The sequence below is a fragment of the Emys orbicularis genome, chromosome 7 (assembly GCF_028017835.1).
Source record: "Emys orbicularis isolate rEmyOrb1 chromosome 7, rEmyOrb1.hap1, whole genome shotgun sequence".
Classification (NCBI taxonomy): domain Eukaryota; kingdom Metazoa; phylum Chordata; order Testudines; family Emydidae; genus Emys; species Emys orbicularis.
The window spans coordinates 313,526-595,024 of NC_088689.1; the positions used below are offsets into that span (position 1 = coordinate 313,526).

Sequence of the window (281,499 nt, forward strand, 5' to 3'; positions counted from 1 at the left end):
TGGTCACTAAAGCGGTAGCACGGGCAGTGGCTGGAGCTTTGGAAATGCAGGCTCTGTGCTCAGCTCCAGCCCTCAGTTGCTGGGTGGTGTTTCCCTCCTATGAAATAGAGCATAATGATGCCAACTTGTCCTTTGTAAAGCACGTTGGGACCCAGAGCTGGAAGAGCTGGGTATTATTGCTGGCAAGTGCTGTGAAGGCCAAGTCGCTGATCCCCCAGATGTCCCGTTCCTCTGGTCTCTGAACAGGGCTCCTCTTGCATTTGGTGTCCCTCTTCTGTTCTCTTTCTTGCTTCACAAGCCAACAGACATGGCAGCTGTGGAGCCTTTGTGTCTCCTGAACCCCACAGCAGCCAGCTGTCCAGCCCTGCGCTTCTCCTGCAGTGACAGTCAGTGGCTTCAGGGCCCTGTTTACCATCCAGTTAATAAATGAACAGGAATCAGTGAAACTTTCCAAACATACAGCTGGCTCTGTAGTGATCCTGGCTCTGGGGTGGGTGGGAGCCCTGATGCTAAAGCTCAGAGCTGGAAAGCATTCCAAGCTGTGCGGGGGCATTCGCAGCTCAGTTCCAGAGACTCTTTCCCCGACCCCAGCCCCCACCGCCCTGCATGTGCAGTGGGCTGGCACTTGGCTGTGAAACTGGAGAGAGCTGGTTTGAGTTTGCACTTTAGTTCCTGTCAGGAAGGGAGCTCTGAGATCTGAGTTAATCCCAGTGCTAAGGATGTCTCAATTGCTCTGGCCTCTTGTGAGATTCCTGCTTCTGATCGAAGTGGCAGCCTCTGTGAACTTTTTCCACCACCGCTATGAGCAGCTGGTGCAGGCCCTGTTCAATGTGCACAACGAGTGTCCTGATATCACCAGGATTTACACTATTGGCCGCAGTGTCCAGGGGAGACATCTCTACGTCCTGGAATTCAGTGACAACCCTGGAATCCATGAACCCTGTAAGTACCGAATGAGAGGAGGTTCCTGGGGGGCCCTGTACCTGTGCAGGCTGCTGTCTGTGCCACGCCAAACCCCACCCCCCAGATCGTTCTACATGGTACAGGTTATGGGGCCAGACTTCTTCCTTCAGGGAAGTCACTGTCAGATGGGGATCTGGTGCTTTCCTATCAGCCCTAGACTCTGCTATGCTCAGTAGCCTCCATGTTCAGCGCGGTCCAGACGGCCCATACCGTAATTGTAGACACACAACGCCCACTTCAGCAAGTGAGTTAGTAGGCCCCATAACCAGGGAGACAGGGTGCAGCAGATATGGGGGTTGACAGGGACCCAAAAGCCTACGGCCATGGAGACAGCTAGAGGTTACCTCTGCACATGGCCCAGTGCACATGGGGAGGAGCCTTAGCGCAGTCAGGCACATTAAATGGGACTCTGAGTTTTAAATCCAAGTGAATTTAATGATGAAGGCACCAGCTGGAATTCCCATTGGGCCCCTCCATTTCACTGCCCCGGTTAGTAATTGGCAGTTTTTCACACCACACCCTGACCCACCCAGAGCACTGTGCTAGGCCGAGGTGATCTGTGATGGGAGGGAGGAAAGACAAGGTCCCCCGCCACCACCACGCTGGCTGGCAGAGTCTGTGATGGGTTGGATTGGCTGAGCCCCTCCACGGCACTGGGCTGGGCATGCGTTGCCTGTGATGGGAGGGCAGGGATAGGCCATGGTGGGGGGCTGAAATCCTGCACTGAGTCTGACCTGCCATGACATACAGAGGGCTGTGAATTGGTGCAGAGCTCTCTCCCATCTCCCTCACTGTGGCCCACCAGTGCTGAGGAGAGGGCGTGTTGGGGGGAGCAGCCAGGGAAGCCAAACCAGCTACAACGTTTCATGCTCAGGTCCTTGTAACATCACAGCACTGAGATATATGTATAGTGAAAACAATCATCAGATTACCATCAAAGAGTTAAGAAATGGTGAGTACGGCTAACAAGAAGAATAGGTTACATAAAAAACAAGTATTATATGCTTCTTAGAGTTTAAACTTAGCTTTAATAGACTAAAATCTTTGTCTAAAGCAGTTTTTCACCCAAAGCAATCTCCCGCCATTACTAATCAACATGGCTAGGGTCCAACTTTTGTGAATGCAGAAGCATTGTCCTTTTTTGCTTCCTCAGTGAAGGATGAAAAATATGTCTCCTTGCCTTTCTCTTAGACCCCAAAGTCCATTGTTTTTGCCCTCCCGAATCAGGATGACCCCCAATAACTCTTTCCTGGGCTGCTGGTTCCAAGTTGTCTTTGTGTTCTCCTGTTGACTCCATATGCAAAAATGGGCTTCCATTGTATTGGCTTACAATGCTTAATTTACATAGCTGACAGTGAGACAGGTGAATCATCTTCCTTTGTCTCAAAACCTGTTTGTCATCCCTGCCTTGATTTGGCGTTTAAAACATGTGTGCAGTAAATATACACAACTTTTTAAATAGCATCCATCCGCACATCCTGGCATGGTTCTGAGGATCAGCATGACATAAGCTTTTATTAGATACCTCACAGGACCCATTTTGGATCAATACTGTGAAAGCAGCGTGTCGGGTATAATGGCTTTGTCAGGCCTGATAGGAATTGCTGTAACAGAACAGTGAGCCCTTTGCCAGTTGGCACTGAGGCATTCTTAGGGTTACAAGTGCTTTCTCTGCTTTGCAGACAAAACCCGTCAAATTTAGATTGGATTGGCTGCCCCATGTGAGCAGAACCCAGGGCCGCCCAGAGGGGGGGGAAAGTGGGGCAATTTGCCCCGGGCGCCGGAGGGGCCCCCACGAGAATATAGTATTCTATAGTATTGCAACTTTTTTTTAAGGAAGGGGGCCCCCGAAATTGCTTTGCCCCAGGCCCCCTGAATTCTCTGGGCGGCCCTGGCAGAACCTGCTGGAGTGGGGGGAAGGCAACTGCTCCTCTGGGTGAGAGGCTGTCTGTCTTCTGATGCAAGGAAGTCCAAGGTGTTGGGGAGAGTGCAATCACAGCCTGTACTTCATGCCTACTTCTTCCCAGCTGGTGAAATCAAGCAGGGGACGCTGCATCCACTCTCAGGAGCCCAGCAGCACCTCCTCTGGGGCCTGGGCAGTGACGGTGAGGTACTAGCACTCTCCAGCAAACAACAGCTTGGCCCTTACCAGGAAACAGTCTCCTAACACTACTAACTACTTACTACCCTGCTCTAGCCTTTTAGACTGCTAGGGGTGAACTCTGCACATGCCCTAGTGCACATGCGAAGGAGCCAGGCCTGAGCCTGAATGTCTACGCCACAATTAAACAGCCCCTTAGCCCGAGCCCTGCAAGCCCAAGTCAGCTGGCACGGGCCAGCTGTGGGTTTTTAATTGCAGCGCAGAGATACCCGGGGAAGGGAGGGGGAACTATTGAGAATTTATGGTGACTCAGCTCTGCATCACTAGAGCTCAGATTGCCCTGACGATCCAGCCTCGGCCTGGGAGTGGCAGGGAGATGACCCTGGTCCGGAGAGTCAGTGAATGAAGCCTCCATGTCCTCACTGAGTCTTGTATTTCTAATGGTTGCATGTTGGAAGATAGGATTAGAATTCAAAATGACTTTGACAAATTAGAGAATTGGTCTGAAATCAGCAGGCTGAAATTCAGTAAAGGTGAGTGCAAAGTACTTCACTTAGGAAGGAAAAATCAAATGCACAACTACAAAATGTGGAATAACTGGCTAGGTGGCAGCACTGCTGAAAAGGATCTGGGGTCATAGTGGCTCACAAATTGAATATGAGCCAACAGTGTGAAGAAGTTATGAAAAAGGCTAATAGGAGTGTCACATGTAAGACATGGGAGGTAATTGTCCCTCTCTACTTGGCACTGGTGAGGCTTCAGCTGGAGTTCTATGCCCAGTACTGGGCAGCACACTACAGGAAAGATGTGGACAAACTGGTGAGAGTCTAGAGGGGAGCAACAAAAATGATCAGAGATTTAGAAAACCTGATCTGTGGGGAAAGGTTAAAAAAACTGGGCATGTTGAGTCTTGCAAAAAGCAGACTGAGGGGGATGTGATAACAGTCTTCATATATGTTAGGGGCTGTTATAAAGGAGACTGTGATCAATTGTTCTCCATGTCCACTGAAGGTAGGACAAGGAGTAATGGGTTTAATCTGCAGCAAGGGAGATTTAGGTTAGATACATTAGAACCTCAGAGTTATGAACACCAGAGTTACGAACTGACCAGTCAACCTCGCTCCACATTTGGAACCAGAAGCACCCAATCAAACAGCAGCAGAGACACGCCCTCCTCACCCCCCCCCCCCCCCAAAAAAAAACATATACAGTACAGTACTATGTTAAAGGTAAACCACTAAAAAAATAAAGGGAAAGTTTAAAAAAAAGATTTGACAAGGAAAGAAACTGTTTCTGTGCTTGTTTCATTTAAATTAAGATGGTTAATAGCAGCATTTTTCTTCTGCACAGTAAAGTTTCAAAGCTGTATTAAGTCAATGTTCAGTTGTAAACTTTTAAAAGAACAACCATTACATTTTGTTCAGAATTATGAACATTTCAGAGTTACGAACAACCTCCATTCCTGAGGCATTCGTAACACTGAGGTTCTACTGTATTAGGAAAATCCTTATAACTAGAAAGAGAGTTAAGCTGTGGAATAGGCTTCCCCATGGCTGGAGGGTTTTAAGAACAGGTTGGACAAACGCCTCTCTGGGATGGTCTCGCTATACTTGGTCCTTCCTTAGTGCAGGGGGCTGGGCTTGTGCTCCCAAGGTCCTGTCCAGCCCTACATTTCTATGCACAGGTGCCGGCTTTCAGGTTTCTCTGGGGTACTTAACCCCCGCTCACTCCAGGGCCCCCCCCCTCACTCCACCCCAAACCCCAACCCCGCCCCGCCTCTTCCTGCCCCCACTATGCCCCCGCCTCGTCTCTTCCTGCCCAGTTCTGCCCCCTCCCCCAAGCGTGCCCTGTCCCTCGCTCCTCCCCCTCCCTCCTGCACGCCGGAACAGCGCAGCGGGTGGAAGGCGCTGGGCAGGAGGGGGAGGAGTTGTTTGGCAGAGCGCTGGGGGGAGGGGGGGGAAGAGAGCTGGCTGCCAGTGGGTACTAAGCACCCACCAACTTTTTTCTGTGGGTGCTCCAGCCCTGGAGCACCCACGGAGTCAGCGCCTGTGTTTCTATGATTCTAGGATATATTTAGCCATTAGCTCCTACGGGGTGACTGTGGAGCCAGGCACAACTCGCTAGCGATTTGCTTGACAGCCACTGGAGAAGGGCTCGAGGTGGGTACGGGGCACTTTGCTCTCTGGTGAGGGATGCCCTGCCCCCTCCCTTGTATGCTGGGTTCTCTGCCTCTGGAGGAGATGAAGAAGGGGCTCTGGCCTAGACGCTTGGCCAGGTTCTCATCAGACCCTTTGCCTTCCCTGTCTGGCTGAGTTTAGGGTCTGGGTAAGAGCTGGCCCTGATGACTACTAGGAAATTCCAAAGAGTGTAGAGTTCAGTGTCCCATTTACTCATGTGGATGTATGGCACCGATGCTCTGGGATCCCTCCAGCTACCTGGTGCAATTCAGGCCCTGTCCTTGGCTAATAAATCCACGTTCCCCCGTGTGCTGTCCCCCTCCCTCCCCCCGTGGAGCTCAGCTCCGAAACTGTCACTCCCTAGAGTTGAACACTGGAGAGCAGAGGGCAGGCTGCTCTCAACAGGGGACTCAGGCAATAAGCTTACTGTCATTACGCTGACAGAACAGGCTGTGCGGAGCTCCAGGGAGGGAGCCCCAGCCTCCTCAGGCCCACATCCAGCGCTGGCCAGAGGGAGCTTAGGAGGGTTTAACGGGGCAGCTCTTGCTTTCAATGCATCTTTATAGGAAAGAATCTGGGGCTAGGCCAAGGCTGAGAGAGTGAGTTTATCCTGCAGTTTAATTTAAAGCATCTTGAGGCTTGTGAAGTCAGGAATGTGACATGCCAACGAGCAGCACTGAGAACAAACAGTGAAGGGGAGTTCTGGGCCAAGGGAGAGACCGGCGTAAATAGCTTGCTCCTCATGGAGTTTGAGCCAGTGACTTCCCTGCTCCCTCTGTATCAAAGTCGTGATACCCCTGCACCCCATCCAGCTTCAGAGCACCCCATGGTTGTGCCCCCCAGTATTGGAGCAGTAACTCTCCTGCACCTGCCCTCCCCGCCCCAGTGTCTGAACAGTGACACACACCCCCACCTCCCCTCCCCTCCCGTACTAGAGCAGTGACCCTCTGTTCAATGTGTTCTGCTGCATTTCTTGTCCTAGTCTGATGCTGAGCAGCTGTTAAACAACCACTGTGTTCTACTGTGGTAGTGGCAGTGTCTCGGTGGTGGGCCATGCTTTCGGGGTAGGTCCTAGAGAGGCCACTCCTGCTGCACTTTGTCAGTGGAGGGGTTGGGCAGTGTAAGAGACTGCAGATACTATTACTGATTAGTGAGTTTACTTATTAAATGAAAAAGAACATTATTACTTATCTGAGTACCTAGGAGCCCCCGTCCTGGCCCAGGACCCCATTTGCTAGGCACGGTACAAACAAATCATTTGGGTCATTTGTTGGTTCTGCTCAGAGGTGTCACTGGGTTGCCCCACTGAATGTTGGCTCCCTGTTCATGGGGAGTATCTGGTTCCGTACCATATCTCAGCCCCCACCCTCCCTGTTTATGGTGTCACTGGGTCTCTTGTTTTTCCCCAGTGGAGCCAGAGTTCAAGTATGTTGGAAACATGCATGGGAACGAGGTTCTGGGCAGGGAGCTGCTGATCCAGCTCTCTGAGTTCCTGTGTGAGGAGTATCGCCGGCGGACCGAACGGATCACACGGCTCATCTGGGACACACGCATCCACATCCTGCCCTCCATGAACCCAGATGGATATGAAGTGGCTGCCAACCAGGTACCAGGCAAGCATTCTCCTCATCTTACCTGGCAGGGGCATGTCATGCCCTTGTGCTGTAGGACCCTAGTGCCTCTTCCAACAGTAATTGCTAAGGATGAATAGAAAGGAATAGCACAGGCATGTAGGGGCAAAATCAGAAAGGTACAACATGAGTTACACCTAGCAAGGGACACAAAAGGCAATAAGAGGTTTTGTAAATCCATTCAGAGCAAGAGAAAGATTAAGGAACGTGTAGATCCACTACTTAGTGGGGATGGAGAGCTAACAACAGACATCAAAAAGGCTGAGATGTTTAATGCCTATTTTGCTTCCATCTTCACCAAGCTGGAGGGGTTGCAAGCACTTTGGAGGACAGGATTAGAATTCAAAATGACCTTGACAAGTTGGAGAATTGGTCTGAATTCAGCAAGCTGAAATTCAATGAAGACAAGTGCAAAGTACTTCACTTAGGAAGGAAAAATCAAATGCACAGCTACAAAATGGGAAATAACTAGCTAGGTGGTAGCATTGCTGAAAAGGATTTGTGGGGGGAACAAGGGGTCACAAATTGAATGAGTCAACAATGTGATGCAGTTGCAAAAAAGGCTAATATTTTCAGGGGTATAGGAACAGGAAGATTGTATGTAAGACATGGGAGGTTGTCCCACTATACTCAGCACTGGAGAGGCCTCAGCTGGTTACTGTGTCCAATTCTGGGCCCCACACTTTAGGAAAGTTGTGGACAAATTTGGAAAGAGTCCAAAGGACAGCAACAAAAATGTTAAAAGGTTTAGAAAACCTGACCTATGAGGAAGGATTTTTTAAAAAGTGAATTTTTAGTCTTGAGAAAAGAAGACTGAGGGGAGAGGACCTGATAAGTCTTCAAAATTGTTACAGGCTGTTATAAAGAGGACTGTGATCAATTGTTCTCCATGTCCACTAAAGGTAGGACAAGAAGTAAGGAGCTTAATCCACAGCAGGGGAGATTCAAGTTAGATAACAGGAAAATCTTTATAATGCTCAGGGGAGTTAAGCTCTGGAACAGGCTCCCAATGGAAGTTGTGGAATCCCTGTCATTGGAAATTTTTAAGAACGGGCTGGACAAACACCTGTTGTGCTCGGGCAGAGCAAAATAACCCTGGACAATCCCCAAGAGACTGAACTAGATGACCCTTCCTGCTCTACGTGTCTATGACTGCAGAGAGAGACCATCATTCTGCTGTCTCTTCCACCTGCACCCTCCAAATCCCTGGTTTCTCAGCTTGTGTTTCATCCCATCCCCCTGCCCTTGCTGCCTCAATGTGTGTTTCACCCAACTTGGACCCCATCCTGGGGACCATGGGTCCTTCAGCACATCTCACCCCAGCCTGGACCTCCAAAACGCCCAGGTCCTCAGCCTGTAATTTACCTCACTTGGGCCCCTCACCATTGTCTCTGTGGCTCTATTGTTTCCATTATTGCTACAGATTGTGGACTTTACAAGTCCTCTGGGAGCTGACTTTGTTTTGTTTGTGTTTCAGTCTCCCAGAGCTCAGCTAGCTCTGACCTGCATCTGCCCTCTCTGAGTGACAGACTGGGAGCTGACCAGGAAACCTGCTGTCCTCCTTTATGCTTGCTCTGCATTGAGTGGGGTGGGTGTCAGATATTAAAGATCCCAAGAGCCATGGCACTGTCAATGGATTGTAGAGAAACCCTGGACCTGGCCATCTGACTCTAACCCTGCAGAAGTTACAGGCACTGGGCCAATCTGCCCTAGCTAAATCCCACAGCAGTTGCAGGGTGGGAGGGTAGAAGATGGCCCCCAGGCTAAGTAGGTAAGTGATTCATTTAAGGGGACACCTCTCTGCTGCCCAAGAAGGCAAGTTGCTGAATCCACACAGTGTTGGGGGCATGTTCCCTACACAGCAGGGAAAACAGGCAGCTGAGAAATGTTGCCAAGAGCAGGATAGGAGGAAGACTGGTCCTGTGACTAAGGAGGCCTGTGGCCATCAGATTCTCTGGTCCCACCAAGCAGTGCTCAATGCTGAATCAAGAGTGTTGTGTGCGAGGGTAAAGTAGCTTTCCACCCCCTTATGGCCCCCCAAATGAAGCTGGTTCAGCCCCCAACGTGAATTGGAATAGCCCTAATCTGATAGAAAATTGAATGCATAGGAACATAGGAATTGCCAGACCGGATCATTGGCCAGGTCCATTGTCACAGAGTAATGGGTCCCTTTAAGGCAGGATGGGACTAGCCCCTCGTGACGTAGCTGCTTCCCACCCTGAGGGAGGTGGGGCAAAGGGGGTCAGCTGATAGCTTATTGGTCACCTGATCCTTATAAAAGGGCTCTGAGAGCTCAGTCTGGGAGTGGAACCACAGGGACGGGTGGCGGGCTCTTGTGGAAGGCCCTGAGACAGCGTCTGTAGGAGGCTGAGTACTCCAAGCAGTACCGGATTTACCATGGTGCCAATGGCTCCATAGCCGGGCCCAAGCTCAGAACGGCCCATAACACTCGCTCCCTCCCCTAGTGCAGCGCTGCAGAAGCGGAGCCTCGGAGCAGCAGGTATCCAGCCTGGGACCTGAGAACCCACAGGGCCCTGGGAGCTGTAGTTCCTTGGCCAGCTCCCTGCCTATAGAGCCAGCCCTGGAGCAGGGAAGGAACTACATTTCCCAGAATTCCCTTGGCAGCTATCAACAGGAAAGGGAGGGTGAGGGAGTGGGGAAGCTGAGACCTCATGTGCTGCAGCTTGCTGTGGGTGGGGAGCTGGCTGCTGGAAGGGGGTGGCAGTGTGAGTGGGGAACAAGTGTGCCCAAGGAGTAGGCGGCTTTGGCCCAGATATCACCCTCCGAAGACTTCCCCAGACTGGCTTAGGGATGCTGGTGTGACCTCGCCTGGCAAGCCCCAAAGAAGGAACTGGGTGCACTAAATGGACAGTGCCCCTCTCTATCTGAAGCCTAGCAAGGGAGATACGTGGATCCCACCAGAAGTTAAAATAAGTAAGGCAGGGAAGGCTTTACTAGAGGACCTGGGCAGCTTTAGATACAGTACCAGGCATGTAGGAGGATTTCCACATCTGAGCCATGGAAGCAGAAGCAGAACAGGCTGCTGTTACTTCATTTCTCCCAAATCAAATATGCGGATCCACTGTAACTTGCTGTAGGAAAAGTAGGATAAAATTGAGCAACAAATGCTGGCAGCTCCCCAGTGCTAACTAGGACTGGAATTGCTATTTTCAACAGCCATTACCATTTTTTTTTTTAGTTTTGTTTGTTTAAAAGGAAGACAGTAATATTGCATTGGCAAATTCCCCATAGAAATGAAGAGTGGAACAAAGGAATATCAAAGGCACCTCAACTTTTCCTCATTTATGTAGGACAGTCTTATAATATGGATCAGCCTTGGAATTGCCACCCCTCCCTTGACTAGCAGCTGCAGCTATCTAAGGCTGGCCTCTGGCAATTGGCCTTATGGCTGTAGCCAGAGAAGCTGCAGGTGGCTCTGTGACTACTGGGGGCCATTAAGCTAGAGCAGATAAAGAAACTGGAATTAACCTCAGGGAACCGAGGTCACCCATAGGAAAGGAATGTCAAGGGGAGCAGGGAAAGAGGCAGCAGGTCAAGCTTGCAGCGGGAGAAAAGCTCCAGCTGGTTGGGGAGCATGTCCAAGGTAGAAAGGAAACAAGCCTGGGGAGAGGTGGTGGTTACCAGGTAGTAGACTACCATGTAGATGGGAGCAGAGGGAGAAAGGCTGGTGTCTTCAGATTCCCAAGGGCTAAGTCCTCACATTGGGGAAATGGTGTTTGCAGGTGGCTTGCTCACATGGCAGGATGGGGGCTGAGCGAGGGATTTGTCAGAATTGATCAGGTATCTGCTGGCTGTGGAACTCTGAGCTGAGACCAGGACCACATCCAGTGACTGGTGACATAGGGGGGTACTGGAGACATGGCTAGAGAAGGTCTGAATGAGGAAGGAGATAAATCTGTGGGGAGTTTCCCTGATCACTATGAAAGTTCGGCTCACTGGACACTGGTAAACCCACATGGGTACAGCTCAGTGAGAAGAATGGGGGCTGAGGAAGCTGTGTATGGCAATGCAGATAGTCATGTAGAGGTGTGTCATCAAAATGAAAAATGTCTCTGAGATTCAGTACCGGGTATACTATGGCACCAATGGCACTGCCACACCAGGCCCACACTCGGAGCCCACAATGACTACATGGGGGCCCACAAAAGGTTAATCCGGCCCTGACTCCAAGGGACTGAGCCTGGGGGTTAGTGCTCTGTATTGGAGCAGGGAAAGACTCAAAGGTAGCCCAGAAAAGGGCTGTGAACAGGGCCCAAAGGGTGGGCTGACGAAACGCCCACAAAGAGCAAAAGAACTTGTGTTGCTTGGGACTTTTTTGTTGCCCTGTTGGAAGCCTGGAAGGGGTTAAGTTTGTGGCTTGGCTGGAGGGCCAAGTCACATCTCCAGCCTGACACATGTGCGTGGAGTTTATTAAAAGAGCCCTGAGGAAGAGGGAAACTGAGGTAGGGTGCTGCAGCGCCACCCCACGCCATAAGTGAGGGGATTGGGAGGCGGGTGCGCTGTTAGCATCCATCTAATCTAGTCTCTTGTCTCTGACACTGGCAGCACCACATCCACCAGAAGGGGAACAAACTGCCCTGCAGTTGGCAGACGTGGGATACGCTGGGCCCTGGAAGGGCTCATCTGGATCAAACAGATTTAATCTCTGGTCCATGATTTTCATTGGCATTAACCACACTAATGCTGGATGCAGAATGCAAACAACGGTCCCATAAAATAAATGTAAATAGCGTTCGTAAAGGTGCAATGCCCAGTACTCAGGTGCATTGTGTATGATTTCCCTGTCCCTACTGGAATTCATCCCACTCTCCTGGTGCTGTTAAACATGGTCCATGGGCATGGAAATCAGGCTGGTCTAGTTATGGCTCTGTCATTGACTGCTGCGTGACCTTGGGCAAGTTGCTTACTCAGGTCGTGCCTCAGTTTCCCCTTCTGGGAAATGGAGATAACGATACTGACCCTTCACTGTACCATGCTTGGAGAGTGCTGTTTATTCCCCTGGACGGCAGTGACTCATATCTGGTGGTCTCAGACACTACCGAAGCCCAGTTACCTTTTGTAGCTTTTGGGACTATCTAGGCTCTTCCCACATGGTGTTTGGATTGAGCCTGCCCTCTCCCGGGTCTGACAGGAGTTATGTGCCTTCTCCCTCCAGGACCCGGACGCCATTGGGTACCTGACGGGCAGGAACAATGCCAACGGAGTTGACTTGAACCGTAACTTCCCCGATCTCAACACTTTCATGTACTACAATGAAAAAAACGGTGGCTCCAATCACCACATCCCTCTGCCAGCCAACTGGAAAAGCCAGGTATGGACCAGGGATTTCCAGCAGCAATACAGGATTGCACCAGCACCACCCGCATGGAGAAACACCTATCCCTGCTCTGTACTTCCCAGTCCCCCTTTTCAGAGAAACAGCATCTCCTCTATGGGCCCCAGGTATTGTTTTTTGTCTGAAGAACATTATGACTGGCTGGGATGATTTAGTTGGGGATTGGTCCTGCTTTGAGCAGGGGTTTGGACTAGATACCTCCTGAGGTCCCTTCCAACCCTGATCTTCTATGATTCTATGACACAGTTTGCCTCACAGGGCTTTCAAGAGGAACCTGACCCAGCAGTTGCCCATTTTAGTGAACACCTTGAGTTCCATCCCGTATAAGTCTGCATTGGAAAAGTGTTTTTGTCTGAAAAATCCTGTGAATACTTTTATTTTTGGGGGGGGATATGAAAGCAATTAGTCAAATGGGGTGTCTAAAATGAGATTTACCAAAAATCTCGACTTTCTAATAGTTTGAGTTGCTCTGCCTAAAAACACTCTGTGTAGCGTTTACACACTACCTGACATATGAAAATGACTTCTTACCGCTCCCCAGCCTCCCTTAACTCTGGCCCTGTGTGCCAGTGTTGCAGGGAGGCATGTCTGGCATAACAGCCCCAGCTTTAGAAATGTCTGAAATCTTTGAGTACAAGTGAAAATGTGACACACCCCCAGCATGCTCTCCTCAGTGGTGAGTAAGGTGCTAGTCCAGCTTGGTGAGTGATTGCTGCCCTCCGGGTAGCAATGGATGCATGGATTCTGTAGATGACATGGCAGAAGTGAATTTTGACAAGAAGATTTGAATGAAGAGAGAAGTGAGGCAGATGGGCCAGGCACACAGGGCAGCATGGAAGGATGCCCGAAAAGGAGAGGCACAGAAGGAAATTAACAGGTTGTCAAAGTTGGTGTAGTTTGCCTAGTGGAAGGTTCATGGGAATAAGGTCAGACACGCAGGTGGGAGTGGGCTGGGCAGGGCCTTGAGTCTGAGCAATGGGGAGGCATCATGGCCTTCGGCGATGGGCCGGAGAGCAGTTCTGGCAGTAGTGTTTGGACAGACTGTAGGGGCAAGGCAGGTACCTTGGCAGCCTTGGAGGAGGCGGGTGCCATGGTCAGGGCAGCAAATGTTCAGGCCTGCATGAGCAGTTCAGCCATCTGAAGAGAAGTGGAAGGCTTCCAGATGTACGCTGGAGGAAGAGAGAGCAGGATGGGGTCACATCAGGATGTGCGAGGCTGGGAGAGAGGGGCTGGTAACAGGGCAGATGGTGGTGGACAGCAGAGAAGGGGAGGGGAGGCATATGAAGCCCAGGCTAGGAGGTAGCACCCTATCACCCCCATCCCCCAAGCACTATCCACGAGCCAGGCTGTGCTGAGACTTCGCACTGAGCCCAGTGCTGCAATGGTTCTGACTCTCATGCCGGTGTCTCCTTCGCTTGCAGGTGGAGCCAGAAACGCTGGCTGTCATTCAGTGGATGAGCCGCCACAACTTTGTCCTCTCAGCCAATCTCCACGGTGGAGCTCTAGTGGCGAATTACCCCTACGACAAAGCCCAGGAGCAGCGGAGCCGGGGCTATCAGCGCAAAAGCAACACCCCGTCCCCCACTCCTGATGACAAGCTGTTCCGGAAGGTGCACAGAGGGCATCATGAGAGCTCCTAATGAGGCTTGGGCCCCACATGTCAGATCTCACAAGATCAGCTCTTCTTCATTCAGTATCTGAACCAGACTGTTGGGGTCGAGGGTTTAGGTCTGGGATTTGAATCCAGAGTACCCCCCCTTGGTCCCCCAGCCCCCAAACAAAAGTGATGGGGTTTGGATCGGAAGTTCCAGTTTTAGCCCAGCCTTTGTTTTTAATCATCTGCAATAATCTCTTTGAAACAGGCAATAAGATGACATGTGACAAACACGTGATGTTGGGCTAAATACATCCCTGGTATAAACACCACTGATGTCCATGGTGTTTGCACCAGGAATGAATCTGGCCCATTTCCCATGCACAGGAAAGTCTAGGTACAAGCCTCTCCTTATCAGTGCAATAAGCCTTTCTATGGGTCTGAGCCTGCAAAGTGCTGAGAGCTGCCAAAGTTGGCCTGAGCGCCCTCAATTCCCAGGGGCTTCAATAGGAGCAGGATTGGGCTCTGTGACACTAACAAGCTTTACTCTTCCTCCTCCTTGCCCCACCCACCTCTCTGGAGAGGGTCTGAGGGGCCTGCACTGCGGTAACCTGCAGTTTGGTGTGTGCTCTGAAGTCATGTCTGACTTTCCACCGTGTTTCCCAAGGCAGCCTGTGCAGACGGAGGGTTCGCTTTACTGCTGGGCAGTGATCACTGAGCAGAGAGAATCCAGGCTCAACAGCTGGGATAAAAACGTATCAGGATGATAAATCTCCTGCTTCCGGGGTCGGACCCAACCTCTGCCTCCTGGGGCCTTGGAAGAAACTGCCCGAGGGGTTGGCTATTCCATAAATGTCCATTATGGGCTTCCTTGCACCTTCCTCCGGGTCTGTCCATTGCCAGAGACAGGAGACTGGGCTCCTCTCTGCTCCTACGGGCTCTTGTGTCTGGGTGGGGAGCAGCAGGGACTGTAAGGGGTAAACTGAGAGTTCAGGCTGACCTGCCTCCTTCAAAAAGACGTGGGTGACCTCGGCCTCTAAGGTTTACTTTCTGAAGAGGCGGGATCTTGTTGCTATGGCAATGAGAGCCAAAGCCCGGGCTCCAATCAGAAAGTGCTGTCCTGGATTTCCCATTACAAGTTGGACTGAATTTATATTGCAACAGAGCCCATCCCCCGACCCCACCTGTCAGGGCTCCCATTGGGCGGCAAACCCCAGGAGGGGATGGGCCAACCCCACCTGACTGTGCAATGGCATCCCCCAGCTTTAATTCTCCGTGGGCTTTGTTGGCAGGTTCCTGAGCCCATGGGGTTAGGGCGGGGGTCAGGTTCCCCTGCTGGGGGAGGGGCTGGGGGCAGGCTCCCAAGCTCATGTGGGCAGGGCTGGGGTAGAGGTTCCTATGATGGTGTGTGGGGGGGTGTCTGTGTGAAGAACAGTGGTGGGGTTGTGCTGGGCCTGCTCTCTCTCATGTGGGTTTAGCTCAATTGGAGGGGCTCCTGCTTGTCCCTAGTGTACATGGGAGCAGACTCAGACTGAGGGACATGGGCCAGAGGAGCGAAGCCAGCGCTGTGACCAGCCTCATGCTCTCTCTGCAGCTGGCCAAAGCCTATTCCTACGCCCACCACTCGATGCACCAGAGCCCAACCTGCGGAGAACAGTTTGCAGATGGCATCACCAATGGGGCCTCCTGGTATTCTCTCAGCAAGGGTAAGGGCTGGGGGAGCAGGAACCGGGAGTTGGAGAAAGATCCAGAGGGAACAGGAGAGGTGAGGATATGGGAGGTCTGGGCTGCAGAGGGGGTAGTGGGACAGACAAGGGCTGGGGAAGGGATGAGCAGGGTCGGGGGGAGAGGGTAATACCTGGGGAAGAGGTATGCAGGTTATGGTTTGAGGGAGGGAATGCGGAGGTGTAATGGCCGAGGGGAGGGTACAGGGATAAGGGCTGGTGAGACAGTATGTGGAGATAATGGCTAAGGAAGGGGTACTAGGATATGGGGGTGCACCCTCAGTGAGTGATGAGTACCCAGATTCTGGGGGATTGGTCAGGAGTACTCGTTTCTGTCAAACCTTGAGTATGAAGCTGGCAGGGGCCACAACGTGGAAGTGACAAGACATAAAAGCAGCAATAAAATTAAAACAACAACAACAAATAATAATGGAAAAAGTTGATATCACTGGCTGTACACTGCCAGTCATGAGTGTTGACAGTTGATAAGGGAAGTTAGATTTCCATGGATACCATGTCCAGTAGGGTTAAGGACATCAAGAAGGATTTAAAAAGACTATATTAGGCGCAGAAGAAATCCTAGCAATGGTATAGGTCCATTACTAACTAGGGATGATAAAATTTCTATTCTGTATTTGGGAAGAAGCTGGATGGCACAGTCACAGCTTGCGCTGATAATCAAATAGTTTATTCTGAGTAACGTGGGAGTAACGTGTTAAACAGCAACAGCTAAAATTAAACATTTTCTGATCTGTAGGACACAAAAACTTGCGCAAAAGAATTGTCTGAGGAGCTCTCTGAGCCAGCGATGAATATTCCTTAGCACAAAAGGATGCATAAAGTAAAATATGGCATCTAGCAACTATGTGTGATAAATGTTTCACTTTTTTGTCAGCTATAATGCTCTTTTATAATGCAATTTGCTGAAACATTTAGCAAATGAAAGTGTGTTGGGAATTGCACAAGTAACTTTCCAAGCTTCAAACTGACAATATATTACTGACCTTAACCATAGTACCTGAATATTCATTTTCTGAATGACGATGATGTCTGTCTTTTTACAGAAAGTTTTGGGTTTGTGGGTTTTTAGGTTATAAATACCAAGTTCTTCCTGTAGTCTGCCCCAGTATTTGGAGGACTGGGAATGAGATATTATACGAGGCTGTGTCAGTTTACTGTGATCTCCATGTTCCAAGTCTTTGAAAGACTGCTGAAGTCAGGACTTGATGTTTGTGACAAATGCTTGGTTGTTGTTTTTTTTTAACTTCATTATGCTACCTTATTACATCAAAGCACTAAAGTAAAAGTAAAGGATTTATGGGCACAAACGGTTTTAATTTTGGTTTTGAAGCTGACATCTCTAACTCATAAAAACATCCTAAATGTTATCTTCATTTTAAAATGGGTTTACAAAATCTGACCCTACATTTTATCCCTGTCCATAACAACTTATTTTCTTAATTTATTATTTTCCCGCATAATAGGCAAAGCAAGGTAGAACTTGCATAACACCATGTTTTAGAAGAAATGCAAACTGTTGAGAATTGGGTACCTGTTTGCCATATCACATTTATTCAACTTAATAGAATAACATTTTGAAGATCTAATTAGAATGTAAACAATTTGGTGTAATTATCTGGCCTGTGCCCTGCAGGAGGTCAGATGAGACTATCATAATGTTTCCATCTGGTCTGTGACTTGTGCACTTGGAGAGGCACATGCAGCTCCTAAGCACAGAGCTCTGGAGAGCCCTGCCTGGCGGGTGTTGTGGTAGAGGAGGGGAAAATTTGGTTGCAAAGAGGATAGAGAGAGGCAGCACTGAGAGGGGCTGTGAGAAAGATTTGAGGCGAATGCCAGGGAGATGAGGGGGTGTTTGGGGGACTGGATATGAGAAGGGCTGCTGGGGAGGACAGAAGAGGCGGGCCGTATATTTGTGGGGAAGATGGGGAGTGTCCTTGGGAAGGAGGCAGAGGGGAGGGCTGTACTGGAGGAAGGGGCATGGCATGTCTCTGGGCCTGGCCACAACCTCTCCTTGTCTCCTCTCAGGCATGCAGGACTTTAATTATCTTTACACCAACTGCTTTGAGATCACTCTGGAGCTGAGCTGCGATAAATTTCCGCCTCAAAAGGACCTGGAGAAGGAGTGGCTGGCGAATCGTGAGGCGCTCTTCACCTACTTAGAGGAGGTAAAGGGGCCACACGCAGACCCTGATACCAACCTCATGTGGGGCTGAGATCCCTGGCCCCTCCCCCCTCCTCCCTGCTTTGCATTGCAGGGGGAAGAGATGCAATGGTGGGGGGGTCGCCAGCAGAGGCTGGGAACATGGAGGGTGGCCCTGGGGCTCCCTCTCTTGGTGCTTTGGAGGCTGCACTGAGAGACTCCAGCAATACTGCTGCCCCCAGCCCTGGCTCAGCCAGAGAAAGGCCAGCCCAGCTACAGGTCTTTGGCAGGCAGACAGAATGGAGTATCACCAGGGCTCTGTTCTCCTGCTCCAGTAGGGTCTGGCAGGACCCTGACAGGGAGAGAGGCTCCAGCTCTCAGGAGTGAGTGACTCTGTCTGTCTATCTGCAGGTTCATCAGGGTATCAAAGGGCTGGTGTCCGATGAGAACAACAATGGGATTGCAGGTGCTGTGATTTCTGTCCATGGGATCGGCCACGATGTCACTTCCGGTGGGTTGCCCATCCCTCAACTTGCTGACCCTTTTGGTAACAGCCCGTTTAGCCTGATTTGGGAGGAACACAGTGTGACGGCCCCCCCGGGATGCAACCTGGAGCTGGGGTATCACTGAGCCCTCTGTCTCACCAGCCTGAGCTCCCTCTCACACTGTGCTGCTGTGACAAGCTGCAGATCGCTCCCAGTCCTGCACTTGCACAAACCTTTACACAGGCAGGGACACACCCAGCTGCAGTTACATGAAGGCTTCTCCCCAGCACCACAGCCTAGGACCCCAGAGCTGTACCGTCTTGTCCTGGTCAAAAGCCTGCCCAGTATAAATTTATGACCTAGTCCGTACCTCCCTCAATGTGGAGAGGACAGTGCACCAGCTCCTGTTCCCAAGCAGATTCCCCAAGCGCTTCTGGCAAAACGCACTGTTTCAGGTAAATAAAAATGTACAACAAATGTATTAACTACAGAAAGATAGATTTTATAGATTCATAGAATACCAGGGTTGGAAGGGACCTCAGGAGGTCATCTAGTCCAACCCCCTGCTCAAAGCAGGACCAATCCCCAGACAGATTTTTGCCCCAGATCCCTGAATGGCCCCCTTCAAGGACTGAACTCACAACCCTGGGTTTAGCAGGCCAATGCTCAAACCACTGAGCTATCCCTCCCCCATCCCTTATAATCATTTTAAGTGATTATAAGTAGTGACCGCACAGATCGAAGCAGATTACCTAGGAAACAAAAATGCAATCTAAATCCTATACATTAGACCAGATTTGAATCAAGCAGTGTCTCATCCTTTAGATAGTACAAACAGTCCACCAAGCTTCCATTCACAGGCAGGCTTCCTTCTTTCCCCGCTTGGGACCTCCTTCCCCAGTTCAGTCTTTGTTCCTTAGGTGTTTTCAGGTGCTGTGTTGTAGGGGGAGTAAGGCCCCTTGGTGATGCCACTTCCTCCTTTTATAGCTTCTTCCATCTTGCTGGAAAGATCTTTCCCTGTGACCCGAGTTAAACAGTCCCCTTGTGTAGTGCTATCTCTGAGAGGTTTCTGTTGTACCCAATTCCTGGGGTAATCCTTGTGAGTATGTGTATTTTCCTCAATGGGCCATTAACGCTCTTTGGCCTTTGCATTGTTGTACCTGAAAGGCTGGTTAGGGCTGTTTTTAACTTCACAACATACTTCAGTAACAGACACATGGCAAAACTTCATAATTCTAGATACAAAGATAGCACATACAATTTAACAGGATATTAATACTCAGCAGATTAAGACTTTTAAACTGATACCTCACAAAGCATACTTTGTGAAAATCACATCATAATCCTGTCACACATGGTGAGCCAGGCAATGATGTATGTCGCCTGTCTCCTGCAAGCACTGCCCACTGTGGGAAATTAGTGAACCTCACAGTGGTGGAAGGTGAGACCCCTTTGGGAGGCAGGAAGGGCAAAACGAGCAAAGCCCTCCAGCCACTCCCCCCCCATCTGGCACACAGCGACCTCGAGCACTGCAGATTATTAAAATGTTCCGCGTGTGTTGGATTGAGGGGGGGGGACAAAGGTTAACTCGTGTAATGAGTGAAATGGCATATGGGCTCTGTGGATGCAGCTTCACATTTGGGATGGATCAAAAAGTGAAATAGATTTGTTGGTTCTGATTCTTCTCTGGAAAATTTTTGTTCAAATTACAAACAGACCTTCCAAACGTCACACGTGTTGCATGACTTAGGATCAAGTGGATAATCCGCTAAGCATGAGCTCCCAGTGGGATGCTGTAGCTAAGAGGATGAACACAGTCCTTGGATGTATAAGCAGGAGAGTATCAAGTAGGAGTATGTAGGTGGCATTCCCTCTGTATATAACATTTGTGAGGCCATTGCTGGATCCTGTGTCCCGTTCTGGTGTCCAGAATATGATCTGAGGGCTGGAAACAGGCCATATAGGAAGAGACTTACGAAGATCAGTCTATTTAGTTTACGCAAGAGAAGGTTACGAGGTTTCTTGACTCTGGTCTACAAGCACCTACAGGGGGAAGAGATTTATATGTTATTTCATATTTTTATCAGTAACTTGGAAGAAACCATAAAATCATCACTTGTAAAATTTGCAGATGGCACAGAGAGTGGGAGAGTGATAAATTACGCAGAGGACAGGTCACTGATACACAGAGATCTGGATCGCTTGGTAAGCTGGGCACAAGCAAACAATGTCTGTTTCAATACAGCTAAATGTAAGGTGATACCCTGAGGAACAAAGGCTGTCAGCCATACTTACAGGCTCGGGGGCTCTATCCTGGGAAGTAGTGACTCTGACAAAGACTTGGGGGACATGCTGGATATTATCAACTGCGAAGCTGTGGCCAAAAGGGCTAATGCAGTAGTTCTCAACCAGGGGTCTGGGGCTCCCTAGGGAGCCTCAAGCAGGTTTCAAGGGGGCCTCCAATCAGGGCCAGCATTAGACTCACTGGCACCCAGGGCTGAAAGCTGAAGCCTCACCACATGGGACTGAACCCCAGGTCCCTGAGCCCCACAACCTGGGGCTGAAGCTGAAGTCTGAGCAATATAGTTCGTGGGGCCCCTGTGGCATGGGGCCCCAAGCAATTGCCCTGCTTGCCACCCCCTAACGCCGGCTCTGGCTTTTATATGCAGAAAACCAGTTATTGTGGCACAGGTGGGCTGTGGAGTTTTTATAGCATGTTGTGGGGGAGCCTCGGAAAGAAAAAGGTTGAGAACCCCTGGGTTAATGCAATCTGTGGCTGTATAAACAGAGGAATATCAAGTAGGTACAGGCGAGTCCCATCTTACGCGCATTTAACATGCGCGAATTCAGCTTTGCGTGGTCGGCAAAAACAAAAACAAAAAAAAAGAGAGAAAAATAACAATTTAAATACTGTACCTGTAGTGCAGGCGATTCCGCCCGCCATTACACTCAATGTAATTTTGACTATATGCGATTTTCGCTTTACGCGCTGACAGCGGAACATAACCCCAGCATAAGATGAGACTTGCCTGTATAGGTGTAGGGAAGTTCTATTACCCCTCTATTTGGAACTGGTGTGACTGCTACTGTAATGTTGTGTCCAGCTCTGGTCTCCACACTTAAGGAAAGATGGTGGGAAACTGGTGAGGTTTCAGAAAAGAACAACTGACTTAGGGCTGGGGTGGATTCTCCATCACCAGAAACTTTTTAAAATCGAGATGTTCTTTAAACTATCTGTTCTGGTTCATCCAGGCTCGTAGACTTGAAACAGGAATTAATTCAGGGACATGCATGTCCTGTGTTGTACAGGAAGTCAGACTACATAGCCACAGTAGTCCCTTCCGGCAGAGGCACCATAGTGGTGAATCGTACCCTGTCACACATGGTGGAGAATGCGGGCACACGGTCACCCCTGACATATGGGGAGGATAGAGGGCTGTGGGGTTGTTTGCCTGTCTCAGAGATTTGAGAGACTGAGGGTCACAGAAGGTGGAGAAAATGGAGCCAGGGTATGCAGAGGCCTTCTTTGCAGAGGGTTCTTGTGCCTTCCAGGACTGGACTCCAGAGTCAGTGCCCCTGCAGAAAGGGGCTGACCAGCAGCATGGGTGGCTTCAGGCCCTGCTGCTAAAGGTACTTGAAACCCAACAGAGACAGTGGGAGGCACAAGAGTACCTGAGGGCCTATATGACCCGGCTAGCAGAGCAGCAGTTGTACCTGTTCAAGTCGCTGTGGGGGGCAGTCCATAGAAACCACAGACAGCAAGAGGGGAAGCAAGGCATCAGGACCAGGAGGATGTTACACCTGTGGGCGACAAGGACACTGGAAGGCAGTGTCCCTACCAGGATGGGTGACAGAAACCTCACCCAGAGAAGGGGAAGATAATAGAGCCCAAGAAAGCCCCACCTGTGAGAAGAACAGGGAGGGGATGGGTGTACTGGGCCTGTGGGCAACAGGGCCACCTGCAGAGGGAGTGCCCGGACCTGAGTGGTGGGGTTGAGACTGGTCCTGGGGAAGGGGCTAAGCAAGGGAAGGACCATGGGAGGCCCTTAGCCAAAGGGAGGCAGAGAGTTTGCTGTCGGTGCCATGAGGAGGGCCATATAAGAAGGTACTACCCCCCTAGGAGAAGGCAGGGTAGCAAAGGGGTACCCGGGAACGAGGCTAGGTCAGAGACTGTCAAGAGGGATGCGGCAGTGATGACCGAGGACCTGGCAGAGAGCCATCTCCCACATCCAGCAGGGGGAGGTAGGGAGGTGGTGGATAAGATGACTGGAATGGAGAGAACATAAGAACATAAGAAAGGCCGTACCGGGTCAGACCAAAGGTCCATCTAGCCCAGTATCCTGTCTACCGACAGTGGCCAATGCCAGGTGCCCCAGAGGGAGTGAACCTAACAGGCAATGATCAAGTGATTTCTCTCCTGCCATCCATCTCCACCCTCTGACAGACAGAGGCTAGGGACACCATTCCTTACCCGTCCTGGTTAATAGCCATTAATGGACTTAACCACCATGAATTTATCCAGTTCTCTTTTAAACTCTGTTATAGTCCTAGCCTTCACAACCTCCTCAGGTAAGGAGTTCCACAAGTTGACTGTGCGCTGCGTGAAGAAGAACTTCCTTTTATTTGTTTTAAACCTGCTGCCTATTAATTTCATTTGATGACCCCCTAGTTCTTGTATTATGGGAATAAGTAAATAACTTTTCCTTATCCACTTTCTCCACATCACTCCTGATTTTATATACCTCTATCATATCCCCCCTTAGTCTCCTCTTTGCCAAGCTGAAGAGTCCTAGCCTCTTTAATCTCTCCTCATATGGGACCCGTTCCAAATCCTTAATCATTTTAGTTGCCCTTTTCTGAACCTTTTCTAGTGCCAGTATATCTTTTTTGAGATGAGGAGACCACATCTGTACGCAGTATTCGAGATGAGGGCGTACCATCGATTTATATAAGGGCAATAATATATTCTCAGTCTTATTCTCTATCCCCTTTTTAATGATTCCTAACATCCTGTTTGCTTTTTTGACCGCCTCTGCACACTGCGTGGACATTTTCAGAGAACTATCCACGATGACTCCAAGATCTTTTTCCTGACTTGTTGTATCTAAATTAGCCCCCATCATATTGTATGTATAGTTGGGGTTATTTTTTCCAATGTGCATTACTTTACATTTATCCACATTAAATTTCATTTGCCATTTTGTTGCCCAATCACTTAGTTTTGTGAGATCTTTTTGAAGTTCTTCACAGTCTGCTTTGGACTTAACTATCTTTAGCAGTTTAGTATCATCTGCAAACTTTGCCACCTCACTGTTTACCCCTTTCTCCAGATCATTTATGAATAAGTTGAATAGGATCGGTCCGAGGACTGACCCTTGGGGAACACCACTAGTTACCCCTCTCCATTCTGAGAATTTACCATTAATTCCTACCCTTTGTTCCCTGTCTTTTAACCAGTTCTCAATCCATGAAAGGACCTTCCCTTTTATCCCATGGCAGCTTAATTTACATAAGAGCCTTTGGTGAGGGACCTTGTCAAAGGCTTTCTGGAAATCTAAGTACACTATGTCCACTGGATCCCCCTTGTCCACATGTTTGTTGACCCCTTCAAAGAATTCTAATAGATTAGTAAGACACGATTTCCCTTTACAGAAACCATGTTGACTATTGCTCAACAGTTTATGTTTTTCTATGTGTCGGACAATTTTATTCTTAACTATTGTTTTGAGTAATTTGCCCGGTACAGACGTTAGACTTACCGGTCTGTAATTGCCGGGATCACCTCTAGAGCCCTTTTTAAATATTGGCGTTACATTAGCTAACTTCCAGTCATTGGAGAGGACCCAGGTGGACAAGGGAACCCACACTGGAGCAGGACAGGCTGTGGTTGGGACCCAGACCCTGGAGGAGGGAGGCAGATTATTACTCCTGGTAGAGAACCTGAGGCAGGAGAGGGACGTCCTGCGGGCACAGCTGCCTGGGAAGCAGGGACGGTTATACACCCCCTGGGGCGGTCAGTCTTAAGGGAGTGGGTGTGTGATGGGGCATCTGCCCCACATTGGCCCATAAGGGGATAAAAGCTGCCCTAGGGAGGTTGCGCTGGAGGCAGCCAATTAGAAAGGGGCTGAGAGGAGCAGCCAATCATGGTGGCGGGCTCATATAAGAAGGGCCACAGGGCAGAGCAGAGTTCAGTAGCTGACTGGAGCTTGAGGGGGGAAAACCAGGCTCCTAGCAGGAGGAAGGAGCGCCAGCACCTTGGACAAAGCAGAGCTGCAAGCAGGGACCGGGGGAGCTAGAGAGAGCTCCTGGCTGGCTGCTAGGGCCTGCAGGCTGAGGCCCTGAGGTAAGGGCAGAAGAGGGTGCTGGAGCTGCATGGGGAGCAGCCCAGGGACAATGGACTGCAGTTGCGACTGAGGGAAGTAACTGGATGGAGATTGCAGGTCCCTCGGAAGGGGGGAACACAGAGTGTGGCACAGCCGGAGGGCAGTGTCACTGAAGAGGACCTTGCAGTCCTGGGAGTGGCGCAGGTCTTGGAATGAAAGTGGTGGCGGTGAGGTACCACCAGAGGAGGGTGCACTGATGAACAGAGCTAATCCCCAAGACAGCCAGCAGGAGGTGCTGCAGTGTTGAGTGATCCCCGTCACAGTGAGGTTTTCTAAACTTTTTATAATTTTTGTCACTCTCCTTTGGACTCTCTTCAGTTTGTCCAAAACTTTCTTCAAGCACGGTGCCCAGAATTGGACGCAGTCCTACAACTGAGGGCCTTACCAGTGCCAAGTAGAGTGGGACAGTTACCTCCCATGACACTCCTGTTAATACACCCCAGAATGGTATTAGCCTTTTTTTGCAACTGCATCACATTGTTGACTCGTATTCAATCATAGTGATCCATTATAACCCCCAGATCCTTGTTAGCAGTACTGCCACCTAGCCAGTTATTCCCCATTTTTTGTAGTTGTACATTTGATTTTTCCTTCTTAAGTGAAGTACTTTGCACTTGTCTTCATTGAATTTCAATCTGCTGAATTCAGACCAATTCTTCAACTTGTCAAGATCATTTTGAATTTTAATCCTGTCCTCCAAAGTGCTTGCAACCCCTCTCAGCTTGGTGTCATCTGAAAATTTTAAAAGTATACTCTCCAAGTCATGAATGAAAATATTGAATAGTACCAGACCCAGGACTGACCCCTATAAGTACCCACTAGATACATCCTCCCAGCATGACAGTGAACGATTGATAACTACTCCTTGAGTATGGTCTTTAAATCAGTTGTACACCCACTTTATAGTAATTTCATATAGACCACATTTCCTTAGTTTTCTTGTAAGAATGTCATGTGGGGCTGTGTCAAGAGCCTGACTAAAATCAGGTCTATCACATCTACTGCTTCTCCCCTATCCACTAGCCCAGTAACTCTGCCAAAGAAGGATATTAGATTGGTGTGGCATGATTTGATCTTGACAACACCATGCTGGTTATTCCTTACAACGCTAATATCCTCCAGGTGCTTGCATATTGATTATTTAATAATTTGTTCCAGTATCTTTCCATCAAAGTTAGGCTGACTGTCAATAATATCCTGGGTCCTCTTTGTTCCCCTTTTTAAAGATAGGTACTATGTTTGCCCTTCTCCAGTCTTCTGGGACCTCGCCCATCCTCCAGGAATTCTCAAAGATAATTGCTAATGGTTCCAAGATTTCATCTGCTAGTTCCTTAAGTATCCTAGGATGAATTTCATCAAGATCTGCTGACTTGAAGATGTCTAAATTATCTAAATATTCTTTAACCTGATCGTTCCTCACTTTGGCTTGCTTTCCTTTCCCCTTGTTGTTAATATTAAGTGTGTTGAGTATCTGGTCACCATTAACCCTTTTACTAAAGACTGAAGCAAAATAGGCATTAAACACCTCAGCCTCCTTGATGACATCAATTATTAGCTCTTCTTCCCCATTAAGTAGTGGACTTACACTTTCCTTCGTCTTTCTCTTGCTCCTAATGTATTTAAGGAACATCTTCATATTGCCTTTTATGTCCCTTCTAGGTGTATTTCATTGTGTGCCTTAACCTTTCTGATTTTGTCTCAAGTGCTTGTGCAATTCTTTTCTACTCGTCCTTAGCAATTTGTCCATGTTTCCACTTTTTGTAGGATTCCTTTTTGATTTTCAGGTCTTTAAAGAGCTCCTGGTGGAGCCATATTGGCTTCTTACTATTCTTCCTCTCTTTCCTTTGCATCAGGATAGTTTTCAAATGTGCCTGTAATATTGTCTCCTTGAGAAACCGCCAGCTCTCCTGAACTCCTTTTTTCTATTAGATTTTCTTCCCATGAGACCTTAGCTACCAGTTCTCTGAGTTTGTTAAAGGCTGTTTTTTTGAAGTCCACTGTCCTAATTCTGCTGCTCTCATTCCTTCCTTTCTTTAGAATAATAAAATCTGTCATTTCATGATCACTTTCACCCAAATTGTCTTCTACCTTCAGATTTGCTACCAATTCCTCTGTGTTGGCCTGAATCAGGCCTAAAATAGGTGTCCCCCTGGTTACTTCCGTCACTTTGCCCTGGTCTACACTACGAGTTTAGGTCAAATTTAGCAGCGTTAGATTGATTTAACCCTGCACCCGTCCACACGACAAAGCCATTTTTGTCGACTTAAAGGGCTCTTGAAATCGATTTCTGTACTCCTTCCCGACAAGGGGATTAGCGCTGAAATCGACATCGCCGGGTCGAATTTGGGGTAGTGTGGACACAATTCGACGGTATTGGCCTCCAGGAGCTATCCCAGAGTGCTCCATTGTGACCGCTCTGGACAGCACTTTGAACTCAGATGCACTAGCCAGGTACACAGGAAAAGCCCCGGGAACTTTTGAATTTCATTTCCTGTTTGGCCAGCGTGGTGAACTCAGCAGCACTCAGCAGCACCGGTGACCATGCAGTCCTCCCAGAATGTTTCTATGCTCCCCCATCATCTCTGTCCCTGAGGTTATCACAGATTAGAAGGCGAAAAAAACGCACTCGCGATGATATGTTTTCCGAGCTCATGCAGTCCTCCCGCACTGATAGGGCACAGCGTAATGCATGGAGGCATTCAGTGGCAGAGACCAGGAAAGAATTGCTGTTTGCTTAACGGCAAAAGTATCATGTCTCACTAGCGATCCTGCCCGAGCCAGGTCGCTGTGTCACATGCACTCCACGCTGTGTCAGCCTTGGGCGGGGGCATGACCACTTTGTGAGCAGGAAGGCCATAGATATAGACATTCCATTAGGTAGCTTCTGTAACATTCTGAGAAAACATTCCTGTGTATTCGGCAAAGTCTGTGGCAAAAAAAGAGAAGCCCCATAGTGTAGTGGTTATCATGTTCACCTAACATGCGAAAGCCCTGTAGTGTAGTGGTGATCACGTTCACCTAACACGTGAAACGTCCCCAGTTCGAAACCGGGCGGAAACAGGTCACTGTTCCTTTTTCTGACTCCCCTCCTGCATTTTTAGTCTTAGAACAGACCATGCTGTGAAATTTTACTTTGAATTATATCAATTATGAGTTAAATAATATGGAAACTCTCTCTAAGTCATAGTACCGGGTTCCTTACCCTTTCAGCTGCTCTGATAAATCAACATTTTTGTTAGGGGCGGGGGAAAATTTTCATGAAGCCTTTTATAGGGACTAAATGCTATCTAGGACTCTGAGATAATCTTAACGTGGCCCATAGAGTGCAATCCTTCGTTCTGGATTTGTCATTCCACAAGTTGAACTGCTCCTTACTACTGTCCAGGCTTCATGAGCCATGGGAGCAAGGGGGAGGCTGGGGTAGGTGCAATCACGCGGTAATGCCGGCTGGGAGAGCAGCCTGAGGCAGAAGCCTCCAGCTCACATGATATTCCAGGCAGGACTGAATCTCCATGAGACAGAACTTAAAGAAGAGAATGACCTGGAGTCACTCCCATTCAGTGCTCTAAGAGGAGGATAGCCATGTCTGTCCAGGTACCCCTGATCGACCTCACCGAGGTCTGCCAGCGGAGTGGGGCTGAGTGGGACCCCGGCTGACAGGAGCCGGCGGATGGAACCCCAGACCGGCAGCGGGCTGAGCCGCTCAGCCCGCTGCCGGTCTGGGGCTCCGTCTGCCGACCCGCTCAGCCCACTGCCAGCCTGGGGTTCTGATCATCCAGGCAGGCAGTGGGCTGAGCGGGTCCGGCGGACGGGACCCCAGAAAAAAGGCGCGAAACGATTGTCTGCCGTTGCTTTCACGGAAGGAGGGAGGGAGGGGGGCCTGACGACATGTACCCAAAACCACCCGCGACAAAGTTTTTGCCCCATCAGGCATTGGGAGCTTAACCCAGAATTCCAATGGGCAGCGGAGACTGCGGGAACTGTGGGATAGCTACCCACAATGCACCGCTCTGTAAGTCGATGCTAGCCGCGGTAGTGAGGACGCACTCCACCGACTTAATGCGCTTAGTGTGGACATACGCAATAGACTGTATAAAATCGGATTCTAAAAAATCGACTTCTATAAAATCGACCTAATTTTGTAGTGTAGCTGGGGACAACATTTTGTTCCAGATAGGCGCTGACTCCATGGGTGCTCCAGCCCTGAAGCATGCATGGAAAATAATTAGTGGGTGCTCAGCACCCACCAGTAGCCAGCTCTCCCCTTCCCCCCAGCGCTTCCTGTCCGCCGGTGGCCCCGATGATTAATTCTTCCCCCTCCCGCCCAGAACCTCCCGCCCGCCGCAGATCAACTGTTCTGTGGCGTGCAGGAGGTGCTGGGGGGCGGGCGAGGAGCGGCAATGGGGCACGCTCGGGGGAGAGGGCGAAACAGGGTGGGAGTGGGGTCTGGGATGGAGCGAGGGCAGGAAGAGGCGGGGTGGGCTGGGGGTTTGGGGGAAGGGGTTCAGTGGGGCTTGGGGCAGAGTCAGGGGTTGAGCACCCCCAGGGCCTGGAGGAAGCCGGCACCTGTGGTCTCCAGTATGTTCCAAGAATGTATTGGAAATTTTGTGTTGCACCATATTACTCTTCCAACATGCCAAATGCTGTGCCGCATGTATCCCCTGCCTGAACCACAAGAGCACTCTCTTCTCACAGTCAGAACACAACCCAAGCATCCTGACACCCTGTGTCTGGCAAATAGCTGTATAAAGCCAGTGGCAAAGTGTGTGTCCTGTCACCTCTAGGGCCTGTCATGGTTGATTTTTCAGCTTGGGCGCCAGATGTATTATTTCAAAAAGAACAAGGGGCCACAGACAATACTCTGCCTGATCTACTCCCTTGGCGCTGGCCAGCTGCAGCAAAGAGAGTAGAATCCACCCACAAGTGCTCTGCTGAGGATTCCTTCAATTGAGGGAGTCTCCAGTGAACACAGACCCAGCATAGCTGGCCTCACGTCAAATTCCCTGCAACCCCTGGTGCAGAAAGTGAAGAAGGGGAATGGTTGGAATGTGCTGTGACCATTGCCAGCTGGTGCAAGTTAGAGCAACCCCCAGGTTGTTCGAGTGTGTGCCAGGACTGGAGCAGAGAATCAGAGAGCCATAACAGGATGTCTGTTCTCAGCATCTCCCCTTTCCTCCTCTCCTGGGCTGCCCCGGTGGCTGTGCAGGTGGAGGGCTAGGAGCTCCCTGAGATTCAGGCAGAGTCAGTAAAGCTCCTATCCTGTTCTCCCGGGGGTTCCCACAGGCCATCAGGGAAGCAGGCAATGGAGCAGATAGAGCTACTGCCTTCCATATACTCTGATAGCTCAGGTGGAAGAGGTCAGTGCTGAATGTCCTGGGTTTGTTTGACCAGAACAATTTGGCAAATTCAACATACATTTCTGAAATGTTTTGGTGAACCTCAATTGGCATTTTTGGCGAACAAAAGTTCATCCAAAAATTGTACCCAGCTCTAATCAGGACTGAGCAGCACCGGCAGAGGGATTTGTGTGGGGGTGTGGAGGGGAAAGGGAGTGAGTCTTTCTCAAGCCATGCCCGTATTATTCAGCTCTTACAAAGGTAAACCAAAGCCCCCTATATTTGGGCTAGGTGAGTGCACTTACCCCAGCGCTTTTTTCAAATCCACTCTCACTGGTAAGTCCCTGCACACTGTGGGGTCGTTCTGGGGTGATGAGAAGTCTGTCTGGCTGCACGGGAGCAGAGTGTGTGGGAGGGGTGGGAGTGCTGTCATGTGACACATTTAAACTAGCCAGGACAGAGCCCTAGGTGAGGTACAACAGGGGCAAGTCTGGTCAGTGAGATTGGCCCAAGTGGAACGTTTCTGGCTCGATTCTGTGCCTCTGACTGAGCGCACTCTGGCTGCTGCTCTTTCTCATTCCAGGTGACCAGGGGGATTATTTCCGGTTGCTGCTGCCTGGCACTTACACCATCACTGCCTCAGCAAATGGGCATCGACCACAGACGGTGACAGTAACAGTCGGCCCAGCCGGGCCTTCGCTGGTGAGTTGTGCTGAATAATCAGCAAGGGCTGTGTCAGGACATCTCCGACTGAGTGAGAGATGTGTCCCTGATGGGGCGGTGGGGGGACGACACACTCTGCTGGCTGGGTCACATGGTGCAGTGATGGGCAGAGGTGGGAGAGAGATGTGTAGTGCAGATAGTGTCTCTGGCCATCCAGCCTGGGCTGTGGTTCCCTGCTGCCAGCAGATGGAAACAGGGAGCAAAGAAACCGCAAGTGACCAAGGGCATTGGGGGGGAGGGGGCTGTTCTACCCACACGTATTTTTCTGGCTCGCAGCAGTGGAGAGATCTGGCTGGGCCAGACTCCTGCCAGGTACCTTTCCCCACAGCCTTCCCCTTCTTGTCAGGGTGAGTTAAGTTTAGAGGGGGGTGTCTGCTCCCTGATGCATGACCAGAGCCTTGGCTTGGGACGGACAGAGGCAGTCCTGCCCCGTGGGGTAGGCGAGACCCATGGTTTCACTGGCCTGGCATAGTTCGTTTTCTGCTTTGTGACCAAAGATATTTTCAGCCCCACAGCTGGGGCCTCACTCCTCTCTGAGAGGAACTCTGTCAGGGTGAGGCAGGGACATGTGCTCACAGCCACTTGCCACACTGCTCTGGGCAGTGGTGTGGCCAGGGAGTGTGGAGATCTGCTGCTGGAATAGTGTGCCCACAATTCAAGCAGGATGTTCATAAATTGGAGAGGGTTCAGAGAGGAGCCATGAGAATGATTAAAGGATTAGAAAACCTGCCTGATAGTGACAGACTCAAAGAGCTCGATCTGTTTAGCTTCACAAAGAGAAGGCTAAGGGGTGACCTGATTACAGTCTCTCTCTCTCTCTCTCTCTCTCTCTCTCTCTCTCTCTCTCTCTCTCTCTCTCTCTCTCTATATATATATATATGGAGCAAGAGAAAGGTATAACATGATCCAATGGCTGGAAGTTGAAGTGAGACAAATTTAGATGGGAAATAAGGCGTACATTTTTAGCAGTGAGAATAAATTAGCCATTGGAGCAGTTTACCAAGAGTCGTGATGGATTCTCCATCACTGACAATTTTGAAATCAAGATTGAATTTTTTACAAAGCTCTGCTCTAGGGATTATTCAGGGGCCATTCTCTGGCTTGTGCTGTTCAGGAGGTCAGGTTGGACGATCACCATGGTCCCTTCTGGCCTGGGAACCTGTGACTATAAAAGCAGAAATGCTCTGAAATCACCAGTGGCTTTGGGGGTAGGTGATTTTTGTGGAATTTCCACAGTCTCAGCAGGTGTTTTATCTCCTGGTGTAATAGGAGCTGTCATGAGGCTGTTCTGCTGCACCGCAGGTTATAAGTGTTAGTCCCCATAGCACTCAGTGAAATCACTACTTTCCCCCCACCATTAATACTATTCACTATTATATATTCTTCCTATCTCCCTGTCGATCGGCCAGCACTCTACTCAGCTCGTCCGCCTCCTGGGGGAAGGAGTTATAGCTACTGTCTTCTAAAAAATTGGGCTTGTGCCTTTTTTGTGCCTTTGTGATGAAGAAGCCTGGAAGTTATTAAAAAATCCTGCTTATTTTGTGTGCTAGGAATAGTAGGTCTGGTCACATCTGGTTTCCCTGGAAGAGTTCTTGGGTCTCATCAATGCGTATTTCAAAATCTCTTTCGCCTGGACTGAAAGGGTGATGTGCTAAGTCTTTAACAAAAAGGCTTTCTTGCTCCAAAATCTTCATTACTCTTGGAAGATAAATGTGTGTTTAAACCCTGCACACACACACCCAAAACCCCAGACTTTTAAAGAGCTCAGCTGAAATCCTGTCCTCTCTCAGCTGTTCACATTTCACTTTCTCCACTCTAGTGGTGTCATTATTTCACTAGGTCACCTGTTGCCATAGAGTCTACTAGGCTAGAGGAGACCTAAATTTCTAATGTGAAAAACAAGCAGGGGGAAAGAAAGACCCTTCAAAATATATCTGTCTGGCCTTGTGCGTCCATCACAGAGAGGCAGAAAAAGGCACACATGAGTCGTTTCCCCTTTGCAGGTCTCCTTTCAAAGAAGCATGGGCCTTTGGTGCCCTGGGAGCGTTCTACATTAGCAATGTCGCTGTTTGCCAGCATAGGTTTGTCAGTGGAAAATCAGGTTCTAGCTGGTTTGAGCACTTTGTTCCCGTCATGTCACAACATGCCCCTTATCAGCTTTGCTTGTCTCAGCCTTGAAAGCTAGAACTCTGTCCTGGCAACCAGAACCGACCTCTCTCCAGGCCTTAGCTAGCGAGGGATGAGCAGACAGAGACATGTTTTTCTTCCTTTTCATGCCAGGTCCATTTCCAGCTCAAACAAGACACAATAAAGGGGCCCATGGAGAAAAAGGCCCCAGCCACCAGCCTGAGCAGCAAAGCCCTTCAGAAGAAGGTAGTGCCGAGAGCAGCCCATAAGAAGACACAGAGATGAAGATGGCCCAATCAGCCAAGAACTGGAGGAGTCCTATGAAGCAGCTGAGATCGAGAACTCCAGCAAGTGAACGTCCTAACGCAGCATAACAAGCCCAAATTGCCTAGTTTATTAAATGCAGAGATATTTAACTCCTGCGCAAATAGTGAACTCATTCAGAAAGAGCTGCAGCAGTCTGAGTCTGAGAGCCCTTGCGCCACTCAGTCTCTCTGTCTCCTACATCTCTAGGTCTGTGTGTTGTCCGGGCACATACCTGGGCCCTTTACCATTGGACTGGTCTCAACAGGCCATACTAGAGGTTCGAACAGCAATGATTAGATCCTATTCTATTTGGAAGCAGGGGTGCTGAAACCATGTATTATTACTACTTCCAGCCAGGAGGTGCAGCAGCGCCCCCAGCACCCCTAGTTCCAGCACCTAGGTTCAGACGCTGGGTTTGTGACCCCAGTGGATGAAGGCTATTGCACTTGCAGGCTATGGGAATGAATCCTGGCTCTAGCGCTGTGGGTGTGACTATTAGTCTGAACCCCAAGGAGGCAGGTGTTAGGTGGGGACCCTGAAGCTGAGGGAAGGTCAGGCTGGTGGTTCTGTTTGAAAGCCGTTAGTGATATGACCGACTCCGAACATGGTTTGTGCCCATGAACCATCTGGCTAACACTGGTTAGTGACCCCAGCAGCTAAGAACCAGATCTTGTGTCATTGTTCTTTTGTTGTATGGATGGGACACTCAAACTGTGTCTGTGTTCCTGGCTTGGCTGGTTCTCTCCTTCCCAGCGCTCTATGCAGTAGGACATCCCAGAGTGCACTGCCCCATGAGGATGACTGATCCACCAATGTGATGTGGCCGTCAAAAAGGCTAGTGTGATCCTAGGATGTATCGGGCGAGGTGTTTCCAGTAGAAATAGGGAAGTATTCATGTCATTGTACAAAGCACTGGGGAGATCTCATCTGGAATATTGGGCAATTCTGGTCACCCTTGTTAAGAGAGATTAATTCAGACTGGAACAGATGCAGAGAAGGGCTGCTAGGATGACCCAGGGAATGGAGAGTCTATCTTGTGAGAGGAGATTAAAAGGGTTGGGCCTGTTTAGTCTAGTTCCGTAAAATGAAGGCTGAGAGGGGAAAGGATAGCTTTTGATAAATACACCGGGGGGCAAACACCAGGTAGGGTGAGGAACTATTTCAGTTAAAGGCCAACATTGGCACAAGAACCCAATGGGTATAAATTGGCCATGAGTAAATTTATTCTGGAATGTAAAAGAAGTTTTTTAACCAATAGATGAGCGAGGTTCAAGGAACAGCCTTCCAATAAGAGGAGTGGTGGCAAACAACTTAATGAATTTTAGGGCAGAGCTTGGTCCAGTCATGAATAGCATTATATGATGTGGTTGTCCTTGATAGCAAGGCTTGGACTCAATGACCCAGATGCCCCTTCCAGTCTGATGTTCCATGAGCTGCCGATGCCACCCTGTGTGTATGACCTCCCAGCAAAGCCACTGTGGGATTTCCCCAGAATATATATAAAGCAAAGGAAGTGGTGTCTTCAAATCAAGCCTGGATGCCTTTCTGGAAGATATATGTTAGCCAAACACAAGCTATTGGGGTCAATACAGGGGTGAAATTTAGTGACCTGTGAGCTACAGAAGAGCAGACTAATCCCAGAAGCAACCACTAGATCATCTAAACTCTGAGTCTATGAGTACATCTACACTGCAAAAAAAGACCCATGGCAGCAAGTCTGAGCCTGGCTCAACTCGGGCTTGTGGGGCCCAAAATAGCCATATAGACACTGGGGCGGGCTCTGGAACTCAGCGAAAGTGATGGGTGTCAGAGGCCAGGCTGCAGCCCAAGCAGGAATGTTTACACAGCTATTTTTAGCCCTATAGCATCAGCCTGAGTCAGTTGACCCAGGCTCTGAGAGTTGGTGTTGCAGATTTGTTGTTGTTTTGTTTTTTGCAGTGTAGATGTACACTCAGACGCTATGGACAGGCAGCCTGGGAGGCCTGGATTTACAATGTGCTCAACACATAGCTGTGGTGTGAAAAATCATTCTTGTCGAATGCCCAATCACAAAAACATGGTGCTGCTTGGTACTGCAGGCAGGGCTGTTACACCCTAGGGCACTGAGACACTGCTCTAGAATCCAAGGGGGTTCAGTTGGGACGCAAAAGCAGCAAAGATAAGACTTGATGTTTTTAGAGTAAAACACAAACAGGTAAAACATTTTTGGCCTTCTTTAAATTAGCAAAAAAAGGCACAGACACAACTTTCTCTTCCTTTTGTAGCTCAGCTTTATGGTCCTACTACAGGAGATCATACCTAAATCCAGTTCTGGTATCCCCTAGGAACTTGCCTTCTGTAGCATGCTGCTGAGGATACACAAAGCTGTGAATCACTGTGTTACCTCTCTGCCTCAGCAACAGTGAGTTTTGCTGACAATTAGACTGTGTGTCAGCTCCCTGTCACATCAGCCTGTCTTCCTCACCAGCAAACTCCTGGAGGTTCTCCCGGCCCAGACCTCACCCAGCAGGTAACAGTCAGTGCACTCCAGCCCTCAAGCTCCTCAGAGATGTTTCCCTGCAATGCACAGCCCCTACCACGGTGCATTCACAGAAGATACTAAGTTCACTGCTCTGTTGGAGTCAGTACATCACAGCTTATTAATTTAACTGGGTAAATACCCTTCAAACCCAGCACTGAATTGGGTTATAGGAAAATTAGAGAGTTTATTAATAAAAGAGCACGGCTTACGTGATACAGTTAAAAAGATAAAAGTAGAGACGGTTACAAGCAAATAAAGTGAAAAAATACATCTAAAACTTAATCTAGCAAGATACAGTCTGTTCAAGTTTCAGAGTAGCAGCCGTGTTAGTCTGTATCCTGTTCAAGATGGCTTCTCTCAGCCCAGTCTCCTTTTCCTGCTTTTTGCTGGCCAGCCTGGCCAGGACTCATCACAGAGATAAAATCGCTTGTTTTCTTTGTCTCCTAAAGTGAAGGGTAAAGATGGATTCTCGCTCTGCTCCTTATATTCCCACAGGGATGTCTTTGTCTCACAAGTCAGGAAGGCCTCCTGAGCACACAGTCTCCTGTGTCTCTCTGGAGTGCAGGAGGCATGTTTCTCTGTCTTTGAGTATGGGCTCAGGATAACCCCTGCCGGTTTAGCTTGGTGGCTTTGTGTACTGCTAATGTAACTGGAAGTAAACCCTTTGTCTAGGACAGACCTCCTTACCACCTTTACCTAGGCTAGGCTGTCTGGTCTTAAACCATGTTCTAATAACCTCATACAGAGGGAATTGATAACTTCCCATATAACATTAACACAGGCACTTTACAATATTAATAACCAGCATCTTACTAGCTTTCATACCATACCTCACAGCAGGGGTCGGCAACCTTTTAGCAGTGGTGTGCCGAGTCTTCATTTATTCACTCTAATTTAAGGTTTCGCGTGCCAGTAATACATTTTAACATTTTTAGAAGGTCTCTTTCTGTAAGTCTATAATATACACCTCTACCCCGATATAACGCGACCCGATATAACACGAATTCGGATAGAATGCGGTAAAGCAGCACTCCGGGGGGGCGGGTCTGCACGCTCTGGCGGATCAAAGCAAGTTCGATATAACGTGGTTTCACCAATAACACAGTAAGATTTTTTGGCTCCCGAGGACAGCGTTATATCGGGGTAGAGGTGTATAACTAAACTATTGTTGTATGTAAAGTAAATAAGGGTTTTAAAATGATTAAGAAGCTTCATTTAAAATTAAATTAAAATGCGGAGCCCCCCAGATCGGTGGCCAGGACCCGGGCAACTGAGTGCAACTGAAAATCAGCTCGCGTGTTGCCTTCGGCACGCGTGCCATAGGTTGCCTACCCCTGCCTCACAGGGTGTATTTTGTACAAAAATGTTTCCAGTAAGGTGTAGGGTGTGAATACAGGGGTGCCTAGGGTCACACATCCCATCTTCATCCTTTCCATTTCTCTCCTTACCTCAGGCCTATCCAGAGACATCCCCAAACTGTCTTTCAAACTCCTCCTCTTTCCCAGGTGTCTCTTGGTCTCATCTCCATCACTCCTGAGGCACTCAACAGCCCATCACATGGGCCCTATTCAGCATCAGTTCCCTCCTTGGCTCTGGTCTTCTCACACACAAACCACTGACTCTCTGCCTTACTGGGTTGCAGCGAGCGACTCCGTCTCATACCTCTATTAGCTTCCAGATGCTGCTTCCCTACAATGTCTCCTCCTGAGAAAGGACCGTGGCTCAGGCCTAGAAAGAGGTGGGCACTTTTATATTGTCTCTGTTGCCGGGGGGGCACTGGTTAGGAGCACATAACTACGTCCATTTGTGAAAGTGATTTCACGCTGACTGCCCACACTGGGGTGGGGAAGGCATACAGGTTAGTTTCCCACTTGTAGCCAAGGCTGGATTCAGATTCTCTAAGCTCTCCTCCTTGAGACTGAGAGACAGCAAATGGGAGGCTGAGCCATTCAACCGCTCTGTGATTTAACACCACCTTCCCCAGCCAAGTCTGGCTGCCAGAGCCATGTTCTTGTCCCTTCTTATTTTCAGCCATATTTTTCATAAGAACCTGTCAGCCATTGATTGTAAACAAACATTCATGTATGAAAAATGTTTAAGCTGAGTGCACAGCTCTTGGCCTATCAGACTTCCTGTGGCCCCTGTGGCATGTAGCATGGCTGGGGTACATTTAGTCTGTCTGTCTGGTGTAATTCAGAATGCAGGCTAATTGGGATAGGGCCTATGGCTTGCTCTGGTTGTCCAGAGCTGACACCACTCAGTGAATAATAACCAGGCCTCAAACTGTTAGCTGGACATGCTACTAATCCCCATTAGCTGCAGAATGAGAGCACACACTCTCCAGTGGCACAAGAGGGCGATGAGTAACAGAAAAAAGTATGTGTCTGTCTTGCTTTCCAATTTCAGCAAGACCCAGTGCCTAGGGATTCCTTCACAGCTCTGCGTTTGGAACAGGGCTGCAGGACCTAGAGGACTTGCTGGTTTCACCTGCCTATGGCCTGTCTCCACTCTAGGTAGAGATGCATGCAGTACTATAGTCCTGGGTACAGAGGCCCTTTCATTGTAAAACTGTTCCCATGAGTGTGTAACTTTCTGATGGAATCTGCCTCACAACTGGAATTCCTTCTGTTTATTCTCAGCCCAGTGAGGAATATTTTATGTGTGGACAGTTTGGCAGAGGTCCATTTGGCTCTTTTTGAGTTATCCATGTGTGGTAAAAAATGGTTACAACATGTTTCCATTGAGTTTAGCCATTGCTTACTTAAACCTGCTCTCACATAGCCTAAATGTGTTGGAAGATGTGTGTGCTAGAAATGACATTGCTAAATGTATACAGCTAAGGTGACCAGCTGTCCCAATTTTATAGGGACCATCCTGATATTCAGGGCTTTGTCTTATATAGGCCTCTATTGCCCCTCCACCCCCGTCCCGATTTTTCACACTTGCTATCTGGTCACCCCATATACAGCATAAGGTTTTCCACTAATTTTGGGAGGCAGTTCCAGTTAAAAGAGTTGATAGTGTTGGATCTATTTGGGTCAGGGTCTTTTAATAATTAGTAATTAATTAATAAATAAATAATAGTAATAGCCCTGGTAGCACTTCACATCTTCCAAGTGCTGTAGCTAATTCACCCCACAACCCTTCTGAAAGGAGGATCAATATTTTAGGTTGGAAGCTCTCCCTGCATGAGAAATTGGGAGCTGTATGAGAGAGAGGGAGAATTATTTCAGCTGAGACTGTGGATTTGCTGCTCTGTACATGTGACACATGCTGTTTTCTGTGGACTTGGTGGGCCATAGTGGAGGGAGTTTCAAGTAGGTGAGGTAAAAGGAAATGAAGGCTGCCTGGCTGGGGATTACAGCAGAGATGGCCTCAGGGCAGTGGCTGAATCACTGAGATGGCCCTGGAGGATGTGAAAGACATCAGGACAGTGGCATTCATGGGCAACATGGGGTTTAGGAAATGTCAAACATAGAGACGTGAGTGAAAAAAGGGGAGAGTGAAATCTGCCTGGTGAGGGAGAAAGGGAAGCAGCTGAGAATTTCTTAGGGCTAAAAATATAAAAGTATTCTTTAAACCTGCAACGCTTCTTCGAAGACTGGAGAGGTTGGGACCAAAGTTAGGTAAGGAGTGAATTGGGAATGGACAGGGCAAAGAGAAGAGCAGAGAAGCCAGAGCTATTGAGGTGAATAATAACGAATGGAAGTAGAAGCAGGATGTCTGCCTGTGTGACTGCACCCTTTCCTCACTCAGGGGCGAGGAGGGCGATTACAGTATGAGCAAGGAGCAGAGAAGCTGGAAGACGCTTCTGAAGTGTGAGTTGCTCGTTGGTATAATTAGCTATAGGTAAGGCTAAGATTTTGTTATGGATATCTTTAGTAAGTCACGGACAGGTCACGGGCAATAAAGAAAAATTCACAGAAACCCGTGACTTTTACTGAAAATATCCCTGACAAAATGGGACGCTCAGCTGAGAGGTCCCCACACTGCATGCAGAGGTTGGGCAGTTGCAGGGGCCGCTCTGGGGGCCCCCACCACCCATGGGGGCTTGGAGCTCCAGGGTCCCCTGCCGCCCCTGAGCTCTGGGGGGCCCCCACAGCAGAGGGAAGCTGGGTGGGGGTGGGTGGCTGCTGCCCACGGCAGCCAGGAGCTGTGGCGGTGGTGTGACCTTGCAGCTCCTGGCCGACAGGGCTGAATTCACGGAGGTTGCTGGAGGTCACGGATTCCGTGACTTCCGCAATTTCTATGAAAAAATCATAGCCTTAGCTCTAGGCTGCAATCCAATAGGAGCCAAGGCAGGATGGAAGGAAGCACTTGGAGCTGAGGAAATGTTTTGAAGGTTAGTTCCCAGAAAGGACCCGTCTTTCCATGAGTGGTTACAGAGTTTGGTCTTTGTGTATATGTTTATCCATTGGTACTGTTTGCTACGATGTGCTGTCTGCACATACAGCCCATCTTTATCTCCCTTATTCTTTGTATTTTCCGTATTGTTATATACTGTAACAAACCGGTGGCCACCTGCCACATAGCTGAACATTCCTTCAGATAATGTCTTTATTGGCCCAACTTCTGTGGGTGAGAACCCAGGCTCTGGCATCCTCCCTCCTCATAGCCTGTCAGAGCTGGGGCTCCAGCCCAAGCCTGAACGTCTACCTGGAATTTTACAGCCCTGCAAGCCTGTGTCAAATGACACAGGCCAGCCCTGGGTGTTTAATTGTAGCAACTCCCAGGGGAAGGGAATCATAGAATATCAGGGTTGGAAGAGACCTCAGGAGGTCATCTAGTCCAACCCCTTGCTCAAAGCAGGACCAATTCCCAACTAAATCATCCCAGCCAGGGCTTTGTCAAGCCGGGCCTTAAAAACCTCCAAGGAAGGAGACTCCACCACCTCCCTAGGTAACGCATTCCAGTGCTTCACCACCCTCCTAGTGAAATAGTGTTTCCTAATATCCAACCTAGACCTCCCCCACTGCAACTTGAGACCATTGCTCCTTGTTCTGTCATCTGCCACCACTGAGAACAGCCGAGCTCCATCCTCTTTGGAACCCCACCCCCCCAGGTAGTTGAAAGTAGCTATCAAATCCCCCCTCATTCTTCTCTTCTGGAGACTAAACAATCCCAGTTCCCTCAGCCTCTCCTCATAAGTCATGTGCTCCAGACCCCTAATCATTTTTGTTGCCCTCCGCTGGACTCTTTCCAATTTTTCCACATCCTTCTTGTAGTGTGGGGCCCAAAACTGGACACAGTACTCCAGATGAGGCCTCACCAATGTCGAATAAAGGGGAACGATCACGTTCCTCGATCTGCTGGCAATGCCCCTACTTATACAGCCCAAAATGCCGTTAGCCTTCTTGGCAACAAGAGCACACTGTTGACTCATATTCAGCATCCCTCTTGGGGAGGGGGTGTCCTGTGTCCCTGTCTCTGGGTGTGTGCGGGGGTGTCCGTGTCTCTGTGGGGTGTCCCCCGTCTCTTGGGGAGGGGGTGTCCCGTGTCCCTGTCTCTGGGTCTGTGCGGGGGTGTCCGTGTCTCTGTGGGGGTGTCCCCTGTCTCTTGGGGAGGGGGTGTCCGGTGTCCCATGTTCTTGTCCCCATGTTGGGTGTTCTATGCCATGTGTCCCCATGTCCATGTGGGGTGTCCCATGCTGGATTTGCAGAGTCCCGTGTCTGTGTCTCCATGCCCATGGGTGGTACCCATGTCCATGTCCCCATGACTATGCAGGGTGTGCCTATGTCCAAGGGGTGTCCCCATGTCTATGTCCCCAGGTCTGTGTAGGGTGTCCCTGTATCTGTTCAGGGCAGCCTATGTCCACGCACGGGGGGTTAGTCAGTGTCTGTGTCCCTGCATGGTGTCCTGTGTCTCCGTGTCCCCATATCCATGTGGGGTGTCCCATGTCTCTGTGTCTGTGCAGGGTGTCCTGTATCCATGCCTGTGGGATTTGTCAGTGTCCCTGCAGTGTGTCCGCATGTCCATGAGGGATGTCACCATGTCTGTGCGGGGTGTGCTGTCTCCACAGAGGGGTCTGCATCAGGGTCCCTTTGTCCGTGAGAGATGTCCCTGTGCTGTGTGCGGTATCTGTGTCCCTGTATCTGTGTGGGATGTCCCTTGTCTGTGTCAGTGTCCCTGTGTCCTGGTGGGGGGGGCGGGGTTCTACGCAGGGTCTATGTCTGTCCCCCTCCGGTGGGGTGTCCCCGTGTCTGTGTGGGGTGCCCTGTGTCAGTGTCCCTGTGGGGTGTCCCCCGTCTCTTGGGGAGGGCATGTCCTGTGTCCCTGTCTCTGGGTCTGTGCGGGGGTGTCCGTGTCCCTGTGGGGTGTCCCCCGTCTCTTGGGGAGGGGGTGTCCCGTGTCCCTGTCTCTGGGTCTGTGCGGGGGTGTCCGTGTCCCGGCGGGGTGTCCCCCGTCTCTTGGGGAGGGGGTGTCCCGTGTCCCTGTCTCTGGTCTGTGCGGGGTGTCCGTGTCCCGGCGGGGTGTCCCCCATCTCTTGGGGAGGGGGGTGTCCCGTGTCCCTGGGTCTGTGCGGGGGTGTCTGTGTCCCAGCGGGGTGTCCCCCGTCTCTTGGGGAGGGGGTGTCTCGTGTCCCTGTCTCTATGCGGGGGTGTCCGTGTCCCAGCGGGGTGTCCCCCGTCTCTTGGGGAGGGGGTGTCCCGTGTCCCTGTCTCTGGGTCTGTGCGGGGGTGTCTGTGTCCTGGCGGGGTATCCCCCGTCTCTTGGGGAGGGGGTGTCCCGTGTCCCTGGGTCTGTGCGGGGGTGTCTGTGTCCCGGCGGGGTGTCCCCCGTCTCTTGGGGAGGGGGTGTCCCGTGTCCCTGTCTCTGGGTCTGTGCGGGGGTGTCCGTGTCCTGGCGGGGTGTCCCCCGTCTCTTGGGGAGGGGGTGTCCCCTGTCCCTCTCTCTGGGTCTGTGCGGGGGTGTCCCGTGTCCCGGCGGGGTGTCATGTCCCCATGTCTCTGTGCGTTGCCCGGTGTCCCCGTGTCCATGCAGCGTGTCCTTCCCGTCGGTGCCCGGAGTCCCTGGGTGCCGCGCAGGGCCGTGTGGGGGCGGCCAGAAGGGCCCGTTCCGGTCTAGCCCGGCGCCCCCCCAGAGCCCGCGGGCCCCGGCTCCGAGCGGGGCCGCCCCGAGTCCCGGCTCTCTCGGGCGGGGCGGGCTGCGGGCGGGGCCGGGCCGGTGACTCGGCCGGGCGGGGCTCCGGGCCGGGGGCGGAGGCGGCCGTGGCAGCGGGACGTGGAGGGGTTGGAGCGGCCGCGCGGGGCCGGCCCGGCCCGGGGAGCAGGTAGGAACGGGGGCCGGGCCGGGAGCAGCTACCCGGAGGAGAGACTGGCCTCCGGGGCCTCCGGCCTGGGGCCGCCGGGTCTCAGCCGCTCCCGCAGAGCGAGCGCCCCGCGGCGCCCAGAGACCCCCTCATGGCCCCCCATTCCCGCCGCCCCCCTCATCCCTCCCGCCGCCCCCTGAACCCCCCTCATGGTCCCCCATTGCTCCCCATTCCTGCCGACACCCTCATCCCTCCCGAAACCCCCTCATGGCCCCCCATTGCCTCCCATCCCCGCCGACACTCTCATCCCTCCCGGCGGCCCCCGCGCCGACCCCCCTCACGCCCTGAACCCCCCTCATGGTCCCCCATTGCCTCCCATCCCCGCCGACACCCTCATCCCTCCCGGCAGCCCCCGCGCCGACCCCCCTCACGCCCTGAACCCCCCTCATGGTCCCCCATTGCTCCCCATCCCCCACACCCTTTGCGCCCTGAGCCCCCTTATGGCCCCAAACACTCCCTACCTTGTCACCCCTCGTGCCCTGAGCCCCCCATTCCTCCTGGCACCCCCCTCGCCCCCAAAACCCCTTTATGGCCCCCCATTGCTCCCCATCCCCCACCAACACCCTCATCCCTCCTGGCATCCCCTGAAGCCCCCTCATGGCCCACCGAGATCCCCCATGGCTATAGCACTCCCTACCCCCGACACCCTTCGCGCCCTGAGCCCCCCTCTTGCCCCCCCTAGAAACCCCCATCCCTCCTGGCACCCTGAGCCCCCTTCCTGCCCCCCCAGAGCCCCGCATTCCTCCCGTCACCCCCTACTCTGACACTCCTAGCACCCTGAGCCCCCCTATAACCCATGGTCTCTGGCACCCCTTGCCTCGACACCCTCGTGCCCTGAGCCCTCCCATGGCCCCCGGAATTCCCTGCCCTGACCCCCTTGCGCCCTGAGCCCCCCGCCTGGCCCCCCACACAGCCCCCCATCCCTCCTGCCACCCCCTGACCAGACACCCCTCGCACTCTGAGCCCCCACCCATGGCCCCCTTCCCTCCCGGCACTCCTGGCCCCCAACTACCCCAACACCCCTCGTGCCTTGAGCCCCCCGAGACCCCCTGGTGCCCAGAGATCCCCACCTCCTGCTGACACCCCATCCATCCCTCCTGGAACCCCTTGTCCCCCTGCTGCCCCCCAAGACTCCCCTGACACCCTCATCGCCCCCCCAGGACCCAGCGACCACTCCTGAATCCCCCCCCCCATAGCTCCCTGGTGCTCAGACCCCTCCGTCTCCCCCGCTCACTCCTCCGCCCTGAGACCCCCCTGACACCTGCCATCGCCCCCCCTCAAATCTCCAGCACCCTGACACCTTCTATTTCTCCTCTGCTCTACTATCCTCCATTGCCCCAACCCCCATCCCCCCTGTGATTTAGCACCCACCCCTGCCCCTGCCCCCCTACATCCCTCATCGCCCTTCCTGCCCCGACTCTCCCATCCCTCCTCTACTCTAGTACCCCCCATTGCCCCCTGCCCAACACCCCCATTGCCTCTCTGCCGTGACACCCCACAACCCCCATTGGTCCCCCCCTGACACCCTACATCCCTCTTCTGCTCTAGTACCCCCCATTGCCCTCTGCCCCGATGCCCCAACACCCCACTCCCCATACAGAGCACCCAACTCCCTTCTGCCCTGATGCCCCCATTCCCTGCTCCCCACACAGAGCACCCACCCCCTCACACTCAGTCTTCTTCCCCCCCACCCTGACATGCCCATGCAGAATACCCTGTATTCCCCTGACATCCTGTCTTCCCACCCAGCCCCTGGCATAATCAGTGCCCCGCTCCCACGCAGAACACCCACCCAGACTCCCCCTCAGGCACCTGACTCCCTCTGCTCTGCATGCAGGACACCCAGCCCCACATCCACCCTCTACCCCACTGCTCCTGACAGCCCCATTCCTCTCTACCCATGCAGAGCACCGACCCTGATTTCTGCTGACACCCTGACTTCACCCCTCTGCCCCCCGCAACTCCACACCTCTGTCCCCACATCCTCATCCTCCCACTCCCCATGCAGAGCACCCACCCCATCCCCTCTGCTCTGCCCCTGACATCCTGTCCCCCTGCCTCCAGCTTCCCCTATTCCCCATGCTCCGTGCCTCTGCTCCCCATGACATCTCCCTCTCCTGCCCATAGCATCCCTTGTTTCTCTCTGTGTGCCTCTGACATCCCTCTCCCACTGCCCAAGAAATCCCCTCCTCCTCACAACACTCCATCTTCCCTGCTCCCTGCCCCTCATGCACCTGCTCCCCCATCTCTCCGCTCTCTCTGCCCCGACCCTCCTGTCCCACTCCACCCACTGTTTGCCCGTTACCCCCACCATGGTGTAACCCTCCTTCCAGTTCTCAAGAAAACTTGATTGGCCTGAAAACTGTGTTTTGCCAAAGTGTGAAAGGTCTGGCCCCCGGGAAAGTTGTTGGGGAACTGCGCTCAGCTGTTGCCCAGGACAGGGGCTCTCACTGTGTTTGGGGTTAGCCATGGTAGCATAGTGCGTTGGGTTGTGTGAAAAGCTGCAGCAAGAGTGCACTGTGTCAGATGTGATCGACCCTGGGGATAGCACTGTAGTGCAGTGCTGTGCGTTACATGTAGGACTGCAGAGGATGCTGCTGCTTCCATCATGTTCATAAAAATAACAGTGATTGGAGCATCCTGTTGACTCACTGCTACGTAAGAGCGTAAGAGCAGCCACACTGGGTCAGACCAATAGTCCATCTAGCCCAGTGTCCTGTCTTCTGACAGTGGCCAATGCCAGGGCTTCAGGGGGAGTGTAAAGAACAGGGCAATTGGAGTGATCCACCCCCTCTTAGCTTCTGGCAGTCAGGTTTCACCTCAAGCATGGGGTTGCGTCCCTGACTGTCTTGGCTAACAGCCACTGAAGGACCTATCCTCCAGGAACTAATCTAATTCCTTTTTGAACCCAGTTATACTTTTGACCATCACATCATCCCATGGCAATGAGTTTCACATGTTAACTATGCATTGTGTGAAAAAGTATTTTCTCTTGTTTGTATTAAATTTGCTGCCTATTAATTTCATTGGGTGACCTCTGGTTTTTGTATTTTGGGAAAGGGTCAAGACTACAACAGGTTCAAAAAAGAACTAGATACATTCATGGAGGATAGGTCCATCAATGGCTATTAGCCAGGATGGGCAGGGATGGTGTCCCAAGCCTCTGTTTGCCAGAAGCTGGGAATGGGTGACAGAGGATGGATCACTTGATGATTACCTGTTCTGTTCATTCCCTCTGGGGCACCTGGCATTGGCCACTGTCAGAAGACAGGACGCTGGGCTAGATGGACCTTTGGTCTGACCCAGTCTGGCCGTTCTTATGTTCCTATGGGTAAATAACACATCTCTAGTCACTTTTTCCACACCATTCATGATTTTAGAGACCTGGTCCCCCTTCAGTCGTCTCTTTTCTAAGGTGAATAGGCCTAATCTTTTTAGTCTCTCCTCCTTTAAAAGCCATTCCATGCTCTTGATCATCTTTGTTGTCCTTCTCTGAACCTTTTCCAATTCTAATATATCTTTTTTTGAGATGGGGGTGACCAGATCTGCATGCAGTATTCAAGGTGTGGGCATACCATGGATTTATATAGAGGCAACATGATGTTTTCTGTCTTACTATCTATCCCTTTCATAGATTCATAGATTCATAGATTCTAGGACTGGAAGGGACCTCGAGAGGTCATCGAGTCCAGTCCCCTGCCCGCATGGCAGGACCAAATACTGTCTAGACCATCCCTGATAGACATTTATCTAACCTACTCTTAAATATCTCCAGAGATGGAGATTCCACAACCTCCCTAGGCAATTTATTCCAGTGTTTAACCACCCTGACAGTTAGGAACTTTTTCCTAATGTCCAACCTAGACCTCCCTTGCTGCAGTTTAAACCCATTGCTTCTTGTTCTATCCTTAGAGGCTAAGGTGAACAAGTTTTCTCCCTCCTCCTTATGACACCCTTTTAAATACCTGAAAACTGCTATCATGTCCCCTCTCAGTCTTCTCTTTTCCAAACTAAACAAACCCAATTCTTTCAGCCTTCCTTCATAGGTCATGTTCTCAAGACCTTTAATCATTCTTGTTGCTCTTCTCTGGACCCTTTCCAATTTCTCCACATCTTTCTTGAAATGCGGTGCCCAGAACTGGACACAATACTCCAGCTGAGGCCTAACCAGCGCAGAGTAGAGTGGAAGAATGACTTCTCGTGTCTTGCTCACAACACACCTGTTAATACATCCCAGAATCATGTTTGCTTTTTTTGCAAGAGCATCACACTGTTGACTCATATTTAGCTTGTGGTCCACTATAACCCCTAGATCCCTTTCTGCCGTACTCCTTCCTAGACAGTCTCTTCCCATTCTGTATGTGTGAAACTGACTTTTTCTTCCTAAGTGGAGCACTTTGCATTTGTCTTTGTTAAACTTCATCCTGTTTAACTCAGACCATTTCTCCAATTTGTCCAGATCATTTTGAATTATGACCCTGTCCTCCAAAGCAGTTGCAATCCCTCCCAGTTTGGTATCATCCGCAAACTTAATAAGCGTACTTTCTATGCCAATATCTAAGTCGTTGATGAAGATATTGAACAGAGCCGGTCCCAAAACAGACCCCTGCGGTACCCCACTCGTTATGCCTTTCCAGCAGGATTGGGAACCATTAATAACAACTCTCTGAGTACGGTTATCCAGCCAGTTATGCACCCACCTTATAGTAGCCCCATCTAAATTGTATTTGCCTAGTTTATCGATAAGAATATCATGCGAGACCGTATCAAATGCCTTACTAAAGTCTAGGTATACCACATCCACAGTTTCACCCTTATCCACAAGGCTTGTTATCCTATCAAAGAAAGCTATCAGATTGGTTTGACATGATTTGTTCTTTACAAATCCATGCTGGCTGTTCCCTATCACCTTACCACCTTCCAAGTGTTTGCAGATGATTTCCTTAATTACTTGCTCCATTATCTTCCCTGGCACAGAAGTTAAACTAAGTGGTCTGTAGTTTCCTGGGTTGTTTTTATTTCCCTTTTTATAGATGGGCACTATATTTGCCCTTTTCCAGTCTTCTGGAATCTCTCCCATCTTCCATGATTTTCCAAAGATAATAGCTAGAGGCTCAGATACCTCCTCTATTAGCTCCTTGAGTATTCTAGGATGCATTTCATCAGGCCCTGGTGACTTGCAGGCATCTAACTTTTCTAAGTGATTTAGATTCATGAATCATGCTTTCTGAATGGTTCCCAATATTCTGTTCGCATTTTTGACTGCCGCTGCAAGTTGAGTGGATGTTTTCAGAGAATTATCCACAATGACTCCAAGATCTCTTTCTTGAGTGGTAACAGCTAATTTAGACCCCATCATTTTATTTGTATAGTTGGGATTATGTTTTCCAGTGTGCATTACTTTGCACTTATCAACACTGAATTTCATTTGCCATTTTGTTGCTCAGTCACCCAGTTTTGTGAGATCCCTTTGTAACTCTTCACAGTCTGCTTTGGACTTAACTATCTTGAGTAGTTTTGTATCATCTGCAAATTATGCCACCTCACTGTTTACCCCTTTTTCCAGGTCATTTATGAATATGTTGAATGGTACTAGTCCCAGTACAGGCTCCTGGGGGTCATCACTATTTACCTCTCTCCATTCTGAAAACTCATGTTTATTCCTACCCTTTGTTTCCTATCTTTTAACCAGTTACTGATCCCTGAGAGGACCTTCCCTCTTATCCAATGACAGCTTACTTTGCTTAAAAGCCTTTGGTGAGGGACCCTGTCAAAGGCTTCCTGAAAATCTAAGTCCATTATATCCACTGGATTCCCCTTGTCCACATGCTTGTTGACCCCCTCAAAGAATTCTAATAGATTGGTGAGGCATGATTTCACTTTACAAAAACCATGTTGACTCTTCCCCAACATATGGTGTTCATCTATGTGTCTGATAATTCTGTTCTTTACTACAGTTTCAGCCAGTTTGCCCAGTACTGAAGTTAGATTTACTGGCCTGTAATTGCCAGGATTATCACTGGAGCCTTTTTTAAATATTGGCATCACATTAGCTATCCTCCGTCATCTGGTACAGAAGCGGATTTAAACGATAGGTTACATACCACAGTTAGTAGTTCTGCAATATCACATCTGAGTTCCTTCAGAACCCTTTGGTGAATGCCATCTGGTCCTGGTGACTTATTACTGTTTATCAATTTGTTCCAAAACCTCCTCTAAAGACACCTCAATCTGGGACAGTTCCTCAGATTTGTCACCTAAAAAGAATGGCTCAGGTTTGGGAATCCCCCTCACATTCTCAGCCGTGAAGACCGATGCAAAGAATTAATTTAGTTTCTCCACAATGGCCTTATTGTCCTTGAGTGCTCCTTTAGCATCTTGATCGTCCAGTGGCCCTCCTGGTTGTTTAGCAGGCTTCCTGCTTCTGATGTACTTAAATGTTTTTTTGCTATTACTTTTTGAGTCTTTGGTTAACTGTTCTTCAAAATTCTTTTTTGGCCTTCCTAATTATATTTTTGCACTTCACTTGCCAGAGTTTCTATTTTCCTCACTAGGATTTAACTTCCACTTTTTAAAGGATGCCTTTTTGCCTCTCATTGCTTCTTTTACTCTGTTGTTTAGCCATGGTGGCACTTCTTTGGTTCTCTTACTGTTTTTTAATTTGGGGTATACATTTAAGTTGAGCCTCTATTATGGTGTCTTTAAAAAGTTCCCATGCAGCTTACAGGGATTTCACTTTTGGCACTGTACCCTTCAATTTCTGTTTTACTAACATCCTCATTTTTGTGTAGTTCTCCTTTCTGAAATTAAATGCTACTGTGGTGGGCTGCTGTGGTGTTTTCCCCGCCACTGGGGTGTTAACTTTAATTATATTATGGTTACTGTTACCAAGCGGTTCAGCTATATTCACCTCTTGGACCAGATCCTGTGCTCCATTTAGGACTAAATCAAGAATTGCCTCTTCTCTTGGGGGTTCCAGGACTAGCTGCCTGCCTCCAAGAAGCAATCTCTGCATCCTGACCTGAGGTGACATGTACCCAGTCAATATTGGGATAGTTGAAATCCCCCATTATTATTGAGTTTTTTATTTTTATAGCCTCTCTAATCTCCCTGAGCATTTCACAGTCACTAACACCATCCTGGCCAGGTGGTCGGTAGTATATCCCTACTTGTTTGTTCTTATTATTGAAGCCTGGAATTACTATCCATAGAGATTCTATGGTACAGTTTGGTTCATTTAAGATTTTTACTTCATTTGACTTTACGTTTTCTTTCACATATACCTTTCTTAATAGTTCCTAACCGTCTGTTAGCCTTATGACCACTGCTGCTCATTGAGCTGAAGTTGTCAGAGAACTGTTCACAGTGACTCTAAGACTCTTACTTGAGTGGTAACAGCTAATTTAGACCCCATCATTATATATGTGTAGTTGGTATTAGTTTTTTCTAGGGTTACCATATTTCCACAATCAAAAAAGAGGACACTGGGGGGGGGGGAGCCCCGCTCTAGCCCCGCTCCCGCCCTGCCCCGCCCCCATCCACTCCCTCCCACTTCCCACTCCCTGACTGCCCCCCTCAGAACCCCCAACCCCCCCCCGCTCCTTGTCCCCTGACTGCCCCCTCCTGGGACCCCTGCCACTAACTGCCCCCTAGGACCCCACCCCTTATCTAAGCCTCCCTGTTCCTTGTCCCCTGACTGCCCCCTCCTGAGGCCCCCCCACCGTAACTGCCCCCCTAGGACCCTACCTGTACCCTGACTGCCCAAAACCTTATCCACACCCCCAGACAGACCCCACCCCCGAACTCCTGACCCATCCAACCCTGCTCCCTGTCTCTTGACTGCCCCCTCCAGAACCTCCCTGCCCCTTCTCCGACCCCCTGGCCCTCTTACCGTGCTGCTCAGAGTGCTGTGGAGCGGGGCGCTGGGCAGCAGGGGCGGGTGAGCAGGGGGAGGAGCTCCAGACTGCCGGAGGCCCGATGCGAACGGCCGGCCGGCGATCTGCGAATGCAGGGAGGGGGAGGGAGGGAGAGAGAGGAGGGGAGTGATTTCAAGCTGCAGGGGAGAGGAGGGGGAAGCGGAGGAGGGGCTCTGGCTGCCAGAGCCCCGTGCGAGTGGCAGGATCCGGCCGGCTGCCCTGTCAGCCGCGCGCACTCTGCATGGGGGGGGGAAGTCTGGACATTTACAAATTCCCCCCGGACGCTATTTTTAACTCAAAAAAGCTGGACATGTCCGGGAGAATCCAGACGAATGGTAACCCTATTTTTTCCAATGTGCATTACTTTGCACTTATCAATGCGGTATTTCATCTGCCATTTTGTTGCTCAGTCACCCAGTTTTGTGAGATCCCTTTGTAATTCTTAGTTCAATCCAAAGGTCACTCCAATCCTGAATAATACTGTATCATCTGCAAACTTGTCTCTTCACTGTTTACCCTCCTTTTTCAGATCATTAATGAGTATCTTGAACAGCACAGGTCCCAGTACAGATCCTTGGGGGACCCTGTTGTTTTCCTCTTGCCATTGTGAAAACTGACCATTGTTTTCTGTCTTTTAACCAGTTACTGATCCATGAGAGAACCTTCCCCGTTGTCTCATGACTACTTAGTTTTCTTAAGAGCCTTCAGTGAGGGACCTTGTTAGAAGCTTTCCGAAAATCCCTGTACACTATATCATCTGGATTATCCTTACCCACATGCTTGTTGATACCTCAAATAATTTTGATAGATTGGTGAGGCATGATTTCCCTTTACAAAAGCCATGTTGACTTTTCCCCCAACAAATTGTATTTATCTATATCAGGGGTGGGCAAACTTTTTGGCCCGAGGGCCACATCTGGGTGGGGAAATTGTATGCAGGGCCATGAATGTAGGGTTGGGGTGTGTGAGGGGGTGAGGTGTGCAGGAAGGGGCTCAGGGAAAGGGGTTGGGCTGCAGGAGGGGTGAGGCAGGGGGCTCAAGGCAAGGGGTTAGGGGGCTCAGAGCAGGGGGTTGGATGCGGGGTGCAGGAGGTGTTCAGGGTGTGGGCTCCAGCCTGGCGCTGCTTACCTTGAGCGGCTCCAGGGTGGCAGCAGCATGCAGCGGGGCTAAGACAGGCTCCCTTCCTGCCCTGGCCCCATGCCGCTCCCAGAAGTGGCCTACATGTCCAGCAGTGGCTCCTGGGGGTGGGGTGGGGCAGGTGTCTTGGCTGTGCGCTGCACTCGCCTGTGGGTACCACCCCGAAGCTCCCATTGGCTGTGGTTCCCTGTTCCTGGGGAGCTGCAGGGGGAGGTGTCTGCAGGCAAGGGTAGGGCATGGAGCCCTCTCCCCCTTCCCCCGCCAGGGGCCGCAGGGGCGTGGTGCCGGCCGCTTCTGGGAGCAGCGCGGGGCCAGGGCAGGCAGGGAGCCTGCCTTAGCCCTGCTGCGCCACAGGGCTGGCAATCCTGCGGGCCGGATTGAAAGCCCTGACGGGCCGGATCCAGGCCGTAGTTTGCCCTCCCCTGATCTATATGTTGATAATTCTGTACTTTACTATAGTTTCTACCAATTTGCCTGGTACTAAAGTTAGGCTTGCGTCCTGTAATTGCCAGGATCACCTCTGGAGCCCTTTTAAAAAATTGGTGTTACATTAGTTACCTTCCAGTCATCTGGTACAACGACTTGTTCCAGTGATCGGTTACATACTAGAGTTAATAGATCTGCGATTTCATATTTGAGTTCCTTCAGAACTCTTGGGTGACTACCATCTGGTCCTGGTGATCTATTAGTGCTTAATTTATCAATTTGTTCTAAAACATCTTCTATTGACATACCAGTTTGGAACAGTACTTCAGATCTGCCACCCAAAAAGAATAGCTCTGATGTATGTATCTTCCCCACATCCTCTGCCGTGAAGACCAATGCAAAGAATTTGTTTAGCTTCTCTGCAATGGCCTTGTCTTCCTTGAGTGATCCTTTAGCATCTTGGTCATTTAGTCGCCCTACTATCCGTTTGACAGACTTTCTGCTTCTCATATACTTAAAAAATTCTTACGGTTAATTTTTGCATCTTTACCATGTTGCTTCTTAAATTCTTTCTTTGCCTGCCTGCCTTATACTTTTACACTCAACCCACCAGAGTTTGTGCACCTTCCTGTTATCCGCACTAGGATTTGACTTTCAAATGTTAAAGGATGCTTTTTTGCTGTTGATGGCCTCCATCGCTCTGCTTTCTAGCCATGGTGGCGTTCTTTTGGTCCTCTCATTGTTTTTCTGATTTGGGGTATACATTTAGTCTGAGCCTCTGTTATGGTGTTTTTAAATAGTCCCCATGCTTGCTGGCATGTCACCGCTCTTTTTAATTTCCATCTAACAAGCATCCTCAGTTTTGTGTAGTTCCCAGGGCTGGCTCCAGGGTTTTGGCCGCCCCAAGCAGCCAAAAAAAAAAAAAAAAGAAAGCCGCAATCGCGATCTGCGGCGGCAATTCGGCGGGAGGTCCTTCGCTCCGAGCCAGCGTGAGGGACCGTCGGCCGAATTGCCGCCGAATACCTGGACGTGCCGCCCCTCTCCGGAGCGGCCTCCCCAAGCACCTGCTTGACAAGCTGGTGCCTGGAGCCGGGCCTGGTAGTTCCCCTTTTTAAAGTGAAATGTTTCCGTGGTGTGGGTTTTGGTGGTATCCCCCATACAAGGATGTTACATTTAATTGCACTGTGAGCACTATTACTGAGCTATTATGTAATCACTATTACATCTGTGATACGGTTCCAGAAGCAAGGGTGGGTGAAGCTGAGGCATGCAGAGATTATGCTTGGGGGTTTAGTATGACGGTGTGAGTCACACAGCTGCAGTTTCTGGGTGAAATCCTGGCTCTGTTGAAATCAGTGGCAAAATTTCAATTGACTTCAGTGGGGCCAGGATGTCACCCTCCAAGTGTCTCATGGCTACTGCTCCCAGAGGGCCTGGCATGCTAACAGCACAGTTAATACCCATCTTCATTTGTTAGGAAGACTGGCATTGGGATTACAGGTACATGGAAGCTCTGATTTAATGATGCGCCGTGCCAGATCTGCCTGTGCTACTGGTAGGTCTGGCAGAGTAAATTCTGGGGGTCTGGGGAACATCGTTGATGTGGTGACAGTGTCAGAGGTAGCAAAGCTGTCGAACAGGTAGGACACTGAGAGGAACACTCTGTTTGTAGGGCTAACGATATAGGCCTGATTTTAAAATCTGGCCTCTCTGCACCCACAACTTGCTGCCCAGAGACATACACGTATAAATGACCTCAGTTGTGCCCACAATTAAGGGAGACTGGGTTGAGCAATGTCCAAGTCTGTGACTGCTGCTTTAGGCAGTATTGTCACTGTTACTCCATCTGCAGCATACACCCTGCCTTGTAATCAGTATGGGCATATGGCCCAGCTGTCAGGTAAAGCCATTAATGCTGCAGAGCACTGCCTTTGTCATTCCTGTACAGAGCACTCTTGGCAGAGGGCCACCTGGCCTAGGGATTTCGATCCTCTGGGGAAATGTCCACACAGCGAGTGGCAGCAAGTGTGGAGCCAGGCTCAGGCTAGCTATGTAGATGTCGCCTAGGAAACGGGGTGGGCTCAGTCTGCACAGCTGTTTTTAGTGCCCTAGTGTGAGCCTGGCAGCTGGCGCTCAGGGATTTGCTGCCATGGGCTATGTGGACATACCCATGTGATCTGAGTTCCAATGGCCAGAGGGCTGTTCTGGGGTAAACCAGCAGGAGGGACCTGTAATTTGTGGCACTTGGTATTGACCTAATAGCTCATGAGAGAAAATAACTCCAGGGAGAGACAGGAGGGCAGCACAGCGGCTCCTAACTGTATAAACCCAGGGGCAATGCTGGGGCCTCTGGGTGCTGCTGTGATACAAACATTGAACAATGTTGTTTTGCTTGTCAGTAATTTGGGCCTGCCCTCCCTACCGAGCAGAAACGCTAAGCCTGAGGCCTCAGAGTTCAAAGGTGGGGTTGGTGCTGTGTGCATCCTCCTGGGGGGCTGAGGCCTTGTTGGTGTTGGGGAGGGGGGTACAAATGGGCAGACCCCCTCCAGGTGAGAGGCCTGGTGCAGGCTTCACCCCGTGGGTGTATCTCAGCTAATGTTCTCATTCTACTAAATCTCCTCTGTTTCGTAGGGAAGCCTGGGTTCAGGCATAGTGAGGGACAGAGGCATCTTACTTTGTAGATGAGCTGAGCTGAGCGGCAAAAGGTGCCGCCTTGATCAGCTCCTGAGGGGTTGCCTTATGACATCTGCAATCCGAGCAATGGCAGCAGGCACCTCCTGCACCACCTCTCCCTGCTACAGTGTGTCTGACAGAGTGATGCCAAAGCTGATGCATTATCCTTCACATGCTCTAGCCTCTCCTTGTGCAAGCACCTTCTCCTCTGCAGCTCCTGACATCTAGAGCTGCCTCACTCTCCTCTTTTCTAGTTCTAGTTCCTATCCTGTCCTCCTCTCCATAGTATCTAAGTGCCTTCCAGTCATTCATTGAGTGATGTGACTGACACCTGTCATGTGAGATTTGCCATGTTTCCATGGATTTCAAATTTCTGCTGAAAAGGACCTCTCTCCTGCCCCCCACTTGCCACTGCCTCTCTCTCCTTGACTTTTGTTACAGTCTCTGTCTTTACCTCTGACAGAGACAGGAGAGATAGTGTCTGCCCTACACAACTCTCCCAAATACAGTCATTTTGTACCATACAGCACAATCTCACCCCATCTACTCCTCCTTACTCATTTCCCTGCCTCCCATTGTGCTGTGCATCACATTTCAACTTCCTGTCTGTTCCTGTCTGCACTTTCAGTGCAGAAACTGCCTACATCTCTGAGCTGGCTTCTGTCAGTGTCCCCTTCCCACACCGCTCTGTTCTGCCAATGTCACCAACCGCAGTTGTCTCATTTTTTGTCTCCAGTGCGCCTTGTAACCTTCCAAGAACTTTTTGTCTCCAAATTCAAATCTCTCCTATAAACCCGCTTCTGAAATAGTTTACAAAAGGGAGCCTGTTTGCAGTTTAATTACAGGTGGCCTACAACGGGATTTGAAAGGATTGGGCTTGGGCTCTTGTGTGATGGAGGGAGCAACCCAAAGGGGTTTTGTTCTCATTTATTTGTTTCCAGCTTTTTTTAACCTTAGAAATATTATGACTATAAAGAAATATGGCTTTTTTGGAGGACCAGTGGGAGGCCTCAGAGGTATTTTGTTGAGCTCTTTGTGCCTTAATAGATCAGGTAAAATAAAACTAACAAAAACAACAAAAAACACCTATACTAGAAATCTTCTCTTTCAGCAGTTTTTCTCTGTTGTTTTGTGATGTCATCATGTACGCAAGCTACTCTGTCACCACAGAATTCTCTAGCCTTGACAGGACCTTAAGTACTGGAAAAACAAGCAGAATTTGATTGTATTTATTTTTACAGAACCTTTTCGGGCCCCTATCTCTATCATAAAGGGGAAAAAATGGCACAAGCTCAGTTTTTTTCCTTTGCAGGTTACTGTTGAAACAAGTAGCATTAACCATCATGCTGAAGGGCAGCTAGGGATAGTTTATTTTGTGGAAGTGTCGGTCACAGCTCTGTAGCAAAGGTTGGGTGGAGATTTCTCTCTGAAGTTTGGCTCAGATCCCTCTGTATCTCTCACATGTTAATGATTGAATTGGGTCTCCAGATCTAGCACATGGCTCTTCAGGGGTAGTTGGATTTTCTGTAATATTGTTATGGTAAAATATTTGCTCACTCTCGCAGAGGAAACACTTAGAAATACTTTTCTCTAAGATTTTCCCCCAACAGCCTCAATTTCTCCCTCCCCCCCAAACTAAAATACCAGGGTCCCCACAAATTGCAAACTTTTATGTATGTGTCTTTCTCCCTCACATGTCTCTGCGAGATGCCACTGTTTAAAATGTGCAATTATGTTTAACCTACAAGGTGTCATTCCCTGTTATGTATTTATTCATTTGTTCATCAGAGCACCCCGATGTGCCACGTGCTTTCCAGATATTCAAGAAGGAATGAGAGTCCCTGCCTTGAGAAGCTCAAAGTTTAGAGACAGACCAAAGCCAGGGAAGGGCAGTAACAGAAAGTGATTGTTTTTATACAGACCATCAAGATTTGCTGTGGGCAGCACAGTTCTGTTTGTTATAACTGAAGGAATATCACCAAAGAAAAGCCAGAGGAACTACCCAGGCCTGTTAGCTACTTCTGTGCTTTGACATGGCTTCCCTGGTTCCTGACTACAGCTGCTCTCCCCACATGCCTCTGTGATCCTCCATTCACTGGAATTAATGTTTATTTTTAATAGTTAAATATTAATAAAAATGGACATTGATAAAACTAAGTTGTTTAAAACTTTGGCAGGGGTTAAGGGAGTGGGGAGATGTGGGAGGCATGAAACTAGTGAGTCTGGCTGAGCACGGGGCCTGGAGAGCTGGTGTGGGCAGCCTGGCTGTGTGACCTCATTGTGCTGAGCTCAGAGTTCAGTGTGTGACTGGGATGTGTACACTGTGGGTGGCTCTGTGAAAGGACTTTGTAGTGAAGATGATGTGTGAGAGTACACTTGCTGCCTTATGCTTGGCTTGGAAGTTAATGTTGCCTTAACTAGTTATTTCCTACATTTCTAGTGATTGTGTCACTTAAAAATGTATTTGAGCAAAATTATAAAAGCTTTTTGCTCACGGGTATAATATAAATTTTATTAAAGTGAATGTTTAAAATGAAATAGACACGAGTTAAGAGGGAAGGTACTGTACATCTGGGGTCAGGCTTGGGTTATGGGGGGTTACAGGTATCGTTTGCAAGGATGAGAAGATACATACATATCACGTAACCGGCATAGACCCAGATTGGGGTGCAAGAGTTTTTAAAGTGTCAGTGGATAAGTGGGCTTGGGTACGCCACCCATGGAATGAATAAGGAGTCCAAGTCAGTATCAGTGTCGCGAATAAGTACATGGGTGGGGCGCGTCCCTTGATCCGTCAGGGAAGGAAGTGGGTTATTTCCCTGGTCGGCGGTCTCAGTTACTCAATGCGGTATTGACGATGTCCTGTGATGTGTTCCGTATAAATGTCTCTGGACCACCTGATGGTGTAGGACACCATGAGCTGTCTCATGAGCCGGGCGTAGTGTCGCCCGACTCCGCACGCTCTCAGAACCGGCTCATTGTGGGGGTCCCACGAGCCCAGGGCTCCCACGATCAGGGCGTGCATCTGCACCTCGTAGCCCTGGGCTTTCAAGGTCTCGGCCAGCGGGGTGTACTTCGACACCTTCCATGCTCGGGCCTCGTGGAGGGCCGGTGACCGGTTTTCAAAAGGCACCGTGACGTCTACGATGAGGACCTTCTTCTTTTCTGCGTCCGTCACGACGATGTCGGGTCGCAGTCTGCTGTCTGTCCTGGGGATGGCGGAGTCGAGGGTGATCTTCCCCAGGGACGGCGGGATGGCTTTCACCAACCTGTTCTGGATGGCATTGTGGCGGTGCCGCCAGGCTCCGGAGTGCTGTTTGCATCCACACAGGATGTGGGGCAGGGTCTCGTTTGCATAGCCGCACTTCCTGCAGCGCTTGTCTCGGTTGCTGTGGTGGATGGCTCCGTTGAGGGGAACGCAGTTGAGTCGGGCCCTGTGGACGAACCGCCAGTCGGCGAACCTGGTGAAGCTGCCCCCGGGGAGGAAGTGGTTGCTGGCGTCCCACTTGCTGGACACCTCGAACACCTTGCCCTGGTCCGGCTTCCGCTTGAAGTTCTTGGCATAGTGGCAGCGGATGGTGTCTTTCAGGGTCTTTTCCAGCATAGCTCTGGCGGTCGGGGTGACGATGGTGTGGTCCGGGTCTTTAAGCGTGGTACCAGTATTCCCAGCTCCCAGCGCTCCTCGCACCACTTCCAGCAGCAGCTGATCCTCTTACCCAGGCGTCTCGAGGCGTTGCGGGCGCGGGACCAGAGAGAGGATAGGTCTCCCGCCTCTCTCCCAAACTCAGCCTCCAGGGAGCATATTATAACTACTTGTATTCCAGTACCACCTAGCAGCCCAGCCAAGAGCAGGCCCCCAGTGAGCTAGGTGCTTACAAACTGAGTAAGAGACAATCCTTGCCCCAAAGAGATGACAGTCTCAATAGACAATGCTGGCAAAGAGTTGGAAGGATTGGAAATGCCCCAGATTACACAGCACAGCTAGAAATAGAAGCCAGTTCTCCTGACTCTCAGTCCAGTGCCCCATCCACTGGACCATGCTGCTTCCCAATGGACTCCATCTAAAATCTAAATGAAAAAAACATTATTAAGGTTGCAAAGTCAAGCATTTGAGAATTAGAAATGCTCTTGCCACCGTAATTCATATTGCAAGGGCTCTAATACCCTTATCAACTTCCAGTGATCCCTTTACGTAGCTGTCTTGTCTCTTAAGTGCTGGAGCCCCATGTGTCTGTGAGTGTGTTAGTCTTCCAGCAAAAACAGCATCGACAAGATCCATATTTCCAATGTACAAAAATCTCCATTAATTTTATCTACATGCATCCTAAAGAGGCTAAAAAGGGCACAAAGTCATTTCACCATCCTCCTTCAGGTGACCCTCCCTCTGAGTGGTGGCTTCTTTGAGTAAGGGTCTAACACTCATCTTCTCCCTTGCCTTTCCCCAAAAATGGTGAATCCATTAATGAAATTTTCTTGTCCGACCTCATTTCAGATGCAAGGAGAGAGGCGGAGGGATGTGGGAAATGGATCTGAAATCTATGAGTCACTGTGCAGCAGAAACGTGACAAAGTCTCCACTACCCCTTTTGGCTGTATAACCTGGTTTGGTCCAGTCTGGACAGATGGCACCAAACAACATTATAACCAGGTTAAAAGCTGTTGTGCTTTGCTTCAAGTCTCTACTTTCTTAGCCTGCACTGGCTGGTCTGGCTGAAAGGACAGACGGATTTGTTGTAGGACTGGTCTGGCTCTGACGGGCTGCAGATTCCTCAGCGTGCTGCAGCATGGAGCTGAGATTTCTTCAGTAGGGCTCTGGGGAAGTTGCCAATCTAGGAACTGAGATACAGTTAGGTATTGAAATGTGTCACCTGCTCCAGTCCCAGGAATGGGGGTGGGGAGCGGAGGAAGCGGGGAAGCGTGCCATGACAGGGTGAGTTAATTGCCTAGCTTTCTCCTCCTATTCATACAGGGGGCCCCAAGCCTGCCTGGGAGGGGTATCTTGCTGCTGCTGTGCTGAGTCAGGAATTCTGTGCTCTGTTTCAGCCCTGACCTCTGCTAGGGTGAAGTCTCCATGTTTGTTCAGTCCTGGGCCTTCCCTTCCTCTCCTGCCCTGCCTTGAAGGGATTACCCAGCTCTGAGGTGAGAGGGGAATGGTGCTTGGCCAGAAGTCAGGGATGGTGACTCATTGCAGATATCAGGCGGAGTGCAGCTCTCCCTAGAATCTGCTCTTCCTGCTGGTGTGTCAGGCACAAAGAGCAACAGAGGGTCCTGTGGCACCTTTAAGCCTAACAGATGTATTGGACCCTCTGTTGCTTTTTACAGATCCAGACTAACACGGCTACCCCTCTGATACTAGGCACAAAGAGGACTCTCTTGGGAGGAAGCTTGGGAGAGTTTTGTTTTCATCTTTACGTCCAGAGGTTTAGATTCTGTAACGTCTTCATTAATGATCTGGATGATGGGATGGATTGCACCCTCAGCAAGTTCGCGGATGACACTAAGGTGGGGGGAGAGGTAGATATGCTGGAGGGTAGGGATAGGGTCCAGAGTGACCTAGACAAATAGGAGGGTTGGGCCAAAAGATGAGGTTCAACAAGGACAAGTGCAGAGCCCTGCACTTAAGAAGGAAGAATCCCATGCACTGCTACAGACTGGGGACCGACTGGCTAAGCGGCAGTTCTGCAGAATAGGACTTGGGGATTACAGTGGACGAAAAGCTGGATATGAGTCAGCAGTGTGCCCTTGTTGCCAAGAAGGCTAACAGCATATTGGGCTGCATTAGTAGGAGCATTGCCTGCAGATTGAGGGAAGTGATTATTCCCCCTCTATTCGGCACAGGTGAGGCCACATCTGGAGTATTGCATCCAGTTTTGGGCCCCCCACTACAGAAAGGATGTGGACAAATTGGAGAGAGTCCAGCGGAGGGCAACAAAAATAATTAGGGGCGTGGGGCACGTGACTTATGAGGAGAGGCTGAGGGGACTGGCCTTATTTAGTCTGCAGAAGAGAAGAGTGAGGGGGGATTTGATAGCAGCCTTCATCTACCTGAAGGGGGGTTCCAAAGAGGATGGAGCTCAGCTGTTCTCAGTGGTGGCAGATGACAGAACAAGAAGCAATGGTATCAAGTTGCAGTGCAGGAGGTCTAGGTTGGATATTAGGAAAAACTTTTTCACTAGGAGGGTGGTGAAGCACTGGAATGGGTTACCTAGGGAGGTGGTGGAATCTCCATCCTTAGAGGTTTTTAAGGCCCGGCTTGACGAAGCCCCGGGGAATGATTTAGTTGGTGTTGGTCCTGCTTTGAGCAGGGGGTTGGACTAGATGACCTCCTGAGGTCTCTTCCAACCCTAATTTTCTATGATTCTACCAACATCCCAGCCTGAAAGAAGCTGTAAGTCATCTTCTGGTCGAGAATTTGAAAGTGGAAGGTAACTTGGGAGAAAGTGATCATGAAATGGTAGAGTTCATGATTCTAAGGAATGGTAGGAGGGAGAACAGCACAATAAAGACAATGGATTTCAAGGCGGTAGACTTTAGCAAACTCAGGGAGTTGGTAGGTAAAATCCCATGGGAAGCAAGTCTAAGGGGAAAAACAATAGAAGACAGTTGGCAGTTTTTCAAAGAGACATTATTAAGGGCACAAGAGCAAACTATCCCACTGCGTAGGAAAGATAGGAAGTATGGCAAGAGACCACCCTGGCTTAACCAGGAGATCTTCAATGATCTAAAACTCAAAAAAGAGTCCTACAAAAAGTGGAAACTCGGTCAAATTACAAAGGATAAATATAAACAAATAACACAAGTATGTAGGGACAAAATTAGAAAGGCCAAGGCACAAAATGAAATCAAACTAGCTAGGGACATAAAAGGAAACAAGAAAACATTCTGCAAATACATTAGAAGCAAGAGGAAGACCAAGGACAAGGTAGGCCCGTTACTCAATGAGGGGGGAAAGACAATAACAGAAAATGCGGAAATGGTCATGACTTCTTTGTTTCGGTTTTCACCAAGAAGGTTGGTGGCGATTGGATGTCTAAAATAGTGAATGCCAGTGAAAATGAGGTAGGATCAGAGTCTAAAATAGGGAAAGAACAAGTCAAAAATTACTTAGACAAGTTAGATGTCTTCAAATCACCAGGGCCTGATGAAATGCATCCTAGAATACTCAAGGAGCTTACTGAGGAGATATCTGAGCCATTAGCAATTATCTTTGAAAAGTCATGGAAGACGGGAGACATTCCAGAAGACTGGAAAAGGGCAAATTTAGTGCCCGTCTATAAAAAGGGAAATAAGGACAACCCGGGGGATTACAGACCAGTCAGCTTAACTTCTGTACCCGGAAAGATAATGGAGCAAAGAATTAAGCAATCAATTTGGAAACACCTAGAAGATAATAAGGTGATAAATAACAGTCAGCATGGATTTGTCAAGAACAAATCATGTCAAACCAGCCTGATAGCTTTCTTTGACAGGGTAACAAGCCTTGTGGATGGGGGGAAGTGGTAGATGTGGTATATCTTGACTTTAGTAAGGCTTTTGATACTGTCTCGCATGACCTTCTCATAAACAAACTAGGAAAAAGCAACTGACTACTATAAGGTGGGGGTGCATAACTGGTTGGAAAATCATTCCCAGAGAGTAGTTATCAGTGGTTCACAGTCATGCTGGAAGGGCATAATGAGTGGGGTCCCGCAGGGATCGGTTCTGGGTCCGGTTCTGTTCAATATCTTCATCAATTATTTAGATCAGGGATAGGCAACCTATGGCACGCGTGCCAAAGGCGGAACGCGAGCTGATTTTCGGTGGCACTCACACTGCCCGGGTCCTGGCCACCGGTCCGGGGGGCTCTGCATTTTAATTTAATTTTAAATGAAGCTTCTTAAACATTTTAAAAACCTTATTTACTTTGTATACAACAATAGTTTAGTTATATATTATAGACTTATAGAAAGAGACCTAAAAATGTTAAAATATATTACTGGCACGTGAAACCTTAAATTAATAATATATGGAGATATACCTATCTCATAGAACTGGAAGGGACCCGGAAAGGTCATTGAGTCCAGCCCCCTGCCTTCACTAGCAGGACCAAGTAATGATTTTGCCCCAGATCCCTAAGTGGCCCCCTCAAAGATTGAACTCACAACCCTGGGTTTAGCAGGCCAATGCTCAAAACCACTGAGCTATCCCTCCCCCCACTTCTGTGAATAAATGAAGACTCGGCACACCACTTCTGAAAAGTTGCCGACCCCTGATTTAGATAATGGCGTAGAGAGTACACTTACAAAGTTTGCGGACGATACCAAGCTGAGAGGGGTTGCAAGTGCTTTGGAGGATAGGCTTATAATTCAAAATGATCTGGACAAACTGGAGAAATGGTCTGAAGTAAGTAGGATGAAATTCAATAAGGACAAATGCAAAGTACTCCACTTGGGAAGGAACAATCAGTTGCACACATACAAAATGGAAAATGACTGCCTAGGAAGGAGTCCTGCGGAAAGAGATCTGGGGTCATAGTGGATCACAAGCTAAATATGAGTCAACAGTGTAACGCTGTTGCAAAAAAAGCAAACATCATTCTGGGATGTATTAGGAGGAGTATTGTAAGCAAGACACGAGAAGTCATTCTTCCGCTCTACTCTGCGCTGGTTAGGCCTCAACTGGAGTATTGTGTCCAGTTCTGGGCACCGCATTTCAGGAAAGATGTGGACAAATTGGAGAAAGTCCAGAGAAGACCAACAAAAATGATGAAAGGTCTAGAAAACATGACCTATGAGGGAAGATTGAAAAAACTGGGTTTGTTTAGTCTGGAGAAGAGAAGACTGAGGGGGGACATGATAACAGTTTTCAAGTACATAAAAGGTTTTACAAGGAGGAGGGAGAACAATTGTTCTTCTTAACCTCTGAGGATAGGACAAGAAGCAGTGGGCTTAAATTGCAGCAAGGGAGGTTTAGGTTGTACATTAGGAAAAACTTCCTAACTGTCAGAGTGGTTAAGCACTGGAATAAATTGCTTAGGGAGGTGGTGGAATCTCCATCATTGGGGATATTTAAGAGCAGGTTAGACAAACACCTGTCAGGGATGGTCTAGATAATGCTTAGTCCTATCTTGAGTGCAGGGGACTGGACTAGATGACCTCTCGAGGTCCATTCCAGTTCTATGATTCTATGATTTCTTCTAGATGTGAGTTTGCAGCAGGTGTTCAGCAAGCAGCCACTCCTGGGCGAGACAAGGCCAAGGTCCTGGAAAAATTAATAATACATCTGAGTCTTGTTATGGAACAAGTAAACTTCACAGGTTGGTTCGCTGCCTTCAAACAGATGAGCACACTGACTGGGCCCAGAGAGAGAGAAACATACAGCAAACACTCCTGTGTTCAGGGAAGAGTCCCAGTGCATTCCAGAAAAGGGACAGCTTTTCCCAGACGCTGAGACCTGAAGTTTCATGGTGCTTGCAAGGGTGTAGTTTGCAATGCTGCAAAACTCTGTGTGCAAAGAAATAGCATTACTTCTGGAAGCCCCAGTGAGATACCTGATGTAAATGGGAATAAGAGCAGGAAGGGCTCGGTGCTGCCTAGTGATGTACACAATATTTGCTCAGATTCTCCAGAAATCCTGGAAGCAGTTTTTGGGCTCACAACTCCCACATCCCTCCACATCAGAACTCCCTTTGCTCTGTAATATCCGCATCCTCTAATTTCAACTCTCATTTGCTCTATATAAACTGCTCCTAACAGCTCCTTTTCCCTCTTCATTTTAACATTCAATGGCTTCTGTAACCCAGAAGAAAATTGTTAGCAGATGAGAGTTTGAACTGTGATGAGACCAACTTGTTACTTAATTGAAAATATGAACTTCCCCCCAGCTCCCTTAGACTCCTCACATTATTAGTCTGTCACACTTTACCATTCCCCTGAAATCCTGGCCTTGCTCTTCCCAAGGAGCTGTTACTTTAACCCTTTTTATGGGTTCCTCAGCAGCTGGGTGAGAACACCCCTCTTTCCTCGCACAGCTGAGAGAAACATGAGATGGCTGGGATTTTATTGGCAGCTTTGGCAGTTGTTTCATGCTTCCTTCAATTGTGGGCTGTCTCTTCAAAGATCTTGTTCGAATAAATATGTGTTAGTGGATCAGGCATGATGTGCAGAGCAACACTCACCCCCAGTGCCACTTGGAGGTTGAGCAGAGGACTGCAAGTTGACTTCCTCCCAGGCATTCCCCTTTCATAGCACAGCTCCGCACTGTGGTGGTCTGTCCTTTCAGTGACTCAGACCTCCAGACAGGTCACATTTTCAAGTCCCCTCCTTTTGGGATACATATAACGAGTTCAGAAACGGGAAGGTCTTTAGAATTAAGCAAGGTATTCAGGGCTTCCCCCTTGGGTTGGGGTCTTACAGTCCTGGACCCTTGTATCTTCAGTCTTCCCCCATCTAGGTTCCCCCAAGGGATAGACTTCCATAGTTATCCCTCTTGAGGGGTTGGTAGGGGAGCCCGGACCATCCTCTCCACTAGGCTCCAATCCAGAGCCCAGCTGAGTCCTGCACCCTAGGTGGCTATGTGGCTGCCTCCTTGGATCACTTCCTACCACTCCCCTCTCTTCCCACAGGGTAAAATAAATATCTAAACACATAGATCAAGTCTCTGACCTTCAAAGAGTCACAGGTCCCTTCTTTGTTAGGGTGACCAGATGTCCTGTTTTTAAAGGGACAGTCCCATTTTTGGGGACTTTTTCTTATATAGGTGCCTATTACCCCCCACCACCTGTCCCGTTTTTTCACAGTTGCTATCTGGTCACCCTATTCTTTGTAGGCTTGGTCAGGTCACTATCATAGAAATGTGGGACTGCAAGGAACCTTGATGGATCATCTGATCCAGTCCCCTGCACTGAGGCAGGACTCAGTATTGTCTAGAGACCATTAGTGACAGGTGCTTGTCTAACCTGTTTTTAAAAACTTCCAATGACAGAGATTCCACAACCTCCCTAGGTAATTTGTTTCAGTGCGTAATTACCCTGACAATTAGGAAGTTTTTTCAAATGTTCAACCTAAATCTCCTTTACTGCAAATTAAGCCCCATTACTTTTTGAGCTATCATCAGTGGTTAAGGAGAACAATTTATCACACTCCTCATTATATTGACATTTTATGTACTTGGAGACTGTTATCATGTTCCCCCTTCAGTCTTCTCTTCTCCAAACTAAACAAAGACATTTTTTTCAATTTTTCCTTGTAGGACATGATTCCTAGACCTTTAATCATTTTTATTCTCTCCTCTGGACTTTTTTCAATTTGTTCACATCTTTCCTGAAGTGTGGTGCTCAGAACTGGACACAGTACTCCAGTTGAAGCCTTATCAGTGCTGAGCAGAGCAAAAAAATTACTTTTGGTGTCTAGCGTACTACACTCCTGCTAGTACATCCCAGAATGGTGGTCTCTTTTTTGCAGCAGCATTACATTGTTGAATCATATTTAGTTTGCAATCTGCTATAACTCCCAGATCCTTTTCTGCAGTACTCCTTCCTAGGCAGTCATTTCCCATTTTGTATTTGTGCAATTGATTATTCCTTCCCAAGTGGAGTACTTTGCATTTGTCCTTATTGAATTTCATCCTGTTTACTTCAGACCATTTCTCCAGTTTGTCAAAATCATTTAGAATTCTAATTCTGTCCTCCAAAGTGCTTGTAACCCCTCCCAGCTTGGTATCGTCCACAAACTATATAAGTGTACCCTCTATGCCATTATATAAAATATTTATGAAGATATTGAATAGAACCAGCCCTAGGACAGATCCTTGTGGGACCCCACTTGATATTCTCTTCCAGCTTGACTGTGAACTGTTGATAACTACTCTCTGAATATGTTTTTCCAACCAGTTGTGCACCCACCTTATAGGAGGTTCGTCTACACTATATTTATCCAGTTTGCTTATGAGAAGGTCATGTGAGACAGTATCAAAAGCTCTACTAAAGTCGAGATATATCACATCTGTTGCGTCCCCCCATGCACAAGGCTTCTAGATCCTTACAAATTGATTGATTATTTGCTCCATTATCTTTCCGTGTACTGAAGTTTAAGCTAACTGGTTTGTAATTCCCTGGGTTGTCCTTACTAGCCTTTTTACAGATAGGCACTATGTTTTCCCTTTTCCAGTCCTCCGAGATCTCTCCCGTCCTCCATGAATTCTCAGAGATAATCACTAATGGCTCAGAGATCTCTTCAGCCGGTTCCTTAAATATTGTAGGATGTATTTTATCAGGCCCTGCTGACTTGACATCTAATCTGTCTAAGCAATTCTTAACTTGTTCTTTCCCTATTTTAGACTTAGATCCTACCCCATTGACACTGATGTTCACTATGTTAGTCATCCAATCTCTGCTGACCTTTTTGGTGAAAACTGAAACAAAAAAGACATTTAACACTTCAGCCATTGCTGCATTTTCTGTTGTTCTGCTATTGCCAGGCCTCAGTCAGCAAGAGCTCCTGTGGAATTTCTTCCCAGGACTTCAGAGTGCAGGTCAGTTCACCTGCACTGTCTGCCTGCCACTGAGCTCCTCAGCCGGTGCAAGCTTTGCAGATCCAGTGAAGCGCAGTTCCTAAACCCTTCCTCTCCAGAGTACACCCCATCACACATGGGCACTGTGTTCTATTGCAACTGACATTGTTCGATACATAGCAACAGGATTTGCCATACTGCATCAGAGGAGTGGTCCATCTATCTGGGCATTTATATGGCTCACGTCTGTGTGCCTTCCCCCCTCCGCCCCCTCCCCCCGACCCCCCGGTGAGGTAGGGAGAGTTGTTCTTATCTGCATTTTACAGATGGGGGGACCTGAGGCACAGAGAGTGGAAGGGACATACCCAAAGCCTGACAGAGAGTTGGTGGCAGAGCCAGGAACTAGAGTCAGAGAATTTAAGGCCGGAAGGGAACACTAGATCATCAGTGTTTCTCAATGACCGGTCTGTGGACTGGCGCCGATCCCGGAGATCTCCCTGACACAGGTTAGGAAGGCAACAAGCCGGTCCCTGGTATCACAAAGGTTGAAAGACACTGGACTAGTCTGACCTCTTGTATATTGCAGGAATGGAACCTATAACCTCCAGTCTCCAGTCCAGTGCACTCTAGATACTTCTTGTCATAGCTTCTGACCACAGCCAGCACCAGCTGCTTCAGAGGAAAGTGCAAGAAACCCCATACGGGCCCATTATGGAATCATATGCCCATGGAGGAAGTTTCTCTCTAGTGCCCATCTTTTAACTGGATGGCTTATGCTCTGAAGCAGGAAGGTTTAGTATACCCTCTTATAATTTTAGCCTTTCTAATGTACCTGTGTACATTCATATTCTCATTATAAATGTCTCGTCTTTTTCTGACTCTCACTAAGATCCTGACCTCAGTGGTTGGTATCTTGTGGCAAGGAGTTTCACAGGCTAATTATGAGTTGTATAAAAATATTTCCTTCTACCAGTTTTAAATGCATTGTCTTTCAGTATTCAGAATGTCCAGTGTTCTGCATTGGTTTGTATTTTTATGGTGCTGTTCTGTTCTCTTTGTGGCTTATAGTGCTATACATTGTATCACATTTGCTGTGAGTTTCTCTCACTGATTTTTTACTTTGCTACGTTAGTACAGAAATGTTTGATAAATGTGTTACAGAGCGGTGGGAGCAGTGTGGTCATGTGAGGTACAAAAGCACTATATTGTTGGGACATCTCTGGTCCCTTCCCCTCCCTGTAGGCTATAGAGGGACTGTTCTCTTCAGTATTTTTCCCATTGCTTTCTAGCTCAGTTTTAAAGGCAACCTGCAAAGGAAAGGACAATTTGGTTAGTGCCCCTTTTTAGCTGCTTTATAGTGAATGAAGGGGCCTGGAAAGTTGTGGGGGTTACATTTTTTCCTCTGATATAGAAATATTAGTAAATGAGGGTTGGGCATTTGACTAGTCCAAAAATTATTGGTCAGTCGACCAGTCAAATATCGGTCAAATAATGTCAAAAATGGTCAAATATTTTAAAGACTAATTTATTGGAACAGTAACAACAGTAACAAAAAAGAGAAAGGCCAAAGAGAAAAAGCAAAAACAGCTCCCTGAGCGACATAAGTTACACCGATATAAGCGTGGTATGCACGTTGGCAGGAGAGCTTCTCCTACTGACATAGCTACTGCTGCTCGTTGGGAGTGATTTAATTGTGTCGACAGGAGAGCTCTCTCCTGTCAGCATAGAGCATCTCCTGCTGACATAGTGCTGTCCACACTGGCACTTCTGACGGCGTAACTTATGTCGCTCGGAGGGGTGTTTTTTCACACCCCTGAGCAACATAAGTTTTACCGACAAAAGTGCTAGTGCATACACAACCTGAGTTATTTTAACTCAGAAAAATGCAAAACACAGTGAAGTGAAGCTCTAAAAAGGGAATGGCACCATGGCATTGACATTATTTATAATTGACATTATTTGATTGGTCAATTATTTGACTTGCAACGCCTAGTAATGACAAATCCAGACTTCCACAACCTATGTTGCAGGATGCTTTGGATGACCCAGAGATGTGCCTTGGGAACCTTCTTAGCCCTTAGTTGAAGGGATGAGGTTGTTGAATCCTTAACAAAGACCTCTTGTCTCCTAAGTAATTGAGTTTGGAAGGTGCTTCTGAGTAGGGCTCCCTAGCACTGTTAAAAATACTCATGTCCTGTCTGCACAACACTTTAAGTCAGGGATGGGCAAACTTTTTGGCTGAGGGCCACATCTGGGTGGGGAAATTGTATGTAGGGCCATGAATGTAGGGCTGGGGCAGGGGCTTGGGGTGCAGGAGGGAGTGTGGAGTGTGGGAGGGGGTGCGGTGTGCAGGAAGGGGCCCAGGGCAACGGGTTGGGCTGCAAGAGGGGTGCAGTGTGTGGCAGGGGGCTCCGGGCAGGGGGTTGGGGTGCAAGGAGGGATGCGGCAGGGGGCTCAGGGCAGGGATTTGGGGGCTTAAGGCAGGAGGTTGGGGTGTAGGAGGGGGTGCAGAGTGCAGGAGGGGTGCGGCAGGGGGCTCAGGGGGCTAAGGACAGGGGGTTAGGGTGCGGAGTGCAGGAGGGGTTTGGGGTGCAGGCTCCGGCCCAGTGCTGCTTACCTCGAGCGGCTCCGGGATGGCAGTGGCGTGCAGCGGGGCTAAGGCATGATCCCTGCCTGCCCTGGCCCCGCGCCACTCCTGGAAGTAGCCAGCATGTCCGGCAGTGGCTCCTGGGGATGGGGTGGGGCAGGCAGGTACCACCCCTGAAGCTCCCATTGGCTGTGGTTCCCATTGGCCCTCTGTCTCCCCCCCCCCCCCATCCCAGGGGCCACAGGGACGTGGTGCCGGCCACTTCCAGGAGAGGCGTGGGGCCAGGGCAGGCAAGGATCCTGCCTTAGCCCCACTGCGCCACAGGGCTGGCAATCCCGCAGGCCGGATTGAAAGCCCTGACAGGTCAGATTTGGCCCACGGGCTATAGTTTGGCCCCCCCTGCTTTAAGTGTTGGTAATACCTAAGGTAAAGATTCTCTCACGGGTATTTTTACTAAAAGTCAGGGACAGGTCACAGGCAATAAATACAAATTCATGACCTCCCGCAGCTGCTCCAGCCTCGCTGCTGCTCCAGCCCCAGGGGGGCTGACCCAACCACTTCAGCCCTCTGGCCGCTGCTCCAGCCCTGCCCCAGAAGATGTCACGGAATCTGTTACCTCCATGACAGAATCATGTCCTTAGTAATAAATACCCTTTAGCTGCATCCATGTGACACATCTGTTGAACACATTTACACATTCTTCTAGTTAAATGGGCTCCAGTTATCCCATCTTGAACTACCCTAAATAACTCTTCATCCTCCTTCGGGCTTACAGGCTAACAGATAGTTAGCATGTCTCTCGTCACTCCCCCAATCAGGATTTAGATGAGTAGCACATAGCTCTGTTGTTCGTTCTGCATCAGTCCGTCCCTGCAGCCCCGAACTCGTGTCTGGTACATGTCCCTGCATTCCCTCAGGTCCCCTGATTTCTTGCTGGTACAAAATTGCCTTCCATTTTATGTGTTATGTATTATTTGTATTGCGGCATGCCTACTAGACCCTGTTCCACTGTGCTGTGTGCGCTGTATAAACATATAATGAAGAGATGGCCTCTGCCCCAAAGAGTGTATATGGGAAGGATAAGATGAGACGGCAGGTCGGTACAACAGCCAGACAAGCCATCCAAGGTGACTGATTCTGGTTAGCCTGATAAGGAGCCATCACAGCACACTTGCTCATTGTCGAGTGCTGTGCAGGCACTGTGGCAGAGCTGAATGTTAAGGGGGAATTTGGAGGACATGATGTGGGTTTGTGGATGTCGGCAGGGAGTTTGTCCTCTGTACGAGGGGCAGCATGGGAGAAAACATGATGGTGTATGCTGGAAACTGTAGGATTCAGCGTGTAGTCTCCCTGCGTGCTCTTACTGCCCTCGAGACAGAGGCTTGCGTTACTCTCTCTTGTTGTTGATGCTGCTGTAAGACGTTACTGGAAGCATCTGTTTAATTTCCTGCCCACTCTCGCTCTTGGGCTTCCCCTGCAGCACACCCACGTAGTTTGATTTTCGTTTGGATGCACATTAGGGTTTGTGCTCCTCAGGGCCACGTGTTGGACGTCTTCCCCTCTCCCGGGCACACGTGGCCTTTTTGGCGCACTAAACAGGCTCCTCTTTTGAAAATTCTCCTTGAAGGAGGAGACCGAGAACTCTCCAGTGCTCAGGTTTCCTACATTCTGGCTCGGAGTGTCTGTGAACCCATCCCCGTTCTGTGCGGCCCCTGCCAGCTGTGAGAGCTGCCGAGGCCCTTTGTGGGGTGGTGCGTGTCTTGTCCTGTACGCTGGCTGTATGAGAGAGCCTGGGATGAGGAGAGACATGCCAAGGCAGCATTCTGGCAGAACACAAACTCTGCATTGTTTCTGTGAGGTGATTTGCACTTGATAAATAAAGCAGCCCCATCAGCAGAAAGTGTTGCCATGGCTGGGTTCTCCTCCGCACCCAAAGGCACTGCTGCAGACCCCGGGGCGGTGTGGGGAGCCTCTGGCTGGTCCGGAGCCCACTGCTCTCTGAGGTGCAGCCCTGGAGTGGGGGTGGGGGGAGCTGCTGGCTGATCCGGGCCCTCCTGCTCTCTGAGGTGCAGACCTGGGGCTGGGGGGAGCCTCTGGCTGGTCCAGGCCCAGCTGCTCTCTGAGGTGTAGCCCTGTGGTAGGGGTGGGGGGAGCTGCTGGCTGATCCGGGACCAGCCGCTCTCTGAGGTGCAGCCCTGGAGTGGGGGTGGGGGGAGCTGCTGGCTGATCCGGGCCCTCCTGCTCTCTGAGGTGCAGACCTGGGGCTGGGGGGAGCCTCTGGCTGGTCCAGGCCCAGCTGCTCTCTGAGGTGTAGCCCTGTGGTAGGGGTGGGGGGAGCTGCTGGCTGATCCGGGACCAGCCGCTCTCTGAGGTGCAGCCCTGGAGTGGGGGTGGGGGGAGCTGCTGGCTGGTCTGGGCCCTGCTGCTCTCTGAGGTGCAGACCCGGGGCGGTGGGGGGAGCCGCGGCTGATCTCGGCCCCGCTGCTCTCTGAGGCACAGTCACTGAGAGCTCCTTTCTGGTCCCAAAGTCAGAGGAGCCCTTCCAGTTCCTCTCCTGAGGGCTCCACGACCGGATGAGAGGAAAGCTCTGCTCAAGCTGCGGGTTCATCGCTTGGGCTGGGTGCGTTACAGATGCCTTGAGAGAAGACCTGTTGGATACAAAATAGAGCTGTGTCAGACAGGGGGTCTCAGCTTGCAGAGTCATTTCCAGCAGCACTTCTAAGTTGTACGGCCCGTTGCACGCATGGGGAACTGGTGCAGTGTGTGCATGTGCCCGCCTCGCTGGGTGTGTTCCCAGGCGTGTTTCTGCAAGGAGGGCTCGGGGCGAGTGATTGGGTGAACTGGAATGGGGAGAGCAATCCATGCCCATAGCTCTTACTGGGGAAATGAGTGGCAGTGCCCTCTGTCCCCCTCCGTAACTCTGATAGGTGCTTGGTGGTGCCCTGTGCCCCCCGTAGCTCTGACAGTGCATGGGTGGGTATTGCAATGCCCCCCCGTGCTTCTGGCAGTGTGCGGGTGAGTGTTGAGGTTTGCCCTGTGACTCTGGCAGTGTGCGGGTGGGTGTTGCAGTGCCCCCCGTGGCTCTGGCAGTACATGGGTGGGTGTTGTGGTGCCCCCCGTGCTTCTGGCAGTGTGCGGGTGAGTGTTGAGGTTTGCCCTGTAGCTCTGGCAGTGTGCAGGTGGGTGGTGGCGCGCCCCCCACGGCTCTGGCAGTGTGTGTGTGGGTGTTGTGGTGCCCCCTGTGGCTCTGGCAGTGCACGGGTGGGTGTTGCGGTGCCCCCCGTGGCTCTAGCAGTGTGTGGGTGGGTGCTCCAGTGCCCCATTCCCCCCATGACTCTGGTAGTGCACGGGTGGGTGCTCCGGTGCCCCATTCCCCCCATGACTCTGGTAGTGCACGGGTGGGTGCTCCGGTGCCCCATTCCCCCCATGACTCTGGCAGTGCATGGGTGGGTGTTGTGCCCCCCGTGGCTCTGGCAGTGAGTGGGTGAGTGTTGAGGTTTGCCCTGTGGCTCTGGCAGTGTGCAGGTGGGTGGTGGCGCGCCCCCCACGGCTCTGGCAGTGTGTGTGTGGGTGTTGTGGTGCCCCCTGTGGCTCTGGCAGTGCACGGGTGGGTGTTGCGGTGCCCCCCGTGGCTCTAGCAGTGTGTGGGTGGGTGCTCCAGTGCCCCATTCCCCCCATGACTCTGGTAGTGCACGGGTGGGTGCTCCGGTGCCCCATTCCCCCCATGACTCTGGTAGTGCACGGGTGGGTGCTCCGGTGCCCCATTCCCCCCATGACTCTGGCAGTGCATGGGTGGGTGTTGTGCCCCCCGTGGCTCTGGCAGTGAGTGGGTGAGTGTTGAGGTTTGCCCTGTGACTCTGGCAGTGTGCGGGTGGGTGTTGCAGTGCCCCCCGTGGCTCTGGCAGTACATGGGTGGGTGTTGTGGTGCCCCCCGTGCTTCTGGCAGTGTGCGGGTGAGTGTTGAGGTTTGCCCTGTGGCTCTGGCAGTGTGCGGGTGGGTGGTGGCGCGCCCCCCACGGCTCTGGCTGTGTGTGTGTGGGTGTTGTGGTGCCCCCTGTGGCTCTGGCAGTGCACGGGTGGGTGTTGCGGTGCCCCCCGTGGCTCTAGCAGTGTGTGGGTGGGTGCTCCAGTGCCCCATTCCCCCCATGACTCTGGCAGTGCACGGGTGGGTGCTCCGGTGCCCCATTCCCCCCATGACTCTGGTAGTGCACGGGTGGGTGCTCCGGTGCCCCATTCCCCCCATGACTCTGGCAGTGCATGGGTGGGTGTTGTGCCCCCCGTGGCTCTGGCAGTGTGTGGGTGGGTGTTGTGGTGCCCCCCGTGGCTCTGGCAGTGCACAGGTGGGTGTTGCGGTGCCCCCCGTGGCTCTGGCAGTGTGTGGGTGGATGCTCCAGTGCCCCATTCCCCCCATGGCTTTGGCAGTGTACAGGTGGGTGGTGGCGCGCCCCCCGTGGCTCTGGCAGTGTGTGAATAGGTGTTGCAGTGCCCGGTGCCCCCATGGCTCTGGCATTGTGTGAGTGGGTGTTGCAGTGCCCTGTGCCCCCTGTAGCTCTGGCAGTGCACAGGTGGGTGGTGGCACGCCCCCCGTGGCTCTGGCAGTGTGTGAATAGGTGTTGCAGTGCCCGGTGCCCCCCGTGGCTCTGGCAGTGTGTGAATAGGTGTTGCAGTGCCCGGTGCCCCCATGGCTCTGGCAGTATGTGGGTGGGTGTTGCGGCACCCTGTACCTCTTCTATATGACTGTCAGAGGCAAGGTAAAGTTGCTGCTGCTGTTTATCTGCCTGCAGGTCCCTCGTGCAGCTCATGGCAGGCGTTGTGCCCAGTCTGGTGTGTCAGGGAAGCAGTGAGCTTCCTCTCCCGCCTCTTATTTCCTTTCTGACAGGAATTAATTTCCAGCATCTCTCTCTGCTTCTTCCCGATTATCTCCCCTGAGTTCAGCACAAGTGCACACTCTGGCACCAGGGTCCAGAGAGCACTGCGAGCCATCCTTGCTGTAGGGCTTCAGCTCCCCCTGCAATGAGCTCTGATCCCTGTGGGATGAGGGAGTGCAGGCACAGGGCCCCCGTGTGGTCATTGCCCCGTTTTCCTCAGAGAGTGTTTGGTCTGTCTCAGCATTTACACCATGCTCATTGCTCTCTCTCTCTCTGGCGACTCTGTGTCATTGCCGTGTGTCTAGCCTGAGGGACTGAGTCTGTCTGTGTCCTGTCCTGCAGATCCTGAGCAATGGAGGCTGGATCCGTGGTGCGAGCTGTCTTTGATTTCTGCCCCAGCGTCTCCGAAGAGCTGCCCCTGTTTGTGGGGGACGTCATAGAGGTGCTGCGGGTGGTGGACGAGTTCTGGCTCCTTGGGAAGAAGGAGGGGGTCACAGGTAAGAGCTGAAAGGTGCTGAGCGGGACCCACAGAGATGGAGGTTTCCTAGGGTCAGTGGTTCTCACCCTGTGGTCTGCGGACTATTTCTAAGGCCATGGTCCCCAAACTATGGGGAACGCCTCCTAGGGGGCATGGAGGAACATTTTGGGGGGGCGCGGCAGGGCCCAGGCCAGCCCCAAGGGGAGCAGGGAGGAAGCACCACCCAGCCCTGCTCTCCCCACCAGCCACAGCTGCAGGTCCGGCTGTGGTCCCTGGCTCCTGGCCCCAACCATGGGCTCGCTTCTGGCCGTAGTTCCCGACCCCGGGCCCGCTCCCAGCCACGGCCCCTGGCTCCCGGCCCCAGCCACAGCCATAGCCCCGGCTCCTGGTCCCGGCTCCTGACCGTGGTTCCGGGGAGGGCGCAGAACAGGTAAGGGGGGACATGGACAAAAAGGTTTGGGGACTGCTGGTCTGCAGGGGTCCCCGAAAGACAGACTGAAAACCGAACCGAATTCAACTGTAGATACAGACAATAGGTTTTCAAAGGGGTCCACACCATTCAAAATTTTTTAGGAGTCTGCAAGTGGAAAAAGGTTGAGAACCACTGTCCTAGGTAACCTCAGGCAGGTCAGTTACCCCATCTGGGTACATTCCCCCTCGGCCAAGGGCCAGTCTGATGGCAAATACAGGGGCCAGAGCTGTTTGACCAGATCGTGGAGTCTTCCCTCACTTGGGCTGTATCTGATGCTCAGAATTTTTTCCTGTCAGCTTCATGTCGAGTCTTCAGACAGTCCTTGTTCTTGTTTTTGTTTTTTTCAGTAGCGCTGAGTGCAGACAAATCCTCAGTAGGTGGGAGCCCAATTGTGCCAGGTGCTGTACAACATGTAGTGAGAGAGACAGTCCCTGCCCTGACGAGCTCACAGGCTACTGGACAAGGCCATGAAAGGGTGGGAGGGAAACAAAGGCACAGAGAGGGGAAGTAACCTGCGGGTCAGTGGCGGAACTAGAAACAGACCCCGAGTCTCCGGAGCTCTGGTCCCGTGCCCTGCCTGCTGGGCTCTTCTGCCTCTCCATGACAGTCTCTTCAACATCCGCCTATTTCTGCTTCTGAAAACTCCCTCTCCCACGGGCCGGTATCTAGACCTATCCAGCTCAGGATGGAATGTGATTTCATTGGGCTCCTGAAAGGACATAAAGAAAGATTGGAAGCTCCAAAATTCCCATAAAGGGCCATTTTAAAATCTCGTAATCTCAACAGCTCTTTCTCGGTGTAATAATAATATTGAGAGAACATTCGAGCTCTCAGTCAGATGGGAACCAGATCACCTCAAAACGTGACGATTGTTCTCGTCTAGTTACAAAGTGGAATCAAATCAACCTTAGAATAGGACTGTGATTGCAGCCTTAACTTTGGAGAGGCTACTTCCCCTCCTTTGTAACAGAGCAAAGACCCAGGGTCCTGGTCCTGTAGCTCCAAACACGCAGACCTCTGCAGAACAACCCTTATCTTCTCGCTATGCCTCAGGTGGCCAACAGAGGGCAATATGTGTGCACATAAGTATGCACACACAGTCAGCCTGCTCCTGCTTCTACTGACATCATTGGCCCCAAACTGTCTACAAGGAAAATCACCAACAGCTGCTTAATCACAGTACTTTCCCCCTGGACCTGCATTCTTAAGGAGATATGGCTGTGGAGAGGGTGAAGGGGCAGTAACCAGGTGTGTCCTGCTAGCTCAAAGATGAAGAAACAGACAAAAGTCAATCAGGCTAATTCTTAATGACTTGTAACTGAAAAACCATTTGAATTTCCTGCTTTCTCTCTGAGCAAATCTGACTATTTTCAAACTAATTTTCCAAACCAAAAGTTATAGGGGGCCTAAAATAGACCTTTAGAATGGAGAGGCTGCAACTTACCCATAATAATACTTAACATGACATGGAAATTAATTAATGAAGCCTCACAACTTGGTGTGAGATGTAGCAGGATTCTTATTTCCATTCATAGGGAGGGAAACCCAGGCAGAGAGCAGGGAACAAACTTGGTCTAGATCACACAGGAAGTCAGCAGTAGAACCTGGTTAGAATTCAGGTGCATATTAGGCCACTGGTGCTGCAGATTAAGGATAGTGACACATTGAATTACACTGAATTGGGAAGAACCATGTCAGGATGTCAAGAGAGCATCCAGCTCATTATCCCTGTGATTTTTCCAGAAAAAAATATGTAAACCCAACTTTACTGGCTACCAGAGCATCTGCACAGGGCAGTTTCCCTCATCATGGTAATCAGCCTGTTGGTATCTGAGCCATATCTCACCATAGTATCTGAGCACCTGCCTAAACACTGGAGATGTTGCTAACCTGTCCCATGGAATTAGGGCCCTACCAAATTCACGGTCCATTTTGGTCAATTTCATGGTCATAGGATTTTTAAAATTGTAAATGTCATGATTTCAGCTGTTTGAATCTGAAATTTCACGGTGTTGTAATTGTAGGGGTTCTGACCCAAAAAGGAGATGTGAGGGGGTTGCAAGGTTATTGTAGGGTGGGTTGGGGTATTGCCACCCTTACTTCTGTGCTGCCTTCAGAGCTGAACAGCTGGAGAGCGGCAGCTGCTGGCCGGGAACCCAGCTCTGAAGGCAGAGCCGCGGCCAGCAGCAGTGCAGAAGTAAGGGTAGCATGGTATAGTATTCTGCTTTGCTGCCTTCAGAGCTGGGCCTCAGTCAGCAGCCACCGCTTTCTGGCTGCCCAGCTCTGAAGGCAGCAGCACAGAAGTGAGGGTGACATGGTCTGGTATTGCCATGCTTCTGTGCTGCTGCTGGCGGGGCGCTGCCTTCAGAGCTGGGTGCCTGGCCAACAGCCACCACTCTTCGGCTGCCCAGCTCGGAAGGCAGCACAGAAGTAAAGGTGGCAATACTGTGATCCCCTAAAATAACATTGCGACCCCCTGCAACTCACTTTTGGGTCAGGACCCCCAATTTGAGAAACGCTGGCCTCCCCCATTAAATCCGTATAGTATAGGGTGAAAGCACACAAAAGACCAGATTTCACTGTCTGTGGCACGTTTTTCATGACCATAGCACTTTGTAGCTTACAACCCAAGTCTTGCAGCACCCCAGGGGGCAGGTCCGATTGCAGGATTGGGGCCTCTTTTTATAACCAGTACATCCTGATCCTGACATGGGGCTTTCCTGTCATAAGACAGAAGATGGAGGCTAAAGATTATATTTTTGCTTTCCCTGTCTGGGTGTTGGTGACAGTGAGGTCACAGTAATTCAAGTGGGCTGCTCCTTGCCCTGGGGCGTTGGTTGGTCTGTTGGGCATGCAGGGGGGAGGGTACTATATTTTTCTTAAAATATAATAAAGAAAAACATTTTCAGAAATCCTCGAGCTCCTGACTTCCAAACCCATGGTCATTTCTGTGGGCCATGGGGCCCACCAGAGGGGATCCTGGAGAGGGGCGGGACGAGTCCGAGTGATGGTGGGGCTGGAGTCAAGGTAGATCCCGGGGGAGGCTGGGTGGTGATGGGGGGTGGGGTGGATCTTAGAGGAGTTGGGAATGGGGGAGCCAGTCTGGGCCCCTGGGGAAGGGGTGACCATGTGCTGACAACTGCTTCTCATTCTAGGGCAGTTTCCGAGCAGTTTTGTGGAGGCAGTGGATATTCCCAGTTTGAAGCAGGGAGAGAAGCTGTTTGTCTGCACTAATGACTTCACGTCCCAGGAGCCAGGGAGCCTGTCGCTGCAGAGAGGTAACCTCCTCTCCCTCCAGTTGGCTCCTGCCCTCCCCCTCCCCTGTCCTGTCCCTTTCTGTCACTCATGTGCCTGGGGAAATAGAGGGAACCTAGAGCTCAGCGCTGAGGAGGGGTTTCCTAACAGAGCTGTGGATTCTAGGTCCACAGGCTGCCTTGTGCTCCTACCCCTCTGCACCTGCGGGACTCGGGCCCGCTTCGTACCCTGCGTCCTGAGTTCTGCATGTCCTGCCCCCATCTCTCATACACATACGCTGCACTGGGGTGGTCTACAGGTGGCCCCACAGCCCTGGTGTCATCTGTGGGGCTGGGCCACTACCATGTAGGTGTGCTCAGGTGCCCCACCACTGCACTCTGCGTGGCTGGGCTGGCAAAGGAGGTGACCAGGCCTGGAAGGGGAATGGGGAAAGACTCAGAAATTGCCATGGAGGTGAGTCCCTGACCCTGTGTTTCTCATTCTCCCCCAGGAGACTTGGTGATCCTGAGTGGCTCCCTAGCCCCCAGTTGGCTCCAGGGTAGAAGCTGCCGGGGCTCCAGGGGCTTCTTCCCATCGTCATGCGTGCGGGAGCTTTGCCTCTCGCCCTGGGGCCGCCGGCTCTCTCAGAGCACTGTCCTGGACATACCTGCTGACTCACTGGGCCAAGCCCGAGCCTTGATGAGCCTCTCTGCCCAGCTGGAGGAGGAGCTGGACTTTAGGGAAGGGGATGTTATCACCATTGTCGATATCCCTGAGCCTGGCTGGTTCACAGGGGAGCTGGGAGATCGAAGCGGGATTTTCCCAGAGGGCTTCGTGGAGCTGCTGGGTCCCTTGAGAGTGACAGGTGGCCCAGAGGGGCCGGGGCCCTCCGAGAGTTACAGTGTTAATGGCCTGGCAGATGTGCCCCCCGAGGAGGAGGGCGGGCAGGAAGGGAGTGAGGAGCCGCTGGGCACGTATGGCATTGCCCTCTATCAGTTCCAAGCGCTGGAGCCCCAGGAGCTGGATTTTGATGTGGGAGACAGAATCCAGATTGTGGGGGCACTGGAAGATGGCTGGTTGGAGGGCATGCTGAGGGGGAGACGTGGCATTTTTCCTCATCGGTTTGTCAGGCTGGAGGGCTCTGCTCCCTGCAGGGAAAAGAGGGGCACTGGGAAGTCGCAGGAAGAAGGCAGCTGTGGAATGGCCATCCATCAGGACCCAGCGAGTGCCTGTGCTGGGGCCCTTCCCCTGCAAGGGGAGGAAGGGGAAGACCTGAGTGCCAGGGGCTCACACCATGTTGAAGGGAAGTCCAATACAACTTCGTCCCAAACAGCAATGAGGTCAGAGGGTCCTTCTGATGTTGGGGTTGGACAGTGCAAGCCTGCATCCTTGGAAGGGCACCCTCCCAGCACAGAGCTCCAGGGGCCCCTTCCCAAGGACACAGTGGGCTCCCTTCCCATTGACTCTGCAAAGGCTATCAATGGCATTTTCCCCGCCCCTCAGCTCCCTCCCCAGCCCAAGAGCAGACTCCGTTGCCAGGCGGTTGAATTGGAGCCCAGCCAGAGCCCTTGGGCCTTGCAAAGGCCCTTGGACATCCCTGCCTCACCTGAGAGGGATGGACAGAGTCCCAGTGTTCCCCCATGGGCACTACGCTCTCCCCTGCGCAGTAGCAGGAGACAAGTCTTCCCTTCTTCCAGCAGCTGGGCTGCGGCAGAGCCTGGAGAAGGTCGGCGGAGCACCCTTTTCCAGGATCTGGCCAGCTGGGTGGAAGATCAAAGGCAGAAATCTAAATCCCGCTCTTCCAGCTTCAGTGGTGCCCACGAGGGCCTGGATACATGGCCTGGTGCCCTAGCAGACCGGCCCTCGCCCATGCTGCATGGAGACAGCTGCACTGACCTCGACTCCAAGCTGACAGAGCAGCTGGCGCAATTTGAGAAGAGCCTGACTAGCTCTGGAGCTGAGTCGGACAAGAAGGTCTCCCGACACTTCTCCATTCTGGACTACAGTTCAGAGAAGGACATTGTGCGTGGCTCCCCAGAGTGTGCCCCCCACTGGAGGCTGCCGGAGAGGAGGAAGGGCCTAAGGCCTCCACCTCCTCGCCCCAACGCCCCAGCCGTTTCTCCCTCCTTCTCAGTGCGGCCCTCCCGGCCAGCCCCTCTCCCTCCTCCAAGCAGTCAGAGAAGGAACACGGCCTCTCCACAGCTTCAGCCCAGGAGCCAGCCCAGGCAGGAGCCACGGGCAGAGGAGGGCCAGGGGGATGCAGATGGGGCAGCTGCACGTCAGTGCCCCTTTCTGCTGACAAGGATCCGGGAGGTGGAACAAGACCTGGAGGCTTATGGCAAGACTCGAGCTGAGCTGACCTCGATGCTAGAGGAGCAGCAGGATGAGCTGGTGAGATCAGAGACCCTGGAGAACCTGGATTTCTGTGACTCCAACATCAAAAGCCTCAGTGCAGAGTTGCAGGAGCTGAGAGGTGAGACTGCAGCAGCCCTGGAAATCAGGGTGTGGGAGGTACTGGCCCTTTCTCTGTGTCAGGGGTTCTGGCCCCACCCTTGACCAGGCCGCTGTGGCAACTGGCTCCTCCTCTTTCCTTCTGAGTTCTGAAGTTTGTCTATTTTTGTCAGAGTTGTTCTTGTACTAATTTTCATTAATGAAGCTCCCCCAATGCCCCCTCCCTGTTCCCTCATCTCCTCCCCCTCTTTTGACACCCCCTTTGGTCATCCTTCCGTATGTCCCTCAGGCTCACCTTCCCCACTCCTCCCCTTGTACTGCTCCCCCTTCACACTCCTCATCCCTGTTTCCTTCCTGTCCTTCTCTCCCTCCATTGCCTGTCCCCATCACCAGTCAGGCCTGTTGCTGGTGCTTCCCTGCCCTGCCCTCTCTCTCAGGAATAATATGGTCCCTGCATCCCACCCTCTCTCCCCTTGTTTGTGGGGGAAGCAGCAGGCCCAGAGCTGCCTTAGAGGAAGGCAACTCCCTGGAAACAGCAGATCTGACAGTGCCTGTGGAGAGACAGGTGGCAGCTTTTGGCCAGCTCTGACACTATGCTTGCTGAAGGGCTCCTGCCTGAAATGGAGCTCCAGAGCCATGGGAAGTTGTGTTCCACTCTGGACCTCTCTGTGCCAGACAAATCAGAGTATGTAGAGAAGAGCAGTGAACCTGAGCTGAGTTAGTGGGAAAGACTAAAGCAGGGTCCCATGCACCTGCCATTCTGTGGAGTCCAGAATTTCAGCTTCCATTAGAAAAAATAATTCTCCCATGCTTATGATGGTCAAGAAAAGCTTAAACATGTGACTTGGGAGTAACTGGTGCAGTGATATCTGCCTGAGTCTGCAAAGAGCCTGTAACAGTTGCTCTAAGAGGGGAGACCTGCCCCATTTCTCTCAGTGCGGTGTTGTCTCTGAAACGTAAAGACGGTGAGTTAAATATCCACATTAACTGTTTCACTACTGACCATTTTAACAGAAACATCTGACCTGTGTGCTTCTCCTACACTCCTACGGCACCTCTCTCCCCTTCCAGGTGCCACTTCACCCCCTTTAGTGCTTCTGCCATCCAGCTCTCTTCGCAGTACACAAACACTAGTGGCCACTGAAACCATGGGCACAGCATATGCTCGTTTGGATTCACCATCAGAACAAATAGCACTAGAGCTGCTGCTGGGGGTCTGCATTCTTTACTGAATTAATTACAGATCTCCATTCCGTCTTTTAAACGAAGCTGCCACAGACCTCCTGTTGCAGAGCGGCAGAATGCAGGGTTCGAGTTGCAGAATTTAGGTCTGTCTGGTTCAGAGCACATGGGGCCTTGATTAAAGCGAATAAATCCATGTAACTGTGGGTTGGGGGAGAGAGGATAACAGCCTGCAAAGCACCGGGGAGGGAGAGATGATTTGGTGTGATGCTGAACCTGAAGGAATAGTCCCTGGTGGGGGATGCATCTGGCTAGGGCGCTGTTCCCCCAAGGACGAGGTGGGAGCCCCACTTCCCTGGACAGGGGAGGGATCTGGCTGAACCTGTGCCATGGCAGTGACTGAGACTGGAAGATCCTTCTCCAGAAGAACAGTGTTGGCCCCATGACCAGCACCTGCCGTGTCAGAACTAGGTCTGTCCTGCAGAGGGGAGCATAGAAGGGAGTCCCTGCAGCCTGGACCCAAGCCTCTCCCAGGTGCTCAAGGTCAGCAAGGGAACACCTGGGCCTTCTGATGAGAGAAATTACCAAAACCCTCTGGCAGATGCCCTGGCCTGTGGTCCTTGGATCCTAGCCCTTCTTGCCGAGGTCCTTACAAACACCTGCCCCAGCACTGACCACCCCATCCTGGCACAACTGTCAAGGGGGTGGCAGGGAACCGATTCCAGCAGCACCTGCCTCTGCTGAGGCCCTAGATCCCTCCCAGGTGGGTCTAGGCCAGGCCATGGAACCAGAGCCATGCTGGCCACTCTGAGGACCGATGACCTGACAGTGGACACAGATGAGATGCCGAAGCAGCTACTACTCGACCTATTGTCTGCCTTGGCAGTATTGTTCCTGAAGTACAGCTGACCGGCCTACCTGTCCTGCTGGGGCAACAGAACTGCGCTGTGTGGGCCTTGTTCATTCCTTCCCAACCAGTCCCACATGGTTCTGATGTGCAGCTGTCTCTGGGTATTTGGCTGTGTTGTGTCCCTCAGAGCTTCTGGAAACTACTCCCAAAGGTGATGGTGTCAGCAGTATGCCAGTAGAACACTGCTGTATGGATCCTTGTGTCCAGAGCAGACCCCAATATCTCCCAGGTAATGCAGGGCCAGAGGAAGATTGTAGTGTGCCTGAGGAGCAGCTGGGCTAAACTAAGTCTAGGAAAGACCTAAGTTATACCAGTCAGAATAAGCAATTGCTCTGAGGAGCTGTTAACCACCTCCACCTCTCCTCAGTTGGGGGCATCACCCTCCAGTAGTTAATGTAGTATCCAGCCTGACCCTGTCTCAGTATTCATTAAAAACATCTCCACCTGACAGGCTGACTCTGTCCATTCTTCTTGGATGAAGACCAGGCCCTGGCAGCTGACAAGTTCATCAGCTCCAGGCTGGTGGCTGCAGCTCCCTCTACCTTGACAAGAGCAGCCCAACCCCTAAGTAGAACGGGCTGGAGAAAGTATATCACACTGCAGCTTTCATTAACGTGGACACCCCTCTTATCCCAAACAACCTGCCATCCTTGAACAAACAAAAACCTTGACACAAATCAACTTTAAAAAATAAAGGTAAATTAATACATTTTAAAACAACCCAAAGCCTCTCTGAGGCAGAGTTTTCACCCTGTAAAGGGAGAAGAGCCAGAGACTCCATGGAATTCACTGGGGACTGCTTTTGCTGTCAATTCGATGTGGAAGGCACTCAGATACTACAGTGCTGGGCAGCAGATACCACTCTCAGGTGGAAAATAGATAGCTCTGTAGCCCACTCTGCCAGTTCCAATGCAGGACTGAAGATTGCAGATGAATCTGAAGCAGCCTGTCTGGCCGCATGACCAGCACCTGCCATGTTAGAACGGTCTATCCTGCAGTGGGAGGCACAGAAGGAAGTTCCTGCAGCCTGGACCCAGGCCTCTCCCAGCTACTCAAGGCCAGTAACCCTATGGCTATGTCTACAGCAGCACTTTTGTTGGTCAGGGTGTGAAAAAACCACTCCCCGAGTGACATAAGTTTTACCGACAGAAGCGCCAGTGCAGACAGTGCTATGTCGGTGGGAGAGCACCACCGCTGCTCCTTGGGGGTGGTTTAATTACGCCAGCAGGAGATCTCTCTCCCATCAGCATAGCTACACGGGAGACCTTACAGCGGTGCAGCCGGTACAGGTCTCTAGTGTAGGCATAGCCTTAGTGGGTCCTGATGAGAAGGAATGAACACGGCCCACCCAGCACAGCTCTGTTGGCCCCTGGCAGGCCAGTAGTCCTTCAGGAGCAACAATGCCAAGATGGATGACATGTCAAGCAGTAGCTACCTCTGTTCAGTTGGAGAGGCTCACATTGCCTCACAGACCAGCCTGCAGGTGTAGGACCACCCACCAGGGCAGGAATGTCCCCCTGGGACGCTGCATTAATTGGAGCTAGACGCAGACTAGAGTGAGCAGGGCAGAGCTTACTCCAAGCCACCCAAGGCTTTGGCCACCTCCCAGGGTAGGCCAGGAGAAATCCCGGAGAAGGGCCCAGCCATGTTCAAAACGTTCCCTTTGGGAAGCCAGAGCAGGAGAGAATATGTCAGTCATTAATTTGGAGCAGGGCAGAGACCGTGCCTAAATAGGGGCAGCTCTCGCTGTCTGTGTGACTGACGGGCTGTGTCTGAACTAGTACTTTTGTCAGTATAGCTTATGTCACTCAACAGTGTGAAAAAACACCCTCTCGAGTGACATAAGCGACACTGACAGGAGCGCCGGTGTGGACCGTGGTATTTTGGTGGGAGACGCTCTCCTGCGAGCGTAGCTACCGCTACTCTTTGGGGATGGTTTAATTACATTGACAGGAGAGCTCTCTCCCGTCGGCATAGGGCAGCTGCACGGGAGACCTTACGCAGGTGCAGCTGTAGTGGTACACCCGTGCCGTTGCACAGTCTCTAGTGTAGACATGTTAGACACTGCCCAGTTCATGTTACAGCAGGACCCCAGGACAGCCCTGCAGGAAGAGCTTTGTGTGGCCTGATTGCGCCTCATCTCTGTCCTGGCAGCTGATGACTCTGCTCTGTGGGTGAGTAATCAAGGCAACCCCCTGGAGTTTGGCCGGGGAGAGCTAGGGAGAGCCCTGGGAATATGTGGGAGAGGGCTCCACAGGAGCTAACGGGTCTGTGATTTCCTGTGGCCCTGCTTGTTTCTCTTTTTCTGCCGGGGGGGGGCGGGACGTTGGTGTGTGCTGTTCTCAGTGTGAGGCTACCTCATGCCCCAGTGCCAGCTCTTCCCTGCCTCTAAGCAGCCTGCAGGGCCCTTCGGAGAGGTCGCTGGCTGCCGCCTTCAACATAACAAAGCAGAGAAGCCGGTTTGGGCAGGGCAGGCCCATCCAATCCGCAGCCCCAGCTCACAGAAGGCTGGTTACTAATTACCTCGGGCAGCAGGTGGGAGAGGCTGGAGCTGGCTGCTGATTGGGTACGAAGGTTAAATAAAGTCTTACAAGTGAATTTCAGGCAGAGAGTTTCAGAAGGGAGCGTCCAGAGTTACTCAGGAAGAGTCCTGGAGCGCTGGAGAGAGGTGGCTGCAGGCCAGGCCCGGGCTCTTGGAGCTGACCAGGGCTGGGCACTCTGCACGCCAAGAGAAACATGTGCACTTACCCCAGGGCAAGAAATGGGGCCAAAGTTCCAAAGCAGGAGCCCCGGCTCCTCAGCTGGGAATATGAGGACTGCAGCACTCTGAAGAGACGGGACATCACTGAGCTGGACAAGCTGTACAGAGACCATGGCTGGAATGACAAATACAGAGGAGAACGGCAGTATGTGGACTCCCGGTCACTGGACAGAGAGTGTGAGCCTTATAGGAAGGGAGAAAGCCAGTGTATGGAGCATGGGAGAGTAGATGAGGACTACAGGGATTATAGGAAGGGAGAAAGTCAGTATATGGACCTTAGGAGAGTGGAGCGTGACTGTGGGGATTCCAGAAAGGTAATAAACCAGTATAGGGATGATGAAGACTATGGGGATTATAAAAAGGGAGTTATTCGGTATATGGATCACAGGAGAGCAGATGGGGACTATGAGGATTACAGGAAAGATGATACTAAGTATATGGACCGTAGGAGAGCAGATGAGGCTTATAGGAAGACAGACAGCCGATATAAAGAGGATGAATACTATGGGAGTAATAGAAAGGGAGATATTCCGTATATGGACCACAGGCGAGCAGATGGAGACTATGAGGATTACAGGAAAGATGATACTAAGTATATGGACCGCAGGAGAGCAGATGAGGCTTATAGGAAGACAGACAGCCGATATAAAGAGGATGAATACTATGGGAGTAATAGAAAGGGAGATATTCCGTATATGGACTACAGGAGAGCAGATGGAGACAGAGATTCTAGGAAGGCAGAAAGACAGTATAGAGAGGATGTAAACTATGGAGATCATAAGAAGGGAGTTATTCAGTATATGGATCACAGGAGAGCAGATGGGGACTATGAGGATTACAGGAAAGATGATACTAAGTATATCGACCGTAGGAGAGCAGATGAGGAGTATAGGAAGACAGATAGTCGCTATAAAGAGGATGAAGACTGTGGGGGTTATAGAAAGGGAGGTGTTCAGTATACGGACCACAGAAGAGCAGATGGGGACAGAGATTCTAGGAAGACAGAAAGACAGTATATCAGGGATGTAGACTCTGGGGGCTACAGGAAGTGGGAAGGCCCGAATATGGGCCTCAGGAATTTAAACCAGGACTTTGAGCCCTGTAGGAAACCCAAGAGCTGTGTTACAGATTGTAGGAATCTGGCTGGAATCAGTGAAAATTGTGAGGTGTCTAATCTGGGACCAGACATCTGGAGCAGAGAGCCCAGGACTTGGGATGCGGAATACAGTGGCTTTGGGGAGCCAGAGAAAGTGGCCACAAAGCACAGGCAGCTGGATTTGGAGAGTTTGGGAGATGGATACTCAAGGAAACATATGGGGCATTCAGACTGGAGCCGGACCTGGGAGCACGAGGCCGAGAGAGCAAGTGGTGCAGACTCCTGGCAGCGGAATAGCTGTTACAGGCGGACAGCCCCCAGTGCCCTGAGGCACTGCGAGTTTGTACAGACCAGGAAGGAAAAGCAAGGTACAAAACAAAATTGGTTGGGAATTAGCTTGGGACACAGTGCGTGTAAGGGATTTTTGCACTTCTCATGCCAACACCAGAGCTACCAGCGAGACCAGCCCCCTGCCATGAGCTGTAGTAATACATTGCACAGCAGATAGTACAGTGAGAACAGCCTATGAGTGAATGACATTTTCAAAGTTAGCTCATTACAAATGTTAAATAACCATCACTGCATGTCAGAATCATTGCCGGAGGCAGAGAGAGGAAGGGACTTTGCCCAGAGTTACTGGGTCAGATTCAGAACTAGGATTAGAACTCGGGAGGCCTGGCTCCCAGCCCCCTGCACAGATTGCTAGACCACATTTCTGCTTTTCATTTTTTTGGTAGGTAGCAAGCTATGACCCTGCTTTGTCCATCCCTATTAGCCTTTGACTGACTCCTGGCTGGGTTCAGCTGGTGGTGACTTGTGACTCACTGGGTATTTAATCTGATAATCTTCCATTTCTATAGTGCTTCACCCTACTAGTTTCCAGGGTGCTTCAGTAACTGTATCTAGGAACCACTCCCCCAACTCTGCCATGCAGCCCTCCCTGGGTGGAACCTGACAGCTATTTAACAGCAGCTCACAGCAATCATGCTATGCAGGAGTTTGAGATAGGAAGGGAAGAAATAACAGGAGTACTTGTGGCACCTTAGAGACTAACAAATTTATTAGAGCATAAGCTTTCGTGGGCTACAACCCACGTTATATAGGAAGGGAAGAAAGATACTGTATCCATTTGGAAATGTAGGGAGGCCAATTACCACCTTGCAGAATTCCACTGGGCAAAGACACCAGGGCTGATCCTCTGACATTTCCCTAAGAGGAGGGATTTTTAAGACCATGAGAGATCAGGGATGTGGTTTTGAATTTCAAAAGATGACACCTAGCAGCCTAGCTGTCCCTGGTAGTGAGCTGGTCACTGATATCAGAGGGAGGAATGCCCCTTGCTTCTGGCAGCGCCAACTCCATATTTTGCAGTGCCTACGTTTTCCCTAGACCAGGGGTAGGCAACCTATGGTACGCGTGCCGAAGGCGGCATGCAAGCTGATTTTCAGTGGCACTCACACTGCCCAGGTCCTGGCCACCAGTCGAGGGGGCTCTGCATTTTAATTTAATTTTAAATGAAACTTCTTAAACATTTCAAAAACCTTATTTACTTTACATACAACAATAGTTTAGTTATATATTATAGACTTATAGAAAGAGACATTCTAAAAACGTTAAAATATATTACTGGCATGCGAAACCTTAAATTAGAGTGAATAAATGAAGACTCGGCACAGCACTTCTGAAAGGTTGCCGACCCCTGCCCTAGACGAATCCCATCCAAGTACTGACTGCATAGCTTGTGAGGTTTAAATTCACAGCTGGAGGGTGCAGACTGCATAGCTGTTGAATGGATTGTTCTACTGTTCTTTGATATCTGTTGTTGATTTGGGCACAACAGCCCTTCTGGGGTTTAGTTTCCTGCTTGAGAGCAGGTTAGTGAGTGTGGGTGGGTGGATGTGCGGAGTGGGGGAGGGGAGGACATAAGAGGGGCACATCTGCTGGGGCGAGAACTGCCCTCTGGGCTCAGCAGGGCCGCCCAGAGGGGGGGGCAAGTGGGGCAATTTGCCCTGGGCCCCACAGGGGCCCCGCGAGCCCTGGCCCGGCAGCGGTCCAGGTCTTCAGCGGCATTTCGGTGGCGGGTCCTTCGGTGCTGCCGAAGACGCGGAGCGACTGAAGGGCCCCCCCCGCTGCCGAAATGCCACCTAAGACCCGGACCGCCGCCGGGTGAGTACAAGCGCCACAGCTCCCCCGCTTTGCCCCAGGCCCCCTGAATCCTCTGGGCGGCCCTGGGGCTCAGGGATGCAGGGAACTGCGCTTGGTTAGTGAAGCACCCTGTTGGGACTGCAGGGGAGTTTGAGAATCTGTGTTCATAGTGACAGGTTTCAGAGGGGTAGCCATGTTAGTCTGTATCAGCAAAAACAACGAGGAATCCTTGTGTCATTTTAGAGACTAACAAATGTATTTGGGCATAAGCTTTTGTGGGCTAAAACCCACTTCATCAGATACATATTGTTACATCTTCTGTCGGGCTCCTTTCCAGCCATCAGAAAGAGTAGGAACTTGGTCGGAGCTGTCAGGGCTGGAGGCTGCAGCTAGCTACTGGCTTGTGTCCTTTGGAATCTGTTCTCCGGAGGCAGCTGGGAGAGCAGGCTCTGTTTGCATTCCTGAGCTCACAGTTGCCTGGAGCTCTGTCGTTTGCATGGAATCTTCTTGTGCCTGCAGCTTCCCCAGGGCGGAAGGCAGGGAGATTACAATGGAGGAGTGTTCAAAGGGCAGCAGCACAACTGATGCTAAATGGGGAGGAGCAGAGGAAAGAACTAACCCAGAGCCTTGGGAGAGCAGGAGCATGGCTAAGCTCTGGAGAATGTGGCTACTGCACTTGGGGAAACTATTGGAGCCCTGCTTCTCCCTTGGAGGTAGCAGCCCCACTGCGGCTATGCTGGGAAAGTGCTGACCTGTGGGAGTGACGGCAGAGGCTGTAGTGCAGAGAGGGCCTGTGTGCGTTTTCTCCCAACAGGGTTAGAAAGAGAGTGGGCAGGTGAAGCTTGGCAGCACTCACCTAGGAGAAGGAAAACTCTGATTTCAAACAGAGGCTTCAGGTTTGGACAGCCAGCCTGTAAGGCTCAAGTGAGCTGAGTGTTAGACAAGAGAGTGGAAAAATGCCCAAGCCCGATCTACACTAATACCTGCACTGGGGGTGAATTAAGCCTTTGATTTTTTCCCTAGAGTAAACAAAGTCCAGGGAAGCAGGAACAGCTGAGAGGGACCAAGGCGTGAGATGTATTTTAGAGTACTGGTAGCAAACTGGGACTGAGTTTGCAAGGTAGTGCGCACGTGCTGATGCTGTTCGTCCCAGGGGAGGAGGAACGTGGCTGGAGCCTGGCTTAGATCTTTGTAGCAGTGTTCACTCTGTGACCCTCTTCTGGCTGAAATTCCATTACCTTGTCGCCCCATCCTGCCTGTCTGGGGACAGCGTTATGTACTGCTGGACTTCTCCCTACTACAGGACATGCAGCTTTGCTAGTGCCTCTGCTGCCCCATCAGATTCCAACACCCCCCCCCCCCAAGCTCCTCAGACCCTACCCACTTTCCCCAAATCCTCCCAAAGTACCTTGCTTCTCATCCGCAGCTGCCTGGCTTGCTTGGTTGGAGGTGGAGCCCATCCCCTTGAACTCCTCTCTGTTCTTTTCTCTTAGTTTACACCATGCCCCTCACTGTGTTGTCTGGGCTTCTTACAATGGGCTACAGTTCCCTACAAACTTCCTCTCTCTTCCCCCTTTTCAGGAGCAGCAGGTGAGGGCCCCACTCTCTTCCTTCTGGAGTGGTTTTTCTGCCCCCCGTTCTCAAAAGGGTGGGTCATGAATTATTCTAGTAGATGATCCATAGCTCATGACAGCCTCTCAGTTTTTCCACTCCCTGCTGCCTGGGCCCCTGACAACAGAACCCTGTACACTACAGCCTGTCTGTCCTGCCCAGCTGTGGGTCCTGTCCCAGGGCTCTCTCGCTCTGTTGGAAGGGGAGTCGCTTCTAAGGGAATTTGTTCTTCATTCTCTGATTCTGTCTCTCTTGAATTGCACCTGCTCCCAATAACAGTCAACACTGGTCCTTTTTTCTGAGGCTGCCATCTTATGTTCCAGAATCTTGGCTTTCATTAAAAAGTCTGTAGCCCTTATGGTTGTGAAGCAAACATTCAGATCATGGCCTGAATATAGCTGATTCAGTTCTGCCTCCCTGAGTTTACAGACAGCTTGAAGAAGTAGCAACTGCCCCGTTCAGGGAGATGTCACCAGTCTGGTTGGGCTCCCTCTGCCTGCCACCCACCAGACTGCTAGGAGGGGAATCCAAGCCTCTGGATCCTCCAGTGTATTTAAGCTTCCCTGGGTCTCAGCAGGCTGCAGCACTGTTTCCTCCCTTGACCTCTCTGGCATATGTCCTAGTCACTGACTCTATCTGCTACCCCGTCATGGAAATAGAGCCCCTCAGCTCAACTGCCTTAAGCTCCCAATATCAGTGCTGACTCCCAAGATACCCCAAATAGTTTACCACATCCTCTTCCAGAATCCCATTGAAGGAGTGAACCTTTTGAGTTACATTTTAACTCCCTCTGCGGCCCATTGTAGTTGAGTAGCATAGCACACAGACACTACTCAGAACTCTTAACAAGTTATTGCTCTTTAATAGTGTGATAAATACACAGAGCCATACAAAATAATAAATGCCACACACATTTCCCTGCCTCGGTTTCCTTACCATTCAAGAGCATTCTTTGGGCTTCGGTCATCCAGGTTCTTCTGCTGCAGTGCATGGCTTGGGTTCTGTTTGGTAACTTTCCACTCCCCCCCCTTTCCTTCTTCCCTTTGAGAGGTCAGATAAAACAGGATTTCTCCTAGAATGCAGTTACTCTTTAGTATAACTATTGATTGGATGTTATAAGTAAAGGACTGGGGAAGATTGACACCACCTTGCTAGGCCATGGTGGAGAGACATACAGGGGCATTCATGATATGGTAATTTTCATAGCAACAGCTTCACAATATCATCCAAAATTGATTTTTTGTTATTGTTGCAGAAAAAGCAATCATCATCCTGGGATGTATTAGCAGGAGTGTTGTAAGCAAGACACAAGAAGTAATTCTTCCACTCTACATGTGGTGCTGATTAGGCCCCAACTGGAGTATTGTGTCCAGTTCTGGGTGCCACATTTCAGGAAAGATGTGGACAAATTGGAGAAAGTCCAGAGGAGAGCAACAAAAATGATTAACGGTCTAGAAAACATGACCTATGAGGGAAGTTTGAAAAAATTGGGTTTGTTTAGTCTGGAGAAGAGAAAAGTGAGAGGGGACATGAGAACAATTTTCAAGTACATAAAAGGTTGTTACAAGGAGGAGGGAGGTAAATTGTTCTTGTTAACCTCTGAGGATAGGAGAAGTAGTAATGGGCTTAAATTGAAGCAAGTGTGGTTTAGGTTGGAGATGAGGAAAAACTTCGTAACTGTCAGGGTGGTTAAGCACTGGAATAAATTGCCTAGGGAAGTTGTGGAATCTCCATCATTGGAGATTTTTAAGAGCAGGTTAGACAAACACCTGTCAGGGATGGTCTAGATAATACTGAGTCCTGCCATGAGTGCAGGGGACTGGACCAGATGACCTCTTGAGGTCCCTTCCAGTCCTACACTTCTGTGATTGAAAATTCATAAGATGTACAGACAGATACTCCAAATCATTAGAGAGGATAACTCAGCTGCTTAATGACAATAATTTAAATGTCAACATCATAAACTATTTCACTGCTGATCAAAGCACTAAAGGGAGGGAGGTTATGTTAATCTGCTGTGAGTGATGGCTCAGTGTAATGTCATGAGAAGGTGGTGTGGGAGAGATACTGGTCTGACCCATAGAGCCAGGGGGCAGCTGAGCTCCACAAAGGGGGAATCCAGTCTGCCAAAGAAGAACCCATCCTGCGGAGCTCAGTGGAGGAGCCAAGCCCCAGGAGTTGAGGAGAGTGTCTAAACTTACCAAAGAGATGGTTCAGAGGGGATTTGATCACTGCTCTGGGCCCTGACCCTTGGACGAGAGATCTCAGAGTTGGGCGGCTTTTCAACCTTCCTGACAAAGGCATAAGAAGATGCAATATTTGGAAGTTGAAGTTAAACAAATTCAACCTTGAAATAAGATGTGATTTACTAGCTGTGAGGGTGAGTGAACACTGGAACAGCTTACCAGGGAGAAGGTGCACTCACCATCAGTGGGGTCTTTAAAGCATGATTAGATATCTTTTTAAAAGATATGCTTTAATCGAGTTTCTGAGAGAAATTCTATGGCCTGTGTGTTGTGGTGGGGTAGGGGGTCTGGCTGGCCTTGGAGTCTGTGAATCCTCCTGACCATTCCTTGAGGGTCTACTGAGAGAACAGGAGCTCTGCATTCTCCTCAACGTGATCATAACACTTGCAGCTCTGCACTGTGATAATGATTATTGTAGAAATATGGGGCTGGAAGGGACCTCAACAAGTTATCAAGTCCAGCCCCCTGAGCTGAAGCAGGCCCAAGTAAACCTACACCATCCCTGGAAGGTGTTTGTCCAGCCTGTTCTTAGACCCCTCCAGTGATGGGAATTCCACAACCTCCCTTAGGAGCCTGTTCCAGAGCTTAACTGCCCTGGTAGTTAGAAAGTTTTTCCCAATATCTAACCTAAATCTCCCTTACTGCAGATTGAACCCATTACTTCTTGTCCTACCTTCAGTGGGCCTGGAGAATAATTTATCACAGTCCTTTTTATAATTGCCCTTAACATATTTGACGACTGTTATCACACTCTCCCTCAGCCTTCTTTCATCAAAACTAAACACGCCCAGGTTTTTTTTATTCTTTCCTCATAGGTCAGGTTTTCTAAATCTTTGATCATTTTTGTTGCTCCCCTCTGGACTTTCTCCAGTTTGTCCACATCAATTTGTGTCCCACTCTAACCCCCAGATCCTTTTCAGCAGTACTGCCACCTACCCAGTTATTCCCCATTTTGTGGTTGTGCATTTGATTTTTCCTTCTTCAGTGAAGTGCTTTACGCTTGTCCTTATTGAATTTTATTTTGTTGATTTCAGACCAGTTCTCCAATTTGTCAAACCCTCCAATTTTAATCCTGTCCTCCAGAGTGCTTGCAACCCTGCCCAGTTTGGTGTCACCTTCAGATTTTATAAGCAAACTCTCCACTCCGTTATCTATGTCATTAATGAAAATATTGAATAGTACCTGATCAAGACTGACCCCTGTGGCACCTCACTAGATACACCCTCCCAGTTTAACAGTGAACCATTGATAACTACTCTTTGGGTTTGGTCTTTTAACCAATTGTTCACCCACTTTATAGTAATTTAATGTAGACCACATTTCCCTAGTTTGCTTATGAGCATGTCATGTGGGACTGTCAAAAGCCTTACTGAAATCAAGAAATATCACATCTACTGCTTCCCCCTAGCCACTAGCCCAGTAACTCTGTCAAAGAAGGAAATTAGGTTGGTTTGGCATGATTTGTTCTTGACAAATCCATGCTGGCTATTCCTTATCACCTTATTATCTTTTAGGGCTTACAAAGTGATTGTTTAATAACAATCATTATAAGCTATAATAATTATCATAATGATAATTATTATAAACTATAATAAAATCCCATGCTTCATGTCATTAACTGGTTAACCGCAGGGATCAGGAAGAAGTTTTTTTCCCTGATACACTCAGTTCTCCCCACCTCTGAAGCTCCAGAGATTGGCCACAGCCGGAGGCAGGACCCGAATGGGGTGGATCAGTGGTGTGACTTGGTACAGAGAATCCTTTGTCTTAGGAGGTTGGCTGGTGTATCTTGCTCACCTGCTCAGCGTCAATCTGTTCACCGGATTTGGGGCTGGGAAAGAATTTTTACCCTTCTCAGACTGCCAGGGTTCTTGGGGGGTTTCCTCCATTGCATGTGCATTGATTGCCTGCTAGGATCATCTGGGCATACTTCATCTAATCAGTTCCCTGCCGTCGCAAGTGTCTTGGGCATTGGTATTACCTTGGTCTTTCCTGGTCTCCGACCGTGGCCACATAACAGTTTAGTCTCTTGAGGACTGAAATGCTTTAATCTAATTAAAGTATTTGGGCTTAATATAAGGGTATCTGTGTGAAAATGAATTGCCAGTGATATATAGGAAATCAGACTAGATGATCTAATGGTTCCTTCTGCCCTTAGACTCCATAAATCTACGAAACCCCCCTGCAGGGCAGCCAAGCCCACAGATTCTAGTAAAGTGTCCCTGCCCTTGGAGCACATCTTCACTGTCCACTGGGTGGTGTCTTGAGTGGATGGAGCCTGGAAGAATCATAGAATCGTAGGACTGGAAGGGATCTCGAGAGGTCGTCTAGTCCAGTCCCTGCACTCAAGACAGACTACCCTGCTGTTTTATTCCAGTTTGACCCCTGCCTCCTTCCATCAGGACGCTGGTTTTCTTGAATGGGGAATTGAGACACCCAACGTGGCAATGTCCCAGTACACTATATCTCTAACCTGGCTGGCTCTGGCTCTCCCCCTCATCCACACACACCCACACGAGGAGTGCTCTTTGGTTGGCAGACCCTAGAGTTGCTGGCACCATTACATGAAATAGATTAGCCCATTGGCCACATGGTAAGTCATCACACATTCTACAATAAGTTGTGTACCACTCCCTTAGCAAACAGCTTGATGCCTTCTCCCCATACCTGGCTGCTGACTCAAGGGTTGCACCTCTCCAAGAACTGAGCTCACCCTTCTGGTTTATGTCCCATCCCTTAGTCACTGGACTCTGGTATGTGTGGTTGAATTTACTGCCTCAGACCAAAGCTCCCTTTAACAGAGCCCTTCTCTGCCATGTGCCTCACCAGCTAGTCCTTGGGACATCAATTTTTTTAAATTCCAGAGCTGGAAGGCAACTCTTGGGTCCCATCCAGCCCCTCTCTCAAGAGCCACTGGAGTACAATTCTGTACTGTGCTGTTTACTAATGTTTCATCCCTAGCGGTGGGGTTTCCACCCCATCCTGTGGGAGCCTGTGCCCCAATCAGCTCCATCCCCTGGCAAAAAGCAACAGAGGGTCCTGTGGCACCTTTAAGACTAACAGAAGTATTGGGAGCATAAGCTTTCGTGGGTAAGAACCTCACTTCTTCAGATGCAAGGCAGACTTGCATCTGAAGAAGTGAGGTTCTTACCCACGAAAGCTTATGCTCCCAATACTTCTGTTAGTCTTAAAGGTGCCACAGGACCCTCTGTTGCTTTTTACAGATTCAGACTAACACGGCTACCCCTCTGATACTTGATCCCCTGGCAGAGAGTTTAGCCTGACACTCGGCCTAAGTTTTCTTTCTTTTCTTTCACCACCTCCTTCTTAGTCTATACCCCTGGTATCTATCACCTGAAATAACTCCTCCCTTCGTGGTGTTTATACAACAGATATTTGCAGACTGTTATTTCCCTCCATGCTCATCACTTGCCTGGGCCGTATTGCAATATGGGGCTGAATTCACCCCACAAATTATGGGTGTAGCTCCCATTGCCTTCAGAGGGAGTTGGGGGTTTGTACCTGCTGAGCCAGGACTGAACGTGGCTTACAGTACTGAGCTGTTCTCATCTTTCTCTCTGCCCCCGATCATCGTTGCTGCTCTTCTTGGGTCTCCCTCCTGTTTGTCTCTCTGTCCATCTACCCCTCTAACCTATCTTAGCATCGTGGTGGTATCCAACTGCCTCTCTTTGTCTGGGGAACTGAGTTTGTCAGCATCTTTCTGGTAACGAGGTGCCCAGAAATGAAAGCAGGTTCCCATGTGCAGTTACGCTGGAGCTGAAGCAAGAGGAACTGTCCCCACCCTATTGCCTAATATAATGCCCTTATGCTGAGGGGAGCCTAGATTAAAAGATTCATAGATTTATGGCCATAAGGGACAACTAGAACATCTAGTCTAACTTCCTATATAACAAATACCAAAAAATTTCACCCAGTGACCCAGTGTGGAGCCCAATAATTTGTGTTTGACTACAATATCTTCCGGAAAGGCATCCGCATCAAGAGATGGAGAATCCACCACTTCCCTTGGTGGTTGGTTCCAATGGTTAATCACCCTAAATTGCTAAAAATGTGTGCCTGAGTTCAGACTCATTCCTGGGGCCCCGAAGCCGCTGGCTGAAACTCAGTCTGGGAGAATGGAGAGATTGCTTCTAGGAGACAGAAAACTTTTGGAGTATCCTGCTTGTTTGCTTCCAGCCCTCTGCAATGAGGTCTGCCACAATCAGGTTGATAAGGTTCACTACTTGAGGGCTCATCTGGGAGCTAGGCCCAGACAGATATCAGTTTTGGTCAGAAGTGGCTTCTTGACTCCTAGCCTGCGTGAGTAATGCACTTTATTTGGGGCACCCTGAAACCACTCATGAGGTGCAGCTATTGCAGAATGTGGCCACATGACCGCTGAAGGGCCTTTGCCCATCAGAGTTAGTGACACCGGCTCTTCCTCAATTGCATTGACTGTGCTCCAAGGCACTGAACAGCATATGTTTGGTCTTGCCATGCGGGCAGGGGACTGGACTCGATGACCTCTCGAGGTCCCTTCCAGTCCTAGAATCTATGAATCTATGAATCGCTCTGTCCTTCTGCAACCTCTGAACTCAGCAGAGCTGGGTCTGCTCACCCTCTCTAGGTGGAGTGGCTGAGAGGCGGGAATCCTCATTCTCTGGCCCAGGACGCTCTCCTCCTTCCTATAGCTGGGCATTGTGGACGGGAGAATCCAGACTCTTCTCTTCCCTTTTCCTGTTTGTTGAGGGGCAGCTTTTGGTTCTGTAAAGTTATTCGGCTCCTGCTTTTTCTTCAATTCAGGAGGTGCCCTTCTCTGCTGAGGTGTTTAGTTACCATTTGGTGAGCTGTCCCTTGGCTGAGCTGTCTAAGGCCATGTCTAAGCTACAGCTTATGTTGGCAGAACTTATATCGTTCAGGGGTGTGAATACCCCATATTGGGACTGGTAAGGGCTGGTCTGTGCAAATGCTGTCAGTCAGTCTCAGTTAAGCTAGTTCAGTTATGTAACTGACGTCAACATAACCTAGGTCGATTTACAGCGGTGTCTACACCATGCTATGTCGATGGGAGACGCTCTCCATTGACATAGCTGTACAGACATCTATGGAAGATGCTCTTCCATCAACTTAGCGCGTCTTCACCAGACCCTCTAAATCAACACCGCTGCATTGATTGCAGCAGTGCCAATTTAGCCGGTAGTGTAGACATGGCCTAAGTTACACTGACCTAAGCGCCGGCGTGGACAGCGCTGTGTTGGCAGAGTTCTCACCAACATAGCTACCGCCACTCACGGCGGCTGGAGTAGTTAAGCTGGCGGGAGAGCTGTCACCCGTCGGCTTAGAGTGGCTACACTCGAGAGCTTACAGTGTCACAGCTGCATTGTAGCCGTGCCCCAAAAATAGGGTGACCAGATGCCAAAGATGAAATATCGGGACGCCGGGGTCGGAGCAAAAAAAAAAAAAAAGCCTCCCTCCCCGCCGCAACCCTCTGCTGCCGCTGGCTGGTCCCCCCCGGCTCTGCAATCAGAGATGCAGCTCTCGGCTGCTCCTCTGCCCTAAAAGCCAGCCTCCCTGCCGGCATGGGCTTGTCCCTCCTCCGCACACGAAGGCTGGTGCAGGAGGCAAAGTCCCGGGGGGTGGGGCCGGGAAGGCCGCAGGAGCAGGGGGCAGCGAGAACCCACCCGGGGACGGGAGAGCCCTGCAAAGGAGGCACAGACCCCCCCTTCCCCACCCTGTAGCTGCCATAAGCTCCAGTGAACAAACCGGAGCGCTCCCCCCTTGGTGTGTGTGGGACTGCCGAGCCGAGCCGCTTCCTTCTTCCCCCGCCGCCTTCGCTCCACTCACAGGCGGGAGGTTTCGGGTTACAGCGCCCGCACCCCGGACCCCCCACAGCCGCCGCGCCAAGAGAGAGGCACGGACTCGGAGCAACTGCCCGACCCTCCTCCCTCCATCCCTCCTCCACACATCCCTCGTCCGCTGGCCTCCAGGCGCAGCTGCTGCACCGCACCACCCTCTTAATCTTCATGGCGGCTGCGCCACACACGCTGGTGGCCGCCTCCCTCCAGTGCTTGCGCCGCCGCCATACAGCTGATCAGCGCACAAGCGGCGTGCATGGGGAAGAGGCGGGGCCAGGGCGGGGATTTGGGGAGCTATCCGATGGGGGAAGGAGGGGGCGGAGTCGGGGGGGGCACGAGCCGGAGCGGAGGGCAAAAATTGCTTCTTTGTCCAGTGTCCCGACCAAACATTGGTCGGGACACGGGACAAACAAGTAAATATCGGGACAGTCCCGATAAAATCGGGATGTCTGGTCACCCTACCCAAAAAGCAGTACCATGGCTTAAAGCAGTAATACAGGCAAATTCTGTGTCTCATCCCAACAGAATTTCTTCCCTTATCTGGGAATCAGTTCCATGGGAGAACACAGCTCATTAGAGGGCTGGGCAGGGACCTGGAGAATTCTTTTAGGCTATGACAGCAATTACCCTGAATGACTGTCACATTGTTGCTGGTTATTCATGTGTGACCTCTCTGCACATTCCTGAGGGACACACCTGCTCCTCCTGGATCCCAGAACAACACCTGTTGTTGGATCCTGGGAAGAGGGGCGGGTTGGGGGGAACAACTGTGGAGCAGCTTCAATGGGATCTATATATATGTATGTTAGTGAAAAGGGGGGAGCACGGAGCAGCGGTTACTGAGTCCCTGTGGAGCTTCTGTTCAGCCCCAAGGGAGCTTTGCAGTAGGGGAAAATGTTCCCTAAACAGCCTAATGCCAGCTCTCCTTTGTACTTGGTTGCACAGGTTAGTTAGGAGTTGTAGATTCTGCCCCAGGAAAGCTGAACTCCGGGTTTGAAATCTCATGCTGTCTTCTGGACCAGCCCAATCCAGAGTCAGATTCTGTGTTCAGGGGATCCCAGAGGCAGTGGAGAAACTGAAGCCAGGACAGATTCCAGACAAGGAGTCAGGTTCTAAGGGCTGTGAGCAGGGAGCTGCATTCTGGGTGCCTTAGGACTAGGATTTCCCCTCTGTACAGTGGCGGCGTTTGCCACTACGTGCAGAGTCCTGGTGATGAAGGGAGTCTCTGGGCATTGTGCTCTCAGCGTTGCCCTGGCTCAGAGGCATGGACATGAGCTGGGGACATCCCAACCGCACCACCAGGAATGCAAGTCCTGGAGGCATCTATTCCTGAGCGACAGGGCATGGTCAGAGATTGGCCTCAAGTGGAGATGGTGTGAGCTCCAGCTCTGCAAGGTGCTGGCAAGATGCTGTGTGGGATGAACTTGGGCTGCTTAATGACTCATTGGGGAAGGAGGCATAGGCCCCCCCGGAGCTGGCTGCTCCGGCTTTCCCCCCCAAAATTAGCTACCGTTGTTAGCACTGATTCAGCCCCACTGATGTGAGCGCAGTGCAAACAGGGCTGCAGGCAGTTGGCAGCATTTTTACCACCATATCATTGAACCCTGCCAGAGCACAGCTTGACGTCAAGGGGGAGCTGATCCTGCCTTAGCAGCGGTGGGAAAGTTGGGGAAGGAAGATGAGCAGAGATAAAGTCTTTGATACCATCCAAAATGAACTTACCGCAGGGTGCAGGCCTGATTACAAGGGATTGTCAGGGTGTCCAATCACCTGTGCAGAGATCCAGCACCATGGCATGAGTGCATCGGAACATTTTTGTCATCATAGTTTTCTGTTGGAAAATTTGTCATGAAATCGTATTGATTTCTATGAAACTTCTTGCTAAATGAAAATTCTGAGTTATGACTAGTTCTAGCACAGAATCACCTTGTGTTGCAATGTGGGGCTTGGCATGGGCGGTGCGTGGCTCCAGCATTTGGGGAGGCTGGCACGAGCACCAGAAGCTCCCCTGGCGCCTGGACCGTGGCTCCGCTCTGAGGCCCGCCCCTGCTTGGCCTCTTCCCCCCAAGGCCCTGCCCACGCTCCACCCACATTCCGCCCCAAACCCTGCTCCCACTCGATCCCCTCCCCACTCGGCCTCCCCGCCAGCCGCTCGCCATTGCTCCTCTTCTCCACTGTGGGGTGAAGGAGAGGAGCGACTTGGCAGGTGGTGGGGTCTTCAGGGGAAGGGGCGGAACAGGGATGGGAAGGGGTAAAGCAAGGGCGGGGCCACGGGGAAGAGTGGGAGTGGGACCCTGGGGCAGAGCACAGGCGGGGCAGCAGCCCAGGCGTCTGTGCTCTCAAAGGCAGCGGGTTGGCAGCTATTTGGGGAGGCTTAGCGTCCCTTGGCCTTTAATACCTGCCGCCCATGGGGCCTGGCTTGTTAGAAGGGCCGTAAGCAGCTACTGATGAGGATCATTTCCCTGGTTTTGTTACATATTCAAGCACCTTCTCCCATTCCAAGTGCAAATCCTGCTCCATTCCTGCACTGGTTATTATTTATAATTTATTTGTATTGCCATAGTGCCTTGGAGCCACAGGCATGGCCCAGGACCCCATTGTGCTAGGAGCTGTACAAACACAGAACAAAGCTGTCCCTGTCCCAAAGAGCTTACAGTCTAAGGGCTTGTCTACACTGGCACTTTACAGCACTGTAACTTTCTTGCTCAGGGGTGTGAAAAAACACCCCCCTGAATGTTCAAGTTTCAGTGCTGTAAAGCGCCAGTGTAGACAGTGCAGCAGTGCTGGGAGCCACGCCCCTCGTGGAGGTGTTTTTTTTAGCGCGTTGGGAGAGCTGTCTCCCAGCGTTCTGCCGTGACTACACAAGCCACGTTAAAGCGCTGCCTTGCCAGTGTAGATCAGTCCTAAGCCTAAGACAGCTGGATCCAGACAGAAGAGGGAGTACAAGGAAATGATTGGGGCGGAGGGGTTTCAGCAGTGGGCAGAAGCTGGAGTGGAGAGGTTCTAGCATGGAATTGGAGGAGAGGAACTCCAGATTTTGTGCCTGTGTGTCCCTGAATGTTACTGAGAGAAGCCATTGGAACTGGTGGGAGACTTTTTTTAGCTGAGCAGCAGCAATAAAACCCAACAATGTGGAGTGGGAAACTGTGCCCGAAACTCCATCCCATGCAGAGCTTGGAAGTGGGAGAGAAATGGAGTCCACAGGAGGAAATGCCCCTGAATGAGGGAATCAGTCTGGGGCCCAGGGAAAGGATGGGGATGCAGGCTTTGTGGCTGCCCGGCCTGTGCTGCCCCTTTAAGAGCAGGAAGAGGGCAAGTGGTGTAGTTGAAAGTTGCTGGGACCCAGGAATCTGCATGGATAAAATGTCTCTGAATTTGCCTGAGAATGAGGACTGCTGGGGAGCATCAGGTGGGACAGAAAATCAGGAAGCAGGCAGCTGCCAAGGAAGGGCACAGACAGGGAGGCAGGAGCCCATCCGCATGCTCACCTGCAGACACTGTGGCGTGCGTGTGTGTGTGTGTTCCGCTTGATCTACCTGGATGTGTCTGTCTAGCCACCTATCATGCCTGCTGTGTCTGTCCATTCAATTCAGTGTGCTTTATTGGGGTGACACGCAATACATGTGCTGCTGGCATGTATCAGAGGCAGACCCTGTGGCTCTGTTAGCGGGTCTGGTCTGCCAGGACAAGGCTTCACACTGTGTCTGGCTTTGAGCCCTGGCCATTCCTGCTCTGTAGTGCAATGCCATCTGTCCATCTCGCCCATGTGTGCGTCTGTCTATCCCACTTTGCCAGTGTGTCCCTCTGCACTGTTCTGCCTAGGGGCGTGTCTGTCCTGCTGTGCATCTGTATATGTCCTCCTGTCCTGCTCTGCCGCTGTGTGTGTCTGTCGTCCTCTGTGAGAGTGTGTATGTGTCTCCCCCGCTCTGTCCATTTGTGTGTCTGTCTGTCCTGCTGTGTGTGTGTCTGTCTGTCTCCCCTGCTCTGGTTGTGTTTGTGCATTCCCGCTGATGCTTAGCAGAGGGAGACACTGGGCAGGGACCCTGGATCCTGTCTGTGCACTCAGACCCCAAGGATGAGGGCGATGCGAGTGGCTGCATCTGCTTAGGCCCAACCCTTGTCATGGCCAGTCCAGAGAGCACAGACTGAGCCTGGCCTGGCCTGTTATCTTTGGTGTGCCAGCAAGGGAACGTTTGGCATCTAGGATCCAGGAGGTTGGTTATGTGGACCATGGCACTTCCTTGGGAGCTGATGCCAGAGCCTGCAGACCCCACACAGGGCATTGGAGGCCATTCCTGGGTGTGGTGTGTGAGCCCCACTCTCTGGAAAGAGCAAAGGGAAAATGATGGAGACAAAATGCCATGCTCCGGGGAGCTTGCCTGTCCATGGAGGGCTCTGGTACTCACTCCCAGTTGCCTGGGGCAGGAACTCCAGCTCCAGGCTTTGGCACCTACCGGCTCCATTGTGGCTGCTGGAGTCATTCTCAGCTATTCAAATGGAAATGCCCTGAGCTGGAGAATAGAAGCCCTGTTCCCACAGCGAGGGGCAGGGCAGGGGAGAGGAGAGCCAGGGGCTCCCAGCCATGCCCTGCACCCCAGCAGGTAGGTAGCTCTGCAGTGCTTCCTCTCTAGGATCCCGCTGCTGGGCGCTGCCCAATCCTCATCCAAAAGGGAACAAGGAGAAAAGGGGCCCATCCTTGGTGGGGGAGGGGAAGCAGGTGGGCTGCCTAGTTCAGCAGGGATCAGTGGAGGGACAGGCTGGGGGGGGAGGGACACGACAGTCAGCAGCTCTACAGGGATTGTTCCCAGGGTCCCATTCTGCACAAGAAGGGACAACCCAAGTCCCTGCCTATTTTCTTTGTGTGTATGCCAGAGGGGGGTTAATTTTCTGCTCCCCTTTGCCTGGAGCTTGTAGTTTTAACAGCCAGTGTTTCCTAGCTCATTAGCATTTACTGTCTGCTGATTTCGGATCGGAACCTCACTCGTAGGGCCTGACCCTCCTGCAGGGCCTGTAAATGTCTCCAATCTCCCAATCCAGCCAGACTAGGTGATTGGCCACTGGTCTAGTTGTATGTTTGAAAGGTGCAGCCCAGGCAGTTCCCCGGGAGTTCAGGAACTAGAACACTGTGGGGCTGGGAGAGATCTGTGCAGCAAAGCAGGCTCACCTGTTGTGCCTGCTGCCAGAGTCAGCAGGGAAGTGGTTCACATTGGCACAATAGTCCAAGGTGGCCTTCAGCATTTCCCGTCCACCTCAGGCTGAAGTGAATAGACTCCTGGCTGCAGCTTCCCTTTGGAGGTGAGTTGTGGGCTGTGACTGTCTCTGTCCACGCAGCACCAGTTGAATGAGGCCCCAGCGGTCTCCTGGTCTCCTGCAATACAAATAACGGTAATGTGGGAGCGGGAGCAGGAGCACTCGGGGCAGCCGGTGGGGTCAGACGTGGAGCCCTCAGCAGTCCTGGACTCATGGCAGGACATGCCAGCGTGCCAGGGTCTGTCCTCGACAGGCTGGAGCTTGAGGGCAGGGCATTCCTGCTGGCCAAGGCCCTCGCCATTCAGAGTGGTTCAGCTGCCCTGGGGCTTGGGGAGATTTCTGCACTTGGCAGGGTCCAGGCAATGCATGTGCCTTGTTCATGTCACAGGCCCCTGGAGGATGCAGGCATCAAAGGGGGCTTGGCCATCGGCTGTCAGTCCCTGGAGCTGACCTTGTCTGTTTCTTTCAGAAATGACCCTCCTTTCCTCGCAGACTGTGTCCCTGGAGGCAGCATCTGGCACAGCTGCCACCGAGAAGCAAAGGATGATGGAGAAGAGGTCGAAGGTCATTGAGGAACTCCTTCAGACAGAACGGGATTATATCCGAGACCTCGAGATGTGTGTGGAGCAGATCATGGTGCCTCTGCAGCAGGCGCAGGTGGGGAGCCTATGGCAGGAGGCGGTGGGACAAGAACAGCCAGACAGGATCAGATCAGGGGTCCATTGAGTCCGGTTCCTGTCTCTGACAGTGACCACAGCTGGCTGGTTCAGTGCGTGGACCCCTAGTGGCAACTGTGGAATCTCCTGCTCATGGTGGGACGTTTCGCTCTAACTTGTGTCATTTAATGTATGGTTAAATTTTTGTTGTGGCTTATGTGACTCGGACCATAATCATTGTCCATAGAAATGTCCAATCCTCTTCGGAATCTTGCCAAACTCTTTACTCACTCTTGTGGCAGTGAGTTCCACAGATTAATTATCAGTGGGGTAAAAACTTATCTCCTTTGATCTGTTTTAATTTTGGTGGCATGAGAGATGGTTGTGGTTAGTGGAGCTGGACTACAGCCTGTGGGAGGATGGGGGTGCGAGGCAGAGGTTGCTGTGGGGGGATTGGTGTGAGGTGGCAATTACTGGTGCAGGGTTCGGGGTACAAGGCAGGTTGCTGTAGGCGGATGAGGGTGTGAGGCGGAGGTTGCTGTGGGGGATGGGGGTCCATGGGTGCAGTTGCTGGTGGGGAGATAGGGAATGCGAGGCACAGGCTGCAGTGGGCAGATGGGGGGGGTGAGGTGGAAGTTGCTGTGGGGGGGGTGGGGGTGCGAGGCGGAGGTTGCTATGGGGGGATTGGTGTGAGGTGGCGATTACTGGTGCAGGGTTCGGGGTACAAGGCAGGTTCTGTAGGCGGATGAGGGTGTGAGGCGGAGGTTGCTGTGGGGGATGGGGGTCCATGGGTGCAGTTGCTGGTGGGGAGATAGGGAATGCGAGGCACAGGCTGCAGTGGGCAGATGGGGGGGGTGAGGTGGAAGTTGCTGTGGGGGGGGTGGGGGTGCGAGGCGGAGGTTGCTATGGGGGGTGTGAGGCAGAGGTTGCTGTGGGGGGATGGGGGGTGCGAGGCGGAGGTTGCTGTGGGGGGATGGGGAGTGCAAGGCAGAAGTTGCTGTGGGGGGGATGGGTGGTGCGAGGCAGAGGTTGCTGTGGGGGGGATGGGGGGTGCGAGGCAGAGGTTGCTGTGGGGGGATGGGGAGTGCGAGGCAGAGGTTGCTGTGGGGGGATGGGGAGTGCGAGGCAGAGGTTGCTGTGGGAGGGACGGGGGGGGGGGTGCGAGGCGGAGGTTGCTGTGGGGGGATGGGGAGTGCGAGGCGGAGGTTGCTGTGGGAGGGATGGGGGGTGCAAGGCGGAGGTTGCTGTGGGGAGATGGGGGGTGCGAGGCGGAGGTTGCTGTGGAAGGGACGGGGGGTGCGAGGCAGAGGTTGCTGTGGGAGGGACGGGGGGTGCAAGGCGGAGGTTGCTGTGGGGGGATGGGGGGTGCAAGGCGGAGGTTGCTGTGGGGGGATGGGGGGTGCGAGGCGGAGGTTGCTGTGGGGAGATGGGGGGTGCGAGGCGGAGGTTGCTGTGGAAGGGACGGGGGTGCGAGGCAGAGGTTGCTGTGGGAGGGACGGGGGGTGCAAGGCGGAGGTTGCTGTGGGGGGATGGGGGGTGCAAGGCGGAGGTTGCTGTGGGGGGGATGGGGGGTGCGAGGCGGAGGTTGCTGTGGGGGGATGGGGAGTGCGAGGCAGAGGTTGCTATGGGAGGTGTGAGGCAGAGGTTGCTGTGGGAGGGATGGGGGGTGCGAGGCGCAGGCTGCTGTGGGGGGATGGGGAGTGCAAGGCAGAGGTTGCTGTGGGAGGATGGGGAGTGCGAGGCAGAGGTTGCTGTGGGAGGGATGGGGGGTGCGAGGCGGAGGTTGCTGTGGGGGGATGGGGAGTGCGAGGCAGAGGTTGCTGTGGGAGGGATGGGGGGTGCGAGGCGGAGCTTGCTGGTGGGGGGCATGGAGTGCTGTGGTGGGGTTGTGGGGGGCATGGGTGAGGTCGCTGCGGGGCCTGGCCTTGAGTGTTTCTCCCACCTGGATGCTTCTCTTCCCGTCTTCGCAGGTGCAGAGTGTGGACTTTGAGGGGCTCTTTGGAAATATTCAGATGGTGATTAGCTTCTCCAAGCAGCTGCTGGGCACCCTGGAGGCTGGGGACGCTGTTGGTATGGATTCTGTTATTACTTCTCCCAAGCCAGGCCGGCCCTTAGGGGTGGGGGCGGAGGGGGGAGAAGGGGAGCTGTTTCAGTGGGAAGGTGCGGGCTCAGCTCATCTGCTGCCTCCCTGCCTTGGGCCAGGCCAGCCTTGAGCCCTGCTGCTTGTTCTCCAGAGCTTTGTCCCATGCTCAATGACTCCAGTAAGGAGGCTTTCCCTGGGAGATCGTTCCATGCCTGCTGGGTCTGTGCGCTGGGACATTCAGATCCCTCCAACCCCCCGGAGGCTCACTGCGACCTGGGTCTCACTGGAAATTCCCCGGTGCGCCTCAGGATGTTCCCACTCTATTCCCTTCCTCTCCCTTGCAACCCTCCCCCTCTCCGTGGCTGGGCTCGCTCTGCCCCAGTGCTCTCCTCCACTCATGCCAAGGGTGCAGCTCCCCAGACTCTGTCTTGCTCCCCTCCATGGGCTCGGCTGGGCAGGGATCCTGCCATTGGGGGTCTCTGGCATTAGGCTCCTTTGGTTTTTCTCCAGGTTTTTCTTGACTAGGATAAAAGATATTTTGAGGCATTAGTGAGCATGTTCTAACTCGTTTGAAATCCCCTTGGCAGCAGCTCGCCCAACACCACGTGCTAACGGGCAACTTGCCTCATGAGAGCACCCACAGGGATACCTCCTACCACCCCCTTTCTGTCCTAGTCGTGGCAAACCCTCAGGGCTGCTCAGTTTCTCCCCGCTCCCCCTCCCACCATGCACAGTGGGCACCTCAGGGGCATGATTCCCTCCTGGGCTTTGTGCATCCTGTGTGGTTGACTGCCCTGGAGCATGCCTCGGGGTTATTCTCTGCTCCAGAGGCGGCTTCTCTGCTCCTAGTGACCCTTTGCTCCTGCTGTCACCTGCCAGAGCTGGGCTTTCTGCTCTCTCCTGTGAACTCCCAGGAGCTCAGCTCTTTTCGGTTTGCTGGGTCCCACCTGTGACAAACGAGTCGTCCTGGGGTTGGAGAGAGGGGTGGGAGTATGAGGGTCCTGTGGAGCCTAGAGCAGTTGGGAAGAGGAAGTGCCCAGTGAGGTGCAGACATCTGCTGGGGACTCAGCTGGTAAACGCCAGAGGGATTAGGGGGACCTCCAGAGGGATAGAAGTACTGTACGTTGGTAGTGCAATCAGCACAGTGGCATGCAAAGCTCAGCTTGAGTACGTGTCCGTTAACATGGGTGCAAAGACAGTCTGAACTGCCCTGGACTCTGTGCCTTTCTGAACATGCCAGACCCTCTGAGGAGAGATCCAGGAGTCAGAGCTGTGATCTCGTCGTGCTATTGACCTCTGTCTCCACTGTGCCATGAGCCAGCCTCAATCCCTGCTGACTCCCTGGCCTCCCCACGTGTGTGTGAAAACCCTGTCCACATCCATAAAGCCAGGCCCTTCTCCTCCTTACGTCCGTCCTTTGCACTCACCTGTGCTGTGATACCCGCAGAGCACAGCCAGGGATAATAGCCAGGCGGGTGGGGAGCTGAGACTGCTGCCCACTATGCAAAGTGAACTGGTCTCACTGTTCACCTTGTTTACCTGCCCACCCCCATGTGTCTGCTTCTGCCTCTGTTGTGTCTTGTTGTAACTCAGGCGGCAGGGACTGTCTTTTTGTTCCTGGCACAAGGAGGCCACAGTTGTAGCGGGGCCTTCGGGCACTGCCCTAATACACATAATAAGTAATGAGTTGGCATGGGGCGCTCGGTGCCGGCGGCTGCGCAGGGACGGCAGCAGGCGGAAAAGCAGGAAGATGTACAGGTGCATTAAGAATGATTGGAAAGTAACCTGGGTGCTCTGATATTGCCGTCCTCTCAAGCAACGTGTGTGCAGGGGGAGTGGACAGCTCTGGGCATCTCGCCAGGACAGAAATAGAGACTGTAAAGGCACCAGGGCTGGGCAGAGCTCAGGGTGGGCAGGAGCCACTGAGCAGCTTTGGTCATTCTCCGCAGGGCCAGCATTCCTGGCGCACCAGGCAGGGCTGGAAGAGGTGTACAAAGTGTATTGCCAGAACCATGAGGAGGCTATTGCACTGCTGGAGGCCTACGAGAAGGACGAGAGGATCCAGAAACACCTGCTGAACTCCCTGGAGAGCCTCAGGTGATTGCCTTCCCCACTCCGCATCCTGGCCAGGAGTCTGGGCCGCCTCCTTCCCCTCTCTGCCCCTCATCCTGAGCATGCTGAGACAGGAGCCTGCCTTCCTGCCCCTTTTGCAGACTCTCTCCCCCTACAAGAATACACGGGACTGTCTTGGTGTCCAGGTCCCTTTGGTCTCTGAGCCTTAGCAGAAGAGAAGAGACAACAGTAGAAAAGGCCCCCTGGCCTGAATGCCTCATCTCCCCCTCCCACCCCAGGCAGGATACCTGCAGGACCCCTCCTGGGTTACAGAGAGCAGCACATCTCTGGGGTGAAGATTCCTGAGCCTTCGGTCCTGCCTGGTCAGTGGCTTGACGGTGCTGGCTTCCTTGCCTGGCTGACGTTCTCAGCTGCCTGGCTCAGGGTCACAAAAGGCTAATCCTCCTGAAGCCAGCAGCTTCAGCCTCTGAGCTCTGGGACAGAGCAAGCAGCTGCTTCCCAGTGTCACTGCGGGGCAGAGGTGCTGGGTACTGGAGCCCGCACCTGATCGTCCCATTAACTAGCTTCCTCTCTTTGCTTTTCCACCCTCTGCGGCCCTGCAGGAGCCTGTACAGTGAGTGGTAAGTGCCTCCTTCCCATTACTCACTGCATGCCTGTCAGTCTGTCTCAGCCCTGCCCCCCATCCCCACAACTAACATCCTCCTTCCCTAGGCTGTGTGCGTGCCTGCGGAAACCTAATGGTGCTGCATGGAGCCTGTGAATGCAGAAGCCTGGGGCTGGGTTTGGTGGGTCCGTGGCTGGGCTGGGCAGAGGAGGGAAGGGTAAAGGGTGTCTGTGCAGGAGTGTGGCAGAGCAATGGAGAGGTCATGTCCAGTGTAGACAGTTCATATAGAATCAGTCTGTACAGAGTTTAGGTTAGGGTCTGGGCTCTGGGGCGCACAGCCAGGATAGTGGGAAGGAGGGTGCGAGGCTGATGGGTTGGTGAGATTGTGGGATCAGGATTCATGGCAGGCAGGATTGTGGTAAAAAGAAGGGGTTGGCGGTGCACTAGGCCCCGGGCAGTTTGAGGCTGATGTGGATTGCAGGGTGTGAGTTTGCAGCAGGTTTGAGATGGGTGGACGCCTTGGTTTTTAGGAGCATGGTGAGTCTGGGGGTTGAGGCTGGGAAGCTTTGAGGACGTAAGGGTGCAGTGAGTTACTGAGATTCAGTAGCTTTGGGGGGATACGTGCAATGGGTTGGGGTGGGCTTGGGGGGCGGGGTAGGCACTGTTCTGTGGAGCTGGATTGAAGTTTGATGCATCTCGTTCCTCCTGACTGCCAAGGGGCTGCACAAACTACATCAACCTGGGCTCCTTCCTCATCAAGCCTGTGCAGAGGGTGATGCGATACCCACTGCTGCTGATGGAGCTGCTGAGTGCCACACCTGAGTCGCACCCTGACAAGGCACTACTCACCGCTGCAGTCCTTGCAGTCAAAGAGATCAACGTCAACATCAACGAGTACAAACGTCGCAAGGACCTGGGTGAGCCAGCCTGGCAGAGCCGGGATGAGGAGGCACGCCCAGCACAGCTGGGCACGGGAACAGGGAAGCAGCAGGGGAGATGCGGCAGCTGGGCTGGGAATGCAGCTTTGGAGAGGATGTGGCAGCTGGGTGTGGGGGACATGGTGGCAGGGCTGCGGTGGAGATGTGACAGCAGGGCTGTGGGGTGGCAGTGGTGATGTGGTGGGCGGGGGGATGGGGATGCAGTGGCTGGAGGGGAAGAGGGAGGTATCTGGGGGTATGCAGCACCAGGGGTAGGTGATGAGGTTGCAGGGCAGTTGCCGGTGTGGAGCTTTGACTCCTGCTCCTGCCTCTCCCAGTGCTGAAGTACCGAAAAGGGGATGAGGACAGCCTCATGGAGAAAATCTCCAAGCTCAACTTCCACTCCATCATCAAGAAATCCAACCGTGTCAGCAGCCACCTCAAGCACCTCACAGGCTTCGCCCCCCAGGTAATCCACCCGCGCAGCTGGAGCCCACTTCATGCAGAGGGAGCAGAAAGGAGGGAGTTGGTACCCCTCTGGCCTTCCCCTTCCAATTATGCTCATCACGTGGCTCTGCCTGGTGATCCAGAGCTCAGCACAGATGGGTGGGGGGAGTGGTCAGTGGGAGCCCGGTACAGACACGGCCAGGGGTCAGTGCCTCTGGCCTTTCTCTCCTCTGGGTAAGTGTATGTTGGGGTGTCAGTGTCCCTCAGTCTCTCGTCCCTTGGAGGGAGGCATTGCCCATGGCCTGTCTCTGCTCTGGGAGCAAAGGGCCACCTGCAGTTCCCATTGGGTAGGACACTGTGGTGCTGTATTTGACCCCTTTGAGCCACTCTCCATCACAGCTGAAGGACGAGGCCTTTGAGGAGACGGAGAAGAATTTCCGGTTGCAGGAGCGGCTGATCAAATCCTTCATCCGAGACCTTTCCCTCTACCTGCAGCATGTCCGGGTGAGTCCATGCTCGACTGGGGCTGCCCTCGCTAGTCAGCCTGGTGGGGTCAGTGATTCCCTTCTTCTAGAGGAGGGTTCAAGCTCTGGCACGTCCCATTCTCTGGGGTGAGAGTGGAAGGGGAGGGAAGGGACCCTGTTCTCTGGGTCACTGGCTGTGTGGGAGGGGTTCTGCACAGCCCTCAGCAGCGGGTGATCATTGCACTGACTGCTGTTTGTGTCCCTCACCCCAGGAGTCGGCCTGTGTGAAGGTGCTGGCAGCTGTGAGCATGTGGGACTTGTGCATGCAGCAGGGCAGTGGGGATCTGGAGCAGTTCCAGAAAGTGCATCAACTCATCAGCGACCAGCTCTTCTCCAGCTTTGTAAGTGAGCCTCCTCCCCTTGTGTCCTCTCTCCTCTCTGTGCTGACCTGCTGTCTCTGCATGGGCGGGAGCAGTAGGGCCCTCGGAATGAGTGTGTGTGTGGGGGGTAACGCGGCCCCGTCACACGTTCCGGATTACGTGCTCAGTCTAACTACGAACGTTTGTATGCATGTACACTCTGGGTAATGCCAGCTGGGCGGGTTGGACCGTGCTGTTTTGAGCTGGGGAAGGCTGTGAAGCTTGGTGTTAGGCTTGGGTTTTATTGGCTATTCACTGACAAAACACGTAATTGACTTAGAGTTATGGTAAGGGAGGAGGATTTAGGGTGAAACATGGGGTGTTAGCTAGAGATACAGCAGAAGAGAGTGAGGGGATGAAGTTGGATGACACAGGGTTGATGGGGATGTTGATTTATGAAACATGAGGGGTTAGCAGTCGCCAGATTAGGGTGAGACAGAATGATGGCTAGCAGGGAAAATTGAGGGTGAGAGTCGAAGGGGTCATTAGGAATAAATTGGGATGATACTTGGGGTGACTGTGGGGCTCAGGGATACTACAGAGTGTGACTCACAGGAAAGTTTAGGGTGAAACGAGCAATGTGATGAGAGGCAAAGATTAGTGAGAGAAAGAACGAGTAAGTGGGGGGATGACTGAGGGATTCGTGGAGTGGTCAGTGAGTGTGATATGGGGTGGTGACTAGAACGGATGATTTACTAATAAAATGGGGGTTACTAGATGGAAGATTTAGGGTGAATCATGGGGTGGCCACAGGAGATGTAGAGTGAAATGAGGATTGACTAGAAGGGAGGACTTAGGTTGAGGCACAGTGTTGGGGACTAGGAAGGAAAGTTTCATGTCAGATATGGAGGCAACGAGGTCTGGTGATAATGGAGACTAACGAGGGGTTTCAATTAAGTTTGTGCTCTGCCCCCTTGGAGCTGGCAATGGCCACTGGAAATTATCTGCATGTACTGCTGCTGTGTTCACTGTGTTAGGTGTAGCTGCATTGAATGGTAGTGGGATTAGTGGGAGCAGTTTGGAAGAGCTGTGATTGTGATAGGACGTGATAGGACATGATCTGAGTAGGCTGTGTCAGAGGCTGGGCACAGGGGTGGTCTTGCTGTGTGTGTTCTCTGCGTTTAATGAAGGGTAAGGGAACATATTGTGTTAGATGGCATTGTACATATAAGGGTTATTGGGTTGTGAAAGGTGTTGAGAAGGTTGTAAAGTTTAGCAGATGTGGTATTCTGTCTATGGAGTAGGTTAAATGTTTGAATGTATGGCAGGGGTAGGTAGCTCTTGTTCAGTACAGCACAAACGTAGAGTGAAAGTATGTGTCACAGGCATATTGGGGCTTTGCTCAAAGAGGGCAGAGTTAAGGTTATGTGGGCATGTATCTTAACTCTGTACTTCCTGGTTTCCAGAAGTTTGAGTTTTTTCCATTCCATTAGTATCTCTGGAGCAGTGGTTCTCAACCTGTCATCCATGGACTATGTCTAAGGGGTCCGTGAAAGATTTTGACTGAAAACTGACTGAACAGAATTCAACTATAGATACAGACAATAGATTTCCAAAGGGGTCTGCATCTCCATTCAAAATTTTTTAGTGGTCCAGAGATGAAAAAAGGTTGAGAACCACTGCTCTGGAGGACGTTAAACAGCAGCTACTAAAGTTAGACGTTTTTAAATCAGCAGGTCCACACAACTTGCATCCATTGCATCTGGATGGTTAATGTTGATTTTCAATAAGTCTTGGAACACTGGGGAAGTTAAAGAAGACTGGAAGAAAGCTACTGTTGTGCCAATATTTAAAAAGGGCAACCAGCGTGACCTGGGTAATTATGGGTCTGTCAGCCTAACATTGATCCCGGGCAAGATAATGGAGCAGCTGGTACTGGACTTGATTAATAAAGAATTAAAGGAGGGTAATGTAATTAATGCGAATCAACATGGGATTCTGGAGAATAGCTCCTGTCAAACTAACTTGATAACTATTTTTGATGAGATTACAAGTTTGGTTGATAAAGGTAATAGTGTTGACATAATAAACTTAGACTTCTGTAAGGCGTTTGACTTGGTACTGCACGACGGTTTGATTAAAAAAAACGAGAATGATATAAAATTAACCTGGCACACATTAAATGAATTAAAAGCTGGCTAACTGATAGGTCTCAAAATATAACTGTAAATGGGCAATTGTCATTGAGCAGGTGTGTTTCTAGAGATCTAGCCAGGATCGGGTTTTAGCCTTATACGATGTAACATTTTTATCAATGACCTGAAAGAAAACAACAAAATCATCACTGATAAAGTTTGCAGATGACACAACATTTGAGGGAGTGGCAAATAATGAAGAGGACGGGTCTCCAATACAGAGTGATCTAGATAGCTTGGTAAAGTGGGCAGAAGCAAACAATCTGTGTCTTTACTATGGCTAAATCTAAATGAATACATCTAGGAACAAAAAAAACGTAGGGCATACTTACAGGATGGGGGACTCTATCCAGGGAAACTCTGAAAAAGATTTTGGGTGATGGTGGTGGATAATCAGCTGACCTGAGCTCCCAGTGCAACCCTGTGACCAAAAGAGCTAATGCAATCCTGGGATGCATAAACAGGGGAATCTTGGGTAAGAGCAGAGAGGTCACTTTACCTCTGTGTTTGGCACTGGTGCGACTGCTGCTGGAATCCTGTGTCCATTTCTGGTATCCACCATTCAAGAAGGATGCTGATGAATTGGAGAGGGTTTCGCGAAGTGCCACGAGAATGATTAAAGGATTAGAAAACCTGCCTTACGGTGAGACTCAGGGAGCTGAATCTATTTAGCTTAGCAAAGAGATGGTTATGGGGTGACTTGATTACAGTCTACAAATATTTTATAATGGGCTCTTCAGTTTAGGAGAGAAAGATCTAACATGATGCAATGGCTGGAAGTTGAAGCTCACAAATTCAGATTGGAAGTAAGGCACACATTTTTTTACAGTGAGGGGTAATTAACCTACTGAACAATTTACTGCCGATAAAAAGACTATGCATCTCCCTGAGGATACGGAATTTCTTTTCTCCCACCCTTCGCCTCAGTCCATCATGATTGATGCAGTGAATTCCCCATCTCTGTCGCCTTCCTCAAGAATGTCCCTACCTTGGGAATCTGCAGAGCAGCCCCCTGGGCGTCCATGCATACCTTTGCAGAACACTATGCGATTACTGGGGAGTCTGCTTCCAACACTAGCTTCGGCTCCACTGTGTTATCATCCTTAAGAGACTCGGCTCCGAAGCCTCAGCCTCCCATCCGGGATACTGCTCAGGAGTCCCCTCGAGTGGAGCACCCATAGGGACGCTACTTGAAGAAGAAGAGGAAGTTGCTCATCTTGTGCAGTAACAATGGTTCTTCGAGATGTGTGTTCCTTTTGGTGCTCCGCAATCCACCTTCCTCCCCTCTACTTCGGAGTTCTTGATAGGGACTCTGCGGTAGAGAAGGAACTGAGGGTGGTTTGCCCGTGCAGCGCTAATTAGCCTCGAGGCAGAGTATGAGGGAGGGGGAGCACATGTGCGGGCCGAACAGACACTGCTACCAAAGATCTCTGATCAGCTGCAGGGGGGTGCACATACACCAACAGTGGAGCACCCATAGGGATACGCATCTCAAAGAACCATCATTACTGCACAAGGTGAGTAACTTCCTCATCTCTGGCGGTCTGGATGGGCAGAGTATGCCACCAGGCAACCTTAACTCTGAATTAACAAGGGTTTTTGTCAGTGAATTTCCTAGTTTTTTGAACCGAAAGACAATTGGTGGCAGGACTTAGTAGTTATTTAGGAAGTTATAATTGTGTACATGTGTAGCTGAGACCCTACTATGATAATAGTAAGGATGATAATCGCTAGCCCTTACATAGTGCTTTTTGTCAGTCGAGCTCAAGGAGGGAAACATCATTAACCTCATTGTACAGATGAGAAAAGTGAGGCACAGAGAGGTGAAATTAGTTGGCCAAAGTCACCCCGCAGGCCAGTGGCAGAACCAGGAATTGAGCCCAGGTTTTTTGAGTCCCAGACCACTGTTCTCTCCACACGATTGTGTCACTCCTAAGAGCTCCCTCCACCAGTACACTTTTTCTTATCATGGAATGGGGATAATGTCATGCTTTGAAATGATTGGTGTGTGTGGTTGATAACAGGATGCATGAGTGATTGGGGGACTATTCCTGGTGAGAGGCCGAGAGGTGATTGGGGGGTCCAGTGTAGTGTGAGAGATGGATTTGAACAGGGGAAGATTTAGGGTGAGACCAAAGGTGTGTGGGACTGAAGAGGAGGGAGGATTGAACATGAGACACAACAGTGATGACTAGGGGATGGTTTAGGCAGAAGCACAGTGTGATGGGGTATTTAGTATAGTGATAGAAGAGAGTGATTGGGAAAGAGGGTGACATGGGGGTTGACTAGCGAGAAAGGGTGAGACACTGCAGGGGGATGAATTAGACTGACACTGGGCTGAGGAGGAGGGACAAGTTGGGGTGATGGGGAGGAATTGAGGTAAGATGGAGATGCAGACTGTGCTATTGTAAGGGTCGAGTTAGGGAGATGTGCCGTGGCGTGTGACTAGGGTGAGACAGTGAGAAGTGATTCGGGAGGTGGGTTAGGCTGAGATGCAGTGGGGGCGACTTGGATGGTGGTTTTGTCTGAGAGCTGGGAGGTAACTGAGATGGAAGCTCAGCATGAAGCACAGTGGAATTGATGGGGAGTGATTCAGGGTGAGACACTCGGGTGGCTGGGAGAGAGGGTTTTGCGTGAGGTGCACCAGCAGGAGATGTGGGAATAGTGCAGGGCAGAGGTTCTCAAACTTCTGCAACCCAAGGACCCCTATTTTGAAATAAAAATGTTTGCGGACTCCCATCCCCCGCTCAGCCCCAGGTCCTGCCCCTGCTCCACCCCTGCCCCTCCTCTTTCCGCCCCCTCCCTCGAACGCACCCTGTCCCTGCTCCTCCCCCTCCCTCCCAGCGCCTCCTGCACACCGGGGAACAGCGAGGCCCACGGACCCCAGTTTGAGAAACGCTGGTGTAGGAATACGGTGGGACAGAGATGGCATGTGCTGCATACCAAGCTGCCAGCGGTGCAGGAATGGACACTGCTGACAAAAGGGTACATGGATTCGGGCCCCGGGCACAGCCTGTGGTCCTACCCTGTGTGGCTTATCCCTACCCACAGACCTGCCACTTTGGAAACACTCCTCTAGCTTGCCAGGTCGCACTGGATGGAACTGACAAAGAGGGAAGATTCAGGATGGTCCATGGGGCTGACTCAGGAGCCCAGGGGGAGATGGCTTAGGAGGAGATTGGGGTGAGGGGCGACTAGGAGGTATCTGATGAAGCTGAGTGAAGGGAATGTAGATTGAATCTCAGTCCACGTTTAGTGCCAGTGAGATGACTCTGGCTGTCGAATCAGGACAGCTAGGACTCCCCATCACTTGGGACACGTGGAGCTAGCTAGATAAATCCCTGCCCTGGCTGAGAGAGGCTGAACAAGGAAAGAGGGGGATGCTCTATCACCTGCCTCTTGTTTCACTGTCTTCCAGAAAGAGAGGACGGAGCGGCTGGTGATCTCCCCTCTCAACCAGCTGCTGAGCATGTTCATGGGGCCGCACAAGCTGGTGCAGAAACGCTTCGACAAGCTCCTGGACTTCCACAACTGCACGGAGCGGGCGGAGAAGCTGAAGGACAAACGGACACTCGAGGAGCTGCAGTCAGCTCGCAACAATTATGAGGCATTGAATGCCCAGCTACTAGACGAGCTGCCCAAGTTCCAGCGCTGTGCCAAGGAGCTGTTTGCCAGCTGCTTGCGGGGCTATGCCAGGGCTCACTGCAACTTTGTGCACCTGGCACTGGGGGAGCTGAGGCCACTGCTGTCGGTGAGTTCCCAGAACCCAGCTCAGCAACAGGGGCAGGGGATGGAGCAGGGAGGATGTGATTGCAGATGCTCCTGGCTCACTGCAGACATGTTGCCTCTGTGGAGTTTTTCTCTCGTGTGTCGGGGGAGTTTCTGCTTCCTGAGGCTTGTCCCCCTTGTGTGTGGAGGTGTGGCTGTCGTGTCAGACTCTGGCCTCCCCTCGAGGCTGCGCCTGTAGGCTCCCCCTGCTCCAGGGGACTGGATACTGTCGGTGGCAGGGGCTGCTGTGAAAGGTGCTGGATCAGCAGGCCTGGGGGCTCACCCTCTGTCCCCACAGCAGGGACTGCAGGGGAAGTGGCAGGATAGGCTCGCCCCTGCCCTGCCAGAGGGGAGTTCCAGGGCTGGCTCAGTCCTTGCCCTGGACACCAGAGCAGGTTCTAGACCAGCATCTGGCTCATCTTCCGCTGAGCTCCCCTTTGGCTGCTGGGTCTCTGGGTTAGCAGAGCTCTGCTGATGGCAGCTTCCTACCCTCTGCTCCTGTTCCAGCTGCTGCGAGTGGCTGGCAGGGAGGGGAACCTCATCTCCATCTTCCAAGAGGAGCACAGCCGAGTTCTCCAGCAGCTCCAGGCCTTTACCTTCTTCCCGGAGTCCCACACGGCTGCCAAGAGACCATTTGACAGGAGGAGTGTGGAGCGCCAGTCTGCCAGGCGGCAGCCACTCCTGGGCCCAGTGAGTTCCTTCTGCCTTGTTTCAGGGGCTTGGTCTGGGGAGCCCAAGGGGGCCTTCTCATGGGTGTCTTGTTCCCCTCCAGCCCAGCTACATGCTGCAGTCAGATGAACTCCGAGCTGCCCTCCTGGCCAGGTACCCCCCGGAGAAACTCTTCCAGGCAGACCGCAATTTCAACGCAGCCCAGGACCTGGATGTCTCGCTGCTGGAGGGTGATCTTGTGGGTGTCCTCAAGAAGAAGGACCCCATGGGCAGCCAGAACCGCTGGCTCATTGACAATGGAGGTAGGTGGGGTTCTGTGCCTCCAGCAGCACAGGGTCTTCCCTGACTCTGCCATCGGCCAGGATCCATGAACAACGAACTGTAACCCTCCGGGGACAGGTGGCCACTCTGGCCTGTCTCCTGTGGTCTCCTCTCTGGTTTATCATCCTCTCCCCTTTGACCCACTCTCCTCTCCATGGGAGCCTTTTCGTCTCTGACCCTGACCCGCTCCCTTTTCCGCAGTGACCAAAGGCTTTGTGTACAGCTCCTTCCTGAAGCCCTATAACCCACGCCGCAGCCACTCAGACATCTCGGTGGGCAGCCACTCCTCCAATGAGTCCGAACACAGTAGCTCCTCACCGCACAGCAGCAACACCCTGACCTTCAACCCCAGTGGCATGACCGTGACCTTCACCCAGAAACCTCTGCAGGACTGTGCCTCTCCAGGGGATCCATACCACTCCCTGAGGTCCCCCTCCGAGACAGATGCTGCCTCCCAGCCCCAGGCTGGCTCCTCTGATAGAACGGTTCCCATGGAATCCAACCAGCAGCCCAACATGACACCAGCTCACCGACGCTACAGTCGTCCTGAGCCGAACAGCAGCTCCAGCACCCGCAGTGGGCACCCTGCCAAAGCATACCTCAGGCCAGCACCTTCGCTGGAGGACAGAGACTCGGGGCTGGAGAGCAGCGAGTCTGAGGGCAACCAGGTAAGCCCCCCTGCTGTCCTTGCTCTATGGGGGAGGGGCTGCAAGTCACACCCTTCACTGGGCAGAGGCTGAACCCTCCCTTCACTAGGGAAGGGGTGCTGGCACGTGTGAGGCAGATCTGGTTGATCAGTCCAGGGGGTGCTCAACCCCCACTCCACCCCTTCCTCCAAGCCCCCACCCCTGTCCTGCCTCTTCCCTCCCCCGAACATGCCCTGGCCCGGCTTCTCCCTCTCCCTCCAAGCACCTCCTGCCTGCCACTGAACAGCTGTTCCGAGGCAGGCAGGAGGCAGTTGGAGGGAGGGGAGGAGTTGATCAATAGGGCCACTGGTGGGGGGAGGCACTGGTGGGGGGGGGAGCTTGCCTGCTGGTGTGTGCTAAGCCACCTGTTAATTTTTTTCTATGGTTGCGCCAGCCCTGGAGCACCCACGGAGTCAGCGCCTATGGACCTCAACCCCGTCTCTTGTGAGGAATGTGCAGACCCCCAAGGCTAGGTGGGAAAATGGGGTGTACAGGGTCTCTTGGGCGTGGGGAAGCAGGGAGATACCTGCCTTTCAGGACCAGCCCTTTTCCATATTTTCATGTAGAAAATCAGCCTGGCTAGTGACCAGGGCAGGAGAGTGGGGCTCTGGGAGTGACTGCTCTAGAATTCTTTGAGGGGATCAACAAGCATGTGGACAAGGAGGATCCAGTGGATATAGTGTACTTAGATTTTCAGAAAGCCTTTGACAAGGTCCCTCACCAAAGGCTCTTAAGCAAAGAAAGCTGTCATGGGATAAGAGGGAAGGTCCTCTCAGGGATCAGTAACTGTCTAAAAGACAGGAAACAAAGGATAGGAATAAATGGTCAGTTTTCAGAATGGAGAGAGGTAAATAGTGGTGTCCCCCAGGCTGTACTGGGACCAGTCCTATTCAACATATTCATAAATGATCTGGAAAAAGGGGTAAACAGAGAGGTGGCAAAATTGGCAGATGATACAAAACTACTCAAGATAGTTAAGACCCAGGCAGACTGCGAAGAGTTACAAAAGGATCTCACAAAACTGGGTGACTGGGCAACAGAGTGGCAGATTAAATTCAATGGTGATAAATGCAAAGTAATGCACATTGCAAAACATAATCCCACATATACATACAGGGCCGGCTCCAGGCACCAGTTTAGCAAGCAGGTGCTTGGGGCGGCCAATTCAAAGGGGCGGCACTCCGTTCGGTATCGGGACGGCATGTCCGGTGTTCGGCGGGAATTCAGCGGCGGGTCCCTCATCCTCTCTCTTCCCCTTTAAGCTGCGCCAAATTGCCACCGAAGAGGAAGGGGGGGGGGACCCGCCGCCGAACTGCCGCAGAAGAAGCGGCGCCAAACTGCCGCCGCTCGTCTTTTTTTTTTTTTTTGCCGCTTGGGGCGGCAGAAAAGCTGGAGCCAGCCCTGTATACATATAAAATGATGAGGCCTAAATTAGCTGTTACCACTCAAGAAAGAGATCTTGGAGTCATTGTGGATAGTTCTCTGAAAACATCCACTCAGTGTGCAGCGGCTGTCAAAAAAACTAATTGAATGTTGGGAATTATTCAGAAAGGGATAGATAATAAGACAGAGACTATCATATTGCCTCTATATAAATCCATGGTACGCTCACATCTTGAATACTGCGTGCCGATCTGTCACTCCCATCTCAAAAAAGATATATTGGAATTGGAAAACATACAGAAAAGGGCAACAAAAATTATTAGGGGTATGGGACAGCTTTCATATGAGAAGAGATTAATAAGACTGGGACTTTTCAGCTTGGAAAAGAAACGACTAAGGGGGGATATGATAGAAGTCTATAAAATCATAACTGGTGTGGCGAAGTTAACTAAGAAAGCATTATTTACTCCTCATAACAGAAGAACTAGGGGTCACCAAATGAAATTAGTAGGCAGCAGGTTTAAAACAAACAAAAGGAAGTATTTCTTTACACAATGCACAGTCAACCTGTGGAACTCTTTGCCAGAGGATGTTGTGAAGGCCAAGACTATAACAGGGTTCAAAAAAGAACTAGATAAATTCATGGAGGATAGGTCCATCAATGGCTATTAGCCAGGATGGGCAGGGATGGTGTCCCTAGTCTCGGTTTGCCAGAAGCTGGGAATGGGTGACGGGATGGATTACTTGATGATTACCTGTTCTGTTCATTCCCTCTGGGGCACCCGACGTTGGCCACCATTGGAAGACAGGATACTGGGCTAGATGGACCTTTGGGCTGACCCAGGATGGCTGTTCTTATGCCCTTATGACCCTGGGAGATAGTCCTTTCCCCTTGCTGTGCCTGTCTCTCAGAGTGTGTCTGAGTAATCCTCACACTACACAAATAGCTACATGACAGTGTTGATCCTGGCCTGTTGTTCCTCAGGCCCGGCCCAGCTCTGAACCGCTTTCTCCCCCTGTCCCTCTAGGTCTATTATGCTGTCTACACCTTTAAAGGCCGAAGTCCAAATGAGCTGAGTGTATCAGCCAATCAGAGACTCAGGATCCTACAGTTTGAAGATATCACGGGCAATCGAGAGTGGTGGTTAGCTGAGGTGCATGGGAGGCAGGGCTACGTGCCGTCCAGTTACATCCGGAAGACGGAGTATACGTGAGGCTGTACCATCCCCACAGAGAGACCAAGTTCTGGTGCCTTAATCCCAGCTGGACCATGTTAGAGACTTGTGGGGGAAGGGTCTGCGACCCCTGCTGGGCTGAGGCAACCTGTACTGCTCACTTCTGTGTGAAAAGCCAGCCTCTAGCCACTGAAAGCCACGTGGTATTGCCAGTGGTGCTGGACGGTCCAGGCCCTGCAGGGGCTCTGCCCCGCCCAGGCTGCTGTCGGTTGGCGTGGTGAACGTGGCTTGGCCAGGGGCAGTGAGGTTACAGCAGCCTGTGCCGCAGGAATTAATGTTGCCTCCTGTCATGGCAAGTAGCTTCCCCTTAGCTCTAGCTGCTAGGAGCTGGCTGGGCCTGACTGGACACAGAGCAAAGCCAAGTCCCTGAAGGAAATGGCCCCCTCGCTCGGGCCAAAGCGCTGCTTCCTGCCTGTGTACAGCATTTCCTTTTCCTTCAGCACTTCTGGTTTAATGCAGATTCCCTCTTTGGCCAAGTACCGTTACAAGCAACTAGGGCTGTTGAGAGCAGGAGCCCCACAGCTCCTCAGCAGCGCGCAGGAGCCTTGGGAGCAAGGGCCAGGCTCCCTCACCGGGCAGGGGTCAAGCTATAGCTGGGAAGTTGGGGCTGGAGTACAGAACCTGGCACCTGCTCAGGGTGGGATTCTTCCCTTCCCCCGCTCCATGTAGAGGACCCACTGTCACTGGTTATGAGCTGTTTGATTCCACAGCTGGGGAGAGCCATCTCCCCAGAACCGCCTGCCTCCCTTGGGGGAGCTGCTGGTCTATGTCCGTGCTGCAGTGGGCACTATAACTCCCAGCACAGACAGGCTCACACGCTCAGCTGACGCATGGGCAATGGCCAGGGCTAGCTTCCCGCGTCCAAGCGCCCCGCCCCCCCCCCCCCCCCCCCCCAGCCTACTGGTCTCTACCTCGGGCTGCTAGCCTGAGCTGCAACAGCCACTCTGCTGTGTTTAGCATGCTGGCTCGGACTGAGCTAGCGCACATTGGCTTTGCCTGTGCTGAGAATTCACACCTCCTCACTGCAGTGGAGACGTACCCTGGGTTTGGGCTCTCCCAGGCTCTGGTTTCAGGACTAGCAGCACAGTGCTGCTGTGGGAGATACATGATACTCCTTCCCATAGCGCCCAGCAGGCAGCAGCTGCTCACAGAGAGCCCTGCCGCCAGTCGTTCAGATGAGCCAAAGATAAGACAGCAGCCTCACCTCCCTGTCACTTGAGCCATTTCCCCTTCTCACCCCGGCCCACCCCCAGAACTTGGGGGTCTGTCCCTTTGCTCTGACATGTGTCCCAGAGTGCTGTGAGGGGCTGGTGAGAATCAGGCACATCCTTTGGCAAGAGTGTAGGATAAAGGCATCAACACACCACACGGCCTGCTAGGCTCTGGCTGTGCCCCCGGAATGGGGCAGCACTATTGGAGGGGGCTGCTGCTCCTGGCCCAAGAGACACACACACACACACCCCCCCCGTGCTCTGACGGCAGTGTCTGTCCCGCCTAAGTAAAGTATCTCCCTTGGTGTTGCTCAGGCTTGTTTGTGTCAAGCGCCATGTTTCTGGTCAGGGACATGCACCTGGCAACGCTGTAAGCCTGTGCTCCTCCTGCTGCGCATGGGCCCTCGCAGCCCAGACTGCAGTGACAAACTGGAGCAGCAGCCACCCTGCAGCTTGCTGAGAAACCAAGAGCCTAACACACAGTTTGGGACCTGTGCCCAGAAGCTGCTGGAGTACAGCAGTTTATATGGCAAGTGGTGTGTAGCCAGATGGCCCAGCCCCTGTGCAGAGGCGATAGGGCATGCAAGGACAACCCGAATCGCTGTTCCAGGCCATGGGCCCCAACCTCACACTGGAGCCAGGTTTCTGCTTCAGCTTGCACCTCATGATAGAGCCCTGCACAGCAGCAAACCTGTGCTTAGGCAAACCCTGTGCCTCCTCTGTCCTCCGCCCCTGCTGCTGGACTAGGCCCAGTCTTCAGCAAGATTCCTCAGCAACTCCCCCCTCGCCGCCCACACAATAAAATCACAAACAAGGGAAGTGTTTAAATAGCCTTTATAGAGAGACAATTGCAACAACACACTTAAGGGGGGGCTCCCCAGGGCTCCTGCCTGGACGACTGAGCACGAGCAGGGACCCAGGGGAGTGTCAAGTTGTTTGGCTGGGCTTGGAGCAAAGCCGAGAGACTGACACTGACTCCAAGTCTTGCAGTGGGGGGTGGGGACAGCCCAGGGCTGCAGTCACCTTTCACGGGGGAGGAGCCAAGTTTTGCCTGTGCATCCAGTCCTTAGTATCAGGAAATTCTGTTCTATGTAGATTTTATACTGCCCTCATGTGTGAGGTGTCTGCATTAAAGCAGTGGGTCTAACGTGTCACGTGGGGTTCACTCATGCTCTCAGCCTCTCCCCAGGGCATTCGTCTTTTTACACTGTCCTGACGCACACTTTCTGCTGGGGAAGGCTGCTTGGAGCAGTGCGCCTGGCACTTGGAGCAGAAGGGGAGGAGCTCTGCAATGGGCCAGATGGTCCGAGCCCTGGACTGGCCCCTGAGGCAGCTGTCTCCTGCCCTGCGGTAGAGAGCTCCACTCTGCTAGGGGAGCAGTACTGTCAAACAGGCTGGAGCTTTAGTTAATCTTTCAGCTATCCTGGGCCTATGCCATTGAGTGCCTTGAAAATAAGGACCAATAAGTAAAGTGATTGTAAAAATACCTCCATGTTCAGCCGAGCTACTCCCAGACTGCGTGTCGGGTCAAAGCCACCCCAGGTGTCTGTTAGAGCTGCTGCCCATGTGCACGTGGGGTCTGGCCTGGGCACGTCTGCATTGAAGCTACCCCCACGTAGCAGGGTTTGGATCTGTCCCCTGGGTATGGCAGCAGCAGGCCCAGAGCTGCTGCCTGCAGTGAAGTAAGTCCTAGCCTTGTCTAGCCCAGCCCCGAAGCCCCCTCTTCAAGGGACTCAGAGCCCAGCGGCTTCACTCTCTCATTTAGTCCCAGGTGAAGAGGAGTGAAGTCCTGGGCAGGTCCTGCTCGGAGCTGCCAGGCGCACTGAGGCAACAGAAACAGGTTCTGGCAATACACTGTTTGTCCGTTCCAGTTTGCGGTGGGCCCTGCCCTAGGTTCTGACTCTGGATGTGGGTGCGCCAGTGTTGGGCAGGGTGCTTACCCTGTCAGCTCCAGCTCGCCTACAGCACCGTGGCTTGAGCACTCACGATACCGGCGTCCTTAGCCATGGTAGAGAAAAGGCCTTGCTGCTGGAGCAGCCGCTCAGGGCTGTCATACTCCACGATGCGCCCCGCCTGCAGCACCATCACCCTGCAAGCACAAAGAGAACGGTGGGTGCCACAGGACCAGCGCTGCTGTCATGCCGCTTCTCCTAATACATGCCCTTCCCAGTCCAAGGTTATCTACAGCCCCTTCCCCACCCTAGGCAGGACAGTAAATCTCTCTACTGGGCCAGGGCCGGGGCCTGCCTGTGTCTGTCCAAGACAACGGACATAACACTGCTACTACCTGAAAGACGGGAGGCAAAGGCATCTCTTTTACTGGACCAACGTCTGAGTGAATGGGACACGGTTTGGAGCTGCACAGAGATCTTCAGGTCCTCTACGGCCTGTCCAAGAGGGGGGCTAGGCGACATCTGCACACCCACTTGGTGCAGGCCACGAAGGTGTGCCCAGGGCCCCATCCACACCGCCTCTGGCGGTGGGGGTCAGTGTGCCACCCTCCCCCACTTGTTTACGTGTGTGTATAGCCCCCTGCACCTACCACCTGGAGCCTGGCCCCTTGCACGCCTCCCTCAACTTGTTGGCCCTGATGGTGTGTACAGTGCCCCTGCTTCCCACCCCCGCTAGCCATGATAGTGCAAAACCTGCCTGCAAACCACTCCCCCCCCCCCCCCGTCCAGGATGGTGTGTATCGCACCTCCCCCCAGCCTAGCCATGATGATGTGTATAGTGCCCATGTGTGCGCACACACCCCATTGCTGTCTGCGATGGAGTGTATGGCACACCTCCCTCTTCCCCCCGGTTGGCCATGATGCTGTGTATAGAACCTGCCTGCACCCACCTCGCACTGCACTGCTGTGCAGAATGGAGTGTACAGCAGCTGCTTTGGGGGAGGAGGGGGGATTGTCCAGGATGGTGGCTACGGTGCCCCCACCCGCTCCTGGCTAGCCATGATGGTATGTAAAGAACCTGCCTCCCTACCCCACCCCGAGTGCTGTGCGCAACGGTGTGTCCAGCAACCGCTTCTGGGTGACCACCATGGTGTATACAGCGCCCCCGCTCCCTGGCTAGCCATGATGGTGTGTATAGCACCCAGGTGCGCACACACACACATACAACCCCCGCCCCCCATTGCGTATACAGCACCCCTTCCCAGACAGCCATGATGGTACGTACAGTGCCTGCCTGCAAGCCCCCCTCCCCCATTGCTGTGTGGAATGGTGTGTACAGCAACTGCTCCTGGCTGGCCATGACGGTGGGTATTGCAGGGGCGCGCGTGTGCACACACAGACACACACCTGTTGCTGTCCATGATGGTGTGCAGGCGGTGGGCGATGGTGAGGACAGTGCAGTTGGCAAATTCACTCCGGATTGTTGTCTGGATTAAATGATCTGTTTCCAGATCCACAGCTGCTGTTGCCTCATCCAGTATGAGGATCTTGGATTTGCGGAGCAGGGCTCGGGCCAGGCACAACAGCTGCCGCTGCCCAACGCTGGGGTGGGGAGAAAACACCAGCACTGATGTGGGGCAGCTTGAGAACATGCCCAGCGCTACCTCTGCCACTGAGGGCAAGCGAGTGACCTGGCGTAGCCTAGTGGCAGCATCACACCCTGTCTCGCCTGCCCCATCAGCCAATCACCGAGCCAGGCTAGGACACAGGGCATGGGGCAGCCGGGCTCAGACACAAGGCTGTCTAGCCCAGCACCTGTCGCCGACAATGGCGGCACCAGATGCTGCAGGGGAAGGTGTAAGAATGCTGCTGTCAGGCTTTGGGGACTTCTGACCCCCCCCCCCCCCCCCAACCATTAGGTTTCAGCTGAACCTTCCTTAGTAAGAGATCAGCTTATGCCTTGAGGAATTAGGCTTAATCCTGTATCAAAATTTTTCTTACCATTAACCACTTTAACACTGGATAGTCTTACTAGCCATATACATGTCCAGGTCCTTTCAGAAGTGTGTTAATTGCTTGGCTTCAACAACTTCCTGTGGCAAGGCGTTCCACAAGCTAATTACACATTGGGGGTGGGGAAGCCGGGGGGTGGGGCTTGACTGTCTCCTTGGTCTTGTTTTAGAAGACCGGGAAAACAGTCATTCCCCATTTAGCCTCACTCGGTCATTATTTTATATAGATTTAGCCCAATATGGCCGTTCTTATGGGGCCCCCCCTTAGCTGTTTTCTATCGAAAGGACACAATTCCAAGCCTGTCACTCGCTCGTCATGTGAGCATTTTTCCAGGCCCTTGCTCACTCATTGCTCGTCTCTGAAACACCCCCCCCCACACACACACACACACGTCAGCACTATGCTGGGTGAGATGAGGTGACCAATACTGCACGCACTATTCAAACGCAGCCACACCATTGATTTAGGAAGTATTTGTGATATTATTCACCATGCCATTCCTTATGCAACCTCACACAGAATCACAGAAATGTAGGACAAGCAGGACAGAGCAGCTAGTCCAGTCCCCTGCAGTGAGGCAGGCCTACGTCTTAGCTAGACCAGTGGTTCTCAACCTTTTTACATTTGTGGACCCTAAAAAATTTCGGATGGCGGTGTGGGCCCCTTTGGAAATCTACTGTCTGTATACATAGTCGAATTCTGGTCAGTCAGGTTTCAGAATAAGTCTTTTGCAGACCCCTTGACATAGTCCACAGACTCCCTGGGGGCCACGGACCACAGGTTGAGAACCACTGATCTAGACCATTCCTGAGAGCTGTTTAATCTGTTCTTTAAAAAAACCCTCCAATGACAGCGAGTCCACAACCTCCCTAAGTCATTTGTCCCAGTGTTTAACTACTCTTACGGTCAGGAAGTTTTTTCCCACTGTCCAACCTAAATCTCCTTTGCTGTAGTTGAAGCCCACTGCTGCTTGTCCTGTCCTCAGTAGCTAAGGAGAATGAGCTCTCCTCCTCCGCTTTATAACAACTTTTTATGTACTCGAAGACTGTGATCATGTCCCTCCTCAGTCTGCTCTTCTCCAGATTAAACAAACCCAATTTTTTTAATCTTTCCTCATAGGTCATGTTTTCTAGACCCTTAATAATTTTCGTTGCTCTCATTTGGACTTTCTTCCCTGAAGCGTGGTGCCAGACCTGGACACAATAAATCCAGTTGAGGCCTTATTAGTGCGGAACAGAGTGGAAGAATTACTTCTCATGTCTTGCTCACAACACTCCTACTAACACATCTCAGAACGATGTTCGCTTTTTTTGCACAGTATTACACTGTCGATCCACTATGTTTGTGATCCACTATTTAGTTTGTGATCCACTATGACCCTTAGATCCTTTTCTGCAGCACTCCTACATAGGCAGACATTTCCCATTTTGTATTTATACATTTGATTGTTCCTTCCAACATGTAGTGCTTTGCATTTGTCCTTATTGAATTTCATCCTATTTACTTAAGATAATTTCTCCAGTTGTCCGGATCATTTTGAATTCTAATCCTGCCCACAAAGCGCTTGCAACCCCTCCCAGCGTGGTATTGTTCACAGATTTATAAGTGTACTCTCTGTGCTAGTCTCCAAATCATTGATGAAGATACTGAACAGAACTGGACCCAGGACAGATCCCTGCAGGACCCCACTCGTTATGCCCGTCTAGCTTGACTCTGAACCATTTTGTAGCCTTTCTGGCTCACAGCTGCACTTTGAGATGAGATCGCCATTGAGCTGGCTACAGTGAGGTACGAGTGTCACTGATACAACCCCATACGGTGTGAGTTGTTCAGTTTCTCCCCTCCCTCCAGTGTGCATTACTTGCATTTATCAACAGTGAATTTCAGCTTCCATCATGTTGCTCATTCCTCTCGATCAGGTCCCTCTGAAGTTCCTCCCAGTCATTTCTGGATTTGACTCCCCAATATAGCTTTGTGTTATCTACAAAATCACGCCTCCCTGCTCAGCCTCTTTTTGGACCATTAATAAATGTATTGTACAACACGGGCCCACGTACACCCCGCGGCGACCTTTAGCCAGAATGAAAATTGACCATTTAAGTGTACTTTTTGCTTTCTGTTTCTTGGCCAGTTTTTGATCTACAGTGGCACTTTGCCTCTCACCCCATGATGACTAGGTTTCACCCACATGTGCCTTCCCCTCCCCCCCAAAAAAAACACACCCTTCCCCCGGCCTTGCTGCCCCCCCCCCCCCGCACACTTCTTGTGCCTTGCTGCTCCCCCACATACCCCTCCCCTTGGCTTTGCCCCCACACACAAACACCCCCCCCTTCTCCCTGTGCCTTTCCCCCTCCAACAGCCCCCCTTCTCCCTGTGCCTTGCCCCCCGCAAAACACACCCTCCCCCCGGCCTTACCGCCCCCCCACCCTTTCCCCTGTGCCTTGCTCCCCCTTCCCCCTGGCCTTACCGCCCCCCCCCCCGCTCCCCCTGTGCCTTGCTCCCCAGTTCCCCTGGCCTTGCCGCCCCCCCCACCCTTCCCCCTGTGCCTTGCTCCCCCTTTCCCCTGGCCTTGCCGCTCCCCCCCCCCCACTCTTCCCCTGGCCTGGCCCCTCTCCCACCCTTGTTCCTATGGCCTCACAGAGGGCCATGCATTCCTACAGGGATTAGTCCTGCTGGCTGGGCTGGGCCCTGGAAAGCGGAGGGCACACTCAGGCTGTGCTCTACTCTCCCTGGGAGGGAGGAGGGTTGTCTCTGGAGCTGGGCAGGCAGTGAGGACACCCAAGTTAGCCCACCTACCTCAAGTTCTCCCCTGCTTCGCTCACTTGGTGGGACAGTCTTTCAGGTAGGTCCAGCACGTATGTCTTCAGGTGGGCCAGCTCCAGGGCTTTCCAGATCTCCTCATCCGCGTACTGGTCAAACGGGTCCAGATTCATCCGTAAAGTCCCGGAGAACAGCACCGGGTCCTGCAAGGACAGCACGGGGGTCTCTGACAGCGCTAGATCCAGGGCCCTGCCAGGCCCAGAGCCATGAGTGCTTGTAAGCCCGTTACAGTTAGACACAAGGGGGACACCCGCTGCATCTGAGGCTGCGCTGTTTGGCTAGAGCCAGCTCTGAGCTGTTTGTCCAGCCACACAAACTGGCTGCCCACGGTGCCCACAGCTGGGCAACGCACTGGCTGGCAGGGCAGGTTAGTCTCCTACCACGGCTGCTTCACCAAGAGCTTAGCCATGCTGCAGCTCCGACAGCCACAGGCTGAGGGCAGGTCAGCAGCCTGGCGGAGCAGCAAAGGAGCCAGCAAGTGGGTCTCCGCAGGCTGGGTGAAGGTTACTGGCTGAGTCTAGGCTGATCCTGGGCCTGGGCTGAACCACATCGGGTACCATTTCCCACAGTGCCCGGGGGGAGGGGGGGGGGGCATCTGAGCTTTTGCTTCCAGAGCTCAGGTGGTGCCCAGGCCAGGCTGGGCCCCGTCTTGCTGTGTCTCCTGCTGCAGCTGCTGTCAGCTCCCCTCTTTCCACACCGAGGGGCTGGGGGCTCTGGCCCCTCCTGCTCATAGTGCCCCATTAGGCTTTGGCTGCCACACGGTGGCAGGTTGGGCTAAGTTAATGAAAGTGACACCCAGGGCATGGAACTGGCTACAGAGGGGCACAGTGCCCAGCCCACACACGTGTGCCCTATGGCGAAATCCCTGGCCACTTGCTGCCAGAGACCAGGCACCCGGCTCTGCCCGTGCAGCGCTCACCTGGGGGATGATGGTGAGGCTCTGGCGTAGGTCGTGGAGGCCGATGGTCGATATGTCCACCCCATCAATCACGATCTTCCCTCCTGCAGCCTCCAGGATCCGGAAGAGGCAGTTGGTGAGAGAGGATTTCCCAGCCCCTGTCCTGCCCACAACCCCGACCTGTAGAGACAGCACCCAGTTAGAGCTGGAGCTGAGACGGCCTGGGGGTCCCCCTCGCTTGTCTATTCACTCAATGTGCAGCAGCAGTCAAAAACCTGATTATCTATCCCAGTTAGGAAAGGGATGGCTAGTAAGACAGAAAATATCATATTGCCTCTATATAAATCCAGGGTACGCCCACATCTTGAATACTGCGTGCAGATGTGGTCGCCCCATCTCAAAAAAGATATAGTGGAATTGGAAAAGGATCAGAAAACGGTAACAAAAATGATCAGGGGTATGGAACAGCTGCCATATGAGGAAAGATTTAAAAGACTAGGATTGGTCATCCCTCTGAAGCACGTGGCACCGGCCACTGTCAGAAGACAGGATGCTGGGCTAGATGGGCCACTGGTCTGAACCAGTACGGCCATTCTTATGTTCTTAGGGTGGTGAGCAGGGCTTGGAAGCCCTGGGGGTCCCTTTCAGTTTATGTCTCGTGTTTCTAAAGCTCATGCTTCAGGGCTTCATTCAGTCACCTGGAAGGGTCAGGAAGGAATTTTTCCTTTCCCTCAATGTATTCTGTGGGTTTTGTTCTGGGGGAGGGGGTGTCTCCTTGCTCCGAACCATCAGGGATGGCAACAGCTGGAGATGAGACACTGGATGTGAGGGGACAGGGTCCTGAGGTGGCACCGAGCATTCTTTCTTTCAGGGGCTGGGCTGGCTGGTTCTAGTTCCCATGCTAAGGGTCTAACTGGTCACCATATGTGGGGTTGGGAAGGAATTTCCCCCGGTCAGATGGGCAGTGACCTTGGGTGTTTTTCACCTTCCTCTGCAGCATGTGGGTCACTTGCCAGGATGATCTTGGTACATCTCAGTCAATTCCCTGCCACTGCAGGAGCCTCGGGCACTGGTGCCACTAAGTGTCTCCTCTCCTCTGCTGCGGCACATCATCTAGTCTCCTGAGAGCTGTTATAGTTTGGTCTAATTTTGGTTGTTGGGCTTTGTGGGCGGGTGCTCAGTGGGGCTGCTGGCCCGTGATACACAGCGGGTCAGACGAGATGATCTGGTGGTTCCTTCTGGCCTCAAACTCTAGGACTCTCTCCAAAATAAACTGATGTCTTCTGGCTCTGATTTGAACCAATGAGGGTTTCAGTCCTGGAATCAAACTCCTGAGGGTGCCCACACCCCCTCACTCCTCCCACCTCTCATCATCAGCTGACAGCAAAGAACCAGAGGGTCTGTCGGGGAGGCTCCTCACCTTTTCAGTGCTCCCAATATCACAGGTGAGCCCATGAAGAACCAGCTCCAGCCCAGGTCGGTACCGGACCTGGTAGTCAGTAATCTGGATCTCGCCTTTGCTAGGCCAGCCGGGGGGTGGTCGCTGTTCCGTCACCCACTGAGCCTGGGGATGTGGGGAGGAGTGTTAAAAGGATGTCTGATAACTGGGGAACTGTGGTGCAAAGCACTCTGGGTAGCAACATGCAAATGAAGTGAGATAGGCAGAGAAGCAGAGGCGCCCAGTTCTCACCGCTCCCTGCACCACTTCCCGCTCTATCTCCGTCACCTTCCCATCACCTGGTCTCACCTCATTCTCCACCTCTGTGTACTCGTGCACTCGCTCCACCGCCACGATGTTGGTTTCCAGCTCTGACGTCATCCGCACCAGCCAGTTCAGCGTCTGGGTTATCTGCATAGCAGAGACCAGCGGGTCCTGATCCTGGAACCCCCAAACCCTCCCCCCTCGGCCCTTCCTGGGGCCCAGTGCCTCTAGCAGGAGCTTCCGCATCCTGAGCCCATCCTGCTGTAACACACCAAGCAGCAGCACCCCCAACCTCGCTCCACCCCATCGCATCCAGCAGCAATGCCCCTGCCCTGTCCCCACCTCCCAACAGGACAGTTCCCTTCCCAGCCCCATCCTGGCCCAGGACCCACAGAGGGAGTGCCCTTCTCCTGGACCAGCACGTGCCTCCCCCCTCGCTATGGGAACATCTCTTTCTTGGCTCCATCCATCCCAGCACCCCGCAGCAGTGTCCCCCTCCCAGCTGGCAGCCCCCAGCAGGGGGGCCCCTTTGAAGTGCAGCAGCACTTTCCAGCTGAAGGCAGGAACCAGCCACCAAGGCTCTGCCGCCTGCAGCAGCCCAGCCCCCTGGATGTCAGCAGGACCCCGCAGAGCAGAGAGGCCTGGACTCACGTTGAGTGCAGAGGAGATGGAGAGCCCGACGATGCCACTCCCCAGAGAGTCCCTCGTAATCACGGCCAGGAGAGCCGCAAAGAAAACCACCAGGTTCCCGACAAACTCCAGGCGGACGGCCAGCCACCTGCATCGGGGAGAGCGTTGGCGCTGAGGCGTGGGAGAGAGGAGCCTGCCTGCATCTACGCTCGCATGGTGGGGCACTTACAGTGAGCACCATCAGCGCCATTCCTGGCCACCCAAAACACCCAGCAGGTGCCCAGCACCCAACAGCGCAGTGACCGTCCGTCATAATCCTCCATTCCTGGCCAAACACCCAACAGGTGCCCAGCGCCACCCCCATCCGCTCCCAGCACCCAACAGCGCAGTGACCGTCCGTCATAATCCTCCGTTCACATGATGAGTGCAGGTCCTGTTGGCCTGTCCCTTTGGGGGCGGAGTAATCTCACCTATTCGAGACAATCCAGGAGTAAACACTTTTCTGGTTCATGTCCATGATCCGGTCGTTGTGCTGCAGAAACCGCTCCTGGTGTCCATAGGCCCTGATCACAGACAGGCCTGACACTGTCTCACCGAAGTGGGAATAGATGGGAGACCTGGTGACGGAATCCAGACGTCTCAGCTGGCGGGACGTGGAGACATAGAAGCGCTGGGACCAGAGAAGTGGCTCTATTACTGCAATGTGCACCCAGGACCTTCCCACCCGTGGCAGGTAGCAGAGACCTCAGTTCTGCTAGGTGTGTCTGCAGTGACACATGCTGGGCAGCCGGCCCCAGCTGTCACAGCTCTGGGAATGCCCAAGGAAGGAGAAATAACAGGAGTACTTGTGGCACCTTAGAGACTAACAAATTTATTAGAGCATAAGCTTTCGTGGGCTACAACCCACTTCTTCGGATGCATATAGAGTGAAACATATATTGAGGAGATATATATACACACATACAGAGAGCATGAACAGGTGGGAGTTGTCTTACCAAGTCTGAGAGGCCAATTAAGTAAGAGAAAAAAAAAAAAAAAAACACAAAGAAAATAACAGAACACCACTAGCTGTCATCTTCAGCCCCCAACTAAAACCTCTCCAGCGCATCATCAGAGATCTACAACCTATCCTGAAAGATGATCCTTTACTCTCACAGATCTTGGGAGACAGACCTGTCCTCGCTTACAGACAACCCCCCAACCTAAAGCAAATACTCACCAGCAACCACACATCACTGAACAAAAACACTGACCCAGGAACCTATCCTTGTAACAAAGCCCGATGCCAACTCTGTCCACATATCTATTCAAGTGACACCATCATAGGGCCTAATCACATCAGCCATACCATCAGGGGCTCGTTCACCTGCACATCTACCAATGTGATATATGCCATCATGTGCCAGCAATGCCCCTCTGCCATGTACATTGGCCAAACCGGGCAGTCTCTACGCAAAAGAATTAATGGACACAAATCTGACATCAGGAATCATAATACTCAAAAACCAGTGGGAGAACACTTTAACCTGTCTGGCCATTCTTTGACAGACCTGCGGGTGGCTATCTTAAAACAGAAAAACTTCAAAAACAGACTCCAAAGAGAGACTGCTGAGCTGGAATTGATATGCAAACTAGACACAATCAACTCAGGGCTAAATAGGGATTGGGAATGGCTGAGCCATTACAAACATTGAATCTATCTCCCCTTGTAAGTATTCTCACACTTGCTTCTTATCAAACTGTCTGTACTGGGCTATCTTGATTATCACTTCAAAAGTTTTTTTTTTTTTTTTTTTCTCTTACTTAATTGGCCTCTCAGACTTGGTAAGACAACTCCCACCTGTTCATGCTCTCTGTATGTGTGTATATATATCTCCTCAATATATGTTTCACTCTTATGCATCCGAAGAAGTGGGTTGTAGCCCACGAAAGCTTATGCTCTAATAAATTTGTTAGTCTCTAAGGTGCCACAAGTACTCCTGTTATTTTTGCGGATACAGTCTAACACGGCTGCTACTCTGAAACCTGTCAAGGAAGGAGAGAGGCTGAGCCCCGCCCCACCCATTGCGCCGAGGCAAAGGCAGGTGGCGGCGGAAGCACTCCGAACGTGCCAGAACCACTCACCAGCAGGAAGAAATAGAAGATGCCCAAGGGAATGATGATGAGAGCGAAGTAGGGGGTGGCCAGGCAGATCATAAGCAGGGTGCTGATGATGCCCAGAAAGCAGGTCAGCCAGCTACGGAAGGACATGGGGATGGTCTCATCCACGGTAAAGATGTCCTGGGAACAGATGGAGAAGAGGGGAGATCCAGGCAGTGAGGCCAGGCCCTGCGAGACAGGAGAAGGCCAGAGAGCCCTGCACATGCTAAGGGAAGCTCTGATACCACGGCCTTCCAGCCCTGGGGCTCAGCATGATCCTACTGTCCAGACAGGGAGACTGACACAGAGAGAGGGGAAGGGACTTGCCTCATGGGGCATGTTGTGAGTCAATGGCACAGCTGGGAAAATGAACGCAGGGGTCTTGATTTCCAGCTCCCCATATTCTAACCATTAGACCCCACGTCCTCCCAGATCTGAGAATAGAACCCAGGAGTCCTGGCTCTCAGTCCCCCCCAGCTCTAACCATTAGACTCCACTTCTTCTCTAGTTCTGCATGATTAAAGGCCAGTCAGGTTCCTAGTTTGGACCCACCTTGTTCACATCACAAAGCCCTGCTGAGACCTGACCAAATGCTGCCACGTGAGGCTACTGACAACGCAGTGGGGCTGTTGGGGAAGGAGTCACGTCTCCACCAGCACAGGAATTGCCCCGGGTGAAGGTTCCTAGGATAAAGCTACTGGCATTGCAGCAAGAAATGTGCCTGGAACATCCCTCCCTCTGCTGCCACCCCCGGCCCTGGTCCCGCCAGGGCAACTGGGCACAGGGTCCCCCCGGCACGAGCTCTCACCTTGGCAAATCTGTTGACAATGCGACCTGTGGGGGTCGTGTCGAAGAAGCTCATGGGCACTCGCAAGATATTGCTGAGCAGCTGCTGGTGCAGCATGCGGGAGGCCCGGATGGCACCTCGGGTAGCCAGGAGGGCTCCAGCCAGCAGGAAGGCAGCTAGAACGCAGGCATGTGCCAGTCAGGGTCAGGCTCATGGGACCGACACCCCCCCGGCACACACGGAGACATCGGGTGCCGGGCTGCAATCCTCCAGCTTCCAGGGAGGCCTCAGACCCCAGCTGCCTGCTCCCAGCTCCCCGGGAAATCTTGGCAACCCCATCCAGCGCACTGGGGGAAATCGTGGGCTCTGGCAAACTGCCAGCTCAAGCAGAGGCCTGGGGCCTCAGCAACCCTTCCCTGGGCTCTCCAGCCAAGTGCCCCCAGCTCACAACATCCCATTTAAATTGGGTGGGTCCCCAGACTTACCCTGCGCCGTGCCCAGCGCCCCGAAGACCCCGATCCGCATGTCCCGCTGAGAGGTTGGGTAGGTCTGGTTCCAGTACCGCAGCGAGTCGTCAGTCCAGTCACTGAGCCACAGGTTGGACCCCACGAAGGCGGCATATTGTGCAACGTAGGTGATGAAAACCCAGGCGGAGAACCCCCAGCCCACGGCGCGCAGATACCGCAGGTACAGGGAGAACTTCACCTGCAGAGCAGCACAGCCTGTCGCGGCGTCCCACGGAGTCCAGCCGCCGCACGCACCCCTGACGCAGCTACGCCTGCAGGCCACACCTCTGCCCTCCCCACACAGCAGCACTCAACCCCCCCACAGCACGCCCAGCCCCCCCACAGCACCGCCCAGCCCCCTATGCCCTCCCCACACAGCACTGCCCAGCCCCCCCACAGCACTGCCCAGCCCCCCATTCCCTCCCCACACAGCAGCACTCAACCCCCCCACAGCATGCCCAGCCCCCCCACAGCACCGCCCAGCCCCCCCACAGCACTGCCCAGCCCCCTATGCCCTCCCCACACAGCACTGCCCAGCCCCCTATGCCCTCCCCGCACAGCAGCACTCAATCCCCCCCAGCACACCCAGGTTCCCCACAGCACTGCCCAGCCCCCCATTCCCTCCCCACACAGCACTACCCAGCCCCCCCCCAGCATGCCCAGGTTCCCCACAGCACCACCCAGCCCCCCATTCCCTCCCCACACAGCAGCACTCAACCCCCCCACAGCACGCCCAGCCCCCCCACAGCACCGCCCAGCCCCCTATGCCCTCCCCACACAGCACTGCCCAGCCCCCCCACAGCACCGCCCAGCCCCCTATGCCCTCCCCGCACAGCACTGCCCAGCCCCCTATGCCCTCCCCGCACAGCAGCACTCAATCCCCCCCAGCACACCCAGGTTCCCCACAGCACTGCCCAGCCCTCCCACAGCATGCCCAGGTTCCCCACAGCACGCCCAGCCCCCCCAACAGCACCGCCCAGCCCCCTATGCCCTCCCCACACAGCACTGCCCAGCCCCCTATGCCCTCCCCGCACAGCAGCACTCAATCCCCCCACAGCACGCCCAGCCCCCCCACAGCACTGCCCAGCCCCCCATACCCTCCCAACACAGCACTGCCCAGCCCCCGCACAGCATGCCCAGGTTCCCCACAGCACCACCCAGCCCCCCATTCCCTCCCCACACAGCAGCACTCAACCCCCCAACAGCACCGCCCAGCCCCCTATGCCCTCCCCACACAGCACTGCCCAGCCCCCCCACAGCACCGCCCAGCCCCCCATGCCCTCCCCACACAGCACCGCCCAGCCCCCCCTACAGCACTGCCCAGCCCCCCCACAGCATGCCCAGGTTCCCCACAGCACCACCCAGCCCCCCATTCCCTCCCCACACAGCAGCACTCAACCCCCCCACAGCATGCCCAGCCCCCACACAGCACCGCCCAGCCCCCACACAGCACTGCCCAGCCCCCTATGCCCTCCCCACACAGCACTGCCCAGACCCCCCCCACAGCACTGCCCAGCCCCCCATGCCCTCCCCAAACAGCAGCACTCAACCCCCCCACAGTACCGCCCAGCCCCCCACGCCCTCCCCACACAGCACCACCCCAACCCTGCCCTCCCCAGCACTACCCGCCCACCCTGCCTTCCCATAGCCGGCAGCCCACGCTCCAAACACACCCCAGCAGCATCCCTCCACGCCTCCCTCTTCACGCATAGGCCGGGAGCGGTGCAATGGGGGTCAGCAAAGCTGAGGGTCAGTTTTCTCAAGCAACTATTGTGGTTGTAAAGCAGCGAGCTGTGGGGTGGGATTTCACGGTGCCCCCACCCCCAAGCCACGGGATCCCTTCTCTCACCTTCCCCGTTTCCATGGCCTCCTTCTCAATCAGCCTCTGTCCTGTCACCTCCTTGGCAGGCTGCTTGCCCTTGAGCCCCACCTCACCCGCTTGCAGGGCCTTTCGCAGGGACTTGGTGCTGCTGGTGCTGAGGCTGCAATAGGGCGATTGCTCATTGTTAGCAATGGGGCGGCTGCACTTGGAGCCACCCTGGAACCCCATCCGCCTCGCCCTGCACTGCGCCTCCCGCTCGAGCATGCTGGCTGCGCCGGGATCTGCCAGGGACCGGCCACGGGACTCACTGACCTTGGAGAGAGAAACATTTCAACTGGACGCTTTGGAAATTCCTCCGAGTCCAGCGTTGTTCCCACCCTGTCAGCTAAACCAGCCCAGCCCCTGCTCCGGACACACCTTCACCCAGCCAGCGAGCCCCAGACAGGGGCTGACAGCCGCGGGGAGAAGCCCGAGGTCTGGATGTGTGACATGCAGAAACCGCTGGATAAGTACGAGTCACCAGTCATACAAGAGGGGAAGCTACTCAACTGCGCGATCCTGTCCAGTGCATTGTGGGGGAGCAGAAAGGGGTGGGGTTGGGGGTCAGCTTCAACAGAGGAGTGTGTGGGAAGACAGCTGGAGAAACCCTGCAGGCAGGAACTCGCCCAACCTGGGCTGCAGAGCAGAACCATGACAGACAGGCCCTCTCCTGAGCAGCAGCTGAGCAAAGCAGAGGGCCCCACATGCCATGCAGGCCAGGGAGGCCCCAGAGACCAGGGCTCTCAGACGCTTTCCCACAGGTTCCCCAAGAAGTGAAGCCTCACACAGGGCCCCTCCATCCCAGGAAGGAAAGAAGAGGTCCAGGGCATGGGGAGATGCCTATGTAGGAAGCAGGGAGAGGGAAGGAAAGGGAGAGGTTCGGGATGAGATCTGATGACTGGGGACAGGTCCCTACCTGCGGCTGAACCCTCTCTGCTGGATGCTGGCTTCTCTTTTCAGGGTCATGGTCACTATGTCGGCTGGCACGTCCTCCGTGCTAGTCTCAGGGACCCCACAGTCTTGCTCCTCTGCGGCTCCAACTGAAGCAGCAGACACAGGAGTTAGGAGGCGCCCGGACTGGAAGTGGTGTTAGGCATTGAACAGAGAGCAGAGCAGAGGTTCTCATTGGTGACCCCTTTCACCCAGCAAGCCTCTGAATGTGACCCCCCTTATAAATTAAAAACACATTTTCTTTATATTTAACACTATTATAAGTGCTGGAGGCAAAGCGGGGTTTGGTGATGGAGGCTGACAGCTCGCGACCCCCATGTAATAACCTTACGACCCCTAGTTTGAGACCCCCTGCCGTAGAGCCATGCCTGTGCTGCGTCCTTCTGCACAGCAGCCAAGCGCTGCTGCTGTTGTGACCGAGACGGCAATTTCCTGCAGTATCTTCAGGAGCCCTTATTAAATTATGCTCAAGTGTCCTGGGGGTCCATTGTATTAAATGAATGGTTTGTGTGTTATTGTGGGCTGGGATGTATGTAACCTCTGGATGGGGAGATGTAAGTCCTGGGGGCTCAAAAGACTCTATCGAACAATGTGTCGGACTAGAACAGACTCAGACCAAAAAGTGTGGAGTGGAATATACAGGGCGCGGGGAATCCCCACCTCCAGTGATGCAAACCCCAGCCCTGAGGGGGGACCACTGTCTGCTGATCACTCTCGCTGCCATCTGACAGGTTCCTAGCTCTCTCCCTGAAGCAGCTGGTGCTGGTGGACCCTGTTGGAGATGGGGTACTGGGTGCAGACCCCTGCTCTGAGCTGGAGTGGGAATCCCTATGCCCCTAGGAGTAAGGGTGCAGCTGTCTAGGTGGAACTGTCCCACTCCTTGTCAGGGCCTGTCTTGGGGAGACCAAGGGCCTTTTCTGGCTTTGCAGAACTGCACAGTGTGCTCAGGTGGGTCGCTGGGCTCGCTCCCAGCCACAGAAAGGGGAACACCCAAGCAGCAAGCTGAGCGCGTCTCCCAGCCGCAGCGTGGGACTTTGGGGCCCAAGCTCCAGCCAAGCTCAACAGGGAAGGAGAAGAGACCACGCTCTGGGAACCGTTGTGGGTGGGAAGGTTCCCAGCAGGGGTTAGGGCTAGGTTCCTGCATAGCCACATAGCTCTTTCTGCTGACTCATACTGAGGCAAGACTAGCTGAGTCACACTGGCTCCAGTTCAGGAAGAGGCAGGGTTGAAGTGGCCCCCGCAAGGCAGAGGGAAAGGGGCAGAAACAGAAGGGCCCTGCAGAGACAGACCCAAGCTCCGGAGACAGCATAGGCCAAGGCTTTCCTTGTATTAGTGTCACCCTCGTTAACAGAGGCGAACCCCAGGTGGGTGAGTTGGGGCTGTCTCCTTCCCTCCCCCCAACACTGGGGCGCTCTGCGCATACGTAGCACAAAGCAGGACTCCATGGGCACCTGTATGAAGCTGACCCTGGGCCCAGCACATCCCCTCCTACCTGTGGCCTCCCCCTTGGGGGTGCTGCCCTCCTGGCTCCCATACGTGCTCAGGAGCTGAGCGAAGGCCCCCCCGTTAGCCAGCAAGGTGCTGTAGGAGCCCTGCTCAGACACGGCACCGGCCACCAGCACCACAATCTCATCCGTCCTTGGCAGGAAACTGACACTGTGCGTTACCAGGATCCGGGTCTGCCACAAAGAATGGCACACAGGTTACAGGGCACAGCAGCTACAGGACCTTCCACCCCCGTGCCTCTGGCTGGAAACACATGCCACCCCCACCTCCGGCTGGGGACCCGCAGGGGTCCCCCTCGCCCACTCCCGCCCCCGGCAAGGGACCCGCAGGGGTCCCACTCCCCTATCCCTGCCGGGGACCCGCAGGGCTCCCCCTCACCCACTCCCCCATCCCTGGCCGGGGACCCGCAGGGCTCCCCCTCACCCACTCCCCCATCCCTGGCCGGGGACCCGCAGGGCTCCCCCTCGCCCACTCCCCCATCCCTGGCCGGGGACCTGCAGGGCTCCCCCTCACCCACTCCCGCCCCCGGCCAGGGACCCGCAGGGGTCCCCCTCGCTCACTCCCCTATCCCTGGCCGGGGACCCGCAGGGCTCCCCCGCGCCCACTCCCCCATCCCTGGCCGGGGACCCGCAGGGCTCCCCCTCGCCCACTCCCCCATCCCTGGCCGGGGACTCGCAGGGCTCCCCCGCGCCCACTCCCCCATCCCTGGCCGGGGACCCGCAGGGCTCCCCCTCGCCCACTCCTGCCCCCGGCCAGGGACCCGCAGGGGTCCCCCTCGCTCACTCCCCTATCCCTGGCCGGGGACCCGCAGGGCTCCCCCGCGCCCACTCCCCCATCCCTGGCCGGGGACCGGCAGGGCTCCCCCGCGCCCACTCCCCCATCCCTGGCTGGGGACCCGCAGGGCTCCCCCGCGCCCACTCCCCCATCCCTGGCCGGGGACCCGCAGGGGTCCCACTCCCCTATCCCTGGCCAGGGACCCGCAGGGGTCCCACTCCCCTATCCCTGGCCGGGGACCCGCAGGGCTCCCCCTCACCCACTCCCCCATCCCTGGCCGGGGACCCGCAGGGCTCCCCCTCGCCCACTCCCGCCCCCGGCCAGGGACCCGCAGGGCTCCCCCTCGCCCACTCCCGCCCCCGGCCAGGGACCCGCAGGGGTCCCCCTCGCTCACTCCCCCATCCCTGGCCGGGGACCCGCAGGGGTCCCACTCCCCTATCCCTGGCCGGGGACCCGCAGGGCTCCCCCTCACCCACTCCCCCATCCCTGGCCGGGGACCCGCAGGGCTCCCCCTCGCCCACTCCCGCCCCCGGCCAGGGACCCGCAGGGGTCCCCCTCGCTCACTCCCCCATCCCTGGCCGGGGACCCGCAGGGGTCCCACTCCCCTATCCCTGGCCGGGGACCCGCAGGGGTCCCACTCCCCTATCCCTGGCCGGGGACCCGCAGGGCTCCCCCGCGCCCACTCCCCCATCCCTGGCCGGGGACCCGCAGGGCTCCCCCTCGCCCACTCCCCCATCCCTGGCCGGGGACCCGCAGGACTCCCCCGCGCCCACTCCCCCATCCCTGGCCGGGGACCCGCAGGGCTCCCCCTCGCCCACTCCTGCCCCCGGCCAGGGACCCGCAGGGGTCCCCCTCGCTCACTCCCCTATCCCTGGCCGGGGACCCGCAGGGCTCCCCCGCGCCCACTCCCCCATCCCTGGCCGGGGACCGGCAGGGCTCCCCCGCGCCCACTCCCCCATCCCTGGCTGGGGACCCGCAGGGGTCCCCCTCGCTCACTCCCCCATCCCTGGCCGGGGACCCGCAGGGGTCCCACTCCCCTATCCCTGGCCGGGGACCCGCAGGGCTCCCCCTCACCCACTCCCCCATCCCTGGCCGGGGACCCGCAGGGCTCCCCCTCGCCCACTCCCGCCCCCGGCCAGGGACCCGCAGGGGTCCCCCTCGCTCACTCCCCCATCCCTGGCCGGGGACCCGCAGGGGTCCCACTCCCCTATCCCTGGCCGGGGACCCGCAGGGGTCCCACTCCCCTATCCCTGGCCGGGGACCCGCAGGGCTCCCCCGCGCCCACTCCCCCATCCCTGGCCGGGGACCCGCAGGGCTCCCCCTCGCCCACTCCCCCATCCCTGGCCGGGGACCCGCAGGGCTCCCCCGCGCCCACTCCCCCATCCCTGGCCGGGGACCCGCAGGGCTCCCCCTCGCCCACTCCCCCATCCCTGGCCGGGGACCCGCAGGGCTCCCCCGCGCCCACTCCCCCATCCCTGGCCGGGGACCCGCAGGGCTCCCCCGCACCCACTCCTGCCCCCGGCCGGGGACCCACAGGGCTCCCCCTCGCCCACTCCCGCCCCTGGCTGGGGACCCGCAGGGCTCCCAATCAGGCCCCTTCACCCCCACCTGGGGATGCACAGGGTCCCCCTTGCCCTCCCCCACCCCTGGCTGGGAACCTGCGGGGCACTCTGTCATTTACCCTCACCCCTGACTGGGGATGCACAGGGCCCCCCTCCTCCACTCACACCCCCAGTGGAGAGCCTGGAGGTGTTCCTGTTGCCAACTGCACAGAACTGGCCACCCAGCCCCTTGTTCAAGCCCCCCGTTAAGCCACTAAGAGGCTTCCCTGGCCACAGAGGGGGCCAGACCAGAAGTGCCCCAGACGACGGTTGATGGGGGGATCTCCTGCGGGGGACTGCTCCCTGCCCCGATCAGCTCAGGGCTGTTCTCACCTTGCCCTGCAGCAGCCCGTCCGGCCCCAGCACCTGGTCAAAGAGGTGCTTTCCCACGTGAGCATCCACGGCCGACAGGGGGTCGTCCAGCAGGTAGATATCTGCATCGCTGTACACAGCCCTAGCCAGGCTGACCCGCTGCTTTTGGCCCCCGCTCAGGTTAATGCCCTGGTGGGGAAAGCACCCGATTGTAAGTCCTGGGGCTCTCCCTGCACCCCAGTGTGCTGACCGAGGGGAGCAAAGTCTTTCACCGGTGCTCTCTCACCCTCACCCAGCCCCATGTTCTCCAGACAGCCCCCCCGAGCACCACATGCTCTCTGCCACCCCCAACCTACCCCTACATGCTCCAGACAGACCCTGAGCACCACACGCTCCTACGCCCTCTGCACCCCCACCCTACCCACATGTTCTCCAGACAGCCCCCCCGAGCATCACACGCTCTCTGCACCCTCCAACCTACCCCTACATGCTCCAGACAGACCCTGAGCACCACACGCTCCTACGCCCTCCACACCCCCACCCTACCTCCATGTTCTCCAGACAGCCCCCCCGAGCAACATACGCTCTCTGCACCCCCCACCCTACCCGCACATGCTCCAGACAGACCCTGAGCACCACACGCTCCTACGCCCTCCACACCCCAACCCTATCCACATGTTCTCCAGACAGTCCCCCCGAGCACCACACGCTCTCTGCCACCCCCACTTCCCCTCCATGCTCCAGACGGATCCTGAGCACCGTATTCTCTCTGCACCCCAGCACCCTATCCCACCCCTGTGCTCCAGACAGCCTCCCTGTGCCCCATATGCTCTCTGAACCCCCCCATCCCCACGTGCTCCAGACAGCCCCCCCCCCCCCCCCGAGTGCCACACATTCTCTGCCTCCCCCATCCCACCCCTAGGAGCTCCAGACACTCCCCAAGTGTCTGCCATCATTACCTCCCAAATACACTCCCAGGGGCTGCTGCTCCCACCACCAAACATTCCTCCTCAGCCTCAGACGCCCATGCACCTCCCCCACTCCACATACATCCTCCTCCTCTTCTACCTTCCTCATACACCCACGAGCCACCCATTCCTGCTACCACACGACTCTCAAGCTTCATACACTCACAACACCCTCCACCCTCTCTGCGCCACCCCCAGACACCTCCCCCTCTCTATCCCCCACCTACTCCCCGGGACGCCTCCTCCCAGCCTTCCCCGACATCCCCAGTGCCAATACCTTCTCTCCAATCTCCGTGAGGTCACCTCCAGGGAGCAGCTTCAGGTCTGGAAGGAGAGCACAGGCCTCCACAACCCGCTGGTACCTAGCCTCATCCAGTTCCGACCCAAAGAGAATGTTGTCCTTCAGCGTGGCGTTCTGGATCCAGGCCTGCTGGGGAACGTAGGCCACAGAGCCCTGGAGGGAAGAGCCCAATCACAGCTGCCTCATCCAGTCAGCGCAGGACTTGGGCCCTGGGCTAGGGGCTGGGGAAAGGAGGGATGGGGGAGATGGGCCTGGGGTGGGAGCAGTCACATCCTCTGTGCAGGGAACTAGACAAAGCCAAGATGAGGTTGTGACACGGCAGACCAGGTGCCAGCTCATGCCAAGGCCTCTAGGCCTCAACTGAACACTGACCAATACATCGCTGGACACCAGTCTGGCTCAGCTCTGTGTCGGCATTGTTCAAATAAAGATTAAGTGTATGAGAATGTGGTTAGACATTATGAAATGCTGGTAGGAGCTGCATGTAGTAATCTCACTTACAACATCTGTACCCCACATTATAAGGTTATATTGAGCATTTACTTTATAATCCTCTGTAACTGTGTACCTTGCGAACCAGGAATGAAGCATTAACTAATGTAAGATGCTGGCTTCCCACTGAAGTGGTTAGGCCCTGCCCACCAAGAAAGCCCATTGAAACAAAGGAGCCATTGTGAAACATCAGAGGACAAAAACTTTGTTAATTGCTCCCCCAACTCCCATGAAGAGGACTCATCCCATCAGCTTGAGCTCTGGGGGAAGATAATAAAAATTCCTGCTAAAGAAGAAGCTGGATCTTTTATATCGCTTGGACTTTGAGGGCAAGGATTACTAGGCATAAACAAAAGATCCCTAGTGCTTCGCGTGGGTTAGCCCTAAAGAACACATAGAGCTTGCTTATTATAGATGCTTCTATTACTTTTTGAAACTTTAGATTGGAACCCATTTGTATGTGTTTGTTTATTTGCTTTAACCTTGTAAATAACACTCATTTCTTTTTCTTAGTTAATAAATCTTCAGTTAATTTATTACAGGATTGGCTACAAGCGTTGTCTTTGGTGTTAGATCTAAGGTGCAATTGACCTGAGGTAAGTGACTGGTCCTTTGGGACTGGGAGTAACTGAATGTTGTTGTGATTTTTGGTGTAAGGGACCATCTCTCACAAAGACAAGTTTACCTTGGTGACAAGATAGATCAGAGTACCCAAGGGTACTGTCTGAGACTCTCTGGTTAGGCTGTTATAGTGCCTGAGGAGTTTACACTTGATACTTGGCTAGTGAAATAATAGAATCATAGAACTGGAAGGGACCTCGTCTAGTCCAGTCCCCTGCACTCACGGCCGGACTAAGTATTTTAGACCATCCCTGACAGGTGTTTGTCTAACCTGCTCTTAAAAAACTCCAATGACAGAGATTCCACAACCTCCCTCGGCAATTTATTCCAGTGCTTAACCACCCTGACAGGATGTTTTTCCTTATGTACAACCTAAACTTCTCTTGCTGCAATTTAAGCCCATTGCTTCTTGTCCTATCCTCAGAGGTTAAGGAGAACAATTTTTCTCCCTCCTCCATGTAACAACTTTTTATGTACTTGAAAACTGTTATCATGTCCCCTCTCAGTCTTCTCTTCTCCAGATTAAACAAACCCAATTTTTAAAATCTTCCCTCATAGGTCATGTTTTCTAGACCTTTCATCATTTTTGTTGCTCTTCTCTGGGCTTTCTCCAATTTGTCCACATCTTTCCTGAAATGTAAGTACAGAACTCATAACCAGTATGGGGTTTGTGCTTTGGTTCTTAACAGACAGCTTGGCAGAGCAGATAATTCCTGTGACATTCAACGTCCTGCAGGGTAAATGTTGTTCACTGCATCTCCCCAGGACTTAGGGGGAAGAGGGTGCTGGAGGCTAGGACCCTAACTAGCCTTTCCACCCTACAGACCAAGGGTTTGCTCTCACTTCCATGAGCTGGGTGGATATTTGTCCATGGCACCAAGCTGCCATGTGATCGGTCGTGACAGTGGATGTCCGGAGCTTCCACGCCGGCAATAGCGTGAAGTGTGTGAGGGAGGACTGAAGGGTATTGGCAGAGTTGGGTAGGGACGATTTGAGTAGCGGGGGGTTGCAGATCAGGATTGAGGGGCATTGGCAAAGATATGCATGTAGGGAGCCCAGGGCTGGAAGAGCAGCGGGGCTGTGGGGCGGGGCTGAGGGGCACCAGCAGACCTAGAGGGTGTCCCAAAGCTGGAATACCAGGGAAATCTGCAAGTCATGACCGAGGTGATTTGGCCTGGATCCTGGCTGGCGGGGGGGGCTTGGTGCCTGGCCAGGCTGTTCACATCTCTGCCTGGGGTGGGCACTCTTAAGTGCCCCCCAGGATCTGACGGCAGCTCACGGGGCCTCCTCCACCCGGGGCAGCTCCCCTCACCTGGATGTTAATGTGCCCCTTGAGGTTTTCCATCTCTCCTAGCACGGCTGACACCAGTGAGGATTTCCCTGAGCCCACCGCCCCGACCACAGCCACCAGTCGCCCAGGCTTGATATCCAAAGTGACCCTGGAAGGACGAGAGATCTGAGTGGGACTCAGAGCAGCGCTGAGCAGCTACCAGGGATGTAAATAACGTGTAAAAACAATAACCATGTAACCAATTGAAATTCTGCCGGTTACATGGGTAAACGTTTAACCGGGGAACTAGGGGTGCAGGGGCTGCTGCAGCACTCCCATGTTTTAGGCAGGGCTCCACTGCCGCCCCACGCCCAGGGATCCCTGCTGCTGTCCCTGTGCCCGGCTTCCTGGTTGCCAGCCAGTGCCCAGGGTCCTGGCTGCCATCCCGCCCCCGGGGGTCTGCACTGCGGCGGCAGCCAGGATGCTGGGCGCGGGTGGCAGCAGAGCCCTGGGCGCGGGGCCAGCAACCAGGATCCTGGGCATGCAGGGCAGCAGCCAGGACCTAGGGTGGAGTTTAATTGTTAACAGAAATCGATAAACCTCAAGCTTCTTGGTTAACCGGTTAAACTTTTACATCCCTAACAGCTACGTTATCCAGGCTAACCACAGGCTCCTTCCTGGACTCCTGCATCTCCTGGACTTGCCACCCGGGCCTTGCACGTGGTTGGAAATGTCATGAAAGGACCCAGACCATGTGGTCAGCAAGAACAAGCCAGCGAAGCAGGTGTTTCCAGCTGCCGTGTCTCTGCTCTGGGGGACGTGTGTCCTGCAGTCCCAGGCCCCACCGGGGGCTGTGTTCCACCCATGACAGCACAGGGCGATTGCCTGGCAGGTCAGTAACAGAGAAGGGGGCCCCCCAGCACAGCACCAGACCCCGGACGCAGCACACTCACTCTCTGATCGCAGGCTCAGCACCCTGCTCCCAGGCAAAGGAGGCCTCGGAGAACTGAATCGCGCAGTCTGCCAAGAGAACGGGCAGTGCCTCAGAGACTGGGTGGGGGACAGTTCCCTCCCCAGCCCAAACCCAAACTCTGTGTGTCCAGCTCCCAGGAGCCAGCAGCCCACTCGGGGGCTCCCCCTCATGCCTAGTGGATCCTGGATTTGGGCCGAGGAGGGAAATCCTCCCCAAAGGGCCCTGCACATGAGGGGAGGGTTGTTGTACCACAGGACCCTGCAAACCAGGTGCCCCCACACGAGGTGCGAGGGGGGGGTGTATGTAAGGGCCCCACACATGGGGTAAGGAGTGGAGGGGGGGATTGTGCCTGGGGGCCCCACACACGGGGTGGGAGTGGGGGGGGGGGGGGTTGTGCCCAAGTGCCCCCCACATGCAGTGGTGCTGATGGGGAGTTGTATTTGAGGGCCCTGCACACCCATGATGTGGCCGCAGGCCCCCCACAGACACACCAGGGACCCGCTGTGAGACCTGGCAGTTTATTTACCAACACTGGGGTCACGTCTTATGGCTGAGGGGTCCAGGTCGCCACTCCCCAGGTACCGCTCCAGCCGCTCGGTGGACACGCTGGTCTGTAGGAAGCAAAAGGGGATGTCACACAGGTGAGACACAAGATCCATCCGAGTGGGGTAGAGAGCTCCAGAATCTTCCTGCCCAACCCTCACACCCTGGGGGCAGCTCCCCAGCTCTGTATTTCCCAAGAGATTGAACAATAAGGCAGGGACCGTATGTCTGCATGTGCAGCACCCAGAAGAGAAGGTTACTCCCCCTGTGCAGTAACTGGGGGTCTTCGAGATGTGTGTCCCTATGGACGCTCCCCTGTAGGTGCAGCAGTGCCTCCTGCGCCTGGGATCGGAGATCTGTGGTAGCAGCGCCCGTTGGGCTGCACATGTGCTCCTCCCCGTCTCCCACCATCTATATAGTGCTCTGCGGTCCAACCACCCTCAGTTCCTGCTCTACTGCAGAGTTTATGTTTGAACTCCGAAGCAGAGAGAACGGAGGGTGGGTAGTGGAGCACCCGTAGGGGGACACATCTCTCAGAACCTCCGTTACTGCACAGGGGGAGTAACCTTTCCTTCTTCTTTGAGTGATGTCGCTATGGATGCTCCACTGTAGGTGACTGCAGAGCAGTGCCCCTAGATGGAACTGACTTCGGAGTGATGTCTACTGAGGCTGATAGGACACTGCGTCCTAGTCAGGCATCTGATGCCACGTCATGGGTAATTGCATAGCGTTGGCTAAAAGTGTCAGTTTCAGTTGTCAGTGTCAGTAATTGGCACATTGTTCAGGTTTGCTCCCAGCTTCAGCCCCACACGGGGGCGCCAGGGCTCAGCGCACCGGGTTTCAGCTGCGGGGCCCCATGGCCCCCCTGAAAGGGCTCGTGGACCCCCAGGGGACCGCGGACCCCAGATTGAGAACTGCTAGCATAGATGCCAAGGGCTTGCTTGGTGCTGGCGGTTTAGTTGGTGCCGAAGCACCGAGGATTATTTTTGTTGAAGCAGTGGGTACCGCTTTTGAAAGTCTTACACTGTCTTTCTCAGTGACAAGAGACAATGTGATCCTGTGATCCTGTCCATTTAGGGTCCTTGGACCTGTCCTTCGCACTGGTACTGGAGGTGCCCAGACAGTCACGGGAGCTGTCTCACGTCTGTAACTGCAACATCCTCAGATTTCGCCGGGGATGCCTTTTTCTGAGGCAGCTCCTTAGAGGGGGAGCTAGTGGCCCTTTTCTTTTCACCTGGGCGGGAGAGGGTGGGTTTCCTCTTGGTGTTGCGCAGTGAGTGAGGGTTGGCTGATGACCGTATGGATGGTGAGCACCGCATAGGAGAGGTATCGGGGCCAGGGTCTGAGGCTGGTCGCAGAGAACTCTCCATGAGTAAAAGTTTTAGCCTCAGTTCACGGGCCTTCAAGTTGAGGCAGCAGGTACACTTCTGAGAGACGTGTCCCTCACCGAGGCAGCGTATGCACCAGGAGTGACCATCACTCACGGGGATGGCTTCACAGCAAGACAGGCACCTCTTAAACCCGGGGGATCTGGGCATAAACAAGCAGGGAGAGTCTCCCGATCGGGAAAGGCGTATTAAAAAAGGAAAACCTTTGCTAAGCTAAAGAATAACGGGGAGGAAAGCAATGGAATTTTTTTTTTTTTTAGGGGGAAGAAAAATGAAAGGAAACGGCGAGTATCTACAAAAGAACAGAAACAAGACTGTTACTGCCATTACTAAAGGCTAGGGATGTCTGAAGGGCTCTGCTCAGGATCCCATCCCAGACCAAGGGCGGCTGAGAAGGAACTGAGGGTGGTTGGACTGCACAGTGCTGTATAGACGCCGCTCACGGCGCGAGACGGGGAGGAGCGCATGTGCGGCCTGACAGGCACTGCTACCAAAGATCTCCGATCCCAGGGCAGGAAGCGCTGCCGCAACTACAGTGGGGCACCCAAAGGGACACTACTCGAAGAACTGCAGCTCCAATCCTGGCAGGGCCTCTGGGTGCCACCGCAACACACGCAAACAACAGAGGAAATAAATTAGATGCTGGGCGGGTATGGAGCCCTGCAACACAAGTCCTCCCACTCCCCACTGGAGTCCTGCAACCAGCACTCTGAGCCCTGTGCCCCACATGCTGATTCCTTGGCCCAAAGACTGGCCACATGAGCCCCCTGCCCTGAGCCCCACACGCCGAGCCTGAACCATATGATGCATTTGGGGGTTAACAAAAAGGTCCAAGACTCAACCCTCCTTCTCTCCGTCCTGCCCGGGGTGCTCACCTGCACCAAGGAGGAGATGACAATGGGCAGCATGGTCATGGGGAAGCGCAGCACGTTGAAGAGGGAGATGGAGGTAAATGCCTTCTGTGCGTCTAGGACGTTCTTCTCATCCACCATGACGTAGAAGGCGAAGCTGGCCACAGAGACCTGGGGGCAGGGGGTGTTAGAGCCACAGCCCCCTCTGCCACTGCAGCCATGCCCTCACCTCCACCCCACTGCGCTGTGCTCCCACTGGAGTTCCACCCCCATGTACACCCCACCTTGTGCTCCTGCCTGGTATCCCATCCTCCGCATGCAGGGGCACGTGCTCAGGCCAGGGGTCCCATCTCCCAATGCTCGGTGCTCCTTCTGGGGCCCCAGCCCATGTGTCCCCCACACACAGCGCTCCAGCTGGGGGACCCACCCAGAGCTCTTGTTGGGGTCTCTCTGGAAGAGTGGACAGTGAACAATAAACACGCTGGTGCTTTGCCTGCCTTCCCTGGGACAGGCGCCCCGCCCAGGGGCAAGTCACAGTCCCTGATCACAGGGAAGTAGTATGGGATGGTGGGGGGAATAGGCACATTACTCCCCGTCCACAGCCTGTCAGCCCCTGGGCACATCCCACCCCCTAACCTCAAAGCCTGATCCCTCTTCCCCTCCCCCAATACCACCCGCGCATCCACGCCCACAGCCTTATCGCCCTGGCCATATCCCAATCCCTCTTGCCACCCAGGAGGCAGCCCCGCGTCCAGCCCCGTCTCCCCGGGGGCCTCCCACCACCGCCAGCCCTTGTGCACTCACCAGGAACGGGGCACAGGAGAAGATGAAGATGGAAAAAGCCTGAAGGTAGGTAAAGTGCAGCAAACCCTTCAGCTCACGCACACGGATCTCCCCAACCTGTCGCTCAAACGACGGCTCCCAGGCGAACAGCTTCAGAATCTGAGTGACACCCAGAATAAGCGGATCCTGGTCCCACAGCGGCCCCCACTCCCAAGGCTCATCTCATCTGCATGCAGCACCCCGTCCACTAGCCCTGGGTCCTGCTCTCCTGCCTGCAGCCCCACCCATAGGTAGCTGCACAACCAGCCAGGGGCATTATGGGGGTCACCTTCCTGGACCCATGCAGCAAATCCTGTATCATCACGTGCCAGCACTGCTGCCATGCAGAGAAGAATGGGCCCCCATGGGCCCTGGGGAGGGGATGGCCAGGCAGCAACCCCAGGTGTCCTGGTGGGGGGCAGGGCAGCCAGGCACGCCCCTAATGCCCTGGAGGGGGAGGGGCAGCCAGGCACTGGGGGGTGGGGTCCATGGTGCTCACCTTGATCCCACTGAGGATCTCATTCATTATTTTCATGCGCTGATCCTTGTTCTTCATGTTCTTCATCTGCCAGTGAGAAAGGCGAGTTGGATCCCCCAGCCCAATGCAAAGAGCAGCTCCTAAAACCCAGGAGATCCACAAATGCCCCATCTCGGCCCCAGGCTCACTCATCCCTCATCTGCCTTGCCAGCACTTCCCATCTATTCCTGGCGGGCCCCCTCTCCTGTTGGCAGGGGCTGGACCAGTACAGGTGCAGGAGAGTCAGCTCATTGGGCTGGGGTCTCTGCTGGAGCCTGGTGCTCCACAGAGCAGCCTCCGGGCTGCAGGGTAAGGGGGCAGCCCCGAGCAGGCTCTGCATTTCCTCTCTCAGACCCCATCTACATTCCCACTCTGGAGAGCCACTGGCAGCATGCAGGGGTGGCTGGTGAGTGGGGGGCTCAGGCCGAGGGGGGCAAGGAGGAAGCCTTTGCCAGGCCAGCCCGGGGAGCAGACCCTACCCAACCGCTAACCTGAATGCTTCTGGCCTTGGTGGCCAGGACAGCGTTGATGGGGATGAGCAGCACCATGACCCCGATCCCTGCCAGGACGGAGGGGCCCAGCTCCCACCACAGGAAGACGATGGACAGGGCGATCTGTAGCGGCGCTGACCACAGCTGGTGGATGAAGTTGGCCAGGTCCATGAACCTCTGAGCGTCGGCCGACATCAGGTTCACCGTCTCACCCTGGGTGTACTCCTTGCGGGTGGCGTTGGAGACAGTGAGCGCCTAGGGTGGACAGCACAGTCACCAGGGGCCAGGCCAGCCCCCAGCCCCTGCTGCGTGATGCGTGCAAAGTCTAGGCCTAAAGCATCAGAGCAGCTCCTGGTAATTGCCAGCCTTCCTGCACTGACTCCTGAGTGCTGGCTCTTGGCTACAGAGCCACCCTTCCTTGCCGGGCCTCCCACCTGGCTCTGGGGACCGCTGCACTCCTGTGGGTCAATGCCTCCCACCAGGACTCTGCAGCCAGCACGTCACTGCACGGAGATCACAGCAGAGAGCGGCCCGGTGCACATGGTTCTTACTGCATGGCTCCCTGCAGGTAACCCCCAGGATGTTAAAGAAGTATGGGCTGGATGAATGGACTGTAAGGTGGATAGAAAGCTGGCTAGATCGTTGGGCTCAACGGGTAGTGATCAATGGCTCCACGTCTAGTTGGCAGCCAGTTTCAAGTGGAGTGCCCCAAGGGTCGGTCCTGGGGCCGGTTTTGTTCAACATCTTTATTAATGATCTGGAGGATGGTGTGGACTGCACTCTCAGCAAGTTTGCCGATGACACTAAACTAGGAGGCGTGGTAGATACACTAGAGGGTAGGGATCGGATACAGAGGGACCTAGACAAATTAAGAGGATTGGGCCAAAAAAAACCTGATGAGGTTCAACAAGGACAAGTGCAGAGTCCTGCACTTAGGACGGAAGAATCCCATGCACAGCTACAGACTAGGGACCGAATGGCTAGGTAGCAGTTCTGCAGAAAAGGACCTAGGGGTCACAGTGGACGAGAAGCTGGATATGACTCAACAGTGTGCTCTTGTTGCCAAGAAGGCTAACGGCATTTTGGGCTGTATAAGTAGGGGCATTGCCAGCAGATCGAGGGACGTGATCGTTCCCCTTTATTCGACATTGGTGAGGCCTCATCTGGAGTACTGTGTCCAGTTTTGGGCCCCACACTACAAGAAGGATGTGGAAAAATTGGAAAGAGTCCAGCGGAGGGCAACAAAAATGATTAGGGGTCTGGAGCGCATGACTTATGAGGAGAGGCTGAGGGAACTGGGATTGTTTAGTCTCCAGAAGAGAAGAATGAGGGGGGATTTGATAGCAGCCTTCAACTACCTGAGGGGGGGGTTCCAAAGAGGATGGAACTCGGCTGTTCTCAATGGTGGCAGATGACAGAACAAGGAGCAATGGTCTCAAGTTGCAGTGGGGGAGGTCTAGGTTGGATATTAGGAAACACTATTTCACTAGGAGGGTAGTGAAGCACTGGAATGCGTTACCTAGGGAGGTGGTGGAGTCTCCTTCCTTGGAGGTTTTTAAGGCCCGGCTTGACAAAGCCCTGGCTGGGATGATTTAGTTGGGGTTGGTCCTGCTTTGAGCAGGGGGTTGGACTAGATGACCTCCTGAGGTCCCTTCCAACCCTGATATTCTATGATTCTATGATTCTATGATGTCCAAAGCCCCCAGCCCCTACACTGGGGAACAAAGGCCCAGCCCATAGGTGCCCTTGGAGGAGAGGCAAAGACACGGGAAGAGGGAAGTGTATTGTGGGACAGGGCTTGGGGGGAGCAGGGAGGCCCCACACGCCGTCCTGCAGCCTGACGGGGGTACCCACACCGACCTTCTTGTAGACAGCGGCCATGAGTGCCGTGCGCAGGCTCATGCCCAGCAGGAAGCAGAGCTGGAAGTACTGCTGCAGGCAGATCGACTGGACCAGCGCGGTTACAAACAGTAGCAAGGCGTAGAGGTAGCCCTGCCAGGCATACGCCGTGGGGTCCGCAACAAAGGAGATCAGCAGTCTGACGGTCAGAGCAGCCAGTGAGACCAGCCAGGCATGAGGAGACCTCTGACCCACAGAGACCAGCCCCCCAGGGACACCCCCAGCCCCACATAGACCAGCCCTCCCCCCCAGGATGCTACCACCTCCTCCCTGCAGAGACCACCCCCCCAGGGACACCACAACCCTTGCCCCACAGGGACACCCCCACCCCAGCCCCACATAGACCAGCCCTCCCCCTCAGGATGCTACCACCTCCTCCCTGCAGAGATCACCCCCGCCCCAGGGACACCCCCACCCCAGCCCCACATAGACCAGCCCTCCCCCCCAGGATGCTACCACCTCCTCCCTGCAGAGATCACCCCCGCCCCAGGGACACCACCACCCCAGCCCCACATAAACCAGCCCCCCCCCCCAAGGATGCTACCACCTCCTCCCTGCAGAGACCACCCCCCTAGGGATGCCACAACCCCTGTCCCTCAGAGACCAGCCCCCCACAGATCCTGCCACCCCTGCCCCACAGAGACCAGCCCCCCAGGGACACCCCTTCCCAGCCCCGCATAGACCAGCACCCCCCAAGGAAGCTGCCACCCTCTCCCTGCAGAGACCACCCCCCCAGGGACGCCACAACCCCTGTCCCACAGAGAACATCCCTCCAGAGATCCCGCCACCCCTGCCCCTCAGAGACCAGCCCCCCACAGATCCAGCTCCAACCCTGCCCACAGACCAGACCCCTGGGGACACCTCTGCCCCACAGATACCAGCCCCTCCCAACACCCCTCCACCCCACAGAGACCCAGAAGGGAATTGCCACCCCTGCCTCAAAGAGACTAACCCTGGGGACGTCACCACCCCCAGCACACAGACACCAGCCCCCTGGGGCTCCCCCACCCACATTCCATCTATAACAACCAGCCACTGATGCTAAACCCTGGACCATGAAGCAGCCCCCCTTGTCTGGGCGTGTTTCTGCACCATCCAAGAGAAACCCCCTGGGCCTGCCCTAGCTCCTGGCTGGGTGCAGGGCAGGCGAGAAGTCCCTGTGGAGGCAGCCCAGAGATGGGGACTCACTTCAGCAGCTGGGGGCTGGCAAACACCAGCAGGTCGTGCACCAGCTTGAAAGCCACCGATTTCAGCAGGTTCCCCGCAAAGGTTCTGATCAGGGCCTTGGCCAGCCAGGCCTTGGGGTAATCCCCGCTGGGGCCCCCCACATCCTCCTTCTTCTTCCGCTTCGGCCGCTTCTCCTCCTAGACCGGAGCCAGCATGTGGGAAAGGGAGCTGGACCAGACAGGCATCCTGCCGGCCCCCCACCCTGGGTCAGACACCCCACAGGGTCCTCCCCCACACCCAACACTCCATGGGCTCCCTGGATCAAACACCCCTCACAGGGACCCCCACCCACCCAGGGGCCCCTCCCCGGGACAGGTGCCCCCCCCCCCCCAAGGCACCCTTCTCCCCGGATCAGACATCCCGCCCAGGGACCCTTCCCCGGGACAGGCGCCCCGCACAGGTGCAAGGCCCAGTCCCGGATGGCCGGGAGGCAGCATGGGATGGTGGAAGCAATGGGTGCTCAGGAAGGGGTGGGGGAGCTGCAGGGGTTAGTGCTTCACACGCTCCTACCAGCAACTTGGGGCTGGTTCCCGGGGCTGGGAGGGACGTGTGGGCAGCACGGGCGGCCCAGGGAGAGGGGAGCTGTGAGACAGGTCTGTGGAGAGCTGGGGAGGGGCGCAAACCTTACGACATGTGGGGCAGCTATTGTGGGCTCCCTCCAACCCTCCTCACTCACGTCACTGCAGAGTCACAGGGACCCAGGGACCCGGCGCCAGAGCCCCAAGTCCAGCCCAGGGGGCAGCGAGGGAGTTACCAGCACCAGGATGTCTTGGCTCTGAGCCTTGCCGAGCCCATTCCTGTGGTCTGGGGCTGCCTCGCGCAAGCTCCTCTTGCAGCGCCGTCTCTCCAGCTCCCGACGGGCCTTCCTCACCTGGGCCCTCATGTTCCTGTCAAACCTGCTGAAGATTTGCTGCGTTTTCACGTTTTCTTTCAAGTCCCAGAGATCTTCCATCTCCAGGGGTTTGCGATAGCCCTTCAGAACCATCCTGTGGGGCAGGGAGAGCCTCTGGTCAGCAACACCTTCCCCTGCACACTGCGGAAACGGGCCTCTCCTGCTGCCTGTCCCTCACACCAGCCCGGAACAGACACAACGCCAACACTTGGGGTCACCGGGTGCAGGAAGCTGAGTCCAGCGTCCCAAGCAACCCAGCTGCCTCTGGGAATCTCGCTGCAGTGCAAGCCAGGAACGACTCATTTCACCCACAATTCCTCCCACCCTGCACCTCCTGCACCTGGCAGACAGTGATACTCAGCAGGGTAAGAGAACAGGATCTGAGCAGACCTCAGCCTCCCTGCCATCCCAGCCCTGGGCTTGCCACAACTCACACTGCTCTGCCGGGGCCCCTCAGTCCCAGCCTGCAACCCCCTGCTGTTCCCGCCCTGGGCTCCCTCCTACCCTGCTTTGCCTACCTGCTGTACCAGCCAAAGGTGATAGAGCTCAGGAAGGAGGCTGTGACCTCTGGGTTCTAGACACAAAGAAAGAGGAGAGTCTGTTCACCACAGCTGTGTCTGTGGCAAGAGCTGACTCGTCTCCCCCTTCCAAGGTGGAATCGCGGGGGCCTCACACTGAGGCAAAGGGGATGGGCCACAGCGAGTCCCACAGAGCACGTGGGGCAGGTCTGGCCAGTCCTGGACCTGCACAGGCTGAAAGGCAGGGCTTGAGAGCCCGGCAGGGCTGAAGTGTGGGGACTCTCTCCACCCACCTGGCCCACACTGAGACCTCACAGACACTGTCTCACGACCCTGGCCTCAAAGATGGGTGGAGATGGAGCCCACGTGCCACCAGCCCCTCTGTGCTGAGGCACCTTCTGGCATCCTCTCCCTCCCCAAGCCACCCGCAGGGTCTACAGGCTGTGCTCACCCCAAAGCCCAGACTGGGGCACAGAGCTCTCACCTTCTTGGCCATTTCCTCTGTTTCTGGGGCGACATCCGAGAAAGCAGAGATGATCAAGAGGAGAAGCTGGAGCCCATAGGAGATGAGGAAGAGGCTGAACCGCGGCAGGTCAGGAACCAGGCCCTGTGGGGGAGGAAAGCTCAGGGATAACTGATGGCACCTGCAAGCGAGGTACAAGCCCAGCCTGGACCCAGGGACGACCAGGAAAGTGAGTGGGGCTAAGGCTGCCTGAGTGTTTCCGCTCAATCCCTCATTTCAACTGCTCCTGAATTCCTGGAGCTGTCTCCTTTCAGCCCAGGCCCCTCTGGACATGACCCCCAAGGGCACGCACTGGGGTGGGCAGAGCTGAAGCCCTATGGGAGGAGAGATAGGAGCCCCCACTCACGTTCCCCATGGGTGCTTGCTCACAGGGGGCTGCAGTGCCCCAAAAGCTGACGCTAGTTAGCCCACAAGGAAGGGGATTTTCCTGCCCCTCTGGGAAAACTGGGAGTGTGAGGGATTTCCCAGGGACCCTTGCGCGCGGTCCCCGCTGCTCCTCACCGGCAGTGCCTTCCGGACCAGTGTCTGGAGTGGGAACACCCCGCAGAGCAGGGAGAGAATCCAGAAGAGGAAGAGTGGTCCGGAGTCCCTGCGCCGGTGGAAGCGCTGAGTGTCATGGAGCAGCAGAACCAGGAACTGGGGAGAGAGCGAACTGGGTCAGAGCAGGGGGTGCAGGGAGGCTGGTGACAGAGGAACCCAGGACAACGTAACCTGGGCAGGGGGTAGGACCCCAGAGGCTCATGACCTGGTGTGACGTTATTGACATAATCTGGGACCATATAGAACATGGTTGCAACCAAAGTCCTGTAGTGGCACCAAATCTTGTATAAAGGGGGTCAAATAAGGTGTCTAAGACAAGGTGATGGTTTGCTGGTTATAATTATGCTGTCTATATGTGTGTATCAATTTTGTAGTTGAAGTTATGAATATTGACTCTATACTGTCTAACCATCAGCTATACAATTGACCCATTGAGAGAAGGCAGATACGCCTTTTAACTCAGCAAAGTATGCAGGAACTTGCCCATGTGACTCCAGACTCCATTTTGCTGTAATTTTCCACAATAAGAACAAAGAGGTGTTCTTACACCTGGAAAAGACTATAAAAAGCCGATGCCTCATCTCCATCTTGTCTTCAATCCTGTGGTAAGCCAGTGGGGTGAGACCAAAGTCCTCTTAGTCTGGCTGGTTTGGTTTGCCTTAGAGGCGGAAAAACCCCAGCATTGGGCTGTAACTGCCCTGTTTAAGCAATTTGTCCTGAATTGGCACTCTCAGTTGGGTCCCGCCAGAACCAGCATTGTTACACCTGGAGATTATACATGGGCCCCAGGAAGTCACAGATGCAGCATCGGGCTCCACAGTATTGGCTTCCATTTAAAAATGTGATCCAAGTGTAACCGATTGTGATGTTATCTGATTAAACTATGACCATGTAGATCATTGCTGCTACCACTGTTATACAACTGCAACAAATCTTGTACAAAATGTGCCATGTAAGATGTCTATGCAAAGGTTATGATTCGCTGAATATGATTATGCTATTTGCATGCATGTATCATTTTTGTATCTGAAGTAATGAGTATTGGCTCTATACCTGGATTTCCAGTGTGTTTGCTTCTGGGAAACACCAACAAGGTGTTTAGCCTGCACATTGTGAAGGAACTATTCAAGTTAAGTGGCTCATCAAAAGGACACTTAGCTCACAATGGAAGACGCCCATCAACACTGAATGGACTGTCCTTCTGTCTGGGGTATAGGTAATGGCTTCTTCTGGGACTAAGAGAAATCAGGCATGGACATGTGACTTGCCCATGTGACTCCAAACTCCACCTTTTACCTGTAATTTTCCACTAGCTGTGGTGAGGGCTTGGTTTGAAACAATGGGTTTCCTGCCACATGGCAGAAGCTATAAAAGGCGCTGGAAACAGCTCCATTTTGCCTCTTTCCTGCTCAAACCTCTGGACTTATACTAATGGGAGCATCTAACCAAGGGACCGAGAACCTTCCAATGATTTGGAAGCAACCAGAGACTTGACTAAGGCCCCGTCTACACTGGCAAGTTTCTGCGTAGTAAAGCAGCTCTGAGCGCTGTAACTCCTGAGGTGTACACGCTGCCAAGCCACTGAGTGCGCAGAAACTGCGCAGATGCAGCGCTCTAAAAAAACCACCCCGACGAGAGGCGTAGAACTTCCTGCATTGGGGCTACGCGCTGCGGTGCCAGTGTAGACACCCTGCACTGCGATTGGCCTCCAGGAGGTGTCCCACAATGCCTGTTCTCACCTCTGGTCATCAGTTTGAACTCTACTGCCCTGCCCTCAGGTGACCAACCGTCAGCCCCACCCCGTACATTCCTTTGCAAATTTGAAAGTCCCCTTCCTGTTTGTTCAGTGACGCACTGTCACAGGCCCAAGGACTCTCTCCCTCAGGGGGTCCCATGGGGAGGCAAATCAGCATTGTATGTTGCTAATGCGGTTGCAAGCATCGCAAGGCATTTCAGGGGAGGGCCAAAGGTGTAAATGTAAAATAAAAAATTCCTTGCAGGGTGCAAAAGGCCAAAAGGGAAAAAAACGGGTTAACTCGGCACTTCAGCTAGCTCCATGCAAAAATAAAACACTGGCCCCAGCCCAAGGTCATGGGCTAAACAAAAAATCTACAGCTGCCCTGACGTAAAAAACAAAACAAAAAACGAAGTTAAGCAAAGCTCCACAAATAGCAGCAAAAACAGTAAAAGCAAATAAAACGCAAAGCTGCAAAAATAGCAGTAAAAACAGTAAAAGCAAATAAGGCGGTGACGGTGAAGGCCAACAAAAGGAAAAACAAAGTCTCCAAAGCCGGTGTGTTTTGGGCAGCCAAAAAGGCCACAGCAAGCCAATTGAAACTGGTACAAAAAGCACCAGGCACAAAGCGCCCTAAACGACAACACCCCCCAAAAAACCCAAAACTTAAAACCCTCCTGAGAGCCCAAGCAAGGCAAAAATTACAGCGGACCCCAGACGACCTGGGCCCAAAACCGAACTCCTGTCCACCTTTCCCCCTCTTCTTCTTACGTTACACCCAGGCTTGGCCAGCCGTGAGTAGAGCGTGTGTGAGTATGAAAGTGGGTTATGGCTTGGGGCACTAACGCTTTCTTCCTTCCTCTAAGTAATTTGGGAAACACCCATCACTCTCCGCTGTTATTTTATTATTTTATTAATAAAGCTTTAAAATTTAAACCCTTGGTGTGTTTCGTCATCTCCTCCCCAAACAATCCTGTAGTCAGCCTAATCACCTGACGCCTCAGGCAGATTGGTAACGGAAATCTGTCACAGCGTGCAGTGGTCTCAGCACATCTTTCCAGGTGGTCATGCCTGCTCCATGCACCAGGCGACCCCCCGTTTGGGGAGAGGAGGCAGTGCAGTCACAGCTGCGTTCCCGCCGTAGGAATTATGACACCTACAGACCGATTTCACAATGCATGACAGAAAGGGGCCATGACCGGGACACATTGCAGGGCAGGGTCAAAGTGAAGGAGCTGCGGAACGCCTACCACAAGGCGCGGGAGGCAAACCGCTGCTCCAGGGCTGCGCCCACGAGCTGCCGGTTCTACAAAGAGCTGGACGCGATACTCGGCGGTGACCCCACCTCCACTGCGAAGGCCCCTGTGGATACTTTGGTGGCTCACGTGCCAGTCGAGAGTGGACCAAGCCAGGAGGAGGAAATCTTGGACGAAGAGGGGGAGGGGGACCCAGAGGCAGAAGATGACTCGGAGGCCAGAGATGAATGCAGCCAGGAGCTCTTTTCTACCCCAGAAGAGTCTAGCCAGTCACAGCAGTCGGATCTTGGCGAAGCGCAAACAAGAGAGGAGGCCCCGGTAAGTGGATCTGATTTTGGGAACTGCTGAAGCGAGTTGTTGGCGGCAGGAGGGTTGCAGAAAGCATGCTTGTCTCCCACCTCATGCCTAGTCTGAGTGGCGGAACAGGCTGTTGATACACTCCCTCACTTCACGGGAATCTCCCTCAGAGATCTCCAGGAAACTCTCGTGGAGATACTGGGCAATCCGCTGCCGCAGGTTCCTCGGCAGAGCTGCTTTGTTTCTTGCCCCATTAATGGTAACTTTCCCGCGCCACTTTGCTATGACAGGTGGGGGGGGACAATTGCTGCACACAGGCAAGCTGCATAGGCGCCAGGGCGGAAGCCGCAGGCTTGGAGAAGACCCTCCCTTGATTCCCTGCTCACCCTCAGCAGCGAGATATCTTCCATAATGATCACCTCCTGTGGAAAGTGTGGGGACAGGAATGATTATCAGTCCCACCCTACAGTGCTGGCTCTCCCCAAGTGCCCAAGAGCCACGTGCCCAGTGTACAGCAGGGTCCGGGAACAGTGATTTACCCTGCCCCTGCAGCTACTCACCATTTTGGGGGTCTTGTGGCTCATGTGGGCTTGCCTGGGGTCAGCCAGTCAGTGACAGGTGTGTGAGTACGGGCTGTGTTTTAAAGCACTGAAACAGTGTTGTCTGTGTTGCAAACAATACTGCTTCTGTAAAATGTTGCATTTAAACTTCACAGAGATTACCTTGGGAGAACAGCCTCCCTCTTTGTTATCGGCGGCAGAATCACAGAATCATAGAATATCAGGGTTGGAAGGGACCTCCGGAGGTCATCTAGTCCAACCCCCTGCTCAAAGCAGGACCAATTCCCAACTAAATCATCCCAGCCAGGGCTTTATCAAGCCGGGCCTTAAAAACCTCCAAGGAAGGAGATTCCACCATCTCCCTAGGTAACGCATTCCAGTGCTTCACCACCCTCCTAGTGAAATAGTGTTTCCTAATATCCAACCTAGACCTCCCCCACTGCAACTTGAGACCATTGCTCCTTGTTCTGTCATCTGCTACCACTGAGAACAGTCTAGATCCATCTTCTTTGGAACCCCCTTTCAGGTAGTTGAAAGCAGCTATCAAATCCCCTCTCATTCTTCTCTTCTGCAGACTAAACAATCCCAGTTCCCGCAGCCTCTCCTCATAAGTCATGTGCTCCAGACCCCTAATCATTTTTGTTGCCCTCCGCTGGACTCTTTCCAATTTTTCCACATCCTTCTTGTAGTGTGGGGCCCAAAACTGGACACAATACTCCAGATGAGGCCCACCAATGCTGAATAGAGGGGAAACTCAATCTGCTGGCAACGCTCCTACTTATATAGCCCAAAATGCTGTTAGCCTTCTTGGCAACAAGGGCACACTGTTGACTCATATCCAGCTTCTCATCCACTGTGACCCCTAGGTCCTTTTCTGCAGAACTGCTGCCTAGCCACTCGGTCCCTAGTCTGTAACAGTGCAAGGGATTCTTCCGTCCTAAGTGCAGGACTCTGCACTTATCCTTGTTGAACCTCATCAGGTTTCTTTTGGCCCAATCCTCTAATTTGTCTAGGTCCCTCTGTATCCTATCCCTACCCTCCAGCATATCTACCACTCCTCCCAGTTTAGTGTCATCTGCAAACTTGCTGAGGGTGCAATCCACACCATCCTCCAGATCATTAATGAAGATATTGAATAAAACCGGTCCCAGGACCAATCCTTGGGGCACTCCCCTTGAAACCGGCTGCCAACTAGACATGGAACGGCTGCGCAGAATTAGAAAACGTCCAAGAAAAACTAAGGAGGACTTTATGCGTGAGGTTATGATGCACTCCGCCGCCAAGAAAAAGGAACTGAAGGAGTGGCGGGACAGCGAGAAGAGGGACCGAAAGGAGAATGCGGCACACCAGAAAGAAACCACGGAGCGGCTCCTAACAGTTATGGAACGCCAAGCTGACATGCTCCAGGTGATACTAGCTCTTCAAACCGAGCAGCTCCGTGCCCGCCCTCCCCTGCAGCCCCTGTCGCAAAACTCTTTCCCATGCGCCCCCCCAGACACCGCCAACACTCTCTTATCAACCTCCTGGCTCCAGTCTCTCCCTGCAGCATTCCACTCCTCCCTCCTCACAGTCCAGCACTGTGGACTCCAATACCCACTGCACTCAACACCCATCCCTCTGCAGTCTGGCCCTGCTGAAGTACAGCACCTGCTGCATTGTACTCCAAAGGAGAAGGTTGGGTATGATACCTGGACATACACAATCTATAGCCATCCCGGGACCCCTCCTCCTCTTGAGACCTTCCATTCCCCCACCCCCTTCCCTGCTGATGATTTTTTTCGTTTGACTTTCTCCTCTGGTTGTTGTCTTTCAATAAAAGAATTGTGTTTGTTTGAAATCAATCTTTAGTCTATTAAGTGAAAGCAAAAAAGAGCACTGCAAAGCAACATACAATTACGTTAAGGCCCCTTCTTGCATCATGTGCACCAATCACCTCCTAGCATTACAAGCACTGCAATCCCGAGCATAGCAACAAATATTAATGGCTTTCAGCTTCAAATTGCTGCCTCAAAGCATCGCTGATCTTTATGGCCCCACGCTGTGCCCCTCTAATAGCCCTGGTCTCTGTCTGGTCAAACTCAGCCTCCAGGCGCTGAGCCTCTGTGGTCCATTCCTGAGTGAAGCTTTCACCCTTCCCTTCACAAATATTATGGAGCGTACAGCACGTGGCTATAAGCATAGGAAAATTGCCATCGGCCATGTCCAGCTTCCCATACAGGCATCGCCAGCGGGCTTTTAAAGGGCCAAATGCACACTCTACAGTCATTCTGCACTTGCTCAGCCTGTTGTTGAATCGCTCCTTGCTGCTGTCAAGGTGCCCCGTGTATGGCTTCATAAGCCACGGCATTAAGGGGTAGGCAGGGTCTCCCAGGATCACAATGGGCATTTCGACTTTCCCTACAGTGATCTTCTGGTCAGGGAAGAAAGTCCCTGCTTGCAGCTTCTTGAACAGGCCAGTGTTCCGAAAGATGCGTGCGTCATGCACCTTTCCAGACCAGCCTGCGTTAATGTCTGTGAAACGCCCACGGTGATCCACAAGCGCCTGGAGAAACATTGAGAAATACCCCTTGCGATTAATGTACTCGGTGGCTAGGTGGTCTGGTGACAGAATTGGAATGTGCGTGCCATCGATCGCCCCTCTGCAGTTAGGGAAGCCCATGTGTGCAAAGCCATTCACAATGTCACGCATGTTGCCCAGAGTCCCGATCTTTTGGAGCAGGATGCAATTAATGGCCCTGCGCACTTCCATCAATATGTCTCCAACGGTCGACTTTCCCACTCCAAACTGGTTAGCAACCGATCGGTAGCAGTCTGGAGTAGCCAGCTTCCACAGTGCAATCGCCACGCACTTCTCCAGCAACAGGGCAGCTCTCATTCTCGTGTCCTTGTGCCGCAGGGCTGGGATGAGCTCATCACACAGTCCCATGGAAAGTGGCTTTCCTCATGTGAAAGTTCTGCAGCCACTGCTCGTCATCCTATGATATGCATCACTATGTGATCCCACCACTCAGTGCTTGTTTCCAAAGCCCAGAAGCGGCATTCCATTGTGGTCAGCACCTCCGTGAATGCCACAAGCAATCTCGTGTCGTAACTAGTATGCGTGGCGAGATTAATGTCGCCAGGGCCGGCTTTAGGCCGATTCCCCGGAATCGGGCCCTGCGCTTAAGAGGGCCCCGTGCCTTAGGCGACTTTTTATTTTTTTTACTCACCTGGAGGCAGTCCGCTCCGGGTCTTTGGCGGCACTTCGGCGGCGGGGGGGTCATTCAGTACCGCGGAAGACCCAGAACGGACCCCCTGCCGCCAAAGACCTGGACCACCACTGGGTATTCGAATCGGGCCCCGCAGGTCCTAAAGCCGACCCTGAATGTTGCACTCCTCTTGCCTTTGTAGTTTAAGGAATAACTTAACTTTAACTCCACTGCCACTCGTGACATGTTGGTCAGAGCGAGCAGCATACTGGTCAACAGCTCGGGATCCATTCCTGCAGCCCGAAAGAGGCAGGGCGCGCAGTACACAAACCGTTGAAAGATGGCACCAAATGCGGACGGAAGCACAGGGATTGCTGGGATGTGAAGCAATGCATCACGGGGCATTGGGACAGAACCCAGGATGCCCCGCGACCGCCTCCGCCTTCCCACAACTCTTAGCGGCAAAAGAGAAAGAGGTGCTCTCTGGGATAGCTGCCCAGAGGGCACCACTCCGAATAGTGCTGCAAGTGTGAACACGTTATTGCGCAGGCACCTGTCAGTGTGAACACACAACAGCGATTTCCCTTCAGCGCTCTCTGAGCGGCGCTGTAACTGCCGGCGCTGTAACTTTGCAAGTGTAGACATACCTTAAGTCATCAGTTTATTCCATCACTGCTACAAGCCTGATCCAAGAACTTTGCAATTATTGTATGTATTTGATTCCTTTAACCAATTTTAACCCTTACCTTTCTTTCTTTTTATAAATAAACCTTTAGATTTTAGATACTCAAGGATTGGCAACAGCATAATTATTGGGTAAGATCTGAGTTGTATATTGACCTAGGTGTGTGGCTGGTCCTTTGGGATCAAAAGAACCTTTTATTTGATAAAATTGGTTTTAAAGAACCACTCATCTTTAAGTCTAGTGTTTTTGGTTGTGATACAAGGACTGGAATGCCTAAGGAAACTGCTGTTCTGACTTCTTGTTAGCCAGTGTGGTGAAACCGAAGTTTACTTTTGTTGCTGGTTTGGTATATCTTATGTGAGAATAACCACCAGTTCTGGGGTGTGGCATCTGCCCTATTTCTCAGCAGTTTGTCTTGAATTTGGTATTCTCAGTTGTGACCCACAGAGGCATGGTTACACCGATGCTATGACCACTGCCTGAGTGTGCAGGGAGCCTGGAACCATCACTCACCAGCCCTCCCGCTGAATGAGGGGTTCGCTCTGGAACCTAAAGCTGCACATTTACATTTCTATATTAACTATTTCACTGCTGCCTGTGTTAGCAGACACATCTAATCAGTGTGCTGCTCCCACAACCCACCTGTCCCCTAGGCTATGGCCCCGCACTGCTAGGGAATTTTCCTGAGATTCAGCCTAAACCTCTCTTTACTGTTTTCTCCCCTCACCCCAGCTCTGTCCCCGTGATGACCCAGCGTGAATTCAGCTGGTGGCAGGCATGGCAGTCTCTTACCCATGTCACGGTGTACAGCGCAGGGTTTGTGTATTGGACAGCGGGGTTCCTGCTGGCGGGAGTCGGGTGGGGGTACTGGCCAAAGTCCTCTGCAAACGTGAAGGCCAGTTCAGCCATTGCTGTCAGTAAGAGCAATGTGGTCAGCGCCTGGGGGAAAGCAGCTGTTAGGAGAGACACTGGCTTTGTCCCTGCCCGTTGGGCTGCTGGGGAACACAGCCCTAGGTCTGTCAACACCACCGCAGGGGAGACAAGGGGTGTGATGGTGGAAGCGGTACCATGCCCACAGGCCCCACACCCCATTACATCCCTCCATCCCATGTGGGCCCAGTATTAACCCTCTAGTCCCGGGCCATTCCCAAGGTCCTGTTCCAGCTGTCTGGTCACGTGCCCCGTTCCTCATCTGATCATGCCACTCGGGCCTTATGAGCACAATACTCCCATACCCCACAAAGCCCTCCTACCCACTGTGCTCACCACCCTGCACCCCATTATGCCCCATCACATCCCTCCAGTCCCCGGTGTTCCCCACCCCATTCCCCATTACACCCCAGTACATCCCTCCAGCCCAGGGTGTTTCCCCCCCACGCCCCATTACATCTCTCCCCAGCCCCGGGCATTCCCCACCCCTGGCCCCAATACACCGGATTACATCCCTCCACCCTTGGCCCCATTATCCCCGTGGTTCTGTAGGGCCATAGGATGCTGTACCTGCTTGGTGAGGTAGATTTTGGTTAGAGATGATTTCTTGGTCCTGGGTTTAAACATGGGAAGAAGCTGCCAAGGAGCCAAAAGCCAGAGAAAGCCCAGCGGGATCCAAACAAGCACAGTCTGTTCGAAGCAGAGCGGCAGGTCGGGCTGGGGCACATCCAGTAAGGAAGCGTTCTGGGCAGGGAAGAGACAGCGAGAGCAGAATCACTCAGAGTCACACCACAAACTCACCAGCATCCCCTGCCTGGAGCACCACTCCACCTGCATGCACCCTACCATGTGCCTCAGTGCCTCTCCCCCTACACACCTCAGCCTTCCCCTGCAGGCAACCTGAACCCAAAACATTGAGAGCACCCCCCCTTCACCTGCCCGACCCCTAACCGCCTCAGCGCATCCCTCCCCCTAACACAAACTCAACCCCATATACCCCACAGCTCCCCTCCCCCTTCACCTGCCCGACCCCTAACCGCCTCAGCGCATCCGTCCCTAAACACACATCCAACCCATACACCCCACAGCACCCCTCCCCCTTCACCTGCCCGACCCCTAACCGCTAAGTACATCCCTCCCTCTAAACACACATCCAACCCATATACCTCACAGCTCCCCTCCCCCTTCACCTGCCCGACCCCTAACCGCCTCAGCGCATCCCTCCCCCTTATCACACACTCAACCCCATATACCCCACAGCACCCCGCCCCCTTCACCTGCCCGACCCCTAACCCCTAAGTACATCCCTCCCTCTAAACACGCATCCAACCCATATACCCCACAGCACCCCTCCCCCTTCACCTGCCCGACCCCTAACCGCTAAGTACATCCCTCCCCCTAAACACACATCCAACCCATATACCCCACAGCTCCCCGCCCCCTTCATCTGCCCGACTCCTAACCCCATCCCTCCCCCTAAACACACATCCAACCCATATACCCCACAGCATCCCTCCCCCTTCACCTGCCCGACCCCTAACCGCTAAGTACATCCCTCCCCCTAAACACACATCCAACCCATATACCCCACAGCTCCCCGCCCCCTTCATCTGCCCGACTCCTAACCCCATCCCTCCCCCTAAACACACATCCAACCCATATACCCCACAGCATCCCTCCCCCTTCACCTGCCCGACCCCTAACCGCCTCAGCGCATCCCTCCCCCTAAACACACATCCAACCCATATACCCCACAGCTCCCCGCCCCTTTCACCTCCCCGACCCCTAACCGCCTCAGCACATCCCTCCCTCTTATCACACACTCAACCCCATATACCCCACAGCACCCCTACTCCTTCACCTGCCCGACCCCTAGCCCCTAAGTACATCCCTCCCTCTAAACACACATCCAACCCATATACCCCACAGCTCCCTGCCCCCTTCACCTGCCCGCCCCCTAACCGCCTCAGCGCATCCCTCCCCCTTATCATACACTCAACCCCATATACCCCACAGCTCCCCGCCCCCTTCACCTGCCCGCCCCCTAACCGCCTCAGCGCATCCCTCCCCCTTATCATACACTCAACCCCATATACCTCACAGCACCCCTCCCCATTCACCTGCCCAACCCCTAACCGCCTCAGCGCATCCCTCCCCCTTATCACACACTCAACCCCATATACCCCACAGCACCCCTCCCCCTTCACCTGCCCGACCCCTAACCCCTAAGTACATCCCTCCCTCTAAACACGCATCCAACCCATATACCCCACAGCACCCCTCCCTCTTCACCTGCCCGACCCCTAACCGCTAAGTACATCCCTCCCCCTAAACACACATCCAACCCATATACCCCACAGCTCCCCGCCCCCTTCATCTGCCCGACTCCTAACCCCATCCCTCCCCCTAAACACACATCCAACCCATATACCCCACAGCACCCCTCCCCCTTCACCTGCCCGCCCCCTAACCGCCTCAGCGCATCCCTCCCCCTTATCATACACTCAACCCCATATACCCCACAGCTCCCCGCCCCCTTCACCTGCCCGCCCCCTAACCGCCTCAGCGCATCCCTCCCCCTTATCATACACTCAACCCCATATACCTCACAGCACCCCTCCCCATTCACCTGCCCAACCCCTAACCGCCTCAGCGCATCCCTCCCCCTAAACACACATCCAACCCCATATACCCCACAGCTCCCCTCCCCCTTCACCTGCCAGACCCCTAACCGCCTCAGCGCATCCCTCCCCCAAACACCCCCCCGACCCCTAACCCGTCAAAGCACCCCCTCCCCTTAAACAAACCCTGATCCCCAGAGCAACCATCCCCCTAAACAAACCCTGACCCCAAACCCCTCCCCTAACCATCCACTCAACTCCTAAGCCCTCAAGGCACCCCTCCCTATCAGGGCCAGCTCCAGCTTTTTTGCTGTCCTGGCGGAAAAAAAACAAAACCCTGTTGAGCTACCGCCGAAGTGCTGATGACGACGACCAGGACATGCCGCCCCAACAATGGACGGACTACCGCCCCTTTCTATTGGCCGCCCCAGGCACCTGCTTCCTTCACTGGTGCCTGGAGCCGGCCCTGCTCCCCCTAACCATACACCCGACCCCTATCCCCTCAGAGCACCCCTCCTACACACTTGTACAATAAATATGAAATTCAAGAATTAGAGTTAACTTAAATTTGGTTAAGGAAATAGATCTGTGCTGTAAAGAAAGGCCCTGAGTAGCAAGTAGAAGGAAGGCCTTGAAAATAATGAGTTGCCAGGCCAGAAGGAATGAAGTAGGGAGGACGTCTTGTTCAAAGAATAACTAATGAGATAAGGGGAAGTTTCTAAAAAGAAGCCTCTGGCGATAGGGGTGCCTGCTGATGGTTTTATATAAGACAAAGAATTTGTCATAAAAGGAGCCAGCATGGCCCTTCCCAACCCCACACACGTGCTAAGGCCTGGGTGAGCCCAGGTGCCCCGGAGAAACTGGGGCAGCAAGGAGGGAGGAAAGGCCTTGTGGAGAAAGGTGGTTGTAAATCTTATCTGGATTAAAACTGGAGCACTCGTCCCGCTGCGCAAACCCTGACCCCATGGCCCCCAGAGCCCTCGTCCCCATAGACACACACCCTGACCCCATCCATCCCCCAGAGCCCTCGTCCTCCCATGCACCCCGAACCCCATCCCCCCGGAGCCCTCGTCCCCCTGCACACCCCCGACCCCATCCCCCCGGAGCACTCGTCCCCCTGCGCACCCCCGGCCCCAGCCCCCCAGAGCATTCGTCCTCCTGTGCACCCCCAACCACATCCCCCCGGAGCACTCATCCCCCTGCGCACCCTCGACCCCATCCCTCCGGAGTCCTGGTCCCCCTGCGCACCCCCAACCCTATCCCTCTGCTCACCCCCGGCCCCATCCCCCCAGAGCCCTCGTCCTTCTGCTCACCCTCGACCCCATCCCCCTGGAGCCCCGTCCTTCTGCTCACCCTCAACCCCATCCCCCGGAGCACTCGTCCCTCTGCGCACCCCCAACCCCATCCCCCTCGAGCACTCGTCCCCCTGTGCACCCCCGGCCCCATCCCCCCAGAGCCCTCGTCCTTCTGCTCACCCTCAACCCCATCCCACCCAGAGCACTCGTCCTCCTGTGCACCCCCGACCCCATCACCCTGTGCACTCCCGACCCCATTCTCCTGGTGCACTCGTCCCCCTGCGCACCCCCGGCCCCATCCCCCTGTGCACCCCCGACCCCATCGCCCCAGAGCCCTCGTCCCTCTGCTCACCCCCGACCCCATCCCCCTGGAGCTCTCGTCCCCCTGCGCACCCCCGACCCCATCCCCCTGGACCACTTGTCCCCCTGCACACCCCCGACCCCATCCCCCAGGAGCACTCGTCCCTCTGCTCACCCCCGACACCATCCCCCTGGAGCACTCGTCCCCCTGCGCACCCCCAACCCCATCCCCCTGTGCAATCCCAACCCCATCCCCCTGGAGCACTCATCCCCCTGTGCACCCCCGGCCCCATCCCCCTGTGCACCCCCGACCCCATCCCCCCGGAGTCCCATCCTTCTGCTCACCCTTGACCCCATCCCCCCAGAGCCCTCATCCCCCTGCGCACCCCCGACCCCATCCCCCCGGAGCCCCGTCCTTCTGCTCACCCTTGACCCCATCCCCCTGGAGCACTCGTCCCCCTGCGCACCCCCGGCCCCATCCCCCCAGAGCACTCGTCCTCCTGTGCCCCCCGACCCCATCACCCTGCGCACCCCCGACCCCATCCCCCTGGAGCACTCATCCCCCTGCGCACCCTCGACCCCATCCCTCCGGAGTCCTGGTCCCCCTGCGCACCCCCAACCCTATCCCTCTGCTCACCCCCGGCCCCATCCCCCCAGAGCCCTCGTCCTTCTGCTCACCCTCGACCCCATCCCCCTGGAGCCCCGTCCTTCTGCTCACCCTCAACCCCATCCCCCGGAGCACTCGTCCCTCTGCGCACCCCCAACCCCATCCCCCTCGAGCACTCGTCCCCCTGTGCACCCCCGGCCCCATCCCCCCAGAGCCCTCGTCCTTCTGCTCACCCTCAACCCCATCCCACCCAGAGCACTCGTCCTCCTGTGCACCCCCGACCCCATCACCCTGTGCACTCCCGACCCCATTCTCCTGGTGCACTCGTCCCCCTGCGCACTCCCGGCCCCATCCCCCTGTGCACCCCCGACCCCATCGCCCCAGAGCCCTCGTCCCTCTGCTCACCCCCGACCCCATCCCCCTGGAGCTCTCGTCCCCCTGCGCACCCCCGACCCCATCCCCCTGGACCACTTGTCCCCCTGCACACCCCCGACCCCATCCCCCAGGAGCACTCGTCCCTCTGCTCACCCCCGACACCATCCCCCTGGAGCACTCGTCCCCCTGCGCACCCCCAACCCCATCCCCCTGTGCAATCCCAACCCCATCCCCCTGGAGCACTCATCCCCCTGTGCACCCCCGGCCCCATCCCCCTGTGCACCCCCGACCCCATCCCCCCGGAGTCCCATCCTTCTGCTCACCCTTGACCCCATCCCCCCAGAGCCCTCATCCCCCTGCGCACCCCCGACCCCATCCCCCCGGAGTCCCGTCCTTCTGCTCACCCTTGACCCCATCCCCCTGGAGCACTCGTCCCCCTGCGCACCCCCGGCCCCATCCCCCCAGAGCACTCGTCCTCCTGTGCCCCCCGACCCCATCACCCTGCGCACCCCCGACCCCATCCCCCTGGAGCACTCGTCCCCCTGCGCACCCCCTATCCCCATCCCCCTGGAGCACTCGTCCCCCTGCGCACTCCCGACCCCATCCCCCTGGAGCACTCGTCCCTCTGCTCACCCCCGACCCCATCCCCCTGGAGCACTCGTCCCCCTGCGCACCCCCTATCCCCATCCCCCTGGAGCACTCGTCCCCCTGCGTACTCCCTAACCCCATCCCCCTGGAGCACTCGTCCCCCTGCGTACTCCCTAACCCCATCCCCCTGGAGCACTCGTCTCCCTGCGCACCCCCGACCCCATCCCCCTGGAGCACTCGTCCCCCTGCGTACTCCCTAACCCCATCCCCCTGGAGCACTCGTCCCTCTGCTCACCCCCGACTCCATCCCCCTGGAGCACTCGTCCCCCTGCGCACTCCCGACCCCATCCCCCTGGAGCACTCGTCCCCCTGCGCACCCCCGACCCCATCCCCCTGGAGCACTCGTCCCCCTGCGCACCCCCTAACCCCATCCCCCTGGAGCACTCGTCCCCCTGCGCACTCCCTAACCCCATCCCCCTGGAGCACTCGTCCCCCTGCGTACTCCCTAACCCCATCCCCCTGGAGCACTCGTCCCCCTGCGCACTCCCTAACCCCATCCCCCTGGAGCACTCGTCTCCCTGCTCACCCCCGACCCCATCCCCCTGGAGCACTCGTCCCCCTGCGCACCCCCTAACCCCATCCCCCTGGAGCACCCGTCCCCCTGTGCACCCCCTAACCCCATCCCCCACCTGACCCCATCCCTCTGCGCAGCCCCTAACCCCATCCCCCACCTGACCCCATCCCTCTGCGCACCCCCTAACCCCATCCCCCCGGAGCCCTCGTCCCTGGGTGCCAGCAGAGTCCTTGACACCCTGTCACCCTGAGTTGAAAGAACTGCCTCCCTCCCGGGAGCAGAACGGGCACCTGGGGTTGCGTCTCTCCTGTCTCCAGAGGACAGCGTGAAGTGCCCCATGTCTCTGGACACAGTCTGGCAGGGGGTGAGCTCAGGCCACTGGCTGCTTTTCAGATCATGCTCATCTCACAGTTACCTTCCCCTTCCCGGCCTGGCTTGCCAGGTGTGTGCAGCGCCCAGCACCCGACAGGGCCCGTTGGCACTGGCATTACACCCATGGGAAATAACGACTATAACACCAGAACCCCGACCTGGGCATGCCCCCTTCCCATCAGGGTGCTTTGCCTCCATAAGGACTGGGGGACCCCAGGCTTTGGCTTGTGTTTTCTGCTCTCCCCAGGTATCCGCGTGCCCCTGCCCTGAGGGGTGAGGGCTCTGCGAGGCCATGCAGCCACTTACCCAAAAGACAGAGCCACAGAACTCCTCCAGTGGCGCAGGCATGGCCCAAGCCTTTCGGGAGCTGACAGCTCCCTCCTCTTCGCTCTCTGCAGGGGCGTTAGACCTGAATGGCTGAGCAGGGTAAAAGATCCCAAACACCCCAAGAGGGAGGATGAGATCAGATGGCCAGGCAGTTAATCATTAACTCTCTCTTGCTCTTGCACAACGCCACAAATGGAGCGATGACCCAGGGTCCTCGGAGAACTGCACAGGGCCCTGGACAGGCAGACCCCAGCTGGGAGCCACAGGGAGCCCCGGGCGGGCAGATCCCAGCTGGGAGCCACAGGGAGCCCCGGGCGGGCAGACCCCAGCCGGGAGCCCCAGGTGGCCCCGGGCGGGCAGACCCCAACTGGGAGCCACAGGGGGCCCCGGCGTGCAGATCCCAGCTGGGAGCCACAGGGAGCCCCGGGCAGGCAGACCGCAGCTGGGAACCCCAGGGGGCCCCGGGCGGGCAGACCCCAGCTGCGAGCCCCAGGGGGCCCTGGGCGGCAGACCCCAGCTAGGACCCACGGGGTCCCCATGGATCAGCTATCTTAGCTCAGGGTACGTCTACGCTGCAGTTGAAAACCCTCAGCTGGCCAACAGCGCCAGCTGACTCCGGCTTAGGGGGCATTTAATTGCCGTGTAGACGCTCGGGCTGGAGCCTGGGCTCTAGGATTCTGCGAGGTGGGAGAGTCCCAGAACTCAGGCTGCAGCCTGAGCCCAAATGTCAACACCGCAATTCAACATCCCCTTAGCCTGAGCCAGCTGGCCCGGGCCAGTGCAGAACCAGGCTCAGGGGACAGCTGGCCCGGGCCAGTGCAGAACCAGGCTCAGGGGACAGCTGGCCCGGGCCAGTGCAGAACCAGGCTCAGGGGACAGCTGGCCCGGGCCAGGGCGGAACCAGGCTCAGGGGACAGCCCAGGCTCAGAAATTCCAGCACATCCCAGCTGTGATCCATGGGACGCCCCGGGAGACACAATCTCAGACTGATCTAGTGAAACCCTTGGCAGCAGGAGGAAGACAAGTGTTGCCAAAGTGTAAGAAAATGCCCCACCCCTCAGGTGTCAGTCAGGAGGGTAAACCCCTCTGTGTGCCCCCCCAAGCTCCACGGGCCCTGCTCACACCCCTGTGTGCCCCCCCAGCCGTGCTCAAACCCCTCTGTGTGCCCCCCCCAGCTGAGAGCCCCCTGGGCCCTGTTCACACCCCTCTGTGTGCCCCCCCGAGCTCCACGGGCCCTGCTCAAACTCCTGTGTGCCCCCCAGCCCTGCTCACACCTCTGTGTGCCCTTCCCCAGCATGGCAGGGGTTGAGCTGACAGCACTGGCCTATACCACCGGCTTGAAGGGGGCCTTTCACTCCTTACAACATCAAATGGGGATATGGGGCAGGAGATGGACTTCTGGGCTTTACACTGGGATGGATGGTCCTCCGGAGCCCCCTCCATGCCTCAGGGGGATGGCGGGTCACTCCTGGTGAGGCTGCCTGGATGCCAAACCGTAACCACCCAGCTAAGGGAGTGCAGAGCGGGGAGGGCAGCAGGCAGGGGCACAAGAGAAGCTACACGGCATGTCTTCTAGATAAAGAATTGGACCTGCCCTTGCAGTTCTTCCCAAGGGGCAGCAGGTAGCGCAGGATCTCGTGAAAGGAGCACGTGCGGGATGCTGGAACAAACTGGGATAAACCAAGGGAAAAATTGTTGTCTCATTCCTTATGTAATTAGTAACTAGCTCAAGGTCAACAATGGTTCAATAAGTAATTGCACTGGCATTAGCCACGAGCCACTGGCAGAGAGGTGGGTCCAATGTCCATGGATGACAATGCAGAACTCTCACCAGTTAAGGCTTCGTTAATTAAATACCACCTTCATTTCATATACAACGCCAGCCCCACCCAATGTCGGGCCCTTTAACACAGGGCTTCTCAGCGCCGGGTCCGCCAGTCCCTGAGATCTCCCTGACACAGCTGAGGAAGGCAGCAAGCCAGTCCCTGGTATTAGAAAGGTTGAGAAACACACCGTGCAGGCACCAAAACATTCCTGATGGACACCCAGGAACCTGCAGCCTTGTACACAGGGGAAAGCTAGAAAAAAAAACGGTTACTCACCTTCTCGTAACTGTTGTTCTTCGAGATGTGTTGTTCATGTCCATTCCAAGCAGGTGTGCGCGCGCGCCGCGTGCACGCCAGCCGGAAGATTTTACTATAGCAGCGTCCGTAGGGTCCGCTTCGGCGCCCCCTGGAGTGGCGCCTTCATGGCGCTGTATATAGGGGCCAGCCGACACTCCACCCCCTCAGTTCCTTCTTGCCGACACTCCGACAGAGGGGCAGGAGGGCGGGTATTGGAATGGACATGAACAACACATCTCGAAGAACAACAGTTACGAGAAGGTGAGTAACCGTTTTTTCTTCTTCGAGTGATTGTTCATGTCCATTCCAAGCAGGTGACTCACAAGCCCGAATCTAGGCGGTGGGGTCGGAGGTCACTGCAGACTGGAGTACTGCGCGGCCAAAGGGAGCATCATCTCTGGCCTGGTGCCTGATGGCGTAGTGCGCTGTAAAGGTGTGGATTGAGGACCAGGTGGCCGCTCTACAAATTTCCTGCGTTGGGCCAGGAACACAGTGGAAGAGGCCTGCGCTCTTGTGGAGTGGGCCGTGATAGGCAGGGCTGGTATATTGGCCCAACTGTAGCACTCCCGGATGCAGGTTCTGATCCAAGCCGAGATTCGCTGTGACGAGACCGGGAGCCCTTTCATCCTGTCGGCCACGGCGACAAAAAGTTGGGTTGATTTCCTGAAGGATCTTGTCCTTTCGATATAGAACGTGAGAGCCCTGTGAACGTCCAGGGAATGCAGCCTATGCTCCTTCGCAGAGGAGTGCGGTTTCGGATAAAACACAGGGAGAAAAATGTCTTGACCCATGTGAAATGGGGAAACCACCTTAGGGAGGAACGCTGGGTGCGGCCTGAGTTGGACCTTGTCCTTGTGGAAGACGGTGTATGGAGGTTCAGATGTTAGCGCTCTGAGTTCCGACACTCTCCGGGCTCATGTGATAGCCACCAAGAACGTGACCTTATATGAAAGATATAACAGCGAGCACGAAGCCGGCGGCTCGAAGGGGGGGCCTGTGAGGACGGACAGGACTAAATTGAGGTCCCAAGCAGGGACGGGTTGACGAATGTGCGGGAACAACCTGTCAAGGCCCTTGAGGAAGCGACCAACGAGTGGGTTTGCAAACACTGAGGTACCCCCCGCTCCAGGGTGGAATGCCGAGATGGCAGCAAGGTGTACTCGAACCGAAGAGAGAGTCAGTCCCAGGTGTCTGAGATATAGTAAATAGTCCAGGATAAGAGGGATCGGGGCGAGCAAGGAAGCATGACCCCGTTGTGTGGCCCAAAGCGAGAAGCGCTTCCACTTGGCCAAGTACGTGGTCCTTGTTGAAGGCTTCCTGCTGCCAAGAAGGACCTGCCTGACCTGATGAGAGCATTGCATCTCCACGGGGTTTAGCCATGGAGCATCCAGGCTGTAAGGTGGAGTGACTCCAGGTTCGGGTGAAGGAGGCAACCGCGATCCTGTGTGATCAAGTCTGGTAGTAGGGGCAACCTGAGGGGCACCTGCATAGACATGTGCAGGAGAGATGTGTACCAGTGCTGGCGCGGCCACGCAGGTGCTATCAGGATGAGCCGAGCATGATCTCTGCGGGCCTTGAGGATTACTCTGTGAACCATGGGAATCGGGGGAAAGGCGTAAAATAGCCCGTCTGCCCAAGAGAAGAGAAAGGCATCTGTTAGAGACCCCGGACTGCGTCCCATGAGGGAGCAGAATTGACGACACTTCCTGTTCTCTCTGGAGGCAAACAGGTCCACCTGGGGATGACCCCAGAGGCAGAAAATTGAGAGTACTATATCCCAGCGGATAGACCACTCGTGACCCTGGAACGAGCGGCTGAGGGCATCCGCAAGCCCGTTGTGCGTCCCCGGGAGGTAGGACGCTGTCAGGTGAATTACGTTCTGTACACAAAAGTCCCATAATGCGAGGGCCTCCCCGCACAGGGGAGAGGAGTGAGCACCACCCTGTTTGTTGATATAGAACATTGTTGGAGTGTTGTCCGTGAGGACAGAAACGCACCTGCCTGCCAGCTGGGATTTGAAGGCTATGCATGCGAGGCGCACCGCTCGTAATTCCCTGACATTGATGTGCAATGAAAGATCCTCTCGTGACCAACGGCCTTGGGTTCTGTGGCCGCCCAGATGTGCACCCCATCCCCGATCCGATGCGTCCGTTACCAGGGATAGGGAGGGCTCGGGGTCGAGGAAAGGCACTCCCGCGCAGACCTCCCGCGGGTTGAGCCAGCATTGAAGGGAATCCAACACCAGCCAAGGTAACATCACCACTGATTCTAGGGAGTCCCTGACTGGCCGATAAACCCCTGCCAAGCAGGACTGGAGTGGGCGCAGTCTGAGTCTGGCGTCTCACCACATAGGTACATGCCGCCATGTGCCCTAGTAATTTGAGGCAGTTTCTTGCTGTGGTGGTCGGGTAACGTTGGAGGCCGAGAATAATGTTGGACATAGTCTGGAATCTGGCCTCTGGGAGATATGCCCTGGCGTGTGTCGAGTCCAGAACTGCCCCTATGAATTCGATTTTTTGGGTTGGAGATAGTGTGGACTTGGCCTCGTTGAGTAAGAGGCCGAGTGCGAGGAAGGTCTGCCTGGTAAAGACCACCTGAGCCTCCACCTGCTCCTTGGTCCTGCCCTTGATGAGCCAATCGTCCAGATAGGGAAACACCTGAATCCCCTGCCTGCGCAGGAAGGCTGCCACGACTGCCATGCACTTCGTGAAGACCCTTGGGGCTGCTGACAGACCAAAGGGCAGAACCGTAAACTGAAGATGAGCGTTGCCCACGAGAAATGGGGGGGAGGGATAGCTCAGTGGTTTGAGCATTGGCCTGCTAAACCCAGGGTTGTGAGTTCAATCCTTGAGGGGGCCACTTAGGGATCTGGGGCAAAATCAGTACTTGGTCCTGCTAGTGAAGGCAGGGGGCTGGACTCGATGACCTTTCAAGGTCCCTTCCAGTTCTAGGAGATAGGATATCTCCAATAATTTTAAAAAAATTTAATTTAGAAACCTGAGGTAACGCCTGTGCTGAGGGATTATCGCAATGTGAAAGTATGCGTCCTTTAAATCGAGGGCGGCATACCAGTCTCCTGGATCCATGGAAGGAATGATGAAGGACAGGGAGACCATGCGGAACTTGAGGTTCTTTACAAACTTGTTGAGACGCCGCAAGTCCAGAATAGGTCTGAGGCCCCCTTTCGCTTTCGGAATTAGGAAATAGCGAGAATAGAAGCCCTTGCCCCATAGCTCCTGAGGAACCTCCTCTACTGCCCCTGATGCGAGGAGGGACTGAACTTCTTGAAGTAGAAGTTGCTCGTGAGAGGGGTCCCTGAAGAGGGACAGGGAGGGGGGCTGGTGGGGCGGGAGGGAGGAGAACTGGATAGAATATCCCCTCTCTACCGTGCGAAGCACCCAAGCGTCCGATGTGATCCGGGCCCACGCACGATAGAAGGGGGACAGACGTGACGAGAAGGTAAGGTTGGACAGATCCAGGGTTCTGACTGGGAGGTCGTCCTCGACCAAGCCATCAAAATGGTGGTCTAGGCCCCTGTGTAGGCCTTGGTTGGGCATGCTGCCCCCCACCCCCACAAGGGATGAGCTCCCCATAGCCATCCACAAAGCCACCTCATTATCCTCCTTCGAATTCCTCCTTTGCTGGGACACCTACAAAACACTTGACAATGATTAGGCAGTTGGTGTGCTGAGGCCACAGCCCGGTCTGCTGACTGAGATTTCTTCACTGCTGAGGGCTCAGTTTCTCCATTGTGCAGCCAATGATTTTAGTTTATTGTTCATTTATTGTGTGATTATGATTAACTAACATGTTATGTCATATAGTCATTGTATGCTAAAGAGAGCTAAGTTGTAGGATTATAGAAGTATAAAATTGATCAGTAGTTAGAAGGGATAATTATGTATTAGGTATCTAAGTAAGTAGGGCTGAAATGCAAGGCCTACAGGTCTGAGACCTGTGAGATGTCAAGCTTAGCCTTACTAGGCCATAGGCTTGAGAAATGCTGGACATAAGTAAGTGACCAAAGAATGACCCTGTGCCACAAGATTATGGGAAAAGATGCACCAAAAAATTAACAGTAAAAGTAATTTTTTGCTTACAAGATCCCTGGTAGTCACATTTTTCTAACACATGCCCTAATCGCAGGGTGCACTATGTGTGTAAATGCTAATGAGGTATAGTCAGAATCACATTATAAAAGAGGGTGCCCAGAGTGAGACAATTGAGCTCCCTATGGGAAACCCAGCAGGAACCATCCCTCTACTGAGGATCAATCCATGAGAGACCCATCAGACCCTAACACTATCTAGGAGGATGTGACTATAACTATATTTGTAACTTGTGCATAGGTCTGTATAGAATTTCTATATGCTTGGGTAACCATAATTTTGCAGGTAACTCTATTAAAACTTTGTAAGAGACTTGTACTGGTAAATGTGTGTGTGGTCACTACCCTGGGTCTTTATGTGTCCTAGAGACTCTAAATCTGAAGCAAGTAGCAGAGGTGACTTTCACTCTGTTAAGCTTGACACTGTAGCCACCAGAGCTGAACCCACGGTGGTGTAACACCACATTACTAAATTCCTTTTAAATAAAATAAAAGGCTACAATTTGTTCTTTGTACTAACTCCAGGACTTTTTCAATTGATTTCCTTGTGGTTTTCTTTAAGAAAAGGAGATGAGACCTGAGCGTTCTGTTTATGAGGCTGACAAGCTATGTCAATAGAACCTGTGTGTTGTTTGAGTTCTAGATATAGTTCTCAGTTCAATGTCTCCTGAACTCCTCTGCCAACCTTAGCCACAGATTGCTAAATCAGCCTGAAAGCGAGAGTCCTGAATTCAAATGACCTTAACTCTGAATGAAATCATTTCCTCGTGCTGACTGCATCTTCGGCAGATTCCCTGGTACATGACTCCTTTGCAAGCACATGTCATATGACTCACCATAGCAGATACCATTCACATTGGGTAGCATGACACAGACCGTCAAGCCCTCTCTGTAAGGACGAGCCACAGTGACACGGGAATGGCTGCAGGGTGTTTATTTGACAATCACTGGTGGTAGTGCACAATTTAGTTACCCTGTTAGCTAAGGTCCCCCCTCCCAATTGCTGCTGAATGGTTTGTGCCACTACAACAGCCAGGAATGGGTCCTTGGTTTTTTTTTGTTTTGTTTTTAAAGCCAGTTTAAGCCTCCAGTCCAGGGAGAGTGTCCAGGTGAAGCCAATGAAGAGACTGCAGGTTCCTTTATAGTATCCACTTCCTTGACAGCTCTTGTGAGACTGAAGCCAGAGCCCATCTGTCCAGACTGGCAGGGAGGATCCCAGGGTCTGCGCGCTCCTATCCCACACTCAGCACTTGCCCTTTACAGGATGTTCTTTGCAATAGCGTTCAGGGTCCTCACTTTAGCCACATCCGCTACCTTTAGGGAATATTCGGAGACAGACAGAGAGGTTCCCATGGCAACACTGCTGTTTCTGTCAGGAAAACCAAGAGGTGACTGATTACTGTCTGGAATGTGGAACAGCTGGGAGAAAGATTATCCCAGGCAGAGCAAAGGGTCTTCGCTCTAGGCAAGAGGCACCAGCATTAAAAGAATATAGTACAGACCTTCTAGAAACATGTCTCATAAAGATGCACCCCCACAGCACACCACGGCACCAGTGCCAGGGCTCATGCGCCCAAGTGCCAAGCGCAGCTCCATTCACATGCCCCAGTGCGCTAATGCCAGGAATCATGCTCCCAGCAGCTGAGCACAGGGGGTTAACGCATCCAAGGGCACCTCGTCATGCACAGGACTCGCACCCCCAAACGCTGAGTGCAGCTGGATTCACATGCTCCAGAACACCAGTGCCAGGATTCACACATCCAGCCCCCCCGAAACACAATTCTTACACCCTGGGGCATCAGCAGGATCAGGGAGTTTTCTGTGTAATTCGCAGACTCAGTTTCAGAGCAGCAAAGCTGTGGGAGGAACAAGCCAGACTGTAACTCCACCCTGGCTTAGTGCAGACAACCTCTTACCTGAACTTCATTCCCGAGTCCCGGGCTGAGCGAGCAGAGCAGTGAAACTCAGGTGCACCAGAGCCCTCAAGAATCCTCTGCAGGTTCCTCTCTGTTATACCACCCCCTAGTGGAAAGAATACATTCATACATCACATTGGAGCAGGACAATCCTGAGCATCATCACCCAGTGGCTAGCCCCTAAGACCAGACCCAGCCTGGACAGGAAAGGGAAACAGCCCCACAGAGGCACAGGAGGCTGGATGAGGAGCTGCCTGAGACCCCTGGCTGATCCAGAGAGTATCCCCAGACCTCACAGAACGCGGCAGCTGTACAGGGCTTCACTGCCCACAGCAGGTAGCGGGACTGGTGGCCTTTATGCTCCATGGAGGGAGGGAGAGCCACTCCCCGGTGAGGCAGCAGAATGGCTCAAAGCTGAAACATGGATCTTATGCACCTGGGCATGTGCATGAGACTGGGACCCCAGAGCCAGGGATGGATTCAGCCCCCAGTACGTACATAAAGTTGCAGCAGAATCATTACCTGGCACCACCACAATCCTGCCCTTAGCCTGAAAAGGAGCAGAGTGACATGTGTTAATGCTCTTGCCCACTCCAGCTTGACACACAGGAGAGCCACGGTACTTGCATGTACCCCGTCTAGACGCAGCCTATCATGTGGGGGATCTTGGAGTAGCATGAGGAATTCACACTCACACACCTTAGGACATGCCCAGTCATGGAGCTCACAGCATTGTCCCCAAGACACATTAGAGGAAACCACTGACCTTGTGATTCTGCAGGACTTTCGTTCTTCAGCCTGGTGCCTCCAGTGCGACTCATGCTGGAAACTCCTCCAGCTCTTCTGAAACTTGGCCCGGAGACACTTACAGGCTGGCTCAAGGACTCTGCCTATTTAACATGCTCCAGCCCAGGAACCTCAGAGACCCTGGGACATTGCAGCCACTTCTTTCAAGAGCCCTCTAAACTCCAATAACTTACAAGCCAACCAATATTACACTTGTGTGTGCATATCCACGTGCATGCACATGTGTGTGTCTCCATGGGCATGCACGTGTGTACATGCACATATGCATATAAAGTGTGACTATTGTGTGTGCCTGTAGTGTGTCTGTGTGCACGTGCATGCCTGTCTGTACTATGTTCTCAGACTTAGCCCTTTGTGGTGTTGGAGTTAAGTCTGCCAGACTGCAGATCCCCCTAAACACACCAACCAGGAACCGAGCAGTTAAATCATTCAACACCCCAGCTATATTCCACTCATCAGTCCCCCTTGTCAGCCTCAGCTGTCCCTTGCCTTCTGCCACTCCTAGCCCAGACAGCTCCCTCCTCAACCCACGCAATCAACCCCGGGGCACTCCAGCCTGCTTCCAACAGTAACATTCACAAACCATCACACTGTGCTGGCCTCTAGTGCCTTCCATCTGACAGTCCCACTGCCAGGCCGTCTCACGCTCTCCAGAGAGGCACTTCGCGATTTTATGTACGTCTCAGACAGAAAAACATGCAGATGAGCCGGACTCCTTAAAGCCACATCTCAGAGCATCTGTATCCCTAGGATCCTGTCACCATCCCCCCCGCTTCACGATCCTCGTCCTGCAACTTTCTTACTCCCATTTGTTGCATTTCATTTTAAACGGGATCGTGTGTGTGTGTGTGTGTGTGTGTGTGGCATAGCACGACAGGTGCTGTCATGCCAACAGGGAGAGCAAGTTAGAGACGGCCCCTCCCCTCCGTGAAGTCATCCCATCTTTAGCCTGTAAGCAAGAGCAGCCCAAGTGGCCTCCCTGTTGGCAGATGCAGGTCTCTGCCACGGGGGGCCTCACAACTCAAACCCACAAAGCCCTGATGTGCCCCTGGGGCCAGTGCAGAAGCTGGAGCAGATGGGGAAGGTGCTCCCAGCCAGAGACTCCCCTAGGGGCCACCACTGTTAGTGCTGGCCAGCTATCCAGGGCAGCCCCCACAGAGCAGTGAGTGGTCAGGGTAACGGAGAGCAACAGCAGAGATAGAAGGGGGGCAGGGGGCGCTCACCTGTTCTGTGAGTCTCTTTATTAAGGGTAACCCCTCCAGTGCTGAGCTGTCACAGCCGCTGGTCAGCACCCGCTCGAATCCCAGGGACACCAGGGTCTCCAGGGCCACAAGAGGATCATGGACCATGTCGAAGGCTGCAAGACCAAACAAAGCAGCTCAAAGACGCCATGATGGCAGGCTTCAGCACTGAGTCCCACCCATCAGCCAGCTCACCAGCCAAGTGGGGGTGGATGTATCCAGGGCATAGAACCAAAGGCCTCCCTTACAGCTGCCGACCCCTGCACAGAGGCTTGGCATGCACAGCCCCCACCCCCGGGCAGCGGCACGGCCATAGAGCCTGGGCCCTCAGAGCTCCGGGCAGGGGCACGGCCATAGAGCCTGGGCCCTCAGAGCTCCGGGCAGGGGCACGGCCATAGAGCCTGGGCCCTCAGAGCTCCGGGCAGGGGCATGGCCATAGAGCCTGGGCCCTCAGAGCTCCGGGCAGGGGCATAGGCATAGAGCCTGGGCCCTCAGAGCCCCGGGCAGGGGCACGGCCATAGAGCCTGGGCCCTCAGAGCCCTGGGCAGGGGCACGGCCATAGAGCCTGGGCCCTCAGAGCCCCGGGCAGGGGCATAGGCATAGAGTCTGGCCAGCTCCTTCACAGCAGGACAGCACAGACAACAACTCACCTCGGTGGAAGGTGACTGGCAGGGGACGACAAACAGCTGCAAAGAGAAGAGTTCATGTGGTCAGCGCAGGCCTCGCTGTGTGAGAAGAGGCTCCTGCATCAGAGTGGGGTCCCCTTCCCTTCCCAACTGCTGAAAGATTGGCCCAAAGACAACCTCATGGACCAGCTCTGGAGAGCCCAGCAAGGAGCCTAGCCAAGCTGGAGAGGTGAGACGGCTGTTTCCTCCACCAGCCTTTGGAGAGGCCCAGGCTACCTAGGCTCAGGCACGGTTCGTAGATTTATGGGCCTTTTAAAAGTCTCCATGTGTTTTCTGTGAAGCTCCTTGTGTATGGACTGCACTGCAGCGCTGGGAAGGGCTGGGACAGTGGCCCATCCGTGCGGCTGAGCACCGCAATCCTAAATTCCACTCCCTATTGCGTACTGTGCTTTAGGCTCACGGAAGACGGGGCTACGCATCACAGAAAGAGCCCAAATCGGAGACTGGCACAGGGAGCTCTGCATCGCAGTGGCGGAAAGGCCGACCAGATTGCCAGCTTTTGTGTAGCAGACACAGCCTCAGTCAATGGCCCTGAGAACAGTGATAAACTGGGTTTGTGCCTAGAATCCCTCTACCACCCAGCCCCACTCGTGGTGTGCATTAAGGAGAAAGGATCAACCCGGTGGGGTGGAGGGCCTGGGGAACCAGGGGAACAAACCTGACAATGGCAGGAGTGTTTCCAAGTGTCTGAAGGGAGGACTCAGAGACATCACAGCTCCTTTGTCTGAGACACTGAAAGGAACCAGTGTCCCAGGAGTGCATAGCTGAGTCCATATTCCCTCAGATACACACTTCTGCCACCACTGTGAATGACCTGGTGATTGCTGGGAACGGGGTGGGTGCTTCTCCCCTGTCTGTCCAGACTCTCTCTGGATGACAAATTCTTTGCCCCCAGTTAGTTGGTCTCCAGTCCCACCACGGAAGCATCAAAACTTTATTCCATTTATGAGTAACGTCAGCAGCTGCTTTCAATAGCTGATCTTTACCCTGGCTGTTAGGCAGGGAGCTGCCTACATCACCTTTATCTTTTGATTCAAAGGGGGGGGACTCTCGGTCCTTTCAGAGACAGCTTCCTCTGCAGGGACCATTTCTAGGCAGTCAGAAAGGAGTCTGCTCTCCCATCACACAGGCGGGGGAAAGGTCAGGATCAAAGCTATGTGGGAAGCCAGAGAGTCAACCCCTCTGAGCTCTCCCCTGCTTTTCCACCACTTCCACACAGCCCTCCACTGCGGACTGCTCCTTCGTTTCCTTAGGCTGTCCCCAGGAGGTTCAGCCGGCACTCAGCACCAATGGACAGACTAGGGACCGAATGGCTAGGCAGCAGTTCTGCAGAAAAGGACCTAGGGGTTACAGTGGACGAGAAGCTGGATATGAGTCAACAGTGTGCCCTTGTTGCCAAGAAGGCTAACGGCATTTTGGGTTATATAAGTAGGGGCATTGCCAGCAGATCGAGGGATGTGATCATTCCCCTCTATTCGACATCGGTGAGGCCTCATCTGGAGTACTGTGTCCAGTTTTGGGCCCCACACTACAAGAAGGATGTGGAAAAATTGGAAAGAGGCCAGCAGAGGGCAACAAAAATGATTAGGGAGCTGGAGCACATGACTTATGAGGAGAGGCTGAGGGAACTGGGACTGTTTAGTCTGCAGAAGAGAAGAATGAGGGGGGATTTGATAGCAGCCTTCAACTACCTGAAAGGGGGTTCCAAAGAGGATGGATCTAGACTGTTCTCAGTGGTAGCAGACGACAGAACAAGGAGTAATGGTCTCAAGTTGCAGTGGGGGAGGTTTAGGTTGGATATGATGAAAAACTTTTTCAGTAGGAGGGTGGTGAAGCACTGGAATGGGTTACCTAGGGAGAATCATAGAATCATAGAATCATAGAATATCAGGGTTGGAAGGGACCTCAGGAGGTCATCTAGTCCAACCCCCTGCTCAAAGCAGGACCAATTCCCAACTAAATCATCCCAGCCAGGGCTTTGTCAAGCCGGGCCTTAAAGATCTCCAAGGAAGGAGATTCCACCACCTCCCTAGGTAACGCATTCCAGTGCTTCACCACCCTCCTAGTGAAATAGTGTTTCCTAATATCCAACCTAGACCTCCCCCACCGCAACTTGAGACCATTGCTCCTTGTTCTGTCATCTGCCACCACTGAGAACAGCCGAGCTCCATCCTCTTTGGAACCCTCCTTCAGGTAGTTGAAAGCAGCTATCAAATCCCCCCTCATTCTTCTCTTCTGGAGACTAAACAATCCCAGTTCCCTCAGCCTCTCCTCATCAGTCATGTGCTCCAGACCCCTAATCATTTTTGTTGCCCTCCGCTGGACTCTTTCCAATTTTTCCACATCCTTCTTGTAGTGTGGGGCCCAAAACTGGACACAGTACTCCAGATGAGGCCTCACCAATGTCGAATAAAGGGGAACGATCACGTTCCTCGATCTGCTGGCAATGCCCCTACTTATACAGCCCAAAATGCCGTTAGCCTTCTTGGCAACAAGAGCACACTGTTGACTCATATCCAACATTGTGGTGGAATCTCCTTCCTTAGAGGTTTTTAAGGTCAGGCTTGACAAAGCCCTGGCTGGGATGATTTAGTTGGGGATTGGTCCTGCTTTGAGCAGGGGGTTGGACTAGATGACCTCCTGAGGTCCCTTCCAACCCTGATATGCTATGATTCTATGACCAGAGCTGGTCATTTTCCTGACAAAGTTCAAGCTGTGTCCCCTGTTGACTATACCAGCCCCTGCAGACCATCCCATGTCACATGTGGTGCAGAGTCCTGGACAGAGCCCTCTCCTCTTGCTGCACCTTTCCAAGGGAGGATCCTTTCCTCCCTCGGCTCAGAAGGGGCTCAGGTCTCCCACAGCCCAGCCGCTCCAGGCAACGCCAGCTCTACCCACTTTCTGCATTTTTTCATTTCTCCTTTTTTGCCCTGTTTTTCTCAGGTATTTTGGAAGACAGAAAAATTCAGAGCGAGGTCTGGGCCAGCTGGTATGCAGAAGGCCAAGACAAGCACTTCTTGGGCATCTTTACCAAGGTTTCTGAGCCAGCTCTGCTCACCCACAAGTAGGAAAGGAAGGTATGGGGGGAGTTTGCTAGCCATAAAATACACTGGTCTCTCCTGCATGTACCCTGCATGAGCCTCTCCCTCCCTTACCACCTCATCTCGCCCAAGACTGCGTTTCACGCTGGGAACTCCTGGGGGCAGCCGCGCTGTCTGTCTGCAAAGCGTTCACTCACAGTGCTGTGGGGTAGATGGCAGCATGAAACCAGGAGAGGGGGGCCAGACCCCAGCTCGCTATCACTAGCCAGAGCCACCTACACGGCATCTTCCAGCATCACCAGGTCAGACAGCACCAAACTGCCACCATCAGTCAGAGCAGAACCCCATAACCGGGGCCTCCTTACCCAGCAGGGCTGTGCAGAGCTCTGTGTCGATGCGCCCGTCCTCAGTCAGGGCCCCAAACACCAGCCCATCGGCCCCATGCAGCTTGGCTAGGCGGGTATCAGCCTTCATCACTTCCAACTCCCGGTCGGAGTAGAGGAAATCCCCCCCACGAGGGCGGATCATCACAAACACTGGGACCCGCACACACTGCTTCACCACCTGCAGGAGCCCTGCTGGGACAGACAGAGACAGCTCAGCCTGGGGACAAGCAGGGCAGACACCCACCCTCCCCGCTACAGAGGCCTCCCAGCCCTCACTTCTGTCCAGCAGGAGAGCCTCACCTGGGGTTCAGAGATGGGAAGGGACCTTTGACCCCCAGTACCCTGGAGTATGGGAGTTAGGCAGGAATCCCTGGGCCTCCTGTCAGGAGGGCAGAGGAGAATGAAGGAGAGCAGGAGTGAAGAGCTAGGTGGATGGAAGTGAGGTGCTGAAGGGATGGGGATGCAACTTCCACGGCTGGGCCAGCTGAAGAGCTGGGAGGCTCCCTGCCAAATCCAGGACACGTGGGGCCTGCTCCCTGCACTGAGGCCCTGGAGGGTAGAGCAGCCACTGAACTCCATGGACACTGGCAAAATTTGGGCACACTGGACAGGAGGCTTCAGAGAATGCACAAATTTGCTCTGATGTCAGAGCAGCCGCAGCCTGAGTCTTCCTGCAGGACTGGCTCTGGTCCCACTGAATGCTGCCCCAGTACTATTTCCATTGGTGCAGTTGCAGGGCAGTAGTCCTGATGTCCCTCTATGAGCAAGATGCCCTGGGGCACTCACCCATACTGGGCGTGGTTCCTCCTTCCATCAGGCCAGCACACAGCTCGATCCGGCCAGCACCTGGGACAAGAGACCGAGTAATAGTTGGTAAGTTAGGGGCACAAACCATCCCTCTGGACTACTGAGAAGGCCACATGGACCAAGGAAGGGAACTGGGGCTTATGGAAAAGGGCCACTGAGAGACAGAAAATCGGGACCTACAGCCTGAAGAGTCAGGACACTAGAACAACAGGCCCCTGCCCTCCCATCAGGGTGATATGCCTGGAGGCCAGAGCATTGTGCCAAAGGGGAGAGTCACCTGCCCCGCTCTCTGCCTCACACCACCTGTGACAGGATTCCCTGGGATGCAGCCTGGGACTGTGGGACCGCTGTGCCCCTCTGACTCTCCCCAGCCTGGGCTGTCTCTCACAATGCCTTGCTAGTGATCAGCAGCAAACCCCTCCAGATGCTGTTATCACTCAGCACAAACGCATGTGGAGCCCCACACCCAGCTGTATTGTATGAATGCTCCCAGAGCCAATCATGAATCACACAGAGAAAGACACCGGCCGAATCCCCCCAGCTCCCAGCACTGTGCCTCAGGAATATACCATCTTGCACTGCTCAAGAGCGCAATGCAAATTTATTAGTTGGTTCACCACTTCATCAATGGAAAGTGGACATATACCAGCCTTTGCAAATCAGCAGATTTGCCACACACTTCAGGCAAACTCAGTAGTAAAGATAAACAGTTAAACAAATTTATTGACTACAAAAGATAGATTGTAAGTAACTATAAGTGTTAGGCAAAGAGTAAGAGTTAGTTACCAAAAGAAATAAAATCTAAGCAGGCAGTCTACACTCTCAACCCGATTAGACTGGGCAACAACTAGACTAAGCAGTTTTTCTCAACCCACTGGGTATTGCAGTCCTTAATATACAGATTTGTCCCTTAAATCTGGGCCAGTCTCCTCTGTTGGAGTCTTCAGTCTTCTTCTCAGGGTATGTCTACACTGGCAGAGTTACAGCGCTGCTCAGAGAGCGCTGAAGGGAAATCGCTGTTGTGTGTTCACACTGTCAGCTGCCTGCGCAATAGTGTGTTCACACTTGCGGCACTTGCAGCGGTATTCGGAGCGGTGCACTCTGGGTAGCTATCCCACAGAGCAACTCTTCCTCTTCTGCCGCTAAGAGTTGTGGGAAGGCGGAGGGAGTCGCGGGGCATCCTGCGTCCTGTCCCAATAGGGTGACCAGATGTCCTGATTTTATAGGGACAGTCCTGATTTTGGGGTCTTTTTCTTATATAGGCTCCTATTACCCCCCCACCCCCTGTCCCAAATTTTCACATTTGCTGTCTGGTCACCCTATGTTCCATTGCCCTGTGATGCATTGCTTCACATCCCAGCAATCCCTGTGCTTCCGTCCGCATTTGGCGCCATCTTTCAATGGTTTGTGTACTGCGCGCTCTGCCTCTTCGGTCTGCAGGAATGGATCCCACACTGTTGACCAATATTCTGCTTGCTCTAACATGTCACGAGTGGCAGTGGTGTTCAAAGGCAAGAAGAGTGCGACATTGATCTTGCCACGTGTAGTAGCTACAACACGAGATTCCTTGTGGCATTCACGGAGGTGCTGACCACGGTGGAACGCCATTTTTGGGCTCAGGAAACAAGCACTGAGTGGTGGGATCACGTTGTCATGCACGTCTGGGATGACAAGTAGTGGCTGCAGAACTTTCGGATGAGGAAAGCACATTCATGGGACCGTGTAATGAGCTCACCCCAGCCCTGCGGTGCAAGGACACGAGAATGAGAGCTACCAGGTTGTTGGAGAAGCACGTAGCGATTGCACTGTGGAAGCTGGGTACTCCAGACTGCTACTGATCGGTCGCTAACCAGTTTGGAGTGGGAAAGTCGACCATTGGACTCATGTTGACAGACGTGTGCAGGGCCATTAATCATATCCTGCTCTAGACAATGTGCATAATATTGTGGATGGCTTTGCACAAATGGGCTTCCCTAACTGCAGAGGGGCGATAGATGGCACGCATATTCCAATTCTGGCACCAGACCACCTAGACACTGCGTATATTAATCGGAAGGGGTATTTCTCAATGATTCTCCAGGCACTTGTGGATCACTGTGGGCATTTCACGGACATTAACACAGGATGGTCCGGAAAGGTGCATGACGCACGCATCTTTCGGAACACTGGCCTGTTCAGGAAGCTGCAAGCAGGGACTTTCTTCCCTGACCAGAAGATCACCGTAGGGGAAGTCGAAATGCCCATTGTGATCCTGGGAGACCCTGCCTACCCCTTAGTGCCGTGGCTTATGAAGCCATACACAGGGCACTTTGACAGCAGCAAGGAGCTGTTCGACAACAGGCTGAGCAAGTGCAGAATGGTTGTTGAGTGTGCTTTTGGCCATTAAAGGCCTGCTGGCGCTGCCTATATGGAAGCCTGGATCTGGCTGATGACAATATTCCTATGCTTATAGCCACATGCTGTACGCTCCATAATATTTGTGAAGGGAAGGGTGAAAGCTTTACTCAGGGCTGGATCGCTGAGGCTCAGTGCCTGGAGGCTGAATTTGAACAGCCAGAGACCAGGGCTATTAGAGGGGCGCAGGGCGGGGCCATAAGAATCAGGGATGCCTTGAGGCAGCAATTTGAAGGAGAAAGCCATTAATATTTGTTGCTATGCTTTGGAGTGCAGTGCTTGTAATGCTAGGAAGGGATTGTGATTGGTGCAGATGAGGCACTACGGTGTAAGAAAATTGCCTGTTGCTTTGCAGGGCTCTGTTTGCTTTCAATTAATGGAATAAAGATTGCTTTCAAACCCAAACAATTCTTTTATTAAAAAACAACAACAGGAGGAGAGAGACAAACAAAAAAACACATCAGCACTGAGGAGGATGGGGGAAGGGAGGGTCCCAGGAGGAGGTGGGGTCCCGGGACGGTTAAAGATTTGTGTATGCCCAGGAATCATATCCAACCTTCTCCTTTGGAGTACAGTGCAGTGGGTACTGTACTTCATCAGGCCTAACTGCAGAGGGACGGGTGTTGAGTGCAGTGGGTACTGGGAGTCCACAGGGCTGAACTGTGACAGGGAAGGAGTGGAATGCAGCAGGTACAGACTGGAGCCAGGAGGTTGATAAGAGTATGTTGGCGGTGTCTGGGGGGCACATGGGAAAGAGTTTTGCGACAGCGGCTGCAGGGGAGGGTGGGCGCGGAGCTGCTTGGTTTGCAGTGCTAGTAGCACCTGGAGCGTGTCCGCTTGGTGCTCCATAACGTTTAAGAGCTGCCCCGTGGCTTCGTTCTGGCGCGCTGCGTTCTCCTTTCGGTCCCTCTTCTTGCTGTGCCTCCACTCCTTCAGTTCCTGTTTCTCAGCGGCGGAGTGCATCATGACATCACGCAGAAAGTCCTCTTTAGTTCTTTGTGGCCACTTTCTAATTCTGTGCAGCCGTTCAGCCGGCGATAACAAGAAGGAGGCTGGGCTCCCAAAGTCATATCTGTGAAGCCAAAATGAAACATTTTTCAGAAGCAGTATTGTTTGCAACACACAGACCACTGATTCAGTGATTTAAAACACAGCCACTATTCACATACCTGTCACTAACTGGCTGACCCCAGGCAAGCACACATGAGTCACAAGACCCCCAAAATGGTGAGTAGCCTCAGGGGCAGGGGAAATCAGTGTTCCAAGACCGTACTGTACACTGGGCACGTGGCTCTTGGGGAGAGCCATCACTGTAGGGGGGGGCTGATAATCATTCCTGTCCCCACATTTTCCACAGGCTGTGATCATTATGGAAGATATCTCGCTGCTGAGGGTGAGCAGGGACTCAAGGGAGGGTCTTCTCCAAGACTGCGGCTTCCGTCCTGGCCATTATGCGGCTCGCCTGTGTGCAGCAATGGTGTCCCCGTCCCGTTCCCCCCACCCCCCACCCCCATTCCAGTGATGGCAGAGTGGTACAGGAAATTTACCCTTAATGGGGCAAAAAACAAAGCAGCTCTGCCAAAGAACCTGCGGCAGCCGATTGCCCAGTATCTCCATGAGAGTTTCCTGGAGATCTCTGAGACAGATTCCCGTGAAGTGAGGGAGTCAATCAACACTCTGTTCCGCTGCTCATCGTACATCATACGCTCATCATGGTACACGCATCATACAGACACAAGCCTGCTTTCTGTAACCCTCCTGCCCCCAACAACTCGCTTCAGCAATTCCCAAAATTGAAGCCACTTACCAGGGGCCTCGTCTCCTGTTTGCGCTTCGCCAAGCTCCAACAGCTGTGACTGGCTAGGCTCCTCCGGGGTACAGAAGAGCTCTGGGCTGCATGCATCACTGATCTCTGAGTCGTCTTCTGCCTCTGGGTCCCCCTCCACATCCTTATCCAAGATTTCCTCCTCCTGGTTCGGTCCACTCTCGACTGGCACATGAGCCACCGAAGTATTCACAGTGGTCTTTGCAGTGGAGGTGGGGTCACCACCGAGTATCGCGTCCAGCTCTTTGTAGAACTGGCAGCTCGTGGGCGCAGCACCAGAGCGGTGGTTTGCCTCCCATGTCTTGTGGTAGGCGTTCCGCAGCTCCTTCACTTTGACCCTGCACTGCAGTGTGTCCCGGTCATGGCCCCTTTCTGTCATGCATTGTAAAATCTGTCTGTAGGTATCATAATTCCTAGGGCTGGAGCGCAGCTGGGACTGGACAGCCTCCTCTCCCCAAATGCTGATAAGGTCCAGCAGCTCGGCATTGCTCCAAGCGGGGGATCGCCTGGTGCGTGGAGCAGGCATGGTCACCTGGAAAGATGCGCTGAGACCACTCCATGCGCCACCAAGCAAACAGGAAGGGGACTTTCAAAATTCCCAAGGAATTTACGGGGTGGGGATGACGGTTGGTCACCAGAAGGCAGGGCAGTAGAGTTCAAACCGATGATCAGAGAGGCGAGAACAGGCATTGTGGGACACCTCCCGGAGGCCAATCGCAGTGCTGTAATCGACCAGGGGGTCTACACTGGGACCGTGGTGCTGTACCCCCGGCGACGAAAGCTGTATGCCTCTCGTCGGGGTGGGTTTTTTACAGCGCTGATACTGTGCAGTTTCTGCGCACTAAATGGCTTGGCAGTGTGTACACCTCGGGAGTTACAATGCAGAAAGCTGCTTTATTGCGCAGAAACTTGCCAGTGTCTTTGTTGCTTGCAGCATAGGTGGGGCCAGGAGAAAAGACGAAACATGGGCCTGCTCTGTTCTGTTCTATACCCTCAGTCCCATGTGCTTGGTGAACACACAAGTCCAGGCATGTCTGAGGGGCGGGCATTGCTGAGTCTCCAGGCAAGGTTGAGCAATTCCCCTGGTGTGGCCTCATGCAGGTGAGTCAGTGAATAGTAGCTCCCTTGCTGGACAATGGCTGTTGATGGGTTGTTTGACACCCTGCCCGGGCGTTGGTTACTTTCCTTGCTGTTGCCTCTGGGGAGCTAATATCTGGCTGATTCCCCCAACTTACAGCATGTTTTACTGACAACCATACAACACAATTCTCATAACTTCATATGCATTAATGATATACATATATGGATAGAACAATGACTTTCAGCAGATCATAACCTTTCCCGACACCTCACAAGGCCTGCTTTATATGCAAGATCACAATTATATATAAACGAGGAATATGGGAGTTACAGGGCGCTCCCCCAAGGTACAGAATGTCACACCACCACCTAGCACTGTGCTTGGACCTTGGTCATTGTCTCTTGGAGATCTTGTATCTAAGTATTGGGCCAGCCCTGGTTAGCTTGTGAGGGCTGATGCACACATTGACTGACATACCTTAGCTGCAGATTTCTAGTAGTAAACATTCATAAATTCTAAGGCTAATCTGACCTTCTGTATCACACAGAAGTTCCCGGAAATAATTCCTGTTTGAACTAGAGCAGAGCTTTAAAAAAAACATCCAATCTTGATTTTAAAATGGCCAGTGATGGAGAATCCAGTCTGGATTTGTCTAGATCCAGATCCAGATCCAGTCTGGATTTGTCTAGCTTCACCTTCCAGCCATTGGATCGTGTCATACCTTTGTGTGCTAGCTTGAAGGGCCCATTATTAAATATTTGTTTCCCAAGTAGATACCTATAGACTGTGATCAAGTCACCCCTTCACCTTCTCTTTGTTAAGCTAAACAGATTCAGCTTCTTGTGTCTGTCACTATCAGGCAGGTTTTCTAATCCTTTAATCATTCTTGTGTCTATTCTCTGAACCATCTCCAATTTATAAACATCCTTCTTGCGTTGTGGGCACCAGAACTGGACACACTATCCCATGCTCTATGCCCGCTCCATACAGCTATATTAGACTGTGAGCTCCTTGGGGCAGGAACCGTGTCTTTCTCAATGGTCTGTATAATAAAGCTGAGGCCCCTGAGTGCTCAGCTGATAACACTGAGAATCCCTCTTTCAGGAGAAGCCTCGGCACCATACAGGCTGTTGCAGTCTACCCCTGCCAGGTTTTATTACACTGAGGACAGGTCAAGTCCCAGCTGTTCCTCTCTTCCTTACCTCCTCTCTCTGCATTCACAGCAGACTCCACGGAGTCAACGCACACTTCCATGAGAAAGCCATCACCCATTCCTAGGAAGGAAACACAGGAGCAGTCAAGGAGGCAGCCCAGTCCAGTCACAGCTTAGGGGTAGGGTTTGGCTCAGGGATTCTCTCAGCTCCAGCCCTGGAAACCAGTCCTCCCCTTTTCAGTCTCCTGCCCCATGTGGGGTTTCCAGTTGGCCCAACCTGATCCCTCTCCTGATCTCCTACTGCATCCAGTCTCCAGACCCTTCTCACATCCACATTTCCCATCTCGAACATACACTCCTGGTTGGGCTTTGACCACACCTGCCTGCAGCTATTTTTGGTCCTGAATCCCCACTTTGTAATGTCAAAGAACGGCCATACTGGCTCAGACCAATGGTCCATCTAGCCCAGTATCCTGTCTTCTGACCAGATGCTTCAGAGGGAACGAACAGAACAGGGCAATTATCAAGTGATCTATCCCCTCTCGTCTAGTCCCAGCTTCTGCCAGTTGGAAGTTTAAGGACACCCAGAGCATGGAGTTGTATCCTTGACCATTTTTGGCTAATAGCCAGTGATGGACCTATCCTCCATGAATTTATATAATTCTTTTTTGAACCCACTTATTCTTTTGGCCTTCACAATATCCCATAGCAACCAATTCCAAATGTTGACTGTGCATTGTGTGAAGAAATACTTCCTTTTGTTTAAACCTGCTGCCTATTAATTTCATCAGCTGACATCTAGTTCTTGTATTATGTGATGGGGTAAATAACACTTCCCTATTCACCTTCTCCACACCAGTCATGATTTTATAGACTTCTATCATATTCCCCCTTAGTCGTCTCTTTTCTCAGATGAACAGTATCAGTCTTTTTAATTTCTCCTCGTACAGAAGCTGTTCCATACCCTTAATCAGTTTTTCTTGCCTTTTTCTGTACCTTCTTCAATTCTAATATATCCTTTTTGAGATGAGGCGACTAGAACTGCATGCAGTATTCATGGTGTGGGCATAGCATGGATTTATATAGCAACATGATGATATTTTCTGTTTTATTATCTATCCCTTTTCTAATGGTTGCTAACATTGTTAGCTTTTTTGACTGCCGTTGCACACTGAGTGGATGTTTTCAGAGAACTATCCACAATGACTCCAAGATCTCTTTCTTGAGAGGTAACAGCTAATTTAGACCTCATCATTTTGTATGTATAGGTAGGATTATGTTTTCCAATGTGCATTACTTTGCACTTATCAACACTGAATTTCATCTGCCATTTTGTTGCCCAGTCACCCGGTTTTGAGAGAACCCTTTGTAACTCTTTGCAGTCAGTTTGGACTTAACTATCTGGAGTAGTTTTGTATCATCTGCCAATTTTGCCACCTCACTGTTTACACCTTTTCCAGATCATTTATGAACATGTTGGACAGCACTGGTCCCAGTACAGACGCCTGGGAGAGTATGCTATTTAGCTCTCTCCATTTTGACAACTGACCTAACCTATCCTTTTGTTTCCTATCTTTTAACCAGTTACTGATCCATGAGAGGACCTTCCCTCTTATCCCATGACAGCTTGCTTAAGAGCCTTTGGTGAGGGACCTTGTCAAAGGCTTTCTAAGTACACTATATCCACTGGATCCCCCTTGTCCACATGCTTGTTAACATTCTCAAAGAATTCTAATAGATTGGTGAGACATGATTTCTCTGTGAGTCCTGGGATAAGCGAGCCAAAACTAAAGACCTGCCCCCTTTACTGAGGGGGTGGAACCACAAAGTGCAGGCCACAATTGAATTTAGGGATGACAAGTGCAAAATTAGGAATGGGAGTGTGGGTGACAGTTTGCACATCAGGTCTCCAGATGGGGCACCAAGCAAAGCACCCCAGACAGTGCCCACTCTTCCTAAACAGAGTCTAATAGCTGGTCTATACTAGAAAATTAAATCAACCCAGCTAAGTCGCTCAGGGGGGTGAAAAAGCCACACTCCAAGTGACATAGTTAAGCTGACCTAAATCCCCATGTAGACAGCACTAGGTCAATGGAAGACTTCTTCTGTTGACCTAGCTGCTGCCTCTTGGGGAGGTAGATTACCCATGCCGATGGGAGAACCCCTCCTGTAGGGATAGATAATGTCCACATTGAAGCACTGCAGCTGCACTGCTGTAGCATTTCAAGTGCAGAGAAGGCCCAGGAGTCACCGGACATTGCCCAGAGGAACTAAGAACATAAGAACATAAGAAAGGCCGTACTGGGTCAGACCAAAGGTCCATCTAGCCCAGTATCTGTCTACCGACAGTGGCCAATGCCAGGTGCCCCAGAGGGAGTGAACCTAACAGGCAATGATCAAGTGATCTCTCTCCTGCCATCCATCTCCATCCTCTGACGAACAGAGGCTAGGGACACCATTCTTACCCATCCTGGCTAATAGCCATTTATGGACTTAGCCACCATGAATTTATCCAGTCCCCTTTTAAACATTGTTATAGTCCTAGCCTTCACAACCTCCTCAGGTAAGGAGTTCCACAAGTTGACTGTGCGCTGCGTGAAGAAGAACTTCCTTTTATTTGTTTTAAACCTGCTGCCTATTAATTTCATTTGGTGACCCCTAGTTCTTGTATTATGGGAATAAGTAAATAACTTTTCCTTATCCACTTTCTCAACATCACTCATGATTTTATATACCTCTATCATGTCCCCCCTTAGTCTTCTCTTTTCCAAACTGAAGAGTCCTAGCCTCTTTAATCTTTCCTCATATGGGACCCTCTCTAAACCCTTAATCATTTTAGTTGCTCTTTTCTGAACCTTTTCTAGTGCTAGAATATCTTTTTTGAGGTGAGGAGACCACATCTGTACACAGTATTCGAGATAAGGGCGAACCATGGATTTATATAAGGGCAATAATATATTCTCAGTCTTATTCTCTATCCCCTTTTTAATGATTCCTAACATCCTGTTTGCTTTTTTGACCGCCTCTGCACACTGCGTGGACATCTTTAGAGAACTATCCACGATAACGCCAAGATCTTTTTCCTGACTCGTTGTAGCTAAATTAGCCCCCATCATGTTGTATGTATAGTTGGGGTTATTTTTTCCAATGTGCATTACTTTACATTTATCCACATTAAATTTCATTTGCCATTTTGTTGCCCAATCACTTAGTTTTGTGAGATCTTTTTGAAGTTCTTCACAATCTGCTTTGGTCTTAACTATCTTGAGTAGTTTAGTATCATCTGCAAACTTTGCCACCTCACTGTTTACCCCTTTCTCCAGATCATTTATGAATAAATTGAATAGGATAGGTCCTAGGACTGACCCTTGGGGAACACCACTAGTTACCCCTCTCCATTCTGAGAATTTACCATTAATTCCTACCCTTTGTTCCCTGTCCTTTAACCAGTTCTCAATCCATGAAAGGACCTTCCCTTTTATCCCATGACAGCTTAATTTACGTAAGAGCCTTTGGTGAGGGACCTTGTCAAAGGCTTTCTGGAAATCTAAGTACACTATGTCCACCGGATCCCCCTTGTCCACATGTTTGTTGACCCCTTCAAAGAACTCTAATAGATTAGTAAGACACGATTTCCCTTTACAGAAACCATGTTGACTATTGCTCAAGAGTTTATGTTTTTCTATGTGTCTGACAATTTTGTTCTTTACTATTGTTTCAACTAATTTGCCCGGTACCGACGTGAGACTTACTGTTCGGAGATGTGATATGACAAGGGAACGGAAACAGGTCCCACAGTCAGAGAGCACCTGCCATTGAGCTTTCTCCTGGTCTGGTGGCTGGCCACCTTGGCCAGTGCCAGGAGGAGGCTGATGAGGGAGTCTCGCAACTTGGTGGGGTCACGGATGGGGAGTGTGAGAATAAACAAGTGAGGGGAAAAGTGTAGCCAGAACCTCAGTTAACGGTTCTGGAGGAGCTGCAAGAGGGGCTGTAGCCGGACACCCTCGACATAGGTGTGCACCAGGGCTTTGTATCATCTAAAGAGTAAGTGCAGCCCTACCTACTCCCTCTGAAAAACCCATCCCCCAATTTGTTCTGGCATGAAAGCTATAAAAGCATGAGTCTGGCACCTGACCCCTGTGCTGCATACGCTGCCTATTCCCTTGCTGTCCTGTGAACAAGTCTCCTTTCCCTGCACCTCCTTCAGGCTCCTCTACACAATGCCTCTGGTTCACTTCATTCCATGCACATGTTGCCCAGCTGTCAGGTTCCTTTCTCCCAAGAACATTCCTCAAACCACTCCCATTGGTGGGTCATGACAGTGCTTAGGAGCTCTAGATACTACTGGTGGCTTTAGTTTCCTTTTGCCTCTTATAGAGCAGTGGCTCCCAGTGGAGGCTGCTGAGCTGGCTCCTCCACCTCGTTTCCTGTAACTTTTACAAGTAAGGATGGACCTGGGGAGATCTGGATACGTCATTGGAAGAAAGAAGGTGGCCGCAATAGTGTCAATTCAGATATTTCTTGTGGGGCAAATTTTGGTCCCCATCGCTCCCCAGCAGGGACCCCGTTCTGGTCCCTGCTCGTCCTCCCCCAGCCGCAGGGACCCCAGGTCTCCCTCAGCTGCAGAGCCTCCCTTCTCTCTTACCCCAACTGCACATGAGCTGTCACCAGGAATCAAGTTCTCAAGAGAACGCCCCTGTGCTCCGCTGTACAGAAACAAACTGTGTGCATGCCAGCTGGAGCATCATTTGGCCTAACTGCCTCTCTGTCAAACATCAGTGGTGTTGTGACCACACAACTGCTCTGGACCATTCTGGTTGCAGCTGTGCTGGTTAAGTATGGGACCACTGTTTAAAAATGATCAGGCCAAGGCCAAGGCCCCCCTGGCTCTGTGACCTATGGAACTTTAGCAAGTGCAAAAATCTTGGGGATGGGGGTGCATTTGTCGCCCCACCTCCTCAGCCAGTGCCACTACAGCAGTATGATGTGACCTGTCACCTTCCCACAGACTACCAGCAGTCCCCCTGTAAGTTACCATAGAAATTTTTTTAAATTCATAGAGGATAGGTCCATCAACGGCTATTAATCAGGAGGGGCAGGGATGGTGTCTCTAGCCTCTGCCAGAAGCTGGGAATGGGCGACAGGGAATGGATCACACGATGATTACCCATTTCCTCTGGGGCACCTGGCACTGGCCACTGTCATAAGACAGGATACTGGGCTTGACGGACCTTTGGTCTGAGCCAGTACGGCCGTTCTTATGTTCTTGTTTGGTTATGGGTACTTTGTGGGTCACTTGGAAACTTTGGGGTTATGACACGGGAGAGCAAAAGCATGAGAGAGAAAATTAAACAGGTGATTGCTAACACACATTAAACAGAGAGCATGCCAGCATATCCCGGTGTGTCCGTGAACCTGACAGCAGCATGTTGTGTTCTTAGTGACCAGATGTCCCTGTTTTATAGGGACAGTCCCGATATTCAGGGTTTTTCCAGATATCGGCGCCTATTACCCCCCCCACACACACACACTCTGCCACGCTTTTTCACACTTGCTACCTGCCCCCCACCCCCGTGTGTTCTGCAGCTGGAATCACAGGGCAGCTCCCAACCCAGGCTCGTTATGTAGCGAGCTGTGGTTTCTATTGCACTTGGTGTGTGTGTTCCCAGCTGGGGTCTCAAGCCCCGCTGCAGTACAAGGCAACGGGACCCAGCGCAGGGGGCCCCGCCCTGCTTCCCACGGCAGAGCGGGACGCGCGAGGCCCACGTGGGACCCCAGCCGCGGGCACAAGGCGCAGCCCCAGCGTCCAGCCCGCGCCTCCTGCCGGCCGTTGGGAGCCGCAGTGACTCCGAAGCGGTGCCACTCCCGTTCACACGCAGCCATGGCCGGCCCAGCCCGCCAGCACCAGCCCATCCGGGGCTCTGGCCGTCACCTCAACTGAGCTCCGCCCCCGGCTCTACCAGATCATCGCCAGGATTTCCCGTCCCTGTTTCCGGTACAAGCTCCGCCCGCTCACCCGCATTTCCGGCCCCCAAGCCCCGTTTCCGGTCCCGTCTCTCCATGGCCAATTCACCCTGCGTCCCGCTAGCTCCGGAGGCGACGGAACTGACTCGCCCTGGTCACGTGTCCGGAAGGAAGCCCCGCCCCGAATCATGTGACCCCCCGGTGATCGGGCCCCGCCCCCCCTCGGACTCGCGCTCACCTGTCCTCAGCACGCGCGAGGCGCTCCCTACTCTCTGTCACGTGCTGGATTGTCATGGCGACGGCTAGGTGGGTCCGGAAATGCTGGCTTTGTTTCCGGGTCAGATGTCAGGGTACTGTTTCCGGTTGTGCTCGGGATGCTGCGGGCGGCGCTGGGGAGTGCGCGGGTCCTCCTGCTACCTCGGCGGGGGAGCTCAGGGGCCCAGGTAAGGGAGGCGGCGCGGCTGCCCTTCCCCCCTCCCGGGGCCCCGCGCCCCCACCCCCGGGGCCGCCCGGCTGCGCTCATCCCCGCCCGCACTGACCCCCCCTCTCTCCCCGCAGCGATGTCTCCGGTGGCGGCAGCCCCAGCAGCGGCGCATGGTGTCGGAAGCCGCTGCCCATCCCGGGGCGGTGGCCCCGCCTGTGCCCGGCTCCGCCGCTGAGCGGCTCGTGGGGCGCTGGCTCCTGGTGTGCAGCGGCGCGGTGGCCGGAGCTGTCGTGCTGGGGGGCGTGACCAGGTGAGAGCGGCTGGCGGCACCTGCCTGTCCCTGGGCAGAGACCAGTGACCCCGCCCGGCCGGCGCTGCCCCAGGCCCCGCCTCGGGCCCTACACAGACCCCGCCCGGCCGGACCCGCCTCGGGCCCTACACAGACCCCGCCCGGCCGGACCCGCCCCGCCCCGGGCCCTACACAGGCCCCGCCTGGCGGGCCGGCGCTCTGCAGAGTCCCTGCAACTATTAAACTCTGCCCGGGGTCCCAGCTGCCGGCCCCACACAGAGCCCTAGGGACCCCCGTGGCGGGCAGCAGAGCCCCGCCTAAAACATGGGGATGCTGCAGCCCCCCCTCCCCGCAGTTCATCAGTTACATGGTTATTGTTTTTACACGTTATTTACATCCCTACCTCTCATCCACACAAAGTGCTGCTGAAAATACTATTGATCTACTTCCAGCCCACCTTCAGTTTCCTGCATTGCCATCTCTTTTCCCTGTGTGCCACGTTAACCTGCTTTTCTTAAAGGCCCCTCGCCACCCCATCCAGATTGACCTGCATGGTTTCTCATGTCTTCCTCTGAAGCATATGGTTTTGGGGATTCTGAGACAATACTGAGCCAGACAGAACCCTGATCTTATCCTTTGTAGCAATACCTTTCATTGACTGCCTTCCCATTACACCTTCATGTCCTCCTCCTCCTGATCCCACCTCCAAGTCTTTTCCCACACTTCCCTGGGTACCTGGGTCTTCCATACTGACCTGCTTCTCCAAAGCTCCATGCTCTCCTCTAAATTCCTGCACCTTTTATGACATTTCCCCTCTCTGCAGAAGTGTTAAGGAATTGATGAGAGAATATCTTAGAACACTGACTGCATCCAGGCAAACAAATGAGTGAAGGAACTTTAACAAGTCAGGTGTTTAAAATTCACCATTCTCACACTGCCTTTTCTTTGGCACCCATTCCCCTCTCCCTTATTTGTATGTTATCTGTTTAGATTGTAAGCAATCTGTGGGGAGAACCTTGTTTTCATACCTGTCTGTACACCACTATGCAGCTAGTGCTGTGCAAACAATAAATACCCCCAATCTTGTCTGAACTGTTTTGAATCTACAGCACTCTATTGTATGTGGCTAGTGATTTATTTCTTCACCCCAAAATGAGTAGTGTCTTACTGGTCCCTTTCCTTCTCCATCAGTAAGCTCATCCACTCCTTAATTGTGGGCTCTGTCACAGACCCAGCCTTTTTCTTCCCCCCTCTCCCTTCTGTGATCATCTCTGTAGAAGTAATTGATCTTTATTGCAGCCTCATTCTTCCTCTATGCAGGGCTAAATGGTGTCAGTTATGAGGACAATACCCTTCCCACTAGATAAGATCTGCCTTGCAGCCCCCCCATATCTTCATTGCATTGCTTCCAACTTCAGTTTGTTGTACCCACCTCTGGCTAGTATGTGCCTGCTAACTTTTTTTGGCCTAGTTCATAGGGTCCTTCCTCCCCATCACCTTTGCTGCTGAGGGGTGGCTGCAGTTCATCTGGGGAAATGCTGCCAGCGCTCTCCTTATTTTGGTTAAGGAGTGAGTGAGTCACATCTGTGTGTATCTGTCCCTCCTAGGCTGACAGAGTCTGGGCTCTCCATGGTCGACTGGCACCTGGTGAGGGAGATGAAGCCCCCACGGACACAGCAGGAATGGGAGGCTGAGTTCCAAAAATACCAGCAGTTTCCAGAATTTAAAATGTAAGTGCTGTAGGTTCCAGGCAGAAGGACTGAGATGGGACAGGGAATCCTCCCCTTTGTGTTCACAGAGCCCAGACTGACTGTGAGTCAGCAGCACAAGGCTTTCTTTCTTTCTATGGGAATGGACTAGCTCCAACAAGGGGCACTCAATACATAGCTGACAAGGATCCAAAGGTGGCTTTGGTGCTCATCTTCCCTGGCTATCCCTGTTCTCTCCAAGGTGAAGAAAACCCCTGTGAAATTGGGAGTGTGAAGGAAGCCACTGTTCCATACCAGGGAGTTCCTTGCTTATTCTTCTGCTCTGCCTTTTCCAACAGCCTGAATCATGACATGACATTGAGAGAGTTCAAGTTCATCTGGTACATGGAGTATTCGCACCGAATGTGGGGTCGGGTTGTAGGTTTGGCCTACGTTCTGCCTGCTGTCTACTTCTGGAGAAAAGGCTGGCTCAGCCACCCCATGAAGGGGCGTGTCCTTGCCCTCTGTGGGCTTGTCTGCTTCCAGGTAAGGGAGCCTGCAGCTGCTGGGATATGTAGCATTGGCTCTAGGGGCTTCTGGGGGATGATGATGTGCAGTGGTGATGCCTAAGTATTTCTTGAGTGGTGGGCTGAGACTATGGCATCTGTGAAGGCTTTGGATGGTGGTACTGATGGTGGAAGCATAGTTATTGTACAGCTAACACCTGTATGATGTTTAAGGTCAGTGCTGGAACAGATAACTCCTTTCCTTTACCAGGGTGAAATTGACATGAAGGTGGGTTCTTTGTTTCTTCCAGCTGAGGCTATGGAAGGGGGCTGGGTTTTGCCCCTCAGTAGCTCTCATGTAATCTCTTTGGTCCTTTGGCAGGGACTGCTAGGCTGGTACATGGTGAAGAGTGGATTGGAAGAGAAGTCGGATTCTCATGACATCCCCCGAGTCAGTCAGTACCGTCTAGCAGCACATCTAGGCTCTGCACTAGTTCTGTACTGTGCCAGCCTGTGGAGTGGACTGTCCCTGCTGCTCCCACAACACAAAGTAAGCGGTCCATGCGTAGTATATGGGGAATGCAGGAATACAGTGTTGGTGCAAGAATCTGGATGGGTAGTTGGGGTTCCAAGGCTTCTTGGAATATCTTTGTTTTAATGAGGAGCTTAAAGGAGTAGGGAGGGTGAAAGGTAATAGCACAGCCCTCACATCTCTGCTTCTGGCTTATCTTTGATCTGACAAAGTACATTGCAAAACACTGCGGCATAGAATGACTAACTGGGGGATAATTTCCTTCAGCATCCCAGTCCATCCTGATTGCCAGTGATGCCTCACCCTTATCTTGCCCCCAGCACTCTTTCACTGGGACCTGTGGCTAACAGAAGATAGTTCTGAGTTCTTTGGCTTAGACACTTTGTTCCATTAAGGAAGAAGTCAAGAAAAGGCATTGGGGTATCCCCAGAGTCAGAGTATTTGGCCCGGGAAGCAGGGGATTGCCCTGCATCAGGATTGGATCAAGTGCTGGGGCACTGTTCCAGTAATTTTCTGCTGGCCCCATTGGTTTCTGTAGGATTAAAGATTTCACAAGTAAATAAAAGGCTAGTTTTTGTGGTTGCAAAGAACCACCTGAGTGCGACTCTGCTGAGCTGCTGTTACTGAGCCTGATCCGGACAAAAAAAATACAACCAAGCATAGTCCCTAACACATCTACTGAAACCATTCCCTGACTTGTATTCGAACCGCATGACTTTAGTGGTGTGTGAAGTGTTTTGCATTTAGATTCCTATGCTTAATGAGAGCATTGAAATGGTTGCTGTTAAGCTTTGAAATGCACGCTTCTGGTTGGGAAAGGGGTAGGTCCCTACCATCACTTCTGATGTGGCTTGTTTGGAGACAGCTTCCTGCTGAGCTGGGCTATTTGACAGTGAAAAGAGAGAAACTTTCTTTTTTCAGTGAAGATTTACAATCTGAAGGATTCTTCTCCCCTTCCCCCCCCCTCCACTTAAGCTGCGGGCTCTCTGACTCTCCTATAATCTGCCTGATGTCAGGGAAGTGGGGGTTGGGGAGGAGGAGTTTTGTTTAATGGAAACTGCTATGCAACTTTAACTACAGTGGTACAGTACCAGGAGCTCACTGGAATCTCCCTCCGCCCAATAATGGTGCCACTGACTTCCACTGCAGGCAGCAACTCCCCCTTCTGGTTTAGAGATGATAGCACCGTCAGACCAATGGACCCTCTATTCCAGTATCCTGTCTTCTGACAAAAATAACAGGAGTACTTCTGACAGGTTTCAGAGTGGTAGCCGTGTTAGTCTGTATCAGCAAAAAGAACGAGGAGTACTTGTGGCACCTTAGAGACTGACAATGGCCAGTGCCAGATGCTACAGAGGGAATTAACAGAATATGGCAGTTATCAAGTGGACCATCCCCTGTCGTCAGTCCCAGCTTCTGGCAGTCAGAGGTTAAGGGACATCCAGAGCATGGGAAGGCATCTCTGACCATGATGGCTAATAGCCACTGATGGACCTATGCTCCATTAATTTATCTAATTCTTTTTTAACCCACTTATACTTCTGGCCTTCACAACATCCCATAACAACAAGTTCCACAGGTTGACTTTGCACTGTGTGAAGCAGTACTTCATGCTGCCTATTAATTTCAGTTCAGTTCAGTTCTCGGTTTATGTGAAGAGGTAAATAACACTTCCTTATCACTTTCTCCATGTCATTCATGATTTTATGGACCTCTATCATATTCCCCCATCCCTTACTCATCTCTTTTGTAAGATAAACAGTCCCAACCTTTTTAATCTCTCCTCATATGGAAGCTGTTTCTTACCCCTAATCATTTTTGTTGCCCTTCTCTGTACTTTTTCCAATTCTAATATATCATTTTTGAGATGGGGCAACCAGAACGGCACACAGTATTCAAGGTGTGGACGTACCATAGATTTATATGTTAGCATTATGATATTTTCTGTCTTATCTATTTCTTTCCTAATGGTTTCTAATATTCTGTTAGTTTTTTTGACTGCCATTGGACACTGAGCAGATACTTTCAGAGAACTATCCATGATGTCTGCAAGATCTTTCTTAAGTGGTAACAGCTAATTTAGTCCCCATCGGTAGGTATGTATAGTTCGGATTATTTTTTCCAGTGTGCATTAGTTTGCATTATCCGTGCTGAATTTCTGTTTCCTAGTCACCTAGTTTTGTGAGATCCCTGTAACTCTTTGCAGTCTGCTTTGGACTTCATTAACTTGGTAATTTTGTATCATCTGCAAACTTGGCCACCTCTCTATTTACCCTTTTTCCAGATCACTTATGAATATGTTGAACAGCACAGGTCCCAGTACATATCTTTGGGGAGACCCTGCTATTTACCTCTTTCCATTGTGAAAATGGACCATTTATTCCTACCCTTTGTTTCCTATCTTTCAACCAGTTTCTGATCTATGAGACGACCTTCCCTCTTACCCTAGGACTGCTTACTTTGCTTAAGAGCCTTTGGTGTGTGACCTTCTCAAAGGCTTTCTGAATGTCCAAGTACACTCTATCCACTGGATAACTCCTGTCCACATGCTTGTTGACCCCCTCAAAGAATTCTAACAGATTGAGGAGGCATGATTTCCCTTTACAAAAGCCATGTTGACTCTTCCCCACATATTGTGTCTGATAATTCTGTTCTTTACTATAGTTTCAACCAGTTTGCCTAGTACTGATGTTAGGCTTCCTGGCCTGTTATTACCAGGAGTGCCTCTCTGGGACCTTTTTAAAAATCAGCCTTCCCTTAGCTACCTTCCAGTCATCTGATACAGTGGATGATTTAAGTGATAGTTACACACCACAGTTAGTAGTTTTGCAATTTCATATTGGAGTTCTGTCAGAACTCTTGGGTGGATGCCATTTGGTTCTAGTGATTTATTACTGTTAATGTATCAGTTTCTTTCAAAACCACTGAGTAGTTATCAGTGGTTCACAGTCAAGCTGGAAGGGGATATCGAGTGGGGTCCTGCAGCGATCAGTTCTGGATCCAGTTCTGTTCAATGTCGTCATCAGTGAGTTAGATAATGGCATGGAGAGTACACTTAAAAAGTTTGCGGACGATACCAAGCTGGGAGGGGTTGCAAGTTCTTTGGAGGATAGGTTAAAATTCAAAATGATCTGGACAAACTGGGGAAATGGACTGAAGTAAATAGGATGAAATTCAATAAGGACAGATACAGAGTATTCCCCTTCAGAAGGAATAATCAGTTGCACACATACAAAATGGGAAGTGACTGCCTAGGAAGGAGTACTGCGGAAGGGGAATCTGGGGTCATAGTGGATCACAAACTAAATATGAGTCAACAGTATAACCCTATTGCAAAAAAAGCAAACATCATTCTGGGATGTTTTAGCAGGAGTGTTGTAAGCAAGACACGAGAAGTAATTCTTCCGCTCTACTCCGTGCTCATTAGGCCTCAACTGAGGTATTGTGTCCAGTTCTGGGTGCCATGTTTCTGGAAAGATGTGGACAAATTGGAAAAAGTCCAAAGAAGAGCGACAAAAGGTTTAGAAAACATGATCTGTGAGGGAAGATTGAAAAAATTGAGTTTGTTTAGTCTGGAGGAGAGAAGATTGAGAGGGGACATAACAGTTTTCAAGTACATAAAAAGTTGTTACTATGAGGGAGGGAGAAAGGAGAAAAATTTTAATCTCTGAGGTTAGGACAAGAAGCAATGGGCTTAAATTGCAGCAAAGCCGGTTTAGGTTGGATATTAGGAAAAAAACCCTTCTGTCAGGGTGGTTAAGCACTGGAATAAATTGCCTAGGGAGGTTGTGGGATCTCCGTCATTGTCTAACCTGCTCTTAAAAATCTCCAAACACCTCTCGGATGGTCTAGATCGGGGTGGCCAAACTTACTGACCCTCCGAGCCGCATATGACAATCTTCAGAAGTTCGAGAGCTGGGGTGCACCTGCCGGGGCTCGGGGCTTCAGCCTTGCAGGGCAGGGATCTCGGGGCTTCAACCTCATGGGAGGTGCCTGCTGGGGCTTGGGGCTGAAGCCCTGAGACACCCCTCCCTGGTGGGCAGAAGCCAGAGGTGGCGGGGACATCATATACCCACTCCAGATTTTTCCCAGGGTTTGCTGGCCCCACACAGTCACATGATGCCACTGGGCTCCTTCCCTGCATGTGGCAGGTGCTGGAGTGCAGCGGCCCCTCCCTGCAGTTCCCAGCTGTTTGCTGCTTCATCTCCATGGGGAGCTAACACCTGGGAGCTGCAGGGAGGGACTGCTATGGGGAAGAGGGGGGGCATGCCTGGGGGACGTGACTCAAGCTGTTGGGGGGCCTGAACCTTTAAATTCTGCCTCCTCTGTCATCTCTGGCAGATGTCCCTAACCCCAACACCCCACTGCAGGGCAGAAGCCCTGAGCTCCCCCCAGCCCAGTCTGGTAGGCTGGGGAAGGTGGTGGTGGGGCTCCACAGGCCACACTTTAACGGTAAAAAAAGCTGCATGTGGCTCACAAGCTGCAGTTTGGCCACCCCTGGTCTAGGTAATACTGAGTCCTGCCATGAGTGCGGGGACTGGACTAGATGACCTATCGGGTCCTTTCCAGTCCTGTGATTCTATGATTCTAAAACCACCTCCATTGACAACTCAATCTGGGACAGTTCCTCAGATTTGTCACCCAGAAAGACTGGCTCAGGTGTGGGAATCTCCCTCCCATCTTCTGCAATGAAGACCAATGTAAAGAATCCATTTTGTTTCTCTGCAATGCCTTTGTCTTTCTTGAGTGCTCCTTTGACACCTTGAATGTCTAGTGGCCCCACTGATTGTTTGGCAGGCTTCCTGCCTTTGATATACTTAAAACATTTTTGCTGTTAGTTTGTGTCTTTTCCTGGTTGCTTTTCAAATTGTTTTTTGGCCTGCCTAATTATACTTTTATGCTTGACTTACCACAGTTTGTTCCTTTCTATTTTCCTCAGTAGGATTTGACTTCCAGTTTTTAAAGGATGTCTTTTTGCTTCTAACCACATCTTTTACTTCGCTGTTTAGCCATGGTGGCATTTTTTTTGGTCATCTTACTATTTATTTTTAATTTTTATTTGAGGTATGCATTTAGATTGAGCCTCTATTATGGTGTTTTTTAAGTACTTTCTATGTAGCTTACAGGTATTTCACCCTTGTGACTGTTCCTTTTAATTTCCATTTAACTAGCTTCCTCATTTTTGTGTAGTTCCCCTGTTTGAAGTTAAATGCTGCTGTGGTGGATTTCTTTGGTATCTCCCCGGCCCCCTTCCCACAAGGATGTTAAATTGAATTACATTATGGTCAAGTGGTTCAGCTTTATTCATCTCTTGGAGCAGATTCTGTGCTCCACTTAAGACTGAATGGAGAATTGCCTCTCCCTTTTTTGGATTCCAGGACTAGTTGCTCCGGAAAGCAGTCATTAATGGTATCTAGAAATTTTATTTATGCATCCCGTTCCGAGGTGAGACATACTCAGCCAATATGGGGATAATTGAAATCCCCCATTATTGGGCTTTCTCTTTTTTTGTAGCCTCTCTAATCTCCCTGAGCATTTCACAATCACTGTCCCATCCTGGTCAGGTAGTCAGTAGTATATTCCTACTGCTATGCTCATATTATTCAAACATGGAATTTCTATCCATAGACATTCTGTAGTACAGTTTGATTCATTTAAGATTTTTAGTATATTTGGCACTCTGCTTTCTTTGACGTATAGTGCCACTCCCCCACCAGCACGACCTACTTTGTCATTCCTGTATATTTGTACTCTGGTATTACGGTGTCCCTTTAATTATCGTTGTTCCACCACATTTCTGTGATGTCTATTGTATCAATATCCTCATTTAATATCAGGCACTCAAGTTCACCCATCTTAATATTTAGACTTCCAGCATTTGTATACAAGCACTTACAAAATTTTGTCAATATTTGTCTGCCTTCCTATGATGTAATTGAATGGGTCTTTTTCATTTGACTGTTTCTCTTCAGTTCCTATCTGTATTTTATCAACTTCTGTCATCTCCTCTTTACTAGGATATAAATCTTCCCCTTAAGGGGTGTCTCCGAAAGGTGTGTTCCTTCACACTATTGATCATTGTGTCCTGTTGCTGTGAAAAGGGAGCAATTAGTGATCTCTTTAATCACAGGAATTTCCCCTTTGACATGTTGACTGCATTCACAAGTGGCCTCACTCTTTCTGTCTGTTTCTGCACTGGAGGAGCTTTCCTCACCTGGTGCAGCCAGCTCGTCCCACCAGGAGCATCAGTGCGCAGTCTCTTGCAAGGCCCCTGGGGAGTTTTTCTATAGCCCTTTTTGTGGCTTGTGTTTTACAGTTACCTGAAACCTATCAGCTCCTCCGTCTGAGACGATTTGCTCATGGGACAACAGGTCTCATCTTCCTCACTGCTCTCTCAGGTAAGGGCCTCTCCCATTGTGAGGCTGCCTCCCTGCCTGCCCTATCACTCTCCTGAGGGGGTAGAATATATCAGATCCCCAAGAAGTTTCATGTCCCATGGAGGTTTAGCTCCTTTCACATGTATAGGCACCTTAGAATTGCCCTTGACGGTCCCAGATGGAGCAGCTGGAACATCTGCAGGGCAGACTGTGTAACAGAGCATCACTGTCTGATCACCAACGTGTTGCCGTAGGAGAAGGAATACAAAACCAGGTTGCCCTGTCCTCAAGCCCAGCTCCAAGCTTGCCTAACTCTAGAGGTTAGTCTGGTGTATCACCTGCCTTGTCCCTGGTATGTTAGTACCTAACTCTCTTCTCTGGAATTACAGGTGCCTTTGTGGCCGGACTGGATGCAGGCCTTGTGTACAACTCCTTCCCCAAGATGGGGGAGCGCTGGATCCCAGATGATCTCCTCTCCTTCTCCCCAGTGCTGAAGAACATCTTTGAGAATCCCACTACTGTGCAGTTTAATCACAGGATATTGGTGAGTGCCACTCAGTCTCTTCTGGGGACCATGCCATCCTGTCATAGCTTTCCCTTCATTGGTCTCCTAAAGTCCGACAGCTCACTCTCCGCCTGCCTCCCACAGTGAACGGGGGTGAACTTCAGGGCATCCTATTCCTGGGAACTCATTACCTTCAAAAGGAGGAAACATGGTCTCTTAGCTGGCATGAGTCTCCTATTTATCTGTGAGGTAGTCTTGTTTGCTGGTGGTGGTCTTACTTCCACACCTGGCTTCCCTCCAGAAGGGACATGTTGGGAACAAGAGAGCCCTTCCCTCTGTGTGCCTCAGTTTCCCCAATCTGTAAATGGGGGATAAAGATGTCCGGCTCCTTCGTAAAGTGTTCTGAGAACCCTGGATGAAATAAAATTCGGATATCAGTAAAGAATTGGATATTGTACATCAGGGAACCCTTTACTTAAATGCCTTAACACTGAGTGCTGTACAACTGCAAAGCTCTGTGCAAATAAGAACATAAGAACGGCCGTACTGGGTCAGACCAAAGGTCCATCCAGCCCAGTATCCTGTCTACCGACAGTGGCCAATGCCAGGTGCCCCAGAGGCAGTAAACCTAACGGGTAATGATCAAGTGATCTCTCTCCTGCCATCCATCTCCACCCTCTGACAAACAGAGGCTAGGGACACCATTCCTTACCCATCTGGCTAATAGCCATTAATGGACTTAACCACCATGAATTTATCCAGTTCTCTTTTAAACGCTGTTATAGTCCTAGCCTTCACAACCTCCTCAGGTAAGGAGTTCCACAAGTTGACTGTGCCCTGTGTGAAAAACTTCCTTTTATTTGTTTTAAACCTGGCCCCTAGTTCTTATATTATGGGAACAAGTAAATAACTTTTCCTTATTCACCTTCTCCACATCACTCATGATTTTATATATCTCTATCATATCCCCCCTTAGTCTCCTCTTTTCCAAGCTGAAGAGTCCTAGCCTCTTTAATCTCTCTTCATATGGGACCCGTTCCAAACCCCTAATCATTTTAGTTGCCCTTCTCTGAACCTTTTCTAATGCCAGTATATCTTTTTTGAGATGAGGAGACCACATCTGTACGCAGTATTCAAGATGTGGGCGTATCATGGATTTATATTAGGGCAATAAGATATTCTCCGTCTTATTCTCTATCCCCTTTTTAATGATTCCTAACATCCTGTTTGCTTTTTTGACTGCCGCTGCACACTGCGTGGACGTCTTCAGAGAACCATCCACGATGACGCCAAGATCTTTTTCCTGATTCGTTGTAGCTAAATTAGCCCCCATCATGTTGTATGTATAGTTGGGGTTATTTTTCCCAATGTGCATTACTTTACATTTATCCACATTAAATTTCATTTGCCATTTTGTTGCCCAATCACTTAGTTTTGTGAGATCTTTTTGAAGTTCTTCACAGTCTGCTTTGGTCTTAACTATCTTGAGCAGTTTAGTGTCATCTGCAAACTTTGCCACTAACTCAGCTAGCTGCTTGTGCAAGTTCATGTGATCCGCAATGTCATGGACTGAACTGCAATTGAGACCACAGACTGCGGGGAATCCAGATGAGTGCCTTGAGTTGGGATGGGTGTCGTGTGGTGACACAACGGTCAGAGTTAGGTCTGGTGTTACTGAACACCTTCACTGATGATGTGCGTTAGGTGGCATCTGACACTAGCTAATAATGTGTGAAATGTAACGGTGCCCCATAAAACGTTGTCAGTGGAAAGTGCAGCCAAACAAGCGTGTGATAATCTCCTTCCAGCCCCCATGTTAGCTGTTGTGTGGGGTTCCTTCCCCCACCCCCACCCCCCGGCCCTTCCCACACCCACTTCCCTCAAGTAACTGCTAGCTTCTTCCACCTCTAGGGGATCACCTCAGTCACTGCCATCACAGCACTCTACCTGCTCTCTCGGAAGATCCCCCTACCACGCAGGACCAAGATTGCTGTGGCCTCTTTAATGGCTGTGGCATATATGCAGGTACTGTCTCCTCTTCTCTCCTAGCACTAAGCTGCTGTGTCACATTCAGCAGAGGTACCTTTGGCTACCCAGGGCTGGCATGTGGAGCTGCAGAGCCCATGGGAAAGTGAAGTGTGGCAGTAACTACGGGGTGGAGGCTGCACAGATCCAGGTGCCTGTGGCACAGTCTGTGCTATATGTGAGGATGGGGAGTCTGGGTCTTGACATTTTTATTTCTGGAGCCTCTCCCTCTCCCAGTGGGTAGGGTTGTGACTGGGAACGTGGGGGTTGCTGGAAATGTATTGACAGGCATACCCCGTGGAGTGCTTTAAAACATCAGTGTTGAATCAGCTGTTGCTCTTCTCACTCCTGGGTGCTTCTTGACAGGTGGGCCTGGGCATCAGCACCCTTCTACTGTATGTCCCAACTCCTCTGGCTGCCACTCACCAGTCGGGATCCCTGGCACTGCTCACGGTGGCTCTGTGGCTTATGAATGAACTACGTCGGGTTCCAAAATAGCCTGGCTTCAACTGGGCTCTCCAAGGACGTCTAGTTCTTTTCCCCACTGCACTGATGTAGATGCTCCGGCTGATTGCTTTCCTCTGTGGTGACTTGCTTGGGTTTGAAGGGTCTCTGAGTGGGGAGTTCTGCAAGCCTGAATTTAGACTGACCAGTATTTGCTGCTTTGTTTACTGCAAGATCATGTGCACTTTTGATTGTAAACTTTGTAACGTAAATTAATTTGTTTATTAAGCTGCTTGTCTTTGGCTGGATCCCTGGATCATGGGACTGGGAAGTGAGGGATGGACTGGGATGAATCTCCTCTGTGGTGGCAGCTGTTACATGCTGTGGCATCTTAGTTCTTGTCTACACTACACCGTTTTGTCGACAGAAGTCAGCTTTCATCAACAAAGCAGTGGAGGTGTACACACTACAATGCTCCTTCTGCCGACAAAATTCTCCTGCTTTGCTGACAAAATAAAACCACCTCGATGAAAGGCATAGATCTTTTTGTGGCAAAGTTATATTGACAGTGTCAGTGTAGACACTGCGCTTGTAAATAGCCTCGAAGAGGTGTCCCACAATGCCCTTGCTGACTGCTCTGGTCAGCAGTTCGAACTCTGCTGCCCTGCACCCAGGTACACAGGTATCTGCCCCTCCCCCTTTAAAGGCCCAGGAAATTTTGAAATTTCACTTCCAGTTTGCTCGGTGTGGAGAGCTCACATTGCATCTTCCCAGCTGACTATGGCGGCTCCACGCAGCAAACGCTCTCTCGCTTGGAGCACAGCTGAGCTGTTGGATCTGTGCAGTCCCAGCTCCGCTCCAGCTGTGGGAACTTTGATACCTATGGTCAGATTTCTTGTGGCTTGTTGAATAAGGGCTATGAAGGGGACACACAGCAGTGCCGTGGGAAGATAAAAGAGCTGAGGCAGGTGCACCAGAAGGCAAGGGAGTCAAACTGTTGCTCTGGTGCTGTGCCAAAGACCTGCCGCTTCTATAAGGAGCTGGATGCCATCCTTGGCAGCAACCTCACCTCCGCCAAGAGCCCCGTGGATGCTTCAGTGGGGCTGGAGACAGCGGACTTAACCCCAAAGTCATGGACGAGAGGAGGTCAAGTTGGAGGACAACGTGGAGCACACGGCAGGGTCTTCTGTTGGCGCAGCGAATCGGGACCTCTTATCCACTCCGGAGGGGTCTAGCCAGTCCCAGCAGTCCGTCTCTGGCGCGTATGATGCAGAAGAGGAGAGCCCTGGTAAGTGATCTTTTTGAGTTGATGATGCTCAGTTATATGCGGTAGAGCTGACCTTTGCTCTGTATATTCTAGAAGTGGGAGAAGGGATAGAAATGTACAAGACTAGTGGTGTTTGCGTGAGCTTCACATTCCCCTATGCAGCGCCACAGAACTGTGTCTTAATGCACACTGAGATTTCACGTGAATCCTCCAGAGAGTTCTCTAGGAAATTTTCCTGGAGGTACTCTCGAATCCTCTGCCGAAGGTTCCTTGGCAGAGCTGCTTTGTTCCTTCCCACGTCATAGGAAACTTTCCCATGCCAATCAGCAATCACTTGTGCCAGGGACCAAAGCGGCACAAAGGGAGGAGCATAGGGATCCAGTCTGAAGCTGCAGGCATGCAGGAGATGCACCCTTGCATACCCTTAGGAGTGAGAGATTGGCTTCAGAGACCCACACCTGTGGAAAATGATGGCAGAATTTACAATATTGTCCTTAGCTGCCTGCAGTGATCCCCTTAAAAAACCACCTAAATCCTTTGCCCCATCTTGAGCCCCATCTCCCGGGCGAAACTCACTGTGTTTAGGGCGTTTGCCAAGCTGTGTGCTTGCCAAGGGACAGTGAGAAACTGATTGGTATTTTAAAAAGAGATGTATTTTAGGATAATTATTTAATGCTGTGCGTACACTAACAATCATACTTCTGTTTGTTTCTTGTGCTTCTGCAGATGTGGCCTTCAAGGGAACCCTTACACAACGGCGCAGGGCCTCCGCCAGATAAGGAAGCCACTAAGGAGGACACGTTTCGAGAGGTGCTCCAATCCTCAGATGCTGAAAAACGCAGGGCATGGAGAGAGACTTTAAAGGAAAATTTTAAAATAGGCAGGAGAGAAAGGAGAGCCAGGAGCAAATTTTACTAGGCCAGATGCGGATGATAAAAGTGATGGGAGCAGCAAAAGGAGATGTTTAAGTTCCTAATCACACTGCAGGCAGAACACATGCGTGCTCAGCCCCCCCCCAAATATAGAACTGCTTTCCATGCCCTCCCACAAATTCCTTGCAACGTCCTGGCCCATCTCGGTATCCTGTTCACTCCACCCCTTCAGACAGCTTCCAAAATGACTTGCAGACAGCTATAAGAGCCTATACCGCCCTTTTTGTTTGTGCTGGTAATTGGTATTTAATAAAAACATACACTCTGAAAGATAGCCAGTCTTTGTCTCCTACACATGGTGGTTGCTGCTGGAATAAATACACTGTGGCAATTTGATCATTTATCAGGATGATGGGATTAATTGCACCCTCAGCAAGTTCGTAGATGACACTAAGCTGGGGGGCGAGGTAGATACACTGGAGGGTAGGGATAGGGTCCAGAGTGACCTAGACAAATTGGAGGATTGGGCCAAAAGAAATCTGATGAGGTTCAACAAGGACAAGTGCAGAGTCCTGCACTTAGGAAGAATCCCATGCACCGCTACAGGCTGGGGCCTGACTGGCTAAGCAGCAGTTCTGTGGAAAAGGACCTGGGGATTACAGTGGACGAGAAGCTGGATATGAGTCAGCAGTGAGCCCTTGTTGCCAAGAAGGCCAATGGCATATTTGGCTGTATTAGTAGTAGGAGCATTGTCAGCAGATCAAGGGAAGTGATTATTCCCCTCTAGTGGGCACAGGTGAGGCCACACCTAGAGTATTGCATCAAGTTTTGGTCTCCCCCACTACAGGAGGGATGTGGACAAATTGGAGAGTCCAGCAAAGGGCAACTAAAATGATTAGGGGTGGCTTCCACACAGCAATGCCATATGCTTCACCACCACGAGGGCAGTTCTTATTTTGGTGTCCTTGTGCCAGCGTGCTGGGGCGAGCTCTGCACAAAGTTCCAGGTAGGTGCGATGCTACTACTCAATGCTTGTTTCTTGAGCCCAAAAGCGATGGTACACTGCGTGCAGCTGTTCTGGAAATGCCAAAAGTAATCTGATGTTTCTTTCCATGGCACACAGCCGGTCAGGCAACTCTGATTCCTGTTCAGTTTAGGAGGACGATATATTACATGTCCATCTGTGATGTGTTCATAACAGTGACTACAACAACAGTTGTTTAGTCTGCAGAAGAGAAGAATGAGGGGGGATTTGATAGCTGCTTTCAACTACCTGAAAGGGGGTTCCAAAGAGGATGGATCTAGACTGTTCTCAGTGGTAGCAGATGACAGAACAAGGAGTAATGGTCTCAAGTTGCAGTGGGGGAGGGTTAGGTTGGATATTAGGAAAAACTTTTTCACTAGGAGGGTGGTGAAGCACTGGAATGGGTTACCTAGGGAGGTGGTGAATCTCCTTCCTTAGAGGTTTTTAAGGGTCAGCTTGACAAAGCCCTGGCTGGGATGATTTAGTTGGGGATTGGTCCTGCTTTGAGCAGGGGGTTGGACTAGATGACCTCCTGAGATCCCTTCCACCCCTGATATTCTATGAACAGTGACTGTTGAAAAATGCAGAGAGGCAGTTGGAAGCCCGTGGAATGAGGGGATGGAAAAAATTGCATCATGGGATGTTGCTCCTGCACCCATGATGCACTGCAATCCACTACCTTCCCACAACTCCTAGCTGCAGAAGATGGGGAGCAGCACAGTGCGATAGCTACCCACAGTGCACTGCTCTCACTGTTGGTGCTAGAGCACCAACTGGATGTGCTCTGCCAACAGGAGTGCTGTGTGAACATGCACAAGCGATGTAATTATACCGGTTTTTGACTGTCAGCATAACTTGCTTTGACAAAGCCGTGTAGTACAGACAAGGCCTAAGGCTCTAGCTCTTACTGCTGCAGAAAGACCAAGTAATGGGTGATGCCCGTGGAAGAGCAGTGGGCTCTGCCTGAGGCTGCAGCCAGCCTGCTATCTGGGCTGACCGGTAGGAACAGCTCCCTTCCCCTCAGCCAGCTGTTCAAACTCTCACATCCGGGGAGTTACAGGTCGGCGTTAGCCACCCGCCAGGCTCTCGGGTCTCTGCGGCGAGCGGACGTGAGTCCCGCAGCGCCGCTGGGCACAGGGACAGTCCCGGCCCCGCTGGCAGCAGGTCCCCGTGACACTGCAGTAGGGGCGGGGGGAGGACGTCTCTGCACGAGGCAGGGCCCCAGCGCCCCCCGGGGATGTTCCGTTCAACGGGCACGTGCTGCTGCGGCCTCGGCGGTGCGTTGGCGTCGCCGGGCCGGGGGGGGGCTCAGCCGGGCCATGCAGCCCCTGCCCCGTGCGAACAACGGCGGCCGCCCCCAGCTGCAAATGTGGGGCGGGGCGGGGCGAGCAGCAGGGAGCCCTCCCGGAGCCGGCACTGCGCACGCGCTGTCAGGGGGGGCGGACGCGCAGGGCCTCGCCCCGTTTCCCCCTAGCGGCCGGCTCAGGCTGCTGCAGCCCCGCGCTCACGTCACCGTCCGCAGGCCGGGAACTGGCCAATGGAGGCGGCCGCCGTGGGCGGGGCGGAGCGCCCGGGCTAACTCGGAGTGGTCTCCGACTGCGCCAATAGGCGGGAGCGAGCGGCTGCGTGGGCCAATGGGTCTCGAGGGGGCGGGGCCGTGGCTCGGTACGGTGGCCGCGCTGGTGTGGTGGGGAGGCTCGGTTTGCTCGGCCGGCCGCCATGACCGCGCACAGCTTCGCGCTGCCGCTGATCCTCTTCTCCGCCTTCTGGGGCCTCGTGGGCGTCGCCGCGCCCTGGTTCGTGCCCAAGGGGCCCAACCGCGGGTAAGAGCCCGGGGCCGCCCCCGCCGGCCCGGCCCCGCCCCCGGCCCCCGCCCGCCGCCCCCGCTAACCGGCCTCTCTCTTCCCCCGCAGGGTCACCATCACCATGCTGGTCACCGGCGCCGTGTGCTGCTACCTCTTGTGAGTGAGGGCGCGCGGGGGTCCCTCGGCCGGGGGGGGCAGCGAGTGTCCCGAGGAGCGCGAGCCCAGCTGGGAATTGTGCCAATCCCGCGCTCGGCGCTGCTGGGTGTGTCGGACCCCGCCTGGCTCGGGGTGTCCCCTCCGCAAGGGGTGTGGGCCCCCCCCTGCTCCCCCGCTCCCCCCCCCCCCCGCCCTGTGCTGTGGGCTCCAGAGAGTTCTAGGAGCAGAGGGACTGCTAGTCTAACCAGCCCTATAACAGAAACGCCATAACATTTCCCCCAGTTCCCCTGTGTTGAGCCGTCAGGCTTGGTTTGAAGAGATGGAGAATCCAGCGCTTCCCTTGGGAGGCTGTTCCAGCGGCTACTCACCCTCACTGTTAAACATTTAAACCTTTTCTTTCTCATTTGAATTTGCCTGGCCCCACAATCAGCCATTGACTTGCTCTGTCTCTCTCAGCTAGATAGATGAGCCTTTTAGTACCTTGTATCTTTTGCTAATGAAGATTCTTTTACACTGTAACGAACTCACCTCTCCATCTTAGTTTTGATAAACTAAACAGGTTGAACTAGCAACATCTCTCCTTCAAAGGCATTTGTGCCCTCTACAGTTTTTCAAGATCCTTTTTTCAATATGAATACTAGAACTGGACTCTATTCCAATGCTAGCCTTCGCCAATGCCTACACAGAGGTAAAATCACCTCTGTGCTCCTACTCCCCAGTTTTTACGTCTGAAGAATGCATTAGCCCTTTTTGCCACAGTATGGCAGGGGAGCTCACATAGAGTTGCTTGACCACTGTGACCCCTTAAATTCCTTGGAGTCACTGCTTTCTGGAATACAGACCCGCATTCTGTAGGGCAGTGTTGGAATTATTATTATTTACCTCGGCATTATCACGACACTTATTTCACCAGAAATTCTTTTATTAAATTCAAGGCCTGAATGGCATTTATACAGTTGCTCTAAACACGCCTAAATAATAAGCAGTTTACTATGTCCAGACAGTACCAAAACATTTATAAGCATGTGATCAAGATACTTACAAGCACGATAAGCCCAAGGTTGCTTGGACCCATACTGCTCAGCTCCAACATGGGCAGGCAGGTATTAGCAATGAACCCTTTAAGTGTTCACTTTTTATACCCTTCAGCAAACAAGTGATGTCATAGCCAAGCACTGACTTCAACTGAAAACCAATTGTAGACAATTCACCCATATGTCCAGTCTTAATCCAGATAGCATTTGCAACCACCTTTCTCCCCAAGGCCTTTCCTCCCTCCTTGCTGCCCAGCAGTGTAGCCGAGAACTGAATGTTTATCTGAATGATCAGAAGGTGAAGCATGAAGTAGAACTGCTCTATCTAGGTGTGACCTTAGACCGCACACTGAGTTACCATGCCCACCTGAAGAAGACAACAGCTAAAGTTAAGACACGCAACAATCTTCTTAGCAAACTGGCAGGTTCGTCATGAAGTGCTCGAGCTCCAACTTTGCAGACGTCAGCTCTTGCCACCTCGTATTTGGTGGCGGAGTACTGCGCACCTGTTTGGAGTCTATCATCACACACCAATCTGGCGGATACGCAGTTACATGCCGCCATGCATATCATCTCCAGCATCCTGTGTCCGACTCTACTCCCATGGCTTCCAGTTCTGAGCAATATTGCTCTTCCTCATATCAGACGAGAGGTTGCCACTGGCAAGTTACTAGAGAAAGTATGAGCCAACTCAAGCCTGCTGCTGCACAATGACCTTTTAAAACCACCAACTGCATGTTTGCCGTCACGTCGCCCATTATGGTCTCATCCGCCAGGCCAGGATGTTAGGGTGGGAACACTCTGGCGAGAGGAATGGATATGTTATAATCCCCAACCAGTCCCTCGTTGCCAATCCCACAATTTGCCTGACTGGGTTTGAACTGCCCCATCGCCAGTGGTCCCTGGTGAACAGGTTCCGGACCGGGCAAGGTCTCTGTGCAGCCAACCAGTATCGCTGGGCCTTTGTGCAGCTGCGATGCAACACAGACGATGACGCACAGTCGATGAATGCCTGCTGACTAGGTTCAGCGGTGGCCTAGAAGAACTGCATCACGCCACTGAAGATCCCTTCACTTGGCTAGACAACTATGCACACGCTAAATAAGAAACAGTTTATCCATTGCACCTGGGTTCACATAGGCTTTACTTTTAAGATAACACTGGTATGGGTTGGGAAGAGCCATGTTGGCTCATTTTAAGACCAATTGTTTGGCTTATTTAAAATCATCTGTTGTCACCCCTATCGCCAGAGGCTTCTTTTTAGAAACATGCCCTTATCTCATCAGTTATTCTTTGAGCCACACATCCTCCCTACTTCTTTCCTTCTGCCCTTATAACTCTTGGTTTCTTTTACTTGTTAGTTAGGGCCTTTCTTACAACACATTTCTTCAACCAAACTTAAGTTCACTTTCATTCTCTAGTTTTATATTTATTCTACATGATGGCCTGCACACCTTGTACCTAGAGGTGTGACCTTGCATTTGGCTGCATTAAAATGCAAGTTGTTTGGGCCCAGTTTATCAAGTGATCCGGATCGCTCTAGGTGACTGTCCTCTCCTTATCATTATTTACCATTCTGCCAATCTTAGTGTCTTCTGCAGATTTATCAGCAGTGCTTTTATATTTACTTGCACGCTGTTGATAAAAACATTGAATGGTGTCCGGCCTAGAACTGGTTCCTCAGAACTCCGCTAGAAACACCTCCATTTGATGATGATTCCCCATTGACAACTGCCTGTTCAGAATTGTCAGTCAGTTTTTAATCCATTTAATGTGAACACTACAGATATTGTATAGTGCTAATTTTTTAATCAGAATGTCATGTGGTACTAAGTCAAACACCTTACAAAAGTCTAAGTATATTACAACTATGCGGTTACCTTTATCAATCAAACTTGTAATCTCATCAAAGAATGAAGCTGAGTTTGTTTGACAAGACCTGTTTTCCATAAAACCATGTTGACTGGCATTAATTATATATATTCCCATCCTTTAATTCTTTATTGATTTGAGGTGGTATCAGCTTTTCCATTAGCTTGCCTGTGACTGATGTCAAGATAACCAGCCTGTAATTACCTAGGTAATCCCACTTGCCCTTTTGGCACATTAGCGCTCTTCTGGAATTTCCCTGATATTGCAAAACTTACTAAAATGAACATCAGTGGGGCAGAGAGAACAGAAATATTGATTGAACACTTCTGCCTCTTTTACCATCTCATCAAGTAATGGGCCTGGACCATTGTTAGGATTTCTTTTATTGCTAATGTACCTTCTTCGTGCCAGCCATGGACTTTTTCTTGCAGTCTTCAACTTCCCTTATATGTTTTCTACACTTCATAACTAATTTATATCAATTGCTGTTTTTCCCCATTTCCCCCTCTCCCTTAGTGTGTTTATATAAATTTCTAATATCTGCCTTCGCTTTCCCACTGAACCAGGATACGCTTTTAGCCAAAGTGGTCCACTTTATTGATTATGGAATTGTGGGTTTCTGGCCATCTAAGAAGCTCTTCATAAAGAAACGCCTAATTTTTATTCACATTTTTCTGTCTAAAATTTTCCTCCCAATCAACTTCACTCATAATTTTCTTCAGGTTTGGGAAATTAGCCCTTTTGAAGCTGTGTGAGATAGACAGAGACAGACAGACAGATAAAAATTACCAGTTGGGACTGTCCTCTGTCCATACTGAATGTAATCAAATCATGATCCCTAGTCCCCTAGGCAACCACCAACTTCCAGACCAATGATTAATCAGTCTTTATCCATCCTACTGAGATTCAAAGTAGTTACCTTATGTTGGGAGCAATACATCTTTTGTGTTAGAAAATTGTAAGTTTTAGAAACTAAGTTTTCCTTATGCTGGAGGGCTCATGCAGCCAGATCTCCCACATAGAAGTCCCCTGTACAACAACAGTTTTGTTTTTTGTTTTATTCCCCCACACCATACACACATGTGCCTAAGGAGTAACTTAACCTGTTCTCTGGTTTGATTCAGTGTTCTGTAACAGACACCCCCCCCCCCCCCCCCCGCCAGTACCCCATCCTGGGCTTTGTTAGCACATGAATCCATATACACTCAAGAACCTGTGATTCTGAGTTATCAATAACAGTGTCTTTCAGGTAGAGTGCCACCTTCCCCACACCCCTCTTTTAGCCACTCCATCCTTTATAAGAGGTTGTAACCAGTGATTTTAACATTCCAGTCATGTGAATTGACCCACAGGGTCTCAGTAATACCAGCTATAGCAAGGCCTGGTCTACACTTGAAATGTAGATTGGCGTAGCTGTGTTGCTCAGAGGTGTGGAAAATTCACACTTGAGTAGACCTGGCTAGGTTGCTGGAAGAATGCTTCTGTCAGCCTAGCTACTGCTGCGTGGGGAGGTGGAGTGCCTACAGCGATGGGGAAAACCCTTCTTGTTGCTGTGGGAAGCATCTCCACTATGGCATTACCGCACTGTAGCTGTGCTACAAGCCTGTAATTTCCAATTTCTCTCGCTTCTTACCCAGATGCCTAGCACATTTCTTCACTCTTGGCCACCTCCAGTTTCAAACCCTGAGTTTGAACCACCCGTGCCCTCTTAGTGTACCCTCCCTTTGGGGTGTTCTGTAGTGCCTGGCAGCTCCTGCCAGTCTCCATGGGGGAAGAGTCACTCACTGTCTGTTCTTTGCAGCTGGCTCATAGCCATCTTGGCTCAGGCAAACCCCCTGTTTGGGCCCCAGCTGAAGAATGAGACCATCTGGTATGTGCGCTTCCTGTGGGAGTGACCTGTGTCCAGCCCAGAAGGTACCAGGAAGGAGATGAGATCACCACCCATCTATCATGGTGAATGGAGCCTCCTGTGGGACAAACCACCTGGAGTTGGGGGTTTGTGGCATAGGCCCTCCCTTGATCTGCTACCCTGGCATGGCTTGGGGTGGGGGCAAGAGTTACTTTACAGAAATGAACTCATGCAAGCCGGGTGCTTTACGCTGCAGCTGCCCGGGCAGTTTCCAGTTGGCTTTGGTTTCTGTCAGTGGCTCCTTGGGAAGGTGGTTTGCTGCTGCCCGTTAGTGCTCTGTTCTGGAGCCAAACCAAGGATCCCCGGGTTCAGCCAGGAGAGGGCCGTTCTCCCCTGTAAGTGGGTCTCCCTCTCCCTGGGGTGGCTCTTTGGGTCCCCTTCACGGGAAAGAGTTTGGCACTAAACATCTCCCTATCGCTCTCTCTCAGCTCCTTCTGAAATCCAGATGTTGCCCCATCCTCTGCACCCTCCAGTGCCGTCCTGCCAGAGCTGGACCCCAGGTCAGACCAGCTGCAGCACCACACCTGAGCCACTGCATCGAGGAACCAAAAAGCAAAGGGCCACCTGTGCAGCCCTGTCTGAGGCATGACTCCCACCCCAAGATGGGCCCTGAGGAGTAGGGGTTCCCCTAGCAGAGCTGGGCCCAAGCTCCCCTTTCTGAGCCAGGCGCTGCAGAGGGAAGTCCCACCTCCTTAGCATGGGAGAGATTCTGAAGTGGCTGGTTGAGCTCTGTGGTTCCCAAGGAATTGGCTGGTGCTGAAGCCCACCCCTGCCCCTTCGCTTAAAGGACCCCGACGTGCTGCTGATCAAGCATGGGAGCAGCACCAGTTGCCTCTGTTTAGCCCTTAAAGCGGGGAGTGGAGATCTGAGTTTAACCTCATGATTCCTGTTGCATGAAATCCTGCCCCCAAACCAGACCGCCCTAGAATCTTAGGCCTCTTCTGGGCCTGGCAGCCCCTATCTTCTGGCCTGTGCATGTGAGAACCAGAACCCGAGACATCCTCTGGATACGGAACTCTCTCGGGGTGCTACCTGGGCCCCTGGAGCAGCATCCATTGCTGACTATTTCTGGGGGGGAGTCCTGAGGATAGGATGCTGACATGGGGAGGGAGTGCTCTGCTAGAAGTCATGGTGAGTGGGTAGGTCAGGGTGGGACTCTCCTGTGTCAGTCTAGAGGGAGAGAACTCCTCTTTCCCTCCCCCTGAGAGAGATCCTGGTCCTGGAGCTGGTGCCACAGACACCAGGCTCTTCTCTGTTCGGAGGGTTCCCACTCTCACCCCCTCTTGTGTGTTCTGGTTGGGGGGCAGGTGCTGACAATCTGGGCAGTGTCCTGGCCTACCCCTCCCTTTCCCATATTTATTGGTTAACTGCAGTGTATTTATTTGTCTTGTTTTGTGTTTAAATTTGTGTTGTGAAAATAAATGTTTTTCTAGTAAGTGACTCTAGCAGCAACAGCTCTAGTCTCCCTTGCCGCTGCTACAAGGTCTAGGAAAAGCCCTAGGTGCAGCATCTCTTCCTTCCCCTACCCCCGACGCTGACCTTGCTGCAGGCGAGAAGAAATAGGGGCCTTGCCTGTGCCTGGCACTGGAACAGTTTCAGGGAGAGTGCAGAACATACCCTGCCTGATCTCTACTTCTGAGTAACATGGTGCTGTTTCCATGTGTAGCCTTGGTCTTCTCAGCACTGCATGTGTTGGAGGCAGTGTCAGCTGAGTCCAGGTGCCTTGCTGTAACAGCTGTGAGCACACAGTTGTGTCTTGAGCCTACTTTGATCTAGGAATAACAATGGCTGTGTGATTTCAGTAACCCCCATTCTGGTGTAGGCCTCTGCCGGTGCCTTGCTGGGTTAGGGAGGGTAAAGGGGGAGGGCTGATATCCCTCCTAGCTGAAGGACACCTGGGGGCAAGGCTTTGTGCTGTTCTCAGGGGGTTGGTGGAACACTGCAGTGCCTGCCCTTGGGTGTCAGCAGTTCATGCAGGTGCCCTCTGCAGTGATCATGTCAGTAGGTGCAGCCTGGATCAGAGCTACCCATGCTGTACTGAGCACCTGGGGCAACAACAGGTGCTGATAACTGCAAAGGTCTGATGTGAGACACAGCATCTGTGACTGGGTGAAGCTTCCACCTAGGGGTCTCTTCCCACAGAGAGCATGGAGGGGAAGAGCTCCTGCTGCAGAGACCAGAGCTAGTGCTGACAACAGGATCAGCAAGAGCTTGTTACCAGCATAGATATGGACAAAGAGGCTGTTGTGGGTGGCTGATGGATTGTTTATTGCTCTAGTAACTGGAGCAGGTGGGGTTCAAGTAATCCAAGTGCATTCAACAGTGGAGGCAGGGCCTAGCCCAAGGAGGGGAGGCCTTATTGGAATGTCCAGGAGGCAAGTGGGTGCAAGACCACCTGTGTCTAAAGGCCCCTCCCTCAGCCTTGTGTGAGGGACCACTGGACCAAGGATCCAAATGAATACGGGATAACAGATGGGAGTGGAGTTCCAGCTGGGGACACTGAGCAGAGAACCCCCGACAACCCCCACTGCTCCTCAAACCTGTCTAGGGAGCCAGTGGGTGCCACCCACAGGAACTCTGCCTGGATGCATGAGACCAGGGAGGACCAGAACTAGGTCACAGTGCACCCAGTATCCTCGTCCTGGGTGTGTATATGGTCACTTTGTCCAGGGCCAGGAGGAGGTCTCAGTTTCCCTGGTGGGGTGTGAGACCAATGTGGAATAGAGGCTGGCCCACTGGGGTTCCTCACCCTCTCTACAGGTGGTAGATTGTCCCACCACTTGGTATCAGGCAGGACATGACGGTGTGGAAGTGAAACATGTGGCACACAAGCATGTATAGGTGTTCCCTTGGCATAGTTTGAAACCAAACCGGCTGCAGGGTGTGCAGCCAGCTTAGATTATGGAGGGGAGGGGGCCTGGGATGGGTGGGGAGCACCCTCTCTCAGGACCCACTCAAGAAAACCCAAGAGGTGAGTAACAAGGCCTCCCCCAGCTCCTGGAGTGTGACCAAGTGCTTGGAGCTCCACCCAGTCCCCCCACTTGTAGTCCAGGTGGTCTCAGATACTGGTGGTTTCTGCCAGGACCAGCCTCCAGCACACCAAGGGGAACTCTGCCACCTGCACATGAAGATAGGGGAGGTCTGCCCCCCTCAGTAGCTATAATGGACCTGGTCACCAATAGCAGCTTTCATGTCTGGAGGCAGCTCTGATAGGCCAGCAGCTCAGAGAGGTCTTGTGGAAGACCCTTAGGCTGGAGAAAAAAGCTGCCAGTCATAGCGGAAGTGGTGGAGGAAGGTGTTCCCCAACGTGCTCCTCACTGGACTATCTGCACCACAAAGGGGTCTCTGCAGGGCCTGGAGGCGGAAGACATGGACCTGTCTGCGGACGCAGACCAGGCCCTGTCCTCCCTCCTCCAGGGGAAGACTCAGAACCCTGCAGAGACCCAGTGCAGTCCTGGCCCGAATTCCAGAGCTACCCTCTGGAGCCAGGTTACAGCAAGGGTTCATGGCCAAGTTGAGCCAGCACTGGGTGGGGGAGGGATTGCTGTCCTTGGCAGGGAAAGTGATTTGGCAGCAAATGAGTGTGGGACAGGGTTGGAATGAGGAATGCCCCTGCCCACCCATGGACAACCACTGCCCACCCATGGACAACCACTGCCTCCCCTTCCAGAGAACAAGGTATTGGCTCTTCCAGTCCCATTGCTGGGGCCAGTATCAGCCCTTACCAGACATCAAATGTAATCCATCTGAGGTAGCAGAGAGCCTCTCCCCAGGGTGAGAGCTGCTGGGATGCAGCATTTGGTCTGTGCACCTCTTTACCAAATAGAGATGGGCTGGAGCGAGGCTTAAAGCCCTGAGACTGGGATAGGGGCATAGGGAGAATGTTCATTCAAACAGCTTCTGGTAGAAGAAACCCAGTTCAGCACAGAATTATGAAGTTTCCAAGTGCTTCCCCTGTCTGAAATCAAGAAACCCCATGGCTCAGACTGGGGCATTATGCCCTATGGGGTACCCCACTGCTTGGGAACAGGACACATCAATGGAAACAGACTCACTGTTGCTCAGCCCTTTTTGCTGGGTCAAACCCCTCTCCTTCTGTGAAGACGGGGTGAGGTTCTCTGGCCCTTTGGGCACTACAGGCCAAGCTGTCACAGCAACTCCCTGGAGCCAGGGAGCATGTCATGCTTGCTGGCCAGCTCCAGCCAATCCTCCATCTGCTGCAGACACAGCCTGCACATAAAGCCAGGGCCAAGGTTCCAGGTGCCAGTCCTGCCCCTTGGAGAGAAAAACTGAGCAAAGGCTGCAGCATGCCTGTAAAGACAGGAGGGGCAGGGGCTCCTCTGTGTCCGCAACGGGGCCAAAGGACAGAGACTTAGGGGCTAGGGATCCCTGCTGCGTGGCAGGCAGAAGCTAGGTTAGCCGATTAAGTCCTTTAGGATTGACTTTTCAGAGGGCACAGCAGCTGTGCTTGTTGGTCCCTCAAGTGTCTAGTCATCCTCTGAATCCTACCAACTCTAGGCCTCACTGATATCTTGTTGCAGTGAGTTCCATAGGTTTGCAAGACAGCAGATCAGAGGAAATGCTACAACTGTGCTGCCTTCACACTTCCATGAGTAGGAAGTGCTAGCTCTGCTTGCTGATGCCACCTCTTAGTGGGTATCACCTCTCCTGCCTCAGCAGGAAGTCCCTCCGGCCTTTGCATTTGTCAGAAATACAAGCACCAGAGCCATGTCCTGTGCTGCTTGGGACCTGTCAGACTCTGGTTCTGGCTCTAGGAAGAGGAGATGATGGATCTCCTGACAGGAGACTTTGGGCACTTGTCATCCAGCCTAGGTTCCAGTTCAGATGCTGGAACTGGAACCTAGAAGCAGGTTGAATTGTGGCTCAGACAGATTCCTGGGCTGTGGCAGGGTTACGGCCCCAGTTCCTGGCCTGGCAACAGCACCACCTCTTCCAGCCACAGCAGGTTGAGTGGAGCCGCGCGCAGCTGGCGTCTGTGAATGCGGCGCAGCCGCAGTAGGTAGAGGATGATGGCCAGCAGCACCACCAGAATGCAGACGAAGAAGAGATAGTGATTGTAAACGAAGGACAGGCGGAGCCAGGGGCTGTGGGCCTGTCGGCTGCTCTCCTGGCGGAGTTCCCTAGGTGGGGAGGAAAGAGAAAGGAAGAGAGGTCAGCACCCACCACTGAAGAATTAACATGAAAGCAAATGCACCTTGGCTTACTCCCTGCACTTACAGTGCCCCCTGCTGGGAAAGGTCAGGCTCTCCCCTTACAGCCACTGCCTTTGCCCTGCTCCCTACAGTAGCCAGGAGCTCGAGCTGGTGTGCGACTGCGAGGTGGAACAATCTTCCGAGGGTCGTGGAGGATTCTCCATCACCGACAATTTTTAAATCAAGATGGGATGTCTTTCTAAAAGCTCTGCCCTAGGAGTTACTGTAGGGACGTTATCTGGCCTGTGCTATACAGGTCAGATGAGATGATCGCAATGGTCCTTGGAATCTATGAATCCCCTCAGGCAATGCCCTGCCCCTCTGCAGGCCAAGCACTGGGGGCAGCCCCTGGGCTCCCACCTCAAATTTGCTTTACCTGAGTGGCAGAAACCGTGTTTTATAGAGAATGGCTCCCAGGGTCCACTGCACCTCATGGTCGTACACCAGCTGGGCCGTGTGCAGGCTGGAGTAATCCAGGGGAAAGTGGAAGCCCTCATGAAGGACTTGGTACATCCAGGCAGATTTAAAGCACTGATACCTACAGACAGAGCACATGGGACAATCAGCCAGATACCAGGGCCTCCTGCTTCTGGGAGCCCCTGGTGCTAGACACACACAGACAGGAGCCCCAGCTGTGCTCGTGGTGAGGGGAAGCTCCTTACTTGACCCGATGCTGGTCTGCGTGTGGTGAGTACAGGCCCTCTTGGAACCGTTGAGTCAGCACTGACCAGCTCAGGCCGCAGTAATCCTGGGGCAGCAAGGGAGAGAGAGCACTGTCAGCACTGTGTCAGGAGGCACAGGGCAGCACCAGTGACACTGCATTCCCCTCCAGCATAGCAAATAGAATCACAGAAATGTACGGCTGGAAGGGACCTCAAGTCTATCCCCCTGCACTGAAGCAGGACCAAGTAAACCTAGACCATCCCTGACAGGTATTTGTCCAACCTGTTCTTAGACACCTCCAGTGATGGGGATTCCACAACCTCCCTTGGAAGCCAAGTCCAGAGCCTAACAACCCTGATAATTAGAAAGTTTTTCCTAATATCGGATCTAAATCCCCCTTGCTGCACATTAAGCCCGTTACTTCTTGGCGTACCTTCAGTGGACATGGAGAACAATTGATCTCCGCTGTCTCTATAATAGCCCTTAACAGATTTGTCAACTATCACCACATCCCCCCCACACACTCACTCTTCTTTTCTCGAGACTAAACATGCCTAGTTATTTTACCCTTTCCTCATAGGTCAGGCTTTCTAAACATGTCATTTTTGTTTCTCCCCTCTGGACTCTCTCCACTTCATCCACATCTTTCCTCAAGTATGGTGCCCAGGATTGGACACAGTGCTCCAGCTGACACTTCACCAGTGCCAAATAAAGCAGGACAATGATCTCCTGTGTCTTACATATAACACTCGTGTTAATACACCCCAGAATGAGATTAGCCTTTTTTGCAACTGCATATTATTGATTCTCAATCTGCGATCCACTCTAACCCCCAAATCCTTGTCAGCCGTACTGCCATCTAGCCAGTTAGTCCCCATTTTGTGGTTGTGCATTTCATTTTTCCTTCCTAAATGAAGCACTTTGCACTTGTTTACTGAATTTCATCTTGTTGAATTCAGACCAATTCTCCACTTTGTCAGAGTCATTTTGAATTCTAATCCTGTCCTCCATAGTGCCAGCAACCGCCTCCCAGTTTGGTGTCATTTGCACATGTTATAAGCACACTCTCCAAGTCATTAACGAAAATTTTAAATAGCACCAGACCAAGGGCAGACCCCACTAGACAGGTACACCCTTCCAGTTTGACAGCAAACACAGTCTTTCAACCAGTTGTGTGCCACTTTATAGTAATTTTATCTAGGCCACATTTCCCTAGTTTGTTTCTGAGAATGCACCAGAAGGCTCACTAAAAACCAAGAAATCCCATCTATTGCTTCCCCCATCCACTAGGCCAGTAACCCTGTCAGGGAAGGATCCCCATGGGAGCTAGAGAAGGGTCAGGGCGGTACAAGTGAATCCGGGCACAAAGTAACATGCTCATCCCCCAGCACAGCACATCCCCTGGGTCAGGGTGGTGCTCACCTGGGCAGAGTGGCCCTCCAGGTGCAGCCCAGTCCCCAGCCCCCAGGCACTAGGTCAGGGCAGTTCTCACCTGGGCAGCGCGGGTGAAGCTGGGTGCATGGTAGTGGCCCCCGAGACGCAGCACGTCCTCAGTACAGTAGAAGAACTCAGAGAAGCCGTAGAACTCGCTGTTTTTGAAGTCAATGGGCGCCTGGTAAGTGTGGGTCAGGGAGGCCTGGCTGCCATTGGCCCCTGCCAGCAGAGGGCGCAGCAGCTGTGCACAGGTTTGCCAGTCTCCTTGTCCTCGGACATGCAGGGTCTGGCCACCCCTTTCTACTGTGTCCTCGAGCCCCACAGGCAGGCAGGGATCCAGAAAGGGTGTCTCAGCGCTTGTCCCCATCTGCTGGCCCTGCAGCCTGGAACAAGAGCCAGGGAAGAGACTGATTAACGGGGCTCTGCACTGACAGAGCTGTGCCCCCTGCCCCAGCCACTGGGAATACCCCTCTGAGTGCTGAGTCACCCCCTGGGCACACCCCAGCAATCGCAGCCCACTGCTACACACCCTGCCCACCTGACAAGCACACGCAGCAAAGAGCACACAGCTGCCAAAGGGACACTCTGCCCACCCAACGGGAGGACACAGCCGCAGGCCTCAGCAGCAGAAACAGGGTTACCGGCACTAGACTATCCCTGAAGCTCTGGCAGGGAGGTTTGCTCTGGGCACTGAGTGTCTCTGGCCCTGGCTACAACTCCACATGGCATTCCGAGACGGGCGCTAGAGAAATGGAGAGCAGGAGAGAAACGTCGTCGAGAGAGAGACTGGATCAGGGTGGAGGGGGAAAAGAGTTGCTGACATGGGCTCCTGCAGCTGGGTCACCCCACTGGGGGACATGGGAGAGGCCAGGTTGAGGGAGGGGAGGAACTGAGGCACAACAGACTCCAGGGTGCAGTGGGTACTGGGAAGGGCAGCGCTGTGCTCTGGGCGCTAGGGCCACATGTGGTCATACGGCTGCACTAGCTGCTGCCTCCTCATCCATCTGCCTGAACCTGCTGCAGAATCTCACCCTGACTGGCACAAGCAAACACCCCCTCCAGTCCGCAAACCTCTGCAGAGGGCCCTGGTGCCGTCCAAGCCCATGGTGGGGTCCAGAGACAGGCTGGCATGGGCTGCAGGGAGGCACTGCCCACACAGGGGGGAGGCACCCGGCATCAATCCCAGGAGAGGATGGGCTGGAGAGCTGAGGAGTCAGCTGCCTGGAGAGGAGTTGGCTGGAGGGAGCTTAACATCACAACTCATCACCCTCAGGGAGATCCCATGCAACAGGAGAGCATCCCATGAGAACAGGTAGGTACCCTGGGTGAGCACTGGGGAGTCCCCCAAACAGATAAAAACAAGGGCAGTGAGCCCTGCGCATGCCCCTCCAGCTGGAGCTGAGACTCCCTCCAGGGGAGTGCCTAGAACCCAGCCCCCCCACAGGCTGGGCTGGCCCTGCAGGGCCAATGGTTGTTAGCATGAGCCAATAGAACCCTGACTGCCCACATGCTGGCTCCCGCATACTCAGAGACAGCAGGACCTCCAGCTCCAATGCACACCCATGGGGGGTAGCCCTGCAGACTAATGGGGGCCATTTTAAAGCAGTCATCTTACACCATCACCCTTTAGGCTTCTGCAGAGATTGCTGAGATTAGACCTCACACAGGTCACCCTCCTGTTATGGGCCCTACAGCTCCAGGGGCTGGGATGTTCGAGAAACTCCCCCCTGCAGGCAGGTGCCAGTGGGGGTCTGCTGAGCCTGGGGCAGCGTTACCTGTTGTGGGCACGGGTCTGGTTCAGCACAAGCTCCTCGTAGCGCTGCCGTGCGAAGTTGCCCCCAAAGCCCAGGAAGGTGCTGACGTAGACACGGTACACGTGCTCCGTGTGCTGCACGTCACAGCCCAGGTTGAACTCAGCCAGCAGGCTCTTGGCAGCCTCCTCCTAGGGCAGAGAGAGGGGTGAGCAGCAGGGCCAAGCCTGGGGACCGCAAGGGCTGCTTTCCTGCCCTGGCGGCAAGATACGCACCTGCTGTGGGGAGGAGAAGGTCTCCATGCTGGGCACCTCGTAGGCGATTTGCAGAGAGGCACCGCCCATGTCCAAGATCCCCACCGTCCGCTTCCGCACCAGGGACTCCGCCTGACCCCCCAGGGCCACAGTGATCATTGCATCCTCCTCTGCAGCCCACAGGAGTACGTTAGCAGGACCCTGGGACCAAAGTGCACAGGGCAGCCTCCTGCCCTGCACACCCCTGACAGGGTCCCAGGAACCAACCTCACAGGGCAGCCTCCCTGCCCCCTCACCCACCAGCTCAGGGCCTTGGGAACCAAACTCTGTGGGGGACAGGGACGGAGCAGGATCCCATCTGGTTGCTGCCTAATGCAGGGAGCTCCACAAAGTGGCATAAATGGTTGACGGCAACTAAAGAGATCCCACCATCCCTGCAAGCCTCTGGTCCTACAACATCCTGAGACACCAACTCCAAACACCACCCCATCCCATCTCTACTGCCCTGCCCCCTCCCCCTCCCATCCTCTCTCATCGCTGCCCCACCACCCTACTGACCCCCAGCTCTCCACTACCTCACTCTCCCCACCCGACTGGGGCTCAGGGACTCTTCCTCCTCTGCGGCGGGGAACTGGTGCCTTGGAGCAGGGGCTGTCAACGTGCCAGGCCCTGGTTTGCTCTGGGTGCTGGGTCAACTCCAGCAGAGCTCCACCCGCCCCAGCCCCACAAGCTAGAGAGAGACGCAGGCACTGGCTGGACTCACCCTCCTCGTGATCGAATCTCCCCAGGACAAAGTTGATCCCAATCCAGGCATAGACCCCTGGGGGGGAGACACACAAACCAGTGCGTTAGGCAAAGCGCCCGCAGCAGCCAGGATGCTGGAGCCAGAGTTAGCTCTTGGAATCTGCAGTCCCTGGACTGCAGAAGGAGCAGCACTCTGGGGGTTCTTTCAGCATCTGACAGGACAGTTCCATCAGGCCTAAGGGAGCGCAGAGCCCAGCCGATTGGTGAGTTTGCATTATTGGCTCAGTGGCAGGGAACAGTGTGTACAAAGACCCATCATCTTCGCCCTGCCTATGCCGTCTGGCCTCAGAGCGAGACCTTCTCAGAGCATGCACCGGGGCTCCCACAACGCCTGTGCAGCACTGATCCCCACTCCGGCATCCAGCCCCTCCTCCCATACAAACAATTAGCACCACCTGCCCCCAGAACCACACTCCGCAGGAGGGAGCAGCCAAGCCACTTCCTACAGGCACCTGGGCCAACAGTGGCTGCAGTGAAGTCTCATCTCCCCCAGGCTCCCTACTCATAACACACATATAGGTATTAGAGGAGCTAGGTATTGTTGTTACCTTCCTGCTTCCCTGAGATCACTTCAGCTTGCGACTCGGAGAAGAGGAAATCAAACTCCAGGGGCACATTCCTCACCAAGTCCTCCAGGATCGCAGCCTGCTGTCTGCGGAGGGTACAGGAGACAGGCAGTGAGAGTTCCCCCACTGCCTGCAGGGGGCACAGGAGAGACAGTGAGCATCCTGCCCAATGGCTGCCTCTCCTTCCCTTTGGGTTAGGGCACAATGGATCCCCCTCAACATGCCCACTCTGGTTTGGAGCTGGGGGGTTGGGATTTCAGCTACTTCATTTGAGACTGAAATGTTGTCCCTCATCACAAAGGCTGCAGTGACTCCAACACCCCCATCCACACCCTTCCAGGATTCCTGAAGCCAACCCTCTGACCCCACATACTGAGCTCCCCAAGCCATCCCCTCTGCCCCCAGCACACCTGCTGGCTGGTCTCAGAGCAGCATGCTCCTTTCTCCCTTACGTGTGGCACCAGGGTTCTCTCAGGAATTCCCTGCCCTCCTTGGCTCGCCGAGTGACTGGGTGCCCCCAATGCCGGTGGAACCCAGTGACACAAGCAAGGTGCAATGGGGAGCACTCACCTCTCAGGCAGCAGCCTCATGCCCGCCGTGCACAGGATGTAGAGCGGAGTCTCCTTGTGCTTCTTTACCGGCACATGAGCTGCAGCGAAGCTGAGCAGCGGGCGCATGTAGTGACTGGCTTGCTCAGGAGTTGTTGCCAACACGGAGATCCCTGCATGGGGAAAGGGGAAACGAGTAAGAAATCAGTATCACATACACACATAGAAAGGCAGCCTAGAAGTGCTGCTCTGGGAGCAAAGCTCTGTCACTCAGACACAGGGCAGGGACTAAGAGCATGTAAACTGCCCCCCAGTCTGAGGGAGGTGAAGGGATGAGATCACTGCCCCAGACTACAGAGTGGACGAGCTCCTTCACCAGCCCTGTCCCCACCTGCACTAAAGGAAGAGCAAGCGATCAGTCCCCCACCCTTGCAGCAGGGGCTCGCGTAGGGAAGAAGGGGCACAGACCTGGCTTGATTTTCTTGACAACGGGCTGGCTGCTCTGGTCTCTCATCTGCTTGACGTCCAAAAGGTCATGAGGATTCCCATTGTGCGGCGGCCAAAAATACACAAAGACCCGGGAGCCACTGCTCCCACAATCAATGACAATCCCGTAGTTCAGCGTTGAGTCTTCTGTGTCTGTAGCTTGCAGGTCTCCCACCCGTGCCAGGTACCTGGGAGAGCAGAAAAGGGAGGATCAGTCCAATAGGCAGGAGGAGCAGAGGGCCACCCAAGGCACAGCCCCATAGCAACATGGGCATGGCCAAGATCAGGCTAGCATGAGCGCTGGGAGGCAGCCTGTTCCACACAACACTGCCTCGCGATAACGTGTAGCACTCTGCCTCCCTATGGGTGAGACCTGGGTGGGCCTTACACAGGGAAGGAGAATGGAGAGCAGATGGGACGAGCCAGCAAGGACTCAGTTCCACCCAGGGTGCACTGGGAGGGATCCCGTGCAGTCAGGGCAGCTGTGATGCTGGGGAAATTCCACTCACAGTGTCTGTAGCTGGGCAGGCTCCTCAGACACCGGCCCCCACCACCCCAGCAGCCAGGAGAGGTGTCTACCAGCTCTCCTCTCTGCAGGACAGTGCTCATGCCAACAGTTCGGCATCAGCCTCAGGGGACTGAATATCCAGGTCAGAACATCAACCAGTGATTGTAGGAGTCAGGGAGGAGTCACCCCCACACACACACATACACCCATCAGACAGGGGCACTGTAGGGCCTTGGCCGTGGCGGATGGCAGAGTCCGGGGACATGAACTTAACAGCGAACCCTAGGAGGGCTTCGCCCCCACACAATGTCTGGTCTGTCCTTCCAGAGGCCATAGGGCAGGTGTAACCACTCACAGACTGATGGGGCCTTCGCTCATTAGCCCACGCTGTAGGCTCTGCTGATGCTGCACAAAGTACTTGCCCTCAGAGCTCTGCTTCCAAAGTGGCAAGAAAGCTCCAGACTCCCTCAGGGCACTGACGAGCTCTTCTGGATCCTCAGGGCAGGAGATCAATATGGCTGATTGATCCCTTCCCTCGCAGGCCCCCCGCCGGCTGCAAATGCGGCTGTGCCCGTTGGCTGAGTCAGCGCAATGCTAGCTGCCCGCACGCAGGCAGGCAGGGCAGAACCAGGGGCTGCAGCTTCACTTTTCCATTAGTAAAAGTGATAACAGAATTAGGATGCCCTGGCTCAGCACCATTACCCAGCCCAGAGCATCCACTTCCACGAGGCTCCGATGACCCCCGGGCTATAATATGGACAATAAACAACCTCAACTCAATTACAGCGGCACCGGGGGGACATGCCTGCCCTTCCCTGAGCCCCAGAAGCTGGTACTGAAAGTGGAACTGCCCAGCACAGAGCTGGCGCCTCACTGGCCCTGTGCTTCTGGAGTAATTGTGTTACAGCCAGAGCCCTCGGCACTCTGACAAGGGAGGGGAAAAATTACTGACCTTGTGATCCTGTGTCTCTGGAGATGCTGCTCCAGCAGGACTCACTCTGGCCTCTCAGCCCTGCCATGCGAGACCCCTGGAGCTCCCCCAGAGCTTACGGGCAGCAATAGCACGGCAGTTTCATGTCAGTCACGTGCCACTCCCTCACAAACTTTCCACATAGTCCCTCCATTATGCAGGACACAAAATTCCCAGGAAAAACAGCCAAATCGAGAGGCTCAATGTCCAATGAGGCATGAAAACTAATGGGCTGGGAAGAGAGAGGCCCCTCCAACCTGGGGGTGGCGGAAGGGAGCATCCTGATGGATGAGCTCTTCAGAAGAGCAAACCAAGGCCCCAGTCTTGTCACTGGCAGAGCCCTGACTGGCCATTTCTCTACAGATTCCATCTGTGCAGGACTCTCCCTCCGGGGGCATAAGGAGCTCAAGGGATGCTCCAACCAGAGAGAGAAGTTGCAATGAGAAGCAACGGCCACGGGAGGGGTTTCTTTAATCCACATGTAGAAACACAGACCCAGAAAGGAGCAAATCCCTTCTTTCAAGGGCAGCTTCAGACAACATTCAACGCGCAGGAGGAGCAGCAATTAGGGACACAGCCCTGTAAAAATGGTTGGCCAACTGCTAATACTGGGCTCCCCAAGAGAGAACAAAGCTTTTCCTGGGGGCAGGAGAGTTTGGCCTCTCTGTCTTGGAAATGAGTTCTGTAGGGTGGAGGGGCTGAAACAGGACTCCTTCTTGGTAGCCAATGCAAGCACTGACACTTGGGGACGTCAGGGGAGAGGACCACAGAGCAGCTTTGGAGACACCCCTGAGACAGGCTGATGCGGCAGCCTAGTGTTGCCTTCTAGTTTCAGGCCAGCCAGATGACAGATGCAATGTGACATGCAGTCCGACATCCTTAGTACTCTTGGGAACAGCACTGTCCACTGAATTGGTGTCCGGAGAAAGAAGGAGTTGGGTAGACTTGCTGAGGGATTTAGTCCACTCCAAGGAGAGCACCAAGGGTCTTTTAACTTTAAATTCCAATATCATCTTGGAGAGGAACTGTGGGTGAATGCAAAGCACCACACTTCCCTTGCTGGATGCTACCCGTCGGGTATGGAGAAGATACGGGACTCAAGACCAGGGGTCACTCAGAGAGAAGTAAACTGCATAACATTTCTGTCATCTGTGCTGTTCTTCAGAAGTCTGACAGAAAAGGGCTAAGTGGCTGGGAGGTCCAACACGTGCAACTGGCAGGATCATCTGCCTGAAACCCCAGAGGAAGTAACAGCTCTGAGCAAAGAGTGAAAGCAAGGCACAGAGCTTCCTATACTAGTACAATGTTTCTGTTTCTCTGAACAATTTACTATGAGCTGTTCTCTATACACAGAGGGGGACATGTTTTGTGTAAGCAGCTTCCAGGCAGTCTAAGGAATTTAATTTCCTTATTTTTTTATTGTTGAGTCTCTATTGTAAATATTTTATTGTAAATCCCCCTTTCTGAAGTTTATTGTGCCAACCCTCTCTCCCCTGAGGATGCTAAACTTGATTATACTGTTGTCAAGACCGCCTAATAGATCAACCGTGCCTCCTTCTTAAATCAGCTGTTGCATGTTCTCGGGACTAAGGTGAGAATAACCTCTCTCCTTGTGTGCTCTGGAACTAGCAGTTTCAAGAAGCAGTTGTTTAAGGTATCAAGAAATGGCTTCTCTAAACCTTGTCCTGCTGAGACATATCACTAGCTTATACCAAGTCACACATTATTACTGTTTTCATTAGACTTTGATCCCTCTCCACTTTGTGCATTCAGTCTCCAGTCTCTGGGCAGGAGACTGCTAACCAAACACGTATAATCACATTCTTATGGGTTAGGATGTGTACAGATCCTGTTATGTGGTCCACTCCCCTCAAAAATTCTCTCGCTAGATTCTACGGAATCTTCTCTGTGTCCTGGTCAGCTGCCCTGCCTTCATGGCATAATCTATCCTGCCTGTATAATCTAATACACAGCCAAGTCATACAGCGTCCCACTGATTTGTCATTTCACCAAGTTTCTGAAATGCCTGTGATGACAAAGCTCCTCTTCCCTTGCCAGGCCCAATGAAGAGACTCCAACCCAGGGCTCACTCACCTCTCAAACTGCTTGTCTGGGGGGGGAGAGGAGCGCCAACGGCGCAGATCTGTGGCTGCCATGAGTAGCAGGAGACAGACTCCAAGAAAGAGTCCCAGCAGGGCCAGTCGCTGACGGGGACACAGGCTCACCAGGGGCACAGTGAAATGCCATGATGCTGGGCACAGGCAGGAAATGCTGATTCTGAAAGAGGACAGAAGGGAGCAGTGAGAGCACAAGAAGCCAGCAGGTACCTGGAGGATCCTACAGGGCCCTCAAACCCACACTGCCTCCTACTCACTTACCAGGAATGTCCCCAGGCCCTCCTTCATAGGTGCAGATGCACTGTCCAGCCTGCCACTGGCTCCCAGTGTGCTTGGCACTGTCCACACCCTAAGGCGGCAGGAAGGGGTGTATAGTACACTGGGGTGTGATGGTCTGTCAGTTATACATTATGCTAGTGGATGGATTTGGGGGTTGGTTTGTTTTTTAAACACCCAGATTTCTCCTCTACCTCCTCCTCCCACCCCATACACACCAATTAAGAACATAAGAATGGCCATACTGGGTCAGACCAAAGGTCCATCCAGCCCAGTATCCTGTCTTCCGACAGTGACCAATGCCAGGTGCCCCAGAGGGAGTGAACCTAACAGGTAATGATCAAGTGATCTCTCTCCTGCCATCCATCTCCAGCCTCTGACAAACAGAGGCTAGGGACACCATTCCTTACCCATCCTGGCTAATAGCCATTAAATGGACTTAACCTCCATGAATTTATCTAGTTCTCTTTTAAACACTGTTATAGTCCTAGCCTTCACAACCTCCTCAGACAAGGAGTTCCACAAGTTGACTGTGCACTGCGTGAAGAAGAACTTCCTTTTATTTGTTTTAAACCTGCTGCCCATTAATTTCATTTGGTGGCCCCTAGTTCTTATATTATGGGAACAAATAAATAACTTTTCCTTATTCACTTTCTCCACACCACTCATGCTTTTATATACCTCTATGATATCCCCCCTTAGTCTCCTCTTTGCCAAGCTGAAAAGTCCCAGCCTCTTTAATCTCTCTTCATATGGGACCCGGTCCAAACCCCTAATCGTTTTAGTAGCCCTTCTCTGAATCTTTTCTAATGCCAGTATATCTTTTTTGAGATGAGACCACATCTGTACGCAGTATTCAAGATGTGAGCGTATCATGGATTTATATAAGGGCAATAAGATATTCTCCGTCTTATTCTCTATCCCTTTTTTTGATGATTCCTAACATCCTGTTTGCTTTTTTGACTGCCGCTGCACACTGTGTGGACGTCTTCAGAGAACTATCCACTATGACGACAAGATCTTTTTCCTGATTAGTTGTAGCTAAATTAGCCCCCATCATATTGTATGTATAGTTGGGGTTATTTTTTCCAATGTGCATTACTTTACATTTATCCACATTAAATTTCATTTGCCATTTTGTTGCCCAATCACTTAGTTTTGTGAGATCTTTTTGAAGTGCTTCACAGTCTGCTTTGGTCTTAACTATCTTGAGCAGTTTAGTATCATCTGCAAACTTTGCCACCTCACTTTTTACCCCTTTCTCCAGATCATTTATGAATAAGTTGAATAGGATTGGTCCTAGGACAGACCCTTGGGGAACACCACTAGTTACCCCTCTCTATTCTGAAAATTTACCTTTTATTCCTACCCTTTGTTCCCTGTCTTTTAACCAGTTCTTAATCCATGAAAGGATCTTCCCTCTTATCCCATGAAAACTTAATTTACGTAAGAGCCTTTGGTGAGGGACCTTGTCAAAGGCTTTCTGGAAATCTAAGTACACTATATCCACTGAATCCCCACCTCTTCCCCCACCCCACCCTGCAGCCTCCCCTGCAATGCCCTCCTGTCTCCCTCCCCCCGCAGCATTGGATCCTTGCTACCCTTGAGATGAGCTGCTCACTCATGAGAGGTAGTGGGACAGTACCATCACTATAGCTAAGGCTGAGACAAATTTATTGTTTAGTAGCCAAATTTTCTAAGTGTTCTAAAATCCAAATGCTGACTTGGATGGTCTTGAAATTTGCTGTGCCTCATGGGGCTGGGGTAAGGATAGCAACCCAAATGGGAGGACATTTGAGCAAGGGGTTCCCAAGACACAGATGCCCTTCCCTTCCCCCCCCCCCGAAAAACATGTGACATCAAAAATTTACAGTTTTCATAATATTTTTGGCACATCTGGGGCTCAAACTATGGCTCTGACTCTCCCCAACCTGCTCAGGATTGATCATAGCTTTTGTCAAACACCCACTGCCCCTTTCGGGAAACAATATTTTTAAAACTATTCAGGGAGAAAAGCTGGACTTACAATGTGGCTTGAGCAAAACCGACAAGCTAGAGAAAGTTATTTGTGTCTTTGAAGCAGGACTAGGCTCTTGCAAGTCAGAGTGTTTGCAGGTACCCTGACAGCAGAGTAAGTGGGTGGTCAGTGACCCAGAGCAGCACCCACCCACTGCCAGTTTGAGTCCTGCCTTTGCAGCTTTCGGAGACTGTGTGTTCAGCACATTAGCTGCGCCTTGCCAGTGTTCTGCATGGGTGTTTTCTGGAAGTCTTGCCTAAGAGCAACACTTCTGGCTTAAGAGTTAATATTTCAAAGTGCTCTAAAATGTATGTGCAGACTCTGATTTTACTCTAGAAGTATTGTTAAGGAAAATGGCATTAAGGAAATTGCTGGAAGATGGAGACTCTAGTAAGTAGCAGCATTAGTGTAATGTAAACGTACTCCATGCTCTTCACTCATTTTCTGAATAGGACAGAGTGTTGATTGCTCATTACAGCCATCTGTAACCCACGCAAACCTGCTCCCACAGCCTCTCCCCCCCCCCCCCCGGCCTCCCATGACTGGAGAAATGTTAACTGGTCACTTAACCTTGAAATGTGTGTTAACTACTTATGCTAAACAATCTGTTCCATCTTGTATTTAGCTGTGACACCCTGAGTACATTTCCCAGACCTGAAGAGCTGTGTAAGCTTGACAGCTCATCTCTCTCACCAACAGAAGTTGGTCCAACAAAAGACACCCCCACCCCCGTCTCTGTAACATCCTGGGACCAACATGACTACAACAATACTGCATACAACTTTCTCTATATGCATCCACAAACCAAGGGATCCCACCTATCAATTTCACCCCTCAAAGCGCTGTAGTTCCTGCGAAAAGGGGGTCAAAAGACATGTCAGACACTAGAAACAATTAGTCACCTGGCCCTTTTGAAGCTACAGCAAACCTCAGAGGAGGTCCCTCCCCCCGCTTGCTACAGAAAAACCAAGCAGGGTGCAAACGAGAGGAGGCGGACACGGGCCTAGGCCTTGGGTTCAAGTCGCTGCTCTGCCACTGAGCCCCTGTGGGACGGGACAAGTCACGTCGCCTCGGTTCTCCCTGGGGGACAGGAGGCCAAGGTCCCTGCCTGCCTCACGCGGCGCTGCGAGGCAGGGGCTGGGGCGCGGGCGGCTCTCGGAAATGACCTGGACGGGGAACACGTTAAATACCCGGCTGGAAGGAACCCCCGGGCCCAGGGCAGAGCCGAGGCTGCCGAGTAGCGCTGGCGGTCCCTGAGCGCGGCGCTTCCTGCTGGGCCCGGCCCGCCGGCTCCGTGCGGCCCCCGCCTCTCACCTGGCCATGGGCCCCGCTCGCGGACTCGGCAGCGGCGCGTCACCTCCCCGCCCCCCTGGCCTGGCCAGGGGCCCCGGCGGGCGGGCGGCCGCGAGCGGGCAGGGCCGCCCCCGCCATCAGCGCCGAGCTTCCGCCCAGCAGCAGGTGGGTCCCGGGCCGGTTCCTCCCTGGCGGCCGGGCTGGGAGCCAGTGGCGGGGAGTTCCCCGGGCTCCACCGGTCCCGAGCGTTCCTCTCCCCAGCCGCGCCGCAAGCTGCGCCGGGGACGCTGCAGCGGCAGCCACGTCACCAGGGCGACAGCAAGCAGCCAATGAGAGGCCCGCATGAGGGAAGGGGCGGGCTCCCCAAGTTTCGCCATCTGAATGGATCGTATTGGACCTGCCCATCTTTCCAAAACCCAATCGATGCCCTGCCCGGCGCCGGAACCCCGCCCCCGCAGAGTGAGGAGCCAATCAGAATGAAAGGCCGGCAGAGCCCAACGTTTCCTTTTACGTCACGGTCGTGGCCAATCAAGCACCGAGTCTCTCATCAGTGGCTCCCTCTCTTTGGCGAATGTCACTGGAGTGCGGGCCAATCGCGGAGGCCTCAGTGTGATTCTGCCCCTTTGGGCGGGGTCATCTGAAGATACGCGCTCAATTTTGGGTCTTCTTAGCCAATCGCGGTACAAGCTAACGCTTATCCCGCTTCCGCCCCTGGGCGTCACCATCATGAAAGAACCAATCAGGGGCTATCAAACCAATAACACGCGCGTTGGAACGCGAAGCAAGAGCCAATCAAGACCCGGGTTTCTGAGTGGCAGCCGAAAAACCCAATAGCTGCTTCTCTGCCATGATAATGGCGATTTTGAGGGACAGGAGGAACCAATAAAGCTCGAAGGGGACAAAAGGTCAAAGATCGGCTGCCCAATCGGCTCTTCAGATGGACGGGAGCAAAGGATCAGTTGGCCAATAGGCTCCATGGATGGGCGGGGCTGAAGACATAGCTGGCCAGTAGGCGTTGTGGATGAGTGTGTCGGAGGGAGCGGCTGCCCAATGGGAACTGGGCATGTATGGGGTCTAGTGCGCGGCTAACCAATAGAAGTTGTCGGTAGGCGGGCGGATGGCGAGACTGGCCAATAGAGGCCGCTGGTGGGAGGGGCGGACCGTGCGGCTGGCCAATAGGCACTGAGGGGGCGTGGCAGGCTGAGCGGGAGCCTCCGGCCGGACGCGGCCCGTAGCTGATACGGCGGCTCGCGGAGCTGGATCAGAGGCCCCGGGCGGCACCATGGAGCTAGGGGCGGGCGCGGGGACGGGCGCGGGCCCCGGGGGCGGGCCGCAGCCGGGCCGCATCCTGCTGCTGCTGGGCGGGGGCCCCGGCTGGGCCCGGCGGGGCGGGGCGGAGGCCGAGCCCGGGCCCGGGGGCTCCGAGGCGGCGCGGAGGCCGGAGCCCGGCTCCGACCCTGACTACGAGGCGCTGCCGCAGGGCGCCGCCGTCTCCACCCACATGCTGGCCGGGGCCGTGGCGGGGGTGCTGGAGCACTGCGTGATGTACCCCATCGACTGCGTCAAGGTGAGGGGCCGCGCTGCGAGCCGGGGGCTGCCCGGGCGTGGAGCTGGCTGGGCGGGGCCCTGTGCCCCGCGCTCCGCTGAGGCTGGACCGGCCCTTCTGGCTAACCCGGTGTCCTGCCTGAGGCTGGCCCGGCCCGGCCCGGGACCGGACCCTTCTGGCTAACCCCGTGTCCTGCCTGGGCTCTGCCGCCTGGCCTGGGACCGGACCCTTCTGGCTAACCCGGCGTCCTGCCTGGGCTCTGCCGCCTGGCCTGGGACCGGACCCTTCTGGCTAACCCGGTGTCCTGCCTGGGCTCTGCTGCCCGCCCCGGGACCGGACCCTTCTGGCTAACCCCGTGTCCTGCCTGGGCTCTGCTGCCCGGCCCGGGACCGGACCCTTCTGGCTAACCCCGTGTCCTGCCTGGGCCCTGCTGCCCGGCTCGGGACAGGACCCTTCTGGCTAACCCCGTGTCCTGCCTGGGCCCTGCTGCCCGGCTCGGGACAGGACCCTTCTGGCTAACCCCGTGTCCTGCCTGGGCCCTGCTGCCTGGCTCGGGACAGGACCTTCTGGCTACCCTGGCGTCCTGCCTGAGGCTGGCCTGGCCCGGCATCCTGCCTGGGCTCTGCTGCCCAGCCCGGGACCGGACCCTTCTGGCTAACCCGGCGTCCTGCCTGGGCTCTGCCGCCTGGCCCGGGACAGGACCTTCTGGCTGACCCGGCGTCCTGCCTGGCGCTGCTGTCTGGGCTCTCCAGCACATCCCTGGGCAGCATGGGGAGAACTGGGAGCCGGGGCTGGGCTGTCCACAGAGTCATTCAGTGCGTGTAACACCCGTCTCTTGCTGCACTTTCAGACGCGGATGCAGAGTTTGCAGCCGGAGCCTGCCGCCCGCTATCGGAACGTGCTCGAGGCCCTGTGGCGGATCGTCCAGACAGAGGGATTCTGGAGGCCAATGCGGGGCATGAACATCACAGCCACTGGGGCCGGCCCTGCCCACGCCTTGTATTTCGCCTGCTATGAAAAGTTAAAAAAGACATTGAGTGATGTTATCCATGCTGGGGGCAATAGCCATGTGGCCAATGGTATTGATCCTTCCTGCACCGCTTCCCTGCACCACCATCCCCGAGGGGCTAGAGCAGCTGAGGGCAGCCCTGCTGGCTGGGGCGGTAAAGTCAAGGGCAGGGGCAGCCCCAGAAGCCAGGTCTCCTGTGCTCCCCCAGGATGACTCAGTAGAGCTCAGACTGGTTGTCAGAGCAGTTTCTCTCCCCTGCCTAGTTACCATCTCCCAAACACTGCCCTGACCTATACCTGCATAACTCTGTACCAGCCCTACTGGAGCGCTGTGTCCGCTCCTCTGCACTGGCTGTAGGGCAGGCAAGGGCTGTGCAGCAGTGGCCACAGTGAATCAAGGGGAGAGCATGAGTGGCACTAGAGGTGCTTGCTACTGTTTAGACCCATTCATGGGGCCAGGTGCAGCAATGGGGAAAACAAATGTGCCCCAGCTAATGGGAGGGGGGAGCAGGGTGTGTGTGTGTTAGTTCTTTGGGCAGTCAGGAATAGGGTCCGTGTAGGGGTCAGGGCTTGCTGAGTGGCTCTCCAAGGTGCTGTAATGCCACCGATTTCCTCATCCAGCCCAGGACGCGGTTTCTTTGGTGATGCTGTGGCCAATGGGCAGGGAGACTCGATTGGTAGCAGCGGCCGGGGCTGATGCTTAGTGCGGTGGTCTTAAAGCATTAGACGTGCTGCACTTAGGCCAGTCTGCTCAAGATGGAGCAGATGTGCTAAGTAATGTCCTCTCTCCAGTCACTAGCTAGCAGCCCATCTGCGCAGTGCTCTGGTTCCACATCACCCTTCCCTACCAATCCCAGCGCTGGGCAAGGGGAAGTGCTGTACTCGTGCCTGCACCTGTTCATAGACCTGTCTGAGATGTTCCCAGGTATCTGGCTTTGAGGAACAGGTTAGTGGGGCTGGGAGCTGGCCAACACCTGCCCCTTGCTCACAGCAACACCTGTGGATGGGAGCTGCCTGCAGGACTCCCCCTCGTCTCTAGCTGGGATTGACCGCAGCATTGTGGGTAGGTAGAGTGGAGCAGGGTTCAGGATGCAACCCTCAGAGTTCCCGTGCCTCATTCCCAGTGGTGCCTTTGACTTTCTCTGGCTCCCCACGCTGCTGTGCTTGAACAGATTTGGGACTCATTGGACCTGCATTGGAGGGTGTCTTTCACCCTGGTGGATACTGGGGTGCAGTGGGATCCTGACTATGGAGTGGTTTCTCACTCTGGGACACGGTGAGGCATGGTCCCATAGGGTCCCTGTGAATTTGCTGTTTGCATCTTCTCTCTAGTAGGTGCTGGGATTAAGTGAGGCCTAGTCGTCTCCATAAGGACCTGGCAGATTATTGCACTTCCTCTCAATTTGTGGGTTCTGAAGCTGGGGATTCCTGGATTCTGGCCCTCTTCTTGGGCAGGATGTGGTGGCTGCATTAGAAATTTACCAATCTTCTCCTTTCTGGTAGTGGAGTCCTGGCAGTGGGTGTCTCCCTCTCCTCTGGCGAGGGGCTCTGGGGCTCAGTGGAGCCCCGGGTCTCTCGCCCTCTCCTCCCCTCACATGTGTCAGTTCTTGTTTTACAGGTGCAGCGGGGTGTGTAGCAACATTGCTCCATGATGCAGCTATGAACCCTGTGGAAGGTAATGATGACCCTGTGCCCACTGCAGGGGAGGCCCTGTAGGCGGGGGTGAGGGTGTGTGGTGCTTCCTCTGTGCGGGAGCTGAATTCATCTCTGTGCTGTGCTCCTGTCTGTGGCACCAGGGGGCGCTCTCCTCATTCTGTCCTAACTAGGGAGAGTCCTGCGGAGAGCAACATCCCCTGCCTAGGGCCCAGGCCTGGATAGCTCAGTGGTATCCATTTAGGGAGTTGGATTAGCCAGAAGGTTTCTATTCTAGGAAAAAGGAGCCAGCCTCAGCCTGGGGAACCTAGGGCCAGAGAGTGAGGGAGCCAGCCCTTCCCCCCAAGGGACTTGTCATGAGGATCAGCAGAGAAAGCGACAGCTCTAGTTAGCGGATCTGAATTCAGATTACCAGCGATCTGGGCTGTGGTGAGTGCAGTTCTCACCTGGGCCCACCTGTGCTGAGATTGTCCGCTAGGGAGAGGGTGTGAGTGCTGGGAGAAATTGCTCTGTGGAAGCGGCCTTCCCTCAAGGTCCTGAATCCCCTTTGCAGGGTGTTCCCAGGAGAGCCTTCGCAAGATACATACTTGCAGCCAAATGCCTCTTGAGTCTGAGTGCCCCTGCAAAGGTGCAGAGCTGGGCTTGCCCATTGCTTGGATGTTACTCCCCAAGAACATGGAGGTGCTTTTGGCTCCGTAGATGACATTCCCTCCCTGTGGTGGGGCTGATCCCTATGCCCCACACTAAGGTGTGCTTTGGCTCTTTCTGCAGGACATGGGATGGTAGGCCTGGGGTCCCGCCCAAATTCCAGCTCCGTTATTTGCATTCTGTCTCCTGAATCCCCCTGCAGTTGCAGTCAGAGAGTTGTTTCTGCTCTGCTGTGTAGAGCTGGAGTTTGGCTCTTGAACTGCTGCTGGATGTGATCAGGGCTGTGGCTGTAGATGAGCACATGTATCTGCTGGCTGAATTAGTGAAATACTTGGGGATATTCTGGGATGGAAGATGCTGTAGAAATGCAGGGATGTGCCCAGATGCTGAGATCCATCTGAGAGACGGAATGATGTTCTCTGACTGCCTCATAGGTCTGTAACAATGGAGGGAGGGATTGGTCTCCCCAAGGGAAGATGTAGATGCTTGGTGCTGAGCTCAGCATGCGAATGCTGACTGAAACAAAGTGTAGCAGCCCTTGGGTGTGCAGCCGGATACTAATATGGTGAGGTAGCTGGCACCCAGCAAAGAGCTGTTCTAGCTAGATTCCTGGCTGGGTGTGGGGATGCTGGGAGTTACGGATCTTGAACCAGGGGTTTTCTGGTCTTAGTTGTCAGTGGTCTCTGAAGCCAGTGAGAATAGAAACCAGGGAGCTCCCTAGCCCTATACTCATCCTTTCTCTCTCTCTCTTGTCATCCTCTCGGTGGCTTGGCCACTTGACGCTGTCACTGACTCTTGCTGCTGCCATCCGCCCCAAGTGATCAAGCAGAGGATGCAGATGTACAACTCACCGTACCAGCGGGTGACGGACTGTGTGCAGGCCGTATGGCGCAACGAAGGGGCCGGGGCCTTCTACCGCAGCTACACCACCCAGCTCACTATGAACATCCCCTTCCAAGCCATCCACTTCATGACTTACGAGTTTCTGCAAGAGCAGCTCAACCCCCAAAGACAGTATAACCCTGGCTCTCATGTGGTCTCAGGGGCCTGCGCGGGTGCTGTGGCCGCTGCTGCTACCACGCCATTGGACGTTTGCAAAACGCTGCTCAACACCCAGGAGTCCCTGGCCTTGAACTCCAACATCAGTGGACATATCACAGGCATGGCCAATGCTTTCAGGACGGTGTACCGAGTGGGCGGTGTGACCGCCTACTTCCGTGGGGTCCAGGCCCGGGTCATTTACCAGATGCCCTCCACAGCCATTGCTTGGTCCGTGTACGAGTTTTTCAAATACATCCTCACCAAGCGCCAGGAGGAGCGCCGGGCTGGGAAGTGAGTCAGAGCTTGGCCCTGCTCTGGGCCCACATAATCTCCCCTCCCTGCCTCTGCCTCTCGGTGTCTCCCTTTGGTTTGGTTTGTGCTGGAGATGGGGAGGCAGGAAAGCCTTTGGGTTCTTGCAAGGTCATCTCTTGCCTGGGGCTGCTGCAGCTCTCCTCAGACAGCACAGCCTGCCCCTGTCCCCGAACCCTCGAGTGATGTCATCCTGGAAGCTACAGCCCAGGTGACCTGCCCTTGCACTTCCACCTAGGAGTTGTGTTCCTGCTCTTCCCCTACCAAATCTCCTTGAACCTAAAGCTTTGTCTCTCTGGGGATAACAAACACCATGACCCACCACTGGCAAGTCAAAGCTCAGGTGCTCAGGAAAGGTCCTTGCCGTTGCCTGGAGCGCCAGGGGCTATTGGCTGGTTTCTGGCTGGGGGAAGTGTAAGCTTAGCCGTTGTCTAGCAGCACGCACACACAGATGCACACCTGACACCGACCGCCCTGTTGCCAGCTGGCAGGAAGGATTGCCTGGGAGGGGAGTTCGTAGATTTGTGGTTGTTCCTACTCTTGGCGCCTCCAATAAAGAATTCTGCTTTATTGTCATGTCCCTTGTTACTCTTGTAAAGCCCAGCTCCTGGGGTCTGGCTTGGGGTCTTTCAGTAGCTCTCCAGCCAGTGTTATGCAGTTGTACAGGCTGCGGATGGTGCTCCCATCTTGCACGATGGGGAGATGTAACTAACTGCTGAGCTGCTGAAAGCTCCCTGCTTGGAGCTGGGGTGGGAGGGAGGGGAAATGTGGCAGGCTGGTGGTGAGGCAGGGCTGTTAGCCAGCAGCCAGAGAGTTGGGAAATGGGCAGGGTGGTGGCGAATGGGAGGCGATGATGGGAAAATGGCAGCAAAGGAAGGGAGACTGGGCTGGCTGATGATCCCTATTGGGAGAAGTGGGACCAGGCAGCGGTCAATGGGATATATGCCGAGAAGCGCTCTCAAGGTATGGCCCTCGATATGGAATTGTTCCAGAGCTCTAGGCAAGGGCTGGGTTCCTGCAGATTTGGGGAGTAAAGGGAGGAGCTTCCTGGCTGCTATTGAGGGAGGAAGAGGTAGGTGTAGGGGAAGGGCCTCTGGCTGCTAGTCAAGGAGGAGCGGGAGCCTTGGCTGCCCTCTGAGAAGGTGAGGGGGACCCTGGTGCTCAGGGCTGGGGATGGGTTATTTATTTCCGGGCGGGGGGTGTTCAGGCCCCATGACCTGCTCAGCAGCTGGCATGGATCATGCTCAGGAGTGGGAGAGGCTGCAGGGGATTTGTCTGGGCTACAAGACTGACCCACCAGCTGCTCTGCATGAGCGTGTCTGTAGGGTGGGGTGTGGCTGAAATACAGGTGCTCTCTGGACAGTTCACCTGCACCAGGAAGGTCAGCAAGGCGCATGGGTGAGATGGAGAGGGTGTGAATAAGAGCAGTGGGTGGCGTTTTGGGGGCTCTTGGCTTCATGCAGGCTAATGCTGGAGAGGACTGGAGCTACAGCCCATAGGGCAATTGCCGTGCTCACGGCAATGCTCCAGGAAGGGGCTGCAGCTTCCTGCCCATGGGGAGATGAGCCAGTCGCTGGCCTTTGGCTGAGCCAATGTATGTAACACATCACCTCTGGGGCTGTCTCCTGTGCTGGCACAGATATGGACATAGGGCTGATCCAAAACCCATGGAAATAAACGGAAAGGCTTGAATGGCCTTTGGGTCAGAGCCTCCTTGGTGAACAAGTCTCTTGCATCTTAACTTCACTGATACTCTGGGACCTAAATACCTTCCTGCTGCCCTCTTGGTTCTGCATGCAGTGCTGGGAAGATGGCTGGCTCTGTTTGCCGTGGGAACATAGGAATTGCTGTATCGGATCAGAGCAATGAGCCAGCTAATCCAGTGCCCTGTCTCTGGCAGGGACCAGTCCTAGGCACTTCTTGCACTGACATGCAGGGGTAGGCGAGCATGGGTTCCTCTACCTGCAGGGAAGACTTCCTCGTGAGCCCTGATAGGTTGTTTCTTGCCTGTGAATGACTGGATTGCTCCCCCAATTCTTTTACTATAACTTCTGGATCTTCTCTCAAGAATTATCAAATCCTTTTTTTTAATCCTCCAAAGCTCTTGACCATAATGGTCTCATGTAGCAGCAAGTTCCATTGGCCAACGGTGTGTTGCATGGAAAAGTATTTCTCCGCTCTGATTTTTTCTGTAAGCCTTGTGGCCTTACAGAGAATGGAGCTCGCTATTGATAACTGTTGGTGATTGGAGGGAAGAGCTGCTTGAGAGCTCCAGGTGGCCGGGGCTCCTAGGGAAGGGTGCTCTCTGCTTGTCTGTTGGAGGGCAGGGGGAAGGGACTGAACGGGCTGGCCTCATTTGCATTTCCTTTACGTGACCGTTTGGGCCACGTTGGTTAACTACCTCTAAGCTTTGAGTTTGGGGCAATCCAGTGGCATTGACCCTTGGGACAAAACACTGACCCAAAGGTGCCTGGAGTCCCCCTGACCATGGCTGCAGTGAGGCCCAGTTGGGTAAGGGAGCTTGGAAACTCAGGTGGCAAAGGGGAGGGGTGGAACGCAGTGGCAGTGGCAGGTGTTGTAATGTGCAGGGTTTAAGTGAAACTGATTTGTTTCAGAAAAGCGGATGTGGCTTTGCTGTAGCTGCTTGGGCAGAATAGATGTGGTGAATGCTGCGCTGAAGGGTGATGGTGTGTTTGAAGATAAAACCGCAGTATGTGGCAGGCTGTGTGCAGCTCTTCTCAGTCAGTAATTAAAGCTGAAGTTGTTTCAGGTGAGTCATGGGGTAGAGTCCCATGAGCAGCATGGGCCTGGGAGAATCCTTGGACTTCTCCAATTCAGGACAATAAACTATGACTGGGGAGCAGTGGAGGAGGGAAGTGGTAGAAGACACCCACCACTTATAAATGCTAGAGGAGTACTGAGGTTGGGACTGTTAAGATACCCAGGGCATGGGGGAGTCTTAATGCACAGAATTTGTTAATTGCAGGTTTTTCCCCAATTCACTCCGTTGTCCTGCTCCCACCTTGTCCCCCCCAGTAAGGTTCTCTTTGTTTCAAATCTCTGGACTCGGTGCTGGTGAGTGGGGAAGTATTGTTTGTTTGTTTCCCTTTTTGTTGCCAACACCTCCTGGCAGAAGGGCTACACCCCGTTGCTGTGGACCTCTGTCTCCAAGTCCATTGTCAGCGCAGGGCATAGGGTTTCAGAGGGAGGCTCTGCTTCCAGATGGTGAAAAGGAAGTGCAGGCTGCCTGTAGGAGCAGTGCTGGGCCAATGGAATCTGACAGCGTAACAACTGCTGCTTTTTTACTAGGAACCAGAAACTGAGGTGGGACCTTTATTTATTACAGAGGCGTTAGGCAGGAATTGCACAAATCTTTGGCTGTTCCACTTGGTGGAGGTCTCTGATTCCTAAGGGTTGCTTCTGGGACCCTCAGGTTCCGATTTGGACTTTCTGTGCAGTGTGCCTCATTGGCTAGTCTGGATCTGTTAGCTGTCCAAACCCAGACTGTTCAGCAGGGAGATTATGGCAAAGCTCCAGGGCTGTGCTCTCCGAGGCTGGGGGCTATCTGTTTATTTCAAAATGTGTGCATTGGCTGTCTGGTTTATCCCACTCCTTCCCTCTTCGTATGTTGCTTGTCATGTCAGGTTGTGAATTCTTGGCAGAGACCATCTCCCACTACATGTAGGTAGCACATGGCACGTAGTGGGAGCGACCAGAACACCAATAACTGATCATTTTAAGATCTGATTCCTTGTGACTGTCCAGGGCCAGTAATGCTGGTGAGACCAGGACAAATGCTTTCAGGACCAGTCAGGCCTTGGTCACAGGGTTTAGTCCTGGCCTTTCCACACGCTGCTCCCCCCGCCTTTCTCTGTGCACTTCAGAGGGGTTTCTGGAATTTCCTCCCTGCTCTCTCAGCCCCAAACCTTCACAACTTGGCTACGGAGACATGGCTGCAGTCCATTGCCTCTTGCACTGGGGTGTTTGAACTGGTGCAGTGTGGGATGGTGCAGGCATGGCAGAGCCTGTGGCTTATTGTACATATCCCGCATTGCCACACACAACATGACTTTCTGGAGGAAGTGCTTAGCATCTATGGTATCTAATGTCTATTAACATCTGTTCAGTTTCAGCTTGTTCCAATGGATTCTTTGAATGGGTCTGTCCTGCATGGGCTGTGACAGACAGACAATCTGCTATAATATCCTGAACAAACCTTATGTAAGTGAGAGAAACTTTAATTTAAGGACTTTAAACCTTCTAGGATTAGCATTGATGCCTTTGGGGTCCATTGTATTAAATGTGCAATTGTGTACATGCTGTTGTGGCATTGTATGTGCCTTCTCTCATAGGGGAGGGGAATGCTAATGTACTTCCTCCCTTAGAAACCCTATGTAGCCACCCCCCTGGACAGAGATGTATGTACTGGTTTAAACCGGATTCTCCAGGGACAAACAGACAGAGAAAGGATTTTTGCATAAATAGCCTGGTTTTAAACTGGCTCAGGGCCTTGTTTCTGATCCAGCAAATGGACGGGACCCTGGTCCATGGAAGACCCCAGTCCTTAGCGTACAGTTGGAAGGACTGGGCCTACTGAGGCCTCATAAGACTGAGTGCTTGTTCTGAGCTGGAGCTATGATGAATTTGTGACCACAAAGAACCACAATTTGTCTCTCCTAATGACCAGCCAGGGAAGGATGGTCCAGGTTCTCAACAGACCTCCAGCGCATTGGCAGAGGGTCCAGCAGACAGGGAGAGTCTTGGAGCCAATGCCCTGGAGGGAAGCAGGAACAAGGCTGATGGAGGCTGCACTGTGTTCCATCCAGGCACCCCACGCAACCAGAGCAGTGGACAACCCAATGGCTGGAGCAGGAGAGGGTGCCTGGAACTCCAGCAGCGCTCAGACCAGGAAAGGCAGCATTAGTATGAGAGAAGAGAAGGAGAATCAGCACAAGAACATAACATAAGAACATCAGAACGGCCAGGCTGGGTCAGACCAAAGGTCCATCTAATCCAGTATCCGGTCTTCTGACAGTGGCCAATGCCAGGTGCCCCAGAGGGAATGAACAGAACAGGGAATCATCCAGTGATCCATCCCCTGTCGCCCATTCCCAGCTTCTGGCAAACAGAGGCTATCCCTATTCATAAAATGGGGATACCATCATCCCTGTTACCTCACAGGGATGTTGTGAAAATTTGTGAAGTATTCAGATACTATAGTGCAAGTACTAACCTTGGTAGTGCAAGTACTAACCTTGGGATGAGTGAGTTTGTTTGGCTGTTTGTGTTTTTCTTTTTCTTTTGGGTTATTTCAGTTACAGGATCAATTGGGATTGTGTGTTTGGGAACACTTTGAGCTGTTCCCTTGATCAGCCTCAACAGCCTACTGATCATCCTCTCCCCGTGTGATTAACGAGGGTGTAGGGAAGGTCTTAAAAGCCAGAGGCTAAGCGACCAAGGGGAGCTAGAGAGAGGGAGTTTGTAGGAGGGAGTCATAGTATTATCGTTATGGTTAGGAAGAGCTGCATCGCCAGTGCCAACACTGCTCCTGTCTCCTCCACCTGCGCCGGTATCCAGACAGAGAGCTCGACCATGGATGCCTCTACCCAGATCCCGGGGTGGCTTTGCAGAGACTGTGGCCTGCATTTCCCACTCTCAGAAAGCCAGGCTGGGGGGACCATCCAGTGTGAGAGGTGCCTGCTGGTGGAATCGCTCAGGAAGCAAGTGGCAGAGCTGCAGGAGGAGGTGGCTGAGAAGCATTTGTGCACAAGAGGAATTCATTGACAATTTTCATATGGAGACTTCCATGGCTGAGGAAGCTACCCAGCTACAGAGGACTGCTGTCACACCACCGGGGGAGGAGGACATGGCTCTGTCACAGGGAGAACACTGGCTGCTGGTGACTTCCGGCAGCAGGCCGGACTCCACCCCTACTCCCAACCCACCCACCATGGTGATGGAAAACCGATATGCTGCCCTGGCAATGAGTGATGAGGAATCACCCCCAAAGCTGGAGGAGGAGCCATGTACCCCCAAGGCTGGGAGGATCGCAGCCACCACTCCCAGGAGGAAACAGAGTAGTGGTGGTTGGAGACTCTCGTCTGAGGGGGACAGAGGCACCCATCTGTCGCCCTGACATGGCATCACGGAAGGTACGCTGCCTGCCAGGGGCCATATCTGAGACGTTACGGAGGGATTGTCGAGGGTCATCCGGCCCTCTGACTACTACCCCCTGCTACTCATCCATGTGGGCACTAATGATACTGTGAGGTGTGACCCTCAGCAGATCAGAAGTGACTACAGGGCTCTGGGAGTAAGGGTGATGGAGTTCGGAGCCCAGGTGGTGTTCTCGGTGTTCTCTTCGATCCTTCCGGTCAAGGGTAGGGGCCCAGGCAGAGACAGATACATCCTGGAGGTGAATGCCTGGCTTCGAGGATGGTGTTGCCAGGAGGGCTTCGGCTTCCTTGACCATGGGATGCTGTTCCAGGAAGAAGGATTGCTAAGCAGAGATAGGTGGACCCCATCGAGGAAGGGGAAGAGCATTTATGGCTACAGACTGGCTAACCTAGTGAGGAGGGCTTTAAACTAGGTTCAACAGGGGCAGGTGACCAAAGCCCAAACAGGTAAGTAAAAAACATGGAGACCTGGGAGATGGGTCAGAATCTGGCGGGGAGCAAGGGCTGTTATAGCAGAAATAAGGGAGAGACAAGACAGAACTGGGGGGGGGGGTCAAATCAGTATGTTAGATGTCTGTATATTAATGTGAGAAGTATGGGGAATAAGCAGGAAGAACTTGAAATGCTAGTAAATAAACACAGCTATGACATAGTTGGCATCACAGAGACTTGCTGGGATAATACGCATGGCTGGAATATTGGTATAGAAGGGTATAGCTTGCTCAGGAAGGACAGGCAGGAAAAAAGGGAGGAAGTGTTGCCTTATATATTAAAAATGTATCCACTTGGACTGAGGTTGAGATAAAAATAGGAGACAGACTTGTTGAAACTCTCTGGGTAAGGATAAAAGGGATAAAAAACAAGGGTGATGTCATTGTAGGAGTCTACTACAGACCACCTAACCAGGAAGAAGAGGTGGATGAGGCTTTTTTTTAAACAACTAACAAAATCATCCAAAGCACAAAACTTGGTGGTGAGGGGGACTTCAACTCCCCAGACATCTGTTGGGAAAATAAAACAGCAGGGCATAGATTCTCCAACAAGTTCTTGGAATGTATTGGAGACAATTTTTTATTTTAGAAGGTGGAGAAAGCTACTGGGGGGAGGCCGTTCTAGATCTGATTTTGACAAGGGAGAAACTGGTTGAGAATTTGAAAGTGGAAGGCAGCTTGGTTGAAAGTGATCATAAAATGGTAGAGTTCATGATTCTAGGGAATGGTAGGAGGGAGAACAGCAAAATAAAGACAATGGATTTCAAGAAGGCGACTTTAGCAAACTCAGGGAGTTGGTAGATCAGATCCCATGGGAAGCAAGTCTAAGGGAGAAAACAGTTCGAGAGTTGGCAGTTTTTCAAAGAGACATTATTAAGGGCACAAAAGCAAACTATCCCACTGTGTAGGAAAGATAGGAAGTATGGCAAGAGACCACACTGGCTTAACCAGGAGATCTTCAATGATCTAAAACTCAAAAAAGAGTCCTACAAAAAGTGGAAACTTGGTCAAATTACAAAGGATGAATATAAACAAATAACACAATTATGTAGGGACAAAATTAGAAAGGCCAAGGCACAAAACAAGATCAAACTAGCTAGGGACATAAAAGGAAACAAGAAAACATTCTACAAATACATTAGAAGCAAGAGGAAGACCAAGGACAGGGTAGTCCCGTTACTCAATGAGAGGGGAAAGACAATAACAGAAAATGCGGAAATGGCAGAGGTGCTTAATGACTTCTTTGTTTCGGTTTTCACCAAGAAGGTTGGCGGCGATTGGACGTCTAACATAGTGAATGCCAGTGAAAATGAGGTAGGATCAGAGTCTAAAATAGGGAAAGAACAAGTGAAAATTACTTAGACAAGTTAGATGTCTTCAAATCACCAGGGCCTGATGAAATGCATCCTAGAATACTCAAGGAGCTGACTGAGGAGATATCTGAGCCATTAGCAATTATCTTTGAAAAGTCATGGAAGACGGGAGACATTCCAGAAGACTGGAAAAGGGCAAATATAGTGCCCATCTATAAAAAGAGAAATAAGGACAACCCAGGGAATTAGACCAGTCAGCTTAACTTCTGTATCTGGAATGATAATGGAGCAAATAATTAAGCAATCAATTTGGAAACACCTAGAAGATAATAAGGTGATAAGTAACAGTCAGCATGGATTTGTCAAGAACAAATCATGTCAAACCAGCCTGATAGCTTTCTTTGACAGGGTAATAAGCCTTGTGGATGGGGAGAAGCAGTAAACGTGGTATATCTTGACTTTAGTAAGGCTTTTGTTACTGTCTCGCATGACCTTCTCATAAACAAACTAGGGAAATACAACCTCGATGGAGCTACTATAAGGTGGGTGCATAACTGGTTGGAAAATCGTTCCCAGAGAGTAGTTATCAGTGGTTCACAGTCACACTGGAAAAGGGCATAACGAGTGGGGTCCCACAGGGATCGGTTCTGGGTCTGGTTCTGTTCAATATCTTCATCAGTGATTTAAATAATGGCATAGAGAGTACACTTATTAAGTTTGCGGACAATACCAAGCTGGAAGGGGTTGCAAGTGCTTTGGAGGATAGGATTAAAATTCAAAATGATCTGGACAAACTGGAGAAATGGTCTGAAGTAAATAGGATGAAATTCAATAAGGACAAATGCAAAGTACTCTACTCAGGAAGGAACAATCAGTTGCACACATACAAAATGGCTGTGTAGGAAGGAGTACTGCGGAAAGTGATCTGGGGTTATAGTGGATCACAAGCTAAATAGGAGTCAACAGTGTAACTCTGTTGCAAAAAGCAAACATCATTCTGGGATGTATTAGCAGGAGTATTGTAAGCAAGACACGAGAAGTAATCTTCCACTCTACTCTGCGCTGATTAGGCCTCAACTGGAGTATTGTGTCCAGTTCTGGGCACCATGTTTCAGGAAAGATGTGGACAAATTGGAGAAAGTCCAGAAAAGAGCAACAAAAATGATTAAAGGTCTAGAAAACATGACCTATGACGGAAGATTGAAAAAAATTGGGTTTGTTTAGTCTGGAGAAGAGAAGACTGAGAGGGGATATGGGAACAGTTTTCAAGTACATAAAAGTCTGTTACAAGGAGGAGGGAGAAAATTTTTTTGTTCTTAACCTCTGAGGATAGGACAAGAAGTAATGGGCTTAAATTGCAGCAAGGGAGGTTTAGGTTGGACATTAGGAAAAACTTCCTAACTGTCAGAGTGGTTAAGCACTGGAATAAATTGCCTAGGGAGGTTGTGGAATCTCCATCATTGGAGATTTTTAAGAGCAGCTTTGACAAACACCTGTCAGGGATGGTCTAGATAATACTTAGGCCAGGTCTACACTAACCCCCCCACTTCGGACTAAGGTACGCAAATTCAGCTACGTTAATAACGTAGCTGAATTCGAAGTACCTTAGTCCGAAGTTACTGCGGTCCAGACGCGGCAGGAAGGCTCCCCCGTCGATGCTGCGTACTCCGCTCGCCGAGCTGGAGTACCAGCGTCGAAGGCGAGCACTTCCGGGATCGATCCGGGGCACTTCCGGGATCGATTTATCGCGTCTTAACCAGACGTGATAAATCGAACTCAGAAAACCGATTGCTTACATCCGGACCCGGATGTAAGTGAAGACGTACCCTTAGTCCTGCCTTGAGTGCAGGGGACTGGACAAGATGACCTCTCGAGGTCCCTTCCAGTTCTATGATTCTGTAGTGCTGAGCATCATAGAAAAGCCCATGAAGAAATAAATAATTGTCTTCAGATTAGGGTTTGAACAGTGTGCAGTAAATAAGACATTTGGCCACATACTGAATGAACCTGCCAAACAACCAGTGGGGCCACTGGATGATCGAGGTGCCAAAGGAGCACTCAAGGCAGACAAAGCTTTTGCGGAGAAGCTAAATTAATTCTTTGCATCAGTCTTCACTGCAGAGGATGTGAAGGAGATTCCCACACCTGAGCCATTCTTTTTAGGTGACAAATCTGAGGAACTGTCCCACATTGAAGTGTCAATAGAGGAGGTTTTGGAACAAACTGATAAACTAAACAGTAATAAGTCACCAGGACCAGATGCTAATCATCCAAGAGTTCTGAAGGAACTCAAATATGAAATTGCAGAACTACTAACTGTAGTCTGTAACCTATCATTTAAATCAGTTTCTGTACCAGCTGACAGGAGGATAGCTAATGTAACACCAATTTTTAAAAAAGGCTCCGGAGGTGATCCTGGCAATTACAGGCCAGTAAGCCTGACTTCAGTACTAATAAAATTTGCAGATGACACAAAGTTGGGAGGTATTGCCAATACAGAGGAGGACCAGAATATCATACCAGAAGATCTGGATGACCCTGTAACCTGGAGTAATAGAAATGGGATGATATTTAATAGTGCAAAGTGCAAGGTCATGCATTTAGGGACTAACAACAAGAATTTTTGCTATAAGCTGGGGATTTATCAGTTGGAAGTGACAATGGAGGAGAAAGAGCTGGGGGTATTGGTTGATTACAGGATGACTATGAGCCATCAATGTGATGCTGCTGTGAAAAAGGCTAATGCAGTCCTAGAATGTATCGGGCGAGGTATTTCCAGTAGAGACAGGGAAGTGTTAGTACCATTATACAAGGCACTGGTGAGACCTCATCTGGAATATTGTGTGCAGTTCTGGTCTCCCATGTTTAAGAAAGATGAATTCAAACTGGAACAGGTGCAGAGAAGGTCTAGGATGATCCGAGGAATGGAAAACTTGTCTTATGAGAGGAGACTCAAAAAGCTTGGCTTGTTTAGCCTAACCAAACGAAGGCTGAGGGGAGATATTATTGCTCTCTATAAATACATCAGAGGGATAAATATGAGGGAGGGAGAGAAGTTATTTAAGTTAAGCACCAGTGTGGACCCCAGAACAAATGGCTATAAACTGGCCATCAATAAGTTTGGGCTTGAAATTAGATGAAGGTTTGTAACCATCAGAGGAGTGAAGTTCTGGAGCAGCCTTCCACGGGGAGCAGTGGGGGCAAAAAACCTTACTGGCTTCAAGACTGAGCTTGATAAGTTTATGGAGGGGATGATATGACAGGACTGCCTACAATGGAATGTGGCCCATCGGTGACTGCCTGTAGCAAAAATTCCCAATGGCTGGAGATGGGACACTAGATGGGGACGGCTCTGAGTTACTACAGAGAATTCTGTCCCAGGTATCTGTCTGGTGAGTCTTGCCCGTGTACTCAGGATCTAGCCCATATTTGGGGTCAGGAAAGAATTTCCCCCTGGGTCAGATTGGCAGAGACCATGGGGATTTTTTGCCTTCCACTGCAGCATGGAGCAAGGGGACACTTAGACGTTTAAACTAATGTAAATGGTGAATTCTCTATAACTTGAAGTCTTTAAGCCATGATTTGAGGACTTCAGTAACACAGCCAGCGGTTATGGGTCTATTACAGGAGTGAATGGGGGAGGTTCTGTGCCTGCAATGTGCAGGGGGTCAGACTAGATAATCATGATGTTCCCTTCTGACTTTAGTAAGAGTATCTGAGTAAGAATATACATTACAATTTTAAACCCAACCAGTGTCCCATAAGTGACTTGCCACAAGATGTCAGAACATGTTAGTATTAGAGCTGACTGGGTCTAATATTTATTCAATTTTCTTTCTTGATATAGGAACTAGATACAATGCTCCTGTCAGATAATTTCTAAGTTATCTGCAAAAACATGAGAGTTTTCAGTTGCCTAAGTAGCTCCTGGAATCATGGTCAAAGTTGCGCTCCCCTCCCCTCAAATCTGAAATAGTGCCCTGTGGGCAGGCATGGAATTTGTCCCCCACATGCAGCCCCGTTGGCCTGACTGGAGCCGCCCCCCACTCCAACTATAGAAGTCAAACTACGCCTATGTTTAAAGCTATAGTAAATCAGACACGTAGATGGACAAAATATGTTGGGGGAAGAGTCAACCTGGTTTTTGTAAAGGCAAATCATGCCTCACCAATCTATTAGAATTTTTGAGGAGGTCAACAAGCATGTGGAGAAGGGAGACCCTGTGGCTATAGTGTACTTAAACTTTCAGAAAGTCTTTGACAGGATTCCTCACCAAAGGCTCATAAGCAAAGTAGGCAGTCATGGGACAAGAGGGAAAGGGCTCCGCATAGATCAGTAACTGGCTAAAAGATAGGACACAAAGGGTAGGAATAAATGGTCAGTTTTCACAGTGGATCTTACTGGGACCAGTGCTGTTCAACATATTCATAAATGATCTGGAAAAATAGGTAAACAGGAAGGTGGCAAAGTTTACAGACAATAAAAAAATACTCAAGATAGTTAAGTCCAAAGCAGACTGTGAAGAGTTACAAAGGGATCTCACAAAACTGGATGACTGAGCAACAAAAGGTCAGATGAAATTCAATGTTGATAAATGCAATGGAAAACATCCCAACTATACATGTAAAATGATGGGGTCTAAATTAGCTATTATCTCTCAAATACGAGATCTTAGAGCTCAATGTGCAACAGCAATCAAAAACGATAACAGAATGTTAAGAACCATCAGGAAAGGGATAGATAATGTCATAATGCCACTATAGAAATCCATGGTACATCCACATCTTCAATCTGGTGTTGCCTCATCTCAAAAAAGCTATATTAGAACTGGAAAAGGTTCAGAAAATAACAACAAAAATGATTAGGGGCATGGAACAACTTCCATAGGAGGAGAGATTAAAAAGACTTGGACTGCTAATCTTAGAAAAGAAACGAGTAAGGGGAGATATGATAGGGGTCTATAAAATCATGAATAGTGTGGAGAAAGTGAATAAGGAAGTGCTATTTACCCCTTAGTTTAGCACAAGAACCAGGGTCACCCACTGAAATTAATAGGCAGCATGTTTTAAACAAACAAAAGGAAGTACTTCTTCATGTGATGCATAGTCAACCTGTGGAACTCATTGCCAGGGGATGTTGTGAAGGCCAAAAGTATAAGTGGGGGTTCAGAAAAGAACTAGATAAGTTCATGGAGGACAGGTCCATCAGTGGCTATTAGCCAGGATGGGCAGAGATGCAACCCCATGCTTTGAGTGGACTAAAGCTCTCAGTGCCAGCATCTGGGACTGGACGAAAGGGGATGTATCACTCAACTAAATTGCCCTGGTCTGTTCATTCCCTCTGAAGTACCTGGCATTGGCTACTGTCAGAAGACCGGATACTTGGCTAGATGGACCATTGGTCTGACCCAGCGTGACTCAGCCCCATAGGTTCTAAAGAGGAAAACGTATGCAGGATGGTTGTCAGACAACTCCGTACAGATTTTTAACAGAGGAATGGTGGTTTGCTAGCAAAATGTTTATCTGAACAGGGGAGATGTAACTGTGAAAAGTAATGGCAAAACCACCATCCAGGGAATAGACCTGCCCAGGCAGTAAGTCAATAGGTTCCCGAGGGAGCAGGTCAGCACCCTAGTTACACCCAGTTCTGTAGGGGAGAGGTGACAGACTGACACCCAGTTCTGTAGGGGGAGAGGTGACAGACTGACACCCAGTTCTGTAGGGGAGAGGTGACAGACTGACACTATCCTGTAATTGCCTCAACAAACCTTAGGGAATAAAGATACATTTTATTGAATCAAGTTAAACCTTCTTGAATTAGGACTCCCTAAGTAGGGGTCCTGCTCAGCCATGCTGGCTTGGTGCCCTGGGGCACAGCTGAGCTCACTCTCCTGGCTTAGTGGGATGAGAGTCAGGTTCACACCTGGCCTAGCTAGTTCTTACACATGCCTGCAGGAGCTCTGGGCTGTGACAGGAAACTCCAAACAAGGTTGGAGAAGATCAGGTGCTGACAACTTGCACAAATACCCTAAGTCTTATAACAACAAACCTGGCGACGCTAATTCTCCCCACAAAGCTAGCTCCTATCAAAGGCAGATCTCTGGGAGCCTGGAGTCCAGCCCCGCACCTGAGCCAGAGGCGGTCAGGTGTGCTGGAGCGCCCTCCCCCCTCCCCCCCGAACACTGCCTGCAATTCATAGATTCACAGATTCATGGACTCTAGGACTGGAAGGGACCTCGAGAGGTCAAGTCCAGTCCCCTGCCCGCATGGCAGGACCAAATACTGTCTAGACCATCCCTGATAGACATTTATCTAACCTACTCTTAAATATCTCCAGAGATGGAGATTCCACAACCTCCCTAGGCAATTTATTCCAGTGTTTAACCACCCTGACAGTTAGGAACTTTTTCCTAATGTCCAACCTAGACCTCCCTTGCTGCAGTTTAAGCCCATTGCTTCTTGTTCTATCCTTAGAGGCTAAGATGAACAAGTTTTCTCCCTCCTCCTTATGACACCCTTTTAGATACCTGAAAACTGCTATCATGTCCCCTCTCAGTCTTCTCTTTTCCAAATTAAACAAACCCAATTATTTCAGCCTTCCTTCATAGGTCATGTTCTCTAGACCTTTAATCATTCGGTTGCATCCGAAGAAGTGAGGTTTTTACCCACGAAAGCTTATGCCCAAATAAATCTGTTAGTCTTTAAGGTGCCACCAGACTCCTTGTTGTTTTAATCATTCTTGTTGCTCTTCTCTGTACCCTCCCGAATTTCTCCACATCTTTCTTGAAATGCGGTGCCCAGAACTGGACACAATACTCCAGTTGAGGCCTAACCAGCGCAGAGTAGAGTGGAAGAATGACTTCTTGTGTCTTGCTCACAACACACCTGTTAATGCATCCCAGAATCATGTTTGCTTTTTTTGCAACAGCATCACACTGTTGACTCATATTTAGCTTGTGGTCCATTATAACCCCTAGATCCCTTTCTGCCATACTCCTTCCTAGACAGTCGCTTCCCATTCTGTATGTGTGAAACTGATTATTCCTTCCTAAGTGGAGCACTTTGCATTTGTCTTTATTAAACTTCATCCTGTTTACCTCAGACCATTTCTCCAATTTGTCCAGATCATTTTGAATTATGACCCTATCCTCCAAAGCAGTTGCAATCCCTCCCAGTTTGGTATCATACGCAAACTTAATACGCATACTTTCTATGCCAATATCTAAGTCGTTGATGAAGATATTGAACAGAGCCGGTCCCAAAACCGACCCCTGCGGAACCCCACTTGTTATACCTTTCCAGCAGGATTGGGAACCTTTAATAACTACTCTCTGAGTACGGTTATCCAGCCAGTTATGTACCCACCTTATAGTAGCCCCATCTAAGTTGTATTTGCCTAGTTTATCGATAAGAATATCATGTGAGACTGTATCAAATGCCTTACTGAAGTCTAGGTATACCACATCCACTGCTTCTCCCTTATCCACAAGGCTCGTTATCCTATCAAAGAAAGCTATCAGATTGGTTTGACATGATTTGTTCTTTGGAATGGAACTGAGGGAGGGGGCTTAGGAAACATGGCTAGAGAAGGGGAACTGAGCCCCACCCACAGCCTCTGGGGACCTGGGACTGCACCTTCCCCTTGCACAGGGCACCTGGTCCTGCAGAGCATTTCCCCAGACAGTGCTACAAGAGCGTCTTCTCAGCATCACCTACCGCAGACATTCACACAACCCAAGTCAGGCCCCAAGAGCATGGGAGTGGCTCAAAACTCACGAGATTTGTAAGGAAATGGGTTCTTGTCAGCCAAGATTCCAGGAGCTGGGGCTGTAAGAAATACACCCAGACAAGAGTTGGCAATGTTGCTTCTCCTCCACGCAGGAGAGAGAAACTGGAGTAACAGGAAAGACTGGACGAGACAAGTGGGGGATTAATGGGCAGTGAATTAGGCATGCGTTTACCATGTGATGTGACAGCAGAAAGCCAGCACAATTCCATTTGTGCATGGAGGGCTCATAGGCCAGAGCAGGGAGGGTGGGGTCTCTCTCCAAGCAGCAGGGCCTGGGCATCTGCCTTCAGTTCTGGGTCCCAGGTTACTGGTAAACTGGAGGGAAAAGCATGAAAATGACGGGGGCTCGAGGAAGAGATGAACATTCAGCCTGTCTGAGATAGAGACACTGTCCCAGGATGTAAACACAAAGGGGCAGAGTGGTTATGTAAAGTGACTCCAGGGTGTGTAACTAGGAGAGATGGGCCATATCCAGATGTGGAACCATTTTTCAGGAGAGGAGTGGGAGCCTCATGGATTGGCTCACACAAAACTGGACAGGACAATCCAGCAGAAAATGTCCTGTAGGAACGTAGGATCAGTCCTGCCCTGGGAAGATGGGCTGCCTGGTTTCCTAGGGCTTTGCCAGCTCCTGCCTCGCTTACTTCACAAGATTTTTAGTATTGCTAGGTGCAGCTAACATCAAATTAAGCAGAATCCACTGGACTGGCCAGTGCCCTTGGTCTGGACCGGTTGTGATTGGCTCGGCCTGGTCCCACTGGCTTTCACTGGAACATGAATGAGATCTTTTCCCCACAGAGACACTCCCCAGTACAGAGGTGCTGCCAATTTAGACACACCTCCACCTATTTCTTTTTTCTCAAACCTGTTTCCTGTTTTTCACAGTTGATCTGGCCCTAACTCCGTCTCTATGAGCTGAGAAAGGTGGGAGCCCCAAGCGAAGCCTGGCTCGGCACAGCCATGGGATCAGAGGGACCTAGAGAAACGCTCTCCCTCACCAAGCATCTTGCAGGGACACGGCTCTCCAGGGACAGAGCCCGCTGGGGCTGCTGCTGGAGCCCTCGCCCTGAGGGGAAGTGGTCGGACCAGGCGCTTTCTGCGCTGGGGCCAGTGCCTGAGTGGAGGGTTGTGCTTTGCCTGCTGTGATCGTGGCCCCAGCCCAGAAGGTTCCTCTTTGGCCATCAGGCTCTCTGAGGCTCAGCTGCCCTCCTGGCTGGCGGTGGCTTTTCCTGAGGCTTCCTCGGGGACAGGGCCGGCTCCAGGCACCAGCTTAACAAGCAGGTGCTTGGGGCGGCCAAGGGAGAGGGGCGGCACCTGTGGCGATTCGGGGGTGGCAGGTCCCTCACTCCCTCTAGGAGCGAAGGACCTGCCGCTGAACTGCCGCCGCCGATCGCGGCTTCTTTTTTATAATTGCCGCCGCCGATCGCGGCTTTTTTTTTTTTTTTTTTTTGCTTGGGGCAGCAGAAATGCTGGAGCCGGCCCTGCTCGGGGAGCGAGTCGTTGTGTGCGTTCAGGAGGCAGAGCTCAGTGGCTCCCTTCCTCCTTTCCTCTGCCCCCTTGTCCTGGTGCAGAGTGTCACTGTTGGCTGCTGTAGACACCGCGGTGAGCTCTGGTAGCCACGCCTGGGCAAAGCCTGGAGCCTGGGGTAGGAGAATGAGCTGATGGGATGAGAGGGCTCTTGGCTGTGCCTGGGGAGATCGGCTCCAGAGGGTCTGTAGCAAAGCTGGGAGCAGGGGGCCACCCTCCGAACGGTGGCCCCCTCTGAACATATGTCCGGGCAGGGCCCCTTACAATGCAGAAACTGGAATGCGGTATTTATTTTGCCACTTTTACGGCCCCCCTTCCTTGCGGGGCCCCCTCCGGTCGGAGGGTACGGAGGGCGCTCGCTACGCCTCTGGCTGGGAGATGGAAAGGTGAAGCCGCTGTCTGTGCCAGCATCCTGGGGAACAGGTCACGGAGCACGGCCTGTCCCTGGCTGCTCTCACGTGAACCAAGGGCACTGATGCCAGCAAGCCACTCAGGGCTTGGGAGGAGTCTCTCTAGAGCAGGACCTGCATGTGAAACAGAGGCCAGGATTAGACGTTGCTTAGCGAGCAGATGACAAGGCGAGCCCGTTTGCTACCAGCCTGTGCTCACTACGGGTCAGATGACTGTGCAGCGAGGGTGGAGCTGGAGTTTCCTACCCCCACAGTGCAAGGCTGAGGCCTTTTCCTGCAGCCATACTAGGAGAGCAGCAGCCAAAGTCACCTCCTCCCATTCCATCGAAATGACATCAAAACAATGTAACATCGGGCTGTTAAGGAGGGTCCTGTCCTAATAGCACCAGACAGAGAAACAGAGCTTAAGATGCTTAAAGAAAACTTAATTTGACAGCATCCTGTCTGGCAAAGAATCACGTATCAACAGTTAAGTATCAGAGGGGTAGCCGTGTTAGTCTGAATCTGTAAAAAGCAACAGAGGGTCCTGTGGCACCTTTAAGACTAACAGAAGTATTGGGAGCATAAGCTTTCGTGGGTAAGAACCTCACAGTTGCATCTGAAGAAGTGAGGTTCTTACCCACGAAAGCTTATGCTCCCAATACTTCTGTTAGTCTTAAAGGTATCAACAGTTGTGACTGTAAAATCTATACTTCTATTGTTTTGCCTTTATGGTCTCCACTTCTCTATTGTTTATCTGTATGGTCTCTGTCTGGTTCTTTGATTGTTTCTGTCTGTTGTATAACTAATTTTGCTAGGTGTAAATCAATCATGGTGGGGTAGGATTGGTTAAAGAATTGTTTTACAGTATGTTAGGATTGGTTAGAGAATTGTTTAGTAATATTTTAGTAAAATGATTGGTTACGGTAGAGCTAAGCAGGACTCAAGTTTCGTTATATAAACTGGGGTCCAAAAGGAAGTTCTTGGGAACCAACTCCAGGACACAGCCCCAAGATCAGAGCTGCCAGACCTCAACACTCTGCCAGTGACACTGGGCAGAAGCTGGAGTCCCCCAGATGACCTGATCCTGACTGGCCAGCAAGAAAAGTTCATCTGCCTTATTGGGAGTGGTGAGCATTGTCTGCTTGGTGGGTGCAGTCTCTTTTGGTGATTGTTAATAAATAGAGGTTAAGGATATTACTGTGTAAGGCTCTTTCACTGGTAAAAGGTCCTGCAAACCTGCAGTGTGTTAAGGTTACACCCTGAGCCCTAGGAATGGGGTAAACGTGGCTGCCTCTAGGGTGTGCAAGTAACAGATAATTTTGTGTGGGTAACAGCAGGGCTTTCATCCAGCTGGAACCCAGGCTGGGCCTTTCCCGCAGACAGGTCAGCCTCTCCATGCTCTGCAAACGTCCTGACCGCTGGGGATGCCAGAGAGCCTCCATTCCACAGTCTGAACCAGGCTAGGGATGGAGGAGCAGAGTGATGGCACTGAGACACTCGCGGGTAGCTGGGCAGCCCGGCTGACAGAGTCCAGGGAACACCTCACAGGGGCTGCGGAACAAGCTTCCACCTGAGACAAGACAACGGCTAAGTCTTAGCGCCTTCAGGGGAGGCTGCCAAACCTGCCTCCTGGCTGAGGTGCTACCCTGACACCCAGGGAGGCGTCCCCGACTCTGCTTGGAGCCTGACTCTCTGCTGATGGGCTGTGCAGTGAGCACTAGGCTCTCATGGGACATTCCATGTAGCAGAGCCAGATCCTGCAGTGAGGGGGGCACCGGCCACTGGAAAGGAAACTAGCAATTCACAACGTTCCTGGCAGCCTCTTCCCACCCAGCCATCAAGCCCCTCAACGCTGCTGGTGTCTGGAGGAAGCTGGAGCCTGGCCTGAGATGGAGCTGGCAGTCTAGCAGCTAGACCTCCCCCTCTGAATATGTTCTCGCGGTGCTGGGAGCCGTCGCTGTCCCGATGAATGTAACAGTGTGGGGAGCTGCCCTGACCGTGAATGCAATAGACTGACCCCTAAGGGAGGTAAATACACACACACACCCCTCCCCGTAGAGTGGTAACAGACACAGGAGATGGTGGGAGAGGGCCATCAATCCATCCCATTATTGCCTGGGACTTGGGCAGACCCTGTATGCTAACTGCAGCACAGGCCTTGTTGCCCATCTGTCAGCCAGAGAGCCAGGGCTCTACCGGTCTGTATGTGCCATGCCACCTCTGTAAGAAAGAGGGTCACTTTATCCAGGTGCACGGCCAGTGTCAGGAAAGCCCCTGTCAGCACACCCCTGCCCAAGGGTGTGACCTCCTCCCCCTCCCACACATGCTGCGCTCTCCACAGCTGCCGCACTCACTGCAGAACATGGACCACTGAGCCGTGGGCAAAGAGCTGGGGCTCCAACAGTCGGCTGAGTGCCTGGCATTGCAGAGACGCTGGTCTCATGCTGAACTAGGGTAACCCCCAGAGCAGTGAGGAAGAGGCAGCAGGGCATCTTCCAGACACCCATCACGGGCTGGGAGGGACTCAGGAAAAAATCCACTCTCCTGCCCCTCTCGTCTCCCTGCTCTGCTGAGGTTAACCATTGACACAGATCACCGGCTCCTGGCCAGAGGCACTGCAGCAGGACTGGCTCCAGAGCCATGGTGGGGAGGACACAGGCAATGGTTGCCGTTCCTGCCGCTACTGAGATGGTCTCTCCAGCCTGAAAGCTGTGCTCTCGGCATGCACGGAGCACGAGGAGCCGGGAATTCAAGGGACCGAGACACCCAGAGGCTGGGGCCCGTTGTACCTACCTGGGAGATGCCCCATGGTAATGTTCGTGCGCCTGGGATTGGGAAGGGGGCTGCTCACCCCACCGGCCTGTGTGGATGGAGCTCAGCTGGGAAGGTGAAATAAGAGCAACTTCAGAAGGTAAAATTCCCTGGAGGCCCTGAACCTTCCAGCTTGCCCTAAATCTCGTGCTGAGCAGCTGGAGCCCAGAACTTTTCCAGCCAGCTGTCAGGCCAAGCGGGAAACGCCCTGGGCTGGGCCCGAGTGGGGGACACACGGAGAAGTGGAGGCAGCTGTGCCCAGCCAAAAAACCTTGTTGCAATAAATCTGCACTGGGAAAAGATCCTAGAGGGAAACTTTCGAGGTCAAGCAACCCCTCTGGCAGGGTTTAGATGGGGCGGGGGGCGGGGCTGCCTTGGGGCCTTGTGACAGGAACTGGCTCCCCCGGGAGAGGGGGAGCGTTTCTCTGGAGTCCGTTCTAGCATTCCTTTGTGCTGTGAGTGCCTTGTTTCCCGTGATCTGGGCGGTGCCAAGAATCTGGATCGTTCGCTGCCTCTCTCTCTCTCAGGGCGGCATTATTGTGCATTGTGCACACAGATCTGGCCTTTCCTCACCATCTTCCCATCAGCCACTTGGAGGGCTGCACCTTCCCGTTCCCTCCTTCACTTCTTCCTCGCCCTGCACCGATTCCCTGCATTGAAGCTGTCCTGTGGGAAAGGCGGCAGCTGAGGAGCTCTCCCATTAAAGTTGACAGCTCTCAGAGGGCAGGGAAGGGAAACCCCAAGTCTGGATAAGCTCAGTGGAGAAGTTTCCATTGCTCAGCAGCTCCTACATCTGTTCCTCTTGTCACTGAAATCAAACAGCTGGTGCAGCCCCGCTCAGCCCAGTGACTTGCCCAGCAGCAGGGCTGGTGGGGAACCATCCTCTGGGCACAATGACGCCTAATGGCTGTTCTAGGCAGAGCCCTGCAGGCGAGGGAGCCACAGGGCAGCAAGCCTGGAGAGAGGCGGAGACGGGGACTCTAGGCTGTTCCGAGACACAAACGTGGTTTATTAACCCACCTCCAGACGAACCACTGAACACCAAACGAAGTGCAACAGGCCCAGGCTCCAGGGCATGAGGTGCGGTGACAACGGTCTCTGGGCCACCCCTACGACCCCTGGGGAAGGAGATAGGCAGTGGAGGGTGATTTTCTATGGGCCTCACAGAACAGTCGGAATGGAGGAACTGAGGGCTGGTCAGACTGGCTCAGAGCCATGGTCCATCTAGCCCAGTCTCCTGTCTCTGGCAGTGGCCAGTCCCAGGAGAAGGGGTAAGACCCTCGCATTAGGCAGATGTGGGATCATCTGGCCCCCACGGAGCGCTCATCCTGACCTTGAATAGCGAGCAATTATTTTAAACCCTGAAACATGAGGATTTATCTCCCCAAACTCTTTGTTTAGTATTTACTACAACAACTCTGTTTGCAGTGGTGGTGTCACCCAGGGCCGGCTCCAGCATTTCTGCCGCCCCAAGCAAAAAAAAAAGTCGCGATCGGCGGCGGCAATTGAAAAAAAAAAAAAAGCCGCGATCAGCGGCCGCAGTTCAGCGGCAGGTCCTTCGCTCCTAGAGGGAGTGAGGGACCTGCCACCCCCGAATCGCCGCAGGTGCCGCCCCTCTCCCTTGGCCGCCCCAAGCACCTGCTTGTTAAGCACCTGCTGGTGCCTGGAGCCGGCCCTGGTGTCACCGTGCTGGTCCCAGGATGTTAGAGAGACGGGGGCGGGGAGGCGGGGGAGAGGTAATATCTTTTATTGGCCACCTTTGTCACGGAGTGTGGGGGGACACAAGGCCCTGCACCCCCGGCTTCCTGCGATTCACCATGACTCTCAGCCAGCCAGTAAAGCAGGAGGTTTATTTAGATGACAGGAACACAGTCCAAGACAGGGCTTGCAGGCACAGACAACAGGACCCCCCCAGTTAGGTCCATCTTGGGGTCCCAGGGCCCCACAGCCCCCTTGGGAGGTCAGAGCCCTGTCTGCCTCCCAGCCATTCCACCAGCCAGCTCCTGAAACTCTCCCTTCAGCGACCCCTCCCACAGCCTTTGTTCAGTTTCCCGGGCAAAGGTGTCACCTGGCCTCTAACCCCTTCCTGGGTTCTCAGGTTACATGCTCAGGTATCTTCCCTCAAGGCCAGTCTCCCATCCCCCAATGCAGACCGTCCTAGCCACACTCCCCTGCCTTCCCAGCCAACACTCCCCACTCAGCATTCAAAGACCACATTAAGAATAGTCCCAGTTCGTCACATCTCTGTTGGTGAGGGAGACAAGCTTTCGAGCTACACGGAGCTCTTCCTCAGGAAGCTTGTCTCTCTCACCAACAGAAGTTGAGCCAATAACAAATATTCCCTCACCCACCTTGTCTGTCTACAACAACTCGGGACACTCTTGATAGCCTTTGTGACGTTCCCCTGGTGTTATCTGGACCGGTGATCTGCTCGGTCACTCCAATCCTCAACTCTGGGAGCCAGCCTTACCCTGCTCTGCTGTGAGAACCCCCACTCCTGGGCTGTTCACACACAGCCTCTGGCATGTAAACTGCTCCTTGGATTGTGCAACCGAATGACACTAGCCAATATCTCCGATCCCAGACACAACCCTAGGAACCTCCGTCTTGCAGTGTCCAGTTGTGCCCGCTGGACGCTGCAAGGTTATATGAGTTTGTCAATTTAACAAAGAAATTGATATGCACCAGGCTTGTTATCCCAAGGGGAGTCTCTGACATGCTTCAAACCAAACGCACTGCTTCAGTAGAATAAACCAACAGATTTATTAACTATAAAAGATAGATTTTAAGTGATTATAAGTCAAAGCACAACAAGTCAGATTTGGTCAAATGAAATAAAAGCAAAACACATTCTAAACTGATCTTAACACTTTCAATGCCCTTACAAACTTAGATGCTTCTCACCACAGGCTGGGTGGTTGCCCTTCAGCCAGGCTCTCCCCTTTGCTCAGCGCTTCAGTCGCTTGGTGGTGATGTCTGGCAAACGTCTCTCCCTTTTATCATGTTCTTTGTTCTCTCTTGGCTTTGCCCCCCCCCCCCGAGTCAGGTGAGCATTACCTCATCGCAGTCCCTGACTGACCAAGGGAAGGGGGGTGACTTACTCGAGAGTCCAACAGATCCTTTGTTGCTGCCTAGGCCAGTGTCCTTTGTTCCTGTGAGGCTGGGCTGGGTTTGTCCCATACATGTCCTGACGAGGTGTGAACTGCCTCTCTGCTCCTGGAGAGTTTTGCCTGGGCTTGTTTTAAGCCATGAGGACACATTTTCAGCATCATAACTATATACATGAAATTATAACCTATAACCTCACTGTAAAAACAATGCTCAGTGCATCATGAGCCTTCCGAAGACACCTGACATGACAAACTTTGCATTGGACACCACACAATCATATTATAAGGATGAACATGGGGGTGCTGGGTGTTCCCCTGAGGTACAGAGTGTCACAGCCTTATACATGTTCAATGTTTTTCTGAAACTTGCTAAATTCTTGGCCTCAGTGACTTCCCGTGGCAGTGAGTTCCAGAGGTGAATGATACATTGTGTGAAAAAATCAATTTAAAATGTGCCACCTTGTTAATGTAATTAAATCTTCTTTTGTTCTTGTGTTAGGAGACAGGGAGAACAGCAGCTCCTGATCTACTTCCTGTATCCCGTTCGTTACTACAGTGGCACACCAGCACCGCTATAGTTAAGTTTGCGTAAAGATGGCTGTTTAAAGGTCAGTCTTTCTAAGTCCTCTAAAATTGATATGCTTAGTCAGAGTTCTCTGAAATTTGGGGTGCCTCAGGCGGGTGCAGATTAGGGTTTATGCCCAAACTTGGAGTCATTTGAGCTGGGGTTCTGGAGATATAAGCCCTGAAAAAAAATGCCATTTTAAAAAACGTCTTTAGGTGGCGGGTATTTTGTACTGAGGAAGAGCTCAAACTATTGATGAGCTCTGGGTCAACATGGGGCTGTTGAGTTTCACCCACGGCAGAGCCTGGCGCTCACTAAAGCTTTGGGGGCCCCACAGTGAGAACAATAAGAAAATGTACATGTTGACGCTGCTGCAGGCAGTGTTACTGTAGCCATGTCGGGCTCAGGGTATTAGAGACACAAGGGAGGGAGGGAATGTCTTTTATTGGACCAGCTTCTGTGGGTGGGGGAGACGAGCGTTGGAGCTCCACGGAGCTCTTCCCCGGGAAGTGTGCGTGTCTCTCTCACCCGCAGAAGTTGGTCCAGTAAAAGGTTTTCCCCACCCACTCCCGTCTCTCTCGTTTTCACACTGCACACGCACCACCTCAGAAAACGGCTGGAGGGATTTCATTCCCGCCATTTTATATGCTTTAAAGCTTGACTCCTATAAGTGCTCTAAAATCTGAATGATTAATCAGATTGCTTTGAAATTTGGTGGGCCTCATGGGAGTGAAGGGTAACCATAGTGATCCAAATTCAGGGTCACTTGACCAAGGGGTTTCTGAGCTATTGTCCCCCCAGAATGGTTTTCTTCTGCTGCCTTATACTGCTAAACTGAGAGGTACTGACTCTGCGTGGATGAATCACAGACCCTGTTAAGTTTGATGACTGCGAATTCACCCTTCAGTTAACATAATTAAGGGTAAATTAATCAATCACAAGCAGGGCCGGCTCCAGGCACCAGCGCAGGAAGCAGGTGCTTGGGGCGGCACGTCTGGGTCTTCGGCGGCAATTCGGCGGCAGGTATCTCTGTCCCTCTTGGAGGGAAGGACTGGCTGCCGAATTGCCACTGAAGACTGAAGCAGCGCGGTAGAGCTGTCGGCCAAGTGCCGCCAATTGCGGCTTTAACTTTTTTTTTTTTTTTCTTCGCCGCTTGGGGCGGCAAAAAAGCAGGAGCCGGCCCTGATCACAAGCCCTCACCTGAAACAGAAGGAGTTGTGGACTAGTGGCAGAAGGTTGCTACGATTTGTGAATCCTGGGTGGCAATTTTATTTTGGGGGAATGTAATCAAAGTATCTGGGGGAGAATGGTCATGTGAATGCTTCTTGGAAGGAGGGGGCATTAGGGGGTGGAGGAGTGGGGGGAACATGGAGAAGAGAGGTTGGGGCTACAGCAAGGGGGCGTTATAGGAAGGGGTAAAAGGGAATGGATGGTAGGGGAGGCAAGAGAGATTGGGGGCTCAGGTATGGGAGACATGGCAACCCTCCAGCTCTGCCAATGCACCCCAACTACCTGCTGTCCAACCCCCCTGTACCCCCAGCACTGCCAGTGCACCTTCCTCCACCGTTCAGTACAGCTACACCTGGCACCGATGACGCCCACTTACCTGCAGTACATGCAGATAATAAATGCATAGGCTGCTCTCATATCCCTGCTGGCTGCCAACAATAATAAAACCTCGTGCCCCCCTCATGTATAGGATAAACTCCTCTGCAATGAAATGATGCACAGTGGATCTTCCAGACACACATGCAGCTCTTCACAGAGGGGACAAAGCATATCATGTGACACACCTCAAAGGAATCCATGCATGTCCTCCTAGCACAAACACACCTTTACCAAGCAGGGCCACCTACTGCCTCCACCATTTACTGTAGGGGCACCTCACACACTGATGGCACCGGGAGTGTATACACATAATTATCCTTGGCTGTTGCCAGCTCCAGGACAAAAGAGGGAAGTAGGGTGACCAGACAGCAATTGGGAAAAATCAAGACAGGGGGTGAGGGGGTACTAACTAGGTGCCTACGTAAGACCGAGGTGTCCGGGTGAATCGCTACCACCTGCTCACAGCGTGAGGGAGTCTTGCCTGTGCCCAGCAGGGGAAGTTCTCCCAAAAATACTGGCTGCAGGCAACACACGCGCTCTGCCCCAAGCTACCATGAAATCTGCTCTTTCCCACTCCAGGCGAGCAGCTAACACACCCCACTTTGTTGCACTGAAGCACCCAGCCCCTTGTCGTTTGCACACCCGCAGCGTGCACCAACCCGCTGCCTCCCCGAAGCAGCACTCCAGCGCACTGGCTTCACTCAGCTCAGTGCTCTCCTTACCACACAGCACCCGAGTCTGTCTGGGGTAAAATCAAAGGGACGTTTATTTACCAAAGCTTCAATTAAAGAGAGTCAGGTAACGAATGTTATACAAGGCAGCCTAGAGCCTGTATTTAGCAATAAGTTACTTTCCTGTCTAAAGAGGTTTTGCTCACCCAACAGCTAGTCCAGCTCAGTGTTCTGCAAGGGGACAACATACCATCAGGCCACCTTAACTCTGCATTCAAGTTGTTTTTTACCATTGCATTTTACACACGTTTATTGTGTCCTCTCTTCGCTGTCACTTTTGTAAAGTAACAAAAACCCGGCTCCTCAATCTCTCTTCACAGGAGGTTTTTCCAGGCCATGAATCGTTCTCGGCACCTTTTTGCCTTTAATTTGTCCATCTCCCCTGTGCTGGGTGAGCAGCGCTGCACGCAGGATCCAGACGTGGTGACATGTAGTAAGGGGGCAGCTCAGCCCCCTCGCACAGGCTGTGCCAGCCGGGGTTGGTCACTCCCTCAGGCTTCAGCCTCTGTTGTTCTGTGTTTAAGGAGCATTTTTACCATGTTCCCGGGTACAGACGTAAGCCTGACTGGTCTGTCACACCTGGGTCCCACCTACAGCCTTTTTAGAGATCAGTACAGCATTGCTTCCCTTCCATACTCTGGTACAGTGGCTGGTTTTTATAAGCGTGCACGTTTTTGCTGGGAGCTCAGTCACTTACCCTGAGGCCCCTTCACCCAATCCTTGGTGCAACCAGATGGGGCTGGGGATTTATTGCTTATGAATTTACCCGTTTGCTCCAGGCCCGCTGCTTCTAACATGTCAGTCCCTGACAGTATCTCATTTCTCTAACTAGGAGGGAACAGGTCTGGGGTAGGGTCTCCCCAGCACCCTCTGGGGTGAGCTTTAAAAAAAATCTTCCCCTGGTCTGAGGTCAGCAATGCCCCTGCTCAGCAATGCTGGTCGCTGGGAGCCTGTCACCCTGCTGCTCTGGGCACTGCACTGGCTCTCCAATGACTACGGGGTTCGGTTCATGACAGCATTTCCCAGCTTTAGGGCCAGCCACGGAAATGGCCCAAACTCGCTAAGGGAGCCGAGAGCCGGGGGTGGAATGGACAGAGTGCCAGATTCTGAGGGTACGCTGGTGACGGGGGACAGAGCTTGCTTGGATCTGGCTAGGATGCAGGAGGTGAGAACGGATCCCAGTGCTTCCAGTGCAAAGGGGAGCCCCCCTCCCCCGCCCCCCTTCAGCCTGGCTTCCTCTACAACAACAGCAAAGAAAAAGAAGGTCGAAGAGGGTGAGCTAGCCTGCAGGCAGGAAGTGTGAGGGCACCATGGTGATCAGTGCCGGTCAGCTGCCAGCAGCTGACCTGGTCTGAAATGTGTCTGCCCCTGGCAGCACTAGGTGCTACGTCCTCACATCGGGTTCATTCACATGCTCTAACCCGGGGCCTTTGGCAGGGCAGACTGGGCCACAGATAGACAGACAGACAGTTCAAGGGGGAGGTTCTGCAGAAGCCCTGCGCTTTACTCCCCTTCCCCACAGGCACAGGGAGATCAGACTTGGGAGCCCCCCCACACACAGACACACCTGTATGCAGAGGGAACGCTCCCACCCGTGGACAGACACCCATTCCCTAACTCCTGCTTGCAGGGCTGGGGGAGAGGTGACGAGAGCTGACTCTGCACTAGGAAGTGCCCCCTCTCCCCCACACGTGCAGCAGCTCTGGGATTTCTCAGGGCTCTGTCAGACCCCAATAAAGTTATACAAGTTCTCATGACCCCGGCAGTGTCTGCGTCTGTGCTAAATGGTTGAGTTTGAAGCTCTCCGGACACAGAACAGACATTTCCATTTGGGGGTCTCCGAGAAGCCACTTTATGCTTCCATGAGACTGACGAGGTTCAGAAAGCCGAGTGGTAGAAAAGCTACTGGCTTTCTTGGTACCAGCCACTCCTATTCCCCAGCGCTGTGTGCCTGTCACATGCCATGTGTCATGTCAACAGGAGAGGAAGACAGTGAAATAGAGCTACAGCACTGGAGTAGGAAACTGAAGCAACTCAGAGAACTTAGCTTTATTTGTACTGCAGGAGCCTCCAGAGGCTGGATGCTGTTCTCATTGTATTTGGGTTTAGTCAGCCCCATGTTAGAGTTCAGCTTAGTTTTTTCAAGTTGTTTTCATAGAATCACAGACTATCAGGGTTAGAAGGGACCTCAGGAGGTATCTAGTCCAACCCCCTGCTCAAAGCAGGACCAACCCCAACTAAATCATCCCAGCCAGGGCTTTGTCAAGCCGGGCCTTAAAAACCTCTATGGATGGAGATTCCACCACCTCCCTAGGGAACCCATTCCAGTGCTTCACCACCCTCCTAGTGAAAGGGACACAATGAGGACGATGATATTGCTGAATATCTGACTACCTTCAAAAGGCTGTGTGTAATAACAGAACAAGGAACAATGGTCTCAAGTTGCAGTGGGGGAGGTTTAGGTTGGATATTAGGAAACACTATTTCACTAGGAGGGTGGTGAAGCACTGGAATGGGTTACCTAGGGAGGTGGTGGAATCTCCTTCCTTAGAGGTTTTTAAGGTCAGGCTTGACAAAGCCCTGGCTGGGATGATTTGGAGATTAGGTCTTGCTTTGAGCAGGGGGGTTGGACTAGATGACTAGTCGCCTGCCATATTTGCTATTCTTTCTGCACATTGGGATGGTTTGTTCCTGCGCCTTTACTAAGGCTTCTTTAAAATACAGCCAGCTCTCCTGGACTCCTTTAATTTAATATATAGTTATGTGGAGAGCCCAGGACTGGAATAGCATGGGGGTGTTGCAGAATGGGACTTAGGGGCATCAGCAGAGCGGTGGGGGAGCTCAGGACTGGGCTAGCAGGGGGCTGCAGGTCAGGGCTCAGGAGCATCAGCAGAGCTGGTGGGGCGGGGAGGCAGCCAGGACTGGCCTAAAGGCATGGGGGCTTGGGAGTTAGGAGCATTGATAGGTTGTCCCTGAATTTAACCCCACTCATTCTCTCACTGTCATGAGTGCTGAATGCAGCCATTTTAAAGGGGCCCTAGAGCCAAGATGGATTTGTGTTTACCGGGAAACTGAAGACTGGATTGGGGCTGAGGCAGATTTCTGTTTTAAATGAGGCTGATCCATGGATTTTTCCTTGGCAGAGACCAAACCAGTGTCCCACCCTGGGCGAGTCCTGAAGCTGCTTAGCTCAGCACAGCTTGTCTATTCTGGTTCTTACACCTCACGCATTGCCATGGGCTCCAGCTTTCACCCAAGGTGGGGGCCTGAAGAAATGCTGCGGTCAGCACAGCTAGGAGAACATGGCCCCAAAATGCTGATGTGGGAGATGCGCTGCCCCTCTAAATACACCGGTCAGCTAGCTCATGGAAGGGTCTGTCTTGTTGAGAACTCAGGTGCTAGGAGGAAACAAACCCCTGTTGTCCCTCTCCTGGCGCCCTTTGGAGTCATTGACACCCGTGTGAAGTCACTGGTCACCGGTCTGATTCACTAGCTTTCACATGCACTTTGCACTAGTGTAAATGGCCACATAAGGCCCCAGGTACAGTAGTGGAGAATCGGGTCCATTGTCTCCGCCAGTGAAACAGCTCCCCCTGGTGACAATGGTGCAGTACTTGGGCAGGTGCTTGGCTTTGCAACCCAATTGATGCCCTGGGGCCTTGGCCTAGCATTATGGAGGCTGCTAAGATCATAAGCACTCTGAGGTAGGCGCTGTCTGGGTTTGTGGATTGTTCAGGGCCCAGCATGTCCTCATGAGTGGTTAATAAAATCATTATTCACCATGACACCCGTCCATGGTTCCGCACCAGGGCTGAGTAAGGGGCTTGTCACATCAGTTACAGAGGGTACTAAAGCCTAGAGCACAGCAAGGGAGCAGGCGTAGGGGTGAGCACAGAGGCAGGGGCAAGGGTGGGAGCCCTGAAGGTGCTTAGGCACCGGAACTCCAGACTTGGTGCTAAGTCTCGGGTTTAGACACGGAAGTGCCACTGAACCCGGATTTATTACTCACTTCCTTTCCCGTCCCTCTGCGGTGGGTTTCCTCACCATCCCGCTCAGAGCACGGGCCGCGTTTGAGATTCTGGCCTGCAGAGGGACTAGGTCATCGCAATGACAAAAGGGACTTATGCTGACCTGCTCCGTTTGAAGGCAGCTGCAGAGCAGGCCCAGGGACTTTCCAATGGGGGTGCAATGAGGGCCCCAGCACCCACCCCTGCAGGTCAGCTCCCACCCTGACCTATGGCAGGAGGCTGCGAGGAAGGGGTACCGTTCCCATCATGCACTTCGCTGTACAATGCCCTAGGGCTGGGGAGTGGGAGGCCTGCACCCCGTTAGGGGTCAGCCCCCTTCCTGCTTGTTGGCCTGTGTGACCCATTCTGCGCCCCTTCCCCCATTGGCGAGCCTGAACCAGCCTCTGGACCCTGGGCCTGGCGGGGGGCTGCTGGCGGAGCTGCGTTTCCATTGACACGGGACCCTGCCGCTCAGCTCACTCCGGTCCCCAGGGAGCAGTGCCCCGGCCCCGGCGCATCAGAGCAGCCTGGCAGCTGGGCAGCGTGGAGCGGCTCCCGGGTGGGGTCCGGGGCCGCTGCCATGTGCGCTCTTGGCACCAGGCGGTGCTGTGCGGGGCCCCCGGCCGCCGGCACGTGTCCCCGGCTCCCCGTCTGCTGCATTGGCTTGCGCTTGGCTTCAGTCTGACCTGGGTCCCTTCCAGCTCCGCCCCGAGGAGGCCCTGGCCAGTGGTTCCAGGAAGCCGGGGGTGGGGGCGGGGGCTTGGCTGTCCAGGGGCGCAGTGGTGCAGACACCCTGGACTTCATGGGTGAATTACAGCCCCAGGTATCCCCGGGACAGGAGCTACCCCAGCCGGCAGCAGGAACGGGGCAGGGGGAAGCTTTGCTTGGCATCAAGGGCGCAAAGCAGGGTGGAGAGTTCACC

At 52.7% G+C, this 281,499-nt stretch overlaps 8 protein-coding genes across 12 annotated transcripts; 5 read left to right on the forward strand and 3 right to left on the reverse strand.

Moving 5' to 3' along the window:
* The first annotated feature begins 719 nt into the window (after positions 1-719).
* Positions 720-33,046, forward strand: CPN1 (carboxypeptidase N subunit 1). Its single transcript, XM_065408403.1, has 9 exons — positions 720-942; positions 6,651-6,847; positions 12,049-12,204; positions 13,650-13,838; positions 15,417-15,528; positions 17,593-17,732; positions 18,119-18,218; positions 30,495-30,613; positions 32,915-33,046. Exons 1-9 carry the CDS (start codon positions 720-722, stop codon positions 33,044-33,046), a joined length of 1,368 nt encoding a protein of 455 aa, XP_065264475.1.
* Positions 33,047-75,344: 42,298 nt separating this feature from the next.
* DNMBP (dynamin binding protein) lies at positions 75,345-122,522 on the forward strand. 2 transcript variants are annotated; one of them, XM_065408314.1, is made up of 16 exons: positions 75,345-75,489; positions 79,098-79,220; positions 79,688-81,649; positions 105,153-105,340; positions 107,310-107,409; positions 109,372-109,519; positions 110,098-110,115; positions 110,817-111,016; positions 111,355-111,485; positions 111,863-111,967; positions 112,200-112,328; positions 117,900-118,232; positions 118,757-118,939; positions 119,022-119,220; positions 119,441-119,907; positions 122,337-122,522. In XM_065408314.1, the coding sequence occupies exons 1-16, from the start codon at positions 75,345-75,347 to the stop codon at positions 122,520-122,522; spliced, it is 4,617 nt and encodes a 1,538-aa protein (XP_065264386.1). The 2 variants fall into 2 exon arrangements, with proteins under 2 accessions (XP_065264386.1, XP_065264387.1); XM_065408315.1 differs by lacking the exons at positions 75,345-75,489; positions 79,098-79,220; positions 79,688-81,649 and adding an exon at positions 87,851-87,944.
* A 3,191-nt stretch (positions 122,523-125,713) lies between these two features.
* ABCC2 (ATP binding cassette subfamily C member 2) lies at positions 125,714-174,713 on the reverse strand. Its single transcript, XM_065408338.1, has 32 exons — positions 174,672-174,713; positions 168,204-168,377; positions 167,496-167,642; positions 158,944-159,078; positions 158,404-158,526; positions 157,920-157,975; positions 157,264-157,495; positions 156,471-156,646; positions 155,244-155,421; positions 153,384-153,638; positions 152,875-152,940; positions 152,358-152,495; positions 151,578-151,724; positions 149,298-149,382; positions 148,752-148,818; positions 147,841-147,967; positions 145,392-145,568; positions 144,168-144,335; positions 141,446-141,632; positions 139,919-140,042; positions 138,991-139,123; positions 137,121-137,340; positions 136,657-136,811; positions 135,834-135,989; positions 134,180-134,379; positions 133,731-133,857; positions 133,125-133,226; positions 132,798-132,941; positions 131,399-131,557; positions 130,456-130,622; positions 127,054-127,248; positions 125,714-125,843 (listed from the first exon to the last, which is right to left on the reverse strand). Exons 1-32 carry the CDS (start codon positions 174,711-174,713, stop codon positions 125,714-125,716), a joined length of 4,692 nt encoding a protein of 1,563 aa, XP_065264410.1.
* A 7,131-nt stretch (positions 174,714-181,844) lies between these two features.
* CUTC (cutC copper transporter) lies at positions 181,845-202,518 on the reverse strand. 4 transcript variants are annotated; one of them, XM_065407811.1, is made up of 9 exons: positions 202,463-202,518; positions 196,310-196,381; positions 189,787-189,846; positions 188,980-189,192; positions 185,538-185,573; positions 184,870-185,003; positions 183,362-183,389; positions 182,840-182,945; positions 181,845-182,292 (listed from the first exon to the last, which is right to left on the reverse strand). In XM_065407811.1, exons 2-9 carry the CDS (start codon positions 196,377-196,379, stop codon positions 182,181-182,183), a joined length of 759 nt encoding a protein of 252 aa, XP_065263883.1. In that variant the 5' UTR covers positions 196,380-196,381; positions 202,463-202,518; the 3' UTR covers positions 181,845-182,180. The 4 variants fall into 4 exon arrangements, with proteins under 4 accessions (XP_065263883.1, XP_065263882.1, XP_065263880.1 ...); XM_065407810.1 differs by lacking the exon at positions 202,463-202,518 and adding an exon at positions 202,277-202,388 and having other exon boundaries at positions 188,980-189,189; XM_065407808.1 differs by lacking the exon at positions 202,463-202,518 and adding an exon at positions 202,277-202,388.
* An 80-nt stretch (positions 202,519-202,598) lies between these two features.
* Positions 202,599-215,302, forward strand: LOC135881257 (heme A synthase COX15). Its single transcript, XM_065407846.1, has 9 exons — positions 202,599-202,667; positions 202,783-202,958; positions 204,545-204,667; positions 204,985-205,171; positions 205,514-205,681; positions 211,980-212,061; positions 212,430-212,584; positions 214,457-214,570; positions 214,937-215,302. Exons 1-9 carry the CDS (start codon positions 202,599-202,601, stop codon positions 215,066-215,068), a joined length of 1,206 nt encoding a protein of 401 aa, XP_065263918.1. The 3' UTR covers positions 215,069-215,302.
* Positions 215,303-219,850: 4,548 nt separating this feature from the next.
* On the forward strand, positions 219,851-226,399 carry LOC135881266 (V-type proton ATPase subunit e 2). The gene is made up of 4 exons (XM_065407856.1): positions 219,851-220,000; positions 220,091-220,138; positions 224,846-224,997; positions 225,382-226,399. Exons 1-3 carry the CDS (start codon positions 219,897-219,899, stop codon positions 224,937-224,939), a joined length of 246 nt encoding a protein of 81 aa, XP_065263928.1. The 5' UTR covers positions 219,851-219,896; the 3' UTR covers positions 224,940-224,997; positions 225,382-226,399.
* A 3,466-nt stretch (positions 226,400-229,865) lies between these two features.
* Positions 229,866-240,555, reverse strand: ENTPD7 (ectonucleoside triphosphate diphosphohydrolase 7). Its single transcript, XM_065407533.1, has 12 exons — positions 240,529-240,555; positions 240,245-240,477; positions 236,655-236,860; positions 236,209-236,359; positions 235,621-235,724; positions 235,032-235,088; positions 234,290-234,438; positions 234,039-234,205; positions 232,322-232,646; positions 230,829-230,914; positions 230,543-230,704; positions 229,866-230,094 (listed from the first exon to the last, which is right to left on the reverse strand). The coding sequence occupies exons 1-12, from the start codon at positions 240,553-240,555 to the stop codon at positions 229,866-229,868; spliced, it is 1,896 nt and encodes a 631-aa protein (XP_065263605.1).
* A 4,580-nt stretch (positions 240,556-245,135) lies between these two features.
* SLC25A28 (solute carrier family 25 member 28) lies at positions 245,136-250,139 on the forward strand. The gene is made up of 4 exons (XM_065407647.1): positions 245,136-245,420; positions 246,250-246,478; positions 248,026-248,082; positions 249,527-250,139. Exons 1-4 carry the CDS (start codon positions 245,136-245,138, stop codon positions 250,042-250,044), a joined length of 1,089 nt encoding a protein of 362 aa, XP_065263719.1. The 3' UTR covers positions 250,045-250,139.
* Positions 250,140-281,499: the final 31,360 nt, after the last annotated feature.

Bases quoted from the DNA above. Each gene is read 5' to 3' on its own strand.
- CPN1 (XM_065408403.1), top strand. From the start codon at position 720: ATGTCTCAATTGCTCTGGCCTCTTGTGAGATTCCTGCTTCTGATCGAA. The intron at 943-6,650 runs GTAAGTACCGAA...GTTTTTCCCCAG, and splicing joins CCCTGGAATCCATGAACCCT to TGGAGCCAGAGTTCAAGTAT. The intron at 17,733-18,118 runs GTAAAGGGGCCA...GTCTATCTGCAG, and splicing joins TCTTCACCTACTTAGAGGAG to GTTCATCAGGGTATCAAAGG.
- DNMBP (XM_065408314.1), top strand. From the start codon at position 75,345: ATGGAGGCTGGATCCGTGGTGCGAGCTGTCTTTGATTTCTGCCCCAGC. The intron at 111,486-111,862 runs GTAATCCACCCG...TCTCCATCACAG, and splicing joins TCACAGGCTTCGCCCCCCAG to CTGAAGGACGAGGCCTTTGA. The intron at 118,233-118,756 runs GTGAGTTCCCAG...CTCCTGTTCCAG, and splicing joins AGCTGAGGCCACTGCTGTCG to CTGCTGCGAGTGGCTGGCAG.
- ABCC2 (XM_065408338.1), bottom strand. From the start codon at position 174,713: ATGCCTGCGCCACTGGAGGAGTTCTGTGGCTCTGTCTTTTGG. The intron at 167,643-168,203 runs GTACAGCATCCT...GCTTTCCCCCAG, and splicing joins AAATCTACCTCACCAAGCAG to GCGCTGACCACATTGCTCTT. The intron at 152,941-153,383 runs GTTAGCGGTTGG...TCTCACTGGCAG, and splicing joins CCAAGGCCAGAAGCATTCAG to ATGAAGAACATGAAGAACAA.
- CUTC (XM_065407808.1), bottom strand. From the start codon at position 202,322: ATGGAGAGACGGGACCGGAAACGGGGCTTGGGGGCCGGAAATGCGG. The intron at 189,193-189,786 runs GTGAGTGCCCCA...TGTCTGTCCCAG, and splicing joins AGGAACCACGCCCAGTATGG to CAGGGCTCCTGCAGGTGGTG. The intron at 185,574-188,979 runs GTAAGGAGGCCC...TTCTCTTTGCAG, and splicing joins GCTCTGCACAGCCCTGCTGG to CTGTTTGTCGTCCCCTGCCA.
- LOC135881257 (XM_065407846.1), top strand. From the start codon at position 202,599: ATGCTGCGGGCGGCGCTGGGGAGTGCGCGGGTCCTCCTGCTACCTCGG. The intron at 205,172-205,513 runs GTAAGGGAGCCT...GTCCTTTGGCAG, and splicing joins GTGGGCTTGTCTGCTTCCAG to GGACTGCTAGGCTGGTACAT. The intron at 214,571-214,936 runs GTACTGTCTCCT...GCTTCTTGACAG, and splicing joins TGGCTGTGGCATATATGCAG to GTGGGCCTGGGCATCAGCAC.
- LOC135881266 (XM_065407856.1), top strand. From the start codon at position 219,897: ATGACCGCGCACAGCTTCGCGCTGCCGCTGATCCTCTTCTCCGCCTTC. The intron at 220,001-220,090 runs GTAAGAGCCCGG...CTTCCCCCGCAG, and splicing joins CCCAAGGGGCCCAACCGCGG to GGTCACCATCACCATGCTGG. The intron at 220,139-224,845 runs GTGAGTGAGGGC...TGTTCTTTGCAG, and splicing joins GCCGTGTGCTGCTACCTCTT to CTGGCTCATAGCCATCTTGG.
- ENTPD7 (XM_065407533.1), bottom strand. From the start codon at position 240,555: ATGAAGGAGGGCCTGGGGACATTCCTG. The intron at 230,705-230,828 runs GTAAGGAGCTTC...CTCTGTCTGTAG, and splicing joins GCAGACCAGCATCGGGTCAA to GTATCAGTGCTTTAAATCTG. The intron at 230,095-230,542 runs GTAAAGCAAATT...CTCCCCACCTAG, and splicing joins ACACGGTTTCTGCCACTCAG to GGAACTCCGCCAGGAGAGCA.
- SLC25A28 (XM_065407647.1), top strand. From the start codon at position 245,136: ATGGAGCTAGGGGCGGGCGCGGGGACGGGCGCGGGCCCCGGGGGCGGG. The intron at 246,479-248,025 runs GTATTGATCCTT...CTTGTTTTACAG, and splicing joins CAATAGCCATGTGGCCAATG to GTGCAGCGGGGTGTGTAGCA. The intron at 248,083-249,526 runs GTAATGATGACC...ATCCGCCCCAAG, and splicing joins AGCTATGAACCCTGTGGAAG to TGATCAAGCAGAGGATGCAG.